General features: G+C 44.2%; 2 protein-coding genes across 4 annotated transcripts; one reads left to right on the forward strand and one right to left on the reverse strand.

The window, feature by feature from the left end:
- The first annotated feature begins 537 nt into the window (after positions 1 to 537).
- Positions 538 to 52,002, forward strand: ERGIC2 (ERGIC and golgi 2). Of its 2 annotated transcripts, none has more exons than XM_075927361.1 (15): positions 538 to 713; positions 21,256 to 21,304; positions 21,992 to 22,137; positions 27,080 to 27,188; positions 29,890 to 29,936; positions 31,426 to 31,496; positions 33,676 to 33,716; positions 34,996 to 35,097; positions 38,822 to 38,917; positions 41,202 to 41,257; positions 42,311 to 42,409; positions 43,198 to 43,295; positions 44,523 to 44,685; positions 46,507 to 46,586; positions 47,001 to 52,002. In XM_075927361.1, exons 3-15 carry the CDS (start codon positions 22,032 to 22,034, stop codon positions 47,064 to 47,066), a joined length of 1,134 nt encoding a protein of 377 aa, XP_075783476.1. In that variant the 5' UTR covers positions 538 to 713; positions 21,256 to 21,304; positions 21,992 to 22,031; the 3' UTR covers positions 47,067 to 52,002. The 2 variants fall into 2 exon arrangements, with proteins under 2 accessions (XP_075783476.1, XP_075783484.1); XM_075927369.1 differs by lacking the exon at positions 538 to 713 and adding an exon at positions 13,978 to 14,567.
- Positions 52,003 to 64,275: 12,273 nt separating this feature from the next.
- On the reverse strand, positions 64,276 to 186,202 carry LRRK2 (leucine rich repeat kinase 2). 2 transcript variants are annotated; one of them, XM_075927384.1, is made up of 51 exons: positions 185,737 to 186,202; positions 185,566 to 185,651; positions 181,462 to 181,568; positions 175,149 to 175,237; positions 171,835 to 171,969; positions 169,623 to 169,757; positions 167,093 to 167,224; positions 157,042 to 157,161; positions 155,721 to 155,845; positions 152,606 to 152,685; positions 151,889 to 151,995; positions 149,623 to 149,752; positions 141,292 to 141,416; positions 136,371 to 136,504; positions 133,189 to 133,333; positions 132,462 to 132,601; positions 128,441 to 128,569; positions 128,177 to 128,347; positions 126,075 to 126,333; positions 125,629 to 125,817; positions 121,556 to 121,671; positions 120,971 to 121,040; positions 120,196 to 120,416; positions 119,419 to 119,669; positions 115,991 to 116,139; positions 108,062 to 108,155; positions 104,823 to 105,009; positions 102,932 to 103,113; positions 102,122 to 102,351; positions 100,515 to 100,642; positions 99,078 to 99,296; positions 96,912 to 97,113; positions 92,187 to 92,275; positions 90,845 to 91,032; positions 89,663 to 89,817; positions 89,054 to 89,200; positions 88,718 to 88,909; positions 87,020 to 87,166; positions 86,544 to 86,647; positions 86,145 to 86,335; positions 84,954 to 85,114; positions 83,945 to 84,115; positions 77,293 to 77,393; positions 75,755 to 75,949; positions 74,414 to 74,607; positions 74,054 to 74,126; positions 72,390 to 72,574; positions 71,887 to 72,039; positions 69,688 to 69,896; positions 67,789 to 67,860; positions 64,276 to 66,003 (listed from the first exon to the last, which is right to left on the reverse strand). In XM_075927384.1, exons 1-51 carry the CDS (start codon positions 185,933 to 185,935, stop codon positions 65,882 to 65,884), a joined length of 7,635 nt encoding a protein of 2,544 aa, XP_075783499.1. In that variant the 5' UTR covers positions 185,936 to 186,202; the 3' UTR covers positions 64,276 to 65,881. The 2 variants fall into 2 exon arrangements, with proteins under 2 accessions (XP_075783499.1, XP_075783504.1); XM_075927389.1 differs by having other exon boundaries at positions 64,277 to 66,003; positions 86,544 to 86,644.
- Between the last annotated feature and the right edge of the window lie 86,275 nt (positions 186,203 to 272,477).

The following is a 272,477-nucleotide window of genomic DNA, read 5'->3' on the forward strand; positions in this document are numbered from 1 at the left end:
ATTTAACATCTAGTAACCTGAAATTGTTAGAAGGAAAGTAACAAAGCTACACTTATATGACCCTACATCTATGGCTCTCAAAGCATTTCCCACACATTCATATCCCAAATCTTTTGTGAACAAGTATTATATCTATCTGACATGAGAGTAAACTGATGTTTAGATGGGTTTACTCTTGTCTTGTGGATAAGCCACTTAGCCAGTCACTGGAACAGAGATAGTTAACACAACTCCCACTAAAACGGTTTATAGCGCTTAATTCTTCTGAGTTCTCTATTGAAAACGTGACAATTGTATAGAGCAGAGCGGCCCCGTTTGCCGCACGCCCCTAGAGATGGCTACTACAGGTTGATACGTTGCACCCTGGGGAACAGCCCCCCCGCCAAAGCTCCACTCCTGCTATTAACAAAGGTTCACGAGGGGAAAGCCTGCGAACGGGCAGCAAGCGCACGAACCGAGCAGGCTCAGGGGAAAAGGGAACGCCCCGCCCCGCCCCGCCCCGAGATGAGGAACAGAATCATAGAGCGCGGCCTCCGTGGCGGGCTAGACGGGCACATTATCAGTCCCTTCTAGCTGCCCCGTCTTAGGGCTCGCTGGCAGCAGGGCACGCGGCCTTCTCATTGGCCCGCTTGACACTCGCTCCCGGACCCGGACCCGGACCCGACCCGACCCGAACCCGGAGACGCAGCAGCGCCTGCCAGAGCCGAGCCCGGGTAAGAGCTCGCCGCTGCTCGCTCGCTGGCCGCCCGGCCGCGAGGTATTCGCCGCCCCCAGCCCCTCGGCACCGGCACCCTCACCCCAAGTATCCCTCCGAGCCCTGCGCCCTCAGCCCCGTATCCCACCCCCGTATCCCTCCGAGCCCTGCGCCCTCACCCCCACGTATCCCACCCCCGTATCCCTCCGAGCCCTGCGCCCACAGCCCACGTATCCCACCCCCGTATCCCTCCGAGCCCCTGCGCCCTCAGCCCCGTATCCCACCCCCGTATCCCTCCGAGCCCTGCGCCCTCAGCCCCGTATCCCACCCCCGTATCCCTCCGAGCCCCTGCGCCCTCAGCCCGGTATCCCACCCCCGTATCCCTCCGAGCCCTGCGCCCTCACCCCCACGTATCCCACCCCCGTATCCCTCCGAGCCCCTGCGCCCTCAGCCCCCGTATCCCTCCGAGCCCTGCGCCCTCAGCCCCCGTATCCCTCCGAGCCCTGCGCCCTCAGCCCCGTATCCCCACCCCCGTATCCCTCCGAGCCCTGCGCCCTCAGCCCCCGTATCCCCACCCCCGTATCCCTCCGAGCTCCTGCGCCCTCAGCCCACGTATCCCTCCGAGCCCTGCGCCCTCAGCCCCGTATCCCCACCCCCGTATCCCTCCGAGCCCCTGCGCCCTCAGCCCCCGTATCCCCACCCCCCGTATCCCTCCGAGCCCCTGCGCCCTCAGCCCACGTATCCCCACCCCCGTATCCCTCCGAGCTCCTGCGCCCTCAGCCCCCGTATCCCTCCGAGCCCTGCGCCCTCAGCCCCCGTATCCCTCCGAGCCCTGCGCCCTCAGCCCCGTATCCCCACCCCCGTATCCCTCCGAGCCCTGCGCCCTCAGCCCCCGTATCCCCACCCCCGTATCCCTCCGAGCCCTGCGCCCTCAGCCCCCGTATCCCCACCCCCGTATCCCTCCGAGCCCTGCGCCCTCAGCCCCCGTATCCCCACCCCCGTATCCCTCCGAGCCCTGAGCCCTCAGCCCACGTATCCCCACCCCCGTATCCCTCCGAGCCCTGCGCCCTCAGCCCACGTATCCCCACCCCCGTATCCCTCCGAGCTCCTGCGCCCTCACCCCCACGTATCCCCACCCCCGTATCCCTCCGAGCCCTGCGCCCTCAGCCCACGTATCCCCACCCCCGTATCCCTCCGAGCCCCTGCGCCCTCAGCCCACGTATCCCCACCCCCGTATCCCTCCGAGCCCTGCGCCCTCAGCCCCCGTATCCCCACCCCCGTATCCCTCCGAGCCCCTGCGCCCTCAGCCCACGTATCCCCACCCCCGTATCCCTCCGAGCCCTGCGCCCTCAGCCCCCGTATCCCTCCGAGCCCTGCGCCCTCAGCCCCCGTATCCCTCCGAGCCCTGCGCCCTCAGCCCCGTATCCCCACCCCCGTATCCCTCCGAGCCCTGCGCCCTCAGCCCCCGTATCCCCACCCCCGTATCCCTCCGAGCCCTGCGCCCTCAGCCCCCGTATCCCCACCCCCGTATCCCTCCGAGCCCTGCGCCCTCAGCCCACGTATCCCCACCCCCGTATCCCTCCGAGCCCTGCGCCCTCAGCCCACGTATCCCCACCCCCGTATCCCTCCGAGCTCCTGCGCCCTCACCCCCACGTATCCCCACCCCCGTATCCCTCCGAGCCCTGCGCCCTCAGCCCACGTATCCCCACCCCCGTATCCCTCCGAGCCCCTGCGCCCTCAGCCCACGTATCCCCACCCCCGTATCCCTCCGAGCCCTGCGCCCTCAGCCCCCGTATCCCCACCCCCGTATCCCTCCGAGCCCCTGCGCCCTCAGCCCACGTATCCCCACCCCCGTATCCCTCCGAGCCCTGCGCCCTCAGCCCCCGTATCCCCACCCCCGTATCCCTCCGAGCCCTGCGCCCTCAGCCCCCGTATCCCCACCCCCGTATCCCTCCGAGCCCTGCGCCCTCAGCCCCCGTATCCCCACCCCCGTCTCCCTCCGAGCCCTGCGCCCTCACCCCCACGTATCCCACCCCCGTATCCCTCCGAGCCCTGCGCCCTCACCCCCACGTATCCCACCCCCGTATCCCTCCGAGCCCCTGCGCCCTCAGCCCCCGTATCCCCACCCCCGTATCCCTCCGAGCCCCTGCGCCCTCAGCCCCCGTATCCCACCCCCGTATCCCTCCGAGCCCCTGCGCCCTCAGCCCCCGTATCCCCACCCCCGTATCCCTCCGAGCCCCTGCGCCCTCAGCCCCCGTATCCCCACCCCCGTATCCCTCCGAGCCCCTGCGCCCTCACCCCCACGTATCCCACCCCCGTATCCCTCCGAGCCCCTGCGCCCTCACCCCCCGTATCTCCACCCCCGTATCCCTCCGAGCCCCTGCGCCCTCACCCCCACGTATCCCACCCCCGTATCCCTCCGAGCCCTGCGCCCTCACCCCCACGTATCCCACCCCCGTATCCCTCCGAGCCCCTGCGCCCTCAGCCCCCGTATCCCCACCCCCGTATCCCTCCGAGCCCCTGCGCCCTCAGCCCCCGTATCCCACCCCCGTATCCCTCCGAGCCCTGCGCCCTCACCCCCACGTATCCCACCCCCGTATCCCTCCGAGCTCCTGCGCCCTCACCCCCACGTATCCCACCCCCGTATCCCTCCGAGCCCTGCGCCCTCACCCCCACGTATCCCACCCCCGTATCCCTCCGAGCCCCTGCGCCCTCAGCCCCCGTATCCCCACCCCCGTATCCCTCCGAGCCCCTGCGCCCTCAGCCCCCGTATCCCACCCCCGTATCCCTCCGAGCCCCTGCGCCCTCAGCCCCCGTATCCCCACCCCCGTATCCCTCCGAGCCCTGCGCCCTCACCCCCACGTATCCCACCCCCGTATCCCTCCGAGCCCCTGGGCCCTCAGCCCCCGTATCCCCACCCCCGTATCCCTCCGAGCCCCTGCGCCCTCAGCCCCCGTATCCCACCCCCGTATCCCTCCGAGCCCCTGCGCCCTCAGCCCCGTATCCCACCCCCGTATCCCTCCGAGCCCTGCGCCCTCACCCCCACGTATCCCACCCCCGTATCCCTCCGAGCCCTGCGCCCACAGCCCACGTATCCCACCCCCGTATCCCTCCGAGCCCCTGCGCCCTCAGCCCCGTATCCCACCCCCGTATCCCTCCGAGCCCTGCGCCCTCAGCCCCGTATCCCACCCCCGTATCCCTCCGAGCCCCTGCGCCCTCAGCCCGGTATCCCACCCCCGTATCCCTCCGAGCCCTGCGCCCTCACCCCCACGTATCCCACCCCCGTATCCCTCCGAGCCCCTGCGCCCTCAGCCCCCGTATCCCTCCGAGCCCTGCGCCCTCAGCCCCCGTATCCCTCCGAGCCCTGCGCCCTCAGCCCCGTATCCCCACCCCCGTATCCCTCCGAGCCCTGCGCCCTCAGCCCCCGTATCCCCACCCCCGTATCCCTCCGAGCTCCTGCGCCCTCAGCCCACGTATCCCTCCGAGCCCTGCGCCCTCAGCCCCGTATCCCCACCCCCGTATCCCTCCGAGCCCCTGCGCCCTCAGCCCCCGTATCCCCACCCCCCGTATCCCTCCGAGCCCCTGCGCCCTCAGCCCACGTATCCCCACCCCCGTATCCCTCCGAGCTCCTGCGCCCTCAGCCCCCGTATCCCTCCGAGCCCTGCGCCCTCAGCCCCCGTATCCCTCCGAGCCCTGCGCCCTCAGCCCCGTATCCCCACCCCCGTATCCCTCCGAGCCCTGCGCCCTCAGCCCCCGTATCCCCACCCCCGTATCCCTCCGAGCCCTGCGCCCTCAGCCCCCGTATCCCCACCCCCGTATCCCTCCGAGCCCTGAGCCCTCAGCCCACGTATCCCCACCCCCGTATCCCTCCGAGCCCTGCGCCCTCAGCCCACGTATCCCCACCCCCGTATCCCTCCGAGCTCCTGCGCCCTCACCCCCACGTATCCCCACCCCCGTATCCCTCCGAGCCCTGCGCCCTCAGCCCACGTATCCCCACCCCCGTATCCCTCCGAGCCCCTGCGCCCTCAGCCCACGTATCCCCACCCCCGTATCCCTCCGAGCCCTGCGCCCTCAGCCCCCGTATCCCCACCCCCGTATCCCTCCGAGCCCCTGCGCCCTCAGCCCACGTATCCCCACCCCCGTATCCCTCCGAGCCCTGCGCCCTCAGCCCCCGTATCCCTCCGAGCCCTGCGCCCTCAGCCCCCGTATCCCTCCGAGCCCTGCGCCCTCAGCCCCGTATCCCCACCCCCGTATCCCTCCGAGCCCTGCGCCCTCAGCCCCCGTATCCCCACCCCCGTATCCCTCCGAGCCCTGCGCCCTCAGCCCCCGTATCCCCACCCCCGTATCCCTCCGAGCCCTGCGCCCTCAGCCCACGTATCCCCACCCCCGTATCCCTCCGAGCCCTGCGCCCTCAGCCCACGTATCCCCACCCCCGTATCCCTCCGAGCTCCTGCGCCCTCACCCCCACGTATCCCCACCCCCGTATCCCTCCGAGCCCTGCGCCCTCAGCCCACGTATCCCCACCCCCGTATCCCTCCGAGCCCCTGCGCCCTCAGCCCACGTATCCCCACCCCCGTATCCCTCCGAGCCCTGCGCCCTCAGCCCCCGTATCCCCACCCCCGTATCCCTCCGAGCCCCTGCGCCCTCAGCCCACGTATCCCCACCCCCGTATCCCTCCGAGCCCTGCGCCCTCAGCCCCCGTATCCCCACCCCCGTATCCCTCCGAGCCCTGCGCCCTCAGCCCCCGTATCCCCACCCCCGTATCCCTCCGAGCCCTGCGCCCTCAGCCCCCGTATCCCCACCCCCGTCTCCCTCCGAGCCCTGCGCCCTCACCCCCACGTATCCCACCCCCGTATCCCTCCGAGCCCTGCGCCCTCACCCCCACGTATCCCACCCCCGTATCCCTCCGAGCCCCTGCGCCCTCAGCCCCCGTATCCCCACCCCCGTATCCCTCCGAGCCCCTGCGCCCTCAGCCCCCGTATCCCACCCCCGTATCCCTCCGAGCCCCTGCGCCCTCAGCCCCCGTATCCCCACCCCCGTATCCCTCCGAGCCCCTGCGCCCTCAGCCCCCGTATCCCCACCCCCGTATCCCTCCGAGCCCCTGCGCCCTCACCCCCACGTATCCCACCCCCGTATCCCTCCGAGCCCCTGCGCCCTCACCCCCCGTATCTCCACCCCCGTATCCCTCCGAGCCCCTGCGCCCTCACCCCCACGTATCCCACCCCCGTATCCCTCCGAGCCCTGCGCCCTCACCCCCACGTATCCCACCCCCGTATCCCTCCGAGCCCCTGCGCCCTCAGCCCCCGTATCCCCACCCCCGTATCCCTCCGAGCCCCTGCGCCCTCAGCCCCCGTATCCCACCCCCGTATCCCTCCGAGCCCTGCGCCCTCACCCCCACGTATCCCACCCCCGTATCCCTCCGAGCTCCTGCGCCCTCACCCCCACGTATCCCACCCCCGTATCCCTCCGAGCCCTGCGCCCTCACCCCCACGTATCCCACCCCCGTATCCCTCCGAGCCCCTGCGCCCTCAGCCCCCGTATCCCCACCCCCGTATCCCTCCGAGCCCCTGCGCCCTCAGCCCCCGTATCCCACCCCCGTATCCCTCCGAGCCCCTGCGCCCTCAGCCCCCGTATCCCCACCCCCGTATCCCTCCGAGCCCTGCGCCCTCACCCCCACGTATCCCACCCCCGTATCCCTCCGAGCCCCTGGGCCCTCAGCCCCCGTATCCCCACCCCCGTATCCCTCCGAGCCCCTGCGCCCTCAGCCCCCGTATCCCACCCCCGTATCCCTCCGAGCCCCTGCGCCCTCAGCCCCCGTATCCCCACCCCCGTATCCCTCCGAGCCCCTGCGCCCTCAGCCCCCGTATCCCACCCCCGTATCCCTCCGAGCCCCTGCGCCCTCAGCCCCCGTATCCCCACCCCCGTATCCCTCCGAGCCCCTGCGCCCTCAGCCCCCGTATCCCCACCCCCGTATCCCTCCGAGCCCCTGCGCCCTCAGCCCCCGTATCCCCATCCCCGTATCCCTCCGAGCCCCTGCGCCCTCAGCCCCCGTATCCCCACCCCCGTCTCCCTCCGAGCCCTGCGCCCTCAGCCCCCGTATCCCCACCCCCGTCTCCCTCCGAGCCCTGCGCCCTCAGCCCCCGTATCCCCACCCCCGTCTCCCTCCGAGCTCCTGCGCCCTCAGCCCCCGTATCCCCACCCCCGTATCCCTCCGAGCCCTGCGCCCTCACCCCCACGTATCCCCACCCCCGTACCCCTCCGAGCCCCTGCGCCCTCAGCCCACGTATCCCCACCCCCGTATCCCTCCGAGCCCCTGCGCCCTCACCCCCACGTATCCCCACCCCCGTATCCCTCCGAGCCCCTGCGCCCTCACCCCCACGTATCCCCACCCCCGTATCCTTCCGAGCCCCTGCGCCCTCAGCCCACGTATCCCCACCCCCGTATCCCTCCGAGCCCCTGCGCCCTCACCCCCACGTATCCCCACCCCCGTATCCCTCCGAGCCCCTGCGCCCTCAGCCCCACGTATCCCCACCCCCGTATCCCTCCGAGCCCCTGCGCCCTCAGCCCACGTATCCCCACCAACGTACGCCTCCGAGCCCCTGCGCCCTCACCCCCACGTATCCCCATCCCCGTACCCCTCCGAGCCCCTGCGCCCTCACCCCCACGTATCCCCACCCCCGTATCCCTCCGAGCCCCTGCGCCCTCACCCCACGTATCCCCACCCCCGTATCCCTCCAAGCCCCTGCGCCCTCACCCCCACGTATCCCCACCCCCGTATCCCTCCGAGCCCCTGCGCCCTCACCCCCACGTAACCCCACCCCGTATCCCTCGGAGCCCCTGTGCCCTCAGCCCCGTATCCCCACCCCCGTACCCCTCCGAGCCCCTGTGCCCTCACCCCCACGTATCCCCACCCCCGTATCCCTCCGAGCCCCTGCGCCCTCACCCCCATGTATCCCCACCCCCGTATCCCTCCGAGCCCCTGCGCCCTCACCCCCACGTATCCCCACCCCCGTATCCTTCCGAGCCCCTGCGCCCTCAGCCCACGTATCCCCACCCCCGTAAGCCTCTGAGCCCCTGCGCCCTCAGCCCACGTATCCCCACCCCCGTATCCCTCCGAGCCCCTGCGCCCTCACCCCCACGTATCCCCACCCCCGTATCCCTCCGAGCCCCTGCGCCCTCAGCCCCACGTATCCCCACCCCCGTATCCCTCCGAGCCCCTGCGCCCTCAGCCCACGTATCCCCACCAACGTACGCCTCCGAGCCCCTGCGCCCTCACCCCCACGTATCCCCATCCCCGTACCCCTCTGAGCCCCTGCGCCCTCACCCCCACGTATCCCCACCCCCGTATCCCTCCGAGCCCCTGCGCCCTCACCCCACGTATCCCCACCCCCGTATCCCTCCGAGCCCCTGCGCCCTCACCCCCACGTATCCCCACCCCCGTATCCCTCCGAGCCCCTGCGCCCTCAGCCCCCGTATCCCCACCCCCGTCTCCCTCCGAGCTCCTGCGCCCTCAGCCCCCGTATCCCCACCCCCGTATCCCTCCGAGCCCTGCGCCCTCACCCCCACGTATCCCCACCCCCGTACGCCTCCGAGCCCCTGCGCCCTCAGCCCACGTATCCCCACCCCCGTATCCCTCCGAGCCCCTGCGCCCTCACCCCCACGTATCCCCACCCCCGTATCCCTCCGAGCCCCTGCGCCCTCACCCCCACGTAACCCCACCCCGTATCCCTCGGAGCCCCTGTGCCCTCAGCCCCGTATCCCCACCCCCGTACCCCTCCGAGCCCCTGTGCCCTCACCCCCACGTATCCCCACCCCCGTATCCCTCCGAGCCCCTGCGCCCTCACCCCCATGTATCCCCACCCCCGTATCCCTCCGAGCCCCTGCGCCCTCACCCCCACGTATCCCCACCCCCGTATCCTTCCGAGCCCCTGCGCCCTCAGCCCACGTATCCCCACCCCCGTAAGCCTCTGAGCCCCTGCGCCCTCAGCCCACGTATCCCCACCCCCGTATCCCTCCGAGCCCCTGCGCCCTCACCCCCACGTATCCCCACCCCCGTATCCCTCCGAGCCCCTGCGCCCTCAGCCCCACGTATCCCCACCCCCGTATCCCTCCGAGCCCCTGCGCCCTCAGCCCACGTATCCCCACCAACGTACGCCTCCGAGCCCCTGCGCCCTCACCCCCACGTATCCCCATCCCCGTACCCCTCTGAGCCCCTGCGCCCTCACCCCCACGTATCCCCACCCCCGTATCCCTCCGAGCCCCTGCGCCCTCACCCCACGTATCCCCACCCCCGTATCCCTCCGAGCCCCTGCGCCCTCACCCCCACGTATCCCCACCCCCGTATCCCTCCGAGCCCCTGCGCCCTCACCCCCACGTAACCCCACCCCCGTATCCCTCCGAGCCCCTGCGCCCTCACCCTCACGTATCCCCACCCCCGTATTCCTCCGAGCCCCTGCGCCCTCAGCCCACGTATCCCACCCCCGTATCCCTCCGAGCCCCTGCGCCCTCAGCCCCCGTATCCCTCCGAGGCCTTGCATCCTCCACCAGCATTCCCCTCCTCATGTATCTCCCAATCCCCATATCCCTTCTCACTTTGATTCCTTACCCCACATATCCCCCACACTGAGCCCCCTGCAGCTCTATCTCCAACCCCATATCCCACTGCACCTTGAGCTTCCATCTTACTTATCTCCCGTCTCATGTGTTCCCCAGCCTGCTGCCGTAGGCCCTGTATCGCTCACTCTGAGCACTCTGTGTCCCCTAGCCCATGTATCCCCCTATCTCTCCTGCCCCCCAATTCCCATATATCTTCTCACCCTGAGCCTCCTCCCTGCATATTCCCCAAATGCTATATTCCTTCTCATTCTGAGTCCCCTCCCCACATATTCCCAAGACTCAATATCCTGCCTCACCCTGAATACCTTGTGCCAAGCCCCTTTTCTCTGTATTCCCCAAACTTCCTGTCTCCCAAACCCATGAATCTCCCAAGCCTCCTGTCCTTCAGTCCTCCTGCTCCATGTATCCCTCATCCTTATCCATTTCCCTGCCCCTCACCCTAAAACTCCTGTATCCCTCACCCTGAGCATCCTGTGTTCCTGACACTCCCATTTCCCTGCTCCCCCCCAACATTCCTTTCTAATCCCCCATATCCCTCCTAAGGTGCTCCCACTCCCTCCATCTGTAACGCTCCTGTTCTTTTGCACCCCGTTGTTCCTACCTCTTCCCCTCTCTCCAAATAGCCTCTCCTTAGTCCCTGGCTAGCTCTTTTCCCCCATGTGTCCTTTTGGACCCTTGCCTCACCCTCCCCGTCTCTTTATCTCCTGCCCCCATCCGATTATGTCTCCTGCACACCTCTTTACCTCATTCTCCCCTCTGATTACCACCATCCTTTCATCCCCCTCTTTGTTGTTGTTCTCTGCATTTCCTTCATCTCTTTTTTTAGCTATCTTCTCTCTCTCTTGTACTCCTACCCGTTCCCTGGTATAGAGAGTGTTTGTGGCTCTTGTAGTTCTCCTTGTTACCTGTAATAATATTAGTCTTAAGCACCTCTTACTTGCCCTTTCTCACTCACAATCTCAAAAAGTCTCACTTACATTATTGAGTCGAGCCCCATGTTGCTGTCTGCAGCTTTTGTAATAGTTTTGTGGATTAAATTCAGTGTTGTTTATCTTCTGTTGAGTCCCTGACCTGCTTGCCAGAATTTGATTTTACTGGTATGTGTTCCACTTGCAGTTTTCAGATTTGACCTAATGTCAAGTGCATAATAATATTATTTTTATTTTAAAGAGAAGTGTGATGAAGAGAAGTCTCTAAACTTGCTTCATAATTTGGTCACTTTATTCTGTCCCAATGTGCCTTCTGTTATCTCCGTCTGACATTTTTGGCATAGTTACAATATTCCAGCCTGTGCACACTTACGTATATGTACCTATCTGTGCTGGCTGAGCTGCATAATAACATCCCAATTCTTGGATTTTTTCCCCCTCTGTCCTGCTTCTTTTTTTGTGGCTTGCTCAGATTTGAGACCTCTTAGATGATTCCCTTCCCCACAAACATAAGGACCTGCAAAAATCACTGATATATATTTTTTAAAGCAAGACTGTTTACATGAATGAGTCCTATTCTTAATTTGTGGTGTGGGTTTTAATAAATACTGTTGTTAACCAAATTTGCATAGGAAGAAGGAAGTAAGGAAGTAAGGTCAGATCTTTTGCTTGCAGCATAATAAACTTCTGACATGTTTCAGTTCTCACAAAGTGGACTTCCTGATTCTCTACTCCCTTTATCTAATGGGCTGATCAAGGTAATTCGGCAGCTGCTGATAGGCTGCCGTCTCTTAGAGGCATGTTTGAAAAAGCACAGAATTAAGACTGTGAGTCTTACTTACAAACAGTAGCCTGGATAAGTACCTTAGTACTCAAATTCATTATGATTAGTGTGTATGCTGAATTAACATGATATAATTAAATATGTTATTACAGTTTACTTGTCACTTTTTTTCTTGGATTCAGGAAAATCATTTTAATGCAGTATTTTGTTTTCATAGACTTTTATAGAGATTATTGTATAAAAACAACAAAAAACCTAATCTGGTCTTGCTGGTGATGCAAGGTAGCAAGCATTCCAGCCAATCCACTTCACTGGTGATTGAATCTCTGCCAGTTGCTCCTTCTAGCCCCAATTGTAGGAAACATTTCGGGGACAAAAGGCATTCGGCCAACACAGTTACTGGCTGCAGAATGGCTCCTTATGCCCTTCGATTGCTGTACATAAGAGCCTTAAGAATGCTGTAACTTGCACTGCGAGCCAGTTGGCTCCAAGATAAGGAGAATTCAGGTTGTAAAGTCATATTTGCCTCAGTCTTGTATCTTCTGTAGCAGATGTTGCTCCTTTTTTCTGTGCTCTCTGTTGTGTGTCAGTCCAGTTAATTATTGTCCAAATAGCACCAGGATTATCAAAATGCCCAAGATAGACTGACTAGAATTCAATGAGAACTTATTTATGTTCTTGTGTGCTTCCCCCATTACAATTCAGTGTTTCCCAAGTCCTGAAAGACTGGAGCTATCTTCCCCCCCACCCATGTCCACACATTTATTTTCTGTTCCTTCTAATTTGTAATTTATTCTTTCTCAAATTTAAATGTCTTAATACCAAGAGGAATGCAGTTGTCTTTTCCAACTTTACTCACTTGGGCACTCACATTGCAATTCTCTTGTCTGATGAACTTGCTCCACCCTTTAAAATATTGGAAATGGGAGTAACTGTATTCATGTTCTTTATCAAGGCTTGTATTTCCCTGTATCTTTATCATGTTTCCTTAGAGCTTGCGTTTCAGGGGTACAGAAAATTTTTCAATCTGTCTTTTTTTCTGCTCTGTAAGTGTTGGATATTTAGAACAATAATCTCAAGTTTCAATCAATTCAAATATTATTCTGGAATGCGTTTAATGGGAGTGTTGTGGGCAAGACATGAGAAATAATTCTTCTGCTCTTCTCTGCTGGAGTAGTGTGTCCAGTTCTCGACACCATATTTCAGGAAAGATGTGGAGAAATTGGAGGTCTGAAGAAGGGCAACAAAAATGATTAAAGGTCTAGAAAAACATGATTTGTAAGGGAAAATGTGAAAATTAGGCTTGTTTAATTTAGAAAAGAGAAGACTGAGAGGGTACACGATAATAGCTTTCAAGTACCTAAAAGCATATTACAGTAAAACTCTGATGGTCCAGCACCATCAGGAACCCGGAAGTGCTCCCAGCAGCCGGACCTTTGGAGCTGCTCTGCCCCCAGCTTCCCTGATTCAGCTGCTGCTAAAACTGACCAGCGGCTGAATCGGGGAAGCCGGGGGCAGAGCAGCTGGAGTGCTGCCCGGTTGGTCCGGTAGCGCTCAGGAGCGGCGCTGTGGGACCAACCCGGCAGCACCCCAGCTGTCCCTGATTAAGCCGCTGCTGAAACTGACCAGCGGCTGACTCCAGGAAGCCCGAGGCAGAGCTGCTCTGCCCCGGCTTCCCGGAGTCAGCCGCTGGTCAGTTTCAGCAGCATCTGACTTAGGGACACCTGGGGCAGAGCAGCTGGGGTGCTGCCGGGTTGGTCCGGTAGCGCTCAGGAGCGGTGCTGCGGGACCAACCCGGCAGCACCCCAGCTGCTCTGCCCCAGGCATCCCCAAGAGCAGCTGGGGTGCTGCCGGGTTGGTCTCGCAGCGCGAAGGGTCGGTGCTACCGGACCAACCCGGCAGCACTCCAGCTGCTCTGCTGCAGACGTCCCCGATTCAGCCGCTGCTGAAACTGACAAGCAGCAGCTGAATCAGGGACGCCTGGGGCAGAGCCGGACTATCGGAAGGGGGGGCTGTGAGGGGATTTGGGGTGGCATCTCCCCACCCCACCCCCATCATAGCCCCCCTTCCGATAGTCCGGCATATTTGATAATCCGGCAACCCCTGAGTCTTAAAGGTGCCAGATTATCAGAAGTTTACTGTACAAGGAGGAGGGGGAAAAATTGTTCCTACCCTCTGATGATAGGACAATGGGCTTAAATTACAGGGAGGTTTAGGGTAGACATTAGGAAAAACTTCCTAGCTATCAGAGTGGTTAAGCACTGGAATAAATTGCCTAGGGGGGTTGTGGCATCTCCATCATTGGATATATTTAAGAGCAAGTTAGATAAACATGTGGCAGGGATGATCTATGGCGGTTGGCCTTGCCGTGAGTGCAGGGGACTAGACTTGATGACCTCTCAAGGTCCCTTCCAGTTCTAGTATTCTGTGATTTTTATGAATCCTTTTCAAGGGAAGAGATACAGAACTAGAATTTTTCTCTGAGGCAATATTCATAATGACTAAAAAGTTATACTGATGAGAATATATCTGACAGAAAATGTGTCCATTAGTCATCTTTATTCCTGCTAAGCAATTCTATGCCCGAAGATTATGAGATGCTAATTTCCTCCTTGGATAATTCATAAGAATGACCATACTGGGTCAGACTAATGGTCCATCTAGCCCAATATCTGTCTTCTGAGAGTGTCCAGAAGCTTGGCTAATAGCCATTGATAGAACTGTCTTCCATGAATTTGCCTAATTCTTATTTGAACCCATTTATACCCTCCACAGCATCCCCTGGTAAGAAGTTCCACAGACACTGTATAAAGAAACACTTCCTTATGTTTGTTTTAAACTAGCTGTCTATTACATTTTCGTGGTGTGTTTTTTTTTTTTTTTTTTTTTTTTTTTTTTTTGTGGGATGGGAAGACGGGAACTGCATGCAGTATTGAAGGTGATGGTGGGCCATGGATTTATAAAAGAACATAATGTTTTCTGTTTTATTATTTATCCATTTCCTAATGGTAGTTAACAGAATTTTAGCTTTTTTGACTGCTGCTGTACATTAAGCAGATATATTTTCAGAGAGCTATTCACAATAACTCCAAGATCTTTCTTGAATGGTAACAGCTTATTTAGAGTCCATTATTTCATATATATGTACAATTGGGATTATGTTTTCCAATGTGCATTAGGTTGCGCTTATCAACATTGAATTTCATCTGCCATTTTGTTGTCCAGTCAGCCAGTTTTGTGAGACTCCTTTTTAATTCTTCACAGTATGTTTTGGACTTGAATATCTTGAATAATTTTGTAGTCTGCAAACTTTGCCGCCTTTTTGTTTACCCCTTTTCCCAGATCACCTATTAATATGTTGAAGAGCACTAATCCTAGTACAGATTCTTGGAGAATACTTGTATTTAGCCCTCTCTTCTGTGAGAACTGACCATTTATTCCTACTCTGCTTCCTACAGGTTGAACCTCTCTAATCTGACACTCTGGTCCAGCAACATCCGTGGTCTTGCATGATTTTAGTTATCTGGATGTCTACTTATCAGGGGTGTGTCTACATTTCCTGCAATCCCATAATGTTTGCTTATAGCCACCAGTCCTGGTCCTCAGTGTTTTGTGCTGTTATTTAGCTCTAATTTACATCTACATGTCTTCTAAGAGCCCAGTAAGCAATGGAAGTATTGGTAATGCTGCTAGACAATATGACCGCAAATTCTCTGGTTTGGCACCGGTTAGGGTCTGAGAGTGCCAGACTAGAGAGGGTTCAACCTGTATCTTGTAACCCAGTGGTCCCCAACCTTTTCAGGTTGCCGGGCGCCAGGGGGCGTGGCCGTTCGCCCGCCGGGCGCCAGGGGGCGGGGACACTTGCCCGCCCGGGGCCGGGCCCCCCCCCATAGCCACGGGACCGGGCCCCCCCCATAGCCACGCACCCGGGGCCGGCCCCCCCCCATAGCCACATGCCCGGGGCTGGCGCCCCCCAGGCACACGGCGCTTACGGGGGCCGGCGCCCCCCCTCGTAAGCGCCGCGCGCCCGGGGGCCGGCGCCCCTTTCCCCCGCAAGCGCCACGCGCCCGGGGCCGGCGCGCCCCCCCCCCCCCCCCCCGGCAAGCGCCGTGCGCCCGGGGCCGGCGCGCCCCCCCCGTAAGCGCCGTGCGCCAGGGGGCGGGGCCAAGGCTGGGGCCGGCGCCGGGGCCAGGGCACGCGCGGCGCCCCGGGGGCGGGGCCAAGGCCGGCTCCGGAGCCGGCAAGGGCACGCGTGGCGCTGCTGGGGCCAGGGCACGCGCGGCGCACCCAGGGCCGGGACCGGCCATGCGCCCGGGGCTGGCACCTGCCGCACGCCCAGGGGCAGGGCCAGGGCCAGGGCCAGGGCCAGGGCCAGGGCCAGGGCCAGCCCAGATTGCTCCGCGGGCGCATGTAAAGAGCCCAGCGGGCGCCATGGCGCCCGCGGGCACTGGGTTGGGGACCACGGTTGTAACCAATTACTGATTCAAGAGGGGAGCTTTTCCTTATTCTGCTACTGCTTGCTTTGCTTAAAAGCCTTTTGTGAGAGACCTGGTTCAAGTATACAGTATCCACCATATCACTCTGGCTCATGTGTTTCTTGAGCCCCTAATTGAATTCTAATAGATTGGTGAGGCATGATTTCTCTTTTCAAAAGCCATATTGAGTTTTCCCCAACAGATTGTGTTCTTCTATGTGTTGGATAATTCTGTTCTTTTCTATAGTTTCAACCAGTTTTCCTGTTGCTGAATATAGGCATATTGCCCTGAAATTGCCAGGATTACCTTTGGATAGGGATGTTAGATATCATGTAATTGAATAGTTATGTAACTGCATGAAATTTTTAGCAGTGACACAACTAACGGATGTTACAAGGAGGAGGGAAAAAAATTGTTTTCCTTGGCCTCTGATGATAAGACAAGAAGCAGTGGGTTTAAACTGCAGCAAGGGAGGTTTAGGTTGGTTACTAGGAAAAACTTACGAATTGTCAGGATGGTTAATGCTGGAATAAATTGCCTAAGGAGGTTATGGAATCTCCATCACTGGAGATATTTCAGAGCAGGTTGGATAGACACCTATCAGGAATGATCTAGATAAGTGGTCCCCAGCCTTTTGGCACCCGCGGGCACCATGTTGGGGACCACTGATCTAGATGGTGCTTGGTCCTGTTGTGAGGGCAGGGGACTGGACTTGATCTTTTGATGTCCCTTCCATTTGTAGTATTCCATGATTCTATTTGATAGTCCTTGGAGGCAGGGCTGGCCGCCAGCATAGTCTGGCCTCATTCCTTGGGAGCCTTCTGCCACCCCGCACTGCTGCCTTTCTGTTAAATAAATGGATCCAGTGCTCGTGGGGAGCCCACTTAAACCAGCTCCTCACAGGCATTGATTCTTGCTCCTTCACATCGGAGGCAGCAAGGGAGAAAGGGGAGTGTGTGTAGTCAATAGGATTAAATGATAAGCCTAGGTTTATTGGTTAATCGTTTACTCAACTATACGTGAACATCTCTGCTTTGGAGATTTTCTTTAAAATGTGAGGGTATTGTATTAGCTATCTTTCAGTAGTCTGGTACAGAGGCCGATTTAAGTGATGTTACATGCCATAGTTAATTTTGCAATTTCATATTTGAGTTTCTTCACCCAAAAGTTCTGAATACTATCTGGTCCCAGGGATTTGTTATCAATTCCAAGACCTCTTTTACTGCCATCTAACTTTGGGACATTTCCTTAGATTTGTCACTTAAAAAGTAAGTGTCAGGTATGGAAATCTCCCTCCCCTTCTTTGCGGTGAAGAATTAATTTGGCTTCTCATCAATGGCTCTTTCTTCCTTGAATCCTCCTTCAGCACCTTGAGTGTGCAGTGGCCCCCTGGATTGTTTGGCAGAATTCCTGCTTCTGATATATGTAACAAAAATAAAATAAAAAAAATTCATGTGTCTCTCTTGCTAGTTGCTCTTTAAATTCTTTTTCAGACTGCCTAATTATACTTAATTTGTGAGAGTTTATGCTCCTTTGTTTTCCTTAGTAGGGCTTGACTTGCATTTTTTAAGTGATGTCTTTGTCTCTAACTGCCTATTTCTGTTGTTTACCAATGGCAGCATTGTTTAGGTAGGTCCTCTTACTGTCTTTATTTTTTGTTTGCTTTATACATCTAGTTTGAACCTGTATTGTATTTTTTTTAAATTATGCCCATACAGCTTTTAGGCATTTCTATCTGGTGACTATGCCTCTTAATTTACATTTAATTAAGCTCCAAATTTTTGTATAATTCCTATTTTAAGTTAAATGAATATCTCCACATTTTATCTCTTCATCCTGTCTATGGTAACTAGGGATGTCAATGGTTAACAAGTTAACTAGTAAGCATTGCCCTTATTGGGTGATGCTTACCCAGTTAACTGGTGGCCTGGCTGGGCTGTTCCATCCTGGTCAGAGCAGCCCCTGCCTGCAGGAGGCCCCCTGTGCAGCAGGAGCAGCCCATCATGCTACGGGCTGGGCTGGAGTGGCCCACTTCCCACACCGTTTAAGCAGTTAACTGGTTAAACACAAAATTCTGATTTGGCAGCATCAAGATACAAGACTATACAAAATACAAGGTGTGGGGGGTGGGGGGGGGGGGGGGGGGGGGGGGACTCGAGCACTACAAGTGAGAAGGGAATAATCCCAAGATTAAAATGACCTACTGGAAAAATTTACCAGTGCTTTATTTAGTCAAGTTTTAAACGCATTTGGCTTCCATGCTTTTTCTCTGAAGGCTATTTGCTCATGGTATCTGTTTTCATTTTTTAGCAGATTTCTCCTGAAATTCAGCCCACGTTTTATTTTTGATTAATGTATCCCACCCTTTTTGATATTACTATACCGGCAGCCTTAGGCCCTGGTCTTGTGAAGACTTGTGCACGCACAGGAATAGTCCTGTATGAATTTCCGTTAAGCATGTTCGTAGACTTTTGAAGAACTGAGGTCTTAAAGATGAATGGCAAATCCTTTACAGGAGTTTTAATATCTTTTATGCTCTTTTATGATGTATTAAGACTGCTTAAGTCAGTGGCTCTCAGTCTGTGGCCTTCAGGCTGTTTGTGGCCCAGTCAGCACACTGCTGCGACCCATGTGACAGCCTCATGTAGGGTTGTTAGAGATTAATTGAATAGTTATGTAACTGCACAAAATATTATTGGTTACACAGCTATTCGATAGTCCCTGGGGGGGTGGGGTTGGCCGCCAGTGTGCTCCTGGCACCCTGCGTTGCTGCCTCTGTAACAGAGGCAGCAGCGCAGGCCAGCAGCAGTGCCTGTTTGCAGGGGGGCCCAAGCTCCCTATGGACAGAGGCTGTGCTGGCATCCCGCTCAGCAGCCTCTGTCAGTGGCAAGCCTGGGCCCGCAGCAGACAGAGAATGCTTTGCAGAAACCTCTCTGATGGGGAGCAGGCCGCTTGTGTGAGCTGATACATGCAAGGACCTGGTTTGAAAGCCGGCTTCCTGCATGTGCTGGCTCCCACCTGCCCCCTTCACCTTCCATTCTGCTGCTTCTCTATCAGAAACAACAACCCAAGGGGAGGGGCAGATGGCTTGTAGATCAGGTGCTCATGGGGAGTCAGCTTTTAAGCCAGCTCCCCACACCACTGGCTCTCGTTCCCCTCCCCCCTTGCTGCCCCTAATACAGAGACAGAATGGGCGGGGGGCGTGAGTGTAGTTGATAACCCCAGGCTTAACTGTGTACTTGACTATGCATTGACATCCCTATCATCATGGCCATACAGGTGATATATATTGTGTGGATGCTGCTAGGGATGTAAGAGACTAGTCGATTATCCGATAAGCAGAAGCTTATTGGATAGTCGACTAGTGATGAGGCTAGTTGCCTCCCCCCCGCTGCCTCTATCAGAGAGAGGCAGCAAAGTGTGTGTGGGAGGGGTAGGGGGAACGAGAGCCAGTACTGGGGAGAGCCGGCTTAAAAACCGGTTCCCCCCAGCACCAGCTCCATGGGGGGCAGGGATGGTAGAGGCGCTGCAGAAACTATGCGAGTGGGGATTGAAGCAGTCTCCACTTGCGCTGCTTCTGCTGCAATTCTGTTCTTGTATGTTTCAAAAGCAGAAGCCTCAAAGGGAGCATGGGGCAGATGGGGGGACGCTGACCCTGTGCTTCCTGTGGGGCTTCCTTTTGAAATGTACAAAGTCTCACCAGGGCTCTTGTACATTTCAAAGTATGAGGAAACACAGGGAGTGTGGGGTCAGAGATGTTCCCTGCTGGTCCCACACTCCCTTCGAGGCTTCCTTTTGAAATATACAAGAACAGTGGGGCTCTTGTACATTTCAAAAGGAAGACTTGCGCTCCCTGATAATATTCCGCTTTTGAACTGTAGGGTTCTTGCTACAGTTCAAAGGGGGAGGTGCCCTTATAGACTAATTGAATAGTCGATAGAAATGCCATTGACTATTTGATTAGTTAATTAATCTAAATTTAACATCCCTAGATGCAGCTCTAATAACACAGAGAGCTGCATATATAGCCCACAATGATAAATAAGTTTCCTCTTGCCATCCTTCTTTTCCTCTTGTGAGTATCAGATCTTCTTTTTCTTGTGTGGGGCAATTTGTTTGTGTTGAGGTAGACCTGTAGAAATATCTGTAGTGCTAGCAAAGAAATCCCAATAATTCCACTGTGTTGCATGCTCTCAGTGCTTGTATCCCTGGGGAAAAATTTGCCCAGTAAATTTTATTGGAACATTTTCTGAACTGTGCTATTTGAAGAGAAAAGAACAGTGCATCTTTTCATTTATATCTGTAATGCTTTTGATTCTTTCATTTTTGCCGAAATGGCCAGTTAGCAAGGAATTAATTCACAGTATCTCCTTTACCACTATTTGTAGTCTCTAGAGAAATGCCGTTTGTGGTAAAGGAGGTAGCTACAATATGAATTAAGTTGTAATTAGCTAGCATAATACTGAATAGTTTCTTTCCACTGGCTTCCACACCCTTGCTTTTGCCTCTGCTCTTGTCTACTAATGCATAACATAGTGCATGTGTATGAAATAGAGAGACTATCTCCAGCCTGAATTAGCATGCTTTTGGGCATTTTAGAAAGTTGGTCCATGTTGAAACTTAGGTAAAAGGCAGAGTAAGGGCAGCAGCTTCATGAGGCTTCACTTTTCTAATGAGTAAGGGTGAGCATGTACCAAAAAGGGCATGTTTTTAGGCTAGGCAGATTTTTTTTTTATACTGACGCTATACCTCTAAGCCCTAAAGATTTTCATTCATGTGGTGTTTATGGGCATGGATGCATTGTTAGTAAACAAAATAGCCACACAGATAACTTGTGTGGGATTCCTCCTTTTTGTTTCAGTGCTTCACTTTGCAAAACCTAAGAACATTGAGCGAGACAAAGGGTCAAAAGTAAGACCACATCTCTGCTGGGCTTTTTTGACTATTGATGCAAAACTACAAACATTGGTAGAGTTTAAAATATTGTATTGGATTCTCTGATGTGTAATACGGCTGTGGGCCCTGCAGAAACCCTGACAAGGGTCAGACCTCAGGCTTCATCCCCTGTGTGGTCTTATATTTACTTCCCCCCCAAAAAATCAATGGGGACACAGGAATGGGGCACACAGTGGGGCACTCATTTACCCCAATAATATAGACTAGCTTAATAAAAACAGTATGTCTAGTTCTTAGGGCCCTGGTTTCCCTATCCATTCCACTGCTGTTAAACTTGTACTTGATACTTGTTTGCAAACATTTGTTAAATAAACTTGTCAATCTGTTCTTCTTCTGCCAATTCCCTGACCCCCAATCTGCTTCATTCACTGTCTGATTCCAACACCATTCCGACCTTACTGTGTTCCCCTTCACATTTGACTTTTACTAAATGTCATCCTTGTCTTCTGAGCCTTTACTCTTCTGAGCTGCTCCAGCCTCTCCTTCCCCTCTTTTCTTCTCACTTACTCATAGGCATCCTTATCTCTCTGGTCTGCAAACTCTCTCACACTACTGACTGGCTCGAGCATCTCTACAGACCCCACTGACCTGCTTCAGCAACCCTTTCTTTACTCTCCACCTGCATAACTTATGCCATCGGCATTTCAGGAAAACTCAGAACAAGTGAAAGAATCAGGGCAGCAGCTTTATTTTTCCAATGGGCACATGCACATAATTTGCATATAACTTTTGGGGCAGTCTCAAGAGTCTAGACATGTACAAGTTAACAAGTTGTTTTGGATTTTTGTCCTTTCTTTTTAGTACCTTGCTCCACCTCACCTAAGTATAGCAAGACAGTCATCAGGACAAGGTAAGACAACCTGTGTGCTACAAGGTTTGTGTGAGTTAATTCAAAAGTGAAGGCATATTTGGAACTTGATTCATTATAATCCGTGTGCAATTTGGTGTGCAATTTTCAGGCACATGCCACCTATAGGGAAAACAAATGGCTTTACTTGTCTGAGCACAAAATGATGTGCCAGTATGAGGATGCAGAATATACAAGTAAAAAGGATTGTTTTGATTTACCTTAAAAGAAAATGTCAGTGAACAACTTTTTAGTTGCCCTTTGGTCTTTGAATGAATTTTACACTATGACTTATACTGCTTTTTCCCTAGTAATGATCAAATTAACAGGGTGATTCTTCAACATACATTATAAATCTGCCTTAGCTGAACATGAGCAGCTATGAGAAGTGTGGAATCTTCTGATTCCTATGCAGCATGTTAAATTTTCTCCATTAATTAAGGCACTGACTTCAATTCACTGTCAAAAGTTCAGGTTCAGTACATTGAAATGAAAACTGGGTTTAATCTTAATTACAATATCTGCCAATAATGATAATTATTTAGTTTAAATTATGCGAATTGTTACTGTCTACTAGGCTGACCCTATGTATAACACAGACCACAGAATTTGTTGCTATAATTGGTCAATTTTAGGGCTAACTTTGAATTATTGGCATCTCTTAATTGGAATAATTAATTCTCAATATAGAGTGAATATATGCAGGAGGAAGTAGGGGAATCTGCTGAAGATGAGGCGACTGAATCGGAAGAAGACCCTGAATTTGGTGAAAGAATTGGATGCCTTTCCAAAGATTCCTGAAAGTTATATAGAGACTTCAACAAGTGGCGGAACAGGTAAGCTTTCCTTAGGGCATGTATAGACTACATTTGTTTGTTTGTTGGAAAAAGGTATGCAAAATGCGCTCTGAATTTGCAAACCTTTTTCTGATTCTGAGGTTTTTCCATATATGGCTCATCTAGACTGGCCCAAATGTTGGGGGAAAAACCCTCTTTCGAAAGCTCCCTTCTTTCTCTTAGAACGAGGAATACAGGGGCTTCCAAAAGACTGCGTTTGCTCTTCTGCAAAAAAAGCAGAAGAGCAAATGCGTTCCCTGGACACGGCAGAGTTTTTTCGGGATACCAGAGGTACCCAGTCTAGCCGTACCCTCAGATACTGGCAATATCAGGCGTGATTAATGTGATGAGTCTTTTTACCACATTTTAGTAGTAAATGTTTCATGGGGGAAGACATGAGTATCAATTTGTAAATGTGAATTTGAAAGACAGAAGGGGCGCACAACCCGCGCGCAGCCCAGGGCCCGCCCCTGGGGCGGGCCGCTCCTGGCTGTGCAGGGCCCCGCAGCCATGGGGGGAAGGGCGCTGCTGGCCGGCACCACTGGGGTTGGGGGGGCTGGCGCTGCGGGAGCCGGGCGCTCGGTGCTTGATGGCAGCTATAAGGGACGCTGCATGCCCCTTACAGCTGCCATCAGGCGCTCCCCTGGGCAGCCGCTCGGCTAGCCCACCCCTTAGTCCGGCCCTGTGCACAGCACATGCTGTGAACCTCAGACATCTTTACTGTATTTCTGTGTGCATGCAGAATAGCATGACTTTCACAATCACAAGTAGGAGATTACTTTGAATATATGCAATGCACATCTTGGATTAAAAAATGACCATTAATCCAGATTTTGGTGCTTTCTAATGTGTTCTCTTGCTCACTCAAAACACAGATACACAAAAGTCAACCGATTTTATCTGTAATTATTACAAAAAGCAGAGGCTAGCAGCCTTGTACTTAATTTTCATGCACAAGTGGCTTACAGAGGACATCCTCTTATTGGGTGAATGATGAATTTCCTTTATCTGTATGTTTCTTGGCTGAGAGTATAAACATAAATCTGCCATACAAAAATTCAGTTTCTTTAAGCCTAATTGGTACTAAGACATTTCTTGGCCCAGTCTTAACCATTTTAAGTTAGAGAAAGATGGAGGCAATACTACGCTGTGGGGGTTTCAAACTTATTTATTTGCCTTAATCACCACCCACTGTTTTAAGTTCTTGGAAGAGTTGTGGTAGCCCTCTCCCACAGATTAGAACACAATCATATATAAACTACAGGCAGTCCCCGGGTTACGTACAAGATAGGGACTGTAGGTTTGTTCTTAAGTTGAATTTGTATGTAAGTCGGAACTGGTGTCCAGATTCAGCCGCTGTTGAAACTGACCAGCGGCTGACTACAGGAAGCCCGAGGCAAAGCTGCTGTGCCCCGGGCTTCCTGGAATCAGCCGCTGATCAGTTTCAACAGTGGCTGAATCTGGACGCCTGGGACAGAGCAGCTGGGGCACTGCCGGGTAGGTCCCCACAGTGCCACACCTCGGCGCTGCGGGGACCAACCCGGCAGTGCCCCAGCTGCTCTACCCCAGGTGTCCCCAAGTCAGCTGCTGCTGAAACTGATCAGCGGCTGAGTCCAGGAAGCTGATTCCAGGAAGCGGCTGATTCCAGGGGCCCCCCCAGCAGACCAGGGAGACGTGGAGCGGCTTTTCTCGCCGCAGAGGACGCGGGCGGCGGGACCGCAGCGCGTCTGGGCGGTCTGCCGCCCGAGTCCTCCTCGGCGAGAAAAGCCCCGTTTGTATCTAGGGATCTGACGTAAGTCGGGGACTGCCTGTATTCGTTTAAAACAATGGACCTAAAGCTACCTAAACTTAATTTAATAAGGTCTCCCTGAAAAAAAAAAAACTCACAGAAAATTATCATATCTGGCACAAGAATGCTGAAAACATCCAGCTTTACTTTTTATTTAAGCTATTTTAGCTAAAGGGAATCGTCTGTGTGAATATTAAAAATCTCAGCAGTCTCTGTTTTTAGCACTCTAGGCTGTCACCTAATAGAGCTGGATTTGATTTTCAGACCAAGACTTATTTCCTGGCTGATGTGATGGATGTATTGTATATGTATGCTTAGCATTTGAACAGAGGGCAGAGCATCAGGATATCGTGATAGGGCACGTCTATAAATAAGTGGCTAGGAAGCTCATCCTTCTCTGTAGCTATGATTGTATTTGAGAATGGAGCAGCACTGAGGGTATGTCTACACTACAAAGTTAATTCGAACTAACGGACGTTAGTTAGAATTAACTTTCATAGGCGCTACACTAGCGCTCCGCTAGTTCGAAATTAATTCGAACTAGCGGAGCGCTTAGTTCGAACTAGGAAAACCTCATTTTACAAGGATTAAGCCTAGTTCGAACTAGCTAGTTCGAATTAAGGGGTGTGTAGCCCCTTAATTCGAACTAGTGGGAGGCTAGCCCTCCCCAGGTTTCCCTGGTGGCCACTCTGGCCAACACCAGGGAAACTGTACTGCCCCCCTCCCGGCCCCGGACCCCTTAAAGGGGCACGGGCTGGCTGCGGTGCCCGTGCCAGGTGCAAGCCTGCCAGCACCCAGCCAGCAGACCCTGCATCTGGCACAGATCGAGCCACCCACCCGATGCCCCCCAGCCCTCCCCCTCTTCCCGGGACCAGGCTGGCGGCTCCCGGGAGCTTGCCCGGGACGGCAAGAGGCGGGCACCCACCTGGGCTAGTGCAGACATCGTGGACCTCGTCCACGATCTCCGCATTAGGCACAGGAAAGTGGCCGTCTAGGGCAGGAGAGCTGCCAGCCTGGCCACCCAGGAGCAGGTGTGCAAGAGAATCAAGGGGGTCCACTGAGACCCCCGACCCTGAGCTTACAATGGCCGTCCTGGGTCAGACCAAAGGTCCATCTAGCCCAGTAGCCTGTCTGCCGACAGCGGCCAACCCTAGGGACCCTGGAGGGGATGGACCGAAGACAGTGACCAAGCCATTTGTCTCGTGCCATCCCTCTCCAGCCTTCCACAAACCTTGGGCAGGGACACCACTCCTACCCCCTGGCTAATAGCACACCATGGACCCAACCTCCATGACTTGATCTCACTTCCCTTTAAACTCTGTTCTAGTTCTAGCCTTCACAGCCTCCTGCAGCAAGGAGTTCCACAGGTTGACTCTTTGCTTTGTGAAGAACAACTTGCTGTTACTAGTTTGAAGCCTGCTACCCATTCCTTTCCTTTGGTGTCCTCTAGTCCTTCTTTATGGGAACTAATGAAGAACTTTTCTGTATGCACCCTCTCCACCCAACTCCTGCTTTTAGAGACCTCTATCCTGTCCCCCCTCCGTCTCCTCTTTTCTAAGCTGAAAAGTCCCAGTCTCTTTAGCTTCTCTTCATATGGGACCTGTTCCCAACCCCTGATCATTTTAGTTGCCCTCCCCTCTCCCAGCCTCTCTCTTCCCCTCTCCCACCTCCTTTTCCCAGTCTCCCCCAGTTTTGTTCAATAAAGACAGATTCCATTTTGGAAGACACGTTATCTTTATTTTGTACATCAGGAAGGGGGGCTAGGGAGGGGTAAGTGGAAGGAGGTGAGGGAGGAATGGGGTACGAGCCCCCGATGGGGAGGACTGGGCTGGCTCTGCGGGCTTCTGGGAGTGGAAGCTCTCCTGCAGCCCCCCAATTGTCCCCTCTCCCCAAATGGCAGCCTGCGGCAAGTGCAGCCGGGCTGATGGCCGAGTGCTGTGATGTGCCCAGTGTGGGTACTCCGGGCAATCCAAGCCAGGACTGCTTTGCAAGCGGGGCACCCCTGAGAACTGTCTGTCCGGGGTGGGGGTCGGGACCCTTTAAGCACAGCCCTCGGCTAGCCTGAGACAGCATCTCCATGCTCTAAGTCCTCCTCTGATGCCCTGCCGGCACTGCTTCCAGCCATCCTTAAGCCCGGTTCAGGGTCCACTTAATGTGGACATGCTAGTTCGAATTAGCAAAATGCTAATTTGAACTAGTTTTTTAGTCTGGATCCGTTAGTTCGAATTAGCTTAGTTCGAATTAACTAATTCGAACTAAGTTAGTTCGAATTAACGTTGTAGTATAGACATACCCTGATAGACTTAAGTCCACCCAGCGCACCTTATTCATGGAAGGTTATTATGATGTGGCATCCTTGAAGTGGAGGGAGAAAAAAATTGTGTGGACTCCAGGAAGTGTTCTCTGAAGACACAGCCAATCACATCCAAAAGATATTTTTGGTTTGGGACTTTCTGTATCTCTGTTATTCCTGTGTAAATGTGAAGACTGTACAATAGATGTATTCCTAAGAGAATTTTTGCACTTATGGCAAGGGTGGGCAAAATCAGGCCCATGGGCCAAATCTGTCCCGCCAAACATTTTTCTCCTGCCCTCCCAGCTGACTAGCATAGGTGCATACTTACATCTAGCAGCATGTGTTCAGTTGCTCCTCCCCCCACCTTGCTCCATTCTGCAGTCAAGCTGCTCCCAGGATTCTCCTGCTAGTTGTGCAGAGGGAAGGGGAGTGCTGAAGTCAGGGTGTCCCCCTGTTCCTTTACCCCATCTCTATGGAGCCGGGGTCAGGATGAGGGAGACGCACAACAGAGCTCCTCCAATCTGAAGCATGGATGGTAAGTGAGACTCAGAGGAGTGCCTATCTTAAGAGGCAGTGCATTGTTTCTGAGATTTTAGTGCTTGTGTTTTCTTTCGCACACGCACACACTTTCCTTTTTTCTAACTTTGCAATTTTCATGTACCAAAATACGTGACGTGCCCTCCCTGTGAAAATTATTGCCCATCCCTGACTTATTTGTGATAAGTTTAGTTAAGATCTGAACTCATTCATTTTTCTGCACACAAAAGTCATCTTTAATTATTATTCTATTGTCTCTTTCTTGTAAATACCAGCAGTAAATAACATTTCCTTACCAGCTGATTCTTTTTTCCTTTCAGTTTCTTTAATAGCGTTTACAACAATGGCTTTATTAACCATAATGGAGTTTATGGTGTATCAAGACACCTGGATGAAATATGAATATGAAGTAGACAAGGATTTTACTAGGTAACTTCTATTCCTTAGAATTTCTTTTAAATTTAAATTGTCTGAATTTCATCTGCTGTTTTAAAACAAATGGATTTAAAATGTTCTTGTAACTCATAAGCAATTACAGTTTAAAATTAAAATGGAAACAGGTGGTTTCCTTTTGTTTAATATGCCAGGGCCAGGTTCAGTTAAAAAGAGAAATACATCTGCCTTCTATTAAGAGAGAAGAGACTTGTCATTTTGTCATTATGCTTCCTGTTTTGCTTCTGTGTGCAGTTCAAATTATTGAATATTCATTATAAAGCACCAAGTTGCATACAGCTATCTGATGGTTGCCTGTTATACTACATGTCATGACAACTCAGATTGCTGGAGATAGTTTTGCTGTCAGTTCCAGATGCTTTCCTGATTTTTTTCCGAGGTGATACTTGTTCACAACCCCAATTGAAGTCAGTATTTCAGAAACTAAGCGCTTCAGAAAAGCAGGCTTTCTATAGCCCAATTCACAGATGCAATGCATATTTTTGAAAATTGGCCTGAAGTAGTGATTGTATTATGTCAGAAATACAAACACACTTGTTTTACTCAGAAAAAGAATGTTTATAATAAATTTAAATGAAATGCATCCAAAACTCTGGTTTTGCCCCCTCAAAGAAAAATCAGTTTGAACAGACTGACATCCTCCTATTGTACAGTTATGCAGTCTTTTGCTTCTTCATCAAAGAGGCTCTTAAGTTTGGCTGAAAATCTATTTTGGGTGAGTGTAACAAACCTTCCTTTTTTCTAACTTAGTGAGAAGGTTTCTTTACAAAGTCACTTAGACTCGCCATGCCTGTTTTCCATCTTAAAATGGGATTAATAACACATACTGAGACAGACTGCTGGCTGTGCTCCCCATCAGAAGGAGAGGCTGGCCGCGTTTGCTGTGAACAAAAGCTCTGTAAATAGAAGGTGGTGAGAAATTGGCACTGTCAATAAAAGGCGTGGGTGACTGCACTAGAAAGGATCTTGAGTTGATTTGTGACCCAAGAAGAGATCCCAAGGCAAGGGGACTGGGGAAGGACCTTGCCACAATATTGTAGGGGGGGCGGATTTGTGTAATCCGATCCCTTCTGGGGACCCCGAGGATCCGGCTGCGGCATGGTATCCTCATCAGACGAATCCCAAATATCCGTATTCTATATGGTAGGGTCCCAATCAGTGGACTGGAGCGCACAGACCTTCACCTGAGAAGGCTGGTGGTCCCGGGTGTACTTATACTTCTGATTGGCATAGCGGACAGCCATAACCTGCAGATTCTGACCCATCTCTGCTGTCTGCTTCTGTGCATGCTCTAACGTGGCTTGCTGTATTCCAGACAGAGCTTTGATCCTGTCCAGTTCCTCCTTAATCTGTGCCACCACTTGCTGTAACTCCTCCTTCTCCTCGGTGCTACTGGACCAACCCGGCAGCACCCCAGCTGCTCTGCCCCAGGCGTCCCCAAGTCAGCTGCTGCTGAAACTGACCAGTGGCTGACTCCGGGAAGCCCGGGACAGAGCAGCTCTGCCTCTGGCTTCCCCGAGTCAGCCTCTGGTCAGTTTCAGCGGCAGTTGAATCGGGGACAGCTGGGGTGCTGCCGGGTTGGTCCCGCAGCGCCAAGGGGCAGTGCTACGGGACCTACCGGCAGTTGGTCCCGCAGCGCCAAGGGGCAGTGCTACGGGACCTACCGGCAGCACTCTAGCTGCTCTGCCCCTGGCTTCCCCGATTCAGCCGCTGGTCAGTTTCAGCAGCAGCTGAATCGGGGAAGCCGGGGGCAGAGCAGTTCCAATGGTCCGGCTGCCCAGAGCACTTCCGGGTTCCTGATGGTGCCCGACCATCAGGAATGCCGGAGCATCAGATGTCGGACCAATGGAGTTTTACTGTACATGAAAGTACACTTCAAAATATTACTGACAGTGGAGATGCTGCTTTTCTGTAATCATTGGGCTTTTATAAAAGGCAGCTAAACTACAGAATCAATCATTTCATTCAGTTACTGAAGTTCATTGAAATATTTTATTTTTCTATGAAACTAGATCCCCCGCCACTTGTTTTGTATTAAAGGCATAAGTGGTTGAATAGGACACTGGGGGTGTGTCTAGACTACATGCCTCCTTCGACGGAGGCATGTAGATTAGCCAGATCGGAAGAGGGAAATGAAGCCGCGATTAAAATAATCGCGGCTTCATTTAAATTTAAATGGCTGCCCCGATCTGCCGATCAGCTGTTTGTCGGCAGATCGGGGGAGTCTGGACGCGATGCCCCGACAAAGAAGCCTTTCTTCATCGACACAGGTAAGCCTCGTGAAACCAGGCTTACCTGTGTCGATGAAGAAAGGCTTCTTTGTCGGGGCATCGCGTCCAGACTCCCCCGATCTGCCGACAAACAGCTGATCGGCAGATCGGGGCAGCCATTTAAATTTAAATGAAGCCGCGATTATTTTAATCGCGGCTTCATTTCCCTCTTCCGATCTGGCTAATCTACATGCCTCCGTCGAAGGAGGCATGTAGTCTAGACACACCCTGGGTGACTTCTCTGCCTAAGTTCTCCCAAATCTTAAATGAGGATAATATTTACCTGGAGTGATATTCATTTTGCTCTAGGAGTACATTTCTGGACGTATTCTCACTTAGTTATTTTGTCTTTTTAGCTCTACTAAATTTACTTACTATTGCAAATGTTTTCTTTTTTTGTCTTCCAGTAAATTAAGAATCAATATAGATATTACTGTTGCTATGAAGTGTCAATGTAAGTATTATATCAGCATGATAGTATTGATTGTTGTGCTTTTTTTAAAAAAAATGGTATTGCTGTCCAATTAAAAACATGTTTAAAATAACTTGTTCAGACACCTTGGCTGTTGGTTTGATTTTCCAAGAAGAGAGCCTGATTGTTCCAGACTTTTTGGAAAAATAGGCATTTTATTCCTGAGATACAGGATTGGGCACAGTTAACCAGAGGGTGTATAGGAACAATTTAACAAACTAGTAAGTGAGGTAGATCATAAGCTTCCTCTGTTGTTTGGTGGCATTTACAATAAAATTGAGTCATAGGATGTTGCTTTCAGGCTGAGGTTGTCCATTTTCAGTCAGTGACTTGATAATTGTTAAGCTCAGGTTTGCAGCTTTTTACACAAGTGCTTGGTAATTAAATTTCATTTGTCTATACTGTGTTTTTTGGTTAGTCTTGACAGAGAAAAACCATTATTCTTAGCCATATTGTTGGGTGTTTAAAGTTTTGTCTACATTCCCTGTGCTTCTTTTCATGGGTCTTCAACTCAACTATAATATTTTTAGATTGTGTGATAGAATCATAGAATCATAGAATCATAGGACTGGAAGGGACCTCGAGAGGTCATCGAGTCCAGCCCCCCGCCCTCAAGGCAGGACCAAGCTCCACCTACACCTATGATGCTGAAGTTTGTTTCATAGTAGTTTGATTTACAAATACCCTATTCCCTGCTCTTATGGATTATTTTAAATTTGTCGATCTGCCACAAACCGAGCAGGTAGAAACTCTCTGATATCTAAATCTGGCTCTGGCTCTGGCTCTGACACAGACTGTTTGATCTTGGGAAGCTCATTACACTTCTCTGCCTCAGTGATATGATAAATGGGTACAATACATAAGTCAGGCTGTTATGACAATTACTGTCATACTCTGGAGATGAAAAGTGCTAAATAAGAGCTAATTGTTATCAGTCTGCTTTTTTTCAGTTAGTGTTATATCACTCTTCCAATGTGTTTTCCTTCTTTTAAAATCAAATAGGTTAGTTTTCTCTGTGAACTAGTGTTATCTGGATTTGATAACTGTGTTTATGTAAATGGAACGGATTTAAATTTGCACCAATACCTTTTTGTATGTCTGTAAATGTGCATAAGTGTGTGTAAATATCATATTTTGTTCAATATTTACTGTTTAAGATGACCAATAAATAAACATTCTCTGAAAGGGATATATCACTGAGAAATTATGGTATTCCTAAAAACTGTCTGTTCCCTTCTCTTTCTGCCCTCTGTCTGATGTAGTTAAATGTCTTGAAAGTATTTTTTTCACAGTTTCTTGCCAGCTTCCTTCTTTCCTTTACTAATATGCACTTGCATTCCATTAACACAGAATAGATTCTTCTCACTTTAATGTGTATCTGCTGTTTTACTGATTGGTTTGAAGAGATGTTGTCAAATGCTACTGGATATTTTGTTTATTAATATCTGTTTTTGTATTTTTTTTAAAACAGATGTTGGGGCTGATGTTTTGGATTTAGCAGAAACAATGGTTGCCTCTGCAGATGGTTTAGTTTATGAACCAGTAAGTTTATTCCATTTTCTTTATAAAGATAGTGCTGTTAACTAAAATGAAAAGACATCACAAAGTAAAGCTAAGCCTCCAAAAATACTATTCTGTCCTGTAGCTGGACCTGCGCAGAATCACTGTGCAGCACCAATTATACTCTACATCCATGATGTCCAAAACATTAGCCACTAGCCACATATGGCTCTTTGGCTGGTTGAGTGTGGCTAATTTGCTATAACAGTAGCCATTATAATGGCTACTACTTCAAAACTGGTTGGACACAACAGCTCTATGTGGTCACAAAGGTTTGTCCATTCAAAACTAGTTTCAGGGTTGGCTGTTTAAGTTTAATATGCTCACACTATAAAGAGATTCTGTCCAGAAATGCAATTTCATTGTGAGCATGTGTAGTGGGATATGCACACCCCATCCCTAGAAGGGCATCTCTGGAGTGTGAGGATATTGCTACTACCGCATCTCATCTTTCAGTGCCCTAAGTCTGTCTGTCACCCCACGGCAGCACAGTCTAATGGCTAGAGTCTATAAAGTGACACTTGGTTTCAGGGCAGTGCAGACAGAGGAAGTGGGGCGACAGCTCTGGTAGGGGGCTCAGGCCCACTTGACTCCACCAGGCACTGGTAGTGGTGGAGTGGTCCACCATTAGCTCAGCAGGGAACCCCATCAAAACACACCTTTCCTGGGTCACTTCCTACCATCCCAGACAGCAGGCCAATCTGCGAAGCTTCAGGGACCTAAGGCTCCACAGAGCAAGTCACTCCCTGGGGCTCTGCTGACTCTGGAGGCTCACTCCAGTCTCTTAAGTCTCCAGCTCCTGCTTAAAAAGGGAGACATATCAAATTAGTCCAAACAGAAAGGCTTATGTATAACTCAAGATCATGCTAGATAAACAAGAAATTGGGGGTCTGGAACTCAGTGAACCAAAATTGGTTAATTCGTGGACAACATAATGAGAGGATAGGCTATTCTGATCACCATTCCCTTTGTGAATCCTGAAAGACCCAACCTTTGTGAAAGGACAGGAAGAGGTTACTGGGGTGAGCTTTACTATCATGGCTGCCACTCTCACGGTCTTCTGGGACCCCAGGCTTCCCTCGTTCCAATTCTAAGAGATGTCCTGACGATACCAGGCCACAGACTGGGACCCAGATGACACTGACACTTTTACCAGCTCCAGTTGAATCCCGAATAGTACCTGGGATGTGGGGTTTGTTTTGTTTTTCATTTCACAAGCTTGTTTCTTCTATTCCTATTTCCTTCTGTCTAACCAGAGTCTCTTAGCTGGGCAAGACTGTGTATTTTGTAACACTACTGTCAGCCTTTGTCCAGAAAGAAGTAGCTAAAAGAAATATCCTAAACAGCCCAACGCTGATTTGAGTGTGCCAGATCTCAGAGTAGTTAATGAGAGCATGTGCTGTGTTGGTTCCCACCTCCCCCCAGCAATGAGGTTTACAAGTTAAAGTCAATACTAGAGATAGAAGCCACATTTTCAATTTTGCTGTTCTTCTCTCTTATTCTGTGTTCTTGGAAATGAGGTCAGTCTAACAGCAGCAGTAACCACAGTTCTAGCCCATCTCAATTAAGTTCTTGTCTTTTCACCAAAAGGAGAGTTATTACCATCTTTAGTACCATCTAATAGAGTGGACAGTAAAAACTCTCCAGCTAGAGGGAAAGGGAACAAAAGATGTTGTTAAAATGAAAGTCATACTTTACATTTCAAATGTTTTAGCTGTTTTTCCTCTTTTGCTGTACATGTAATAAAAGGTTAAAATGGTTTAATAGTTTGTTTGCCACGTAGTAGGGTGAGATCTCAATACACCAATATCAAACTTTGTTTAATACTGTTTAGTTTTGGACAGCAACTGCTCTTGCTTCTTCTGTATTTTAACTATAGTTGCTACTTTTTGAATTATGTAACATTATGAAAAATCTGCCTTGTAGTTACACATTGTTAGATTTAACTAATAAAAAACTAAAATTTAAAGTGCACATAGGTTTCCTGCAGACTGGCCAAGTAGACATATCTTGTAGCACAAAATAAAATATTATTATTAAATCTCCTTTTTTTTTTTTTTTTTTTTCTCATCTGAATTTTGTGGAGAGAACTTTGATGGCGTGGAGTCATTAGTATTGCTTTTTGGTGATTTGTTACTATATGTTTTCTTCTTTGTTTCAGGTAATATTTGATCTCAGTCCCCAGCAAAGAGAGTGGCAGAGGTAATAGATGAAGCTAAAGACTGATGTGAATGTGTAGGTTGGACAATGATAGGCCTGCTTTTCTTTTGTCTCTGGAAATAGCTCAGAGAATATACTCTCCGTATATCTAACTCACGTTGTTCTTTTTTAAAGCCTATATGTTATATGTGCACAGGTTGCCCATACATGCTTGCTGAAACTGAAGGCCGTTTATTTTGTATCTGGCTTTTTAGAGCTGGCCAGCCAGCATTCAGTATCTTCATGAATGAGTGCTGTTTCATTTTTCAAAAAATAGTTTTATATTTGAACTATCAGTCCTTGTAATAAACCAGACCTGATTCATTTTATTTAGTTGAATTACACGTGTAGTAGTCCTGGTAGTCTCTCTTTATAAAACTCCATTTGCCACATTTAGTGGTATGTCAGTCATTAAAGCAAAATAACTCACCACCTTCCACAATTGAAGTTTAGTGTTAGTACTTAAAGTTTATTGTTGTTCTCTCCTTCCCTGCAATAACTCTTTGATGCATCTGGGGAGACAATGAGAGAAATGCTCCAATGTACTGTATCACACAGGAGTAAGCAGACAAGTGCATATGTGCTTTAATGTGAGACCCTGAAGATTGCATGCAGTACTTGGTGTCGTATGAATTAAGACATAGGGTTCATTCTTATTTGCTCTTTTTGGAATTGGTTGAGATGGCAGTGAGGAGGGATGTGAGTATGGAATCCCAAACTTCTGAGTTTACCAATGGCTCTACTGCGAAGGTAAATGAATGATTGGCTCTGCCAGCCTAAACTATATGCAGTGTTGTTGGAACCGACAGCTACAGCATGGTAGAGACACAAGATGGGTGGGGGTAATCTCTTTTTAGTGGAGGAACTTCTGTGGGTGAGAGGAAGAAGCTTTTAAGTATTTCTCTGAAGAAGAGCTCTGCATAAGTTTGAAAACTTGTCTTTCTCACCAACAAAACTTAATTGTGCCATTCCTCCTCTAAAAGCTCTGCTACAGAATCTAAATCTTCTTGAAATTAATACTTAATTCTTTGTGAATCTTTGTCTAGTTTTACCTTCCTAATGCTATACTGTGGTGGGTCCAACACTAGTATTTTTATTTTTAAAATTGTGTATATGTAATCAGTAATAATATTTGGCTTATGTCAGTATTTAACATACCATCCTTTTGCTGAATGAGTGGTTTTAATATGTAACTAAGGTACCTGATAGTAACTATGATTTTATTTTCCCTTACTCTGCTGTATACATTCATACTTGCTGTACTCATCTGTATGATCTTTAGGATGCTTCAAATAATTCAGAGTAGGCTGCAGGAAGAACACTCCCTTCAAGATGTGATATTCAAAAGTGCTTTTAAAAGTGCTTCAACAGCACTGCCACCAAGGTAAGAGAGAAATGGTTGTGTGCTGCTGATTTCACTTTTCTCATGACTGATTATCTTCAGAAATGAAATAAGGAAAGCAAAGTTATAATGAAAGAGACCTGATTGCCTTTTCCTTGCTTCAGGTTTCCCTGAATCCAAACCTTAGTCTTCATGTTATAGAGACTTGCTGGTCTGGGCTGTAAAGAAATCAATAACATTCTGAACTGGATTGTATTTTAATTACATCCTTCGTGTGTCAGCAAAAGCTTGCCAGAAGGGTTACTCTTGTATATAAAGGAATTTGTATTTCTTTATCATTACTGTGTACAGCACCTGACAAGATTCAAGACTTACTACTTACGGGTATGTCTACACTACCCCGCTAGTTCGAACTAGCGGGGTAATGTATGCATACCGCACTTGCTAATGAAGCCCGGGATTTGAATTTCCCGGGCTTCATTAGCATAAGCGGGGAGCCGCCATTTTTAAATCCCCGCTGCTTCGAACCCCGTGTAGCGCGGCTACACGGGGCTCGAACTAGGTAGTTCGGACTAGGGTGCCTATTCCGAACTACCGGTACACCTCGTTTCACGAGGAGTACCGGTAGTTCGGAATAGGACCCTAGTCCGAACTACCTAGTTCGAGCCCCGTGTAGCCGCGCTACACGGGGTTCGAAGCAGCGGGGATTTAAAAATGGCGGCTCCCCGCTTATGCTAATGAAGCCCGGGAAATTCAAATCCCGGGCTTCATTAGCAAGTGCGGTATGCATACATTACCCCGCTAGTTCGAACTAGCGGGGTAGTGTAGACATACCCTCCCTGTCATGTTATACCTCTTATAGTTGGCTTTCCAAAATTTTGCATATTTTAAATAGATTGTATCTAATTATTTGGATAAAATTCCTATATAAAACAATTTTAGAGCCCTCTGTTTCAGTTCTTTCATTTCAGCCATTGACAGGGGTTCCTGGTTTTTACCTGTCTAATCTGGCACTTGCATTTTTAATACAGACTCTACCTCCAAAAACCAGCACTTTCTGGTCTGGCAACATCCATTGTCTGGTAGCACCATGGATGCTCCTGTCCCAGAGAGCCCAGGAGCCTAAGGGCAAGAAGGCCAGCTGGGCTGGGGTAACAGGGTCAGCAGCCGGAATGGGGACAGTGCAGGGCTGGAATCTCCTGGCAGCTTGGATCAGCATGCGGTTGGAGCCCTGCAGCAGCCTCCGGCAGCTTGGGGCTGAGACCAGACTCTCCTAGCACCCTCTAGGCGTGCAGGGTTGGAGCACCCGTGACAGTCCCCAGAACCATGGGGTTGGATGGGGCCCCGCAGCAGCCCAGTGAAGCACAAGGCCAGGGCTGCAGCCCCACGGCTGTCCCTGGATGCATGGAGCTGTAGCCGGAGCCCCGTGGCTGCCCCTGGATTTGTGGGGCCAGATCCCCACAGCAGGAGCCAGTGCCTGTGCTGCCCAGGGAGCCAGCAGCAGCTGGGCAAGCAGCCCAGCCAGGTTGTGGGTGGCAGAGGTTGCAGCAGGGTGCCTGCTGTGCTTGGGGGCTGGTGGCAGGAGACGTCCCCTTGTCCAGCAAATTCTCTTGTTTGGAACCAGTCAGGTCCCAACAGTGCTGGACCAGGGAGGCCCAGCCTGTATAAATAAAAAATATTATCAATAGCATATTTGCATTTTTCTTTATTTAAAAAAAAGCCTATGAATAATATACTGAAAGTTTACTGTCTACGCAATGTCTGGTGTAAGTTTAAAAAAAAAAGTTTCTCCTATTTCAATTCCAATAAATGCTCTCGCCCATAGTTACTACACTGTTGTGTCCTGTCCCATGTCTGGGGATCGATTGTATTCTGTCACCTTAGGCCATGGCTCAAGAATGTTCAGAAGTGATGCTCCCGTTTAACACATACTAGTTAGGGATTTAAAAGGTTAACCTGTTACCTGTGAAGCATGCTTCACTGGCATGCTTACTGGGGTAACTGGTTAAATGGTGCCTGGAGCAGCCTCCGCCCACGGCGCACTGTGCACCAGCAGCCCTCCTGGAGTGGTACCCATTGGATCCCAGTTAACTAGTTAAACACATTAGCTATGTCTAGACTGCATCCCTTTTTCGTAAAAGGGATGCAAATTAGACATATTGCAATTGCGATACGTCTAATTTGCATCCCTTTTACGAAAAAGGGATGCAGTCTAGACGTAGCCATTGTTTAACCGATTAACTCTTTAAATGGGATTTTACATTGTTAACCTAGTGCCAGAAACTGAGGCCCCACTGAACTATACTTTGGCCTGTTTTAACAAACTGTTTTCAGGAACAGATGTGGAAATTATTTCAGGTGACATGGTTTTACCAGCAAATGTGAGTAAAAGTTCTTAAAAACAGAATTTGAAAACTGTTCTTGAGACAGGGTCATTAATTAGCTTTCAACAACTGTTTTAAAAATATTTTGTCATGTTCACCATGGCCAGCACTAATGTATTACCTGAACAAATAATTTTCAATCTGAGTTGCTGAAAAATGTTTCTTAGGGTGGCAGATATCCCTAGGGTCTGAGAGAGTCTTCTCTGCAATTGCCACAGCTCTATTCGATTAGCCTCATCCTGTAGGAGGTTCACATATTTGAGTGATGTGTTGAGCCTATTCTTGACTGGCCAAAATAGTGTTTAGAAAGTGAATTGCTCTCAATTTATTATCGTGTGTGCGTGTGTGCATGCATGTGCGCACATATGTATTTATTATGTTTTATCTCAGACCTCTAGGAAGAAATCACAGCCAGTGTGGCCAGAAGCTGTCCAGCACCATCTGTGATTTGGGGGGGCGTATCATTATCATGAGGGTTAGCCAGCAGCTTGGGGACTAATGGGTTAACTATGTCCCTTACTTAACCAGGTAGATTCAGCCAATAGGAATGCAGGTAGGAATTTTAAATGGGGACAAAGGAATTTTTGGGTTTTTCCCTCGTTTGTTCGGGGTTTCTCTCTCCAGTTATTGAGGGGGACAGAATGTCTCCCTCTAAGAAAATACTCTTCACAGTCTGTAAGTAGGATAAAGTTTAGATAAATCCGTTTTTATTGTTTTATGGTTTGGGAAATGGGATCTGGTTTGTGCATTAAAAAATGGGTTTTGCTGTCCTTTGTAACTAAGTTCCCTGGCCCATGGTAAATTTCTCCTTTTTATTTTGTTATTGTTCCATCTAGTCATTATGCTTGCAACAGGAGTATTGTGGTGATAATAAACGTTCTTTCTCTTTTCTTTTTATTAACCTGATATTGGTTAATTTTTGGGTCCTGGTTTGTACTTTAGGGGTGAGATTTCCCAAGTAGTTTCTTCCTGGTTGCTTTATTAATATTTGAGTGGTGGCAGCAGCGTTTTATTCCCAAAATCTAGGTTGTTAAGATTTTGGGGGGAAGCTTTATACCAAAGCCTGGTAGATAAGGTTTTGGGGTACTTTTTCTGGCCCCCACTTCTGCATTCATCGTGCCAGAGTGGGGAAGGAGCCATGACAATCTACGTTAAAATGTGCTTGTTAAGATAGAAGTCTAGATGCTTTAAAACTCATAGTTTGTAATTATGGCCAGTTTTCCTTTTCCTGAAAATCTACGTTGTATTAAAATGTTTATTTTCCATGGCAGAAGAATTTGGTCTTCTAAATTTTGTTAGTACTATTTTTTTTACCTACATACAGTATAAAATTATCTCAATTGCTGTGATTTAAGCTGTTTCCTTGTTTCCTGCTCAAACAGGGAGGATAATTCATTACAGCCTCCAGATGCATGCAGAATTCATGGTCATCTCTATGTCAATAAAGTGGCAGGGAATTTTCACATAACTGTGGGCAAGTATGTTCTTTTCACTTACTGAATATTCCACAAATTGACCAAGACAGATATGTGTATAGTTAAGCAAAAACCTTTCTTTGACTCACTTTTCCTAGTTAGCTGCTTTTATTATAATACAGATTCCATTTCTGGTTTTATTTTTCATATAGTATCTTTAATTTTAAACATCATATTTCTTCATGTCCGGTTATAGTCAAAATGAACTATGGAAACTCTTTGAAATATCTGCTGAAGTAGCTTCTTGTTATAAATCCATAAATTAAACCATTACAGCTAACTGGATTAACTAGTGTCTTTTGTTAATGTGATAACGTGACAGCTAATGTTTGTACTTTCCTGCTGTCTCATTGGGCCCATTCTTACTGTACTCCTGACTGTGCAAGAACACAGTTGTCTCTCATGGTAAAGGCAGATTTTTTTTTTTGAGCACAGATTTTTGATTGTTATATGGCTGAGATAATAGTTATAAAAGCAGGTTAGAGAATCATGACTAAAGGTGGAAAACAGTTTCCTAACATGCTTCTGTAATTGTGTTGTCTTGTAAACACTTGAAACCAGAAATCTGTATTGGAAATGTATGCCTCTAACCAAGCCAGATAATTGTGCACTAGCATGATTAGAGGTGTCTTGTGCCCAGGACATTTATGGTCTCTATTATGACCCTTTCTTTGCTTGTGACTATGCTTTAACGTACTTGCCAACCTCAACAACAACATATCTCCTTAAACAGCTCCTTGTTCTCTTCTTTATCCCTGTCTGATGTCCATAAGAGTTCTTTGCACAACCTGCTCATTTTGTTCTATGGACTCATTCTATAACCATATCCTCCCTTGTGATTTCAACTACCATTTCTTGGTGAATCTAAAATCTGCACCTCTGTCTAGTCTTGTGTTTCAAGTTGCCTCACTGATATGGATATCTAGCTGCCTTCTCAAGTTGTCTGTCCAAACCTGAAGCTCTGATCTCTCTCCTCCCATGCTGTCTCCATTGCCATCTCTTCTGTCATCCTGTTTACAAAATAACACAGTTCTAGCATAACTTGTCTCTTCTCTCACCCCCTTCATAGCTCTGTGTTTGCTAAATCCTGTTGCTTCCTTCTTACGAAAAATTAGCTTTATCATTGTCCTCACAGCTAAACACCTTGTAAATGTATCTGTCATCTCTTGCCTTGATTATTGTAGCCTTCTACTGCCTTCTCTCCCAATCTTTTATCTTCCCACCTTCCATTTCTCCAAAATGCATCTGTTTAAGATAATCACTCTACTTCTAATGTCTGAAATGTGGAGGAAGATTTCTTTAATTTTATTAGGGGGAAACCTCACACTAGTCGTTAGGTAGTAGAAGCACGCCTAGAAGTAAAACTTTGTGAGTGTGAAGAGGGATTGGGGAAGTGTGCCAGTTTTCCAGACCATGCCCAGTTCAATTCTGTTGCTCCCTTTGTTTTCCTTCTCTTTCCTCCCGCTCTTGCAACCTCTCCCAATGCACATACTATAGAGCCCCGCAGATGAATCTGATAATCTGCCTAGTCATGGGGCAAGTGAAGGGAAACCCATATTAACCATTAGCAACTTGAGCTGTTACAGGTTTTTCCTTCACTGTATTTGGACCATGTCAGGATCTGACAAGCCTTTGGGTGTGTCTAGACTACCTAGTTTTGTCGACAAAAGTGGACTTTTGTCAACAAAACTACACCAGCGTCTACACTACCGCTGAGTTCTGTCGACATAACGTCGACAGAACTCAGCAGTTTTGTCGACGCTGGTATACCTCATTTTACGAGGCATAACACCTTCTGTCGACAGAACTCTGTCGACAGAAGGTGTTATTGCCTGTAACATTGCGTCCAGACTACGGAGTTCTGTCGACAAAGCAAGCTGCTTTGTCGACAGAACTCAATGTGTCTGGACGCTCTATGTCGACAGTCTCTGTCGACAAAACTTCCGTCAACAAAACGCGATAGTCTAGACGTACCCTTTCTCTTGCAGCTTTCTAAATAGACAAAACCTATTGGTGTTTCTAAAAATAACCTGAGCTGCTTTTTGTGTGTTGGAGGATTTTTGTGATCTTAATATGATCTCTTGTGATTTTTTTTTTAAGGTCTTATTCTGGTTATCATTACTGAGCAACAATAAAAATATCACTGCCCATTATAAAGAGCTGTTTTATTTAAATCAAGGAGAAAAGAGCAATTTGCTTTATCAGAGACCCCAATTTTTATTATTTGAGTTTCTCGTAAATACGTATTAAGTCATTGCTCTATAAAACATGCTTTTGCTTTTTTCAGGGCAATTCCACATCCCCGAGGCCATGCGCACTTGGCAGCCCTCGTGAGCCATGAGTGTAAGCTTTTTCTGTTTATCTTTCAAAAACCACTGTTGGTTCATAGCATCTCTTAGCTACTGATTTGGACACAAGTGTAGTATTGGACATATACTACTGCTGAGATATTCTAGTTGAGCAATTTGTATTGTAAAAGAAAGAATATGCTTCAGGATAGCATATTGCAAATTAACTTGAATCTTTCCTGCATTTGACATTCACAGTCTGTTTATGTTGATTCTGTAACAATCATAATGTAAAAACTATATCTAAAATAATATGTAAATAACTATAAAATGCTTTTATGAAAGTATATCTTGGATTTTAAATGTGTACTGTATCAATCAGTATTTTTCAGAGAATTTGTTCCTCTGCAGTATTTAGACAACAAAAAATTAAAAATGTCTGACATTTCAGGAAGAATTATTTCAGTGGTTTAGATTACAAGACTGTGTGTGTGTGTGTGTGTGTGTGTGTGTGTGTGTGTACTTTGCTTCCTGACTTTTTGCTGTTTAAGCCTCCAATCCTTCAAAGGCTTCCATGTGAATTTTATTGTACATGTGTGTATTCCCATTGCAATGAATTGTATACATAAATCTTTGCAGGAATAGGAACTAAATTAATAAAATTATTGCATTATATAAATCTGTGAATTTAATTAACAAGACAGTTCAATCTTCCCAATACTTTTTGCCAGTCTGAAATGTGAACTATAAAGGAATTCCATTTCTCCTTAGTTGCTTCTTGACCCTTTATCTCTCAGCTGTTGCAAATGCCTGTACATTTTGATTTACATCGTATTACCTATAAATTGCAGGAAAGTTCTGATTTTAAATTAAGTATTATATTTTTAAATATTGATGATGCCAATAAAGAAAGCTTCGCTTATAATAAATACATAATTGGATTTGTGGATATATTTACAAAAGTGCAAATCTTGATAACATTTTATATCCATCCTGAGGTAATTAAATATTCCTTTCTTATTTTAATAAGTGTGTGAGAAATGTATGACATTTTCATATTTCACTAAAATAAACCTTTACATTTGCTGTCTTGTATGTTATCTTTCAGCATACAACTTCTCTCATAGAATTGATCATTTGTCTTTTGGAGAGCTCATTCCAGGAATAATTAATCCTTTGGACGGGACAGAAAAAATTGCATCAGATCGTAAGTGTTTCATGATGGAAAAGTAATTTAGTATTTGAGATGCGGTTCTTTTACCTAATGTTCTTACTTTAACATTTTTTTTAAAATTTTTGCCACTTAAAAATGTTACATTTTGATATATAAGTTAATTATCATTTCAGTTGTTTGTTGTTTTTGTTCTGCTGGGATGATGAATGAAGAGGGATTGTATTATAAATATGTTGTGAAGTGCTGATTATCTGCTATAAGTTCTCTGATGACCTGTCTACTCTAGGGAAATTTTCAAAGAAAACCCAAACAATTCAGTCCCACTAATGTTCGCAACACTAAAAGCACTTGTGTAGCCAGACTATTGGCTTCAGCCGCAATTTTAAAATCACTGTCCTATGACTTACTTCTGTGTGCAGTGTTATGTGAGATGGTGGTTAAAACTGGAGTAGCAACCTGTGACTTCTCTAATGTAGGGACATGGAAAGATTTATGCACATGCTAAACTTAGTAGTCAAACTGAAATCTATAGGACAACTATGTGAAAGCCTGCCATATGCAAAAGTTTGTCAGATGGGCTAACCCTCAAAATTTATATCAGTGGAGCCAAACCAGTGTGGGCAACATTGGAATGTCTATGAAAATGTCCAGGATAGACCGAGCTTAATAGATAATATTCTTAATGGTCTTTCCAGAAAAACACTTGCTTAAAAGTTGAATCTTTCTCTCAAATGATTTCTTACTCTATAATTAGTGTTAATTCAATGATTTCTTACTCTATAATTAGTGTTAATTCAATAGTAAGATTTGTTTTGTTTTAGACAACCAGATGTTCCAATATTTTATCACAGTTGTGCCAACAAAACTCCATACGTATAAAATTTCAGCAGAAACTCACCAGTTTTCCGTGACAGAAAGGGTAAGTCCCAGTTTGAAATCAACACTCCTCAAGAAAGGTTTTGTTTTAGTGAGTTTATATGTAATTGAATTTTTTTTTTTTAAATAATTCGGGCTGAGGCTTGGTGACTATTGTGATTGATTGATTGATTGATTGCCATAGGCAGTGAGTTATATGGCCCAGGGCTGGGCTCCACCAAAATTCACCACCTGCTGCCCCCTGTACTCCCAGTCCCCTGCATCCCCCAGACCTCTTGCCACTCAGCATGCTCTGCCCACACATTCCTTGGCTCAGCCTGCTGCCCCTGGGGGATTTAAAACATGCCGTGAAGCCCTGCCACCACCACCACCACTAGCTACATAGTGGGGTTAGAGCGGCTTCCAGCTGCTTGCTCTGTGCAGCTGCTGGCATGTATGTTCCTGCGGCCTGGTGGAGCAGCACATGGAGACCCAGCCCTGGACCACAGGGACACATGTGGCAGTAGCTATGGTGGAGTGAGCAGCAGGAAGCCACTCTAACCCCACAGTGCTTCCACTAGTGGTGGGAAGGCTTTTCTCTTCTCTTGAAAACATTAAAGCAAACTTGAATTCTAGGTTTTAAACTGCTTTATACTTGATTATCTTAAAGATGAGAGAAAAGCAGGAAAGTAGTGATGGTAAGAAGAATGTTAATTTTGCAGAACATTGTGAATTTGGGAGTGTTATACCATAAGAAACCATATATAAGAAACCATATACAAGAAGCATGGGAGGTGAGAATTAGATGAGAATGAATTTGGGAAATACAAGCTAATATATTAGCAAGATACAAATTGAAACACAGATATTCAGACTTGTGATGGTACTGAAAGAAACCTGTGGGAGATAGTAGGCAGCAAAAAGATGTGACCTTGCAGCACAGTGTGGCAGCATAAAAGCAAATGTCTTTGGGTACGTGTCAGATGTATCATGTCACGGGTAATGAAGAAGAAAATGCAGTATAAAGGGCAAGTAAACAGGAAAGTGGATAGTGACATGCTAGCATAAAGATATACAGTATAAAATAATCTCTCATCTCTGTTTTGATCAAAATCTAGTTAATGGGTGACTTTTAAAAGGTTCTAGTCAGCGTGCGGCCTTATTGCTCTATTGTCTCATGTTGACAAATGACTGTCCTAACAAGTTGCTCTTTAACCATGTCCTTTAAGTATTGCTGTGTATGTGACTGATGTGAGACTACTAATTTGTGTATGTTACTCTTTGTCCTCAGGAAAGAGTGATTAACCATGCAGCTGGTAGCCATGGGGTATCAGGGATATTCATGAAATATGACATCAGTTCTCTTATGGTGACAGTAACAGAAGAACACATGCCCTTCTGGCAGTTCTTAGTAAGACTCTGTGGTATTATTGGTGGAATTTTCTCAACTACAGGTAACCTCAATGCATTCCCTCTTGTGTCCTACCAGGTAGATAAGATTTTGCAGCTAAAGGGATTTTGCAACACTGTTCACCCTAGCTACATTACTTGTTTTGTGAGTTCATGCAATAAGTTATTAGGTATCCATTAACAGCTGAGATATTGGTTTGTGCATGAAATGCTATGGATTTCTGGCAGTCTAATACTGTGTATAGAACATCTCAGTACACTGTTGTTTGGGGTGGACTTGCCTTTTTCTGTTTTCTAACTAAAATCATTCTTTTAAAAACTTCAGGGATATATAGTACAAAACCTTCTGATCTCTGGTATCCTCTTTGACTATATACTGAAGTTAGGGGCTCATTGAGCTAACCTTATCCAAAACGTACTGAGGTAAAACTCCCATTAGAGTCATTGTTAGGTTTTTCCTGGGTAAGTCTTGAATGAACCATAGGATTTTGCCCTTGAGAGAAACAATTAGCTTTAGTTGAAGAGTCACCTTAATTTACTGATTATCCAGGGCCATAATGAATCAAGAAAAGAATCAGGTTCCTCTTTGACTATAAATGATTGTTCCTTTGCTTTTAACTTCAGGAGAATATCTTACTGTTCTGAACTATATCTGTTGAAACAGTTACTTTTAACCCATGAACATTAGCTGTCTTGTGTGGACACTTTCTGCCTCACTAAATATATTTGTCTATGCTGACAGTGTTTTATGATGAATTATCATAACCCAGGCAAAAGTAGTTTTCTTTTGGATTGGCCATCCTTTAACCCTTGTCAAATATAGAGCACTTTACTTTTGTAACAGAAGAATGGTACAGGGTCCACCATGTTCTGGTTAAAAATGAGTCGTTCACAGAAGTATAGTTTTCTCTGATTTTTGAAATTAGAGAAATATAAAAAATTATCATGAGCCAGATTACACAGGCAATTAATGACTTCAGTAGTTTCTGATCCCCTGTTGTCTTTGAACTTGTAACCATTATTGATACTTTGGGGTTATTTGGTTTTCTCCAGCCACACAAAGATTATTGGCACATCCTTCCTCAGACCTGAAACCACTTTATTTTTTATTGATGACCTTGTTCCCACACAATTACTTTTTTCCCTGCCTTGCTTGAGTGACTTTTCTGGATATCTTCACTGAATGCCTTTCATTAGCTCTGTAAGCTCATCAGAGATCACAGCTCTGACTCAGAGTATCAGAGTTGTGCCCCTTGCAGGGGTGATGGCTGGTTTGGAGTCAGATTTGGGAACTTTGGTTATTCAGTGTATATCTCTGGTTCATTCAAGGGGCAACATGCGTGTTAGCACATGACTAACAACATGGAAGACTTTTGTGGAGTTCATATAGGTTTCTATCCAATTTAAAAACTACACTTGTAAAAACAGATTTCAGCTTCTTGTGGAAACTGAGTTTTCCTGTTGAGGTTTTTTTTCTGATCTGTGATGTAATAAACTGGTCAGGCTTAATCGGAGCTTTTGATTTTTGTTTCCCCCCAAGCCAATGAATAAATAGTAAAATGTGAATCTCCTTGTTGATTAACTTAATTCCCTGATGCTTTTCTGAAATGAAATTGGATTTTTAAGATCACATTTGCATGGAAAAATGATTTCCATTTCACAATAACAAAATTGTCTTTTAAGGAAATGGAAAATATTTAGAAAATTTTACTACTTTTTTTTTTCAGTGTATGCATGGTGATGAATTGTGTTGAAACAGATTTTAAATTTAAATTTGATGTAATGTTACTCTTTTATTTAATTGGCCTCTTTTACACATTCTAATCTTATTCCATGTAAAACTCAAACTCTGTTTGACATTACAGGCATTTTACACAGCATTGGAAGATTCATAGTGGAAATTGTCTGTTGTCGCTTCAAACTGGGCTCACACAAATGTACACCCGTAAGAATATTTTGTTTTCTTATCATAGAAATTAAAGTAATAGGAAAAAGTGTGTGCAAGCAAAGTAAAGCATTTTAAAAGTTAGCTAATTCTAATTTAATAATATACCCGTTGGACCTAATCCTGTTCCTGTTTTAAATCTATGGTAAAACTCCCCTTAACTTCCATAAGAGCATGTTCAAAAAATTTTAAAAATACTTTTGAACAGCATGTGTCTTCAGTCAGATTTGTCATAAGAGGACAGTGATTACACAAGGAACACATCCTCCCCCTGCCCCCCCAAACACACTTTTTTGGGTTTAAGGATACAGAAAAGCAGAGAATGGAGGAAATGTGTATTTTCTAAAAAAGCAAATACAATGGATGAAATTCTTTAACAATGTATTTAATAATGTTTTTGTTTCGGTTGATTAGGTCCTACTTCCGGATGGCCACATAAACAACCACTTACCTCTAATTACAGACAACAGTTTGCATTAGCACCTCGTGGGGAAACTTTTTTTCTTTCTTTCTGCCTGATACAGAGGACAATTTTTATAATAAAGAAAACATTGTGCAATATGTTGAGACAGTGCTGATGGGCAGCAAAAATCAAGCCTTCTAAAAAAATAGTCTGTGTAATTTGTGTCTCTTAAGTGCACATGGAGTCGAAAGAGGCCAGGAAGCCCTGTGATGCCAACCTCTTCTTGAGCTAGCAGAAGCAGTGCTGAAGAGAGACAATAACTGCAGTGAAACTGAGTGTCTTTGCGAAAACTGCCATGGGCACTGGCGTGTCAGTGTGGTGATCCGGAAGTCCAGGCCTGTGAAGTCAGGCAAACACCTATGAAAGCTAACGCGCATGCAGAGAGTTCCATCCAGTGCATCAAGCAAAGGTGGTTTTCAGAAAGGGGATATGAGATCTGTTTAGAGGGTGGGTAGAGGAGGCTTAGCTACTATGCTAATGGAGGTGGGGGCTGTTGTAAATCCTGAAATAGGAGAGCCCTCAGGGACTGGGCCAGAGCCATAGCATTTGCAGCAGTAGCAGCCCTTATCCAGTATCAGCATTATCTATGTACAAAAGGCAAGAGTGTTGCAGAACAGGGAATAATCGTGTTTCTCTGTGTCTCTTCTCACAGCCACTCTTTTGGCAACAATCCACTTGTCTTTGTGTTTGAGCTCAGGAACCAGGAAAAGTAAATCTCTGTTGAAAAGGTGACTGACTGGAATTGTTATCTGTTTTCCTATCCCACTGCTAAACTTGGCCTCCAGAACGTAAGAAACCACCTCTCTGCTATGGCTTAGGAAAGAAATTAATGTCTTGTGATTGTGGGCCACATTATTGCTTTTCAAGAACAGGCATGTACTCTCCCCATTTTTATTTTTCAAAGCTTATGTGCCAGCAGCAGGAAAAGAGGAGGGAGCAGAGAATTGAAGAACAAATGGCTAAGTACAGCAAAGTCTTTTAGAACTAAGAAAATTGAGCCAGCTAAGGAGTCTGCTAGACCACCCCGGGTATGTTTGAGACAATCCCCAAGGAACAGGAAATGGAGGAGAATCTTAAACATTTCTCTGCAGTATAGGTGATGGAGAAGACTTAACACTTTAATGACTTCTAAAGTTTAGGGGGTTTCTTTTATTAAATGGAACATCTGTAGCTTTTTTCTAGAATACATAACGGAAACTAAAGAACTAAATCTATAGCTGATTACTGACCAAAACATGTAATTAAGAAATCCAGATACTCCACCAAGAGGTAAAAGCGGCATAGATATGCAGCCCACTCTCACCCACTCTGGGATTTTATTTTAAAGAGCTAGTGCTGATTTTGGCCTTACACACCATATCCATATCTCTTCCACTCAAAAGGACTAAATTGAGTAAAATAAAATGTCTGCCTAAGCAACTGATGGTCAGATTTTCTGATTTTACTGATGTTTTGTAAGGTGCTTGGATCTCTCTGAGGAACATAATATAAATACATAGAGAATAAACTGGTTTGCACCACCCTGATTTGTGTAAAGCTACTAGTGCAGAATTATGCAGAAGAGTGGGAAAGGAAGAGTCTGTGCTTAGTTTGTTTAAATTATTGAGGAAGGTAGGTCATCTGAGGAAGAAGGTAAAGTTTTAGCATAGATTAAAATTGACTGCGATGGGAGACAAAGGTGTTGGCTATATTGAGCAAGGAAGTTTTCACACAGTGACTGCATTACATGTCATAGTGCCTCACGTGTCCTTGCAGTTGTGTAGTGTATCCACACAGTAATGCCGTTCTTGACAGAACCAGTCTAGTATGTGTTCACATGAGTTTTGTATTGCAGTTGTGATAACTGTTCATTACATTTCTGGAGTGCTCTGTGCCTTTGCTACATGTAGAGGCTTTTGGTAACTTTCAAATACAAAGCTCAGTATGTGGGATGGAGTCAGGACCAGTTGTACCATTGTAGCTACTGTGCTAGTTGCTTCATGTCCAAACTGAAGTGAAACCATTATAGTCTATATCAACTCAGATAGATCTGAGCTGAAGGCCTTGAGCCAAGTGTTGCAGCTAATTAGCATTGCAACGATACCTGGGATGGCTGTTCTGTGTAGATGCAAGGAGGCACACAAGGGTTGTAGATGGAAGCCATCTTATTACTACAGTTTCTTGTAATTCTTCTTTGCTTTGTGTAGATGGGCAAAAGAGCAGGACTAAGTATGAGTGGGGCTCCTCATTGAACAATATGAATGCTAGCATTGTTCAGTGTGTGTTCTAGAAGGTAGATTAAACAGGAAGCTAGTGAAGCTGCATCTTAAAATAAGCCCTATTGAATTAGGCAAATGTTGGTAGGATTGTGAGCAAAGAAGGATATAAAATATAAATTCCGTATTGCCACAAATAAGTGTGAGGAAACATCTGCAGGAAGGAATATTTAAACCATTAAGAGAGTCAATCATTCTAAATGTTACTTCTTTGCAAGTTCTTCAGCTCCAAATTCCCGCTAAGCATGTCCAACTGCTTCCACTTTAGCACACTATTCTCCCTCCAACTTCTGTTTGGATTAATTCCAGTGTTGATTTTTGTCCCCTTTTTTTAAATTGTCTGAAGCACATTTTGTTTGTGAGAGGTCTCTATGCCTATTGACTTGCTGGACTAGTATTCAAGCTTTAATCATAGAAATGTAGGGCTGGAAGGGACTTCGAGGAGTCACCTAATCCAGCCCCCTGCACTGAGGCAGGAGCAAGTTCATCTAGATCAGGCCTGAGCAAAATACGGCCTGTGGGTTGCATCTGGCCCACAGACACAGCGGGGACCCCTAGGCAGGCTCCCTGCTTGGCTTGCCCCACCCTCACATCTCTTAGAAAAACAGTTGCTGGCCCCATTTCTCTTTCATAACTGTGAACCTGGAGGGGAGGGGAGAGAGGCTTCACGAGCTGCCCCTGCTCCCAACACAATCCCATTGGCTAGTTTCTGGTCAATGGGAGCTCCTGCTGAAAAACATGAAGCACCTCCCCCCCCCCCCCCGGACTCAGTAGTTATTCACACATACATATGGCCCCTGCAGACTGTGCAAGGGCAGGCAGGCAGGCTGCCTGAGAACCCTGCTGAGTTGCTAGCAGGAATCAGCCAGAGAAGTCTCCTGGCTAGAGCCTGCGTCTGGCACTCCAGTGCCTATCTTCCCCAATCCTCTGTCCGTCCCCCCCCCCCCCCCCCCCCCCGCATCCATATCCCAGATCCAACACCCCAATCCTCTGCCCCAGGTCATAACCCTTCCTGCCCTAGGTCCCAATGCAAACCCCTGCACCCCAGTCCTCTGTTCTAGGTCACAACTACCTCCTTCACCCAAACTCCCTCCCAGACCTCACCATCCCGTACCCCAAGCTCCCTTCTGCAACCAACCTCCATCTCGGACCCCGCATTTCCTCCATTAATATCATGGAAGAGTGAAGCCCTCGACCACTTTCCAAAATCTTGGAGTTGCCCCTCATCAAAAATTATTGCCCACCCCTGATCTAAATCATCCCTGATAGGAAAAAACACCTATGTAATTCTGAAAAACCTCCAATGATGGGGAGTCCATGACCTCCCCTGTAAGCTTATTCCAGTACTTAACTGTCCTTAAAAATGTTTTTCCTAATATCCAGCCCAATCTTCCTTCTTGTCCTCTCTACAAATACTTTCCAAGTTTTTCCTTACTTTGTGCATTTGATTTTTCTTTCCTTAGTGTAGAACTTGCACTTGTCTTTATTGAAATTCATCTTACTGATTCCTGACCAATTCTTCAGTTAACTGCAATCTCAAGTAAAACATTTGAGTAGCATTGTGTCCACACTAAGCCTACATCCCAACTGCTAGAAATCTCTGGCCAACCCTGGACATACGCTCCAAGCATATGAAAGCCCTCGGAATGGTTGGTTTTTAGGTGTCCTCCACCTAGAAACTGCATTATGTTCTAAGAGGTAAGGAGACGGAATAGTTCAGAAATGATGACAACATTCTAGAACTAGAAAGTGTTATTAAAAGGTCTGTTAATTCTTGCTGTTGCATGCTGAAGACTATAGCAGAAATAAAGGGCAGTAAAAATGACACACAGTTGGCAAAGCTTGAATCAGAGGACTCATGAGGGCAGGGAGAAATGAGCAGCCAGATTTTCCAAAGTAGCCTACTTGACAGCTTAAGGGCCAGCTGGGGTTTGATTCTTTTTAAAGAAGTGCTGAACACCTGCAAATCCCCTGACTTAACTGATTGGGCTATGTCTTCACTACAGCATGTGGTTGCCATCATTACAGCTAAATTGATTCTGAGTCTCGCTACCACTTTGCTTTCTTCCTGTGCCTCTATGGCTCCAAGTACAGGGTTGGATTCAGAGACGGCAAAGTGAAGGGAATAATTTGGGCACTTGGACAAGGGAGAGATTCTATTTCAGACTTTCTTTTCTACAAGAAATGGGGCAAAGGGGCATTTTCTGGGGTAGAATTAAGAAAATTACATACTTGCATGGAGGGCACTGGTGTGAGAAACCATCCAAGCAAAAGTGCCTAATTTGTGAGTTCAGATGTGGGTACTTGGGGAGTCCATTGTAATGTTGGCTCTATATATGTATTCTTGATGTTCCTGGACCTGTGGTGGTTTGTGAATTCCATCCAGGTGGAGCTGCTTTTGCACTTGTGCTCAATGGCAATTGTGAGGCATTTCATTCTGAAGAGATAATGTTCTCTTAGCCATATCCTAGTGCCAGGTTTTCTTTGGGCTTTCAGAGACTACCTTGACTGTCTGACTCAAAACAGCCAACACATCTCTACCTTGCTGCTTATTGTCTTTCTGTCTGCCACAGCTATTTCTGTGGTATAAACTCAGCTGTGATCCTCTCTGTCTACTACGCCAACTCTGGAGGAGCAGCAGTTTTATTGGAGGACAGGAAAAAACTGTCAGGCAATCTAAAATGGGGCAGCAAGCAAAGTGGAAAGCATTGCGACTTAAAAAAATAAGTAAAGCCATCGATGGAGGGGGAAGGAATAGGCAGTGCAATTACATTGCCTTGCTTTGTACTGGAATACTCACCCCCATGGCTTTTATGTTCCTTAATATTTTTAATCCGCTCTAGCTGCTTATTGAAAGATGTGGAATCAAAATTATTTGATTGGGAGGGAAAGGGTCCATGAAAAGGTTTGCCTCTGCCTTAAAGTACGCCACAGTGTGAAAATATTTTAGAGCAATTGTACTATGTGCACTTAGTCTTGCCTTGGTAGTTAATTAATTTTTTTATGTAATAACCCTTCCATCAAAATTCATTTAGTGCTGGCTGCTGGCCTGGAATTGGGGCTCTGGGAGTAAGCTGGTATTTTGACAAAACATCCTTGAACATATGTATTCTACATCTCCCACCCACCTTTTAAGAACACGATTTGTCCCACCAGCGATCTAGCATGATGGCATTTGGCCTTCTGCCTCAGCAGGGATCAGCGGGACTCCTGAGTTAGTCAGTGTTGCCATTGTGATTGGCAGTACTCATTAGGGCAATGGAAATTGCTCCTTTTTCAATCCCATGGCTCAGTTCTCTATGCTCCTGATGGCTTGGGTGGCAGATTATTCTTTTTCAGTGAGGTCTTTCCTAGCTCCTGACAGATTTTGTGTTTCTGATCTTAGATTCACGAGGTGTACCGGTAGTTCGGAATAGGAAGCCTAGTCTGAACTACCTAGTTCGAGCCCCGTGTAGCCACGCTGCACGGGGCTCGAACAAGCAGGGATTTAAAAATGGCGGCTCCCCGCTTATGCAAATGAAGCCCGGGAAATTCAAATCCCGGGCTTCATTTGCAAGTGCGGTATGCCTACATTACCCCGCTAGTGCGAACTAGCGGGGTAGTGTAGACATACCCTAACATACTTGCTGTTGGCTTGTGTCAAACCTAGTTGCACAGCGGCTCCAGCACACCAACCAGTACACTGCTGTTCTGAGAACACTGGCCAGTGTTCTGCAAGGCTGGGGAAAAGGACCATGTTTCTAGGTGCCTGACTGTCAGCCTCAGGGTAAATAAAAATGTAATTGTGCCAGCTTTCTGCATTGATTGTCCATGGTTGAGAGTCCACGCCGTGGGTTTATTTTATAACGCAGCCACATCATTGCCCCATTCATTTTTGTATGTTATATGAGGCAGTTTGTGATAGAGGAAGAAATGCCAGAAGTCTTATTCGTGGCTTGCTCATTGGAATGACTCTATGATCTCGGTTGCTGGGAAGAAGTAGGGCTGAAATTCCCTACAGATCTGCGGGCAAATAGGGCTATATACTGGAATTAAATTGGTAGAGAAGGCGTGTTGGGGTGTTTTTTTTCCTCAGCAGCCCTCTGGATTTTTCTTTGAGGGCCTGATACCGTGCAAATGGCTTAGGGCTCAAACTTTGTATTCACATTTTTATTAATGAACCCTTTTTGTAAATAAGAGAGATTTTCCCCCATTCCATCACCCCACCTTGTACTTGCACATACTCAATCATTGAGTGATGGTTTGTACGATGACACTGTGCAGCATATTGCTGCATTTCCTAGGATACCTGCAACTTTTCTTTGACTATTTTGTGTTTATCAGAAAATTGCAGGCCATATGTTTCATTACAGCCTTCTCGGGTGACTGCATCGCTATTTCGGGATACCAGAGTATCCCCAAATAGCTATCCTGCATCTTCACAGCAAGCCCGTTATTTCAGGCTTGCTATTCTGACATCCCTTTAAACCTCATTCTAGGAGGAGTAAGAGGTGTTTCGGAATGGTGCTTTATTTTGAAATTTGGTGCTGTGCAGACAGCACGAAAAAACAAAATAAGCTATTGAATTAGCGTCAAAATAAAATACACAATTTGCGTATCTTATTTTGAGTTATGGTGCAGTATAGACACACCCTCAGTGACCTCCCACAAGAGATAGAGAAGGGATGTGAGGAGCAAAGGAAAGTAGTCTGGTCTAAGCCACAATAGAGTTGTCATTCTGTGCTCAGTGACTTTGGACAAGTAATTCTCCTCTCTGCCAGAGTTTCCCCATTCACATAATGGTGATGATGATACTGACCTACCTCACAGGGCTGTTGTGAGGACTGGCTAAAGGTTTGTAAAGCAGGTGGAAGCACTACAAATGCTGTGGAATGGTTAGCTTTGGTGACAGTGTGTGTGGCCAGGTATGTGTGTTCCCTTGCTCTGGGCGCTTGGGCAGACTGTCTCCAGGCTGCCATTTGCCTAGTGCTAGGAATTGACAGTTACTGTCAACTTAATTTTCACTCACTACTTTTTTTCAAATCTACAAAGGAAATATACAGTGACCATTCCCAGTTCCACAGTATTACCAGTATCAGACACAAACAGTGGTCTGTAGAAATGTGCCCTTTTGTCACACCTTCCAAAAACGTGCTGAAAATATTTCTGTAATGGGATTTTCAGTCCCTCCCATTGGGTATTTATGGCTGTAGTAACCAAAACAGAAAAACTATTTTGAAGTCATCACTCATATTGTAACAATGTTTTTGGGGCTTCAGTCCAGGAAATAAAAGATTTGCAGGAGTGACAATGTGTGAACAATATTTATTTCTGGACTATGAAATATATTCTTATTAGAAGTGGAGCTATTTGATTGGCTGATGGGCCTTGGTAAATTGCAGGGACTACACATGAATGGTTTTTGTTTGTTGACTAAGCAAAACAAGGGCCTGCACTTGACTTGATGGTGGTTTGTCTTTCCAATATAATAGCAGCCAATACTGAATCCAAACAACTCCAGAATTTCACGGAAAGTTCGAAGCTTCACATTCACCTTATTTGCTGAAGGCCAGGAAACAGGAACAAGGATAAGTTGTGTGGGGGCACATAAAGTAGCTAGCATCTGATTCACAGTCCTAGCAGGTTCAGCCATCCCTGTAGTTGTGCATAGATCAAGGAACTAGTTAAGTAGCTGCCATTAACAACTCCCAAAGTGACAGCACCCACCATCTCAGCTCTCCTCTGCTAGTTCTCACAATACAGTTTGAGAACACTGACATCTTGAACCTTCTCTCCCAGAGAAAAGAATGATGGGAAGAGCATGGATTCCCAGAGGGTGCGTATGGAAGAACCTTGGTATGCCCAGAGGGTGCACATGGGAGAACCTTGGTATAAGGGAAAAGGGGTACTGCATGTTGCCCATGCACCTGCCATGGTGTGGAGTGGAAAGAGAGTTGCGGAAGGACACAGACTCCTTGACATGAAAGGGGGGATGGGATAGGAAAGTGCTGCAACTAGTTTCTGAAATTAAGGGAGTGGGACAGTGCCACACAGAGAGTTGAATGTGTCTTTAATACCCGTGTCAGAGGATAGACAAGCAGCCTGTGGAGAGAAGCCTGAAAATGCAAATGGTCAAAATCACATGCTCAAGTTGAACAACACAAGCAGCTGGGTTTCACTTCTCCTCCAAGAAAGCGGGCGGGTGCTGAACTAAGGAGCCCATGCCCTACTGCATTCAGATGAACCTGTTTCATTTCTTTCCTTCCCTCCTCAGATACGTCACCAGCAGTTCCATTATTAGAGGGGAGGACATGCTACTACCGATCGTTCTGCTTGCCCCCACCACGGGTGCCAATGCAGGGAAGGATCTGACTGTTGTGCTCTGCCCAGCATGTCTGAATGGCTGTACTCAACAGCCAGGCTGTGCCTACAGTAAGAGACCTGAGCCCAGCAATTCTTCACTGGTTCCTCCCATGGCAGTCAGTGATTACACAGACCCATGCAGGGTCATAGTCTCTCTTCCACACACAGGAGCCATCAGCTCCCATGTGGCTTTTAGCACCTGCATGTGGGCAGGATGGATGGATTTCACACATCCCCAAGTCCCAGGCAGCAACTGCACAAAACCCACATATGCAGCAGCTGGGTGGCGTTTCACTGTAAGAAAATTTGCAGAGAATTAGAGGTGCAACTATAAACAGGCCTTACCGGTCTCTTGACACTGGGCATCAGAAGTTGGTGTAACTCCTACGTAATGGTAACTATGTATGTTCAAGTCTGGTAGCATTTCATCTTACTGTGTATTCTTGAGTCCTGCTTTAAAACACAAGCCCCACTAGAATGGACAGATGATTGTGTGCCCTCTGTTGTACCTTGTGCTGAAAGGCTGGGGCTATCACGCTCCAGGCAAGCCTGGAGATGGAAAGCCTTTTGCTTATCTACAGCTCAGATGCAGACACTGCACTGCCCATGCCGGCTACCCCGCCAATGCCCCTCAACAGGGGTAGCTGCATGTTTTACAAAAGTTAGTTCATAATTAAACCCCCCACTTTGGAGATGCAGACACTGAGCCATAAAGGTAGGGAGAGTTTTTTCTATACTGCAGGGTAAGCCCGGAGCTCAAAACACAGCCTCAAGCCTCTCTCTCTCTCTTCCTCCTTCAGACACATTGGCTACGTCTACACTGGCCCCTTTTCCGAAAGGGGCATGCTAATTTCACAGGTCGTAATAGGGAAATCCGCGGGGGATTTAAATATCCCTCGTGGCATTTAAATAAAAATGTCCGCTGCTTTTTTCCGGCTTTTAGAAAAGCTGGAAAAGAGTGTCTACACTGGCCCCGATCCTCCGGAAAAAAGCCCTTTTCCGGAGGATCTCTTATTCCTACTTCAAAGCACATTCAAAGTAGGAATAAGAGATCCTCTGGAAAAGGGCTTTTTTCCGGAGGATTGGGGCCAGTGTAGACACTCTTTTCCGGCTTTTCTAAAAGCCGGGAAAAAGCGGTGGACATTTTTATTTAAATGCCCTGGGGGATATTTAAATCCCCGTGGATTTCCCTATTACGACCTGTGAAATTAGCATGCCCCTTTTGGAAAAGGGGCCAGTGTAGACGAGCCCATTGTGCTCAGTCCTTGGATCCAGGAATCCCCTGAGAGCGTGCAAGGGCCCAAGCCTGAGTCAAGCCAAGACCCACGCTTTGCAGTCTAGACACAGCCCCCATCTCCCCACTTGACTTGTGCTCTAGAAGGCTGGCAGAAGTATCACATGGGTTGCTGACTTTTAGTCCTCTGGGCAATCAAGTTTGAGAGTCAGATTTCCCCCCACTGCACTATAAATAAAGGGAGGGAAGAGACATGGCCAAGGGCCCAGGCAGCCTCTGACCATGGTGCCTACCTGGGATGCCAGGCAGGCTGAGAGACCAGAAGCTGCCTGGGAGAAGGCATTCGTGGATCCCTACCCTGAGGGACAGATCCCCATGCTCCCTGCCAGGTAATGTGGGACGGGGAGGGAACAAGCAGAGCATGAAGGCCCCAGGTAGGAGGTGCTGGTGGTGAGAAATCATGTGGGGGAGTCATGCACAGCCTTCCCTGCTGCCATGGCAGACCCCAGCACTCCCACTGAGCCCCCCCCCCCATGGCTGCAAGCACATTGGCAGCCACCTCTGAAGCCCCTGGGCAGGGGCAAAAGAGGAGGGCTCCCTCCAGGACTGATGAGGAGACCCTCAAGCTCATTGAGGTCTGTGGGGATGAGACCAACATCCAGGAACGCTGCACCAAGAGGCACAATGCTAAAGTCTATGGCTGGATGGCCACCAGCCTGGCCAAGAAGGGGCACTGCCAGGCTTAGGACCAGGTCCAGGTGAAAGGCAAAGAACACCAGCAGGCCTACACAAAGGGTGGGGAGTAAAGGCCTTGCTTTGGGGTGGCACCTCACGTGCTGCTACGGCAAACAGCTGGATGCCATCTTGGGAAAGGGGGGGGCAGTTCACCTTCCCCTTCCCTTGTTGTGGACTCTGGTCTGGCCACACCAATCCTCAGCCTCCATAAGGGTGGGGCTGTGGAGGAGGAGGAGGAGGAGCTGGCAGAGGATGAGAGCAGGGAGGGGGCAGCCAGCACTGACACTGCCTGCCAGCCAAGAGCTCAGCTTCAGCCTGGAGCTGTCCCCTACCCCCCCCCCCCCCATGTCTCCCTTGACTTGGATGAGGCCAGGGAAGGCACTTCAGGTGAGTGCCATTACTTCCCCATGACACACATGGGGGAAGGCAGTGGGCAACAAGGGGCTGGCTGCTCCTCCGTCTGGGGATCACACAGCAGCCAGTGCAGGCAGCCCCATGAGGCTCTCACACAGGAACCCTGCGCTCCTTCTCACAAGGTTCCTGAACAGGCCTGCCTTACTCCCAGCTCCATGGTGGGGCACCTTCCCACCACAAGTCACCAGTAAGGAGGCTGGGATCAGGGAAACACACAGTAGTGCAGCACACGGCACATGGTCATGCCTGCCCTCTCAGGTAGCATCTACTCCCAGTCAAGCATGACGGGGAAGCCATCGATCCCCTGTGAGAGGAAGGAAGTGGAAGGGACGCCAGTAGCACCCTGCTCACACACACCTTCCCCGAAATGCTCCCCCTCCCTTCTCCAGTGGGCATGGGTAGAAAGCCTCTCCCTGTAGGATGTTGTCAGTGTCGGACCTGATGTGTGTGGGACACAGAGGGAAGATGAGCCCTCCCCCAGCCTCCCCTTCACCCATGCCTGCTTGTCCCCAGGACATGGGGTTAGTAAGGCTCCCCTAAGGCATCCATGCCCCTGCAGGACAGTGCTGCTATCTAGACTACAGATGGCCTTGCTCAAAGCACTTCGCCATCATCTGAACGGACGCCTTTCAGTGTCAGCACACTGACAGGAGCTAGGCTTTGTGCACAATGTCTCCTGAGATGACTGCCCTTTGCTCTTTTCATCATAGCTGGGCCAGCTGCGAGTGAGATGTGTCCACCACCTCCTGCATCATCCTCCCAACCCAGTGACAGCAGCAGGTGCCAGCCACCCCATGATGACCTGGAGTGGGAATCATAGAACACTAGAATTGGAAGGGACCTTGAAAGGTCATTGAGTCCAGTCCCCTGTCCTCACGGCAGGACCCAGTTCCATCTAGACATCTAGCTAACCTACTCTTAAATATCTCCAGAGCTAGAGATTCCTTCCACAACCTCCCAAGGCAACTTATTCCAGTGTTTAACCACCTGACAAGAAGTGTTTCTCAGGCTGTGTCTAGACTATAACCCTCTTTTGACAGAGGGATTAAATTAGACACGGCGAAATTGTAAATGAAGCAGCGATTTAAATATCCAGTGCTTCATTTGCATAATCACATCATGACGCTCTTTCAAAAGTAAAACTGCGGTCCAGACATGGTTCTTTCAAAAATGGCAGGCTTTTTCAAAAGATCCTGGATAGCTCATTTTTTGTTAAGTTAGGTAAAGAAAACTTTTCCTCGTTTTTTCAGAAAGAACAGCTCTTGCACAAGAGGGGGTTTTGCCTAAAAAGGAGCCATCTAGAAAGCTCCTTTTAGCGCAAAAGCTTCTTGCACAAAAGAGGCTGCTAATTAATTATGCAAATGAAGCATTGCAATATTCCATGCCACACTTAATGGTTGTGTCTACACTGGGCCACTTATTCCGGAAAATCAGCCGCTTTTCCGGAATAAGCTGCGAGCTGTCTACACTGGCCCTTGAATTTCCGAAAAAGCAACGATGCTCTACTGTACAAAATCAGCCGCTATTCCGGAAAAACTATTCTGCTCCCGCACGGGCATAAGTCCTTATTCTGGAACACTGTTCCGGAAAAGGGCCAGTGTAGACAGCCCAGTAGTCTTTTCCGGAAAAAAGCCCCGATCGCGAAAATGGCAATCGGGGCTCTTTTCTGGAAAAGCGCGTCTACATTGGCCACAGACGCTTTTCCGGAAAAAGGGCTTTTCCGGAAAAACAGCCTGCCAATTTAGACGCTCCTTTTCCGGAAAATCTGAAAATGGAATAGTATTCCGTTTTAAGCATTTCCGGAAATTCATGCCAGTGTAGACACAGCCAATTTGTATAAGCTTTTCTGGAAGAAGGCTACAGTGTAGCCATAGCCCCCCATGTCTGGAGCTTCTGCCCTCCTTCTCCCATGCTATGGAAGCCCTAATTTATCCCATAGATCCCAATATTGCAAAGCGAACCATATGAGATTATAGCCATGCACCTGTGCGAGTCCCCATTGGGAATGGCTGTGCTAAATAAGCTAAATAAATAGTTAAGAGGGGGCTATATAGGGGCAAGGATCTACCCCTGCAGCAATCTTTGAGGGATTAAGGATTTAGTGGTCAAAGCCGTGGTCCCCAACACGGTGCCCGCGGGTGCCATGGCGCCCGCGGGGGCACTTGCATGCGCCCGCCAGGTGCTCGGGGCTGGCCTGACCCCGGGCACATGGCGCGGCGCTTGCGGGGGGGAGGGGAAGCGCCGGCCCCGGGCGCGCGGCGCTTGCAGGGGGGAGGGGGAAGCGCCGGCCCCGGGCGTGCGGCGCTTGCAGGGGGGAAGGGGAAGCACCAGCCCTGGGCGCGCGGCTATGGGGGGGCCCCGGCCCCGGGCGTGTCCCTGCCCCCTGGCGCCCGGCAGGTGAACGGCCACGCCCCCTGGCGCCCGACAACCTCAAAAGGTTCGGGACCACTGGGTCAAAGCATAGTGTGGAAATAACTCTCAGGCTATGTCTACGCAGCAGTGTTATTTACAGGAGTGGCCCTAGATGAGCTGCCGGCAACTGGCACTCTAGGCAAAATATGCAATCGGCATGCTATTGGCGCCACCACCTCCAAAGCCCTCAACGGCCATTTATCTTGGTGCCTTAGGAAACCATTAGTTCACCTGTATTGACGGGCCACCACTAGTTATTCATGAGCGTGTCTACACTGCAAGCCATTACTTCAAAATAATGTCGAGCTGGAGGACCTCTTACTCTGACGTCTGGTAACCCTCATTTTACGAGGAGTAAGGGAAGTCGAAGAGTGTTCTTTCTTCAACTTCCTGCTGTGTGGGAAAATTAAGCTGTGTGGGAAAATTGACGTAAGCTATGCAATTGATGTAGCTCAAGTTTTATTCAACTTTTGCCTTGCTGTGTATTTGTGCCCTTATTGTTCCAAAATACTGCACAAGGGGTTTAGTCCCGTGAGTTCCACAACTAAAATGCCATTCAACAACTTGAGCATGGAGGGAAATCTCTCTCATTATCTATCTGTACCCTGGAATGAAAGAGTGAAATGAGTGTCTAATGCCCTGTTTTGTGTGTTTATAGGGACTAGCAAGCCTGTTATATTTTGAAATAGTGCCACAGTTTAGACGTAGCCATAGCATAACTTTTGCTTACTTTGGTTCAAGCACCAGGCCCATGCTTCATGCTCTTTCTTTCTCCTACAGAACTGTGTATAAATCAGTTTGGACAAAGAAAATAATTGTCTTGTCATGAAGAAACCCAAAGGGTTTGTTTGTATAACGTCCATTTTGTCTTTCATTAAAAAGAAATCAAGCTGATGTTTGAATGTTTAAATGCTTCCGTATCTTCCCTCAGAACCAGAACCAACTGAAGTCAGTGAGACACTAACCCCAGACACACCCACTGCAAAATAGTCTTTTCCTGTCACTATGGTCTTCAGCCTGATATCTGGGTCCTTTAAATTCAGGGCTTTGTTGGGGTTTATGCTACTTTATCTGTGGCCTGTAGGGGAACCCTTTACTCCTCCCTCTACTCCGGCTACCAACCCATGCACTCTATACACAACAGTCACATGCTCCAATCTACTATTTCCCTGGGCCTCTTCCTACCAGCTCCCTTTCATCTCAAGGCCTAGTTCAAGGCTAGTATCCTAAGGTTCTTCTCTATCACCAGGCCAGAGATGAGTGTTCTCTCCTCTGGTCCCAGCCCTAAGCTGACCTGTTAAGGTCCTGCAGCTCCTTTCATATGAGCCTGCTGGGATCTATTTGGCTGCTTCCATGAGGCCTCTTTAGTCAGGCCTGGAGTCCCCACCTTCATTGTTTCTTTGTTATTTTACTGCTTTCTAGGGCTTTGGGTCATAGGAGTGGGGAGTCTCCTACAGAGAACCTCAAAGCTCCCCATGGTCCCAAATCAAGTTTTCCAGAATTTTTTTGTCTTGTCTGAAATTTTGAAATTTCTGCATTTGTTCCTATTTGGAATTTTTCTTTTAAACGGTGGAATTTCCTATGAAGTAGAAGAAGTTCCAGTTTTTACATTTCTAATTGCATTAACAGCCTCAATCTTTCAGAGTCTCTGAATCCTTCACAATCACACTATAAAATGCTACATTTAGAAAGAGAAACAACCAGCAGTTGAAGATCCTGAAAACTCTTTCCAGAAAGTGTACATGCTCCTGTATGGAGATGTTAAAAAAACAAACAAACAAACCCAAACCTTTGTCAGTATCATTCTGCATAGCTGTTTTGATCCCTTATGGATGCATGTTAAATATCTTTATGTGCTGCAGTTTTACACTCTAAGGTGAAAATATTTATTTTTCTACGTATTCTAGTCCTGTGCATGATACCAGAGAAAATGAGTTTTCCCCTTTTCCTAGTGACTCTTTGCTAGAGGTGATATTTTGTATGAGGGAAACACCTCTTACAGTGCTAGAGCTTTTAAAGTAGATTGAGGAAATATCCAATAACTCAGCACAACCTGTACTACTGAAAAGAGAAGGACTAAAATTCACTTTGTGACTAAAACACAGGTATGAAAACTAGGATATCTGGTTTCTGTTTCCAGCTCTGCCAATCTTTTTTCTGTGTGATCTTGGACATGCCATTAAAACTTCTGAGGGACTTCTGACGGTAGGGGTATGGCTAGACTGTGAGGATCTATCAGAAAAAGATACACAAAATACGGAGCACACTTTGCATATCTTTTTCCGATTCTTTGTTGGAAGAGGCTTTTCTGAAATTTGGTCCGTCTAGACTGGGCCAAATTTTGAAAAAAACCCAACATCTTTCAAAAGCCCCCCTTCTTCCTTGTGGAATGAGGAATACAGGGGGCTTCAGAAAGAGCACATTTGCCCTACCGCAAAAAGAAGCGGAAGAGCAAACGCATTCCCTGGACGCAGCAGAGTTTTTTCGGGATATCTCCCAAAAACCCCTGCAGTCTAGCCATACCCCAAGATGATACTTTCTCCATAAAGAGTTATAATAAGCCTACATATTTTCAAATATTCCCACACTCTCCCTTGTTTTCATTTTGATAACACTTGTTCTGGGAGAATGTGGTCCTGTACAGGAGCTCCATGTCATGGAATATTCAGCAGAACATTTAATGGAAATTCATTTAGCCCTGCAGGAAATGGTCACGTCACAGCAGTCCAAATATGTTCACTGTTTTTTCATTAAGGGGCTTTTACAAGAATTTCAATCACAGATGCTTTTTCTTGCCTGATTTCCTGCAAGTACCTCCAGAAAAATCTGGTTCTCATCTGAATTAGACTGAAACTAATACTCAGAAAAGTTTAAAACAATTCGAGTCAACATAAGCTGAAGTCTTCAGTTCCTGCTAAAGAGATACGTTGTAAATATTTTTACTGTTTAAATTTTAAGCTTCCCAGTTTAATATAGTCAGACTTGGAAAATTAAAGATATACTATTATCTATTTAGGTCATGATAATAAAATTATAGAGGCACAGAATCAAAGAAATGTAAATGGAAGGACCTTGAGGTTATCTAATCCAGCGCCATGTACTAAGGAAGGATAAAGGATACATAGACCATCCATCTTAGGCCCCACCTTCTCCTGCCCCTGCTTCACCTCTCCCTGTCTCCATTCCACCCCTTCTCCCAAATTCCCTTCCCTGAATGATGCTCGAAGCCTATGGAGTGAAGCAGGCTGAGTTGATCTGTTTCCTGCCACTGCTCAAGAGTGCAGTGCCAGGTCTCCCACTAATCTCCTAAACCCACCTCAGGGTGCCGTGATTCCATGTCCCCATGAAGAGTTGGACCCTCCCAAAGTGGGAAAACAATGAATAGTCTAGTAGCACCTTAAAGATTAACAAAACATGTAGATGGTATCTTGAGCTTCCGTGGGCACAACCCACTTTTTCAGATGAGACAGCTCTGCTTCTTTGATGTCTTCAAAACTGGATGGTTGGAGAGCAGTTGCCACTGGCCAGGTATCAAACTATGAAGGCAGTGCCACTTCCCTCAACAATGGAGAAGTAAGGGTGGGAATAGTCTGATACTCCCTTCACACAATAGGTAGGCTTGTGCCCCCATTGTGGGTCAGGACCATTGGTTTGAGAAACACGGTGTACTTTTGTATACATTTCATCCTATACTATAAGGTAAAAGTTGCACAAAAAGACCAGATTTCATTGTCCATGACTCAATTTTCATGGCTGCAAATTTGATAAGACTACTAGACATAAGTGGTCGGATCTCAGCTCCACAGAAACTGACTTCAGCATGCAAAATATCAAATATTTAAGTTTATTTCTTTGATAAAAATAATATATTTGAGTTATAAAATCCAATATAAATAGCATTACTCATAGCACATAATATAACAAACACATTAAAAAAAGTGCACACATGAAAAGAATTCAAATAACCAAATAGTGATTCATTTTGAGAAAGTTCTATGCACTCTGTTGTCCTATTTCAGGAATTATTTATAATTGTAAAAGGGGCAGGGAAAAGACTTGTTTGGTGGCAATACCTTGCTCTGCTCCGCAGGGGACAAATTTCAGAATGACTTTGGGGTTTTTGCTCCCTGGAATTGAAGGCTTGCTATGGTGAAGATGCTGTTGGTCCAATAGTTAGAGAAAGACATCTGTCAGTAGTATGAAAGAGGGCAGTAAGGCACTAAGTGCATGCTATCAGAGGACTGGGTGTATTGATACAGAGCAACAAAATAGTATCTCCAGAATAAAGGCAGGTGTAAATGTGTACAAGTAGCCTCACAGTGGGGCTACACAAGGCAAAAAGTAGCTTATTCTTGGATGCCTGCAGATTCCACTACATACTACAAAAGTATCACTATAAGGTCCTCATAACACGGCTGGATGGTAAACTTAGTATTCATATTTACCATGCATGCAAAGTTTTCATTCTTTTTCAGATTAAGATAAGCAAACAGGACCATTCTATTGCATGAATATGCCATGGGAACTTTATAGCACACTGGATGGCTACCCAAGAAGTGCCATATCATACCATATTCTGTGTTTTATTTACAGCAACTTTCAGAACAAGTATTTGACCCTCTGACCATGCAAAGTGAGTGGTAGAGTTACATGTGTGAATGAGTTATGAAATGATAGTGTTTCTATGAATGAGAATGAACTGCCAAATGCAAGGCATACACCCGTAATGAAACAAGGCACTATTTTCACCAGCTCTTTCATTCTGAAATTGTCTTTGCTGTTGCCATGCATAGCCTTTATGAACAGACTAAAACTGCCACATTTCTAATGTACATAGGAAGAAAAAAGCCTGACCTATTCAGCCTTTTATTTTTAAACTAGGCTGTATAAATACCATCAATTAGCTGTACTATTCACCATACAATGGACAATGTTTTCCTTCATGTAGTCAAAATTATTAAATACGAGTTTAACTAAGAACATTAACTACCAGTGAGCTTCATACATGCAGGCAGCAGTATACAGAGTGAGGCCTAAACTTTGGTCTCATTTACAGTGTCAACTTAAGGAAATTACTCTGCATATACATGGATGTAAGTAGAAGCAGAATCCAATCCTCTGGATTTAATCTGGATTTATGTGGTATAATCAATATCAGAAAAATGGCAGTGAAGATACAGTACTTTGTAATTATATCAGGGTTGCTGAAAGTAGATTTTGGCCATAAGGACACAATTCTGTTAAGGATGAAAAAAACCTGAGTGAATAGTTTTCACTCCTTGAAAATAAATACAAATTGTCATCCTTCAAAATCATGAAATAATGAATGTCACTCTCTTCAGAAAACATTCCCTTTTTTTCTTTAACAAAAAATGCAATGTAATATAGAGTGAAAGTTTAAAACAAAGGAAAACTGGGAAACAAGGTGACTCTCCACTTCTTAATCTGAAGAAAAACTTTTCATTTTTTCTGCTAATTCCTGTCTCACTTCAATGTGCTTTTTCAGGTTTTGTACTTCATGGGGCAGCTTAATGTCCCACACAGACACACATGACTGCACTTCTGTAAAAATAAAAATAAAACAATGTAAAAGTACTCTTCAGATACAATTACAAGTTGGACCTCTCTGGACAATCCCTCAGGATTTGACTGGTCCCGAACAAGGGAGGTCGCTGGACCAAGGGAGGTCATTTCTGGACCCTCTGCTGCCGAACTCTGGGCTCTCCCTAAGGGCTGCCAGCTTCCTGACTGGGCTTCCCTCAGAGCCATCAGCCTTGCTGCTGGCCCTCACCACCAGGGCTCCTTGACCCTCGGCTGCTGGCCCAGCTCCAGACCCGGTCCCCCAGCCGTTGGTTCAGCTCCACAAGCTCTGCCTGGACACTCCTGGCTGCTGGTCACCCGGCCAGTGGATCTGCTCCACTCCTGGCCCCCGATCCCAATGGCTGCAGCTCTCTGATTCAGCAACATCTGTTATCCTGTGGATCACAGATGTTGCCAGACCACAGAGTCCCAGACCAGAAGGGTTCAACCTGTATTGCATTAGAGATGTGATTTTGAATCTTTAAAAAAAATTATAAGTAGTCCTGTGGCACCTTAGAGACTAACAAATCTCTCTATCAATCATGAGCTTTCGTGGGCAAAACCCACTTCTTCTTTTGAGCTGGAAGCTGAACTGGAAAGACTAGGAAGCCAGAATTTATAACAGAAAAGGAAGGGGGAAAAAATTACCAGTCAATAGAAGTACCGGTGCTAATGAGGCTAATTGAGTGGGCTGGAAGTGTCCCATACTTAGCTTTTGATGTAAATAAGGTGTTAAATGCATATATATAATTATGTATTTAACACATATATAAAATATGCATTTAACTTATATATTTGTTAGTCTCTAAGTTACCAGAGGACTACTAGTTGTTTTTAAAAAGTTACAGACTACTACAGTTAAAATTAGTTAGAAATAATAGATCTGGATGAGCTTTAGTGCAAATGAGAATCAAGCCCAAATCAGAAAACAGAATTAAAATACCTCTGAATCTTAAACCTGCCATGGCTCAGACTACATTGGGTGTAAGCTCAGTCCTATAATCCTTATGCACGGAGTGAGTCTTTTCTCCATGAAGCAGTCTCATTGGTTTCAGTGAAGTAAGGAAATGAAAGGACTACTTGGCGTGAAAAAGGCTTGTAAGACGAGGCCCCCTAGCCTCAATTCTGATTACTATAGGTATCATTTTGGATACTGTTACACACAGTAACAAGGCAAATAATTTTATTACAGTGAGGGTGTGTCTAGACTACAGAGTTTTGTCGACAAAAGTGGACTTTTGTCGACAAAACTATACCTGCGTCTACACTACCGCTGAGTTCTGTCGACATAACGTTATTGCATGTAAACTGTCCTTGCGTCTACACTGCCATGTCGACAAAGCAGCTTGCTTTGTCGACAGAACTGAATGTAGTGTAGACGCTCTTTGTCGACAGAAGCTTTGTCGACAGTATCTGTCGACAAAACTTCTGTCGACAAAACTCTGTAGTCTAGACGTATCCTTAGAATCCAGGAACCTTAAAAGAGGTTCTGGTTCAGTTAGAATTCTGAGTAAAGATTTGTCTGGTTATTTTTTTATCCAAATCAACTCATCTCTAATATATTTAATTTCATATTAATATGCGATTGTTATACATTACAAGTTCAATTTGGCATGAGTCTAGAAACACACAAGCAACAAAAAAACTGCAGTGAAATATATCAAATGATATTATCAAATGATATCTAACAGACATCTTGACAAAAAAAAAGTACAAGATTTTTTACAACATAATTCTCATTGATTAGTAAAATAAGTTACCAGATACCTTTCTGATGTTTGTTGTCTTCATTACATTTGTAGCAGTACCCCAAAACCAGCATGACATTCTTGAAGCTCCCTTTTCAAAAGAAAAATGTTACATTTTAATTTTAACTAATATTTGGATTTCATTTTATGAAAGACCAGAAGAAACAGTTTACAAGCACCACTGAAGGAAGAGAGAAAGAAGATTTCCGTAAACTAATGTATCTTATATAATTTTCTGTTAGAAAATATCATAATTAAACATTACCAAAGTGGCATGAAAAAATGCAGTGTATGTGCACTCCCATTTAATATAGAAATTTATCAAAGACCAAGGATAAATTACATACATATTATACATTATAATCTTCATTTACATCCACCCAGCCCCAATGGTAGAATAAAGAAAAAATTGCAATGAAAATATATTAATGTTCTACAAGTGTACATGTGAAGACAGGTATCCTGTGTCTTACGGAATATTAGCAGATTACTCAGCAATGCTTGGGTCTGTAATTCAGGAATTACATCGTGTATTTTGTTTCTTCATCCCTATAAACTCTTTTCACTATGTTTTAACAAAAAAAAGGCTGTAGTGAATTTGGTTTAAAATAACATTTTTTCTAGTTTTCAAACAAGCATTGATTTAACTGTGCCAAAACAGAGCACTACTCCAAAGTTTTCTGTTTTCTCTCTTTTCTGTAAGGTTTATGAGAAGCAATCCTATTACAGGTTCATTCTATTTTTCTGGCTCATCTTGTTTTAGTCTTTTTTAACATTTGCTCAGTTATATCCATTTTGAGAACTGCAGTTGTTTTGGTGATTCTGATTCATTCTATGAGAAGCAATCCCATTCTGGGCACCTGCCATTTTCCTAGCACAACCAAACCCTGACCTTGCTTTAAGTTATGATGAGAGGAAGCTGTGTACTGAATTTGGTCCTAGCTCTTACCATTGAGGAGGAGTTCTGGACCAAATACAAACTCTCTAAAATATACTGCAGATTAGGGGGTGGTGCCACTGGGAGGCAGGGGGAGCGGTTCTCAGGCCCCTCGCTAGGCTCCGCACTCTCCCCGCAGTGGGCGGGAAAGCAGGGATCAGGCCCCTTGCCAGGCCCAATCCTCTCTCCCCCCTGGCTGCTGGGAGGGAGGGGGCAAGGCCCAGGACCCTCTCCAGGCCCCGCCCTCTCACCCCCAGCCGCCCATGTGGTGGCGGCTAAAGTTTTAAAGCGAGGTGCTGGGGAAGGGGGGGCAATCAAGACCCTTGCAAATGTGCCCAGTGCCTATGTATAAAGCAGAAATAACTCCTTGAAAAACACCCACCCTCAGTCCCTACTTTTCACAGTGGCTCACAGTAAGGGGCCTATGGCCACAGAAGTAGCTCATATGTACAAGGCTGTAGGCTCTGGCAGCAGTCCCCCAACCCAAGCGCCTATCGCCTACTTCTGCTTCACACAGCTGAACTGCAAACTGCACAAGTAACTCTGCCCTGTGGGGGTGCCAGTTAGAGTTCTGCTGAATGGGAGCCACAAAGAACAACTAGAAAGCAACAAGAAAGAGAAAAGAGGAGAAGAGGGAGAGAATTAATAAAGTGAGAAAACAGGCAGAGCAGGAGAAAGAAAATGGACAGACAGGTGATGGCAAATGTGCTGGGGGCCAGTACAAAAAGGGGCTGGGGGAAAGAGCCTATTCATCACAGGTGGGGCTTCCCTAGAGAAAGTGTGGGAGCCACTGTGATCACATCTGAGCACCAATAGCAGATTCTTCAGTGTTTGCTCACATAAGAATGTAGATTAAACATGCAGAATAAAGTGAATGAAAAACAATGAAAATTCTAATTAGTGCATGGAATGTCATGTCCAACAAGAATTGTCAATAATTCTGTACTTGATATAAAGAAAGTGTTTTTTTGGAATACTTACCTAGCTGGGCTGTCATCATGACTCGAACAGAGTCACAAAAATCATGTATTATTCGCATAGGACGACGTGTTGATAGATCAAGCAGCAGGATATGTCCTCCCCCTGTTCCTATCCAGAGGGCAGTATTTTTTTGCAGACAGATCGTCTTCACTCTTCCAGAATAAGTCACTGTATGTTTTGATTCTTTATTTAGTTTCACCATTTCCTCCCTAAAAATATGAAGAGATGTTGTATTAAAAATTGCTTGCATGCATGGGCATTTCCCATGACTCTCCTGTGCTGGACAAAAATATTAAATCCAGTATCAATGCAGTCAGTGTTCCCTATAAGCTGAGCGATGGGCAGCCACCAGCAGAAATTCAGATGCCACTCAGCTGATCAGCAAAACACCCACAGCTGCTCATGGTGGAGAGCATGTATTTCTATTGGTGGTGCACATCTGTACATTCCTCAGTGCACATAACAAAATGTATTCTGCCCAAGGATGGAAAAAAAAAAAACTTAAGAGGAAACCTTGAACGCTGGCTGCATGAATCCCAACTTAACTAGCTTCAAGTTAAATACTGAAGTTATAAAAACCATTAGTCTTAACTTGAACAACCTGAACAGGGTTGAACATTGGACATGGGTAATTCTCATTTCTCTTTGACTTTCAAGGTGGCATTTGGATAATTCCCTGTTCTAGTCTTTTAAAGCACAGGATGACACTGAAAATGAAACAGCCCTGACACACAGTACCCATTTTCACTTGCTTTGTTAGATGTGAAGATAAGTATATACAAAGAGTTAAATTAAGTAGGCTAGTGTAGCCCACGTAATTTGAAAGAGGAGGGGGGACTCTGGATTGCTAACCAAAGTCACCTAAAATAATGAGTATTGTTTATGCACTGGGGACAAAAGAAATTCTGAAATGAAACCTTTCTTCCCTGAACTGTCTCATATTTGAAAAAGACTGGCACGGTGAAATTCCAATAAGGATCAAAAGAGATTAAACCCCTGCCTCCCTCCCCTCCCATGCAATCCCTTTTGGAGCCAGGATTTCCTCTTTCAATGTGCTACTAGTTTTATGAGTATAAGTGGATTTGATTTCAATTAATATACATACATATTATTGTGTGTGTACCATATGTACGTAGTTGTAGATTGTTGCATATAGTGTACGTGTTACAGTTCTGGTCCTTAGAGGATCCAGTACATCTTCTTTATACACTGGAGGAAAAGCGATTCCAGCATGGATTAATACTAATGGTGATCACTTCTGCCATCTTAGAATCTCTTTTTTTGAAAGCAGAAGTCCTGTGCTTCAGAGTATACACAGGGTAACTCCTGGTATGCCCTCATCTCAACGTCACTTTCTCATTTTCTGGAGTTCAATGGGATTTGGGGGCATGCAGCTCTTCCAGGAGGCATTCAATATCTTGCAAGGTTAGGCTCCAAAGGATAGGAGCAAATGACAGCAACATTAAACAACCTTATCTGAAATTTTGAGATATGTTGCATGTGTTTTCAATGTGGGTATGGAACAAAGGATGCAGACAAGAATGCTTGTATCTGCATTCATGTGGAGTCAGATCTTGTCAGTGAAAAAAAATGTTTACATTAATAGAAGTTCAAGAATGAAGACCTTGGAAAAATCCCCAAGAGCTTGTCTGGACTAAGGATGTTAAGTAGCATGTAATTCACTAATCGAATAGTCGATGCATTTTTGCATCGACTATTCGATTAGTCGATAAAGCAGTGCTGCCCCTGTGAAAGGCCACCATGGCTTTTCAAAGGGACAGCACTGCACGAAACCCGGGACCAGCTGGGGACTTCTCAGCTGATTCCGGGCTCCATGCAGCACTGTGGTATTTCAAAGGGGCAGAGCCGCACAGCTTATCCCGGGCTCACTACGGCGCTGCCCCTTTGAAATGCTGCGGCATTTCTGATAGAGGCAGCGGGGGAAGGGGAGCAACTAGTCGACTATCCAATAAGCATTTGCTTATTGGCTAGGTGACTAGTTCTTAACATTCCTAGTCTGGACCAGTCCAAAACTTAGGACCAGAGGAAAGAAAAGCCATGCCTGACAACAGAACTGGTCTCACCAGTGATTCCCTTCCCATCAACCCCAAAATACAAAGTATTTCATTAGATAAATTATTTCAGTAGAATACACTATTCATCTATTAAAATACCAACAGTATAAAATAAGACACTTACTTTAGAAAATGTGCACAGTCAATTAATTCACCAAGTTTCTCAGTTTTCTTATCCCAAATTTCTACAAAATGGCTGTTTTTCTTAGCCAAGTAGATAGATTTGTCTACTGCTATTGAAATAATGTTTGCATCACTGTAAGCCTTGTGACAGAATCTAAGAAAGGGGGAAAATATATATTATATATATTAAATGTACCATATATTCATAATAGGTAAGCTCTGCCTACAATTACAGACCCCGTGCAGCCTAAAAATAAAACAAGCTTTGATGAATTTAAAAATAACGGGCTGATCTATATATTACTTAATCTTTGAAACTAGAAGAAATATATTAAATAATCAGTTGATCTTATACTCTTTAAATATTATGAAATGTATATTTTGAAATATTATGAAAGCTATTTACAAACAAGAAGAAACATAACAGGACTCTTGAACAAAACACTGAGAAAAAATGTTAACGAAAACAAGAATCACCAAATTACATTAACATAAAAAACTCACAGCTGACTTGTCTTTGTCTCAATCAATTTTTGAATACATATATCACTAGAAAATGATATGATCTTTGTTCCACAGCATCCCCAAACTATGTTTTTTTCAGATGCACATGTGGATTCACTAAAGCACATAAGCGGTGTGCTAACATTCCCTATGGTTAATATCTTCAAAGGTGCAACATCCTTGCCCTGTAAAAATAAATAAATAAATATTATATATCCATCCTCCACTGGAAAATACAATACAGGCAGTCCCCGACTTACGCGGATCCGACTTACGTCGGATCCGCACTTACGAACGGAGCTTTCTCGCCCCGGAAGTCGGGGCGAGAAAGCCCCGTTCGTAAGCTGCTCCGGTGCCCCTGGTCTGCTGGAGACCGTCTCCAGCAGACCAGGGGCACCGGGCGGGTTCCCGCGCTTCTGAGGCTTTGCCAGAGCAAAGCCTCAGAAGCGCGGGAACCGCTGCTGCTGCCCCTTGAGACCCGGTGCCTGTGGTCTGCTGGGGACGGTCCCCAGCAGACCACAGGCACCCGGACTGAAGCCGCAGCCGCGGGGGGGTCCCGCGCCTCTGAGGCTTTGCCAGAGCAAAGCCTCAGAGGCGCGGGGAACCGCCGCTGCTGCCGCTTCCCCGCGCCTCTGAGGCTTTGCTCTGGCAAAGCCTCAGAGGCGCGGGACCCCCCCGCGGCTGCGGCTTCAGTCCGGGTGCCTGTGGTCTGCTGGGGACCGTCCCCAGCAGACCAGGGACACGGGGAGCAGAGCCGCAGCAGCGGCGGGGTCCCTCGCCTCTGAGGCTTTGCCAGAGCAAAGCCTCAGAGGCGCGGCACCCCGCTGCCGCTGCGGCTCTGCTCCCCGTGTCCCTGGTCTGCTGGGGGGGGGGGGGGGGCGCAGCTAGTGTGCTCCCCCCCCCCAGCAGACCAGGCTTTTGTTTTGGACTCTGGGGCAGAGCAGCTGGGGCGCTGCCGATTGGTCCTGCAGCGCCCGTGGGCACTACTGGACCAACCCGGCAGCACCCCAGCTGCTCTGCCCCAGGTCCTGATTCAGCCGCTGCTGGTCAGTTTCAGCAGCGGCTGAATCAGGACGTCTGGGGCAGAGCAGATGGGGTGCTGCTGGGTTGGTCCAGTAGCACCCCAGCTGCTCTGCCCCAGGCGTCCCCAAGTCAGCTTCTGCTGAAACTGACCAGCGCTGACTACAGGAAGCCCCAGGCAGAGTTGCTCTGCCCCGGGCTTCCTGGAATCAGCTGCTGATCAGTTTCAGCAGCAGCTGACTTGGGGACGCCTGGGGTTCTTAAGTTGATTCTGTATGTAAGTCAGAACTGGCGGTCAGTTTCAGCAGTGTCTGAATCTGGACGCCAGTTCCGACTTACATACAGATTCAACTTAAGAACAAACCTACAGTCCCTATCTTGTACGTAACCCGGGGACTGCCTGTATGTACTTATACAAGGCAATATAGAAATTGACAAAATAAGAACATATGTTTTATAAACACACAAAAGAAGAGATGTTCTATACCGTTATAGCTCATTTGTGCCTCTGGGTTTTGGTTTTAGAGCCCCCTTCCATCCCTTTTTTATTTTTGTAAAGTGCATGAAAGAAAGCAATTAGAAGTAATTACTTTACATATTACAGATTACATTTTTGCAGAAAGAATTGTGTATGTTAAATTTACCTTTACTGCTTGGTCCTCAAAAACTGCTACTTTGCCATCAGCTGTTCCCACCAGGAAAAAATTATTCTGTTTGCTGAAATGAAATTATGAATTCCAGAATTGCCTCATCAAAATATACGTATTAAAAAACATTTAAAAAACCCCCACAGAAGTATCTGGCAGATCAGGGCTTTATTGATCGCTAAAAGTGAACACAGGCCACATGTCCAAAAAAAATACTTATACTCTGCCTGTGAACAAGTAAACACATGTGCACAGTATGTAGCTGCACACATAATACAGGTGTCTGCATGTACAACCAGCGCACTGCTGTGAAGTCTAATTAAGTGTAACTCCTAATGTTTAAACTCTAAATGATACCTTTGCTTTGAAAAAGAGTTGCAGTATAAGCAGGTAACAGAATCTGACAGTTTGTGAAGACGGTGTTTGTTTTTTTCATCTTCTGTGTTGAATGCCCACAGAGAACCAGACTGTGTTCCTGCTACAATCCAGTTTTCTTTCTCTGTAGAAAGAGTCACTAAAGCTAAACATAAGATTCTTCCATCTGCAAAGTCCTGTGTCAAGAAAAAATAATTATAAGCAGCCTGGTTATTTTTCAGCAAGGATCACACTACTGAATTGCATAAAATAAAACCACAAGGCCCTTCTAGGAAACACATATGCAACTTTGCACATCTAGTCTGGGTAATCCATCTTCCAGTTTGCAAATCTGCTTCTTGTGACAGTATTGGGTATGGGAATTCTGGAAACTAAATGGAGACATCTGGTGGAGGCATCCCAGGGCAGTTAGCGTGTCTCCTGGAAGGAGGGGGAATTACAGGAAATTGTGCTGATATGGAGGGTTTACCAGGGTTCTGATCTGTATTCTTGCCTCAGTGCAAAAAGGCTGAGGGTTGGCATGCAGTCAGCTCAATGGAAGAAATGCATTGGTGGTAGGGCAATATTGTGAGGTGTGCTAAATGGACAGGAGAACCATAGAAATTTAGGGATGAAAGTGACCTTGACACATCATCAAGTCCAGATCCCAGGGGTTTTCCCCTGCTGTATATTCCATAAGCTAACCAGCTTCACTTGTCAGGGAGTCTCATGATAATCCACTTAAACTTCACTTTGCTCACTTTTATCCATCCTAGCACTTCTAGCTGTGCCCGTCTCTGACACACACTCAGTAACGGCTCTTAATAAAAAAAAGAAGAATTTGTGAGGCCCTTTTGATATGAGCATCAGACTTTCAGGTATCAGGGAATTAAGCCTCAAATTCCCCACCTCCATCAGTAACTAACATGATGTTTTAGAGTTTCTAATGTTTTAGAGTTTCATAGGGTAAATCTATGTAGCAAAAAAACCAAACCAAGCAACCAAGCAACCAACCAAAACAAAAAAAAAACCCACAACAGACACACACCACACAACCCACCCCCAAACCAAAAGGAAAAATCCCAAAAACCAAAACAGTGACAGGTGTTGTACTACATCTCATGGTATCAGTTCTGATTCTCATATCAAATGCCTTCTGGTATTTTTGACCATGAGATGTAGCTGACATAGCTGTATAGCATTTAAGCAGACAAAGCTGGGAGCTAAGCTTTCCAGAAGCTCTATCCTACTGTTAAAATGCAATTAATCTGTAAATATAGAAATGTCTAACCCTAACCCAACAATGAAAAGGAGTTAGTAATAAATAACAATGTTCACACCTACCACATAGGTATGGTCATCTGTATTTAAGTTGATAAATGAAACCTGTCCTTTTTCTATACTTCCATCACCTATCCATACCCCTGTCTTTTTGCAGCTTTGATTGGCAGGGACCATGCACTCTGCTGTAAAGGCACTGGATATTGAAATACGTCTCATCAAACAGATAAGTTCTGCAGAGTTCAAAATGTCATAAACCTGTGAAGGACACCACAAGGTAACAACTGCCTGTTAATGGACATATAGCACTTTTCATTGTAAAGAATAAAGTATTTTACAAGCTATGTACACAGTATCACAGTATCTAATTGTCACTCATCTACTGCAGGTAAACCACTATGCCCCAGCAACACTGCATTACTTTTTTCCCAGGGGAAAATGAATACACTTTTCCAATTGAAACCATAGGACAAAGTCACTTAAGGCACGTGTGAAAATCTTACCCAATGTCACAGACCAAGGTAATATAGGGATAGAGAAAACACTATAAAGCCGACTATAGTTAATGTTAACTGAAATCATCCATGACATGAAACCTGTGTGGCTAGCATATGAGTATTAATCAGCAAGTAATTAAGTGGCAGAAACATGACTGGATGATTCATGGCAAAATATTAACGAAAACAGCCAATTTGTACATTGCACAAGTGTTCCTGTTCAAAAATAGAGAGGAGAAAATGTTGTACTTCCTACAAAGGAGTAGTCCACACAGTGCACTGGTCTGCACCACTGGGGGTATGTCTAAATTACATCCCTCTTTTGACAGAGGGATGTAAATTAGACACTTCGAAATTGCAAATGAAGCTGGGATTTGAATTTCCCATGCTTCATTTGCATAATCGCATCTTGATGCTCTTTTGAAAAAGAGCTATTTCGAAGTGAAACTGCTGTCTAGATGTGGTTCTTTTGAAAAGAGAAGCCTTTTTCGAAAGATCCTGCAAACCTCAAAAAATGAAACCGCAGTCCTGTAAACTTCAAAAAACCCTCATTTTTTGAGGTTTACAGGATCGTTCGAAAAAGGCTCCTATTTTTGACAGAACTACATCTAGATTGCGGTTTCACTTTTGAAATAGCGTTTTTTCAAAAGAGCGCCATGACACAATTATGCAAATGAAGCATGGGAAATTCAAATCCTGGCTTCATTTGCAATTTCGAAGTGTCTAATTCACATCCCTCTGTCGAAAGAGGAATGTAGTCTAGACACACCCCAAGGTATAAATTCTAGTGCACTAGTGTGTAACACACTGACTGACATGAACCCTATTGGTGCACACTAGAAGTTCTCTAGAGCACATTAATGTAGTCCTGCTTGAAACTGAACAACATTAATGCCCCGTAGGGAACTTTTAGTGCATGCCAGCAGAGTCCATATGGTATGCAACATGCTAGCACAGACTAGAATATGCCCTCCTCTGGTACAGACTATGACAGAGGTTAACACTGTATAGAAAAATCCTAACAAGTTCACGACTTCCTCTTGAACTGGTAGAGCTTAATAAGTCAACAGTACATAGAAATTATATAATACAACCACAAACTACCTGGGCAGATGTAGGTCTTTCCTGTGGGTTTTCTTTCAAACACTTGCTGATTAAATTTTCAACTTCAGGCCACGGGACACACCCATATTCTTTGACAGGATCTAAAATATAAAATTTGTGCTTCAAATTAGATAATTGCTTCATTATTACAATTTATCACACCTAAGGTGTGAAAATTATGAATACCATTCTTCTTATCAGAGTTTCTCACAAATCTGCCTAGAGAAACTTCCCATATGAAGGTATAATTTCAAACTGCATAAAGATTAATAGAGCTCTGTTTAGATTCAAAGATGGATGCAGATCAGATGCAACTCACACCAGGATCAGCCTGCAAGCTGCTAGCTATCTTTTACGTCTAGCTGCATCCGCACCCCCCAGCAGCAATCCATCTGGAAGGGGCAGAAGAAATCAGAGATGAGTGGACAACGGCAGATCTTGCAGAGACTGGGGGCAAGATGCAGTGCAGGTGCAGTGTCTCAGGAGAACAGGGAAGTATGGAGGGGGGAGAGTGAGCCACTGAATGATGGAGAGCTAAGTCCCCTATAAGTCGCACAGTCATGCTGCTATTCAGTGCCATGTAGGTGCTCAAAGCTGCTCCACAGGACAGGAACCTGTGATAGCCTCAAACCTAGCCCATCCTCCAATTTACCGTGGCCGGAGACACCAGGCACAAGGCTGGACCCAGATCCTGCAATAGCTGTGGCAGCCTGGCCTCGACGTCCCTGCAGTGGCCTGGTCCAGACTGTGCCTGCCTGCTGCTGGCGGCCCCCAGGCTTCCCGAGTCAGATGCTACAGGACAAATGCTGCCACGAGACACGGTGATGAAGCCCAGGGATGTGAGGAGGAGAGGAGGGCACAGGATGGGAACCCCCATGGGTTGTCCGAGGGCCTGGTTCAGAGCCCCCACCCATATGCATGGGCCTGTCCTCCCTGTGGGGCCCTGATCAGAGGGAATGGGCTCCCAGTTCTTCTTGCTCGCTCCTACCTCCCCCTGGCTCATTAACTGTCAGCTCATTCCCCCCAGCTGTCAGCCAGGCAGATCAGCTCCTTGGCATGTCATGGTCTCTCCATTTCCCTCCAGGTATTGATTCCCTCCCTTTCTCCTCTCCCCTTCATACTGCTCCCAGCCCACATTATGAACTTTTTAATGCCTATTTAAAGCTCTCTGGGCTCTGTTGGAAATCAGATTTCCTTGTTCCTGGACATGTTTCCTGGCTTCATAGTCCCAGCAGAGGGGAAGTGGCCAACACTGCAAATGGGGCTGGGGACAGGGCTTCACTTTATAAACAACACAGCGGTCATTGGGAAGAGGCAAAGTACCTCCAAAGTGATTTGGGAATTGGCCGGGCATGGCTCAGCCCTGTGTGAATGTTTGTCTATCTCCACTTCATATCCACAGATCTCTGTGGATCGCGTATGCAGATCCAACCGTGCATGGCACTATGGATTTGAAGCAGAGATCTTTGGATTTGCAGAGCACTTGAGATTAAATGCTCAACTTCGATTACCAGCAAACTGGAGTTACACAGCCAGAGTGGTTGTCATTACAAACAGCCACATCATGTTACTCACGGTTTCCCCAGTTACAGAATTGGATCTAAGAGATAACTATTGGGGAATGTTGACTTCTTAATGACTTCAGCAATGCCCAAGCATGCTGTTTTGAAAATTTACTTGTCTCTGTTAGGCAGATATTAAATGGAATTAGAGGAAGTTTTTCATCATTGAGATGAATTTTCAGGACACTTCATAGGAACTCCCAATGACATTTATAGGAATTATGGAGGTTAAATTCTCATAGTGCTTTACTTCATTTCAGGTACTGAGCGTTCTAAACCCAAAATTTAAATATTAATTCTGTCCATCTAGGGATATTAGTTTATAGTCATTTCAATGATTAACTGATAAGCCTAGGTTTATCAGTTAATCCAGATGACTACACACAGCAGGGGAGAAGGGGAGAGGGAGATCGTGCAGTGAAGAGACGGCTTAAAGCCGGCTACTCCTGCATGCTGGCCTCCACAGAGCTGTTGCCTTCCCCCTTCTGCCTTCCAGAGGCAGCATAGCAGGAGGCAGGCAGGAGCTGGTGCATGGGAGGAGCTGGCCCATCAGTATCGGATCCCACAGAGCCGCCTGCTCATCCACCCCTGTGCTGCTGCTCTAACGCAGAGTGTGAGGAGAGAGATGGGAGCCAGTACATGCGAGAAGCCAACTTGAAAGCTGGCTCCTATTTGTATTGGCTCCCACGGAGCAGCCTGAACCCCTGTGCTGCTGCCTCTGTATTAGAGGTAGCAGTGCAGGGTGGCACAAGGCTCCCTGGGACTGGGAGCACACTGGCTGCCGACCCCGCCTCCAAGGAATAGTTCATTAACCATGTAACCACAAAAAATGTTGCAGCTACATGATATCTAAAATACCTATGTCCATCACAATGCATAGTGATATATCCAGTATCATCTTATATGGACAGGACATTAAACAAGGTTAAAGAAAAAAAATCCAGCCCACAAAATGTGCATATCCTGACAACAAATGTTAGGCTCTATTCACTCCTGAGTTCACCCTGCTTCTCATCGTGGAATCCTGAATGATGCAAGACCACACAAAAGGCATTGTTGTTGTGTCTCAAGATGTCTATAATCCTGTATTATCTGTAGGGATGGCATAATCCAAGAGTTGGTGTAGCATCCAGGAGATTCACTGATTTACCATTTCCAATGGCCATTTTCCTTAGGTGGAGCTTCTATAGAGTCTGAACTGTGAGTACACACCCTCCCCAAACACAATGCCCAGGTACCATGCAGGTGCAAGTACTTCCCACTTCTTCTAATGCATGCATCTCCTATCCTGAAGTCCTTAATTTTCATAATCATATCCAACTATCCAAGAAAATGCATTAAAAATGTCAAGCTTAAGTTATTACCACTTACCCATAGTTTGCAATACATAATTCTCTTTAACCATCACAGCACATACTAAATCTAGAGCTACAATGTTATTTAAATTATCATTTCTGGGTTCCAGCTCATCAGTCTGCACAGCCTTCTTTGCAGAGTGTGTTGATTACACATTGTAAGGAAAGTGGGTAATTCCTTCTAACAGAAAAAAGCAGCATGCCACACAATTCTCAAGCTTCCCTAGTGAAAATGAATTCCTGCTCCCACCCTTTAAAAAAAAAAAAAAAAAAAAAAAAAAAAAAAAAAGAGAATGACATCAAGATAGAGCGGTTACTTAGCTTGTACAGTAACCGGAATTTTTTGAGATTTGTGGTTCCTTTTTGTATTTGACAGTGGGAGTGTGCATAAGCCTGAGACCAGAAAATTTTTGCTATCAGCATCCATTATTCTGCACCTTCACCATTCTTCTGCTCTATGCTGAAGTTATAAGGGGAAGCATGGACAGATCTCTCTATTGTGAATCATACTAGAAGGATCCGAAGCAGAGAAAAAGAGCAGATAGTGGAGTACTGATACGGACCATACATCTTAATGAACTCTAGTTCTTGTACAAGTAAGTAGCCCCATTTTCTTCTTCAAGTGATTGTCCCTATGTGCATTCCACAGTAGGTGACCGATAAGCAGTATTTATTGAGAAGGAGGGTGCAAGGATCTTTTGGTTCTGACGACTGGAGGACAGCTGTGCTGAAAGATGTGTTAGCTACAGAAGCTTGTACTGGGGTGTAGTGTATCATGAAGGTAAGGAGCTCTAACTCCCTGGCTATGTTTACATTGCACATTCTTGCTCAAGAAGATTTGTAAATGAGCCATGGTGATGAATATTGCCGTGCCTCATTTGCATACCAAGGAGCCAGTGTTTTCGTGCAAGGGGCTTTTGTGCAAGAGCCATTCTGCCTGAAAATAAGTGGCAGAACGGCTCTTGTGCAAGAGGGGGGTTCTTGTGCAAGAAGGAGCAGTATAGACTGCTCCTTCTTGAACAAAGCCCCTTGCGCAAAATGACGGCTCATTTGCATATCTTCTTGCGCAAGAATGCGCAATGTAGATGTAGCCCCTGAGTTGCTGCTTTACAGATCTCAGTCAGAAGAACATCCTAATGAGAGACCATCAAAGCAGCCCTGGCCCTAGAAGAATGGATTTTCAGACTTCGTGGAGGAGGACATGTTTGTCAATTCATAACATAGCAGAATGCAGTCAGAAATCCATCTGGAAAGTCTCTGAGAAGAAACTGGTTTCCTTGCTTACCCATTTCACTAAGGATATAAAAAGTGTAGACAATTTCCTAAAAGACTTTTTTCTTTGTAGGTACAATGCCATAGACTGGTGGGCATCCAGGGAATGGAATCTCCTGTCACTCAGGACATTGGATCAGCAGTCACCATGTAGAAAGCTTGCTTCTTCATGCTTCTGCCCCATTTGCTCCCGGGGAAGAGTTTGGCACCAATAGATTAAAAACTCTGTGCCAAAAAGTTAAAAATTCTATAAAACTGTACATGTTTTATTAATCAAAATAGCACAGTGTAATCAGACCAATTTCAATTATTTTGGTAATTTATTTCAAAATAATATGCAACTTTGCATCTCTCTACCCCTACCTCCATGTGGTCCTCTAACTCCAATCCCATTCTCCTCTACTGCCATTTTGAACTGCAGTCCATGTGAACCCCCAAGAGCTCCGTGTACTCTCTTCTGTCTGCATACCCATATACCATGCCCCTAGCCTGGTCCCACAGGCAGGCTGCTATGAAGAATGCAGCCAGCTGCTGGCTGCTACTGCTGGTGTGCAGACTGCTCTCTGTTCTGGTGCCACAGCAGCCCCCGGTGGGCATAAATGCTATGCCTCTTTGGCAGGATGTATTTTCTGCAGGGGAAAAAAAAATCTGAAGTGGATATGAATTCTGTGTCCGAGCAGTGGTCCCCAATTCCCCCAGGGTATCTAGACCCAGGCACTGTATAGATGGGTCTGTCCAGCCTGGGTCAGACTGAGGTCTGATTGTCTGTCATTCAGCTGGGGAAGGATCTGCAAATTCCATATTTTGAAGGGGCATGAGATTTTTCTGAAGCTATAGAAGCACTTTTGATGGTTGTTGCTACTGGGAAGATAGGAAATACAGTTCTTAAACCCTGGGATCTTGGGCATAATGGTTGTTCTGTATGGTGGTAGAAGTGGGGAGGAAAAAAGAACCACTAGAATCAACTAGCACTAGATTCTAAATTAACTAGAATCTAAACTAGATCCTAAAAAACAAGTAGATACATGACAGAAATGTAGCCGTGTTAGTCTGGTATAGCTGAAACAAAAAACAGGACGGTATATATGGTTGTGACAATTTTCTTCCACTATTTGATCTGAGGAAGTGGGTCTGGCCCATGAAAGCTCATCACTTAATAAACCATCTTGTTAGTCTTTAAAGTGCTACCTAGTCCTGTTTTTTGTTTCAAGTAGATACATGTAATTACAATATTACAAAATAAGTGATGAATGACTCAAGTTAAGTAAACATTGATAAGGTGCCACCTCAGACCAAAGGGTGTTAGAACAAAGTCAGGAGAGGCAGTTCGCCTACACCACTCCTTAAAGCTTCAACTAAAAGCATAAGGAAGAGAAGGTTACAGGCAGGGATCAATGGACAAACTGCTAGCTAAAACCTGGGGTCTCATGTGCATGCAGCCCATATTTTCTTAATGGAATACACATTGGGACCATCTCTTGGAAGAATTTAAAGCTTTACAAATAGCTTCACAACATCATTTGTTTCCTCTTGTATGTCTTGATCATAATGTACTTCAATACCACGCTCTAACTCCAGTTCTGAATATAGCTATAAGCATACAAAAATCGTGTTTCTTACAGAGCACACTAATTCCTTAATCAAGTATCAGAGAGGTAGCCATGTTAGTCTGAATCTGCAAAGTGACGACGAGTCCTGTGGCACCTTATAGACTAACAGATTTATTGGAGCATATGCTTTTGCGGGCAAAGACCCACTTCGTCAGATTCATCAACGAAGTGAGTCTTTGCCCATGAAAGCTTATGCTCCAATAAATCTGCTAGGGTACATCTACACTTGAACCCTAGTTCGAACTAGGGATGCAAATGTAGGCGACCGAAATTGCTAATGAAGCGGAGATTTAATTATCCCGTGATTCATTAGCATGATCTTGACGGCGCATTACACTGCTCAACAGCTGTTCTGAAAATGAAAGTGCGTGCCGGGACGAATTAGTTCGAACCAAATACCCCTTGGTTCGAACTAATGTGTCCCAGTGCGCACTTTCACTTTCGGAACAGCTGTTGAGCCGAGTAACGCGCCAGCGAGATCATGCTAATGAAGCGCAGAACATTTAAATCCCCGCTTCATTAGTAACTTTGGTCGCTTACATTGCATCCCTAGTTCGAACTACGGTGCAAGTATAGACGTACCCTTAGTCTATAAGGTACCATATAATTCCTTAATGTATCTCTAATAGTTACCCAAGGGATGATGTTGGCTCAATGTCTCCAAATCTTATTTTCTCACTGTTTGAAAACTGAATGAAATTTTAGAAAAATTTCAAAAAGTGCTTCTTGTTTTGCATTATCCTCCAAGTAGAGACAACTGTCAGACACAGGAGACAATACAATTGGCACCATTTTTCATAGCCAGTATGACAATCACTGTTCTCGTGTTTCCTGAAGATTTAACATTACATACCTGGTAATTTTCCATGGATTGCTAATTCATCAAATTCATTTGGAAACTTCATGCCTTCCATTATTCTACCTCCTGCTGTTAAAATGTCATAAAGAAGCAAGCCAAATGAATACACATCAGCTTGCTTATTGTAAATCACATTTCCTTTAGCAACCTCTGGTGCTCGAAATCCTGAAAATAAATGATTTATTAATAGTTATGATCCATGCCAGGCTGATGATGCTATGACTCTCTTTTATGAATAAATACTTCTTGATGAAAAAAAAGTCAAAGGAAGTCAATAACAAAATTACATATTATTTCTAAACTGGCTGAAAATCACAGAAGAAATGAGCAACTGTAATGTCAGTGTAAAAAAAGTATCTGAAAATTAGTTGATAAGCTTCTGTACTATTGATTTAACCATCAAAAGAGCTTTATTACTTACTAGTGAAAAGGAAAGGTATGTCCTGTAGTCTACACTGAAGGCCTGATAATGCACTATGGGAATTATGCTCTCCCATTCGTGGCAATGACCCTAGTTCTCAGTTGCTCTAAGGCCACCTTTTCTTTGGTCTGGCAGTGCAAAGGGGCCTTCAAATAGACGTAAATGTGATCCAATTAAAGTCAGAGTTGCAACTGTTCAGATCTCTGAAAAATCGGAACCCTGAAGTACACATTATTGACCACTAAACATTAACCACATTTAGAAGTACTGTTTTAATACAATAATAAGCATAAAATGTTCAAACTGAACATACTTGTACAAAAGAAAAGTAATTACATCAGTAAATGTAATTTAACCTATATTCTTTTTAATATCCCATTATCCAACATTGCGCAAAAGGCATTTCGTGTAAATGGAAATCATGCCCCGAGTGTAAATCCATTTTCATCAGTAATAACATGGCAAGAACCACAACAATATAGACTGTTCTCTAACTCTATACTTTTTATCATGAAATTCACAAATATTTACTTTGTTGAATTTTTATTCTGTTTAACAAAACAAAGTGTTTTTTTGCCATACCTGGTGTGCCTTCTGAGGTTTTTATCCCCATTCTGCAGCAATACTGAGCAATGCCATAATCAGCAATCTTTGCAATGACTGTTGAATTGGGATATAATGTAAAGAGCAGCACATTATGGGGCTTTAAATCACGATAAATGATCATTGAGGAATGCAGATACCTGTTAACAAAAAAGTATTTAGGAGAAAGCATTTAAAACCTATATCCATCTATCTTTCTACACTGACTGCATCAATACTACAAAAAGCCATTATATTAATTTTAACGAGTCGGACATCAGAAGGAAAAGATTCACTAACATGATATCAGATTAATGGATTACAGTTTTGGAATTATCCCAACATATCACTTGCTGGCACATGAACAACTTGGTATTATAGTTCAAGAGATTCATCAAGAGTGACACCACCAACTAGAAAAAGAAATCAATTAAGCAAAACAAAACAAAAATAAAAGTAGTTTCACCTACACCTGCCCTGGGTTTCCTTGCCAGATTTTTTTTTTTTAAATCGTATTTCTCTAATTGTTATAAGACATTCACAGATTTTCAGGTTAAAAAGAATGGGACAAATTAAAGTACAAGAGTTCTGTCTTTTTCTCCATTCATGTGAATCCCACTTGTGAATAGAAAAAAAGAAAAAGCACAAAAGAAACAAGAAGATAGACCAAATACTGTACATGTGAGGTGTCACTTCATGCTTTCAGCCTTTATTTTTTGCTTGAAAACCAACAAAAACAAATAGTCTAAGCTGCATTTTTTAAAAGTACAGAATTCTGTCTCCTTTGGGGAACACACAAATTAAGTATATATGATAGCCTAGCCTTACAGTTGATTAAGATATTCAAAGAATAAGCTATGAAACAACATCAGTTGCCTAAACAATTAATGGTGGCAGATGCCCTTAACAATAGATTCTTCTTATAGCCCATGGCAACAAATGCCTTAGGGAAAACTGCTATACATAATTTACTCAAAGTGTACGGAATTGTATATACTGATTCAAGGACACATAGGCAGCACTGTATTCTCTATTCAATTAAAAGTAAAAAGATATAACTACTTTGATTAAGAGAATATACACACACACACTGTATAAGAGAAGAGGCAAGGACCTGAAAAGAGAAAGCTTTCCTATTTTGAGCCTTTCAATATTTTTCAGGGCCAAAATTAGCATTTCAAGAATATTTACCGTAAGCCATCAGCTACATGTAGAGCTATCCTGTGCTGAAGTGTTTTAGTTAAGATTGAACTGTCTTGCTGAAGCAAACGATCCAGAGAGCCTTTAGGGGCTAATTCCATTACCAACATCCGGGGACGGATTGCAGCAGCCAGCAAAGACACTAAGCTAGGGTGATGAAGATGACAAAGCACTGCAAGCTCCTGTAAATTGAAAAAAAATCAAGTGATATGCAGCATGTATTATAACATTTATAGTTCTGGGGTGAACTGTGTATGTTTCAACCATATTAACTACTAAAAGACAGAAAAATCATAATTAAGGCAGACACTTGTGCTTAAACATTATCAAACCCTTCACTATCCAGGTTGTACTAGTGCTGCACTATTAAAAGAGGGCAACATTTCTTACTTGTCGTAACAGTCGGAGGGAGGTATGTTTATTAAAAATCTTTACAGCTACTTCTTCTCCACCATATGATGCATGGTACACAGATCCAAAGCCACCGTCACCTGCTCAAAAAGAAAATGGAAGGGAATATTTAAATAAATAAATAAATAAATAAATAAATAAAGATCTTCACTCTTTTCTCAAATTGACTGAACTGGACTCTAAAATGAACAAAGCACCAAGAGTCTCAGTTTGAGCCAGTGAGAGTAGTATGTGCACAGCTCATCTAAAAAATCAGGTCCTAACATATACACTATTGGCCTCTATAATTCAGAAATATCTTTTAACAGCATAACAGATTAATCAAATAGAAAAAAAATTTCAATAAAATATTTTCAGAATGTTTTAACCCTGTAGCTTCACTTACATAAACATTACATTTTTAATATCCTTGCCATATATTAGGTTATGTACAGAAGACTAAAATTAACATTCACCCAGCAGAAATTCAGGAGCTTGGTCAAATTCCAATTCATCATTGTTCAACATGATATTTCTAGGCAGATCAGCCAGTATTAGGTCAGGTGCAATCTGAGCTATTGGAATGGTAAATCTTGGTTGATCTGGATTTACTAAGAGATCACCTGAGTTAAAATAAAAAAAGAAAAAAAAAAGAGATGCATTTGAAAAAGCCAATAAAATAGCACAGTCAGCACTCTACACTGAGAGAAAGGTACAGATAGATAGCTGTCTCTATGTATGTATGCTGCTAGTGAACATCATATGAAGTTTGCATACACATATGTACTAATTTGTGACAACTGAATATACTTCTCCAATGTAAATAAGTGTAAATAATTCTTAACTGAAGTTTAATGGCATATGCTGTAGAAGCCCAAACTTACTGATCCCCTGAGCTGTATGTAAACAACAATCATCAGAAGTTCAAGAGCCGGGGCACACCTGCCCAAGGCTCAGGCATTCAGCCCTGTGGGAAGCATCTAACAGGGCTTGGGGCTTCAGCCCCACTTCTGCTAGAGCTCTGAGACCCAGCAGATGTGTCCTGCAGGGCTGAAGCCCCAAAACCTTTCTCCCCACTGAGCAGATGCCCCTATCCCATCATCTCACTGCAAGGTAGATATTCTAAACTCCTCCCTACTACGCTGGGAGGTGGAGAACGGAGCTCTGGGAGTCATACTTTAATGATAAAAAAGAGACAAAACACAGCTCATGAGCCACACTCCTGGCACATGCAGGGGGTCAACATTAAAAACTAGCCTCTGTTAGCAGTTATCACACAGCATTAAGCTAACTGAGATACCACATTTTTTCTCCATACCCAGAATAGGAAATAACTTGAGTAACTGTATGGTACCTGTTGGTTAATATTGCCTTTTTAATTGTGCTCACTGTATGGGTTCCAATCAACAGGACTAATAACGTCAACTACAGTACTAACCTGAGTCAAAATTAATCACATGAATAAGGGCTGCTGGATTAGGCTCCATAGATGAGTAAATGAATGGTTTTTTCAACCCTCTCACCTTGTACAATGTGAGGACTAGCCACCATCTGACCCATGCAGTAACACAAAGGCATTAAAGAGTTGTAGTTGTTGAATCACATATTGAGACTGCTTGGCTGTGTCTACACTGGGCCACTTATTCCGGAAAATCAGCCGCTTTTCCGGAATAAGCTGTGAGCTGTCTACACTGGCCCTTGAATTTCCGGAAAAGCAACGATGCTCTACTGTACAAAATCAGCTGCTATTCCGGAAAAACTATTCTGCTCCCGCTAGGGCATAAGTCCTTATTCCGGAACACTGTTCCGGAAAAGGGCCAGTGTAGACAGCCCAGTAGTCTTTTCCGGAAAAAAGCCCCGATCGCAAAAATAGCGATCTGGGCTCTTTTCTGGAAAAGCGTGTCTACATTGGCCACAGACGCTTTTCCGGAAAAAGGGCTTTTCTGGAAAAGCAGCCTGCCAATGTAGATGCTCCTTTTCTGGAAAAACTGAAAACGGAATAGTATTCCGTTTTAAGCAGTTCCGGAAATTCATGCCAGTGTAGACACAGCCATATTGTTTATTTTAATCAAGTGTGAGGGGATAATGTGAGGGGCCTAAATGCTATTGTAATGACCATCATAAATATTAATTTAAATGGGTATTCTAATTAGCTTAATTAAAACATTATATACCTTTTTCAGCTGTTTTAAGTAAATCATCAAGTAGTATTTTTTGGTGTTCTTTGCCATCCTCAAAGCTATACAAAGCCCATTTCTTCAGTAGTGTTTCCCCTTCACCACATACATCTATATCCAGTAAACCTGGAAACCATTCTTCCATAAGAGAATCAATGTGATCCACAACTTGCCCCAAAAGGATACAACCTGAAAAAGCAAATTAGAGCCTGTCTACTATATCTGCAATAATCAACACATACTGCAAATTCTGAAAGGTGCAAGCAAAATGAACAAATGCACCAAGTTTAACTAAAACAGCAGGTACAAGGGCAAGTTTAGGAATAATGTAACCTTTTCTGCAAGAAGGAGTTGTAATTTTCAAAAAACTGTCTGGATTGCTATCAAATACTGCTGATTCCACTAGACAGTAAGCTTCAGGAGACCAGTTCAGGTAAATGCCTTGTCTCCAATACATTCTATTAGGACGAAGAGCACGTTCTAGGAAAAACAAAATTAGTCAAAGTCAAACCTTTGAAATTAACTCTGTAAATTGGGCTGACCATTCCAACATATACTATCCTAAGCATGTATTTGCGGTTTTATAGATTTATACACAATTCCCCCCCCCCCATGTCTTTTTGCTTCCTCCCTGTTTTTCCTGTCATGTTTGCAGAACTAATCCCAGAACCATACATAAATGAAAAGATTTCCTCTGAGTCTTGCATGTGTTTGTGTGTGCATAGTGGTGTTGTGCATGGTGTTCCTAAGAGTTTTTAAGTTACAAGTAAATGCCACTATTTTGTTTTCTTACACTTATAAAATGCCTGGGGTGAGCCCAAAAATATAAAACAAAATTTCAGGAGTTGGGATTTTAATTTGTAGACCTGAACTCAAGCCCATGGCTACTAGACATTCAAGGTATAGAAACACATTGATAGTTTTGAAATTAAATGTCAATACCTCTTCCAGAGAGCATGAAAGGAGACACTTCGAGCAACCTGTTGATCAGTCTGGACCAGAATCCCATGGGAAAGTACGGCATCTCATATAGCCTAATGATGATTTCTGAGTTTTCACAGTGGGGAAGCTCTATAACAGGTCTGTGATCAGACAAACTGAAAGAAACAGGAACATTATTTTGCCGTGTTTCATAATTTACTACTTCCAAAATTATTAATTTACACAGATTAAAGTGAGACTTATTGTATAGCTGATTGTTAGTACTTATTGTATAGCTTGAACAACAGATGTCAAACATGAATGCAACCCCAAATCACATAAGCAGGAAGCAGATTATTGGGGTTTATCTGTATCAGCATGTTTGTTTATTTGTTATGTTAATGGCCAATTTCTGCTCCCTTAAAACAGAATGCAGCTTCAGTAACTTCACTGAGGTCTCCAAGGATATAAGTGAGAGAAAAAAAATGATATAAAGATAACTTATAATCTTGCACTTTTATAAAATCACACATCCAAGTAATCTGAAGTGCTTTAGAGGGATTAATCAATTAAACCACACAACACTCCATCCTTTAAGAAAGGAAGGTATTAGTATCTACATTGCACAGATGTAAAAACTGAGGCAATGAGCATACATGACCTGTCATAGCTCATGCAAAAAGAGGGTGTCAACAGTGGCATTACACATCACCAACTTCTAATTTCCAAGTAAAGAAGATTCAAAGGCACAATGCCTCCAAGTATCTTTGCTTGGGCAGTCCAATTCCTCCTGTGATCCTGACTTAATCCAAACAGTTTATAAATATGAATATATATGATTTATATTGAAGTGAATATCTGTATACAGTGGTACTATCTGGACGATTTGATCATTAGTACTATAGGATAATTTTGCTATTGTGGTCTCATTGTAAAACAAAAAGTAAAATAACTTTGCCTTTCATAGATGCCATTTTTCACTGTGCTAATAGGATATAACCTTGTTCACTATCAAATCAGTTTAATTTTACTGAGAAGAAATTGAGCAGTATACAAAGGTAGTGCAATCAACAAAAGTCTTACTCACTAAGAGGAAATTGCTGATATCTAACAACTAGAAATGTCATTACAGCCTGAGAATATGAGAGTTTTTGATCTTTGCATATTTCCATGGCACATGCGTGGTTTTTGTTCTTTGTTTACCTGCTCGGAACAAGCAGTTGATCTTCTCCTAATGGCAATGCAATTTGGAACTTTTCCAGAAGCTTAAAGTATTGTGACAGGTAGATCTTAGGTAATCTGCTCTTCTTTAAAAGGAATGTTTCCACATCTGAACGCTTTATAATTCCCTTAGGGTATTTAGGAAAGCCTTCCACCTTCACTGTCAAAATCTTTTAAAAAAAGTAAAAGAATTTCAACTCTGCAGTCACAACTGGATCACATTTTTCTGCAATATTTTAATAGTATTATTTACTAAAATTCACAATCCTATTGATAGTAATATCCAGCATTTAAGCAATGACAACACAAGCTAACTATTCTGAACAGTGTATCCCATGACACTAGTTAGCTACCTCTGCATTAAGTGTAGTATAGTACAAGTTGAATTTCTGTAATCCAACACCCTCAGGACCTAACCAGTGCCAAACCAGAGAATATGCCAGACCACGGATGGTCAATATTGTCTAGAAGCATTACTCATACTTCCGCTGCTTACTGGGATGTTAGAGGATATTTAGGAGTAAATTAGAGCTAAATAACAGCACAGAACACACAGCCAGAACTGATGGTGACAAACAAACTTTATGGGACTACTGGAAACTTGGCCACATCCATGAGAAGTGGACATCTGACTAACAAAGTCATGCCGGACCATGGATGTTGCCAGGCTAGAGAGTGCCTCTTTAGAGAGGTTTAACTTGTAGTGTGTGTTAGTGATTCCCCCTACTGAATATTGGATGGGTAATTATTATACATGTTAATTAGTGAAGAATAAATCTTCAAAGATTTGGAAGTCTTTATAAACACCTAAAAGTATTTACCAAACTAACTTAACCGATGGTGGATCTTTTCAAGATAGACCCTCCTAAACGGTCCTTTTGTCCCTCACGTGTCCCAATATACAGATCTGCACATCCCAACCTCTTCTACCAACTCTAGCAGGGGGCTAATTACCCTTCTTAACTTTCTCACCATTCCAAGTTAGTGTTACTGCTTCGTTCCAGACCTCCAGCATTTAACAATTTGTTGTAGGCTTATGATCCCTCTCACCTGTGATCACCATTTTACACATGTTCTGGGACCCAACTGACTGTGGGGTGTAACAGACACCTGAGAGTATGAGAATTTAGAATGGGGGTTTGGGTTACTCCTGTATGCTAGAGTTCATATTTAATCAGCAACAGGAAGAGTCACACAGGTCAAATTGGGAGGCTCTGAAAGGGACTGGGAAGAAATGGAGCAAAAAGAGGCCAGGTCAGGTACAATAATTGGGGATAGAGGAAAGAGTTGAATAAAGGGATATATAAAACAGTGAAAAGCTAACCTGTGCCATGATTTTACATAGCCACCTAGGGTCCACAAAATACAGATCTGTTAGCTGCAGTGCTGGGTCTTGAAAATGTAGCAATACACCTGCATAAATAATATTGCAATTAGAACAATATCACACTACATATGAAACAAAAGAAAAAAAATTAAGTTGCTTTTAGGCACTCAATTTTGGGCTGCCTTTCCCTCCACTCATTTAATAGCAAATTAAATGGTAGATACTTTCATCAAAACTTAAAACTAATGCACAGCATAATAATTCCCTCCCATGCTTTATGAAATCTGGGTTACTAAAAAAAAAAATGCATAACTCAGAGATGTTTTAGACAAAACACCTCTTGTAACTTAGCAATTTTAATGTTACAATCTGCTGGATCGTTTATCCTATTTTAATGTACGTATCATTCTAGTATGTAAAGTTAGAAATATGTTTATAGTTTTAAATGGGTTAATGAGAGCCATTTCTGGTGCTCTGGAAGCCTTAACATAACAACTTGCACAAAACTTGTAAACAGTTTTGTTTGTCCTATACTTCCAACAGTGATTGGACTAGTAAGACATGATCATAACAACTGATACTGGAATTTCATTTTAACCCTGGTTTTTCCATGGAAGGAGAGATGTAGAACAAAAGGTTCCCACTCTGGGGGTACGTCTACACTACAACGTTAATTCGAACTAAGCTAATTCGAACTAACGCGTCTAGAACTAAAAACTAGTTCGAATTAGAGTTTTGCTAATTCGAACTAGCAAGTCCACATTGAGTGGACCCTGAACAGGGCTTAAGGATGGCCGGAAGCAGTGCCGGCAGGGCATCAGAGGAGGACTTAGAGCGTGGAGATGCTGTCTCAGGCTAGCCGAGGGCTGCGCTTAAAGGGTCCCGACCCCCACCCCGGACAGACAGTTCTAAGGGGTGCCCCGCTTGCAAAGCAGTCCTGGCTTGGATTGCCCGGAGTACCCACACTGGGCACATCACAGCACTCGGCCATCAGCCCGGCTGCACTTGCCGCAGGCTGCAATCTGGGGAGAGGGGGCAATCGGGGGGCTGCAGGAGAGCTTCCACTCCCAGAAGCCCGCAGAGCAAGCCCAGTCCTCCCCATCGGGGGCTCGTACCCCATTCCTCCCTCACCTCCTTCCACTTACCCTTCCCTAGCCCCCCTTCTTATTGATGTACAAAATAAAGGACAATTGTGTTCAAAAATAGAATCTCTCTTTATTGAACAAAACTGGGGGAGACTGGGAAAAGGAGGTGGGAGAGGGGAAGAGAAAGGCTGGGAGAGGGGAGGGCAACTAACATGATCAGGGGTTGGGAACAGGTCCCAGATGAAGAGAGGCTACAGAGACTGGGACTGTTCAGCTTAGAAAAGAGGAGACGGAGCGGGGACAGGATAGAGGTCTCTAAAAGCAGGGGTTGGGTGGAGAGGGTGCATTCAGAAAAGTTCTTCCTGAGTTCCCATAAAGAAGGACTAGAGGACACCAAAGGAAAGGAATGGGTAGCAGGCTTGAAACTAGTAAGAGAAAGTTGTTCTTGACAAAGCAAATAGTTAACCTGTGGAACTCCTTGCTGCAGGAGGCTGTGAAGGCTACAACTAGAACAGAGTTTAAAGGGAAGTGAGATCAAGTCATGGAGGTTGGGTCCATGGAGTAGTCTTAGCCAGGGGGTAGGAGTGGCGTCCCTGCCCAAAGTTTGTGGAAGGCTGGAGAGGGATGGCACGAGACAAATGGCTTGGTCACTGTCTTCGGTCCATCCCCTCCAAGGTCCCTAGGGTTGGCCGCTGTCGGCAGACAGGCTACTGGGCTAGATGGACCTTTGGTCTGACCCAGGATGGCCATTGTAAGCTCAGGTCTCAGGGTCGGGGGTCTCAGTGGACCCCCTTGATTTTCATGCACACCTGCTCCTGTGTGGCCAGGCTGGCAGCTCTCCTGCCCTAGACGGCCACTTTCCTGTGCCTAGTGCGGAGATCGTGGACGAGGTCCACGATGTTCTCACTAGCCCAGGAAGGTGCCCGCCTCTTGCAGTCCCGGGCAAGCTCCCGGGAGCCGCCAGCCTGGTCCCGGGAAGAGGGGGTGGGCTGGGGGACATCAGGTGGGTGGCTCTGTGCCGTGCCAGGTGCAGGGTCTGCTGGCTGGGTGCTGGCAGGCTTGCACCTGGCACGGGCACCGTAGCCAGCCCGTGCCCCTTTAAGGGGTCCGGGGCCGGGAGGGGGGCATAGAGTTTCCCTGGTGTTGGCCAGAGTGGCCACCAGGGAAACCTGGGGAGGGCTAGCCTCCAACTAGTTCGAATTAAGGGGCTACACACCCCTTAATTCGAACTAGTAAGTTTGAACTAGGCTTAATCCTCGTAAAATGAGGTTTTCCTAGTTCGAACTAAGCGCTCCGCTAGTTCGATTCAAACTCGAACTAGCGGAGCGCTAGTGTAGCGGCTATGAATGTTAGTTCGAACTAACGTCCGTTAGTTCGAACTAACATTGTAGTGTAGACATACCCTGGGGGAAAAGACAAATTTGTGCAATGGGAAGCCTTTGTCTTTGGTTGGTTTGGCACAATCTAAAGAGGGCTGGAGACTCAAGTCATGATATGCTCATTTTTTCCATTATTTCTAGGTGTCATATTTATAATCATAATCTTATTTACTCCTTTCAAATATCCAATATGCTCAATATGAATGCTCAGTGCTGATTATTATTTATCCTCATTCATACAGTCTGCATAGTACTGAAATACACAATCACAGTCAACAAAAGTATCTGCTGTCAGTCATAGGCTATCCTAGTAATCTTAATTTTCCTCCTGAATCCTCTTCTCTATTCTGAGGCTACGTCTAGTCTGGCATGATTTTCCGCAAATGCTTTTAATGGAAAACGTTTCCGTTAAAAGCATTTGCGGAAAAGAGCATCTAGATTGGCACGGACGCTTTACCGCAAAAGCACTTTTTGCGGAAAAGCGTCTATGCCAATCTAGATGTAGTTTTGCGCAAGAAAGCCCCGATCGCCATTTTCGCGATTGGGGCTTTTTTGCGCAAAACAATACCGCGTTGTCTACACTGGCCCTCTTACGCAAAAGGGCTTTTGCCCGAACGGGAGCAGCATAGCATATCCGCAAGAAGCACTGATTTCAGACAGTAATTTCAGTCAGTGTTCTTGCAGAAATTCAAGCGGCCAGTGTAGACAGCTGGTAAGTTTTTCCGCAAAAGCATGTGCTTTTGCAGAAAAACTTGCCAATGTAGACGCAGCCTGAAGGTTTATTACTTTCAAAAGAAGTTAAGGGGCATAAATTGTTAGAATAATCCTTCACATGATCTTTTCCTTAGGTTACAAAATTTTGAGATAACAAAACGAAATCATAAAAAAAAGAGTAACAATACCAAGATGATAATAAGGTGATAAAAGTAGCCAACATGTAATGTCAAGAACAATTATTCCAGATCAAATTTCCTTCTTTGACGAGGGAAGCAGTAGAAGTCATATATCTTGATTTTAGTAAGGTTTTTGATACAGTCCCACATAACATTCTCATAAACTAGGGGACTAGGGAAATGTGGTCTAGATGAAATTATTATTAGGTGGCTGCACAACTGGTTGAAAAGCCATACTCCAAGTGTAAGAAATAGTTACCTACTTTTCTGTAACTGTTTGATCTTTGAGAGGTGTTACACACATCCATTGCATTGCACATTTATGAGCACGCCATGCACAAATATTGGAGACTTTTTTCTCCTTTCAGTGGTACTTGCTGGGGGTTTTCAAGCACTCCTCTGTTGCAGAGTTCCACTGCATGATGGTATAAAAGAGTGGAGCAGTCCCTGACTCATTACATTTCATTCACCACCAAATGTTCTCCAACAGACAGGAGAAAATGGGTGTGTCATCGAACGGACACATGAAACATACCCTGAAGGCTAGTTATGGAAAGGTATGTAACCATTTTTTTGAGCATTTGTCAAGTGTCAATTCAACTGCACATGACTCTCACGCAAACTTCATTTTTGGGGTTGATTTTTTAATTAATATGCAAGTTTAATTATCCAGAAATGGGCTGGGTTTCAGGCCTCTCTCTTTATATAGTCAGTAATTAATGTTTATTATACATATTGATAATTACAGTCTTAATACAACTACACCTTCAGTACTTTTTGTAGTAATCCCTACTGAGCTTTAACAGTACTGTTTCAAGTCAATACTGTGTTTACTGGTGAAAACAAAAAAACAAAAAAAACCAGAACTAAATATATTAAGGGCTATTATAAAGAAGACAGTGATCAATTGTTCTCTATGTCCACTGAAGGTAGGAGGAATAGTAAATGACTTACTCTTCAAAAGGGAAATTTTAATTAGATATTAGGAAAGTCCTTCTAACGGTATTGGAATAGGTTATCAAGTGAGGTTGTGGAACCCCAATCACTGGAAGTTTTTAAGAATAGGACAGTAGTCTAGAATCATAGAACACTAGAGCTAGAAGGGACCTCGACAGGTCATCGAGCCCAGTCCCCTGCCTTCACGGCAGTACTAAGCACTGTCTAGATCATCCTTGTCTGTCTAGGTATACTTGGCTTGCTTCAGTACTGGGGGGTGGGATGGGTGTACTTATATAACTTCTCAAGGTGTCTTTCAGCCTCCCATTTTCCATGGTTTTATTATTTCAACTATGTTGTGGCAATCTGCTGCAGTCCTGGTACACACTCCTGGCACTAAATCTTAACTCAGTGAAGAGATTATAGTACCTGATTCATTCAGAAAGTGAACTGCATGAGGAAGTTCATTTTCATCCAGCTGTAACTGGCTTTCTTCCACCAGTACTACTAATCGCTTATAGTCAATCACAGGAAATTCAGTTGGAACATTTTCACGTTCGCGTAAAATTATCTTCTCAAGCTCCAGATAGCTGTCTGGGATTAATTGACCCACTACTGGCTGGTCTCTGATCTGTATAATTATGAACAATAATCTTAAAAACACTTTAAAAAAAATTTAGACAGATGCATACAAGATGTAAATTAAGCAGGGAAGGATGACCAATCACAAAACACTGTCAATAGAACCAGAGAACAGTAATTTGATGTCTAACCATGGCTTTTTAAAGAGTCACAGAAATTTAAAAAAAAATCCATTAAGATACATTAATATATTTCACAATTTAATTTTCATAAAGTACTTCCAACACGCATTAATATACAAAAGTAAATAATTGCATACTTGACACTTTATCTTAAATAAAAGGTGTTTATAACGTCTTTTAAAGGGAATCTAATTAATGAATGGCTAAAAAAATGTAACACATTACATATGGGTAACAAAGAGCAATGGATAGAAGACATAACAAAAAAGAGTTGTCTATAATCATGCCTACTTGGTCTTGTTTTTCAATCTTTCTGACCATAGTAATCAGGGTTCAGCTAAAAGTTGAAAAGATCTCAGTAGGGAATATTGTATGTTAGTGAAGCATGCATGCCAATGACATACTTTCAGCAGTCTAGAATCCTAGTGCTGTTCTACATACCTGAAACCTAATCATTGTGGTGGAATCTTGACCACACTGAAATCAATGGAAGTTTTGCTATTGGCTTCAGTGGGGCCAGAAAGCCCATTTCTGGTGTTTATCTGGAAGTAACCTAAACTGAAGGAATTCTGATGTATTAGATATCTATAAATGACCTTTCAGAGACTTATGTGAACATTTTTCATATAAGATTTATTCCAGTTCTTTTTAACTTTTTCCTCTAAGCTCTCTTATGATGTGAAATTCATCACTGGAATCAACATTAATGTTGTATTGAACCAAATATCTTTTGACATTACTCAGTGGCAACTAATGCCTTTTTACTCTGAGGCTAGAGAAGAAATAATGAGTAATAATTTAGTTCTGCAAACTACTTATCTAGTTAATAACCTCCAATTGAAGACTCCCCCTCAAGTTCTTAAAATGATTAACAACTTGGTACTGGATTTTATATGTAGCAAGAAATACTATTACATCCTTAAGTACCCTTGGAAGAATCAGACAGGTAGCCAAGTTAGTTTGTAACAGGAAAAACATAAAAAACAACAAATAGTCTAGTAGCACCTTAAAGATTAACAAAACATGTAGATGGTATCATGAGCTTAAGTGGATTGTGCCCAATAATGTTGCTGTATAGATGTACCCGTAGGGAGCCAGTTGCAACTTTTTCTCCTCCACAAGCACCCACTCCTTTTCGCCTCTGATCTATGCCCCGCTTCTGCACTCCTCTGGTCTCCTCTCCCAATACATCTGGCACCAACCCAATACACCCATGTCCCCTTGAGTAAGATATAATGAGGCAGCTGGAGCAGGAAGCAACAATGCTACCTCCACTACTTTTATACCTGTGGAGATTCTGTCTATATAGGAGGAACTCTATAGGGGGGTTTGGCAGCTGATGTTTGCTTTACCAATCATGACAAGTTTTCAATTTTATGAACTTTCGACTATCACCATTATCCTGGATTAGCCTTTAGGACATAAAAATATAGTTTGCCAGCAAACCGTAGTGTCACAAGAATTTAGAACTGGCTAGCTGCCAGCACCAAAAAACAATCTCCCTTAATCTGTTATTTCTAATAGCATGTAGCCATTCAACAAGGGTGGGTAGCTATGGATCAGAACCATCCAACAATTCATCCAAAAATGCTCATCTATTTCAATTCAAATGTTTTATTTCTGATATATGTTAAACAAAAACTATACTTAGATGATGTCCGTGCTAAAGTTTAGAAAGAAATGTCATGAAAGCAAACCCTTTGATTGGTGATTTCCCCCCTTCATTCTGTTATGTCTAAGGTAGTGTAGTAAGTATCACGAACTTGATTTCATGCTAAAAATGTGTTGCAATATTCTTTCCTCTGCAACTTTTACTGTAATGAAGGTTTACCTTGAAATTCAGACTCTCCTTTACTATTGTCTTTCGAAGTTTGATCATAGCATCTGATTCTTCTGTAGCATTAACAAAATGATAATCGTGGATTGCTGGGAAACCCCTCTTATTCAACAGCTCTCTGGTAATCTTAGAGAGACAGGCCTTTCGTTGCTTCTCACTAGAGACATCTAAATGAGTCCCAACAAGAATCACTGGGGATGATGAAGCTCGAGCCTGTTAATAAGACCCACATTAGTTTATCGCAATATTGAATCATGATTCTCTCTGATTACGTTTACACAATTCAGCAATTCAGTCATAATAACAGAAAGTCTAGGAACGTGAAAAGGAAACCATGTTTGCCACTGCTACCTCTTTTGGTCATAACTTGTATTTGTCTATTTTCTACTCAGAAGGGAATGCAGAGTAACAATATTAGGAATTTAAAAATTGATTTAATTCACATCGTGCCAAAATTTATGGAAAAATCTGAGTTTTAAAAATATGTAATAAAAAGAAATCTTTTAAATCCAAACTCTGCAGCTTTGTTCCATTTCTAGTAATATACTTGAGCAAATGTGCTTTTAGAAAACACAATCTTTCAAGCAAAGGAATTAGTGTATCGATTAACTAGAGGTACCAAAAATGGGAACAGAGTATATGTCAGTTATGATTTTTACTAAAAATTCATTGACTGTGGCATCACATCTTGTTACCCTGCTCCAACATATAAACACTGTGTGATGAAAAGCTTCAGAGGGATAGCTGAGTTAGTCTGTAACAGGAAAAACTTAAAAAATAACAGTCTAGTAGCACCTTAAAGGCTAACAAAACGTGGATGGTATCACGAGCTTTCATGGGCAAAACCCACTTCTTCAGATGATGAATGATGATGTGTGATGAGTGAAGGCTGGTAAGTTATGACAAGGGTGAAAAAAAACCCCAAATACTTTTGTACTGACCTACCTCTTGTACAGTTAGACTGAAAGCAAGGAGGGTATAATGCTCAACTTAATAGTTAAGAATATAATGTCATCACAGAGGTCACAGATTCAGTGACTTTAATGGTCTTCAGTCATTATTTGGCTTCAGCCCCATTGGAGTGGCTGCAGTGGGGGCAGTTTACAGCGGTGGGAAAAGGGGACTAGAATCTATGTGCAGAACTTGACATGCTATTTTACACAGTTTCATTATTCTACGCAAAACATCATCATATCTTGCCAAATTCTCATTATGCATACCCTACTGCACAAACTGAAAACTGCACTTCTTCATAAGTTTGCAATAATTATAAGGTCATATTCATAACTAACAATATGCATTCCAGAAATTTCCTAATTTTAATATTTGTATCAGTTGAACAGCCCATAACAAAGTTTCAAGTGAATTCTCTTTAATGTTTTCACAGAGGAATTTTAAAATCTATATTATAAAATCTTTGCTGCCTATTACCTTGATATTGAACAGCCATGGCTTCATAGCATCCACTTCTGATTGTCCTTTGCTGAGATCATAAACAGCAAGATATAATGCTCTCTGAGTCATAAAATGGGGATGAGCGCTGTAGAACTCTTCTTGTCCTAAATGATAAAGAAATAAAACTATTCACACTACTTCCTTCACTTCAATCTTTCAGTCTCAGAGGGGTAGCCATATTAGCCTGTATCTGCAAAATCAACTATGAGGCCTCTGGCATGTTAGAGGCTAAACAGATTTATTAGGGAAAAAGCTTTCATGGGTAAAACCCACTTCCTCAGATGAATTGGAGTGGAGCTTATAGAGGCATGGGTATATATAAGGACAAAAAAAGAAAGACAATACTCATTTACACAAGTATCCTTTCTTTTGTTATCCATATATATATATATGGATATGCGCCTCTAAACTCAAGTCCAATTCATCTGATGAAGTAGGTTTTACCCACAAAAGCTTATGCCCTAACAAATTTGTCTCTACGGTGCCACAGGACTCCACATTGTTTTCATACTTTCAGGTGAAAGCAACACAGCAGAACCTCACTTCTCATTAGTTCACTATCCATAAATCCAATTAATTCTCACAAAAATCCTGACAATCTCATGTTTCTTCTTTGCAACTTTTAACTTGCACAGGAACAATGCAAAGACCCAGGTTTAGACAGCTGACACCACAAGTAGAACATTTGTAGCAGTTTGACATTGGCTAAGGAACTTATATAGGCAAGATCAGTCCAAGCCCAAACATTACTGTGTTCAGATCTAAATGAGACATAGATCTTTTGATAAAGACTCTTCCTGAGAAAACTGAGCACTTTTAGAGAAAAAGACTGTACAGACTTACTGAAATCTGGAAGGATGGGGTGGAGGAGAGAGAAAGGAGAGAACAACAACAAAAAAACACATAGAGGGATGATATCCTGCCTCCCCTGAAGTCAATGGCAAAATTCCCACTGAGTTTCAATGGAATCAGGTTTTCACCATAGTTTTTCTATTCATATTCTTCCATAATTTTGTTTTTGGTTCTAAACAAATGTGGTAGGCACATTGGAAATACCTGAAGACTGATTAGGATGGTTAGTGAACACTTAGCCTGCATTTGCATTTTTTCCTGTGTACTCAAACAGAACTCTGTTAAGTTCACTAGAGGGAGCCCTTACACAACTGTTATGGTCTATAATCTTAACTATAATTTAACTTAATTCTGCCTTAGTGCAGGGGGATAGATTAGATGACCTCTTGGGTCCCATTCAGAACAACATTTTTGAGAGTCTACAGCAAACAGCAGTATTCAACTATTCTGTAGTCACATTATCATAATTAACACTAAAACCAGTATTATCAAAATAAATGAACACAGTACATTTAATAAAGCAATATCTTTGGGTCTTTTGTTTTATGTATTTGTCCAATTAATCACGAATTTGCAAAATTCAGTAGCTCACAATGGGTTCTTTGATCCTGCATATGAATTAACAAGATTCTACTGTATGTGGTTTGAGATTTTATAGAAAGTTTCTAGGAACAAACACTGTGTATATGAGTTAATAAAGACAATGAATTAATATGTTTCTGAACAAATACCTCCAAAATCCCAGACATTTAATATCAAATCTTTCTTCACTTTGCCTTTCACTGGAACTGACCAGTCCTTTACATCTATGCCTATTGTAGCCTTCTCTGTCCCCAAATCAGATCGTTTGCATTTCATTAGTTGTTGCAACAGTGTAGTTTTACCACTGCCAGTATTTCCCACAATCATGAGTTTCATTCTGTTATAAGGGACAGCCTTCTTTAGTCGCTGTTGAAGAAACCTGGCATGAAAAAGTAGACAACAAAAATGTATAATAAAGACTCGTGACATGTCAAAGAAGTCTCAAATTGCCAAACCAAGATCATACCAACCACTTTTCAAGTTATTTACATCAAAACCTTTTTGTTAATATTTCATTTAATATTTGACAGTATGTGTGTTCATTTCAGATTTAAAAAAATATTTAGTCTGTGTTTTCAATTATTGTAAAACTTACTCTGAGTAACATATTGTAACACATTAAAGATATACTAAGCAATCAGTAAATAATCTTTGCATAAAAGTCATGTTTTTCTGGAGGTGTCATCAACTCAAAGTGGTACTATTAAATATTCATATGGTTATGGACCACATTTTTCTTGAGGAACAAGGTTCCCAGGAATCACAGACAGTCAAAGATCACGTGGGAAATCAGTTGTTACCTCTGAAGGGCAATGCTGTTACCAGACAAGTATTTCATAAAATCTTAATACCTCATCCTGCCATAAGTGTAGGGAACTTGAAAGGTCATCTAGTTCAAGTTCCCGTCCAGTCTTAAGATTGTATGAAAAAGAGATAAGAACAACAATAGGACAACAAACCTTATAATGTCTCTGGCTTTGCATCCAACATGTTTGAAATCTAAATTAAGATGAAGCCCGTCCAAAGGAAGATCCCAGACTTTGGACAACCTTCCCATTTCATCTGGAAAGGATCTCAAGTCAGGGTTATAGCTTATATCCAGAGATGTCAAGTTTTCAAGGAAGCCAATCTGTGGAGGAATCTATATAGAGAAATGTTAATAAAATTTGAGCATTTATTAAAAGTTGACATTTATTTTTCTATGTATGAAGATGAATCTCTTAAGGAAATATTTAATAAGACCAAACAATTCCAATTCTTTTCTTCCAGTTACTATTGTTATCTAAAAGTATACATGCCTAATATCTTGATGGAGAAGAAAGTTAATTTTTAAAGAACTAATTAATAACCTTTTTACAAAGACGATAGGTACTGTTTTTACCATACATTGAAGTCAGAAAAACTTAAGGGAAGATATTCATATTCTTTTTGAAGGCAATACACAATTCTAATTGTACGCTATTTTACTACTAGGGTCTTCAATCATAAAAAGCAGCACTAGAAAAAATAGCAATTCACCTTCTCCTAACTGTTGTTCTTTGAGATGTGTTGTTCATATCCATTCCAATCAAGTGTTTAAATGCCACAGGAACTGTCACTGGAAGCTTTTTCCCTTAGCATTTCCTGTTGGGTCACTTAGAGAGCCCTTGGAAGAGTGCCATGAAGTCACTACATATGTGACATTGCCAATCTGACCCCCCCTTTAGTTCCTTCTTGCTGGCTACTCTGATACAGGGGAAGGCAGGTGGGTACTGGAATGAACGTAAAAACCACATCTCGAAAGACAACAGGAGAAGAGGAATATCTATTTTTATTTCTTGAAGAACTAGTTTGTCGATTCCAATCAGGTGATGGCCAAACTCTACCTGAAGATTGGGTAAGAGTTAAGGAATTACTGATTGGATAACGACTTATGTTCTCTGCCAAAACCTGCATCCTCTCTGGTATATTGGGGGAAGGCATAGTGAATGGTAAAAATGCAGATGGAAGACCAGATTGTGGCTCTGCAGATCTCCTTGATAGGCTATTGTGGCCAACTATAGGCACCAGGTATATAATATCTCATTTAACTGGTTAAATCTGGAGCTACTCCAGCCCACACCAGTTAACTGAAACCAGTTGCTCATTAACGGTGATGCTTATTGTTTAACAATTCACATCCCTAATAGACACCGGGGCCAGGTGTTGAGTGAGCCCTAATAGCTGGGTCTGTGAGCTTGGTGAGCTCTTAGTAAGTATGGATGCAGGCTATGACCCAGGAAGAAAGGAATCACTTTCATTTGGTTGGCATTCGATACAAACAGTTGCTTATATTTCCGTAAAGGCTTTGCCTTCTTGATGTAGAACGTTAGCATGTACTGGATATCTAGTGAGTGAAGCCTCTGCTCCCACACACTAGGATGTAGCCAGGGAGAGAATACTGACAGATGTCTTGGTCAATATGGAATTGAGATGCCATCTTGGGCAGGAAGACTGGGTGAGGCCTGAGTCTATGGAAGCACTCGCAAAGCAAGTGAGACACAGTTCCAACCTTCGCCACGGAAAGTAAGCAGAAACTGAAGGGGGGCTTGGGTTGACAGGGTCTTATACTGAGCATCATGAAGGCACCTCTCCTGGGAGCTCCTCAGGCAACCTGTCAGGAGTTGCTGAGGAAATAAGTTTCAGATAACCATGCACTGGAATATGCACACCTAACTGGAATTGACATAAACAAGCACTCAAAGAAGAGGGAACACATTTTGTTTATGGTTGATCTGAAAACCAAGTGATCATTTTAAAGATCATATGTATGTGGAAAGTGATTTGATGTTTTTAGATAAAAAAAAAAAATAAAAAAAAATCATACTTTACCTCCTTTAACTTGTTATGAGACAGGTGTAGCTTTTCTAGCCTAGACCATGCATGTACTTTTTCATTCAAATCCAAAATGGCTATTTGATTGTAGTTAAACAAGAGCTCCCTTAAGTTTAAGGATTTCCAGTGCATAGGTCCAGGCAGATTTATGATTTTATTATTGCTTAAGTCTACTGATCGCAAACTAAGAAAACAAAGGGAGAAAATTAGAAAATAAATAAAAAGGAAACTAGTTATAATTATATTAACCTTAAACTATACTGAAAAAAGAGAACATGTATTAGAATAAGAATTTCAGTTGGAAATGTAGATAGGAAAATAGAAAACAGAAGATTATTGACTAAATAAGGCTAACTTCAACAGTTATCTTAAAGGAAGTAAGGGTAGAAAGCAACAGCAGTTATCTAAGAAGATACTGGAAATAGGATGCAGCTATATCAGGGGATAAAAAGGAAAAGAAAACCAGAAAACTATTAACTGATTCAATAAAGTGTATGTAACGCCACCTGGGACCTCTGAATGAACCTCTACCACTTGAGCTAAAAGCCAGCTGGCTCTCAGCTAAGCCTGTAGAGCATACTCATTCTTCTTTCTGTAAGTGACCCAAGTGCCTCTATATGGAACAGTGAACCACAATCAGTAGGTGCATGGGTTACATGTACTTTTAATGGATTTATTTACACATGAAATAATATACAGTGAAAGCTTTGTTACCCAGCAGTCATGAGGAATGGGGATTGCAGTTTAATTGAATGTGCTGGATAACAAAACTTATTGCTCTGTCCCTGCCCCATAATGGGAGCTCAAGGCAGGCTGAGGGGGAAGGAGGCACCTGCTGAAGAGGTAAGTTGGCAGTGCTGGCTGTCAGAAGCCCCACAACAGACCTATATAATCATAGAGCTGGAAGAGATCTCAGGAGGTCCTAGAGTCCAGCCCCCTGCACAAAGCAGGACCAATCCCAACTAAATCATCCCCACCAGGGCTTTGTCAAGCTGAGACTTAAAAACTTCTAGGGATGGAGATTCCACCGTCTCTCTAGGTAACCCTTCCAGTGCTTCACCACCCTCCTAGTGAAATAGTTTTTCCTAATATCCAACCTAGACCTCCCCTACTGTAACTTGAGACCATTACTCTTTTTCTGCCATCTGTCACTCCTAAGAACAGCCTCTCTCCATCCTCTGGAACCTCCCTTGAGGAAGTTGAAGGCTGCTATCAAAACCCCCCTCATTTTAGTTGCTCTCCGCTGGACCTTCCTCCAATGCGTCCACATCCTTTTTGTACTGGGGCAGGAGGCAGGTGCATGATGCCTGAAAACATGGCGGTATTGTGACTGGGGCCACTGCCAAATAACAAAATTTTCTGGGTAACAGAATATCGAATAACAAAGCTTTTGCTTGTATTCTGAAAATGAACACTCATATATTAAGGAATATATTTACATCAGTGACTGAACCAGAAGTGGCACTTTCAAACAGATGTAATGATATTGCAATATTGTTATTGGGAAAACAATATTTATACAGTAAGATGTTTGTGCATGATGATGTCCAGATTAATCAAAGACCAAATCTAAATTCTGATGTCAGTCACACACATGTAAATATGGAGTAACACAAATGAAATCAATTGAGTTATTCTAGTTTTTTACCCATGTATCAGAGCAGGATTTGGCCAAATGATCCCAGGTTCAAGTGACTTCACAATAATGGCGTGTTTACTAAATTAAACACGCTTAAAGCATGCATTTAAATATATCAGAATGCATTTATTTTAATGTGTTTTATGATAGTCAAATAAAAAGGCACTAAGTATCTCAAAATGTACTTGCATTCATGTACTGCAAGACTGTATGTTAAAGAAACACATGTATTTTGTGCACTTATTTCTATGTGTAATCTACTGAACAAATGCAAATGTATTTATTTCAATGTGAAAAATGGACTATGCAAGGAATTCATGGACCTGACATGTCTGGGTAAAACAATGCTTGAGTGCTGCATCTCCTTCAATAAGTATATTAAGTTTTAGGGTTGTCACTTAATCATCATAAACTCACACGATTAACTAAAAAAATAATTATGATTTCAAAATTATTTAAAATGTTTTATTTTAAATCATTTTTAATTATGATTTAAAAGTCAGGATTAATTACAATTTTAATCATGCTGGTAAACAATAAAATACCACCAGCTGAGACGGAGCAGCCCCTGCTACCAGCAGGACAGGACACCTTACAGGCAGGGGTTCTGGCTGGAGCAGCCTGTCTATGCAGCGCCTGTGTCTGCTGCGGACACAGCCTGCTTCAGCTGGGATGCTGGAGCAGCCCCTGACTGTGGCAGGCCAAGGTGACCTACAGGTAGGCACTGCTACTGCATCCTGGGCAGAGCAGACCCAGGCCCACCGCAGGCAGAGCAGCCTCTGTCAGTGGCAGGCCCCTACTATGGGGCTGAGCAGCCCCCTGCCTGCAGCAGGCGGGTAGCTGCTCCAACCCCCACCGGTTAACTTAAACTGGTAAGCCTTATCCATCAAGAGTGAGGCTTATTGCTCATTCACATTCCTACTAGTATCATATAGGTAGCCATGTTAGTCTGAATCTGCAAAAGCGGCGAGGAGTCCTGTTGCACCTTATAGACTAACCGAAGTGTTGGAGCATAAGCTTTCGTGGGCAAAGACCCACTTCATCAGATGCATGCATTAACAGGGCTACTTTTCATATGAACAATGCTTTGTGACAAATGCAGCTTTAGCCCAATTCATCTTAGGGGACATGTACAGAGTTATTCTTTGGGAAGGAACTTATTATAAATATTTGGGAAGACAATCACTGGACTCAACTGCCTTGCCAAAAGGATTAAGTTGTAAGACTCTACAAAAAAAGAAATTGCCAATATGTTTTTTTACCTTCTTTGCACCAGAACAAACAAATTGGTTCTAGCACTAGAGTCAAAGTTGGGCAGCTTCAGGATTCCTAAAAATGTATCTTAGTTGAATGAGAGATTCATAGTCTGGAACTATCTAGGGAATTCAAGCTTTCTGCAGTTATTGAATAAAAAGTGACCTATTCTGGCTTAAGTTAATGGTCACCACATTTTAGATCTAGCCTTTTTAGGATGATTTGCTGAAAACTGAAAAATCTGAGTTGAAACGTGCCATATTTTCTGCTTAATAATGATCATTCCACTAGTTTTTTCTTTACTAAGAACCTAACATTGGCCTTAACAAGTGAAATAACTTACTGTGGAAGAAGTAGTATCGCTTCTGGAATATTGACAAAATTATTTTGAGATAATTTTAAACTTGTTATGCTAGATGACAAGTCAGGTATGGTATCTACAATAGAAAAGAAATTAAATTATTTCCTTTATGCATTTTCAGCACTTTTTAATTTAGTTTATAAAGTTGTCATTTTCTAAAATTAGAGATAGATTTTTTAGACTAATTTCCAAACACTGGTATCTGATTCTATTCCTGGCACTCAAATTGGCATTGATAAAAATGAATAGCCATTTAAACACCCAAGCGTTCAGCTAAGCTCCCAAAAAACAGGATTTGGGTTTCCTTCAAGAACTCCATTTGAAAACTGAATTCCAAATTTGAGGAGTTTAAAGAAGAATTTAAACACCCGTTTTCCCCCCAAATATTTCTACTTTTTTAAAAACTTTTTTTAGACCGTATATTTAATGTCATATTGTTATTCAATACTGAAGTATTATTTACATTACATGCTGTTAGTATTTTGTCAGTCCATCAATGTAGTATAAAACACCTTATGTGGATAAAAGAACACTTAAAATTTTTGCTTACTACAGATATAACAGCTACCTCCTAAAACACTGAGAAAGAACAGTTACTTACCTCGTAACTGTGATTCTTTGAGACGTGTTGCTCGTGTCCATTCCAGTTAGGTGTGTACATGCAGCATGCATGCACTGTCGGAAGTTTTTCCCTCAGTAGTACCCTTCAGGGCCAGCAAGGGAAACTGGAGTGGCGCCAGTATATCGGCCCATATATACCCTCCCAATGGCTCCCTCACCCACTCAGTTCCTTCTTACCAGAATACTCCGGAGAGAGGGCAGCGGGTGAGGATTTGGAATGGACATGAGCAACACATCTCGAAGAATCACAGTTACAAGGTAAGAAACCATTCTTTCTTCTCCTTGAGTGATTACTCATGTGCATTCCAATTAGGTGACTCCAAAGCAGAACCTATGGAGGAGGGCTGGATGTTGAAGCTACAGAGACGTGGAGGACCGTCCTAACCAGAGCAACGTCTTCCCTAGCTTGATGTGTTAGCGTACAGTGGACCATATAATGGCTTTGCAGATGTTCAAGATGGGAACCTGCACAATGAAACTGGTGGAGTCTGCCACGGCTCTCGTGGAGCGCGCTCTAAGGGGCAGAGCCGGTACCCCTACCAAGGCATAGAACTCCTTGATACAAGCCGTTATCCAGGACAAGATTCGCTGGGAGTACACGGGTTGGCCCCTCACCCATTCCATGATGGTCACAAAGAGTTGCGGTGTCTTCCTGAATGGTTTTGTCCTGTCTAAATAAAAGGCTAATGCTCTATGCACATCCAAAGTGTGTAAAGCCTGTTCTTTCCCAGACACGTGTGGTTTGGGGTAAAAAACTGGCAGGAAAATATCCTGGGAGGTATGGAAAGAGGACACCACCTTGGTCAGAAAGCCTGGGTGGGGGCGGAGCCTAACCTTGTCTTTGAAAGGTTAGGCTCCTTTGACCGTGTAGGGGGGATCCGAGGTAAGTGCCCTGAGTTCGGATACTCTCCTGGCTGATGTGAGTGCCACCAGAAGAGACACCTTATAAGATAGGTATAGGAGAGAACACATCGCTAACTGTTCAAACGGAGGGGGGGTCCCATGAGTTTGGAAAGGACCAGGTTTAGGTCCCACTGGAGGGCAGGCTGCCAGATGTGTGGTTAGAACCTATCCAACCCCTTCAGAAACCTGTTGACCATTGGGTTAGCAAACAGGGTTTTCCTTCCCTTCCCCCAGGTGGAAGGTCGAAATGGCCGCCAAGCGAACCTTGATGGAGGAGGAATAGAGATCCTGGAGCCTGAGCTCCAACAGGTAATCTAGGATCAGAGGGATTGTAGCCCACCTTGGGTGCACTCCCCTTCTGGGAAGCCCAGGTGCAGAATTGCTTCCACTTAGCAATGCATATGGTTAGTGGAGGGCTTCCTGCTATGCAGCAGGACTTCCTGAACCAGTTCTGAGCACTGAAGCTGCTCCGCAGTCAATCACGGAGCTTCTACGCTATCAAATGCAGTGAATGCAGGTCCGGGTGGGGAGCCTGCCTGAGTCCTGAGATATCAGGTCCGGGAGCAGCAGGAGGGTCATGGGTCTCTTGCATGACAGGTTGAGGACGGTTAAAAACCAGTGTTGCCTGGGCCATGCCGGGGCAATTACAATCATGGACTCCCTGAATTCCCACACTCTGAGGAGGACCCTGTGAATTAGCAGGAATTGCGGGAAGGCATACAGCCAGCCCTGTGGCCAGGGAAGGAGGAGAGCGTCTTCCAGGGAACTCTGTCCCTGCCCCGTGAGGGAGCAGAGCCGTGGGCACTTCTTGTTCTGCCCTGTGGTGAATAGGTCTAGATGGGGAGACCCCCACACAGAAGACAGATTGAGCTACATCTCACCTCAGGGACCATTCGTGTCTTGTAAAGGATCGGCTCAGCCTGCCCACCAGGACATTTTGGGAACCCGGGAGCTACGAGGCCATTGGGTGGATAACCATCTCGATGCAGAGGTTCCACAGGCGAACTGCTTCCAAGCACAGGTGAGGAGAATGAGCCCCGCCCTGCCTGTTCATATACGCCACCGCTGTCGTGTTGTCTGACAGGATGAGGACAGACTTGCCCCTGAGGTGGGGGAAGGAAAACCGCACAAGTCAGTTGGACTGCCCAGAGCTCCCTGATGCTGATATGCAGGGAGATCTTGTCCGCAGACCACACACCTTGTGTGTGTAGGTCTCCTAAGGGGGCTCCCCAGCCCGTGTCTGACTCATCTATGACCAGGCAGATGGATGGCACTGGTCTGGAGAACGGGACTCCTGTACAGACCTCTGCCTGGTGGGTCCATCAGTTCAGCACAAGGAGGACGGAGGCGGGAACCATCAGCACTCTGTCCCATGAGTGAACGGATGGGTTGTGGACTTGCGACAACCACATCTGTAACGGGCGCATGCGCAGTCTGGCGTACTGCACTACATAAGTACAGGCGGCCATGAGGCCCAGGAGACGCATGCAGGTCCGGGCAGTGGTCACTGGAAAATTCTGGAGCGCCCTGACTGCCGTCTCTATTGTGAGGAACCGGGAACTGGGTAGAAAGGCCCTCACTGACAGAGTCCAGGGTGGTGCCCACAAACTCTATTATCGGGGTAGGAGTTAGGGTTGATTTGTCCAGATTTAGCAGAAGGCCTAAGTCATCGAAGAGTGTGTGGACTATGGCGATGTGGTCTTTCACCAGAGTCTCTGAGTTCCCCCTCAGGAGCCAATCGTTTAGGTAGGGGAACACCTGGACGTCCCTTTTTCTGAGCGCGGCAGCCACCACTGCCATGCATTTGGTGAAGACCCGAGGGGCCGTGGAAATACCAAAGGGGAGGGCCGTGAATTGGTAGTGGTCCAGCCCACAGTAAATCAGAGGAACCTGCGGTGGTGGGAGGCAATTGAAATGTAGAAGTAAGCCTCTTTTAAGTCGAGGGCAGCATACCAGTCTCTGGGGGCTAATGAGGGAATTATAGACGCCAGTGTCACCATTTTGAATTTTGCTTTGGCGATAAAGGAATTGAGGGCTCTGAGGTCCAGGATGGGATGGAGGCCCCCTTTTGCCTTTAAGACCAGAAAGTAGCAGGAATAGAACCCCGCCCCGAAACTCGGGGGGAACGTGTTCCACCACTAGTGTAAGAAGATGTTGGACCCGGAAATTTAGTGGGGAGATTGGTAAGATGCCCTCGGGGATCCAGTCAAAAGCCCTAATGGGGACCCGAGGGTTTGTTGGGAGGCCCCTGGTTATTGCCTGGGGCTAGGCGCGGCTGGCGCCTATTGTTCCTACTATTACCACTCCTGCAGCAGGCTAAGTCAGGATGCGGGCCCGGGGAAGGTGCTCTAGGAACATTCCTATTTACGTAAGTGCACCTCTGGGGAGCGGGAGTATGCAGTAGGTCCATGAAATTATCCATGGATGCCCAAGTGTTATAGGCATACCACAACAAGAGGACCTGCTGATTAGCAATGCAATACTGAATGCCCCCGGACACGAAGACCTTTTGGCCGAGCAGGTCAGTCTTTTTCACCTCCCTGTTTTTAGGGGTGGCAGCAGGCTGACCCTGTCTCTCACTTTGATTAATGGCTTATACAACTAGGGAGCCAGGGGGACGATGGGAGAACAAGTGTTCATTGCCCAATGGAGGGACAAAGTAACTTCTTTCGGCCTGCTTATCAGTGGGAGGAATAGATGTGGGAGTTTGCCATAGGGCCTTAGAAATTTTGGCCACTGTTTTGTTAACCGGGAGAGCCACACTGGAGGGGGGTGTCAGAGTGCAAGATATCCATGGGAGGATCCAAGTCCTCGGACACCTTTCTCTGCCTGGACTCCCAAACTTTGAGCCAGGCAGCAGAGAAGGTCTTGGTGGGCTCTCGCATCCATGGAGAGCATGGATGATGCGGAATCACCCAGTACCTCGTCCAGAGAGGAGGATGATGACCCCTTCCAGACCACTCCCACCGGAGCACCCATGAGCTCTGGATCCTGCGATGAAACCATGGATGGGGCTGGGGGAGTTTGGGCTCACTGGAGCCACGCTTCCCCCCTGGGACCTGGAGACGACTGACCAGGAGGAAGGGACTGGCTTGAGGTTGGGGACCTGTTGAGCAGTGTCGCTGATGGAGGAGCTCACGGGCCAGATGAGATGGAGCCCGGCCTGGGAGGATCCACACCTTGGCTTTGGTGGTATGGCCTTGGGGTCCAAAAAGGCCACTAGCCTGGGGGTTGAGATGGCCATGTTTGTTGCAGCATCGGCACTGGAACTGGTTGAGCCCATTGTTGTTGGTATAGGTTCAGATGGCTGCAGTGCTAGGAGTGGTGCCAAGAGCAGGACCGTGAGCCTCTTGAAGACCAGGTGGAATCCGCCTTGGAGTTGGACAAGTACTCTGAGGCAGACCAAGGGGGCGCCGGCGCAGTCACCGATGATGTTGCCACATGTCCAGCCATGGATTGAGGTTTGCCGCGGTGCCAAGGTGGAGGCATGGCGGTGCGGGAGTCCCGCACAGAGGTTGGGCCCTGGTCCGGAAATGGTGCCGGACAGTGGTGCTGCGCTGAGTCCAGTGCCATATCCAGAGGTGGCACCGAGAAGCTGCAGCCTCGGTGGCTGGTGCCATGTACAGTGCCGTTGGGGCCGGTGTAGATGGGCTATGGTCTCTGCCTTCATGCACTGGGCCTTCAGATGCCCTGGAGGGGGACCGGTGCAGACCGTCCCCGTGCCACCTGGAGGATGCCAGGATGGGAGGAGGAGGAGAGGGAGAGGACTCGATCAGGATCCTCACTGCCCTCAAGGCCTCCAGTGTGGAGAGATCAGGAAAGTCCTGCAGGGGATTGATGTCCCTATGTTGGGAGGAAGGGCTGCCCGACCTGGAAGGCCCGGGCTCTGAACTCATCGGCGCCACGTGCCCTACTGAAGGGCACATGGAGGGCGCATGTCTAGGCGGGGACTGGCCTCTCTCAGGCCTCCTCTTTTTTTGAGGCACCGGGGACTGGGAGCGGTGCCGGGGCCTCTGTGGTGAAAGAGAGGCACAGTGCACGGAACTGTCCCGCACCGATGCCAGTGCGCTTTGAGAGGCCGATGCCCAGTCTGGCACTGGTGCCAGCCGGAGAGCCGCGTCCATCAGCAGAATCTTGAGATGCGATTCTCTCGTGCTTAGTCCTGGGTTTGAAGGCCTTACAAATCTTGCAGGTTTCTGTAAGGTGAGCCTCTCCCAGGTACTTTAGGCACGATGAATGAGGGTTGCCACAGGGCATGGGCCTGTGGCACTTTTTGCAGGGCTTAAAGCCTTGCAGACCGGGCATGCCCTGCCGCAGGCACACAGCGGCGGGGAATGATCAAACAGAAACAACAAAAGAGTCTTTAACTTAATCTTCAGCTAAGCAGCTGCAATTTAACAAAGGAAAGGAGAATAACAATGAAGGCAACGATTGCAGCGAAGAGCTGAGGGTTGTTCCAATGACCGTCATAGAGGTAAAAAGGAATTGAGTGGGTGAGGGGGCCAGTAGGGGGTATACCGGCGCCACTCTAGGGGGCTCCCTTGCTGGCCCTCAGGGTACTGCTGAGGGGAAAACTTCCGATAGTGTGTGCACGCTGCACGTACACACCTAATTGGAATGCACATGAGCAATCACTCGAAGAAGAAACTAGATTATAAGCATGTGCAAAATAAAAGTTTCTGTGGGTACGTTTAGACTACATGCCTCTGGCGACAGAGGCATGTAGATTAGGCTACCAGGCATAGGAAAATGAAGCGGCGATTTAAATAATCGCTGCTTCATTTAAATTTACATGGCTGCCGCGCTGAGCCGACAAACAGCTGATCAGCTGTTTGTCGGCTCACCGCGGTAGTCTGGACGCACGGGTGTCGACATCAAAGGTATTTGTCGACCACCCAGTTATACCTCATCCCAGGAGGCATACCTGGGTGGTTGACAAATGCCTTTGATGTCGACCCCCGCGCGTCCAGACTATCACGCTGAGCAGACAAACAGCTGATCAGCTGTTTGTCGGCTCAGCGCAGCAGCCATGTAAATTTAAATGAAGCGGCGATTATTTATATCGCCACTTCATTTTCCTATGCCTGGTAGCCTAATCTACCTGCCTCTGGCGACAGAGGCATGTAGTCTAGACATACCCTTTATGTTAGACAAATACAAAATTCTAATAATAATGTAACAACTTCAGTGAAATCACTAGGACAGGTGATACATGTATTAAATTTTCTCAAATTCGTTGTTAATTTTTTGTATAAAATATGTTAAGCCATTGGATCATACTATGCATTGCTTCATCAGAAGGCAGTTTCAGCAGTAATCTATGAAGACACTCAAAAGCTGGCTTTCGTCTCACTGAAACCAGTGGACATTTAAATCAAAGGAGTTATACGGATATAAAATTGGCATGAGAGAAGACTCAGTTTCAAGTTAATATTTATCAGTAAATATTACACCACAATTCCTGAGATGCAACAGTTATTTTCTACAGCAAGGATAGGGAAATAACTGTACAAATGCTAAGTGTTGTGGTAAACTGTAGCTAATAGATATAAGGTGGTTAGGTAACTGTTGATAAATGTTTATGAGGTTCAACCCTCCCAAATCCAGGACTCTTTGGTCTGGCAACATCAGTGTATCAAAGAGCCCCCGAGGCAGGATCAACGAAGGGGCTAGGGAGCCTTGGCTGGTCCAAGAGGCATCTGGGGAGCCTCACCCCCACCCTGGCCAGGGAACCCCTGGTGTTAGCGGGACTAGGTGACCAGGAAATCCCAGCCCCAGCCAGGGAACCCTTGGTTGCAGATGGGCTGCCAACAGATGGCCAGAAACCCCCGGTGACAGCGGGGTTGGGATGACTGAGCAGCCTCTACCAGAAAACTCCCTGGCTGAAGCGGGGCTGGTGGAGGCAGGCAGCCAGAATTACAAGCGGCTGCAGGACTGGCCTGGGGAACTGGCCGAAACAGCAGGGGAGGGGAACCTCTGGTGCTGCAGGGCCAGTTACTTTACCACCCCATATCTATTAGCTAGTTTTCAACAACCCCGGGAACACTCTGTGGCAGTGGGACCGGCAACAGCCAAGTGGTCCTGCCTGGAATCCACGGAGACCCTGGGGCAGTGGGTGGATAAGCAGGGTTGCGAGCCCAGGCCAGAGCCCAGAAGGTGTACAGCCAGCAGGGGAGCACTGACCTCCCTAGTCCAGCAAACTCTCTGGTCCAGGACAGCTCAGGTGCTAAGGGTGCTGGACTAGGGAGGTCCAACCTAAATTGTATATTACACCTTGCTGTTTTTCAAGCAATCTTTATGTTAACTGTTCTGCTTTCCCTTGTCTCTATCTGGATTACAGCATGTATCATCTGAACTTCTTTCATTAGCAACATCCAGGATACTTACCAAGTAAATTCATCCTGGCACTGAATAGCTCCAATTTTGTGCACTCCTTGAGAAAATTAACAGCCACAGATGAAATATTGTTCTTGTTAATATTTAAAACTTTCAGTTCCTTTAAGCATATGGGTGAACATATACCTGAAATTTTGTTTCTAAGGTAAAAGAAAACAATTAAAAGCGTTATAAAAAACCACTTTCTAAATAAATGGAAACTTATAGACTTGATTTTGATGTCCATACTTACACAAACAGAAACTGAAAACAGTTTTACCTGAGTAATGTCTGATGAATCAGGATTGATATTTGTCCACAATACCAAGGATTATGACAACATGAATACATCAGTGATAAATATCAACACCATATTTATTCATCTTATAATTCAAATGTCAGAATGTGCAATAAAATGTCATTTTCTGACTACACACTAAGGTCCAATCCTTCATGCACATGTGTGGTTAAGTAAGGATATGCCTACACCACAATTAAAAACCTGTAACTAGTCCATGCTCAGGCTAAGTAGCTGTTTAATTGCAGTGTAGTCATTCAGGCTCAGTTTGCAGCCTGAGCTCTGGGACCTTCCCACTTCAGAGTCCTAATACCTAGAATTAGCCTATACCTGAATGTCTACACTGAAATTAAATCACCCTTTAGCTTGAGCCCCATGAGCCCAAGACAGCTGACATGGGAAACTACAGTGTCTGATTGGGGTGTAGACATGCCCTATGTAAGCACTTCCATTGACATAATGTGTGCTTGCAGGACTGCAACATAAAACCACCCATCAATTTTAAAAGAAACAGATGATCAAGTTTTATAGAACATGGACAGACAAGGAGAATTCAGACACTTTTAAGATTCACCACCACGAATCTTAAGCTGGGGGGTTATTTGTCAGGCTGGCGGGAAGAAGAGAGCAATTCTTGATGGCCTGATGGGAGAAGAGGAAGCCGTAAAACTCACTCTTGTGAGATGTAAGAAGTTGGCCTGTACAAGGACCCTCCCTTCTGATTCACAAAGCAGAGTTGGCAGCAACCACCCTCCCTCCCCATTTTGGTGGAAAATGGATCGGGTTATTGGCTATATCCACTTTGGGCATTATGCTAACCATCCTACTGAGGGGGTCTGGGAAGGAACTTTTCCCTTTTTACCATATTGGCTCATGTGCAGGTGGGGCTTTTTTGCCTTCCTCACTGCAGGTTCAGGTGGGCCCTGTTCATGCAGGGCAAGGCAGGCAATAGGCCATATGATGCAATTCACTATTTAAATGTATAGCGGATGTTCAGTGCAGTCACCCCATAAAAGAAGGTATACAGTAAGGCTACGTCTACACAGGCGTGATCTTGCGCAAAAACTGTAACGCAAGAACTCTTGCGCTAAAAAGTAGTTGTATAAGAGAGCGTCTACACTGGCATGTGCTTTTGCGCAAGAGCATCCGTGCCAGTGTAGACGTTCTCTTGCGCAAGAAAGCTCTGATGGCCATTTTAACCATAGGGCTTTCTTGCGCAAGAAATTCATGTTGCCTGTCTACACTGGCCTCTTGTGCAAGAACAGTTGCGCAAAAGGGCTTATTCCTGAGCGGGAGCATCAGAGTTCTGGTGCAAGAAGCCCTGATTTCACACATTAGAACATCAGTTTACTTATGCAAGAACACGCGGCCAGTGTAGACAGGCAGCAAGTTTTTGCGCAAGTGTGGCTGCTTTTGCGCAAGATCGCGCCAGTGTAGACACAGCCTAAGGGATAAACGGCTTGGAAAAAGGATTTAAAGAGAGATTCTTGGTAATTAAGTGAGTTGGGAGCAGTTAGGGACTCCTACGATTGGTATTGCATGGAGTCAACCTCCCATCATCATAATCCATTTTATCACTCCCTACAAGGGTAGTGCTTGGTAAGGTCTTGCAAATGGATTTGCTGGAGGGATCTGAGTGAAGGGGTGGGAGGAGGGGGAAGCCACCCCAGGAGACTGTGAGGTCCTGGCAAGTCATCTGCTAGAAGAATCTGGATGGAAAGGGTGGGAGGTAGTAAAGGCACTCCCCACTCAACCCTGGTTAAGTATGGGAGGGTTACCTGTACTATACATGTTATCTACCTGGTAGTCCCAGACACCTAATTATAAAGTTGCAGCCTGATTAAACCCATATCAAATGTCTCCTCTCCTTCTGGCATAGCCCAGACAATAATATATCATGTCACGAAGAAGGAACAAGGGAAACAAAGAGACAGTTAAAGATTTTTAGTGTGATATATATACTAAGGTGTTAAGATATGCAGGAATGAGAAGAATAACAAAAAACTCTCCACAATGGTAGTATTTGAAACATGAACTCAAATAAGGAAACAGATAAAAATTAATAAAGGTGGAATAGAAACATGATTCTGCATCTCCTTCCTTTGGTGAATTTAATTCATGCCACTGAAGTTATTTATTTATTCATTCACTTTTTGCTATCTTTTTTTCTTGGAGACAAAAAAAAGTAAATGGTATTGAAACGTATGACAAATCTGCAAACGGCATATATTATCAAGAATACTGTCTCCTGTGGATAAGATCTTGGTATTATCTGTACATCAAATCAGTAATAAAGATTCACCAGAGAGCCTAGGAGCACGGAGGTCTGGTGGTGTGTCTGGGAGTCAGGCAGGAGGACTGGAAACACAGCCTGGAGCCCCATGGAATGAGGGAGCCCCAGCTGGACTGGTGGTGGCCGAGGAGCTCTGGCCTCAAAGAGCCGCTGTGGGGCCGGTGGCGGGGGGCTGGAGCTCGAGTCTGGCAGCAGCAAGAGTAGGACAGGGATGGGAGCCAGAGCCTGCACCCCGTTGCAGCAGGGCTAGGGACCGGTCCAGAAGGAGCCAGAAGCAGGGAAAGGCAGGGAGCCTCCCCTCATTCAGCAAATTCCCTCATTCAGGACCAGTCAGGTCCTAAGGGTGCCAGACCAGGGAGGTCCAACCTCTAATAAAAAGTCTCAAAAGAGTACTTACTTTCCATACTTCTAGAATTTAAAAAATAGCCGTGCTCATATATGAATCCCACATTATATGTAAGAGTCTCAGCTATGGATTGTTTAGAGATATAATCAAAAATAAATCCCACTATAACTAAAACAACACAGAAGGTTCAGCTGATATATATAGTGCAACATACAGACAAAATGATTAATATTGCATTTTCTATAAATTCTTTGAACAATCTTCTTTCAGCATACTACTAAATCTATGTTAACTCATAACAAGGTATCTAGACATCCCAGTGTACCTCCTTATTGTATAACAATGGAAACTGTACAATCATTTACAAATTTAAACAATTACTATAACTTTTTTATCAGAAAATAATTTACATTTATTGGCACTGATTATTCTGGATGAAATAAACTGATCGTTTTCTGAAATTTTTGTTCAACAGTAATCAAATAAACTGGCACTGTTCTTACCCTTCTAACATTAGCTGTTCCAGGTTTTCTGCAACATCCGCAAGAAATTCAGGAAAGCACAACAGTTGATTGTATGATAGATTAAGCTGCTTTAGAGTTTGGCATTTGGTATGTGGATCCAAAGCTAAGGAAGGGCCAATGTCATTCCGAGAGATATCAAGATTTGCAATATAATTCATTTTCAGTAAATAAGTAGGAAAAGATGCAAACCGGTTACTGTGCAAATCTAAATAAGTCAAACATTTCAAAGTCTGAAAGAAAATGAAAATTTCTTTTTAAAAAGTATAAGAAAGATACGGTTTTCTAATTTTTAAATTAAACTAATATTAAATACATATTTTAGGCAATTATTTTATATTTATTGTATTTATCCTATCAAATAAAATTAAATGATAATAGTTGTAAAGTATTATATAAAATTATTTCCAAAAAAAAGATGATGTGCAGGCATGCTATAGTAAAACTAACTAGTATAATTACACAAAGCCTTTAGCATACAAGTAGTATATGCAGTTCTCATCTCCATTTACATATTGCAATTATGTGACTGCCTGTATCATATATTTCTCAATCTGACCCTCTGCAGCAAGTATCCAGCAAATTCCATGAGCATGTCTGTACAACTGGCTAACTGTACATTCAATTACTACATGAAAATTGTGCCTATGAAAATGAGGAATGTGAATATACACATGTAGGCACAATGACGACAATCTGGTCTTTGATCTTAAAAGAACTGATAATTTTCTTGCATTACATAAAATGACATTAAATTACTTCACAAAGTTGTTCTGGAATGCTGGTGAGTGCATTTTGATGCAGCTCCAATTTCTCAAGCCGTTCCAAGTGACAAGTTAAGCAGCACTTCTGACTGATGGCATCTATATTCTCCAGCTCATTTGATGAAAGATCTAGTGACTTAATATATTCTTTTTCAGAGACCAATGAAGACAAACTATCTGATCGTCTTAAATGTGACTGGAATTTTGGAGTCCCTTCTGTTAAAAGAGAAATATAAGAATTTAATTTCACAAATATAACATACAATTTAAGAACATTATTTCATTTCTCTCTCAATTACAATTCACAAAACTTGAGGTCCAACTCTGTATCCAGTGAAGGCAATAGCTGTTTATATATTGGCTTAAATGGGAACCAAGGAAGAATCCTTTAAAGAAGTTGTAATTCGAATTCCCATATAGCTCTATAGAGATGTACAGGGATACTTGTATTCTGCATAATACAAATGGCTCTAGAAACGCTTTTTAGACCTGAATGTACATTATTACATTACTATTTACAACAATTATTTGTAAAGATGATGAGAAAATCCCTGTACTGTATAAACAACTTTTGTACTGTTTTATTAAAGTTTAAACCATTGGGAGTAAGTTTTCTAAATAATACTTTTGGAAAACTTGAATATAGCAGTATCAATATAATAGTACCAGTTGCCTACATAGTTTACTACAATTTAAACCTTCAACTGATTATTGTTATCTATAAAAATGTTAAAAACTGGAGACGCTTACATTTTTTACATCTTACTTACTTTGAGAGTCATCTGAAGATGATAATTTTTCTCTTTGCTTCACTAAAGGTTCATAATCTGAACCAGGTCCCTGGTAAATCCCAAGAGAGAACAAAAAAACCCAACATGTATGAATATTTCTACATTTCTAAAAAAAAGTATGAATTAAGTTAACTTTTTTTTTAATAGAGATCTGCAAGTCATTCATGCAGTAAATAAAAAAGGTGAATTTTTAACCATAAAACAAAAAGTAGCTTAATATTTTTAAGAATAAGTTTCAAGTACAATGACAATTAGTTTAAAAATAATTAAGACACCATACTTGAAGTTTAAATAGTCCTCATTAGACCAGAATGACTTATTTGTACTGTTTGCTATAGGCAGTTCATAAACATTTGCTTATAAACATAAATAAAATCCTATCTGTGGCAACACTCTCTTTACATGGGAGCCCGGTTATCACAGTTATAGAATACTTTATAAAATATTAAATGATGTACTGGTGACAACCAGTCATTTCTGATACTTTATCATTAAAAGCTTATCAGTAGGAAAAAAACATGATAGATTTAAGGGGGCTGATAATGAATCAATTTCTTCTCTTACCAGAGAATTGGAATGCCTTTTCAAAGTAGGAGAATATCTTTGTAAGGTTGTATCTTTGTGTAGATCAGCAACTGCAACAGAGGTGGATTTCTTCATCAGAAATGAACCTTCACTCCCTATTAAAAAGTAAGGACATAGCACAATAGAAAATTCAGCCAAATATTACACATATCAACAGTACGGTAGTTTTTTTCCAGCACAATAACAACAGGGGTTGACCGCCTAGTTTAACATTCAGTATGTAAAGAATGTTAATACAATCATAGAGTTGGAAGAGACCTCACAAGGTCATTGAGTCTAACCGCCTACTAAAAGCAGGACCAATCCCAACTAAATCATTCCAGCCAGGGCTTTGTCTAGTTGAGATTTAAAAACCTCTAGGGATGGAGATTCCACTACCGCCCTAGGTAACCCATTCCAGTGGTTCATTACAATCTTTAGGGTATGCCTGCTCTACAGAGGTTTTTTGGGGAAAATGGCAGTTTTTCTGAAAAAACTTGAGTTACAGCTACACTGAAATTGCATTCTTTTGAAAGAAAACTGAAAAAAACCCCGGATTTTTCTGTCATTGGTAATCCTCATTCTACCAGGAAGAAGCCTTTTTCCGAAAGAGCTCTTTCAGAAATAGGTGTGTGTGGACTGGAAAGAGGGAGTTCTTTCGAAAGAAGAGGAAAGAGGTAAAAGCACAGGTGGCCACTCTGTCCATAGTAATCACAGCTTAAATGCAAGATTGCGTCCATTCACTGTGGACACTATCTTTCGAAAAAGCAGATGGTTTTTTCGATGTGCTTGGTAGTGTGGATGCTCTCTTTCGGAAGAAGTTTTTCTGGAAGATTTCTTCTGGAAAAGCTTCTTCCAAAAGAAGCTTGCAGTGTAGCCTTAGTGGAAGAGTTTTTCCTAATATCCAATTGAGACCTCCCCCACTGCAACCTGAGACCATTGCTCCTTATTCTGTCATCTGTCTCCACTGAGAACACTTTCTCTCTATTCTCTTTGGAACCCCCTTCAGGTAGTTGAAAGCTGCTATCAAATCCCCCCCTCACTCTTCTCTTCTGTAGACTAAATAAGCCCAAATCTCTCAGCCTCTGCTCATAAGTCATGGGTTCCAGCTCCCTAAGCATTTCTGTTGCCATATATATTCTTGATTAGAGATTATGTACTGTACCAATTTAACAAGATCCAGGAACTAACTTAGTTAGCTGGGTCATTCCTTTGGCATTCATGCAAACAGAATTTTCAGTAACAGAGCTGTGTTACTTAAGTTAGCTTTAAAAATATATCCTCATCTACTTGGAAGCAGGGGAGCTCTGAGCTGTACAGGCAAACATGCTGTTGAAGGGAGTTTCAGACTTGAGCTTCAGCATTTCTTAGAACAAATTGTTCCATCAGCCATTAGAAGCCACTACAGTTGCCTATCCTTTTTTTTTTATAGTTCTATCCTCCTCTTCTGCTTTTTGCCTATGCTATAGAGCACAGTGGAAACACTTGAAGCTGGATTGAAAGGAAACAAAGTATCTTCTGAGTATCTGCTTCTTTTGAATGGGAAAAGGAGGAAGAGCGGAGTCTTCTCAACTCACCCCCGCAGTATGAGAGGAAAAGAGGAAAAAAAGCTACCTAGTCCCTTTTGGCCCTCAGATGAGAAGAGGTAGATGAAAGGACAAATGAAAAAAAGTCCAATGGCTTCCTCAGCCCTATCTCAATTCTTTTAGATATTAAGAGAAAAATGGATGTGAAGCTGATGGGTCCTTTCCCACCTTCAATGGAGAATTACTCTATATAGCAATATTTGGTGCTATTACAAACAACTTATATATATGCTCACATCTTGTGCCACCACAACACAAAATACTTATACAACAAATAATGGTGCTGTGAATATAAATTCTGCCTTCCATCGTTTAATGGGAAATGACTGTTTTGGTGTCTCTGGTGGTTTGAACTTTAACACTGTTCAAAAAAGAATAAGATAAATTCAAGGAGGATAGGCCCATCAATGGCTAGCAGCCAGGATTAGTGATGCAATAGTGTAGTAGATTAACAGCTAACCCCCCCATCAGTAAATTTTTTAGCAGACTAGCCAACAGCCCAGCTCAGCCCCGGGTTGTGCCGGGTCTAGGACCTACCCCTAATGCATTTAAAGTGTATTAGGAACCAGGTAGGCAGGGATCCCAGCTAAGTTCTGGCTCGTGCCGGGTCTGGGAGCTCAGATCCACCACCGGGGCAGGGGCTGCTCCCACTCCATGCTGCTGCCTCTGTATCAGAGCAGGGCAACAGGCAGCTCGTCCACGAGAGGAGCTGGTTTTTAAACTGATACAGAGGTAGCTGCGTGGAGTGGCAGGGGGCTCCTTGGGAGTAGGGCCAGAGTGCATTGGCTGCTGGCCCCAGCACCAGGGACTACAGAATAGTCAAGTAACCGATAAGAATTCACAAGGTTAATCAACTATTCAATTAACCGATATTTAACATCCCTAGCCAGGATGGGCAGAGATGGTGTCCCTAGCCTCTGTTTGCCAGGGCTGGGAATGGGAAATGGGATGGATCACTTGATGATTAGGTTTTCTGTTTATTCCCTCTGGAGCATCTGGTATTGGCCACTGTCAAGACGACAGGACATGGGGCTAGATGGATCTTTGGACTGACCCAGTATGGCTGTCCTTATGTTATCTCTAGGCCTCATTTATTCTTATTCCTGATAGGAGTTCTGTGTGCATCTCTTACACATTACTTGTGGAGGAGGAGACAGGTCTCTAAAATCCTAAGACCACCATGTTAGAAGAATTCATGTTCTTCAGCATAATTTTCAAATGCATAGCAGTTTTGCTACATGGAACAACAAACTAGCTACTAGCATACATACTCCTGAAAAACAATGCAACAGAAACAAAAAATAAAGCCGAATGATGCAACAGAAAAGCATAAAATAGTTAAAGTACTGGAAGGCAGACTTTTCTGATTCCATAAAGAGGTTAAAATTATAATTCTTGAGCAATGGTTTTAGGCTTTCAAGATTTCAAAAAAACAACACTGGCATTAAAGCAAAAAAAGCTGATTGTACAAAATAACGTCTAACCAATTTTATTAGTCACTGATAGTATATGCAAAAATTCTGTTTTAACTAATTAATTACTTTAATATTTACTGACGGGAAAGACTGTGTTGAAGATACATCCATGGAATATAAGTTAAGTTTTCTGAAGACTATTTTTTACAGACAAAGCAAGAGGTATTTTTTATTGAACCAATAACTCTTCAGGTCTGGAAGAGTTACTCATTGTTACAACTACGGGGTGGAACAAACTGCTTAGTGTAAGCAGTGAACACATATTCTAAAAGACTATTTGAGGTGACACCTCTCTAGTCATAAGGCATAAGAGAGGGTTACAATTGCTGTAATAAGCCATAAATCCAATGTGTCTATGATTTTTAGGGTCTGACAAAGTTATACATTTAAGCTCCCGACTCATTTTTAGAAGATGTTCCGTAGGTTTCCTTTGAGGTCAGATGTGAATTGTCCGTTTTATGAAAAGTGTTTTCCCCCAGGTAATATGTTTTGGACCTTTATTTTTACTCTGAGTTTACTGGAGCCAAATCAACTAACAGAAATTAATTAATTAATTAATTAATGGAGATTGCCTATCTCCTAGAACTGGAAGGGACCTTGAAAGGTCATTGAGTCCAGTCCCCTGCCTACACAGCAGGACCAAGTACCACCCCTGATGAATTTTTGCTCCAAATCCCTAAATGGCCTCCATAAGGATTGAACTCTCAACCCTGGGTTTAGCAGGCTATCCCTCCCCCCACCTAAATTATCAGGTGGTTAACCTAAGAACTTCAGTTTTGTGTTTTCAAAACATACATTCACTCACTATTGTTTTCCACATACACCATAACAAAGGTCTATATAAAATACCTATACTTATACACAAAAAGCGTTCTACCTCAAAACAAATAAATTAGGGATAGATTATTTATCTTATGGTCCAGTTGTTTCCCAAATGCTTTAAACTGAATTTACACCCAAAATTCTAGACCAGGATTTTTAAGAGGAGACAAAATTGCTAGCACATATATACCTTCACTATCAATATCATCACTCAAGCGAAAAACACTGTCTACTAATGGCTCTGGCATAAATATCCAATCATCACTTTTATCCAATGCATCTTCAGAGAAAGTTACATCAGAACTGGATCTTGATCTGTCCTCTGAAAAACTCTTCATTTGATATTTGAGCACCATTCTTGCCAGTGCAGTACCTGCATCTAAGACATATAAGAAACCAATAAAAGTGACATTCTTTAGTAAATTCATGAAGATTAAAAATGACTATAAAGACTTAATTTTTTTATTTTTGAAATATAGGGGCCATTTTATAACCAACAAGGCTATGCTGATTTAACCATCTATGTAAGAGGCTCTCTAACACTGTACTTCGATTTTAAAACTATCTGAAAGTTTGTAAAACATCTTTACAAGTGTTTCATCTCATTTTAATATAACAAATTCTACAAACACTTACTTGTTTGCTTTCTTATTGGAGTAAGTTTATTTGGGAACAAAGGGCTGAGCCAGGAAGGTTCAATTCTCCCAATACAAAACCCTCCAAGACATATACTGCTGTTGGCTAAATCCAGGCTAAGCTTCCTTAAGAGCAAGCTGATGATTTGGCTATCTCCTTTCTTTATGCTGACTGTTAAAGCATTCCGAACATCTTGTTCTCGAGCACCACTATTTAATAGTAGTTCCACCATCTTAGGATTGCTTCCTTTCTCACAAACCTAGTACAGAGAAAATGAATAAAACACGTATAAAACAGCAGCTCTGATTTTAACAAGAATTATTTCAACTACTGTTTCTGCATATTCTCAATATAGTGTTCTACCATGAATTGTACCACATACATCCCCTAAATATCAAGGCTATGATTTTCAAAACTGCATAAGGGAGTGGAATCATGGCCCCAGGCTGCTTTACCCTACCCAACCCACCTAATGTACATCTCCAAAACACATATATTTGGGCATCAGTACACACAAGTGGTTGGTTATATCAATAAAAAAAAAAGATAGTTTGTGATCTGAAGTCAATAGTGTGACATTTCTTGGGATACCCAGAATTGTGAGTCATCTTTTTATCCTCTGACCTCCAAAGAGACTTACTTGTTCTTAACATTTCTAGTCAGTTATTCCCACAATCTATCTCCTTTGGGCTATGCCTCAAAGAGCCGCTGCGGGGCCGGTGGCGGGGGGCTGGAGCTCGAGTCTGGCAGCAGCAAGAGTAGGACAGGGATGGGAGCCAGAGCCTGCACCCCGTTGCAGCAGGGCTAGGGACCGGTCCAGAAGGAGCCAGAAGCAGGGAAAGGCAGGGAGCCTCCCCTCATTCAGCAAATTCCCTCATTCAGGACCAGTCAGGTCCTAAGAGTGCCAGACCAGGGAGGTCCAACCTCTAATAAAAAGTCTCAAAAGAGTACTTACTTTCCATACTTCTAGAATTTAAAAAATAGCCGTGCTCATATATGAATCCCACATTATATGTAAGAGTCTCAGCTATGGATTGTTTAGAGATATAATCAAAAATAAATCCCACTATAACTAAAACAACACAGAAGGTTCAGCTGATATATATAGTGCAACATACAGACAAAATGATTAATATTGCATTTTCTATAAATTCTTTGAACAATCTTCTTTCAGCATACTACTAAATTTATGTTAACTCATAATAAGGTATCTAGACATCCCAGTGTACCTCCTGGCACTGTTCTTACCCTTCTAACATTAGCTGTTCCAGGTTTTCTGCAACATCCGCAAGAAATTCAGGAAAGCACGACAGTTGATTGTATGATAGATTAAGCTGCTTTAGAGTTTGGCATTTGGTATGTGGACCCAAAGCTAAGGAAGGGCCAATGTCATTCCGAGAGATATCAAGATTTGCAATATAATTCATTTTCAGTAAATAAGTAGGAAAAGATGCAAACCGGTTACTGTGCAAATCTAAATAAGTCAAACATTTCAAAGTCTGAAAGACCTTGCTTGTCTTGCAGGTTAACACAGGGGCTATGTCTACACTGGGCCACTTATTCCAGAAAATCAGCCACTTTTCCGGAATAAGCTGTGAGTTGTCTACACTGGCCCTTGAATTTCTGGAAAAGCAACGACGCTCTACTGTACAAAATCAGCCGCTATTCCGGAAAAACTATTCTGCTCCCCCTCGGGCATGAGTCCTTATTCCGGAACACTGTTCCGGAAAAAGGCCAGTGTAGACAGCTCAGTCGTCTTTTCCGGAAAAAAGCCCCAATCGCGAAAATGGCGATCGGGGCTCTTTTCCGGAAAAGCAGCCTGCCAATGTATATGTTCCTTTTCCGGAAAAACTGAAAATGGAATAATATTCCATTTTAAGCAGTTCCGGAAATTCATGCCAGTGTAAACACAGCCTAGGTGTATCCATCACCAACCACCTTTGAAATTTTCCCCTGCAGGATGCTCAGAACACTGGAGGATTGGGTCTAATGATAGTTAATCTCACTCATGCTGGCGCATACACACACACACAAATTAAAATAATCCAAAAAAAGTAACATCTTCCATATCAATACCACAATGTACATTTTCAAGAACCCACCTGATAGATTAAGGAGCTTGTCTTTGTCTTCTTATTAACATCAGCTCCCAGTAAAAGTAAACATTCAGCCATAATGCTATTGTAATCAGCACATGCTTTCTCCAACATCAAGTTTTTTAAATCATCATGGTTGGCTATTTTAGCAAAGCATTTGCAGCATAAGCTTTGAAACTAAAGAGGAAGACAAATAATTGAAATAAAGGTAGCAAACTTCAGAGTATTACAGAATATATGGCTATGGAGTGATAGAAAGAGAGACGATACCTGCTGAGCTCTTTGTTCAGTGAAACACATAGCCATCTGATAAAAAATGACTATGTCAAATGATTCATATATCAGCAGCTTTGCAAAACAAGGTGACAAGTCAAGAATTGTCAAGATCACGTGAAAACCCTACAAATGTAACAAAATGATGCGATCAACAATAAACATACATTTAAAAATATCAAATTTTAAAATGATGGAAATCAGATAACGTGTTACAGAGTTAACAAAAAGAAATTATCTATGCTCTATCTATAGTGAAATATCTATGCTCTTTTAGTACCTTTTGTTTTGATTTTTAGACAGGCAATCATATTAGATTACAAGGTAGATAAGACCATAACAGAAGGTCTGAGCATCTAACCACATTCAGTCTTAGAGTATTTCTACACTGTAATAAGAGGACTGATTAAGGCATATCCCAGTGCAGCACTGATAGAGCTAGTTATTTAATAACAGCAGCACAACTGTGGTGGTGCAGGTAACTACACAGGTTAGCTGCTCAAGAACGTGCCCAGGGTCCTGGACAGACCTGCACTTGGTTAACTCAGCCATGCTGCTGCCCATGCTTCACTGCTGCATTTAGTGAGTTAACCAGATCAAAGCAGGCTTGGGCATGTCCACATGTTCTGCAATTACATCTCCCTACTGCAGTTGCATTAAGTCTCAGTTAGTTGGTAGTCAGTGGCAGTTATTGGTTGATGCTTTGAAAAACGATTAGTGTACCTTATAATGTACTGGGCCCAGTATCATAAATGAAATTACCTAACTTTATATAAAAAACCCTTGTTCAACATTTTAGGCCCAACGTTAACTGAAACACAACTTTTGCAGAAAATCATTATTTCCCGATTACCCCATATGTATAAATATTTCCCCTCCAAACGATCACTCATAGATACAAGAAAAGAAAACAGAATTTGAATTAATTCTTAGCATAAACAAAGTTGTACCTGTCTCCCATAGGGTCAGATTGCACCTACCCATAGCACAACTGCACAGAGGAGGAAAAAGAAAGATCTTTCTCCTTTGCAGTCTCAGTGCAAGGGACAGACATAATTATAGGTCCTGTCCTCAGAAACTACAGGGCTGCTTCTTACTAGTGTATGAGCGTCCCCATATGACATGAGGGTGAGGGCGCTTTCTATACAGAGGTGAAAGTAAAGCAGTGCACCCCGGTGCACCATTCCAGCAAGAAGATGGTGGGCACTGGGATGCTACGCTGCAGGAGGAGGCGGGGGTGCTTCCAGCGGAGCTCCTGGGACTCACTTGCAAGCTGCCACACTAAACAGCAGGCAGGTTAAAGGGACTGGAAGGGAATATGCCCCCCTCCAGTCAGGGACTTGCCACAGCCCTAACCTCCCACCCTAGGATACAATTTAGGGAGAGTATTGGAATTCTACCCTCCCTCGATTCATATCAGAAAGCTGCTTGCTGTTCCCCCTTCATCACTGTCAGGGAGTGAAAGTACAGTTTGTCCTCACTGGTCTCATTCCTGACTGGGAAGCAGAGGTGAAAGGGCAGAGGAATGAGTGATGCAAGCGGTGTGCTTTCCTCTCGCTGACAGTCATGGGAAGATGAAAAGCAAGCAGCATCCTGGTATGAATCTTGGGAGGGAGGCTTCAGGCCCAAGCCCTCCTTAAATGGTGCCCTTACCCTCCACGCTGTTGCTACACCCCCCCCAACCCTCTGCCCTGAACCCCTTCACACTCCCCAGTCCCTTGCCTTGAGCCCCTCCTCACACTCCCCATCCCAGACTCTTGCACCTGTCCTCATGTCCCTCAATACTCTGAGTTCCTGCTCATACCCCCAACCCTGACTTTTTCACTCCTATCATGAATAGGAGCTGCAAGGAAGAGTTTGACTTACCTGGAGAGTGAGGAAAGGGTTAAGACAACTGAGGCTCTGCATCTAAGGGAGGGGGCTTTGGGCATTAAGCCAATGAAATGCAGATAAGGAATTTCAAACTGAGAGGGTTTTCCCCTCCTTTGTTTTGGAGTCAAGCAGCAGGTTTCCCCAGGTACAGAGCAGGAGAGATGGATTCTCCCAGGACAGACTCCTTGAATTCATTAAAATGTGCAAGTAGGGGAAAGTTTAGATAGTGTCAGGTTTTATTGTTTTCCTTGTTTAGGAATCATGTCTGAGCTGCTTAATTGTCTTTCGTGTCTCTTTTGTAATTAAAAATTACAGCCCAGGGAGAATCTCTGAGTTTATTTCACTTCATGGCTTTTAACACCCAGGCATTTACTATGCTTGCAACAGTAATTTTGTTTTAACAATAAAAAGGTTTTTTGTTTTGGTTAACCGGTATTGGTTGATCTTTGGGTTCTTAAACCAATGTGTCTAAGAGAAACCACATTAACCGAGAAAAGCAGAGCCTCATTGTTCTGTGTGGATTCTCTCTGTTTTCTCAACTCCAAGCAAAATGGAGGTTTTGGGGAGAGGGAGAGTTTTGCCTCAGGGAAGGGATTCCAAGTAGTTTTTTCCTTGGAAAAGGGTTTATTTTATATTTTTAGAAACAGTTGGTGATGGCAGCAATCAGTCTTTCTTTTTGGATCTCAGGAAAACTGAGGCTGGACAAGTTTGTCTCTGGGAGACAGGTTCTTACAGATTTTGTTCTGCTAGCTGGCCCTCATATCTACATTTGAAGTGCCAGGTTGGGAAATTCAACTGTGACAACCCCCACACTCCAACCCTTTGCCCTGAGAGCTTCTCCCCATACCTTCCAATCCAGATTACTGTACGCCCCTACATACCCAGCCCCCTATCCTAAGCCCCCCTCCCCCAACACCCCTACCACAACCCTTTGTCCTGAGTCTCTCACACTTAAATTTCTTACAGGTACTGTTGTATCGCAACCCCCCTAACCTCTTGCCCTGAACCACCCTGGAGGAATATGATATGACAGTATCTACAAGAAATTTAAGTTACTTTCACCTTTATTCCTATTAGATACTGAAATGCTGACACCATGCAGTCCACATGCCTCCTCCATAATGTTCAATTTGAAACCCCAAATTTCTAAAATAAAGTAAATCTAGGAATTAAAGAGAAAAACCTAACAACACTAAATGTAAAATTTGGGGCTATTTACTGGAATATATAGGAACCTTTGTTCAAACCTCATTGTGACTAAATACTATTTGAGTCATTTCCTTCCTCTAAGCATTTTTTTTCCCATTTCTCTGTTTCTGTATTGGGCACCAAGTTAAATCTGAAAGGGAAAAGCCAAACATTTTCTGAAAGAAGGCCATGCAAATGGTATTTTTAGTCTGAGCTGAAACAGTAGAAGCGGGACTCTCAGAAGAAAGTGACCTCACATGATGGCTTTGTGCCACAGGAAAAATAAAGCAGATGACAAGCAGGAAAAGCCTCATCACGTACATGAGCCATATCAAAGCCACTGACCTCGTTGCCTGACAAATTGAGTACTACATTCACCACATTCAGAATTGTAGGTAAAACCAATCTGCTCAATAAACTTTCCCACAATAACTCTCAAATACAACAGCATCCACACTTACATATTTTTTAAAAAAATCTCATCAATACATTTCAGCTTTTTGTTGATGACAGACTGGAAGACACTTATTTTTGTGTTTATTTTTTCATAAAAGGTGTTCAGCTATAACTATGATGGGTATCTTATAAAAGAATAAATTGACAGACTGTTATCATGGGATTTCTATTCCAGTGTAGGTTCAGGTATACATCTGTACTTATGGGGGCATATTCTGAACTGAATTCATGCCTTCATAGACAGCCATCACGATGGGAACCTCAACAGTTCAACTGCATTTTAAGTGCTCTCTTGCTCAGGTTTATAATCATTGCATTGTTATTTGTATTACTGTAGTGAATTCGGAGTCTTAGACATGAACCATGACTCCATTATGCCACGTGCTGCACCAATAACTCATCAGATCCAGATATTTCAAATGTACATAGCAAATAGTTTTGAAAAATAAACCTATTCCCAGTTTCTTTCATTCTCATCTTTATACTCAAATAGATCACATACGTGAATCTGTATTTCAACAGCCTCCTTAAATCGTCGTAAAGTAGAAACCAGAACTGCTGCCAGTACATGCATAGTTGCGATACACAAACTCTTTCTTGTAATCAATGATCCTAGAAGACTCAAACCTAAGGACTGTATTTCTACGGGAAAAGAGATAATTAACATTAAGTAGGGACTGGTACCCCCTGCTCGCTAAGCTCCCCAAACCCAGCTCTCCCCGCCACGTGCCACCAGGGAGGGCTGGGCTGCGGGTGTGCCAGCACAGGCACCTTCTCTCCTCCAACCCCCTTTCTTTCCTCCCCTCCCATACCTCCCTCCAGCCTCCGGGAGGTAAGGAGAGCAAATCAACCTATGTGTGTGTGGAGGGGGCAGTGGGGGCAGCTTCCGCTCCCCCTCCCCCAAAGTACTGGGGAGGGGAGGGTCTGCATGGCTCCCAGCTTCTGCCTCTCCCCCCGCCCTCCCAGGAGCATCGAGGAGAGGAGGGGTTCCTTGGCTCGCATGACTTTCACCACCCCCCAGCACTTTGCCAGGTCCCATACTCTGCCCCGGGCACCAGAAAATGGGGAGGAGGGAGGCACAGCTGAGGACTGGGGAAAGGGAAGGAGGGAGGGAGGAGTCAGGAGGGACACGCAGAGGGACACGATGACAGCACTCTGTCATCCCACAGGAAAATCGTGTGTGTGTGTGTGTGTGTGTGTGTGTGTGTGTGTGTGTAAGTCACAAGTACCTTCATCATCTGGATACATCTGTAGTGTGTGAAGTACAGTGTCTGTAGCTCCTTGTTGAGATAATATTTGTAGTGCACCAGAACATTCTGCTATACAAGAAAGTATTTTTAATCCACATTTCTGAATGCCAGGATTTCCAATAAACTAAAAAAGAAATTAATACAAAATAAAGTCAGATTTTTTTCTATGCTACTCAATGTGATAAAGACAATTGCTTGTGTTTTTTCTCCCAAAAGGTATAAAATTGTAGCTGATATGAGAGTAATCATTGCAATTAAATTTGCACAAGCCTTTCCATTATACCCTCTATTTCAGCTTTTAATAACTTTCCATGGTATTCACCTTTCAGGCTGACATCTTCCATGCTTAGTCTTTATGTAAAGTTGAATATTTTTGTGAAAGTTGTTTTGAGTATAAAGCCAGAGGGGAGGGGGAGGAGGAGAGCATTTTCACCACTATAAAAAAAGCCTCTGTGAAACAAGACAAATGGCTCAAAAAACGGTGAGGCTTTTCAAAGTATTTTCCTTTTAATAATCCAAAGGCCAGCATCATCTGGGTTCAGCCTAAACAGGTACATGAACCTTCAAAAATATCTCCACTTTTTCAGTTATGTAATAAATGTTAGGGAAGAATGATCAAAAATAACCTGTTTCACTTCATTTACAATTTTAACCTCAAAACAAAGTGCCAGCCTGTTGTTCTGCTGTAGGGATTCTCAACATATGGATCATGACACCCTATGAAGTTACATTTTCTCTATTTATCCTTTTCTTATCCTTTCACTTAAAAAAAAAAATACACTTCCAGCCTTTATAATGCTCTGAAAGACCCAGAATATGAACCATGCTCAAACTGATGCAGGGAGATCTGCCTGAATCTGCAATAGTTCCTAGTGTTTCTCAGCCAGTGGGTTGTGGTCCTCCATGGCGGTCACAAAATTCATTAAAGGGGCAGATCACAAGGTGTTGAAAAATGAATTATATAAAAAAAGAAAACCCCACTCTCTGTGCACCCTTACTCTTCAAAGTCAAGTATTCTTCTTTAACTCCTTGAAACATAGCTAAACAAATTACATAGTTTCAGCACTGTTAGCAGGATACATTGTTTACTATGACTACTTTTATAATAAATATAAGGGTTTCTGAAAATTTTGACTTCTTCGAAGGAGTTGCCAACCCAAAAACGTTAAGAAAACCACTCTCCGAGATGTGTGAATGGCTTCTTTTATCTCAATCATGGCCCTACAGATTACATGCATAGAATTCAGCATTTTTGCCACAGAACTGCTATTTTGCTACAGCCAGCGATCCAATGTTTTGTTTTCTGTTTCCCTATTCTGCCTCTAGCTCTCCAGATTTCATCTCAAGAGGTTGCAATCTTCCTGCTCTTCCCAATGGCTACATGGCAAGCAGTCCCTGGCAATCCTGTCTGGCATGGAAAAGAGAAACGCTTTTCTACTGGAATCCAAGAAATTAATGTTCATATTTACAGGTTTTAGTAAATCATGTTAAGACCGTGGTCACCAACCCGTCGATCGTGATCGACTGGTGGATCGCGAGGCCTCGACCAGTCGATCGCAAGGCATTGGGGAACCCCGCCTCCTATTTTTCCCCCAGCCCTGAGAAGCCCCACTACCTACCTCTAGTGTAGTGCCGGCTTCCCGTGCGAGATGGACGGAAGTCCTCTCTGAAGCCCGCGTCACTTCCGGGGGTTCCGGAAGTGCGCGGGCTGCTCCCCCTCCCACAGCTCTGTTGCGTGCTGGGGGAGGGGGCGTTGGCCCTAGAGGAGAAGTGCCAAGGCTTCCCTGCACTGCTGGCGCCGGAGGGGTGAGTTCGATGCAGGGGTTTCCCTGAGCGGCGGGAGCAGGAGTCAGCACCGGGGTTTGGCCGTGCTGCGGGAGGGAACGGAGTTGGCTGGGCCGGGCCAGGGGGTTTGACCCCGGGGTAGGCGCCCGTGGGGGTTGGCCGCGCTGCGCCGCAGGAGGGGGATTTGGCCCCGGGGCAGGTGCCTGCAGGGGTTGGCCGCGCAGCGGGAGGGGAGGGGCTGTGCCGCGGAAGGGAGGTTGGGCCCCGCCGTGGGTTGCCCTGATGAAGGCTCCTGTCGGGGTTTGGCCCCGCCGTGAAATGGGGTGGGTTGCCCCCGAGGCAGGCTCCCGCGGGGGTTTGGCCCCACCGTGGAATGGGGCGGGGGGTTGCCCCCGGGGCAGGCATGCTTGGGGTTTCCCTGCGCCATGGGGGGCCCGGAGGAGGCATGTGCTGGCTTCCCGCGGGGGGAGGGGGAGGAGGGAGAGAGAATCCGGGGAGGAGGCAGATGCAGGTGACTCTGCTGCCACTGGTACCCTGTCCCCACTCTCCAGATTCCACTCCCCTGTCCCCAGCTACAGAACTCTGTCCCCATTCCCGTCCCCACTCCCCGAACTCTGTCCCCATTCCCCGAACTCTGTCCCCACTGGCACCCTGTCCCCTGCTGCAGAATCCTGTCCTCTGCCCTCCCAGTACCCTGTTCCCTCTCCCCCGCCCCAGCCGCAGAACTCTGTCCCCACAAAATGTATAATTATAAATGCTTCATTTTAGATTTAAATAGCATGAATAAAAAACAGACCGTTAATTTCATAACTATAAACACGTGATTTTAATTTTATATATCGCATAATTTAAAAATAAAGTGTTTATCAGAGTGTGTAAGTAAAGGCTGGGGATAGCAAGTGATGGACAGGAGACTAGAGAGGGCGGGGCTTCACGAAAGGGGCAGGGCTTCACGAAAGGGGCGGGGCGGTAGATCTTTGCCTGTTCAGAGATTCAAAAAGTGATCTTCGGTGTAAAAAGGTTGGAGACCACTGTGTTAAGAGAACAGCTGGCAGTTTTGTGCAAATTGCATTAAATTCCAGATTAGACAGGACATTGTGTGTAAAGCAGTCTTTTATCATAAACAATTGCAAATTAATTGAATGTCTCAAATGTTTTAATAAATATATATACTAGAATTACTGCATCAAAGATGAACTTCTCTGGCATATTCCAGAAAAAAAACCAATAATGCAGACGAACACAGGTATGAGAGGTCATCTAGGGTAATCTTTATCAGATCAACAGGAAAATGATTTATAACTTTGAATGCAATAAAATAAGTCATAACTATAAAATACAAAGCAAATTTATTAGGATAAAAATTTTAACCATACCCTGTTTAATGCATCAAGAACTAGTGTGTGAGTCCCCTCCAACAAACACTGGTTTTTAATTACTTTTAAAGTAAGCACCAAGTCAGCATCTCCCACTATTCCTGAAGAACGATTTTGCCGTTCTTTCATTGTAGCTGTAACAAAGAAAAACACTTCCTCAGGGAAACAGATTTCACATTTTCTTTGAAAAAGCAATACAATCAAACTAATGCAAACTTATTTACAAATATCTCATGAGATCTGTGCGATGGGGTGTACTCTCCACACTGACCCTGAGAGGGTAAATTAGGCCCAAATAACCCATAATCTACATCTGAAGGAGAGCCATGGGGCAAGAGTTGATTAAATGAGGCCCAGCAGGATAGAAATATAGTGTGTCTGTATAAAACAAGGAAACTTATAGACTCATAGACTTTAAGGTCAGAAGGGACCATTATGATCATCTAGTCTGACCCCTTGCACAGTGCAGGCAACAGAATCTCACCCACCCCTCCTAGAATAATCCTCTCACCTATATCTCAGATATTGAAACCTTCAAATACTTTGAAGACCCCAAGACGCAGAGAATCCTCTAGCTGTGATCTGTACCCCATGCTACAGAGGAAGGCGAAAAACCTCCAGGGCCTCTACCAATCTACCCTGGAGGAAAATTCCTTCCCGACCCCAAATATGGCGATCAGCTAAACCCTGAGCATGTGGGCAAGACTCATCAGCCAGACACCCAGAAAGTTCTCTATAGTAACTCCTATCATCCCTCCATTGACCTATTTCCCACTGATAATGAATGGTCAATTAGTTACCAAGATCATGTTATCTCATCAAACCATCCCCTTCATAAACTCATCGGCTACGTCTACATTGGCCCCTTTTCCAGAAAGGGGAATGTTAATTTCACGAGTCGTAATAGGGAAATCCGCGGGGGATTTAAATATCCCCCGCGGCATTTAAATAAAAATGTCCGCCGCTTTTTTCCGGCTTTTAGAAAAGCCGGAAAAGAGCATCTACACTGGCCCCGATCCTCCGGAAAAAAAGCCCTACTTTGAAGTAGGAATAAAATCCTCCGGAAAAGGGCTTTTTTTCCGGAGGATCGGGGCCAGTGTAGACGCTCTTTTCCGGCTTTTCTAAAAGCCGGAAAAAAGCGGCGGACATTTTTATTTAAATGCCACGGGGGATATTTAAATCCCCCGCGGATTTCCCTATTACAACTCGTGAAATTAACATGCCCCTTCCGGAAAATGGGCCAATGTAGACGAGCCCATCTAGTTTAATCTTGAAACCAGATAGATCTTTTGCCCCCACTACTTCCCTTGAAAGGCCGTTCCAGAACCTCACTCCTCTAATGGTTAGAAACCTTCGTCTAATCTCAAGTCTAAACTTCCTACTAGCCAGCTTATATCCATTTGTTCTTGTGTCCACATTGGTATTAAGCTTAAATAATTCCTCTCCCTCCCTGGTATTTATCCCTCTAATATATTTAAAGAGTGCAATCATGTCCCCCCTCAGCCTTCTTTTGGTTAAGGTAAACAAGCCAAGCTCCTGCGTCCCTGTACTGCTAATTGAAGACCTTTGGTAGCAGTGTTTGTTCAGCCCCTGGCTGCACTGCTTCTTGCCTGCCATGAGGCTAGGCAGTGTGTGCAGGCAAACCCTCCTCAGTTCTTATTCTACCGCAGTCAATTACAAGAACTCTGAAATACAGGAGAGGAGGGAGTGGCATGGTGCACCTATCGGAACACATCTTAAAGAACCATAGTTACTGCACAAGGTGAGCAATTTCTTGTTTTCAGAGTAGTGTTCCTATTGGTGCTCCACTCTCACCAACTCCCATCACTAGAAGCTAGGGAAATTGTCAGAACTGCTGCTTCAAATTGGAGGGCTGAAAGGAATTTGGTTGAGTTTCTGTTTCTTTTGGGTAATCTTCCATTCCTTGGATCATCCTAGTGGCCCTTCTTTGTACCTGTTCCAGTTTGAATTTATCCTTCTTAAACATGGGAGACCAAAACTGCACACAGTATTCCAAATGGGGTCTCACCAATGCCTTGTATAATGGCACTAACACCTCCTTATCCCTACTGGAAATACCTTGCCTAATACAGCCCAAGACCATATTAGCCTTTTTCACAGCCATGTCACAGTGGCGGTTCATAGTCATTCTATAATCATCCACGACTCCGAGGTCCTTCTCCTCCTCTGTTACTTCCAACTGATGTGTCCCCAGCTTATAACTAAAATTCTTGTTATTAATCCCTAAATGCATAACCTTACACTTCTCACTATTAAATTTCATCCTATTGCTATCACTCCAATTTACAAGATCATCCAGATCTTCCTGTAGGATATCCCGATCCTTTTCTGAATTGGCAATAGCTCCCAACTTTGTGTCATTCGCAAATTTTATTAGGACACTTCCACTTTTGGTGCCAAGGTCAGCGATAAAAAGATTAAAAAAAATTGGCCCCAAAACTGATTCTGTGTCTGAGGCAAGAAATCTACATTTATTCACTGGGAATGGGGGAAGCAAGCCCAGAGAAAGTGAAAAACCAAAAAGATAGGCAAGGCTCAGAGGTCAAACCCTGAATGTGGATGAGAGGCCCTCTGAGTTGGGATCCAAAAGTAGAGTTTAGGCTGTGTCCCTCTACCAGCTAAGTAGCATTGGTGGATCAGCGAGCAGGAAGTCTGCCTGAACCCATCTGTCAAGAGGGAATGGTGATCTGGCCAGAGGACTGGCCGGGGTATGGTGATCTGGTCAGAAGACTGATTGATCAAGCGGAATTTGTGGTTATTGGGAGTGAAAGAGGCCTGCCAGGGGACGATGGGAGAGACACCACTGGAGATTAGCCAAAGCTAATTTCGAGGGTGCCTTGCAAAGATGCCACCAGTGGTTAGTGCACTTCATGATAACCTAATTCTACTTTTTCCACTGTTTTCACACTCCTGTAATAATATCACTGACTAGAGTTACTAAAGAGTCCATTGTCTTAGAAATCAATTTCCCCATCCTGTTGCTTATTATGAAACAAATACTCCAAAGAATTTTTGTTGCAGCACACTGATGTTTTTTGTATGTGACCTTCTATAATATGTTCATCCTTCACAAACTGAACCCTGATTATTCTCAAACCCAGTAAAATAAGATGTGGTAGAGAGAGATCATGTACTTTTCTGAGAGCGGGGATGAACTCCCTACATAATAAGAATGTTGGACACCAGTCTATAGCAGATTCAAGAGAAATATTTTGTTTTTGATTTAAGTTCAAAATCAAGCAGTAAATTAATTACTTAATGAAGCTCTCTGTTTCTTAATGGCATACTAATTACATTAAAATGCCTTTGGGATTTTCTTGGAAGGAAAACACTTAAAAGACCTTACTTTTGGCAGCACATTAGGAGCCAAATTATATTCCCAGATAACATAAATAGAAATCAGGCTCACATAAAAGAGCAGAAGATGGCCTTGTTAGTTTAACATTTGTGTAGTAATAAGCACTCATGGCAAAGTGACAGTACAGAAGTACACAGATATCATTTAAAAGATTCCTTAGGATTCAAGAATGTACTCATTTTTTCTATGAAAGAATAACTTTCTTCATGTACTAATCTTCAAATGCCAACCAGGATAATATGCAAAGGAAAAAACAACTTATGCCTTTTTTGGCATCATTATGATAGACCATGGCCCATAGGATTTTAGCAAAGAAGGAGAATTTTCCTGCTCGTTAAGAGTTGAATATCAAATCTGAATGGAGAAATAATAAGATTATATTATAAGGGACAAGAAACTGAAATCTGAGCTTGTAAGAGAGACCTACATTTTAGTCAAACTGTTTACAACTATTTGTTTTTGTCAATATCCATTTAACTGAAGCTCCTAACATACACTTGCAAGAAATACTGTCTTTAGAAGATTCAGTTCTCAGACCTCTTTAGTTAAGACTGAAAAAGCTCCCACTCCAGATCTCTAGTACTTTAATGAGACTGACAGCAAAAACAGAGAAGACAACACTTAATACAATCGATTTTTTTTAAATGCTATGGTAACAAAAACAAGTCATTTCTAACCCAGTGCACGCCTTCTGTTTCTACACAACAGAACAAAAAGAATACACAGTTCACCCCTCTATGCACCCTTCTGGCAGATTGCTTCTTAGGGGTTTCTTTGGAAAGGATTTCCTAAATCATTTAGTTTGTCCTCAAACTATTTGCTGTACGTAAAAGCTAACATATTTCTATTCTTGGAATCACTGCTCCCACTGCTTGGTATCTGAGAGAGTTACTGTTCTATATTAGGGATGTTAAAATGTGTTTATTAAGGTGAATGCGTAACACGTTTAGATGGGGGAGGCAGTTGCCCACCTGCCAAGTCTCCCCCCCCGCACTTCTGCCTCTAATACAGAGGCATCAGCGCAGGAGGGGAGGGGGATGTGCGTAACTATGAAGGTTAACCGATGAGCCCAGGCCCAATGATTAACCATTTACACAATCATATCCCTATTATATATTAAACTGAAGTAATACCTCTGGTTAGTCTATTCAATTTGAAAGAGATTCTGTTATTTTTTGTCTGATACCAATGAAACATCCAATAATTAAAGTATAAATGGATCCACACTCCCTAAAAGTCTATAAGCAGTATCAAGGTAAGCATCAATGGACCAAATTCATCACTGATGAAGTCAACAGAATTTCAGCAGTGATGGGTTTGGCCCAAGATGTTCAATGTCTGTCAAGCTTTTTCTTCTACCTTTAGCAATATTTCTATCCATTTCAATCATAAATGTTCGCATTGAGTTACATAGAATTTCAAGAAAAATTACTTATAAGAACAGGATTGATGATTAAATATTTCAAGAAAGATCAGAAAACAACCTTATTTATATTCTCCTATTTGATGGATAATGCCAACTATTTTCTTTAGATGACTTACCAGGGATCATAAAGTGTGAAACGACTCGAAGTGCCTCTAGCTGTACAGATGGCACCTTTTCATGTTGCCTCATGGCCTTTACAACTTCTGATGCAACTGCTATCATCATATCTAGATGAGGAAAACTGACAGAAAATATTCATTTACAGAATAAATAAAATAATTCATTTCTAAATTGCATATTTATTTTGGTAAATAGCAGTATAAGAGCCTGCATACTCAGTTTTAACAAGCACACAAATTCAGCTATTGTAGTTTTCTTTCTTATATAGTATTTTCATATATTTAATTTCTATTTATAATACTAAATGCAATTATTTCCCTCTTAGAACATTCAGAAGTTTTCTATGGAGTGCAGACCAGTAACATACAGAGCATGTTACTGTGAAGTGTACATGTTCCACTTTAACCAAGAAAGAATATGTGACCTCCCTTGATCCTATTGCCCCATAATTTCCAAACAAATTCATGAACTGACAGATGTTTGCAGAAATGAACACAAAATCTGTTATATCAGCTTCCGGTCAATTATAACTGCATTTATTAAGATAAAAAACAAACCTTAGCTCAGGTTGCCATTCCCAAACGTGTAGCAACAGACTCTAATTAGCTTTTGAGGACATTCCCTTTAATGATTTTTCATAATTTTAAAAGTGGAAAAAATAGCACCTAAACACTCGCTAAAGATGCTATCTTTGGGGTTTTCTAAATTTCACACTTTCACAGAAATGTTTCTGTCTATTACAAAACAATTAGGCCAGTGGTCCCTAAACTGTGGGAACCCATCCTAGGGAATGTTTGGGGGGGGGCGGCAGGAGAGGAGGCAATGGTATCTAGGTCAGGCCCCACAGGGGATGGAGACAATGCGCCAGCCAACCCTGCTCTGCCCCTGGCTCCCAACCGTGGCTCTAGCTCCACTCCTGACATTCATGTGATAAGGATATAAAAGGTAATATTTGATCAGCAAGATGAAGTTACTTACCTTGTGCTGTAACAATGTTTCTTTGAGATGTGTGTCCCTATGAGAACATCAGTGCAGATGTGTCTGCGTCCCTGTACTGCTAATTGAAGACCTTTGGTAGCAGTGTTCGTTCAGCCCCTGGCTGCACTGCTTCTTGCCTGCCATGAGGCTAGGCAGTGTGTGCAGGCAAACCCTCCTCAGTTCTTATTCTACCGCAGTCAATTACAAGAACTCTGAAATACAGGAGAGGAGGGAGTGGCATGGTGCACCTATCGGAACACATCTTAAAGAACCATAGTTACTGCACAAGGTGAGCAATTTCTTGTTTTTAGAGTAGTGTTCCTATTGGTGCTCCACTCTCACCAACTCCCATCACTGGAAGCTAGGGAAATTGTCAGAACTGCTGCTTCAAATTGGAGGGCTGAAAGGAATTTGGTTGAGTTTCTGTTTCTTTTGGATAATCTTGGTTGGCTTCTTCCTCTGTGGCTCATAAGATCTTCGTGATAAGTATTGTGAGGAGCAGGCCTTGAATGGTGGTCTAGGGCTGTACAAAAGGCAGGACAATGTAGCACTTTAAAGACTAACAAGATGGTTTATTAGATGATGAGCTTTCGTGGGCTGTACAGTTTGAACTTCTCTAAATTGGGATTCTGGTTTGGTAACATCCATAGTCCAGCAAGCCATGGATGTTCCTGGACCAGAGAACCCTGGTGGCTAGGAGTCTGGCCTCAGGAGGGCCGGTGGCAGTGGGGCTGGGAGCCCTGGCAGGGCCGCGGGGTAGGCAGCCCTAACAAGGCCAAGAGCTCAGCCATTCCATTGACCTCTCCTGGTCCTGCAAACTCCCTCATTTGGTGCCAGATCAGGGAGGTCCAACCTGTACTTTTTTTTAGGGTAGAAAAAAGTACATATCCTGAGGAATCAAAGAGTTTCCCTAGACTCCTTCAATGTGTGAAGGGATGTGTTGGACTTTTGGGCAAATAATTTTGTTGCTTCTAAATAAAGGTCATCTACAGTAGTTTGGATCTCTGTAGGGAAGATGAATGAATGAAGCCACAGAGCCAATCTCATCACAATGACACCATGTCAGCTGCATCTAGCGCACACTGCGGGGTTATTTGGCCAGTTGGCCCTTATTGACTATTTTCTTATAAGAATCAGGAAGTTGCTCAATAGCAGTTTCATATGGTTCTGATAGTCATATTTTGCCAATATAGCTTGGTAGTTTGCTACACAGAACTGGAGAGTGGTTGAGGAATGTGACTTTCTGCCAAACAGATCCAGTCATTTCCAGTCCTGGTCAAAAGGGTGGATTTAACTGACTGCACCCACAATGATTAAATTGTGAGGTGGGTGGGAAAAGAAACTCCATGTCCTTTGCTAGCACAATACTTTTAATCTGCTTGCTTCTATGTTGGTAGGCCCGTTGCAGAGATCTGCCGCATGGCTCTGTGTGCGCGCCCAGGAGAGCATCATCAATGGGAAGGGCAACAATGGAGGAGAGGAGGTAGAAGAATGTAAAATGTTCACCAATTTATGGTGGGACTCACTCACTTGTAAGAGTATTTTCAGAATTTCTGCCACCCTGTGTGCCAGGTCCTGGAATAGTTTGAAATCATCAGCCATGGCTAGCGGAGGTAGCATCATTGCCTTATCTGGTGATGATAAATGGGCTTGAGGAGTGACTTCCTCCTCCACCTAAGCCTTTACTTCCTCCTTTTTCAGAAACCCTCAAAGCTGCTGCTGAAGAGAGGTGTCTCCTTACTTTCTGATATGCCACACTATAAGCATGGGAGGCTTGTTGTCTCAGATCCAATCATGTGTCCAAGTACGACCACTGTGATGGGTAGGGGCCTAAAGGTTGGCACTGTGCTTGAGCAAAACAGAAATGCTGTGCATCAACAGGACAATAATTCTGATGTCCATAGTGAAATCCCATATGGAATATAAGACGTGTGGTTGGGAACCTATGCCCTCTGGCTCACATTCTGACTTCGACGAAAGAAAGGCAGTGTGCAGCAGGAAGACTTCAGCACATCCAGGGATCTAGGTCAACTTGGAATCAAGGCCCTGCTATTGAGTGGGAGTTTGAGTCTTAGCTCTTTGTCTTTCCTGGACTTGGGTTTCAGTTGCTGACACAAGCCACATTTTGTGGAATGTGCTTCTCTTCCAGGACGCAAATGCACTGCAAGTGTCAGTCAGTCACTAGGATAGATGCCTTGCAACTGAGACACTTTTTGACACCCAGAGAGCTGAACATACCTTAGTTCAGGGGATTCCCTCCACCCCTTTCCCCACCCCCACACAGTTGGAGACAAACCCTTTTCTTTGGCACAGCCAGATAAAATATAAACAAGTAGTAAAGAAAAAGTTTTTTAAGACGCTAAAAATATGTGATTCTAAGAGAGTTAATGACCCATAAACGGACAGCTATTCCTCCATCTCTAGCCAGGAGCAGCTGAGAAAAAACTGAGGAGGGTTCACGAGTGTGCACTAGCTAGCCTCATGACAGGCAAGTATAAACAAGTAGTAAAGAAAATTTTTTTAAGACGCTAAAAATATGTGATTTTAAGAGAGTTAATGACCCATAAACGGACAGCTATTCCTCCATCTCTAGCCAGGGGCAGTTGAGAAAAAACTGAGGAGGGTTCACGAATGTGCACTAGCTAGCCTCATGACAGGCAAGGAGTAGAATCATAGAACTGGAAGGGACCTTGAGAGATCATCAAGTCCAGTCCTCTTCCCTCACAGCAGGACCAAGTACCTTCTACATCATCCCTGACAGATATCTACCCAACCTGCTCTTAAATAGCTCCCGTGATGGAGATTCCACAACCTCCATAGGCAATTTATTCCAGTATTTAACCACCCTGACAAAGTTTTTCCTAATGTCCAACCTAAACCTCCCTTGCTGCAGTTTAAGCCCATTGCTTCTTGTCCTATCCTCAGAGACCAAGGAAGACAATTTTCTTCCTCCTCCTTATAACATCCTTTTAGATGCTTGACAACTGCTATCATGTCCCCTATCAGTCTTCTCCTTTCTAAACTAAACAAGCCCAATTCTTTCAGTCTTCCCTCATAAGTCATGGTTTCTAGACCTTTAATCATTTTTGTTGCTCTTCTCTAGACCTTCTCCAATTTCCCCACATCCTTCTTAAAATGCAGTGCTCAGAACTGGACAAAATATTCCAATTGAGGCTTAATCAGCACAGAGTAGAGCGGAAGAATGACTTCTCGTGTCTCTTGCTCACAACACTCCGGTTAATGCATCCCAGAATCATGTTTGCTTTTTTTTGCAACAGTGTCACAGTGTTGACTCATATTTAGCTTGTGATCCATTATGATCCCTAAATCCCTTTCTGCTGTACTCCTTCCTAGACAATCAATCACGTTCGATTTTGTATGCGTGAATCTGATCATTCCTACCTAAGAGGAGTACAGGCAGTCCCCGGGTTACGTACAAGATAAGAACAAACCTACAGTCCCTAAGTTGAATCTGTATGTAAGTCGGAACTGGCGTCCAGATTCAGCCGCTGCTGAAACTGACCGCCAGTTCTGACTTACATACAGAATCAACTTAAGAACCCCAAGTGTCCCCAAGTCAGCTGCTGCTGAAATTGATCAGCAGCTTATTCCAGGAAGCCTGGGGCAGAGCAACTCTGCCTCAGGCTTCCTGTAGTCAGCGCTGGTAAGTTTCAGCAGAGGCTAAATCAGGACGCCTGGGGCAGAGCAGCTGGGGTGCTGCTGGGTTGGACCAGTAGCGCCCAGAGCGGCGCTGCGGGACCAACCGGCAGCACTCCAGCTGCTCTGCCACAGGCATCCGGAGAAAAGCCTAGTCTGCTGGGGGAGGGCGTACTAGCTGCGCCCCCCCCCCCACCCCAGCAGACCAGGAAGACACGGGCGGCGGACCCAGACGCCCCGCGGCTGTCCTGCTGCCGGCGTCCTCAGAGGCTTTGCTCCCCGTCTCCCTGGTCTGCTGGAGACCAGCAGACCAGGGAGACGGGGAGCAAAGCCTCTGAGGACGCCGGCAGCAGGACAGCCGCGGGGCGTCTGGGCTGTCCCGCTGCCGGCTTGCCCCGCGGCTTCTGCCCGAGCCCCCCCCCGCGGCTTTGCAAAGCCTCGGGGATGCCGGCAGCGGAGCAGCCCAGGTGCGCCTGGGGTGCCCCGCTGCCCGAGCCCCCCCCTCGGCTTTGCAAAGCCTCGGGGAAGCCGGCAGTGGAGCAGTCCAGGCACGCCTGGGCTGCCTCGCTGCCCGAGCCCCCCCGCGGCTTTGCAAAACCTCGGGGAAGCCGGCAGTGGAGCAGTCCAGCGCCCCTGGGCTGCCCGAGCCCCTCCGCGGCTTTGCTCTGCGTCTTCCTGGTCTGCAGACCAGGGAGACGCAGAGAAAGCCCCAGAGTACACGGGCGGCAGGACCGCGAGGTCCCGCAGTCCGTGTACTCTGGGGCAGCCCCGTTCGTAACTGCGGATCCGATGTAAGTTGGATCCGACGTAAGTCGGGGACTGCCTGTACTTCACATTTGTCCTTATTATACTTCATCCTATTTACCTCAGACCATTTCTCTAGTTTGTCTAGATCATTGTGAATTATGACCCTATCCTCCACACCACTTGGAACCCCTCCCAGCTTGGTATCATCTGCAAACTTAATAAGCGTACTTTCTATGCCATCATCTAAATCATTGATGAAGATATTGAACAGAACTGGACCCAAAACGGACCCTTGAAGAATTCAACTTATGTCATGTCCTTCCAGCATGATTGAGAGCCATTAATAACTACTCTCTGAGAACAGGTATCCAGCCAGTTATGCACCCACCTTATAGTAGCCCCATTTGGGTTGTATTTCCTAGTTTATTGATAAGAAGGTCATGCAAGACCATGTTAAATGCCTTACCAAAGTCTAGGTATACCAAGTCCACCGCTTCTCCCTTATCCACAAGACTTGATATCCTATCAAAGAAAGCTATCAAATTGGTTTGGCACAGTTTGTTCTTTACAAATCCATGCTGGCTATTACCTATTACCTTATTATCTTCCACATGTTTGCAGATGGATTCCTTAATTACTTGCTCCATTATCTTCCCTGGCACAGAAGTGAAACTAGTTTGTAGTTTCCTGGGCTGTTCTTATTTTCCTTTTCATAGATGAACACTATATTCGTCCTTTCCCAGTCTTATGGGAGTTCTCCTGACTTCCATGATTTTTCAAAGATGATAGCTAAAGGCTCAGATGCCTTCTCTACCAGCTGTTACTGTTTCTCACTCTTCACTGAGCAACGGGCCTACCCTGCCCTTGGTCTTCCCCTTGCTTCTAAATATATTTGTAGAATGTCTTCTAGTTACTCTTTATGTCTCTAGCTATATGTAGCTTGTTTTGTGCCTTTGCCTTTCTAACCTTGCCCCTGCATACTTGTGTTGTTTGCTTATATTCATCCTTTGTATTTGTAAATAGCAATGAATGCAAGGGCTGAACTGACACTGCTACCAAACTTCTCTGATTAGCCGTATCTGCAGTGGAGCACCCTAAGACAATACCTGAAGAACAATTACCACTTCTAATTCCATTGTTTCTAAACAAGCAATGGCTTCTCATTAGAATAGTTTGGAAGAACAGGGCATGCAAATTCATTCATTACATAATGCTGAAACAGAAAATAACAGATTTTACCACTGTTTAGAATTACAATAATTTACTTTGAAAAGAACCCTCTGCTTTTTTTTTTTTTTTTAAATAGAAAGACTGGTTCAGGCAGAGTGAACTCCATCTCTATTTAAAAAATAGAAAAAAAACAGGAGAGAAAAAATAGATTAAAATATACTTAATAGCAAGATTTTGGGATAGACTTGATTTTGTATATTTATATACATATTTATATATACAAATTAAAATTTATCAGCACTCTTGATATCAAATTTTGATTAACTCGATATAAAAGTCAGCAAAAATCAGACTATTATTTGTACGTGTTACAATACTTCAGGCACAGATATTCTTTCCACAATATTTACTACTGTGTCACCTGCCCTGAAAAGGGAATGAGAAGTGAAAGAAACTGAAAGTTTGTTTAACTTTATAGTAATCAGAGCTGTGGTATTCATCTGAATTTCTTAAACCACAGTGATCTTGATGCCTGCCAATGCAACAGTGCTTTATTAGAATTATTTCCTCTCCTTTCCAAGAAACGTTTACTCAATTTTTGTATACTGATACACTGGTCTTTACTTCACAGGGGATAATTTAGTATTAAAAAAAAAAGGTTATAACACAATGAAAAAGTAAGTTCCTATGAAGTCTAATGGGATTGCTTGAATGAATAAGGACAGTTGAATAAGAGTTTGAAGGACTGAGCACTACAGTATCATTACAATCTAAGGTGCAGATGTGGAAACACTTATATTCATGCCAACTTCCACACACTTAAAGTATTTGCAAGATTTGGACCGAATTCATTATTGTATTCTTAAGCAATTCATAATATCTTTATGCCATTCAGAAACTCTTAAATAATCAAAACACTAGAGATAAATAGCTCCTGCACAAGTAAGCCTATTTAGTAGGTAGGGATCATTGACCAAGGAGGTGCTCATTTTTAAGGGGTGAAATTCACCCGTCCCTACACAAAGCCTGAGCAAATCAGCTATGTGACAAGAACTGTGATAGTTGGAGGGATGGAAAAGAACTGGACAAGTCATTTATTACAAATTTGACAAATTTCACTTTTTTGTGAATTGTCCAAAAAAGTTAATACTTTTCTTCACTGTGTTATCTGAAATTATTTGACATAAAATTTCTGTGGATAATTCTTTGTAGCTTATTCACATAAAGCCTGTTCAATCATTTAATATTCAAAATCTGAGCTGTTTTGAATGGGCACCTAAACATGTTCTGTTCCTTTAACACTTAGAAGCAAGTTTCCAGTGTAGGTACTCATGTTTAGGTGTTCTATGTTTGTTGTCTGCTCACATTCTCTTTCAGACAACTTTCTGAATAAATGCATTTGGGAGAATAGCCGTGGAATATGAGTATAAAGGTAGAATTCATCAGATAGAATTGCTTTATGGAAGGAAAATAGCCAGTATTTGTCCAGTTCTACAGGGAATTCACTGAGACTCATGGGCTGCCCATATGGTCCATCCAGTCATGGCATCCTCTGTGCAGTTCAAGGGTACAAAGAACCCCTTGAATAGTCTCTTTACCCCACTCCCTCCACAGTGGATTCTGGGGAATATGAAATTCAGAGTCTTTGATGAGACTTCTATTCAAGAGCAAATTTCACCCTAAGTGAAGTAAATAATTGTCAATTATTCAAATATGTTTAAAATCTCAACTGAGCCGGAACATCACCTGATCCCACATTACTAAGTATATATTACCTTCCTTCGAAAATACGATTCAGCATTTTGCAAGCACTTTCAGCCACTTCAGGGAAATGTGAATGTTTCTTCATTATATCCAATGTATTCATGTGTATTCCCTTTGCCAACAGAACCTTTCTAATATTTACTACAAGATGAGAAAAAATTAAGTAAATGAATATGAATATATTAATTTAGGCTGTGATCCTGCAAACATTTAAGCATCTTCCTAACTTGAAATCAATATGACTTCTCACTTGGTTGAAGTTAAGCATGTGTGTAAGACTGTAAGATAAACATCTTATTTATAAATAATTTCTATACATAAAAAATAAAATGTGAAATGGTATAGAATGAAATAGAATTGTATTTGCATAACTTTGCCAATACATTTAGGATCTCAAAAGTGCCTAATCAGTACAAATACAGCCAATTTTTTTGCTAAGTCATTATTATGAGATGCAGAATTTACCACTGAGTCTATTTTGGTTGTTTATTTTATTTCAAAATAACTTTTACTGTGACTTGTTCTTCAGTGATCATGCAGAAAACCTAGAACTTCCAAAAAAAAAAAAAAAAAAAAAAATACCCTTCACATTTTGAAATTAGGCCCCCAAAATAAGTATTACTTTCTGCATGGGTCTTAAGTCTCTCAGATTCACCAACACAACTTCATTTACTTTAATGGAGTCAATCCATAACGGAGGCCAGATTCTTATTCAGATTAAATAATGAGTATATTACACCTGAAATAACACTGCAAAATAGAATAGTCATGTTTATGCCACATGCATCCTGCAACAATCATCATAACTATCATTAACTCTTCCTTTCACAAGCCAGGATGTAGATTTCAAACCATTATGTAAACTGACTATAAATCGTATTTGTAGATTTCAAGACACTTCTCCCCTATCTATTGTTTCTGTGCTAAGTACATTGTTTTAAAAGGAGAAAATTAAAGAGGCAAAATTGAATTAAAAGGAGAAAATTAAAGAGGCAAAATTGAAAGACATTGGGATTCACAAAAGAGAGTAAGATTTAGGCATTAAGCTCCCACAGAATTTAAATGCGAAACGGGTGCCTACATCCCTTAGGCTCTTTTGAAAATCCCAACCCTTGCACAATGCTCTCTCACAATTGTTACAGTAAAATTATATAGCATAATATATGCATCATGTGTGTGAATTGCTATAGCTATTAATATCCAAATATATAACTTTTTGCGCACAAATAACCAATACACCTGCATAATTTGGGTTTATTTAGAAAAAGATATTGTTATATGAAACAACATTGCATTATACAGGTAAATGGCCAAGAGGTCTACTGGCAACATAATGTACCTGTGGATTGAGATTAGGGTGCCATTCTCCAGTTTCACTCTACCTCCTAAGGGGACAAACTATAGCCCATAGGCCACATCTGGCCCATCAGACCCTTCAGTCTGGCTTCTAAGCTCCCTCTGGGGAGCTGACATGGGACAGTCTTGCCCAGGAGCTAGCCCAACTCTTTAGCAGTACATTGAGCAGGGCCAGCTGGTGATCCAGTCACCTGGGGAGGCTAACCCACAGTCTCTCCCCTTCTGCAGCCCTTCCCCGCCAGCCTCAGCTCCCTCAGAACCTGGGCAGTATGCTCACTAACAGCCCGATGCTCCAAGGCAGCAGGTCAGTAGATCTACTAGCTCCAATGCTCCAGGTAGTACTGTCAGGGGGCAGAGAGCACAGGGAGTTGGATAGGGAGCAGCAGTCTAGCTCCTGGACAAGACTATCCCAGGTCAGCTCCCCAGAGGGAGCAGTCAAAGGGCATGTTGGGTTAGGAGGTGGGAGTTTTGTGGAGCGGCAAGGGTGGAGGGAGCAGAGAAAGATTGGGATGGGGAGGTAGAAGTCATAAGGGGGCAGTCCAGGGGAGGTGGACAGGGGATGGAGAGCAGGAGCAGGAGAAACAGGGAGCAGAGGCTGAGCCATGTCTGGCTCTTTTGGACGGCACAGCCTAACCCCGCCTTCCCTATCCCACCCTACAGACAATTTCAGGACCTGATGTGGCCCTCAGGCCAAAATGTTTGTCCACCCCTGCTCTACCTAGTCTATCAGAACAGGACCAGAAACAGGATGAGGATCATGAAACTAAAAACATGTATGTGCATGTTTAACTTTCAGTGCATGACCAGGCCAACTCTAAGCCCTCATGGTATTATGTAACAGTATCCTATAATATCGTTGTAATGAATTGTTGCTAAGGGATGAAAGTGAAGCCCAGAGAATCTATTACTAAATTCCCTTACCATTTTGTTCTGACAAAGTTGCCAAAGCATTAGCAGCTGCATGAAACACTTCTTTTGCTGTGGAATGCATCAGCATGGCTAGCATCACTTCTCTGTGTATGGGGTACCTTTCACAGAAATAAATAAAATCACTGAATAAAAGCCATATGATAATTATAATACATTTTTAGGAAACTATATTAGAATTAAGTGAAATTATTCTTTGCAGATCATAATACTAGGGTGATGTTTTCCTATAGCAACAGTTAAAGAGAAAGACCTTTAAATAGTTGCAAACTGCATATATTAGGCCAACTTCCTATCACCCTGAAATTAACGTGAATTTTGTATAAATGCATGCAACAGAATATAATAAAATGTATTTTTCATTTGGCTATAATGGCTCTCTGTAAAGAAGTGAGAAAGATTCTCGGTCTCTCCCATGTTTTGCTCCTCTTTTCTGATTCCAGTAGTGCCCTCGCACCTCAGTTTTCTATCTACTTTGGGGGAATTATTCCTCAGCTTTTTCTTCCAAGATACCAGGTGGTTCAAGCACCTTCTCCAGCCCTAATCAATTGGGAGCAGTAGCAAAATCCTGCCTTCCTGCCCTGTCCCGTTTTGATGAATTAGAAAGCAACAGAAGGAAAACAAAGTCAATTAATTAACCAAAATGACCTAACAATGAATTTTGAATGTTCCCATGCTCCTAAACATAAAGTTCAAGTTATTGGTACTGACTGTTTATCTTCATCTCCAATTTTTTCATGAAGGTTGCTCTGGTACATAAACAGACTGTTCAAAGCCCAACAGGCAGCCTCCTGAATTTAAAACAAGAGCAAAACAAAATACTTTTGTACCCGTTACAAATAACTTTAAAAAATTCTAATATAGTTCCATTGTTTTTGTCGCTCTGTTGAGGAGGTCAACATGTTAAAAACAGAAACAACAATGAATAGCTAGGAATAAAAATACTAATTCAGTCACAATTTGTACTATCTAGGTTGTTAGGACTACAAAAAGCCTCACTTTATTTTTCATAACACACGCATCTATAAACACACACACACACACACACACACACACACACACACACCCCCTCATGTTCTCATTGATGGTTGTTTTAATTTCATAAATAGAACTGAGGAATTTCCCTGGCTTAGTCTTTTTCAACAACTCATGCACCATCTGTTTTCCTAACTGTCCTAATAACAACTTGCTAGGGGAACAGGCACTGATTATTTAAGTTATATTACTCTTATGCTCTCCCCCTACCCCCAAGACTATGTCTACACTGCAGGCTTCTTGCGCAAAAGCGCGTCCACACCGCCATGTGCTTTTTCACAAGGGATGTGCTTTTGTGCAAGAGCGTTCATGGCAGTGTGGACACTCTTGCGCAAGAAAGCTCTGATAGCCATTTTATCCGTAGGAGTTTCTTGCCCAAGAAACCTCTGTTGCCTGTCCACACTTCCTTCTTGAGCAAGAGGGCTTATTCCTCATGGGGAGCGGAATAACTCTTACACAAGAAGCCCTCTGTTGCGACACCTTACTGTACATTTACTTGCGCAAAAACGTGCATGCAGTGCAGATGCTCCACACGTTTTTGCACAAGAATGGCTGTTCTTGAGCAAGAAGCCTGCAGTGTAGATGTAACTCAAGAGTTGAGACTCTCGGATAAAAATCTATAAACACTTTTGTTTATGTTCTCTTATACTGTACTACTATAAATGCTACAGGATAGGATTCTGGCCCATACTTTAATCCCCTGCAAGGCCTTGGTCCTTTGTACCACATGTGAAATACACTCTGACTACATATGCATAATCTGCAGAAGTGATTGAGATCAGGCCATTGAGGAAATTAACAAGCATTGATTCCTAACTCCAGTGCAATCATAAAGAAGAGCTTATTCACGTGAGAAAACATTATTGTGTTCAAATATGAATGCTAAGAATGGAGTAAGCCGACGCTATGCTGACCATGACTAGGGATGTTAAATTTCGATTAATCAACTAATTGAGTATTCAATGGAATTTCCATCGACTACTCAATTAGTCGATAAAAGGTAGAGTGGGGCACTCACTAGTCCTGCTGTGCCTCTGCCTTTTAAATGTAGTAAGAGCCACCCACGGATCTTACTACATTTAAAAGGCAGAAGAGCAGCCGGGACTCAAAAAGTCCCTGCTTGCCCCGGGGTTCTTGCCACATTTCAAAGGGAAAGGCAGTATGGGGAACTTGGTTCCTGTTCGCCTTGGGTTCTGCCTCTCCCAATATGCTTATGGGGTAGTCGACTAGGCGCTTACATCCCTACCTGTGACCAACCAGTTAGTGTAGGCTAGAATAAATCATTTTCAGTATTATGTTAGCTAATAATGAAGACTACAAATAGGACACATTTCCCTTTATTCAAACTTCCCTTCACTATAAATACATTATTAGTCAAGATTCACCTACTGATTTGAGAAATATTTATTCTGTTGAGAGAAGAGAGCAAAGTATTCTTCATAAGTGGGTCTCACTCTAAGAAAAGGTGTAATTAATAGTTGCAATAGAAAATACTGCAACAAACCTATTTTATTACAAAAAACAGGACTATGTAGCACTTTAAAGACTAACAAGATGGTTTATTAGGTGATGAGCTTTCGTGGGCCAGACCCTCTTCCTCAGATCAAATTGTGGAAGAAAATAGGCATGACCATATATACCAAAGGGATACGATCAAAAAAAGTGAACACGTATAAAAAGGACAAATCAAATTTCAGAACAGAGGGGAGATTAATATCATTAGCTCACAGACATGTAAGGTGATAATTGGGGAAGCTATCTTTGTAATGGGTAAGGTAATTCGCGTCTTTGTTAAGACTCCGGCGTAAAGTGTCAAATTTAAGCATGAATGACAGTTCAGAGGTTTCTCTTTCAAGTCTGGTGTTAAAATACCTTTGAAGCAGGATGCAGGTAATCAAGTCATTGAGACAATGCCCTTTCTGGTTGAAATGGCAAGAAACTGTTTTTCCTTTATGATACTGTCTGATATCCGTTTTGTGTGCATTGATTCTTTGGCGAAGCGTCTGAGATGTTTGTCCAATGTACATAGCAGATCAACGACTTGATTACCTGCATGCTGCTTCAAAGGCATTTTAACACCAGACTTGAAAGAGAAACCTCTGAACTGTCATTCATGCTTAAATTTGACACTTTACGCTGGGGTCTTAACAAAGACGCGAATTACCTTACCCATTACAAAGACAGCTTCCCCAATTATCACCTCTAATATCATTAGCTCACAGACATTTACTCCCCCCCACCCCCTCCCCACTCAGTTCTGAACTTTGATTTCTCCTTTTTAGGTGTGTTCACTTTTTTTTGATCATATCCCTTTGGTATATATGGTCATGCCTATTTTCTTCCACAATTTGATCTGAGGAAGAGGGTCTGGCCCACGAAAGCTCATCATCTAATAAACCATCTTGTTAGTCTTTAAAGTGCTGCATAGTCCTGTTTTTTGTTTCAGCTAGACTAGACTAAGGTGGCTACATCTCCATTACTATTCTATTTTATTATCTGATGGGATTTATTATTATTTTGTGACAAAGTATTTATTAACAATATTGATTTATCTTCCTTTTTTAAAATCATGGAACCCTCTAACAAGTGGTAAGAGTCCTTCAATGAAAAACAGTGGGGCCACGTATATAAACTTTTATCAGGAGAAGTCATCATTAATAATGCAGCAAAACCCAATCTTTATTTCTCCAGACTACACTTTTAATACAGTTGAGAGAATTAAATTTGTTCCACACCATAGCTTGTGCATTTTTTTTTAATTTTCACATCTGTATCATGCTAAAATTCTCACCTGTACATCTATGTTTTTTCGGTGCAGTTTTAATGCTTTATAGCATGCTTCTAGCCAATATAATTTTTCTCCCTCTTCCTCTTCTTTTCTTTCTTCTAAGTCTTCGTTTAAAAATATTGTTTCCGCTTGAAAATAAAGTAACAATCAATTCTTATTGTGAAAATGAAAGATTTAGGACATGTTCTCTCTCTCAGGTTTGCAGGTGCTCAGATGGCTAAATCAGATTTAGCTTAAGCTGATTTTACCAGAGACAGGTGAATATAAGCCAGTCCCCTCTAGGATGGATGAAAACTTCTGATAAAACGAATTAAAAAAAAAAAAAACTTGCAGAAATTGTATATGACATGAAAAGATTTTAAAAAGTTGATTACAGACAAGGGTGTTAAATTAAACTTAGTTATGTCTCAGGCCATCTTTCTAATTTAAAAATGCATGCACATATATTTATTTTCATGTTCACTTAAGGAATACTGCAGATGCTAAAACATAACCCTAGGACACTTCTATGTGGCCATTCATCCCAGAATCTCCATGATCTTCTAGCACTCTTCTGAAGGGCATACTGAAATGGCTAAGAGAAGTACTGGGCAGGACTAAAATAAAATGTGATTTAAAACAAACTGGTTTAAATTTATCAGTGAATTCCAAGTGCTTATGAAAATGAATGAAAATGAATGGATGCCAACATGATACTAAAGATTACACAAAGGCAGTCCAGTTCTGTTACCTGCTACTCCTTTGGAACCCTTATTCAAGTGAGCAACCCAGCTGAAGGCAGTGTGACACAGAATTGTTCATAATTTCAGCAGTTATAGGTTTATGTTCCTAACAAATAGACACCCACACTTGAAACTTGTGGCCTTAATGCAACTTCAAATAAAGCTCAAAAATTTCAGTTTAATTCTAGAACATCTGCCCAGAAACAGATGCAAACTGCTGTAGTGTTACTCGTATACCGATACACAAACCCATCATCAACCTTGGATTCAGAATTCTTAACTTCACTACCCTCACAACAGTTTATTTTTATATACAGACTATGAACAACAGATGTGTTAGTGCTCAACAAAATGGTATGGCAAATGAGAGGAGGGTAGGTGATGTGGTTAACTGGTATGGATACTGGCCTGCTACAACAGAACAATGAGCTCTAACAGGTAAACAGAATAAAGCACTCTTTCATACCTAGCCTCTTTAACCTCTAGTCCTGATTAAAAATCTATGAGTGACAAAATTGAGAAATTACGTTAGCACAATAACTCAATACACAAATGTCTGACTGTCTAAGTTCATTTAAGTAATTAGGAAGGAATTTACTTACTGAGGAGAGCTAAACAACTGAGTGCTGCAGCCTGTAACTTTGCATTTGTAGAGTATCTTATAACAGCCTTCACAATGACTTCATGTACTTCATTTAATACCAGGATGTTGAAAAAATTTCCTAAAAGTAGATTAAAATGTAACAAATCTTTATTTTTTTATTTTATTTATTTAAATATTTTTACCCCATCTTTCTATTTAAAATATTCAAGGCGGCCTAGATATAGACCTAGATCTATTTAGGTAACAATAGTAGTAGAAGTAACAGTAGCAATAGTCAGCATGGATTTGTCAAGAACAAATCTTTTCAAACCAACCTGATAGCTTTTTTTGACATGGTAAACAAGTCTTGTGGATAGCGGTGAAGTGGTAGATTTAGTATATCTAGACTTTAATAAAGCTTTTGATACGGTCTCACATGACTTAAAGAGGAAGTGCTTGAGTGCTGGCATCTGTACAGGGTGGAGTCAGGGGGCAATTTGTTTGGAGTGTCTGACTTAACTTGGTGTATGGGGGGGGGGCTGGGGCCACTAGTGTGCTAGGAGGACATTTTCATGATTACATTTCAAACAAAAGTTTGCACATAAGTGTTAAAAGAATATTTTCTTTAAGCCATTAACAGTGCCAGAGGGATAGCTGTGTTAGTATGTAGCTAAAAAGAACAGTAAATAGTACTAAGGTGCTGCAGGCTTATTTGCAAGCTCTTGGAAACATCCAAATGTCTACAAACCCTGAAGCCATGTGTTAATTTGTTCTGTGGCTTCTACTCTTCTTCCAATGGAAGAAAGCTAATTCCCTACCTTTGTACAGCACCTTTGTAGTCACTAAGGGTACTCCACAGCAACTAGTCACAGATGTCTTGTTTTAATATATTTTATTCTACACATATGGTGGACTGCTTAAAACATATGTATATATTGCATGTGTGTGTTTTCTTTGTATTGTTGGTGTATATTGACACACTACCACAGAAGTCCCCAACGCAGAGCCCGCTGAGTGACCAGGGCCGGCCCAAGCCATTCTTGTGCAGCCCCCCAATGCATAGTACATGAGCGGTCCTGCCCCCAGCCGTGTGGCGCATGCATGGCACCACCACTGGCTGTGCAGTGCACGCGCAGCCCCGCTCCTGGGTGCATGAGCAGTCCCGCCGCCCAGGTGCGTGGCCCACACGCAGCACCGCCCCGGGTGCGTGGTGCCTGCGCAGCCTTGGCTGCGTGGCGCATGAGCAGCCCCACTCCCGGGTGCCTGGCAGCCCCAAAAGGCTGGGGACCACTGCACTAACTCAATAGTGGTGGTGCACATAAGAAAATTCAACCTGCCCAAGGATAGAAAATATTAGAGGGAACACTGTTTTACACCTATGGTGTCTGCAAAGAGCTAGGTGGTCCACGGGCCAAAAAGTTTGAGAATCACTGGGCCCCATATAAACCCAAACTCAACACGTGACCCGCGGGTGGGATCCTTTGAACATGGCCTCCATTGGGAACATGCTCCAAAGGTGTCTCCCAAGTGTGGCTGAGCACTGAAAGACACAAGCAGATGGGCTGCTGGAACAGACGGGTACAGGGTGTCGGTGTTTCTAGCTGCCAGAGAGGAGATGCTGGGAGTGCCAGGGCATTGTGGGAAGTGCTGGTTACTTAGCCTTGTGAGCAGAGCCTGAGAAGTGCTGACTGGCTCACATTGACTGTATTTGGGTCCAGTGCTGTGGCCGGACAGCCCTGCCTCTATTCCACACGGACCGACGGACTTCTACGTGGGGACATCAGCTCTGCTGGGAATCCAGGATGGGACTCCCGGCCACCTGTCCTTTTTTGCCTCTTGTGTCTGGCCTGACTCACCCAACTCCCCGCCCACAGCAGGTTGGAGTGCTCTAGCTTGGAAACTTTTTCTGAATAAAATCACTCCAAGAAATGCACAACCTGAAGCTTCAAGCTAAACACCCAAACACTGGTTTACAATCTGCTTTTTAATAAGAAGCATTAAAAATGGCAACAAAGAGGAAACACTTTTTGGATGAACACATGGTGATACGTGGCCCCCAGGGCTTCCAGAGTTGAGTAGCCCTGGCATAGAGAGTACAGGCAGTCCCCGGGTTACGTACAAGATAGGGACTGTAGGTTTGTTCTTAAGTTGAATCTGTATGTAAGTCGGAACTGGCATCCAGATTCAGCCGCTACTGAAACTGATCAGTTTCAACAGCGGCTGAATCTGGACACCAGTTCCGACTTACATACAGATTCAACTTAAGAACCCCAGGCGTCCCCAAGTCAGCCGCTGCTGAAACTGATCAGCAGCTGATTCCAGGAAGCCCAGGGCAGAGCAACTCTGCCTCAGGCTTCCTGTAGTCAGCCGCTGATCAATTTCAGCAGCGGCTGACTTGGGGACGCCTGGGGCAGAGCAGCTCGGGTGCTGCTGGGTTGGTCCAGTAGCGCAGCCGCTCCTCGGCGCTACTGGACAGCACCCCAGCTGCTCAGCCCCAGGCATCCTGATTCAGCCGCTGCTGAAACTAATCAGCAGCGGCTGAATCAGGACTCCTGGGGCAGAGCAGCTGGGGTGCTGCCGGGTTGGTCCAGTAGTGCCAAGGAGCGGTGCTGCAGGACCAACTGGCAGCACCTCACCTGCTCTACCACAGGCCCCGGGCTTTGCTCCACGTCTCCCTGGTCTTCGGGGGGGGGGGGGCACTAGCTGCGTCCCCCCCCAGCAGACCAGGGAGACGCGGAGCAAAGCAGCGGAGGACCCGGGCCGGACCGCGGCGCTTCCAGACAAACAAAAACGAGTCAGCTTTCCTTCATTCTCCCCACTTTAAGATGCCTGGTTCACCAGGATTCAAGAGGCGTGACTCCTGTAGAGACACCATGCCTACCTCGGACGAGCATTCCTCTTGTATAAAGTGCCTGGGAGAAGGCTCTCTCTCTCCCAGAAGTGCTCTCATTGCTCTAATCTCACTGCGCGAGCAAGACAAGACAAGTCAACTGCATCCAGACTTTCTTCTATGGAAAGTTCTTCCAGCTGGCTTGAGATTACTACCCTGCCTCAACAAGGACTCAAGAGAGGGAAAACAATGCAATCTCAGACAAGAATCATCCCTTCTTGTCTACAGACAGGGTAAAGACAAAAGCCAGGACTTCTCTAGCCAGATCCCTGCCCTCAGCACTGAGCTACTCCAGAGTGAGCACTGCTGATAAGCCTAACACTTCCGGCACCATGCTGATGAAGCATAGTTCACCTCATAAATGTGTGCATTTGGAACCTAGACACAAGTCCTCAACACTGGCATCATCATCATCATCATCACCACCAACAGCGTCATCGCAGGATGTGGCACTTAAGACCACACTGAAGTCAGCACCGCAGACAGCGTCAAAGCCGACCTGTTCTGATATGCTGCCTCCTAGGACTCCAACACTGCCACCGGCACAAAAAGCACCATCATCAGCGCCAATCAAGATGGCATCACATAAGGATACATCAATATACACCCCAGCACCAACTCCGCATATTCAGGCTGATGTCCAATCGGCATCGCATTCACTGGCATCAGTCCACTCAATATATTCTCCGGATCTTCTCTGGCACCATCGATATCAATGAGCGCGGTAGACACGGGACCACAATGTCATTTTTCATCCCAACATTCCTCACCAACACAAAACCACCTTCCTTGGGAGTCACGATCAATTAGATCCACTCATGTACCACCCTCTCCGCGTTCGTATGATCACCACTGGCCATACACATCACCTCCATTCCTGGAATAATGGCAACTATGGGATGCATGGTTGGCCTACAGGACTCATCACACAGCACCTTTGACTCCTGAAAAAAGGCCTGCTAAGACCCCACCACACCAGACTTGTGACACTGCACCCAACTCTCCTGAACCACAGCAGTCTGAGGAGGAAAAGCCCATGTCGGAGGAGTCTAGAATCCTTCCACCCCCTGCCCAATAACTCAAGTTCATCCCTGAATGAAGCAATAATCCCCATGACCACAAATCCTATGGACTATTTAAAGCCATTCCAAAAGTTGTTTAAACAAATGACCAATGCACAGGAGGTAGACTTAGAAGAAGTGCAGGAGAAGTAATATAGGCTTCTCTGCATCCTACAGCCTTCCAGATCCTCAAAAATAGCTCTTCCTATGGACGAAGCCATTCTCAACCCAGCCAACCCATCTGACAGACACCCACTTCTATCATGCTCACTAACAAGAATATGTGGGCTTTGTGGCGTCCTTCCAGGAGCTCTGGCTGGCCTAGTGTGGGCAGCAGCATGCTTTACCCTCGATGAGGTGATGGAACGTATGGAAGGTGTGCACCTGACTCTTCGTTCACAGCTACACTCAGGGAGCCAGCCAGTAGAGGGATGTGCGATAGAGCATCCAGAGCAGGAGGTCTTAGAAGTGGAGAGGTGTTTGGCCATCAGCCCTAGGGACCCATCACTGCCTAATCTACTAAAAGAAGGAGGAGGAGCTCCAGACCTTTGATGACATTTGAGCACAGGGTGCCTTTGTTCACTCTTACATTCATGTACTACAGGAGATCGATTGTGGCTCCCACGTCTTCTATGCACAGGTGCAAAAGAGAGGGGCTAAAAAGCACATTATCTTTCTTTTGATGGAAGACTACACCCTCCTCACAGATTGGGTGGAGTTGTGTGAGAGGGTTAAGAGCTTTCTATGCTAACCTCTTCTCCCCAGATCCCTCTACCTCCTCCAAACCAACCCCACTAGGGGCTCTAACCATCCCTGTACTACTGACTCTGGCTGCTAGGCCTTGCTGCCACAAGTGCAGGGAGATGTGCCATGGACTCTGGCGGCTAAGGCATGCTGCTATGTACACAGGGAGATATGCTGTTGACTCTGGTGGCTAGGTCATGCTGCACTGAGGCAAAGTAGTGGTACTATTGTCTTTGAATAGTAGGACGCACGTGGGGTTGAGCTCCAAGTGAGGGGCTTCAGATACCTGACACCCCTTCCAGAGGGGAACAGGCAGGCACACCTTGTGACAACTGGGGGAGACTGGGAATTCAACATGATCCCGCCCCAATATAAGGGGAAGTGGAAGTGAATTGGACTGCCGAAAGCCTGAGAGACTGAGGAAAAAGACAAAACAAAACAAACACACAGATAGATCCCGCCAAGTTTTTAGAATGGCAGACACTGAATCTCTTCAAGTCTAAGGAAAGGGTAGTTTAGGGCCCAGCTTTCCAGGATACCACTCCCCAAATAGAATCACATCCCCAAAGGAATTATTTAGGTAAGCCCCCTTTAGCAATGAATTGAGGCACTGCCTACGTGATATTCACATGCAGGCAGATCTAAGAAAAAAACGTGGAGAGCAACATCAGGATCTCTACGCTATTTTCATCAACCTGACCAAGGCATTAGACATGGGCTTTGGAAGGTACATGGCCAAACTGGCTGTTCTGAAAAATTCATCAGTATAGTTTGGTCCTTTCATTATGGCATGCTGGATCGTGTACTTAACAATGGAGACACATCAGCACCTTTTGAAATATCAAATGGTACAAAGCAAGGATGTGCCCTTGCTCCTTTCCTGTTCAGCATTTACTTTTCAATGATGCTGTTAATTGCTTTCAAGGATTGTGCATCAGGCACACTTTATTTAGTTGTGAACTGATGGTAGCATTTTCAACCTCCAAAGACTCCAGATTCACACAAAAGTGTTCACTGCAAGTATCCATGACCTTCTGTTTTCTGGTGACTGTGCATTGTTGGCTCATTCAGCTGAGGATGCACAGGAGCTTTTTGATCATTTTGCTACTTCTGCTCACCATTTTGGATTCACTATGAGTCTCAAGATGTCAGAGGTTGTCTCTGTTCAGAAAGAACCCAGCACTCTAGTGATCACTGCTGCTGATATTGTCCGTAATGCTGTTGAGAAGTTTTGCTACCTTGGAAGCATATTATCCTCCAGCATAAATGCTGATGACAATGTATCTGCTCAGCTAGCCAAAGCCAGCGCTACCTTTGGAAAATTAACCAAACACTTATGGAATGATGGTGTTAAACTTGATACAAAGGTAACAGTTTATCAGGCAGTTGTCCTGAATATTCTGTTGTATGGCTCAGAGTCATGGACCATGTAAGTCTTTGCCACATTTTGAAATTCAATCAATTTGGTATGGATTGTCTCAGGAAGATTGCCCATGTGAACTGGTGGGACAAAATTCCTTACACGGAAGTCCTTAACCTGTGTGGTGTCATGGGCATGGAACCAATGCTTATTGGTCATGTTATGAGGCTAGATGATACACTTACATGAAAGATGATATTCTATGGTAGGGATGTTTAAAAAGCAGTTCATTAGGTAATCGATAAATACCTTAGCAGTTACACCATACAGACTCTGCAGTATAAAGCTTATACTGCAGAGCCCACAGCACAGTGGCTTTATACTGCAGAGCCCTCAGTGCAGGGCAGCAACTGGCTCCCACTTGCCACCCCAGCCCTGGAGAGCCGGCTGCTGCTCCATGCCATGGCTTCTGATACAGAGCCAAGAGGGTGGGATGGCAGCCAACTCATGCATTTAAACGGTTACATATTACATCCCTATTCTGTGGCCATCTTGTTCATGGAAAGTGTTCTACTGGTGGTCAGTATAAGCATTATAATGATATGTTAAAAGCCACCGTGAAGTTATGTGGCATAGCTCCCAGTGATGTGGAAATCCTAACTAAGAACAGATCGTGGCAAATTATTGTACAGGCTCTCAAGTGCTTCAGAAGTCAATTTATCCAGACATTACAAGAGAAGTGTAGGATCCAAAAAAGTGTGTACAACACCCACAGATGGTGGAGTTTTATGTGACATTTGTAATTGGATTTGCTGATCGAAGATTGGTTTAGTCACTCACCAATGGCACCACAGAAGATGAGTTCCTTCGATCGATGCCTCAGTCTATACATACCGCAAAAATGTTGTAATCAAGACATGACAAGTAAATCTTCTGCTTTATTCTGCACTGATCAGGCCTCAACTGGAGTATCGTGTCACGTTCTGGGTGCCACATTTCAGGAAAGATGTGGACAAATTGGAGATGTTCCAGAGAAGAACAGTCCCATGATCTATGATTCATAACAGTTCTATGATTCTATAAAGAGGCTATATAGCTATATCCACATGCATAAGACATGCATACTGTCACTGAAGAAAAACAACATATGAGAAAGTTAATTTTTTAGAAATAGTAAGTAAATTTCTTTGTGAAATGCAGATAACTGGCCAAGATTAAGAAAAAATATAGAAATGGGTTCTTTGTTTTTTCTTCTTCATTCATGTAGGAAGAACCCATGAGGAGCCTCTATATTCCACTGAGTCCTTTAAAGAGGATTTTATCTATCTTCAGATGAAACTGGCTGGATGTGACTCTCTAGTGCCCATAGACACCAGTCCTTTGGGCAGCTACAGAAGGTGTTAAATAAAGTGCTCACCTCTATCAAAAAGTAGAGCCTGGAACTACTGCATTATTTCCAAACTGTTCCTGCCTTCAGATGACTAACCATAGTATGGACCTGAACTCTGATTTCTTAACTGACATTCGTCTGATTCTATAAGGGAAGCTATTTAACTGTTTTGACTTGTATCCTGAGATATAGATTTCTCCACACAAAAACAGATCAGAGTTTAGCACAAGCTTCTAATTATAAATACATAGACACACACACACACACCATTTTGAAAAAGTAAAAAGATAAATACCTTTACTGTAAATATAATGAGCATCTCTAAAGAGAAGTATTTGCTATGATATGTGCAGCATTTCCTATTGTAGATTCACAGTGTGAGAAATATAGCAAAGAAGAAATAAAAACCAAACTTCCCTATCCCACCCAAGGAAAGGTAGTAGTACCCACTTCATTCAACATATTCTGTTAGTTACATCAGTTGTATCTGGTATTTAATTTTGTTTAGTAATTCTTAATTGAGAGTTAAATCACTCTAGCAATATGACAATTTTTTTAAGAGGCATAACAGTTTTCTCTAGTCCTTCAGATGAAATGTAACACTTCAGATGAAATTCATGGTCATTACAAATCTGATGGAGCTTTTCTGACACACAAGAGAAAGCTAATTTTGCTTACTCCAACTCAAAGTTGATCCTGGAAGGGACTGAGAACCCTCAAATTTCTATTGCCTTCAGTAGGAGACAAAACACAATCAGCACCTTGCAGGACTGAGATTTACAGCTCAAAGTCAAAATAGTACTTAAGCATCATTCTGAAATGTCTCACTTAATTCCCCTTGTAAATGGAGATAGTATTTTTCTTCACTTATAGAATCTTCAGGCTGGAAGAAACCTCAGGATATTGAGACCAGCCCCCTGTCCAAAGCAGGACCAACCCTAACTAAATCATCCCAGCCAGAGCTTTGTCAAGCCAGGATTTAAAAACCTCTAGGGATGGAGATTCTACCACCTCCCTAGGTAACCCATTCCACTACTTCACTACCCTCCTAGTAAAACAGTATTTCCCAATATCCAACCCAAATCTCCCCCACTGTAACTTGAGACCACTGCTCCTTGCTGTCAGCAGTCACTACTGAGAACAGCCTCTCAGAATGCAGTGGTGGCCTGTTCTGTTAAATAGCTGTTTCTTGCTGCATTTTTAAATGTAGCTCACAGGCATTTAGGTGCTTAGGTATAAAATGGGTTGAAAGTCTCTATCTAGAGGTTAATCTAAAAGAGAAAAGTATGAATAGTCAACACATATAATTAACACATTTTGTACTGTATATGCCTTTAAATTACCAAACCATGTTCATACCTACAAAAGTGGTGATTCTGTCTTGTTGCAGTTGAACATGAGCTATTAACTTTGCGACCTTTTACTACTTATCTATTTTATTGTTCAAATTAGAGGAGACAGAGCAAGATTTAACTTGACTATGAGTTACACCAGGCTTAACAAAAGGTAAAATATCAACAAGTCAGTCTGACACTCCAGAAGCAGCTAAATAATGCAGGAGATACAAATCCATGTCCTAAATTTGCACCCAAACGTCTCAGGCAAGCAGGGGATTCACACACTATAGAACATAACAAAATGTCCATTATGAAGGAGGAAGAGTATCTTGTTCTGCTCTTAATAAATTTCAGTCAACTATGAAGAATTGCTGTGATCTAGAAACAGCAATTACCAACTTTCCTTGGCCAGATGCAAGGTTATCTGATGTCTTTGGGAGCACCTTAAGAAGAATGAATAAGATCCCAGAGAATTTTTTCTACAACAAAATATAGTTCTATCAGCTGTTTCCTCAGGTATTCAGCACATGCTAAGGCTGCTAATGTGCCTACAATTACACAATTAACTGATAAGCCAAGGTTTAGCCGTTAATCCTGTGTACTACATGCATTCCCCCACAACTTGCTGCCTCTATATCAGGATCCGCCTGCCCCCACCTTGTCCCTGTGCTGCTGCCGCTGATGGAGAAGCAGCAGCGCGGAAGGTGAGGGGGACAGGAGGGAGCCAATACACATGAGGAGCCGGCTTTCAAGCCAGCTCCCTGCACTTAACAGCTTACGTGGATCCACCTGCACTGCTGCCTCAGAGGCAGCAGGATGGAGAGAGGGGAGGCTGCTGCGGAGCGGCTTCTGTTCAGTTACATGTTGTCTACCATCCCTAGCATTAGCACCTCAAATATGAAATCCTAGAAGGAAATATCTTCCATAGCACAATAACTCTAAAAAGAAGGATTTGTTACTATGCACACATAGGTGTTATTGTTGCCTTGTGCTTCTCCTCTGTTTGTTGTATCTACCTCTCCTCTCTTGGCTTGTAATTAGACTATGAGATTTTCAGGGCAGAGGCTGTTTTTTTGTTCTGTGTTTGTACAGCATTATAACTACATGACTGGGGGCTCTGGAGCTACACCAATACAAACAATTCTTTATTTGTCTGGCATGATATAAACATTAATTCTACTCTAAAGGTTATCTGGTGGTATAATCTTGTCACTAGCAACACTGTCAGCAATTAAAAAAATAAGCAAACAATGAACAATTTCTGTGTAAAATAGTTTCATTAACTTACCCAGCGTAAGTTTGTGCAACAAACAGCAACTTACTTCCTGAATTGGTTCACTGTCAGGAAATGTTTTCATAATTTCCATTATGACATTGTAACATCTGACATTTCCAGACATGAGCACTTCAACATTGTTGGCTAAAAGTAAAAAACAATGTTGTTATGCTTCTTAAATAAGAACAATTAAATTATAAGATTTTAATATATACATGTCTACACCAGGGTAGGGAAACCTTTTTTGGGTTGGGAGCCAATGATCCATTTAAAAAAAAAAAAAAATCAGTGAGAGCCTCACACAAGCGAGAAGCAAAAAAGAAAAACAACCCCCCTCCCCACTGATGTGGCCCTGACTGAGAAGCAGAAAGACACTCTCTTCACCCATCACAGCTGGGGGAGGGAAGGAGTGTGGGTGTGGCGAGCTAGTAGATTTTGTGCGCTCCAGCTCCATGGTGGATGGCAGGGCGTGGGGAGAGTGGCAGCATGGACTCCCCAGTGCTGGGGAGGAACCTCGAGAGTGGGACGCAGGCAAGTGGGGGCTACTTATGGCCACCCTGAAAGATATTAGATAAACCTTCACTTTCAAATGCTGTTTTAGTTAGGGATATTTAGTAAGTGTAGTCGACTGCACAAGTAACCAATAAACCTGGGCTTACTGGTTATTCCTATCGACTACACGCACTCCCCCCTCTTGCTGCCTCTGTATCAGGGGCAGAAAGGGGAGGGGGAGGCAGGAGCTGATAAAGGCTCCCATGGAGCCACCTCCCCCATCTCCCCCCGCTGCCTCCTACAGAGGCAGCAGTGTGTGGGATGGGGATGGCAGGAGCTGGCACATAGAGAGAGCCACCTTTTAAACTGGACCTCCACACGTGCCAGCTTCCACGGAGCTGTCTCAACCCCCACCTCCTACAAAGGCAGTGGGAGGAGGAGCAGGTGGGAGCCAATGCTTGGAGGGGGCAGCTTAAAAGCCAGCTCCCAGTGAGCACCAGCTCCTCTGCCCCCTCCCCTTCTCCCTGCCTCTCATAGAGAAGCAGCAGCACAGGGGAGTAGGAGGTGGCGGGAGATGGTACATACAGGAAGCAGCTTTCAAGCTGCCTCCCCGCACATATCAGCTCCCGTAGAGCCACTTGACCACTCTCCCACCTCTTTATCAGTAGGTAGCTACCCACAAGCAGTGGCTCCCACCTATCTCCCCCTCAGGTATTATCATGGAACGACTAACATTTCAAGCAGTTATACGTTTATATAAATACCCGATAGTTAACATCCCTAGTTTTAGTTCAACCAAGCATCATTTAGAGTGTGAATTGTTTCTGATCTGCTTCCATTATATATTTAACCATTTAACAGAAATAATACTTTTTGATCACATAGCATCTTTCATAAGGAAGTCCCCAGGTGCTTTACAAATCTTAATTAAATCCATAAACAGGTTTCTTTGTACATTTTATAGATGAGTAAACAGAAGTATACATTATTTAAGAGATTTGCCAAAGAATATACATCACTTCAGTGGCAGAACCTAGAACAATACCCAGAAATGTTGATTCCTGCACCACGCTCTAACCCATTGTAATTCTAATCTTCCCTCTTTTGTAGGCAAGCTAACAAAAGCTTGTTTTGTCTGTTCGCTTTGCCCTTTGCTTGTTCAATGGATAGCTGAACAAGTCTAAGCATTATCTAAGGGATGCTTCTGGCTTTTTGAATGATTTGCTAAAGTGCAGTTTTTAAATGATAAATATTTCTATGCCTAGTTTCAAGTGTAGCAAACAACAACAAAATATTAATGATTAGTGAAAGAAGCAAAGAAAACCATGTTAATAGAAATGGGGGCTAAAAAAGGCAGATATGTCTACACAGCAATTAAACTTCCCCAATTAGTGAGCATCAGCAGACTTAAGCTTGGACTGTAAAATACACAAAGTAGACATTCAAGCTTGGGCTGGAGACCAAACTCTGAGATTCCATAAGGTGGGAAGAGCCACAGTTCGCTAGAGTTCTGAAGTAAAAGGAATATTTTGTTTCAGCACCAAGTAACCACAACGTTTAGTTAATAACATTCTTAGCAGATGAGAAACCTACTTTATTTTCAAGCATTTACTTTTTTGATTTCTTAACTGACAAACTAAACCTGTGTTTAACAAACAGTATTCTATAGACTTCACAAATAATTATAAGAGTAGTCCAAATATACAAAAGAATTTGAAAATTTGTACTCCAAGAAGAATAAAAATAGAGTGGATCTTAAATAATATAACAACTGAGCAATTCTAAGCCTGTGCGTTGCCAACAACTGTGTAGGACAGAGTGGGCACAGAGGAATTCAAAATTGCTCCCACATTCTAGTCTCCCACCATCTCTTAACTCAGATTTGCTCAGCTGCCTAAACCAGATCTCCTCAGATGCCAAAAGCCATTAAATGCACCAAAGCCTATGGCTTTCCTTTGAACTACTCTGCAAATTTATCAGCCACAATACATAACAATTGAGAACTGAATGATCTAGTGTGAAAACTACAATACTATAGTACTGTACTTACATGGACCAGCTAATGAATGTAAAGAATAAAGTGCAGGAAGTACTACATCTTCTTTTTCTCTAAACTGTTTAAACACATTCAGTATGATCATGTGATCTTTGCTTTCAACAAATTCAGTCAGCTGTTCTTCTGGTACTAAATTCAGAAGCAAAGAGAGATGCTGTAAGGAATGCTTTAAGGAAACAATATACGTGCACAGCTCGATATTAATTAAAAATCAATTGATTTTTTACAAAGTTTTTAAATGTTTATTTTATTCATTTTGCACAAGGTAAAGTGCCCTAACACCAAGAGCCTTTTAATATTTGAGACTTTTCTAAGCCTTGTCTTCTTTTGGGCTAGAACCTTTATGATACAATAATCAAGGAAACAGGAGTGGTTACACTTTTTTAAAACACCAGTTGAATGCTCTGTTGTTTACAGAAGTAAGAGATCCTAAGGCCATGTCTGCCAAAGCTATAGCAGTGCAACTCTATTGGTAGACCTGAACTTCTGCAGCATGTGTGGCAAAGACATACATTTTGCTGACATTGGTGGTAGCGTTGACATAAATGGATTACAAACTCGGTTTCTCTTAACATGCAGTGGAGATGTAGTGTAAAGACTGGTAATTTCGTCATTACATTAAAGTATGAGCTATTTAAGCAGAAAACTTTATTGAAACCAATCAACATCATGATATAATCTTATAGCTGTGAATTCCAACAGAAAATAAAAGCATGTGAAAAGAAGGTCAAGCCCTAATGTTGTGTGAACAGGATACATTTTTAGAATAAGCATTGGTATAATGTCATATACTTTGTTAGTTTTGTAGGCCTTTGCCCTTGTACATGTCATGTCTTAAGCATATGATGGAATATAATCCATTAATTATGTGCTAGGGCTTCTTACCAGTGCATACCATATTAAATCTTGGTTGTTGTTTTAGGACATTATATTTGAATTTAAGGATAATCCAGCTTATGTGAATAAAAATGCAAGACAGTGTTAACTCTAATACAAAATTGTCACCATCAGTATATCAAATCAAGGAAGCATGTGTCTTGCATTATTACAGTCTATATGTTCATGTGACCAATGGCTATCACTCGTTTATTTTTCCACATTTTGAATTGATAAAACCTACACTGAGTTTTGTTATTTGATGAAGGAGCAAAGAATTTAGTCAAAAAAACCAAACAAAAAACCCAGTAATTATAATAAAAAATTATCAAATCCAAGAAAAAGGTTCAAATAAATTATATGAATCACATTAAAACTACATGTTTGACAGTAATAATTATTAAAACTTATACTTCCTTGTCATCAGAGACCATGATCAAGATTAAGGTATTACTGTGCTAGGTTTGTACAAGAACATCTGAAAAATATAGTCATTGTCCCTATTAGCTAGACAACAGTGACATGAATGGTGTAGAGAGAAATAATCTCAAATGTGTGTGTAATATATATATATATATATATATATATAAAACATTTAGGCCAACTGTTCCAGCTAACCTTCAAGCTATCATTATTTGTATGATTTTTATGTGTGTTCTAGGAGAAACAGAGCAACAGAGATTTGTTTTGTTAAGTGTTGAGCATAGATAGTTGTGGGCTCAGTAACAGTGTTGCATTTCTTAAAATTAACCTTAAAATAAAGCAGGTCTTGAATGAAATTGAAGCTTCTTAATAATATCATGGTCTATCAAAATAAGCTATGGCAAATAAAGACTACTTTCAAGTATCAGAGGGGTAGCCGTGTTAATCTGAATCTGCAAAAGCGACGAGGAGTCCTGTGGCACCTTATAGACTAACTGAAGACTACTTTGTAGATTTTCAGTATATAAAAGATTTTTTTCAGAAGAAATGCATTAAAATAACAAATGATTATACAGTAAATACGAATGACTTCAAACCTTTAGCAAGTTCAGACATATAAATAACCCACATCACAGCTATTCTGAAGAGAAAACATTTACATATGGACAGTCGACTGTCTTATAGCTTTTTAATAGCACTAAAGTCAATGGGCTTTTTTCCTGTTTGATCTTGAAAGCTGGGTTTTGTATTAATTCATTAATAAACTGGATGTGTGATCCTTTCTTTGCTTATATAAAAGTTTAACAGTTCAGAACACATAGCATGCATTTTTGCAGTTAAGTATTCATCTTTAGTTTATTTTCAATTTTAAATCATTCTACCTTGATACATTTTGCAGTTTAAGTACCTTTCTCAAAAAGCATGTGCAAAATTTTACATCCATATAGCTGGATTTCTTCGTTGTTTGGAAAGGTTCGCAGAGCATCAAACACTAACAAAAATACATCTGTGTCTTCATCCAAGAGCAGAATTGTAATTATATCTATGCAGCAGAAAAGAAATGAAGACAGGATTACATTCTGTACTAAGCTACATTGATCATTTCTACCTGAAGCATAGTAGTTGATTGATCTTTAAAAGTGTTCATTTTATACTTCACTATGATGGGTCAAATCCATGTACTGCTACTTCAAATAAGGATTTCCTAGACCTCCCTGCTGGTACTAGGTCCAATCCTTCAGTTCCTATGCAGACAAAATTCCCAATGGAACCATTCCTTGTATAAGGACTCAAGCATCAGGCCAATTGCTAGTATTATAATATTAAACATATTTATGGCAATTTCTATATGTCTTGAACCCATAGTTATTTTAAACTAACAAGGGTTCTTTAAGTCTATTAATTGATAGACCTTGTCTATTGGTAATAATGTCTATTAAATAGGCAATAAAATTAAACAATTTATCAGAAGGCTAGGGTTTCAACCACCTGGCAAAACTACACTCAACCACTCAGCTATGGCAAGTAATTTTTCTGATGGATGAGTAAAACATCATTAGGTTCTTTCATGATAATCATTATCATAGAAAGGTGTATGTTCTTTGGACTACAGGCAGTCCCCGGGTTACATGGATCCGACTTACATCGGATCCCTACTTACAAACGGGGTGAGGCAACCCCGCACTAGCTGCTTCCCCCCAGCAGACTAAGGAGACGCGAAGCTAGCGCCCCCCTCCAGCAGACCAGGGAGACGCGGAGCGGCTTTTCTCAGCAGACACCTCAGCTTGAGAATAAAGGACTGAGGGAAGTGAGGTGTGGGAGAATAAAACTGAGCTCTGGAGTAATGTTTGGCTAGAGTTTCCCCTACAATACGTACCAGTTCTGACTTACATACAAATTCAACTTAAGAACAAACCTACAGTCCCTATCTTGTACGTAACCCAGGGACTGCCTGTAATGAATTTATGACAATTTTTCAACATTGTGTTAATGAACAGTGTGATTTATTAAGTGCACTATTTCAGCTGCAGCTATTCTGTTCTATTTAGAATCAATATAAAGAGAATTTATAGTTCTATAGCTCGTCATTTCCCCAGCCAGGCAGTTTTAACTAACTGTAAAATTATAATTAAAGTATACATTATACATAAATAAAGAATAATGTTTTTTTGTGACAGAAAATACAGTTTCCAATGCATTTACTGATGTAAGACAATAAAAATGCAGTGATAAGGGTAAAGTTTAATAAATCAATTATTTTAATGCATCACTGGAAGGAATGGTATGAATAAGAAATAACTTATGATGGATTGACTAGTTGATAGCTTACGAGAATTGTGATGTATGATACTGGGGGAAAACTGCTAGCAGTAGTCATTAATTAATGGCCGTATTTTGCCATCGTTATGTACTTATACATGAGAGAGAGAGAGAGAGAGAGAGAGTGTGTGTGCATGCACACGCGCGTGCACACGCAAGAACTCCTAAATGGTAGGACCACCAAATTTGGTATGCAGCTTCCTCTTATCACACCTCCCAGTTCCCTGCTCTGACTCCTGCATCCCCCTACCCTGAGCCCCCTCACATTTCCCAACCCCCTGCCCGGATTCCTCCATCCCGGGTCCCCGCCCTGACTCCTGCACCCTCCATACCTGCAGCCCCTTCCCTGAAGGATTTAGGCAATGCCAGGTAAATCTTCTAATTGTTCATACTGAGTAGTACCTTGGTCTGTAAATTGAACATGATCTAAAACTTGTTAAACTCAATGGAATGACTCCAACTGACACCAAAAGGTTTTGGATCAAGCCCATAGTCCTTACTACAGTGGAACTTCTAATTTATGAACTAACTGGGGATTGAGGAATCCATACAATAAAAGGTTCATCTCAAAATTACAGCAAGTACAGTGCCTAAGTGGCAGTATGATGCATTGCATTCCTTTCTCGTTCTTCAAAACAAAAGTTATTTCCAATGCAGTGAATAAATGAGACTGAAGAGATGTTGATTTGTTCTTCATCAATACCATTTTCCTTACGGGATTTTTTTTTTTAAATCAGGAAAAATGGTTCCTATAAATGTCTGCAGGATAGATATTCATAAAATTGAGGTTCTACTCTACTTGCACAATAAGCTATTATTCCGTCTGATGAGCAGTAAGAGTGGCAGACCCTTGGGGATACCCATTAATTTCAGTTGCTGTTCAAAGAATTCAGCATTTCACAGAAAGCACTCAGCGCAAGATCAAGTCTTTAAAGTGTAGAATGATGGAATTTACAGTGTCAGAGAAACTGATTATTTCAGAAATATTAGCTATTACAAAAGGAAGACTGTCAGAATCAGTTAAACTTGCCCTTCCTGTTAGTAAGAAAAATTACTTACCTACTCAGCATGCATAATGCTGATGGCTCTGAACAAAAATTCTTAGAAGCAAAAAGGAAATGCTATATTCTCCACTGACTTGCAGCCAGTGGAGATATATACATCTGTGCAAAGTAGGTGCAAAATACTGTCATTACAATTTTGTACTATTCATTCCTACTTTGCACTAAGGCAGGGGTGTCCAAACTTTTTTCAAAGAGGGCCAGATTTTATGAAGTGAACATGCGTGAGGGCCGACCATTTTGCCTGACATTCTTTGAACCATTAAAATTAAACGCAAATTAACTATTTTATGCAAAGTTTATTGCAAACGGCATACTTTTCATTCCATCACATGGATGACAAATCTAAACAGGTGTTAAATCACTCTGCCTTTCATATCTGAAGGCCAGATGAAAAAAAAATCCAGGAAGCTGAAATATATGTCAGGAACATTGTAAAGTACATTACATATTATTGGTAATAAAGGTTGTCTGTCAACTTTTAAGTTAAAAAAATATGAACAGGAACATAACACCAAGTATACATGTTGTGTCCAAATATATTTATAACTGATTTAGACCAACTGACATTAACTGAGATTTTACAATGTATTCATCTCAATACATATGGATTCGCTGGGGGCCATAAAAGATAGATATTGCCAAATTACCTGGGGGGCCGTATTAAACCGGAACACGGGCCGCAATTGGCCTGCGGGCCGGACTTTGGACATGCCTGCACTAAGGTAAACTACTACAGTAGGTGCAGGGCAGAGAAGAATTGGATTATTCACCACATTGGACCTATTTTCTATTATACATTTAAAATATTCTACCAATTGGAAAGTAAAATGCATAATACCTGAAGAGAGTAGAAGATTTAGTGCCTTGAGTCCTGTTACCACAAGGTTTCTGTTTGCATTGTGAACAGTAAGCAGTTTAAGAATATGCCTAAAATGGAAAAAAAGTGTTAAGACTAATCGAATGTTAGTTCTAAATATACCAAATACTGAGATACAGCAAGCACTTGAAGAAATAGACTCTTTTTAACCTAGGAAAAGCTTTTTAAAGCCATTTTTAGCTCCAACTCAAAGAAATTTTATATCATTCTGTCAGTGTGTCTCTTAAGCCAGCAATGACCTTAACCAGGTGTGATATTTTATTTATATGTATGAGACTTTGTTTTTTTAAAAAAAAGATGTGCAGTCTCAATAAAGAAAAAAAAAGATGTAACAATAGACAATAATATAACAAAATTAGATAGAAAGACTCTTGTCTTATAATCCCTTAGGCTATTTGTAGACTATGGGGAAGATTCGAAAGAGGATCTTCCAATCTCACTTTTGAAAGCAGAGCTTTCGAAAGTTAAAGTAGTTTAGATGAGGCTTTTTTGGTGAACTCCTCTCCCTCTTTGTCAAAAAGCCATTTTTCCCCTTGAAAAATGAAGTTTATGCAGCTTTTTGACAAGAGGGGGGAGTTTGCCGAAAAAGCCGCATCTAAACTACTTTCACTTTTGAAAGCGAGATAGGAAGAAGATATGCGAATTCCCGCAGAATTTGCATATCCTCTTTCGAATCTTCTCCATAGTCTAGACAAGCCCTTACTGCTGAGGAACAACTGCTGCCATTAGATACACATGCATAATTCCCACTGAAGTCAATGGGGATGCATATGCAAGAGAGCAGAATTTGACCCTACTGGAGTAAAATGACGAAAAAAGGGATGGTAGAGCTCTCTCTCTCTCTCTTCTCCCCACCCCCCGTGGGATGATTGGTTCGTCTCTTGCCCTGACTCCCTGCCCCAGATGCTGTTCGGGGACCAGCAAAATTGCCTGGCAGCCCAGCCCGGGCAGATTCCACCTCCTGAAAGGCTGTGGCCAGAGTTAAGTGGGAAGGACCCTTGGGAGGCGGAATCTGCCCAGGTCAGGCTGCCAGGAGGCTTTGCTGGTTCCCCAACAGCATCTGGGACAGGGAGTGATTCTAAACAGAGACCAGGCACAACTTCTGATCAGCCTGCTGCAGTAAATGAGGCTGCAGCAGTACCACCACCACTGCTTGCAGGGGAGACCTAGAGGTAGAGGTTCTAGGGCAGCTGGACCTGAGGATGATGGGGGACCTTTGTTGCAGCCAGAAGGCCTGAGGTGCCGCACGGAAACAAACCCATACGGGAAGTGGCACAGGGCCTGGTGGCCGATGGGAGGTGCTGGCTGCATGCCGGGTTGGCCCTGACAGTCCCCTGCTCCAGGGAAGCAACCACTGTGCCATGTTCCCTTCTTGTGGTTGACTGTGGTGCAAGACCACGTGCATGGGGTGGACTGAGCTTTGGCTCACTGCCCTGGGACAAGGGCCGAAAGGCCATGCTCCTCACAGGTGGTGGCTGCTTCCGCTGGTGAGAAGCCCAGGGCGCAGCCCACTCATGCTGGGAACGGAGGTAGGCTCCACACCCCACATCCCTGGCTGCCCGTCGTTCCACCCTCCGCCACACCCTGAGTGGCTGCACCAGCACCAAGTCATCCCAGTGGAAGCCACTGCTGCAGTCCGGCAACCCTGAGGCATCATAAAGGGGAGGCCTAGCAGCATTTGAGGCAGCTGCCAACCCAACTAAGGGAGGCAGCTGCCAACCCGAGTAAGGGGGGCACCTACCTCTGCATGGTGGCACCTGGAAACCCTCCTCACTGCATGGCCCCCCCAGCCCTCTTTCCATCCTCCATGTGTGTCCTCCACCCCTCTCCTGCCCCTCACAGACTCTAATCCCTCCTTCTCCACCTGGCATTGAAAAGGAACCCCGCTTTCTGCTCCTCCCTCCAGCCTCTTTCTCTGCCCCCTTTCCATTTCTTCTGCACACAGACATTCCCCTTTTCTGCTTCACAGCACCCCAGCAATGCCACCTTTTCTGACCCTTCTCTCCAGGCAGCTGTCTAGAGCCCACTGTCACAGCACCTTGAGCAGCCCGACCCCCAACAGAAATTCCTGCATATAGGCCTTGTGCCATTTCTTTGATGATTAGGTTGCCTGTTCGTGGCAGGGAGCAGGGTGAGTGTAGGGAGGGAGGAAAGAGGATAAGGGTGTATGTAGGGATGGGTGGAGGTGACAGGGATATAGGAATTGATGCAGGGGGATAGGCAGTGTGGGGGAGCAGAGGGCGAAGGATTAGGAAAGGATGGGGGTATAGGAATATGAAGGAAGGAGGTGGGGGTAGACAGTGTGAGGTGGGGAGGGGGAGAGGTTAGGGAGGATGGATGGGTGTAGACATGAAGGCAGGGAATGGGGGTGTAGGAATGGAGGACAGAGGTGGGGCTAGAGATGGAACGAGGGGAGTGGGAGCGCCATGGACTATTTTATTGTAGGGTGGGGCATATGGTGGGGGATTGTAGGGCACAAACAGGTGGGATGAGCTGAGAGAACAGAGGGGCCCATCCACAGGTGTGGTGGGTGGAAATGGAGATGAGTGCTATTGACTTGGGGCCATGGAAAGCATAGATGGGCTCAGTGCAAGATTAACAGGCTATCTGGCCATGAAAGCAGCCAGCGAGAGGAGGGCAGTACACATAAAAGGTATTATACTAAGGAAGACAATAGACCACATACTGTGAGCTTACTGGCAGAGCAACTGGGGAAAAGCAACATATTTTCCTCACAAATTTGAGTTCCTTCACAACTGGTCCACCTAGGAGAAAGAAGTTCACCACTCCGCATTGAACAAGTGGTCCTAGGGATGTAAGCAAGTACTCGACTACTCACTCCCCACCTTGCTGCCTCTGTATGAGATGTGGGGGGAGGGACCAGGAGCTGGTGCTGGAGGCCGGGGGGGGAGGGGGGCGAAAATCAGTGGGAGGAAAGGGAGCAGAGGCTGCTGAAAAGCTGCTCCAGCAGCAACTCCTGTCTGCAGTCAGCTCCTACCCGCCACGAACCAGCTCCTACCCGCCACGAACTCAGTACTCTCTCAGTACTCACACAGATCTTTAGATTCCCCTGAGGTAAGGCATACCAGCATGGAGGACCAAGGCCTGTGCACAGCTTACTGGTCTTCCCTCTGCTTCATAGCATAGTGCAACCCACAGAGACTTCTTGACACATTTCCCCCTGGATATTGCAGGGTCTCAAAGGAATATGCTGGGGAGATTATCTGAACCCCCGCTCTTCCTGCCCCTTTCTCCAGAGTCCTGCTCGAGACCTCAGAACTGCAGAGTGTCACTCTGGGGACAATTCAAATGGACCTGAGAAGTAGCAGTGGTGGCCAGCTCTGGGTCCCAGTGAATCTCAGTGGATTCCCAGTGGGTCCCAGTGAATCTCTGGTCCCGGGGCAACCGCCGCCATCAGCAGGCCTATCATTTATAACCCTCAATGCCACAGAGTAAAGTAATATGTAGTAGTGTTATTTATAAAGTGAATTTTCTATATTACCTACGTTTTATATCAGTGACACACATTTAAAAACAACTATCACATACATTGTATTTGTGTACCAGTTTGCAGTACAATTGAGACACTGTCTTGACAGGTCAGAAAATCAATAAAAATAAGGCTCCCTGTAGGCTCCAGGTGTCCATTGCACAACCTATGGATATAGAAATTTAGGTTTGGATAAAGTGCAGTAGGACATTCTTAACAGGAAATCAAGCTTCAGGTAAAGATAGTCTTGATATTCATGAGAAACTATATCATTTTGCACCTTCACTATTATTAATACATCTCTTCTGTAAGGCTTAAGGAGCAGCAAAGACTTATACAGGTCCTCTATGCTGGGGCAGAGACCTGGGGCAAATTCTTAGTTGGGCAGAATGCTGGGAGGGAGTTAGAGAGGAAAGGAAAAAAGGAAAATATTCCCCTCCAAACTTATAGAGTAGCTCCCCAGACTCCTCAGAGGATACTTCAACCCAGTGCCTGAAGTACCATAATACCTAGCACCCCGGGTGGGAGGGAAGAAACCAATCCTTTGGCCCAATTTCTCCCATGCACATGTCCCACAGCCTGCATGCAAGGACAATCCAGAATAGGCCCATGTATTTCAGGAGGCTGCACAGAGTCATAATCGCAACTGCCTCCTTTTCACAGCAGACCCTCACTAGCTCTGGGAATTAAGTTTGCCTCTGTGTGTGTACCTGACATTTTAAAGCAGGTGAACTGTGCAAACAAGAAGTCTCAGCTCTGAAGTACCTACATTCTGAAGATATGAGCTGGTTCAGTATAATGCCACCCAAAACAAACAGACAATGGAGCCTGGCTATTAAGATCAAAAGATTGAGTAATGCACAGAGAAATTCACCATACATCCTCCCATCTCAAAAGTAACTGAAAGCAAAGAGGTGAAATACTTGAACCTCATTTACTGTATAACCTAATATCAAATATTATAAAAGCTCTGGCAGAACATTTGTGAGCATTTAGTAACATCCCAGATATGGCGAGAGAGAGAGAGAGAATTTCCTTATTTTTTTTTAAAGAGTTATTATATAAATTACTTATCAATCAAGATGTGAAAAGTTACTTCATTTGCTGCACTGTCTTTTTTAATAGTTTGTATACCTCGGTTGAGCCAAAAAGTGTTTTGAACCAATTATAATCATGTATTTGTTTCATACTTTAGCAGGTACTAGACCTTATAACAGATCAGGACCCATAGTGCTAGGTGCTGTACAAAAACAGAGTAAAAAGAGTCCCTACCCAAGCTCACTTCAATCTATGTCAAATTTTCTAACTTCAAATTTCTGTTTTCCAAACACACACAAAGGTGCATCATCTTAAAGTGCAAATGAAGTATATATAAATTGTGTTTTCATCTCTCTCCTACTTGCCAGGCAGCTGATCCAATGTAGCAGTACTATGGTAAATACCAAACACTTCTAGAAAGAGCTCTAAACAACAAGGGTATGTCTACACTACCACCCTAGTCCAAACTAGGGTGGTAATATAGGCAACCGGAGTTGCAAATGAAGCCCGGGATTTGAATTTCCCAGGCTTCATTTGCATCTCGCCGGGCGCCGCCATTTTTAAATGTCCACTAGTGATCTTCACAGTTACATATTTGACTGTAATTTGATAGAGTCCAAATTAGTGGACTAGACATAACCACAGATGAGGAACGAGGGATGTTAAATTCAGGTTATTTTATTCATTGAGTAGTCAATAGAATTTTTATTGACTACTTGATAGGGGAAGGAAGCCCCACTCAGTCCCGGATTGTGCTGGGACCAAACCCTGCTCTGGCTCTGCTATTTAAAATGCAATAGGAGCCAGGGGGCAGGCTGCCCAGCTCCTACTGTCTTTTAAATTGCAGAGCTGCAGTTGGGGTTGCCTGATGAAAGTCCAATTTCCTTATGCACAAGGGACTGAAATAGAGGCAGAAGGGGAGAAGCAAGAAGTTGACTAGTCACTCGACAACCCAATAAGCTTATGCTTATTGGGTAGTCAACTACTTGACTAGTCGCTTACATCCCTAGCTCAGATGCAGTAGTTTGCTAACAATGAACCCAGGGAATGTGGAGGTAATGCTAGTGAGAAGAAAATGTGCAGAACTAGTGAACATCAAAGTATCACCCTTCTAAAATGTTTGCCCCCATACTATCAGAATGGTTCTGAAATACCTTCATTCTTTTGGCTGGCCAAAAGGCCTTTCCATATCCTCTCAAATGAGAGCCTAGTGACGATTCATGCTTTTTATAACTTCCAGGTTTGTAATTGTAAAGCACCATATTTAGGAGTGAAAACATGTAGCAACTCCATCTGTTTCAACACATACTGTCTTAGGCTACCCACTAAACAACATACTTGACACAAACACCGCATGCTGATCACTATATAGGTTTCTTGTATAATCCTGGACCAAGTTAATTTCAAAGAGGTTTTCTATTATGGGAAATGGCAAATCAATGATACAGCAATTTACTTTTTCACCTTTCAATAAATATGTTTATGTAGGTTATTCTTCTTCCTTGCTTTCAGTTTCCATCCATTAAATCCCATTCCAAACATCCTTTCAATCTTTACCTAAGACTTGTGATGGCATCCTAGTGTATTTTTACTCTGAATTACGATGTGATAAAATTGTAGTAACCAAGTTAATCTAGAACAATTACTTAATGTGTTAGAAAACACATTATTTCCAATTTCTTCTTGTAGAAAAGCTCTAGGAGACATTTTGCTTACAATATTTGTTTGTAAAATGTATGCACTTACTGTTGAACACCAAGTACTTCCCAGTCCTTTCCAACATCCTGGGGAACTATGTTACGAAGAGTGGCTGGATACACTTCTATTAATTTACAAAGAAGCAGCCAACCCACCTGGAAAATAAAAGTGTAATTATTTTTCAACTGACGTGTCAAATCTCTTATTTCTGTCCTCTCTGATGAAAAGATATTCTTCTTTAAAACAAACAGTATTTCTTGTTTCCCTTGCATATAGGAAAAAGGAAAATTTTCCTTATATGACACATTTCTTGAACTGAAAACCTAACACCCTAAATAAGACATGATGAACTAACAAAACACAAGGCAAAGGACACACAATATGCAAATTCCTTGATTCTGAAATACCTCTGAGAATAAGATACCCAAGACCTAAATTAAAAAAGGTTCTTTATTTTACCCATTGTTTCTTGGAGAAAAAACACTAAATAAAAAGTTATTAGTTTATTTTGAAAGCTTGCTAGATCTTAGATAGTCAGGCTCATATATTGAAAAAGGCCTGATAATCTAGACAAGAAAGGTATAACTTGATCAAATGGCTGGACTTGAAGCTAGATAAATTCAAACAGAAAAGGGCTAAATTTTAATGGCAAGAGTAATTAATCACTGAAACAATTTACCAAGGTTTACAGTGGATTCACCATCACCTGGTAATTTTAAAATCAAGATTGGATTTTTTGTAAAAGCTATGCTTAAGAATTACTTTGGGGGAAGTTATATAACATATGTTTTACAGAAAGCCATATCAGATTATCACAACAGTCCCTTCTGGCCTTGGAATCTATTCAAAATAAACAGCATTGCATGCCATGTATCAGACCATAGAACCAGGGGATGGTAGAGCCTCCACCAAAATGGGGGCAGTGGCCTCCATCCACTTTGTGGCTGCACTCCTACCTCTTCTCATCCCAAGACCCTGCTTCTGGCCAAACCAGAAGTCAGAGCAGGGCTGGGAAGCCTGGGACCCCTCCTTGTACCCTGGATAGATGGATGCCCAGATGGAGGAACATAGCTCCCCACAACTCCCTGTCTGGGCTCCAGTTGCCAGCCTGGCCAGGAGTGGGGACTCGGGGAGGAAAGAGGACAGGGGGTGGGGCTTCAAGCAAAAATTTCTTTAATTTTTAATATTAGCATAAAGGACAGTTACTGGATTGTGATTCCTGAAGACTGAAGCCCTCCATTAATCCATAGAACAGGAAGGGCAGAGAGAGGAACAATGCAAACATCTCCACTTCTCAACCTCAGCAGCTGAGACTGAGCCAGCCTGCCTTGTGCACTGGTTCCCCAGTCCCTTATTAATGCATAGCTGCAGCAGGGACTGATGCTGGGACCCGGCCCGAGAAGGGACTGAGCCAGCCTGCCTGCACAGCAGCAACCCGTCCCCTAATAATGCAGAGTCGCAGTGGTGTTGATGCTGGGACTCAGCACGAGCCAGAATTGAGTGCTTTCACTGCTATCCCTTATCTATTAATTGTGTAGTCAACAAAACTTTTTTTGGACTACACGATTAACGTTATGTTAACATGCTTCTTAACATCTCTATCTAAGGCACTGTTATCCTTGACTTTTTGGAGGTCAATAACTTACCCTCTGTCCATAGAGAAATTTGTAAGTTCTGTATTGGTTATCCATTTGCGTTGGTAACGGCAATACTAATTGACTAAGAAGTAGAGGTTCACTTGTATGAGTTAATGATACAGCAGCCGCATGAGGAAGTCATTGTGTGGCAAGCTCAGCCAGAAGGAAATATATTAATCAATCCAGACACCGCCCTTACTTCAACTTATTTCAAAACATTGGTCAATTTCACTTTTGTGCTACAAATTAGAAAGAGCTACTGCTCTATTAACCTGTGCAATGAAAAACAGTTGTTTTGGTTACACCTTTACAGCATGCCTACACTAACAGGGGATCTACACACAGCATCTACAGTCCTTGCCACAAACTCAGATTCAAGACTCCCACAAGTGAATCACAATGGATGAAGCAGGGAAGATAGAGTATAGTTAGTGTAGAATATTTTTAAATTTGTTATAGCATTAGGGAATAGAGGAAAGGATGGTTGCAGCACTTCGTGACATTAAGTTTTTGAGTTGCATCTGGCTAAGTCCTTGGTTAAAACAATATTAAAGAGCTATAAAAAGTCTAAAGTAAACTCTCGAAGGCTAAGAAATTCAGATAAGAGGCTGAAACTTCATTTTAAAACCATTTTTAAGAGTACACTAAAAGATATTACCCTTGCATCCTAGCCAAATTGCAGTTCAGGTATAGTTACCACTTTCTTCTTTATCAGGTTTTAAAAATTTCCCATACAGTTGCAGTTTGAAGTACTTTTACTTACTATTCTTGACTTCTGTGCCATTCTGCTATTGCTAAACAACTGATAGGTTCAACCCAATTTAAAAGCAATGGCTATACAAATTTTTTACCTATGTGATAATTGAATAGTGAATTATGAATTAAAGTTTCAGATTCCTCACATTACCTGGTTATCCTCTAATAAAAGATATAATAATAGTGCAAAAAATTACTTTCATTGTTATTATTAATGTAACAACTATACATGACAGGTAAAAATCAAGAATACAATTTACTGCTTACTCTGAATTTGTGTATCTGTTAATGTAGACCATTCCCATTATTTAAAATAGATATGGGGGGAATTACATTTTGCAGCCGAACAAACTGAACTTTTAAAAGGTGAAAAAAATGTAAATCATACATTTATTTTTAGAAAATACAAACCAGTCTTACAGAGATCATATTTCTCCATATATATATATACACAAAAGTTTTTTCTGCTGCATGTGACAGAATTATGTCATCAGGCTCTCTGGAGAGAGGAGGGTTGGTGAGTGTAGTGAGCAGGGCATAGCCTCCTAGATGTCTTTAAACATCTTTTGGGGATAACATGCATTTTATTTTACATGATTGACTGCTAGGAAGGATCTCTGTCTGAAAACAAATGTGAAAATGACATTGGAAAGCACCTGCAATATTTAATATAAAATGAGTCAGCCTTAAATAACAGAGGTAACCAAACAGAATAAACTACAGAACTTTCCCTGCTTTGTTTCTGAAGTTGTCCTGAGCATGACAGTGGGTATAAAAGACAGATGTTACTTCCTTAACACATCCTGCTCCATTTAGAAACAATATTGGATTATCACAATGTTTGTAGTGCATGACATCATATGTGATCTGTGCAATATAGTTCGTATGTAATTTATGAACATACTTTGCTTTATTTTGATTTAGAGCTTAGGAAAAGAGACAAAATTATTCTTTTTAGCAAACAGCTGACAAAAAACTTTAGCCATCCTTTACAATGTAAATACTACATACAGCATTTTTTTTAAAAATCATTAATATTCTAGAGCCGTGGTCCAGGACTGTGGTATACTATATTAGGAACATTAGCAGTGCGTCTAGACTGGCAAGCACTTTTTGCGCAAAAGCATCCTTACTAGACAGGCTTTTGTAGAAATACTTTTAACAGAAAAACTTTTAACGTATAATGTAACAGTAGTAACTATTATAATCTGTTTTCCAACATGTACTTTGATACAGAAGAAATCACAACACAAATAACTGAATTCCACAGATTAATAATACCCCATTTACTATTTTATTTATTTTTAATGCACATCTCTCTTTAACATGGTTATTTACTGGAACACCTGATGGTAACTATACAGAACTGCTGACTTTTGGGCCCTGGAGCTATAGTTTTGTATTTCTCATCTCACAGTAATACTGTCACCCTATGTCATCTCCGCGGTGACAATATGGTCAGCAACAGCATTTTCAAGGAGACTATTCCTGTGCACCACTGTCTAGCGGTCTTCACACCTGCCTGTCTGGCACAAGACGCCCGTGTCTGTTGTTACTAGCTGGCCAGGAGCGGAGACTTGACCGAGCTGGACAGTCCCAAACCTCGAGGAAGTTTCCATGTGGCTCATTAAAAACCAGCGCCAGCCGCCAAGTTGGGCTCTGAATCCAAACTGCCCGCCAAGTTGCGGGGAGCTCGGGGCTGGCTCGCCAAGGGGCGGTGTCAGGCTCTGGGTCTGCCAGCTAGGGGTGAGGGGTTTACCTGCTGCACCGCGGCCACGCGCAAGTGGGAGTCCAACACCAGCAACAAGGGCACGTGGAGGTTCCGGCCAGCGAAGAGCTTGGGGGCTGAGGAGAGAGGAAAGAGCCGGTTACTCGCGGGGCCGAGCCGGGGAGCCGTAGCGGGGCCCGCCCGCCCGGGCAGGAACCTCACCGCGGGGCCGGTGGGCCAAGGCCAGCAAGTCCTCCAGCGTCTGCAGCACGCTCTGCAGCTGCGTCCCCTCCTGCACGTTCGTCAGGCGAACGACCAGTTTCCCCAGGGCGGCTTCCTCCCTCTCCTCCTCCTCCTCCTCCGGCTCCTGCTGCTCCTCCCGGCAGCGGCTTCCACTGGCCATGTCCGAGCCCCGCCTCATCTCAGCGAGTGTGCTGGGAGCGCTCCCCGGCTGCCGCCGCCATGTCGATCCCGCGGGCCGCGGCTCAGCCCCGCCGCCGGAGTCATCGGACTATTTTTAAGCCGCATCCCCGCCCCTTCACCTCAGCGCTGACAACATCTGCGGCGAGTGTCCGCAGGCCCGGCCCAGCTCGAGGGGAAGGGGCCGCAGCGCCGCCCGGTTGCCCGTAGAGGGCGCTCCCGCTACACAGTCTCGCGTTGCAATCCCAGCAGGATTCGGTGGGGAGGGGGCGTTAGGGTAGCATCAACCAATCAGTTACAGCCACTGACAGCCCCGCCCTCCAATCGCATGGGAGCTCTGGAGAGGCCCGCCCCTTCCTGCCTCTCTCGGTCTCATAAGGGGGCGGCGAGCCACGTAGCGCTTCTGACGCGTTCTTGTTGGTCGCGAGGGTGGCTGGCCAAGGCATAGCTAGCTAGCTGTGGTGGCCCCTTTTGGGGCCCTTACGAATGGGGCAAAAGGGTCTCATGGGGTACGAACAGGGGAGTCACTGCGGGTGGCTGGGGTGGGCCCCAGAAGGGGCCTGGCTGAGCAAGAAGGTGCTGTGCTCCAGGCTCGCCATGTGTCTCAGGAAGGGCTACAGTTGATTTTCCAGCTGTCCCCCAGATGGGAGGGTCCCAGGCATGTTAGGCTGCCTCAGAGCCTGGGTTGGGTGCTGTGATTACTGGTCAGAGCATAGCTGTTGCGGACACCCCATCCTTCCTCTTGGCTGCTGCTACTATGAAGTTAGAACATGCACCTCCTAGGCTAGGCCTTTGAACTTCTCAGTACTTGTCTCAGTACCAGTACAGTCAGCTGTCCTTTGCAGGCAAGAGGCTCCAAATCATAGGGTTGCCAGGTGTCTGGTTTTGAACTGAACAGTCCTGTTTGGGAAACAAATTGAGAAAATATAAATATGGTCGTTTCTAAATAAGATGTAATGTAGCTTGTGATGTCACGTCAAGTGTGTCCAATATTTTTGTTGAAACCATTTGGCAAGCCTATTAAGCAATTAGCTAAGTCCATCTCCAGAATGAGGGGACTTTCAAAAAAAAGCGCCTCCTTTTGAGTAAAGGAGCAACTCTGCTAATGAACTCTAGCTATCATCTATTATTTATATGACAGAGGCTTAAGAAGCATTGAATTTACTGCAAATTTCTGAAGTATAAAATAAAATAAGATCTAGAGTCCCTCATCTCACCCAGGAGTGGCCCGAGGCCAGCTGTAGCAGCTAGCGCCCCAGGCAGAAGGCGCAATTGGTGCCCCTGCCTGCATAGCGGTCAATGTCTGTGATGTAATCACAGGGCGCCCCATGACATCATCATCGGGCGCCTGGGCCAGCGGCGCTCTAGGCAACTGCCTAGTCTGACTAGGCTCATGGGCCACCCCTGATCTCACCACGTTTGAAATTATTTTGAAGTGGGATAGCTGTCTCTCATTTTCATGCCACACATGCTTCTATTATATACAATTATTTGAAATTAATTTAGCCACACCATTAGTGGATTCAGGAAGGGAAACAGTGATAATGTGATTTAAAATTTATAAACTTCAAGTTCTTGTGATTGTTCTTTTGTAATAAATACACAACTAGAAAATACAGGAGTTTCAGTGTACTAACCAACTTGTTAGTGTATCTGTCTTTAAATTCATCAATGTGTCTGTCACATCTCCAGAATAGTTGTAAAAGGTGCCACATGAAAAATAATCATCTACAAATGGGGCTTGCAACAGTATGTTAATGAAAGTATTGCTAATTTTTACTCTTAATCTTTTAGGCTGCATCTAGACTGGCAAGATTTTGTGCAAAAGCAGCCACTTTCTCTTTGCTGCTTTTGCAAAAACAAACCTGTACTGTCACCAGTTTTGTTTTTCACCTTTTTAAGTGCTTCAAGCCTGATACTACAAATCACATTTTTAGTAACTAAATTGTAACCAATACAAAATTCTTCTGACTAAAGGAAGAGAAATTGAATACTTTTAGGCTACGTCTACACTGGCAGCTTGCGGAAGAACTCTTTTGCGGAAGAGTTCTTCTGCAAAAACTCTTCCGGAAGAGAGCATCTACGCTGGCATGTGCTTTTGCACAAGAGATGTGCTTTTGCGCAAGAGCATCCATGCCAGGGTAGACGCTCTCTTGCACAAGAAAGCTCTGATGGCCATTTTAACCATAGGGCTTTCTTGCACAAGAAATTCATGTTGCCTGTCTACACTGGCCTCTTGCACAAGAACAGTTGCGCAAAAGGGCTTATTCCTGAGCGGGAGCGTCAGAGTTCTGGCACAAGAAGCCCTGATTTCATACATTAAAACGTCAGTTTACTTGCGCAAGAACACGTGGCCAGTATATACAGTAGCATGTTTTTGTGCAAGAGCTGCTGCTTTTGCACAAGATCATGCCAGTGTAGATACAGCTTAAGAGTAATTAAGTTTTTCTCTGTTAAACATGATGATTGCCTTACCGTTTTTGAAGGAGCAACTAGGATTGTGGAGTTATTGAAGCTCTCATGCTTACCTATACCCTGATGCCCTGGTTACTGAAAAGCATGCACAGTGCTTAATATAAAAACACATGAAGAAAACACCAACTTAATGCTTCTTTTTAAAATGTTTCATTTTTTATACACAAGCATTCTGAAACACCTACAAATCGTTGGTTACTGCAAATGCTTGTTGACTAAACTATCCTTGAACTATTAGTATCAACTTGATACTCAAAACATAGGGCAGTGCTATCTGAATCAAGCCATATTTTTAAGTGTTATACCAAGAAACTCTTATCTTGGTTTAATAATTATCAACCACAAAACCATGACTGCATTTGTGACATGAAGTTTTAGCTTGTTTCCCTTGAAAGGCAAAGCCCTAAAAAGACAACGTGTCAGTCTGATGAAACAGTGATTCAGATTTAGAAATTAGTTAAATGGTTTCTCACTTCTGCTAACTTTCCTAATGACAAAGTTGATTGATAAGAAATAGATCCATATCAGCAAATCTAATACAGTTTTCTTACTGCAGAATTAATAGTTCAAACACTCTTTTCAAGGAATGGTGATAGATGCATTGCAGTCTTGACCTTCAGACAGTTGTTGGCACCAGAAACTTCAGAGGAAAGTTTAAAATATGCTGTAAATTATATAGTCAGTAATTACACCTTTGGGAAGACTCTCTAATACCAACTATGGGTTTTTATATCTCCTCAAATGCTTATCTTAACTAGCATAAATTGCACATTTTTACTAATCCTGTTTACATAACTGGTTAATCCTAATTTGAATTCTGTTGTGGATGCTATGCCTTCCTTTTTGAAGAGTGATTACGGTGTAATGATATTTGTAATGGGGTGTTAATTTTCATGTGTGTGGCTGCCATAAATAAATTTTAACTCTTTTTGGGGGAAAAAAGTGTCCTCTCAATCAATGATATAATTACTAAATTGCATACTGAATTTTTGAGTTGAAAGTTAATGATTCATTATAATTGGTCATTTGGATCTTCATATCTTCATAATGTAATGTAACAGGTGGTCTGGGTGCACTGCTGAAAGGGTCAAATCAGGGCAAATTGCTTAGAATCAGGCTATTTACACCTTCCTCTATAACTACACTTTAGCTGTCAATCTGGACAGCAAGAAAAGTTACACAAACAATCCCTTTAGACATGCCAGCATTATCTGCGTCACAACCACTATGATACCTTACACATGTGAGCAGTTATGGAAACAGATCTCACCAGCTCTGAACAGGTTCTCCTGATTCTAAAGGACCAGACACAGGTCAATTTATACCTTAGCTCAAGGGTGGGGAGCCTAAGGCCCGGGGGCTGGATGTGGCCCTGCCTTGTCTGGATCTGACCTTTGAAGCTCAAGGCCCCTCCTCAGCATTGGGGAGCCTGTGCTGGCACTCCAGCCCCTACTGTCCCCCTGTGGGACCGGAGCACACAAACTCTACTAGCCGAGGCCCCCCTAGCTATGGTGTGCAAGGGGAATGTGGGGAGTGTCTTTCTCCTCCTTAGTTGGGGCCACATCAGTGATGATTTTGGTGGGTTTTTATGCTTCTCGCTTGTGTGTGGACCCCAACTGATTTTTCTGTGGGTCAGTGGCCCCTGACCCAAAAAAGGTTCCTACCTCTGCCTTAGATCTTACCCAAAAGAACACACCATACCAGTCCATTAGAATCTAAAATCTAAAAGTTTGTTAATAAAGAAAAGGTTGAGAGTAGAATTGTTGAAGAAAGCACATTACATACATCAGTCACCAAGTGCTTGATGCAGGCTCTTAGCAGAGATGTAATAAACCACTAGCTTAAAAGTCTCTGGAGTACATCCTGGCTACGTCTAGATTGCATCCCTTTTTCGTAAAAGGGATGCAAATTAGACGTATCGCAATTGCTAATGAAGCAGGGATTTAAATCTCCCCCGCTTCATTAGCATAAAAATGGCTGCCGCTTTTTTTCGTCACGGAGCTTTGCCGGAAAAAAGCGCCAGTCTAGATGCGGATCTTTCGGAAAATAAAACCTTTTCCGAAAGATCCCTTATCCCTCTTAAAATAAGGGATAAGGGATCTTTTGGAAAAGGCTTGGCAAAGAGGCAGGGAGAGCCATGAAGTCAGTGGCTTCCTCTGGCTGCCTTTCCTACCACAATGGCTGCCCAGGGTGCCTGTGCCTTTAAGACATGGCTACAGACAGGGACAATAGAGGTTTCTCCTGCAGATGAAGTGTCCACCAGGACTTTTCCCTGGAGACCTGTTTTTTCAACAAACAAACAAACCCCGCATCTATACACGCCTTTTTTCGATAGATCTCTTCATAAAATGAGGAAGACAAAACCACCGTGTTCTTTCGATTTACTTTCGAAAGAACACGGTGGCAGTCTATATGTGGGTGAAGTTTTTTTGAAACTTCTGTTCCATTGAAAGAAAACATTTGTACTTTTCCTAATTACCTTGCAAACTCAATGAGAGATATTACATCTCTTTTCAGCAACAAGCTTGTTGTATTTGGGGGTCATATTTGAAGTGGATATTTTCATAATGTCTTCCAAATGGTCATCAGTCAGAGAAGAACGTTGCTTGTTTTTATTCATGTTCATGGTGGAAAATGTTTCTTCACATATGTAAGTGCTTCCAAAAATGCTGAACGTTTTCAGTGTAAGTTCGATAAGATTTTTGTACTTTTCATTGTCCAGACTTTTGTAGAAGTACCGCAGGCTGCTTTCTCTGTGCTTATTTTGGTAAACTGCTGAACATTGAAGTTCAATAACCTCTGTGGAAGAAAACAAATTGTGGAAGAAAACAAGCTTTTACTCCTCCAACTGCAAATCTAGTGGCATTTCCTCTGGATCCACAGAAAAGAAATCTTCAATCAGCTTCAACTGGATGTCTTCTTCTTTAGACAAAGTAAATCTTCTGTCAAAATCTTCAATCAAAAGATTAATTTGCTTTGCGTATTTTTCTCCTAACTTGGCGTGTTTGTGCTGAGGGATATGCTGTGCACAAGTGGGAAAGTGACACATTTCACCTTTCGACAGCTGACTTCTGAAAAGTTTCAATTTCATTTTGAAAGCTTTCACTGCTGCACACATTTGGAATATGTTGATTTTTTTCCCTGAATTTGAATGTTGAGATCATTCAGGTGTGCTGTAATATCACAAAAGAAAAAGAGATCTTGATTCCAGGACTCATTTTCAAGCTCTGGGAATTTTATTGGCTCATTTTGTAGGAATTCTGCTACTTCCTCTTTCAAAGCAACGAAACGCTGGAGCACTCTTCCTCGACTCAACCACCTCACTTTTGTATGGTAGTTTAAGTCTCTGCACTTGGCATCTACGCCTTCAAGAAAGACTCGAAATGTCCTATGTTTTAGTCCTCTAGAACGGATGTAGTTTACAATGGAAACTACCACTGACATTACATGCTCAAATTTTAAGACTTTGCTACACAAAACCTGCTGATGTATAATGCAGTGATGTTTGGTTATTTGTCTCCCGATAAATTCTTCAAGAAGAGTAACTGTTCTAACTTTTTTCCTGCACATAGCAGGAACACCATCAGTACAAATGGCCACCAACTTTGTAAAATCTAATCCTGACTTATCATTCACGCACTTTACCACTTCACTGGAAATTTCTTTTCCGGTTGTGCGACCTGTCATGGAGCACATGCCAGCAAGTTCTTCAGTCATTTCAAAGTTTTTATCAATACCTCTAATAAAAATAAGAAGTTGGGCAGTGTGTTTTAAATCGGTGCTTTCATCCATAGCTAGGGAGTAAAAGCAGAATTCACTGACTCTCTGCTTTAACTGATCACTTAGATTGGTAGAAATGTCAGCTATTCTTCTCTGTACAGTCATGCGTGATAGACTGACATTCTCAAATATTCCCCTCTTTTCTGGACATAACTCAGATACAGCAATCAATATACACTTTTTTTAAAACTTGCCTTCTGTGAAGCATTTCCCAGCAGCAGCAATTTCCTTAGAAATTTGAAAGCTTACTTTAGTAACTGTCTCATTCTCAGTGCTCACTTTCTTGAAAAATTGCTGTTCTCCACTAAGGGTTTCCACTAAACTGGCTGCTTTAATTTTTTTTTCATTTGGGTTCAATTTGGCGAGAATGGGATGTTTAGTTTCAAAGTGCCGTTGAAGGTTGTATTCCTTCGGAAAGGCTAATGTTTCGCGACACACGAGGCACAGTATTTTGTCTTTGGAAACAGTACATAAGTATTTACTCGTCCATTCAGTGTTGAAAACTCTGTGCTCCGATTCTATTTTTCTTTTTTTCTTTTCAATCCATTAAAAAGCTCAAGATTTTGTTGAATAAATTCACACACAAGGAAAAGACTCACAGTCACACACAAAGAGAAGACATATCTCACGGCGCATGGCACACTAGCAAGGCACTGACATGAGACGAATGAATGACGTATGAGTAAGGCTTCCACTCATGCGTCATGTGTACGTACCCATCATGCGTACATAACTGTCAGTGTAGCACTGTTCAAAAATCCACTGTCGACGGCATTTAATTCTCAACTTTCACACAATTACAATTTTTTTTATAAATAAATATTATTTCCGAAAGTCGTCACAGGCCGCACAGTGAGCCCCTGCAGGCCTCATGTTGTGCAGGCCTGGTCTAGACATAGTGCACAACAGAGTGCAGGACTGACCTAACTACAGCAGTGTCACTGCAGGCCTGCAGATCAATGACATAATGGACCGTGAATGTATGAATTGAGGACCAGGTAGCTGCCCTGCATATGTTCTGAATTTGGACCTGGGCTAAGAAAGCTGACGAGGATGCCAAGGTTCTCGTGGAGTGGACAGTAATCACCAGTGCAGGGATACCAACTAGTCCATAGCATAAATCTATTATCCACAAAGAGATATACTGAGAGGAAATAGGGAGACCCTTCATGAGGTCTGCGACTGCCACAAAAAGTTGTGATGACGTCCTGAAGTGTTTTGTGCATTCAGTGTAAAAGGCGAATGCTCTGTGCATGTCCAGTGAGTGGAGTGACTGTTGCCTTGCATTATTATGTGGCTTCGAATAGAAAACGGGGGGATATCCTGGCCTAAGTGAAACTCTGACACCACCTTGCAGAGGAAGGCTGTACCTTATCCCTGTGAAAAACCAAATAAAGGGGCTTATATGTGAGTACCTTTAGTTCTGAAAACCTTTTAACAGATCTGATTTCCACTAGAAAGGCAAGAGTGGTACAGGAGCGAGCAAGTAGCCAAAGGCTTGAAGAGCGAGTGCATCAACTGGGAAAAGATCAAGCTGAGATCCCATGAAGACAGCGGCTGTCTCATCCGAGGGAAGGATCATTCCAACCCTTTGAGGAAACATACCACTAAGGGATTTACAAAAACTGGGCATCATCCTCAGGGTGAAATGTTGAAATGACTGCCAGATGGACTCTGATAGAAGACAGTGCTAACTTTTGCTCCTTTAGGTGGATCAGATACTCCAGAACGAAAGGCGATAGATGCCTGAATTTGGGTCATCTGGTGTTCAGCACACCAGCATGAGGACTTCTTCCACTACGTGAGGTAAATGGCTCTAGTGGATTGTTTCCTACAGCCTAAAATAATCTGCTTAACTTGGATAGAACATTGGCCCTCCACAATATTCAGCTTCCATGCTATGCGGTGCAGCAACCGGAGGTCTGAGTGCAGAAACACCCATTGTCCTGCGTGATCAGGTCTGGGTAAAGAGGGAGCTCTATGGACAAGTCCACCGACAGCTCCAGGAAAGTCCACTGACAGAGCCAGCAGGATCACGTTGGCCCTGACCCTGTGAATCTTGAGGATAGCCCTGTGAATCCAGGGGAACAGGGGACAGGTATACTATAGCTGATCCTTCCAGGACAGCATGAGCCTGTCTACTAGGGATGTTGGATTGTGGCCACAGAATGAGCAAAAAAAGGGGCATTTCTTATAGCTCTTTGTCGCAAATAGATTGACCTGGGGAATTCCCTAGCAATGGAAGATGGAGTGAAGGAGGTCATCCCTCACTGACCACGCATGGCTGAGAAAAGACCTGCTGAGACAGTCCACCCCTATATTCTGGACCCTTGGAGATAAAAATCCTCCAGGTGTGCCGAGTGCATTATGCAAAATTCCCAGAGGAAGAGTGCTTCCATGACTCCATACCACCCTCCTTGTTGAAGTAGAACATGGTGGTGGCATTGATGTATGACAACCAATTAGAAACGTAGTCAAGAGGATTCATTTCAATAATAATGTCTTGAGCACCATTGTATTTGCCAGCCATATTCAAACTATTGTTGTACCTCTGACCCCTGTAGTCTTGCAATGTGATATTGTCGTTTTCGAGTTATTTTATAATGGGGTTAGTAACATCTTAACCCAGTTTTTTTGTTACAGTAACAAACTCAGAAATAGTTCTTTGATAGATAAATCTGTATTGTTTTCTAAAATGTATTTTAGGATGACTGTACAGGCAGTCCCCGGATTACGTACAAGATAGGGACTGTAGGTTTGTTCTTAAGTTGAATTTGTATGCAAGTTGGAACTGGTACATATTGTAGGGGAAACTCTAGCCAAACATTTCTCCAGAGCTCAGTTTTATTCTTCCACACCTCACTTCCCTCAGTCCTTTATTCTCAAGCTGAGGTGTCTGCTGAGGAAAGCCGCTCCGCGTCTCCCTGGTCTGCTGGGCGGGAGGGGAGGCGCTAGCTTCGCGTCTCCCTGGTCTGCTGGGGGGAAGCAGCTAGTGCGGGGTTGCCTCACCCCGTTTGTAAGTAGGGATCCGATATAAGTCAGATCCATGTAACCCGGGGACTGCCTGTAGTTTGTTCTGCATGAGAAGAATTAGGGTAGCATCAACAAGCACAGTAATATTTCTTGAAATATTTTTATGCTGCAGGCCTGGATAACTCATTCTGTCTGCAGAAAGATAATGAGCTTGAAGTTGTTTTCCATTTTCTTGAGAGAGCCTCACTTTAGGTACATAATTCTGAAGAACTGGATTGCATTTGGCAAGCAATTCAAAAATTCCAAGAAAATTATCATTATGACAGTCTCCAATTTTGTTTGAAGCAAGTCCTCTCTCACCTGGGAACAAAGTCAATGACAGAATTTGGTTAAGCAAATCCCTTCATTATTTCCCTTTAACTTCTATTTCTCTGTCTAGTTGTGACTTTATACCAGTTCCTTGGGCAAGTCTTCTCTCTGATTCTTGCCATTTCACATAACATTGCATTTGATGATCACTTGACTTCATGAGCAAACAATTTGTGCTTGGACCATTTCTTTTTCCAGCCATTGCCATTTGCCAAAAACTATTTGCAAGAAATGACCTTTGAACTGGATAATCTACAAGAGAAACAAAAAAGTGATTCTGCATTTTCACTCCACACAAGCCAAACCCTTTGAGAAAACTCGCTGGATTTTTTGGGGTTGATTTTTAATATAGAATTTGGAAACTTTCTTTTTCTGTTAATGGGAAATGTCTGGATACATAGGTGGCCCTTTCCAAACAATAGTTTTAATCAGAGTTGCAGATAATGCAGTATTTGGCAACAGTCCAATATCAAACCCACATCCTTCATTCTCTTTGAGTGCACTTTTACTTTCAGCTGTGCTTGTTTTTTCAGTCTTGTTTGTATTGAGTGTTTCTTCCCATGCAAGAATACTAGTTGGGACTGCTTTTGTACTTACATCACATGTTTTAATAGGCTTTTTCATCAGAGGCCTGCTCTGAACTATTAGGTCAAAACTAGCTGGAGTGACTAGTAGTTCGGCCTGATCTTCTTTAGGACTAACCCTACAAAGTAGGACTACCTTTCTTACTTTTTTCAAGTTGGGCTTGTCCTGTTTTTCTTTCCATTTCTGAGCTCTAGACTTATGTTTGTACTCTATAATGAATGGTAAGGACCATGCAAAATCCCATACTTTGCATTTCTGTTGAGACGTCACACACATGCTCGGGCTGCTGTTGTTGTTGCCCTGCCAGACTACTAGACCAGCAGGGCAGCAGCAGTCTGGAAAATTCTTATGGTCACAATGAGAGACAGTGCTCTGTACAGAGCAGCAGCAGGAGGAAACCAGATTTCTTAGTTATTATTAAAAAAAATAAGTATCTAGCCCAGGGGTGGCCAACCCATTTAACAAAGAGAGCCAAAACAGCAGCAGAAAAAATGTGAAGAGCTGCACCAGAATTGTCAAGCAAGGAAAAAAAGAGGAAAGCCCCCCTGAATTGTCAAGAAAAAAAAAAGAGGCTGCCCCTTTAAGAAACAAGCTTAGGCTTTTTGGCCATATCAGGCTCCCATCAACAGCCACCATCTTGGGCGCCATTTTGAATCACCACCCCAGTGAGCACAGCAGGTCAGGGGGAGCTGGGGGAGGGGCCATTGGAGGGGCACAGGAGCGGCTTCACAAGCTGCACTTTTGGGGGAGAAGAGCTTCATGCGGCTCGCAAGCCGCGGGTTGGCCACCCCTGATCTAGCTCATCCACCAGGGTGCTGGACAGTCGACCCCATTGCCTCCCTATGTTGGCAGATTTGCCAATTTTACAGTTGAACAGACCTGATAATCACTTAGGCCTTAACGTTTTGATTGGTTAACCGTAAAGATTCATACTTTCACATTGATTTCTCAATCAACCAATTGAATGAATCAAATTCTTTATTACAAAACGCATGCCTCATTTATATGATTTTGTAAGATCAGTTATATATTTTGTATTTGCTTTCCTTAAATGCAAAATAGACAGCACGAGCTGAACTATTTGTGATGTTTTGTGGTCAGTGAAACTTCCTCAAACTGAAAGGGTCTGCTACAGAGTGTCTTCAGAGAGCTTTATTTTTCTGAAATAGTTTCTTAAGATTGTAATAGACATCTTTTTAGATTTTTGTCTAATATTACACCTTATGATACTGTATGAAACACTATAGCTTGCTCTATTATATCTATATTATAAATATAAAGCATACCGAATAGAAGAAAAATATGAAAGGGGAAGTTACTTCACAACTTAGCAACAGTTTGTGGTTAAACTTAGCTATTTAGAATTATTCAACCTACATCTCCTCTGTGTAAAACACAGAAGCAACTTCTGGTGCTCAACAGGGTAAGTTATGCCAAGATTCTTGCTTATATTTAATATGTCATTCCAGAGATCTGACTCCTGCCCAACTCTAGTGTTAAAATCTCCAAAGAGAATGATCTTGTCCTCCTTGGGAAAGTTGGTCAACACTCTGTTGAGATCTATGTAGAATTGTATTTTAATATCCTCGATAGAATCAAGCACTAGGGAATACACACTGGTGTCAACAGCAAACTGGTTGTTACTGAGCTCAAGACGTAGAGTCATAAGACATTCACTGATGCCTACAGGAAACTCTGTAAGCTGACAAACATCCCTAATTGCAAAACTGACACCATGAATGTGCCTTTCTTCTGCAGATTTTCCTTTTTAAAAAAAGTGTAGCCTCCATTTAATTTTCTCAGTTGATCTTCATCTGGGCACCCTATCTTGCCCAGGTCAGTGATGTTGATGTTCTATCTTGCAAATTCCTTGGCAATTATAGCAGTTCATCTTTCCGGTCATACAGTATCTTTGTTACCCATCAGCATGCAAACATTCCATGTAGCAAAAATCACTGGGTTTTCATTGCTTTGGCCACAAGCAGAGTAATCCCACTGGACATGGTGATCCAGCCAGGAGAGTATGAGACAGCCTAGATTTAGAGAACCTTTTCTAGCTCCCTCATCATATGGAGTGAACAGAGGGGATCATAAAGAGGACTGCTTAGTCGCAGTAGTAGCCAGTGTTGACTTGTGGAGGGGGGCACATACCCCCTAAATGCTATGGACAGGAGGAGCAAGGGACTGGACAGCAGCCAACGGAGCCAGAGTTCCTGGGCAGCCTGGAGGACTAGCGGGATGCAGTGGGGTGGAGCGCCCACAGCAGAGGTTCCTCTCACTTAACAACAGCAGCGGAGAAAGTAGAGCAACCCGGCCCCAGCTCATTCTGCTTTCCTGGCTTGGGGAAGGGTAGAATCACTCCCATGCTCACTGGCAGGAAGTGGAGTGACATGGCCAGGAGAGCAGAAAGAATTAGGGCCATGTCGCTCCACTTCCTCTGCTGCTCCTCCTAGTCCTCCAGGCCACATTGGTTGGTGGAAGAGGTGGGAATGGATCAGAGCACGGGTAAGAAGAGGCAGGACCTGGAGTGGAGGAGGGTTGTTCCAGCCTTTACCTGTGCTGGTCACGTGCCCCCTCCCTCACCCCGTGTATCCCTTCACCATTTGCCCCTGATAATAGCTGCTGACCTACACCCTTGTGTTACCTGGAAGGCAGAAGTAAACAATTGCTATGGGCAATTAATCAAAGGCTAATGCGCCTCCCCCACATAAGCCAGATTCGACCTGGTATCCCGTATCTATCAACGGTGAAAAAGTTCAAAACAGGCCAGACACAAATTTAGGGCCAAACCATATATTTTTAGAAAGAACAAGCACGCATCATCAACATTAACAACAACAATAATTGTCCCACCCTAACCCAGAAGAGAAAAGAAGACAGGAAAGATCCCGTATACAAAGGGTTATACTTTACAATTAAATGGCGATAGACGCCTGTGACTGCTACCTATTGGCTATTTGAAAGCCTCAAGAGAGGACAATAGGGAGATCCCTTGGTGACACGCGGGTCCGGATTCCAGAACCGTCTGGATCCTCGCCTTCCACATGCTGATGCTCAAAGTCAGTTAGACACCAGTCCTTGTCTGAATGTCCGAATGAGTGAAACTTGCAATTGTAATTCCCAAAATCCAAAATGATGAATGGGAGGAGGCTTCCCTCACCCCTTGAAATTGCACTTCTGGATACAGATAGTCCTGATCAGGTCACGTGGCAATGGATGGATGGACTCCTCGGGGTAGACAATGACACAGATGCAAACAACACGACGATGCACACAGACGAATGAAGGAGATCCAAGCAACACGAATGCTCCTGGGGGGAGGCTTATAAAGAAGTTGAGGCGGGAAAATGGGTTAGTGAGAAGGGTGCAGCTAGAGTGGGCGGTGTGCAGAGAAAAGATGCACACGCATGACATAGTGCGGAGTGCAAAGGCCTGGTGCCGTGTGCATAGGTGACAGGGAGGAGTGCAAAGCCTTCTTCCCTACAGGTTTTGGCGGGAAAGCTGTTTGAGGGAGAAAAACCCCTAAGACTCCATTTTAAAACTCCTCAGACTCCATTTTGGATCTTTGCCTAGGGCAACACCTGTCTCAGTCAAAGTGCAGAATGATCAGGACTTCTCGTTGTTTCTGCAGATTCAGACTAACACAGCTACCTCTCTGATACTTGTCAATCCTGTCCCTGTGATCACTAGTCCATAGCTGCCTGGAAGGTTGGAGAGGTGTCATTTCCCCTGGTAGAAGCCGGCTGGTATACCTACAGAGACCACATGATCATGACAAGCTGAAAGCTTGAGTCCCAGTGACAGAGGAAGTCCAAGACAACTGGAGATCTCCAACTTGCTGCAGCTTTCATCCATTTGCATAGCTGTTAAGTTCCAAGGACCCTCTTCCTCCTGATCTACCATTTAGGACTCAAGGGATTGCATCTTGCTTTGTGTAGGACCTCCCTTCAGACATGTTTGCCTTGGGTGACCCTCCCAGAAATATGAAGCTCCTGAAAAAAAACAACAGTTACTTACCTCGTAACTATTGTTCTTTGAGATGTGTTGCTCATGTCCATTCCAATTAGGTGTGCATGGATTCCGGAGCTTTTGCCCTTAGCAGTACTCGTTGGGCAAGCCAGGGAGCCCCCTGTAGTGAAGCCAGCATATTGGTGCACAGGGCCGGCTTTAGGAAGTGCGGGGCCTGATTCAAACCATTTTGGCGCCCCCCCCCCCCCAGGATTTTTTGTTGATTAAAAAAACAAACAAAACCACACCACACACATAACAAACCACACACAAATATCACATCAGAAGTAGATCTGATGAAAATGTATACCAATATAGTTGAACATTTTCAAAAAAAATGCCATCCCTTATTATGCAAAATTTTACACAAAATTAAATCAGTTGCTTTAAGTGTAGGTCAAATATTTTCAATTGCAAACTATCCAATTTTTTCAATAAAGTTTAAAGTTTGATTTTTAAAAAGTTACCAGAGAGCGTTGCAGTTTTTTGTTACATTGATTTACTTTTTAAATAGCAAAAATGGAGTCTTTGTTAAGAAAGTGTCAGTTCTGTGGTCAAATTCCAGTCCTTAGTGATTTCAGCACCAATGATTTCACTAGGTAATATGGTACCTCCTCACCATTGCCTCCTTTGCACTGCCCTTCAACACACTGCCTGCATGTTGCGTCCAAGGTCAGTTTACACAAGATTTTATCAATGATTTTTGCTCAAGCAATCACTGAGACAAGACAAGGACTCTCAATTGATTCTAGTCAGCTGTGCCTTTAAACACTGGATGTAAAGTGTCAGATATAATTGAGGACTCCCAAATAGACACTGCACCACCAGAAATAAAACCTGTTTCCATCTTCTGTGACTTTCAGTTAATCAATATTCTCTGCTTTAAACACTGGATGTAAAGTGTCAGATATAATTGAGGACTCCCAAATAGACTCTACACCACCAGAAATAAAACCTGTTTCCATCTTCTGTGACTTTCAGTTAGATGTGACTCACTATTCTCTGCTTAGTGTTCAAGTTATGGTAGACCCTAAGCCAGGTCATATTAAGTTCAGGTCTTTAACTTTTTAATCATACAATATGGATAACAACATTTCATTCTCCCAGCTCCAAGTCTTAAGTGAATTTCAACCCAAAAGAGCCAAAATTGATCACTTTGACACAGCAAGTGTGTCTACTGATCTCTGTGGCAAAATAGGTTGTTTATATAAATAAGGTCTGCTCATGAGGCCTTTTCCTACAGTTGATTAACAGATGGCAGTAGATAGCTTATTCAGACCACTGGCTGATAATAGTTAGTCACCCTGACCAGTCATTAACCATAGTCATGGACTCACCCGACTCTCCATTGTCTCTATGATTCTCTGATGACCCGTGACAAAAAAGGAGGATGAAAAGGGAAACTGAAGGGAGAGACCTCTCTAAATTCACCAATCAAAGAGCAGTATTGCCAACCCAAAAATCACAAGGAACGCCTACACAAAGTTATGAGATTGGTCTACAAATCATAAGATTTTTTAAAAATAAAACATGTTGGATTTGTATTGGCCTTTTGTTTCTTGAGTATTTAGGGTTCATGTTTTAAAGCTTTCCTCCTTAGCTGGAAGGCCCAGAAGTTTAGAGAACTTTTTAAACATGAAAGCTGAGATTCCTACATAATCAATTGACTCCAGGCCTTTAGAAAAACACCAAGGTTGCATCTAGACTGGCAAGATTTTGCGCAAAATCTTGCCAGCTGTCTAAACTGCCCGCAAGAATTTGCGCAAGAACACTGACGATCTAATGGAAGATTGTCAGTGTTCTTGTGCAAGAACTCTGACGCTCCTGCTCGGGAAAAAGCCCTCTTGCGCAAGTGTTCTTGCACAAGAGGGCCAGTATAGACAGGGACAGGAATTTTTTGCGTAAGAAAGCCCCGATGGCCAAAATGGCCGCCGGAGCTTTCCTGCGCAAAACCGCGTCTATACTGGGCATAGATGCTTTTGCACAAAAGCAAATCTTTTGTGCAAAGGCACTTGCCAACATAGACGCTCTTTTGCGGAAATACTTTTAACAGAAAAACTTTTCCGTTAAAAGTATTTCCGCAAAATCATGCCAGTCTAGACGCATCCCAAATGTTTTGAGACTCATGGTAAAACAATGGAGGAATTCTTGTGAGCCCATACTGTGCCCACAGTATAAATTAAAAAAAACAAAAACAATATCTTCTCCACTGAACATCCTAATGAGATACTGCAAATGGTGAACTGAATTCAACAGCTCCTGATATGAACATGTATCAACCTAGTTTTTCATATTTGAGATGGGTTACCAGGAATCATACATGACAATATGAAATCTTTCCACTGACTACTTTTTTGGTTTGGCTCCCACTCGCCAGACACATGTTGATCCCCACATAAACCCAAACTGCACCGCGGGGTGCAAACAAACTGGCGGTGGGCAGCATACCAAGTTATTAATAAATATTTTATAAACCTTTCCCTTTTCTCTCTGCTGCCATGTCTCCTCTCCTTGCTCCATCATCTCCCCTGGTACCTGCTGCCCCCAAACTCCTCACCCTCCTCTGCTGTCCTGACTCCTGCCCTTCTCATTGCCCTCAGCTCTCCTGCTACCTGCCCCCCTCCACCAGCCCTTCTCTTCCCCCTGTGCCTACTTCTCCAGTAGCCCCACTCTGATCATGTGAGCTACCCCTCTACACATCTGCACTGCCTCTCTCCTCTGGTGCTGGTCCCTCCCCTGCAGATGTCTGCCCTTCTGCTTCACCCCCAGAATCCCCTGGCACCTGCACCTTCCCTTAGCCCTGCACCCTCCTCGTGCCTCCCCCTTCCCTCACTGCCTCTGCCCCTTTTTTCCCTGATGCCCATCCCCTCACCACTCTCTGTCCCCATTTCCCTCATGCCCCTGTGCCCTCACACATGCCTTGCTCCATCCCTACCTTTCGCATACCCACCCCTTCTTTCAAGCCTTCTCCCAGCACCCCCCAACCCCTTCTAGCCCCTAATGCCCTTCCCTTCTCTTCTCCTCTCCCAGCATCACCCTCCCACTGGCCTGTTCCCTAGTCGAGGCATGAAGTTTTGGGTAAGTAAATGTCTTGTGACATATGAAATTGAGAGACCACGTTAGGGAGGAAGGCCAGGTGGGGACACATTCTAAGCTTGTCCTTAAAATCATATAAGGGGGCTCCGAAGTGAGGGCCCTCAGTTCCAAGACCCTCCTGGCTGAGGTGATTGTGATCAAGAGTGACAAGTGCTTAAGAGAGCATGTGGCTAAACGGTGCCCTCATGAGACCTGTCAAGACCAAATTGAAATCCCAGGGTGGCACCGGGGGGAAGGGTGCATATAGGGAAACAACCTGTCTACCCCTCTCATGAACCTCTTTACCAATGCATTAGAGAACACGGACCTGTGACCCTCCCCAGGGTCAAAAGCCGCAATCGCTGCTAAATGCACCTTCAGTGAGGATGTAAGCAAGGCCTTGACGTCTAAGCTGTAGTAAATAATCTAAGATTAGTGGAATTGTAGCACACATCGGGTTTACCCTCTTCTGCTCTTCCCATTGGGCAAACCACCTCTACTTGGCCTCGTACAGTGCTCTGGCAGAGGGTTTTCTACTCTCTAGCAACACCTTCTGTACCTCCTGTGTGCAAAGTTGCTCTGGCCCTGTCAACCATGCAGGTTCCATGCCACTTGGAGGGCCTCTAGGTTCGGGTGGCACCAGAGGCGGCCCGTGAGCCTAGGTGAGCTAGACAGTTGCCTTGGGTGCCGCTGCTCCGGGCACCTGATGATGACATCATGGGGCACCCGGGGTGCCCTGTGATGATGTCATGGCCATTGATGGCCGTGCAGGCAGGGGCGACAATTGCGCTGCCCCACCTAGGGCACCAGCTGCTGCAGCTAGCCTCGGGCCGCTCCTGGGTGGCACAGCCTCGGGTGACCAAGTCTGGGACTAGCAGCAGCCTCACCGGGTCCTCCACCACTAACTCTAACAGGGTGGTGAACCAATGTTGGTGAGGCCATATCAGCGCCACCATGATGACTTCTGCCCGAATCGCCTGACCCTGATGAGGGTCTCGTGAATTAGCAGGAAAGGGGGAAATGCATACAGCATCCCCTGGAGCCACTGTATATGTAGTGCATACCCCTGAGGCCCAAGACCATGGCCCATGAACAAGCAGTAGCTCTGACGTTGAGCATTGTTCCATGAGGCAAACAGATCCAGATGGAGATAACCCCACCTCTGGAAGACTCCCTCTATACTATCTGTTCTGATGGTCCACTCGTGGGCCCGAAGAGATCAGCTGAGCTTGTCCACCAGAACATTGCTGGACCCTGGAAGATACGACATCTCCAGGTGGATGTTCTGGGAAATGCACAACTCCTACAGCTCTAGGGCTTCTTTGCAAAGGGAAGAGGAACAAGCTCCACCCTGTTTGTTGATATAATACATGGTGGTTGTGTTGTCCGTGAGCACTACAACCACTCTGTTCTCCAGTTGGGGAAGGCCTGGCACACCAGCCTGATCGCACTGAGCACACCAGCGTAACCGCCCTGAGCTCTATGACATTTATGTGTAGGGACGTCTCCCCTGGGGGGGGGGGCATTGAGCATACCCTCAAAATGAGGCTCGTAGGTGGGGCAGATCCCCTATCCGAGTTGGCTCTCGAGCCCCTGCACCTGCACCTGCTCCTAGGTGGGTCATTCCGGCCATTATTACAGCCCTCTGGTTTGAGCTGAAACCACATTGGAAGGGTCTCACATTTAGCCTGGGGTTGAGGGGCCTTTTCTGAAAGGCTGGGGTGTGGATCCCTAGGAACTTCAGAGTTACCCTGGAGTCCTTAAGGCTGTGTGGCTTTGAATCTGTCTGGTCTGAGAACAGACCCACCTCCTCACAGAGGAGGTCCTATAGTGTATTCTGCACCTCCGGAGGGATGCCTGAGACTTGGAGCCACGCATGTCTCCTCAGCACTATAGCGATGGCCATCATGCAGGCCACTGAATCAGCAGCATCCAGGGCTGCCTATAACACTGTCCGTGTGACTGTTCTGTCTTCCTCTGTTAGAGCCCCAAATTCTTGCTGAGACTCTTGTGGGAGACGGTCTTTAAATCTGTCCAGGGCTGCCCATATATTGTAGCATATCTACCTAAAATTTCCTGCTACTCCCCATGACGTAGGTCTTCCTTCCGAAGAGGTTAAGTTACTTGGGCTCCTTAGATTTAGGAGTAGGTCCTGGGGGGGCCTTCATGGGGTTCTCTTTTTGCCCCATGGCCTGCAGAACTAGTGAGCCAGGTGGAGGGTGTGTGAAGCAGTGTTTGTGACTCAGCCGGGGGACAAAATAGCGCCTTTTGTGTGGGAGGGATTGAAGCCGGAGTTTGCCATAGGGTTTTGGACAACGTGTCCACAGTTTTATTGAGTGGTAACGCCACTCCACCTCGAATGGTTGCCAAAAGGATATCAACCATGGGGTCAGAGACTTCTTGGACTTCCTCTGCTTGGACACCCATATTAGCTGCCAATTTCCTCAGCAGATCCTAGTGAGCCCTAGTGTCCATTGATGGAAGTGGCGAAGCTGGGTCCACTAAGGCCTCATTTGACAAGGAGGACAATGACTCTCTAGCACCTGATTGTTCCTCCACCAATTCCACAGTCTGTGACACCGCTGTCAGTGGGGGTGCCATCTGGCCTAGCTCTGTCTGGGGGGCTGTGGCTCCAGTACCTTCCCCTCTAACAGGGGGTTGTACTAGGTCCTTGTCCCCAGGGTGTCTCGCCTCTGATGGGGGTGGGCCGGGGAGGCTCTGTGTAGGAGGGTCGCTGAGGGGATGCTCCTCTGATGCGAGGACCCTGACACTGACCCCGGGGGAGGTAAGCCTTGGGCTTGATGGTACGCCTACAGAGTCCAGAATGGCCACTGATGAGGCTGCCATTGGGGTGGCCAAGTGTGCATGTCCGAAGGGGTCAGGCATTGAGATCTATGCTTGGAGCAGGAGCAGTGCCAGGACCTTAGCCTGTAAGAGGACCTCACCAAGCATACAGATTCGGCCTACAACTCTGATGAATAATCAGACGCTGACCATGGGGGAACTGTTGACACCTGCTCCCTCTGGTGTTGGGTCATGGCTGTCAGCTTTCCTCTGTGCACTGGGCCTGGTGCTGGAGGAGGCATCATTTGCACCGGGACTGTGTGTGCTGGTGCTAAGTGTGGCAGTTGGCAGGACGCGTACATCGGCAGCACTGGAGCAGTCTGCAAAGTAGGGCCTCCCAATGCTGTCCACAGGAGTGTGGGTATTGGCTGCACTACAATTGCTGGTGCCGGTATTAGGGCTGGTATCCGTGTCGGGGCCGGCATCATGGCTGGGGCCAGGGTAAGTGCCGGGGCCGGTGCAGGTATTGGCACCAATGTCAAAATCTGGGCTGGCACCAGTGTCACCCAATGGCTCAGTGCCTGCATCGGTGCTAGGTTGGGCAAATCCGGAGCTGCTCACAGTACCAGAGATGATGGCCTTGGTATCTGCAGTGCCGAGGACCCTGCCTCCGGGAATATCAATTCAATGAGCTCCTGTGCCACGTTGAAAGTCTCCAGCATCGATGTGTGGCGGAGTTCATTGAAAGTCCCTTCTGGTGGTGGACTTTCTCTCCACATGGGTGCTACTGGGACATCTCTGAGTACCTTTGAAGCCAAGTGCCCTTCCTTTGGGTGCACCTTGTAGCCGCGCCTCTCCGGGGATGTTCCGCTGGCATCCTTGGCTCTCCTTGATGCCGAGGACTGTGACCAGTGCCTACAGGGCTTCAAAGGGATAGTCTGGTGCCTGAATGGCACTACAGAAGCCTCCCGTACCGAGAACAGTGCACTGCGCACCAACGGGCCCTGCTCTGGAGCCAGCGGCTATAAAGCAGACTCCCTGAGGATCAACTTGAGCTTCGAGTCCCTCTCTCTTTTAGTCCTTGGTTTAAAACTCTTGCAGATGTTGCAGCTTTCTGTATTATGGGCCTCCCCGACATACTTCAAGCAAGAGTCATGCGGATCCCCGCAAGGCATAGGCTTCAAGCACAACGTACATGGCTTGAATCCCTGTGGCCCTGGCATCTCATCCCCTGCCAGGTAGAGGCTAGAGGGGAGAAGCCCTTCTTATCTAAAACTATTTACAAAAACGAATGAGGTACTAACTAACTGAGATACACAAGAGTTAAAGATCTAAAGAAGCATATACAGGCTGAGGGTAAAGACTACCAGTCTTGACAAGGCTCAAACTACCATCACAGGGATGCTCCAGCTACCATCAAGGGCAGTAAGAACTGAGGGGGTCAAGGGCCAGTGGAGGTATATATGCACTGCTATGCCGGTGCCGTCCCTGGCTGGCCCAACAGGTACTGCTAAGGGCAAAAACTCTGGAATCCGTGCATGCAGTACGTGCACATCTAATTAGAATGGACATGAACAAGCACTCGTAGAACTTAGCTCTGAGGATCAAGGACACATGCAAACCTCTTTACCACCACAAGATGATGGTCCCCAAAGAAGAAGCGAAGGAGTAGAAAGGCTAACTCCAGTGGCATCCTCCTCATAAGCAAATCTGAAGAATGAGGCCTGGGCATAATGAACACCCTCTTTAGACAAAGTGAGCAGTATAAGACCACCTAGAGACACACTACCTGTGGGCGTTGGTACCTTCTTGACTATGTTGTTGTTAGATCTTGAGATTGGAAGGATGTCTCTATCATGAGGGCCATGCATTGAACCAGTGTTTAACCTAACAAGGCAATGATGTGTCAAACAATCATGCATTTCCAGATCACCTCAAAGCATCATAAGCAGGCCAAAACAGTACAAAAGTACCAGGCAGCTTAGAACAGGTAAGCTTTTCTGATAGGTTTAGTCTCCTGAACTTTGCTATTATTTACAGACAAAAAAACTGTTTCTGAGAGCTGCATACTGCTGCAACAATCTGTTAATAATTACTTCCAGGTTAAGCCATCTAGTAGGAACATGCTTCAGAATCTGTCTGTATTTAACATCACAGAAACTGTATGTAACCCAGAGGCACTGAGACCACTGGCAAGGAACAGTGAAGTCTGCTCTACAGCCTTAGCTGAGAGAGAGTTGGCTTTTAGCTCATGCAGTAGAATCAGTGCCGGACCGAGCCATAGTTTCATCCCAAGAAGCGGGAACACAGTGCACGCGCAGCCCGACCCCAGGCGCGTAGTGCCCCTTACCACTTCAATCAGGCGCCCCCCATAGGTCGGCGCCCCGGGCAGCTGCCCGGCTAGCCCCCCCTTAATCCAACCCTGAGTAGAATCACATGGCTTTAGCCCATAAGGTAACACGTTCAATCTCTCCTGCCAATGACCAGAGTTCATTGGCTTTACATATAGAACTCCCAGAATGACTTCTGTTTTGTGCTTTGGTAAAAGTAATAGGAACATTTAATATATACATCTTCAACATTAAATTCTAACCCTTTAGAAAACAGTGAAGCACCAGCAGTGTTGTGAATGATGTGGCATGGACATCCCATAAAATAGATACATATGTTCTTACTTTGAACGAGTATCTAAAGTGAATTATTCTTCCTTGTATTTATGCTGACACTGGCTTCAAAAACAAGACAATCTTCCCGTGGTGTCTCATGTGTCCATGTCTCATCAATTTTGGAAACAAAATTTTCTGCTCTGCCTGCATCAGCATGAATGCCAATGGAGAGGCATAAGTTAACTCTGTTGTCGCAAGATGTTTCTGGATATCAAAAATCCTCATTGTCAGTGGATTCATTTTTTCTAAACTTGCGTCATTAGAGCCCTCAACAGAAAAGGGCTTCAGTCTTCATTTGTCTCACAAAATATTCTTGGAAATAGGGAGCAATGGCACCATTAAGCATACAAGTTGATTTGGTTCTTGCAGATGTACAATATAGGGTAATCTGGCTGACAGGGAAGATATTTTCAAACGGGACTCAGATGATCTGCACTTTTAGAAAGAATATAGTGCTGTACAGAGTTGTAATTTTCACTTCTGCATGTGTCACCTGGGAAAATATATTTTGTACATGAACAAGGTATAATATATAAAACCAGAAGTGAATTTTTTTTCTAAGTTAAATATAAAAACGGGAAGTTGACAATTAAAAGGCACTCAAATAGTACAACTGGATTTTGACAAGCACTAATGTTAATAATGATACAAATAGTGAGTGGATTTTCTTTGTGATTATGACTGCATAACTTTGTTATTTTAATAATCCTGTTACCTTGAATAAGGATATTAGCTAAATTAATTTTACTATCATCAGGACACATTGAAAACCATACAGAAAACAAAACTTTGGACCCAATTAAAATTTAATTAAAAAATCAAAACTTTTCTGAAAAAAGTTGCAACTGGAGTACTAAGTATAAATCGCACCTACCAAAAAAGCCAAACAAATTACTGCTGGGGAAGTGCCCTTTAAGGGGGTTAATAATTAATCAATCAACACTAATCAGTTTAAATTCATGGCAACTCTGCTATTTGTGGGATGTATTTCACTTTCCAGATTTAGAATTACATCTTGTTCTCCTTGATGGCCACAGGAAAGTTCTCAGGACCACAGTGCACATTAAAAAAAAAAAAAAAAAAAAGAAGAAGCCTTGCCTAATAATGAATTTGTCCAGTGTGGTTTAAATTTTCAACTGAATTTTGCAGAATCTACAAATTTTCAATCAAGTCTTGCTTGTTTTTTAGACAAACTCATATGTTTGACAGTCAGGTATTCACGTGCATGGCCCTGTCTCCCATGTAGTCTCCTCTTATGTGTGTATAGACTGCAGGCCTCTAATTACCCAACTTACTATAGAACTGAAGCTTGGAAAGCAGCTTTCCAAGGTCTCAGCCGCAAGCCTGAGGCCCTGATGTATTGTTTTCTTTTGCAGTGCCCGAGACATTTTTTTAAAAAATCTTTATATATTTACTCAAAAGCCAAGATGTAAGCTTAGGAATGTATGTGAGAGGTAGCATGCTGATGCATGAGTTTCAGGCCCAATGAGTGATATTTGACATGTCTGCATGTCTGGAATACTGGACAGATTGATACTACCAGGTATACCAGGGTCCTGTCTCCACTTGAGGGATTTCATGCTCACCAGCTTGTATGTGGAAGTTCATGCTGCATAGGGAGCACCATTTTTAAGATGTGTTGCTCCACCCTCTGCCAGCATGTCCTTGCATACATGGCGTGCAGAGCAGCATCATTACAGCATCCCCCACCTGTTACTAGATTAAACCACATTCAGTTTTGCTCAGTTCTTGATGAAGAACAAACACCACAAAAGCAGAACTATTTGGTTTATAACCGGACAAGTGGTCTGCTCACCCGAGTCTACTCCCACACTTCTTCAGATGAGCTCCTCGCAGTCTGGCTTGTAGCCTGTGTGGTGCACAGACATGGAGCTGAAGCAATGGCCACAATGCAAGTCAGAAGTGGCCACAGCAGGAGTCAAATACAGAGCAGCTCTGAGTGGGGCAAGAACTAGGAGCTGGGTGGTTGCTGCACTTATGGCTGAAGTGCCGGAGGCCACGCTCCTAGTGCCACCATAAACCGCTCAGCACCTGAGACAAGGACACAGTCTTACCCATGCCAAAGGCACCGAATAGCTTGGGAGGGGCTGGTGCACTTCTCCAGCAGCGCAACTGGGGGCTGCTTCCCCCCTCTCAAGAGTCTAGGCTGCTGGCCATCCCCTCTCCTGGGCAGACTCACCATCCTCTTCCCCCATCACCTCCAATCTGTGGCAGCTGTTTTGTTTACCTATTACTGGAGCAGCCTCTAGCTACTTATCATCAGCACTAAAAGGCTTTAATGAAAGTTGATTTGAATGTACTAGTTCATTGACCACAAAGCTTCATGCCTTCCCAGGAGAGATCTGATACTATTTTTTAAAAGCTTTCATTTGAGGCACAGTCTGGTCTCTTAAGTATTTGCTGCAAAGCTTTTCTCATAAATCAACATCTATCTTACTTTTTTATGCTATTCTAAATGTGTGGCACTCACCACTCATTAACTCCTCCTCTGGGTTAGGTGTGTCTGCACCTCACAGTTTATGATGACCCCTTCTGGCAGCTTCTGATGGTTACTAGTTGGTCTGTTTGGAGCACAACTCAAACTGATTCCCAGTAGGGCCTCTTAACAGTTCACATCCCTTAATGGGGGTTTATCACTGTTGAATTGTGGACCACTTTCCTAGTGACCAATGAGTTAGGGTCTACCCCAGGGGTGGGCAAAAGGGCCTTTGCGGGCTGGATCCAGCCCACCAATTAAGGCCTGGGGGCAGGGAAAGTGCACAAAGTTTCCTCCACCCTGCCAGTAGCATGCGGTGTGCCATGTGCTCCTGGCAGGGCAGGAGGAGACTTCGTGCATTCCCCCTCCACCAAGCCCTGACTGTCCTGGGGGCAGAAGAGGAAGCATGCAATATCTCCTCTCACTGCCAGAGCGTGGGCACCAGGGTTGCCAACCCACAGAAATTTAATTTACAGACAAAATGGGAAAAATTTACGGACACATTTTTTTATGGACATAATTTTTATACTATATTAAGACAACATAAATGGCTCAAAGTGAAAAGTAATCATTGTCATTCATACATCACAAGAACAATATGTTATTTAACTCACTTTCATTTAGTTAGTTATGGTCCTGGAAGTTTTCCATTTTGTGATCGTACATCCGAACACTGACGCTGTTAACCACAGCTGAAGTAATTGTCCCAGATCCATTCCTGACAGTTATTTAATCCTTCAACCATAGGAGTGGAGAGTTTATTTCTTATATTTGTTTTGATTAGATTAACAGCTGAGAAAATGGATTTCACTTCTGCAATTCCATGTGAAAGTGCTAAGATTGTTTTTGCAAATCTTGTCAGACATGGAAATTGAAGTTGCTTGCCATGCCTAGTAATTTTACTAATTTGATGCCAATATTCATCATAGACATCTTGAGTTACAGTCATTATATTACTCAAATCTGCAACTTGGTAATCAATAAAGGCATTTTCAAAGCGATCAAAATATGTTGCAAGTATAATTTGTTGAAAACGCTGAGCCAATTCCTAAATGTCTGAAGCTTCTGCTGTTGTTGTTTCCAGGCTTGAACACTTCAATAAGCTTTAAAATTCTGTAACCAATGGGCATTCTCTTCTTCACTGCACTTACTACATTGGTATAGAATGTAATAACATCAGCCATGAACTTATTCATTGCTTGTAAATTATCCACATTTGTCAATTGTTTCCTTGTTTCAAATCCTATGAAAATGGATTCTGGTGGTCTAAAATATTCCCTATTTAAGTGATCAAAGTCAATTAGGGTACGTCTACACTACAGCACTAATTCGAACTAACTAGCTTAGTTAATTCGAACTAAGCTAATTCGAACTAACGCGTCTAGAACTAAAAACTAGTTTGAACTAGCATGTCCACATTAAGTGGACCCTGAACCAGGCTTATGGATGGCCGAAAGCAGTGCCGGCAGGGCATCAGAGAAGAACTTAGAGCGTGGAGATGCTTTCTCAGGCTAGCCGAGGGCTGTGCTTAAAGGGTCCCGACACCCACCCCGGACAGACAGTTCTCAGGGGAGCCCCGCTTGCAAAGCAGTCCTGGCTTGGATTGCCCGGACTACCCACACTGGGCACATCACGGCACTCGGCCATCAGCCCGGCTGCACTTGCCACAGGCTGCCATCTGGGGAGAGGGAGCAATTGGGGGGCTGCAGGAGAGCTTCCACCCCCAGAAGCCCGCAGAGCCAGCCCAGTCCTCCCCATCGGGGGCTCGTGCCCCATTCCTCCCTCACCTCCTTCCACTTACCCTTCCCTAGCCCCTCTTCTTGATGTACAAAATAAAGATAACGTGTCTTCCAAAATGGAATCTGTCTTTATTGAACAAAACTGGGGGAGACTGGGAAAAGTAGGTGGGAGAGGGGAAGAGAGAGGCTGGGAGAGGGGAGGGCAACTAAAATGATCAGGGGTTGGGAACAGGTCCCATATGAAGAGAGGCTAAAGAGACTGGGACTTTTCAGCTTAGAAAAGAGGAGACGGAGGAGTGCTATTAGCCAGGAGGTAGGAGTGGTGTCCCTGACCAAGGTTTGTGGAAGGCTGGAGAGGGATGGCATGAGACAAATGGCTTGGTCACTGTCTTCGGTCCATCCCCTCCAGGGTCCCTAGGGTTGGCCGCTGTCGGCAGACAGGCTACTGGGCTAGATGGACCTTTGGTCTGACCCAGGACGGCGATTGTAAGATCAGGGCTCAGGGTCGGGGGTCTCAGTGGACCCCCTTGATTTTCATGCACACCTGCTCCTGGGTGGCCAGGCTGGCAGCTCTCCTGCCCTAGACGACCACTTTCCTGTGCCTAGTGCGGAGATCGTGGACGAGGTCCATGATGTCCGCACTAGCCCAGGCGGGTGCCCGCCTCTTGCGGTCCCGGGCAAGCTCCCGGGAGCCGCCAGCCTGGTCCCGGGAAGAGGGGGAGGGCTGGGGGGCATCGGGTGGGTGGCTCGATCCGTGCCAGGTGCAGGGTCTGCTGGCTGGGTGCTGGCAGGCTTGCACCTGGCATGGGCACCATAGCCAGCCCGTGACCCTTTAAGGGGTTCGGGGCTGGGAGGGGGGCATACGAGTTTCCCTGGTGTTGGCCAGAGTGGCCACCAGGGAAACCTGGGGAGGGCTAGCCTCCCACTAGTTCGAATTAAGGGGCTACACACCCCTTAATTCGAATTAGCTAGTTCGAACTAGGCTTAATCCTCGTAAAATGAGGTTTTCCTAGTTCAAACTAAGCGCTCCGCTAGTTCGAATTAAGTTCGAACTAGCGGAGCGCTAGTGTAGCGCCTATGAAAGTTAGTTCGAACTAATGTCCGTTAGTTCAAACTAACTCTGTAGTGTAGACATACCCTTAGTGACATCTCATCAAGTGAGAGAAGCACTTCGGGTCTGATAAAATGTCCCATTAGAGTTTTTAGCATCTGGGTAGCCTCTGAATGTAAGTCAGGTAGAATGGGAGAATTTGCCTGAAATAGTTTGTTAAATTGTGTAAATAATGGCAATGTTGCCTGCAGAAATAGGAAATAACATCTGACAACTGGATCTTGCAGTTGGCTGCTAATTTGGTCCACTATCATCACTTGACTGAAAATTGCTTGTAAGTGCATCATAGTGATTTAATATGCGATTGATACATTCCAGCAGACTCAGCCACCTCGTCAAACATAATTGTAATATTCGCTGTAGTCTGCCTATAAAAACTCCTGAAACTCTTTGTAAACTTGCATTCATTTGCAGCTGTGTGCAAAATGGTTATGAATATTTCTGCAAAGCTGTTCAACTACCTTTGGCATTGCCTTGTACTCATCAGCTGCACATAAAGCAGCAACATGACAAGTGCAATGAATATGAACAATTTGAGGCTGTTCAGACTTAAAACGTGAAAGCACTGAATTTCTAGTGCCCACCATAATATTGGCTCCGTCATTTCCCAGTGCCATAACGTTAGCAATTGGTATTTCACCTTCAAGAAGATACACCTTGATGGCATCAAAAATAGCTTCTGCCGTTGCCTGCTTCTAATCGACTAAATGGTAAAATTTATATTGAACTTTACCAACATCAGTATCAAAATAGATAATGACTAGAGCCATTTTCTCACTGGTAGATATATCAGTTGACTCATCGACCAACAGTGTAAAATGGCAAGATTTCAGCTTAGTACACAATTCCTCTTTGGTCTTTTTTGCTACAACATTTTTAATCATCATGGATGCTTTAGTTCTTCTGCAAGTGAAATCTTTTGCAATTTTGGAATCAGGAAACCAATCAGCAACATTATCCGAGATTTTGTCCATCAAACTCAATGGTAGGTTTTGTCTGGCTAAGAAGGGCTACTTTTAGTTCACATTCTGTGACCATTTTCTGGTGATTAGTCGCTGTTGGATTTACTTTAGCAACAAAACTCATAATTCTAGGGCTAGACCTCCTTGCAGACATTATGCTTTGGTGCTTACCACTTGCAGCATGGCTATGAACATCTCGCAGAAGCTATACTGAACACCTTTTTACACCAAATGCATATGGCACTGTGCTTGCTTTCACAGTCTACGCAAATCCAATCTTTGAACTCATTGTCTGCTAGCCATTTGGACGAAAACATGCATGCTCTACCCTTTGATTTCTTGCGAACAGGGACTGTTAACAGGGAGTCTGGAGAAGGAGTTCTCCAGCTAAAGGAGGAAAGCTAATACAGGACCCATGAGGGAAGTGGCTGTGTGTAGTGTGTATTTGTGTTTGGGGTTTTCTTGCTGTGTGCTGAGCTTGTTTGACTGTTTGGGTGTGTTTTTTTTCTCCTTTCCCTTCCTCTTCCTCCCCCTTCTCCCACTGAGTAAGTGCTGTGGCTGGCAGATGGAAGATGTGAGCTTCTAATGGTCTCAAGTTAAAATGGGAGAGGTCTAGGTTGGATATTAGGAAAAACTATTTCACTAGGATGGTGGTGAAGCACTGGAATGGGTTACCTAGGGAGGTGGTGGAATCTCCATCCCTAGAGGTGTTTAAGTCTTGGCTTGACAAAGCCCTGGCTGGGTTGATTTAGTTGGGATTGGTTCTGCATTGGGCAGGGGGCTGGACTTGATGACCTCTTGACGTCTCTTCCAGCTCTATGATTCTATGATTCTATGATTTAGTAATTGTCTCTTCATCAGAAGATAATTCACCGGAGTCGTCGAACTCATTATTCTCTTCAGCACAATCCATTCTTCTCATAGATTTTGACACTGTAAACTTTAACGGTAAACAGTAGTAAATTACATAATTTGCCAATGTGCTGCTGACACTAACTTGGCGGTATAATGTAGATGATAAAATAACATAACGTGGATCACGTGATTCACGTTAAATCACCTCAATCATTGAGTTAAATAAACAACTAGAGCGTCCAATTTCCGCTGCCCCGCAGTAAAATGGCTGAAGCAGCACAAAAGAAATTTAATTGCTATAGAATAATTGCTGTTTTTAAAATTTTATTGCACTTTTACGAAATTTATGGACACCTACTTTTTTTATGAACTTTATGGGCACGTCCAATTTTGGCTAATTTTTTATGGACTGTCTGTAAATTTACTGACGGTTGGCAAACCCGGTGGGCACCTTGGGGGAATCTTGGGGTGGCATAGAATTCACGCGCTACCCTACCCATAGACCAATCATGGTCTGTGGGTGGCGAAGCAAGAAAGTATCCTGGCCCCGCCCCTTCCAGTATGGCCCAGGGCCACTTCTAAAAATTTCTGAAGTGGACCCTGGCAAAAAATTATTGCTTACTCCTGGTCTACCCACTACTTTGGGTCCAGCTCAGGGACCTAAGAATATCAGTTTTGCACTTCTGTATCCCTTTTTAATTAAACTGTTTTCAGTTCCCTGGGCCACTTCCTCACAGTCCCAACCTTCACCAAATGCTTCATCCTTACCTCAAGGTCATTCTTGGGGGGGAGGGGAGGAGAGTTGGGCCTGGAAGAGGCACATGCTGGCTTCCCTCTGAGGGTGGGAATCCTGGGAGGAGGCAGATGAAGGGGACTCTCTGCCTCCACTGGCACCTCGCCCCCTGTCCCCACTGCCCACTTCCCAGCCCCCTCTCCCCTTTCCCCAGCCCCCACTCACCTCTCTCCTCTCCCCAGCCCCCACTGCCCAGTTCCCTCTCCCCAGCCACAGAAACCTGTCCCCACTGGCACTCTGTCCCCTCCTGCAGAACCCTGTCCTCTTCCCTCCCAGCACCTTGTTCCCTCTCCCCTGCCCCCAGCCACAGAACTCTGTCCGCAACGGCACCATGTCCCCTGCCATAGCACCCACTAGCACCCTTCCCCAGTACTATGTGCCCTGTTCCCGCCAACACAGTTGGGGCCACATTGGTGAAACTTAGGCGGGGAGGGGAACGGGGCTGGAGGAGGGTTTTTTTGCATCTCACTTGTGTGGCCCCAACTGATTTTTCTTGGGTCAGTGACCCCTGACTCAAAACAGGTTCCCTGCCCTTCTCAGAAATAAAGACAATGCAGAAACTTTTTGTTTGACACAGTATTTTCAAAGTAGGAATAAGATCCTCTGGAAAAGGGCGCTTTTTCCGGAGGATCGGGGCCAGTGTAGACGCTCTTTTCCGGCTTTTCTAAAAGCCGGAAAAAAGCGGCGGACATTTTTATTTAAATGCCGCGGGGGATATTTAAATCCCCCGCGGATTTCCCTATTACGTTCTCTGAAATTAACATGCCCCTTTCGGAAAAGGGGCCAATGTAGACGAGCCCTAAGGGTATGTCTACACTACCCCGCTAGTTCGAACTAGCGGGGTAATGTAGGCATACCGCACTTGCAAATGAAGCCCGGGATTTGAATTTCCCGGGCTTCATTTGCATAAGCGGGGCGCCGCCATTTTTAAAACCCCGCTCGTTCGAACCCCGTGCCGCACGGCTACACGGGGCACGAACTAGGTAGTTCGAACTATGCTTCCTAGTTCGAACTACCGTTACTCCTCGTGGAATGAGGAGTAACGGTAGTTCGAACTAGGAAGCCTAGTTCGAACTACCTAGTTCGTGCCCTGTGTAGCCGCGCGGCACGGGGTTCGAACGAGCGGGGATTTAAAAATGGCGGCGCCCCGCTTATGCAAATGAAGCCCGGGAAATTCAAATCCCGGGCTTCATTTGCAAGGGCGGTATGCCTACATTACCCTCCTAGTTCGAACTAGGAGGGTAGTGTAGACATACCCTAACAGATTAGTAAAACAGGATTTCCCTTTACAGAAACCATGTTGACTTTTGTCCAACAAATTATGTTCTTCTAAATGCTTCACAATTTTATTCTTTACTATTGTTTCGACTAATTTGCCCGGTACTGAAGTTATATTTACCGGTCTGTAATTGCCAGGATCGCCTCTACAGCCCTTTTTAAATATTGGTGTCACGTTGGCTACCTTCCAGTCATTAGGTATGGAAGCCGATTTAAAGGATAGGTTACAAACCACAGATGATAGTTCAGAAATTTCCCATTTGAGTTCTTTTAGAACCCTTGGATGAATGCCATCCGGTCCCGGAGATTTGCTAACATTAAGTTTTTCTATTTGTTCCAAAACCTCCTCTAATGACACACTAATCCAGGACAGTTCCTCAGATTCATCACCCACAAAGGACTGTGCAGATTCAGGAATCTCCCCAACGTCCTCAGCCATGAAGACTGAAGCAAAGAAATCATTTAGTTTCTCCGCGATGGCTTTATCGTCCTTGATTGCTCCTTTTATAGCTCGATCATCTAGGGTACCCAGAGGTTTTTTAGCAGGCTTCCTGCTTCTAATGTACTTAAAAACATTTTGTTATTTCTTTTTGAGTTTTTGGCTAGCTGTTCCTCAAAATCTTTTTTTGCTTTTCTTATTACATTTTTACACTTGATTTTACAGTGTTTATGTTCTTTTCTATTTATCTCACTAGGCTTGGACTTCCACTTCTTAAAAGATACCTTTTTGTCCCTCACTGCTTCTTTTACATGGTGATTAAGCCACGGTGACTCTTTATTAGGTCTCTTGCTATGTTTTTTAATTTGGGGTATACATTTAAGTTGGGCCTCTATTATGGTGTCTTTAAAAAGTTTCCATGCAGCTTTCAGGGATTTTGCTCTAGTCACTGTGCCTTTTAATTTCTGGTTAACTAACCTCCTCATTTTTGTGTAATTCCCCTTTTTGAAATTAAATGCCAGGGTGCTGGACTGCTGAGGTGTTCTTCCCACCACAGGAATGTTGAATGTTATTTTATTATGGTCACTATTCCCAAGCGGTCCTGTAATGGTTATATCCTGGACCTGATCCTGCACTCCAGTCAGGACTAAATCGAGAATTGCCTCTCTCCTTGTGGGTTCCTGCACCAGCTGCTCCAAGAAGAAGTCATTTAAGCCATTGAGAAATTTTCTCTGCTTCTCTTCCTGAGGTGACATGTATCCAGTCAATATGGGGGTAATTAAAATCCCCCATTATTATAGAGTTCTTTATTTTGGTAGCCTCTCTAATCTCCCTTAGCATTTCAATGTCAGTATCGCTGTCCTGTCACATTTACTCAAGCTATGCAGGCAAGATTGAATAAACCCTGGTTTCTTATGAGTACAGCTGTGACAATGTGTCATCATAGTTGTCAAACATCCTGCCATAATCATGAGCTTCTCAAGCTGGTTCAGCACATTCTTGAATGTTAGATAAGGGTTGACAGGAAATCAAGTGACACATATGACAAGTTCACGATGCTGCTGAAAAATAAGCATTTTTGAACCATTGCTAACTAAAAACAGACATATATGCCTTGGTGGGGCATTAACTTAGGAATAGCCTATACTAGTATAATTTAGTGAAATTTGGTAAATGTTTTTGTTAGTCATTTTGACCCTCCCATTATAAATGTCTAAAACGACCTAACTTCAACTAAAAACCTATACAAATTATCAGGGCTCGCCAAACCGCGGCAAGCCCCACTCGCCAGCCGTGCTGTCCGGCGATCTGCGCATGCACAGATTGCCCAAACCCAGCTCTTCCGGAGTGAGTAGATTGTATTATTTGTTGAGCCCTGCAAATTATTCTGAAGGGTCCCCATGAAAGGTATGAGTATAGAGACATAAATTATCTATTGTTCAGACAAGTGGGCAATGATGTTTTGATTCTGTAGACCTATTTGATATTATCTTTATGTAAGGTGCCTCTTCCAACATAGACATTTTTCTGGGTATCATAGTTAGCAAGCGAGGGCCTAGATTTTGCAGCCGCAGTTTTTGTGAATGTTGCCTGGGGAAAAGGAGCATTTAATCTTTTTAAGATGTTACAGAGCCTGTTTTAAAAAGGAATCATCAAAGGCATTTTGGCTAAAAGCTTCCTTCATAGTCTCCTGTGTATGCTGTGAAAACCAACAGCTATGGGAATGACAGTGCATGAAATTATCATACTCTGCATATGTAGGTTAGTGATAGAAATGTAGCCGTGTTAGTCTGGGGTAGCTGAAGCAAAATGCAGGACAATGTAGCACTTTAAAGACTAACAAGATGGTTTATTAGATGATGAGCTTTCGTGGGCCAGACCCACTTCCTCAGATCAAATAGTGGAAGAAAATAGTCACAACCATATATACCAAAGGATACAATTAAAAAAAATTGAACACATATGAAAAGGACAAATCACATTTCAGAACAAGAGGGGGATACAGGGGAGGGGGGAAGGAAGGAAGGTAAGTGTCTGTGAATTGATGATATTAGAGGTGGGGAGAAATGGACGTCAGTGAGCTAATGGTATTAGAGGTGATAATTGGGGAAGCTATCTTGGTAATGGGTAAGATAGTTTGCGTATTTGTTCATTCCTTCCCGGAGAGTGTCAAATTTTAACATGAATGACAGTTCAGAGGATTCCCTTTCAAGTGCAGATGTAAAAGGTCTTTGTAGCAGAATGCAAGTGGTTAAGTCATTGAGGGTATGTCTACACTACCCCGCTAGTTCGAACTAGCGGGGTAATGTAGGCATACCGCACTTGCAAATGAAGCCCGGAATTTGAATTTCCCGGGCTTCATTTGCATAAACTGGGCGCCACCATTTTTAAATCCCTTCTCGTTTGAACCCCATGCCACGCGGCTACACGCGGCACGAACTAGGTAGAGACCAGAAGCTTCAGGATCTCTACCAAGCATTTATAAACCTCAACTACCCACCCGGAGAAATAAAAAAGCAAATTGAAAGAGCCAGACGAATACCTAGAAACCATCTACTTCAAGACAGACCCAAGAAAACCAACAATAGAACACCACTTGTCATCACCTACAACCACCAACTTAAACCTGTCCAACACATTATCAATAAACTACAGCCTATACTGGAACAGGATACCATACTCCAAGAGGCTCTGGGAGACAGACCCATAGTCTCCTATAGACAACCACCTAACCTCAAGATGATTCTTACCAACAACCACAGGACATACCACACTAATACCAACCCTGGTACCTTCCCTTGCAACAAACCCCGTTGCCAGCTTTGTCCACATATTCATTCTGCTGATACCATTATTGGACCTAACCAAGTGAGTTATAAGATCAAGAACACATATTCCTGCGCATCCAGAAATATAATCTATGCTATCATGTGCTGAAAGTGTCCGTCTGCTATGTACATTGGACAAACGTCTCAGACACTTTGCCAAAGGATTAATGCCCACAAAACAGATATCAGACAAGATCACAAAGAAAAAACAGTTTCTTGCCATTTTAACCAGAAAGGACACTCTCTCAGGGTATGTCTACACTACCCTCCTAGTTCGAACTAGGAGGGTAATGTATGCATACCGCACTTGCTAATGAAGCCCGGGATTTGAATTTCCTGGGCTTCATTAGCATAAGCGGGGAGCCGCCATTTTTAAATCCCCGCTGCTTCGAACCCCGTGTAGCGCGGCTACACGGGGCTCGAACTAGGTAGTTCGGACTAGGGTGCCTATTCCAAACTACCGGTACACCTCGTTTCACGAGGAGTAACGGTAGTTCGGAATAGGACCCTAGTCCGAACTACCTAGTTCGAGCCCCGTGTAGCCGCGCTACACGGGGTTCGAAGCAGCGGGGATTTAAAAATGGCGGCTCCCCACTTATGCTAATGAAGCCCGGGAAATTCAAATCCCGGGCTTCATTAGCAAGTGCGGTATGCATACGTTACCCCGCTAGTTCGAACTAGCGGGGTAGTGTAGACATACCCTCAATGACTTAACCACCTGCATTCTGCTACAAAGACCTTTTACATCTGCACTGTCATTCATGTTAAAATTCGACACTCTCCAAAAAGGAATGAACAAACACTTGAACTATCTTACCCATTATCAAGATAGCTTCCCCAATTATCACCTCTAATACCATTAACTCACAAACATCCCACTCTCCCCACCTCTAATATCATCAATTCACAGACACTTACCTTCCTTCCTTCCCCCCCCCGCCCCCCGCATCCCCCTCCTGTTCTGAAATGTGATTTGTCCTTTTCATATATGTTCATTTTTTTTAATTGTATCCTTTGGTATATATGGTTGTGACTATTTTCTTCCACTATTTGATCTGAGGAAGTGGGTCTGGCCCACGAAAGCTCATCATCTAATAAACCATCTTGTTAGTCTTTAAAGTGCTACATTGTCCTGCATTTTGTTTCAGCTACCCCAGACTAACACGGCTACATTACTATCACTTTAAAGTGCTACATTGTCCTGCATTTTGCTTTTGCATATGTAGGTGTTTGCCTTGAATTGTAGTGTCACCTAGTGGTGGACGTGTTTATTCAGTAATATTACTAGAGCAGTGAATACCTGTGTAGGTTCTTTCTAGAGTTAGTCTTATACTGAGGCAGTTAAATCTTAGGGTACGTCTAGACTACATGCCTCTGTCGCCAGAGGTTTACCTGGGTGGTCGACAAATACCTTTGATGTCGACACCCGCGCGTCCAGACTATCGCGCTTAGCCAACAATCAGCTGATCAGCTGTTTGTCGGCTCAGCGCGGCAGCCATGTAAATTTAAATGAAGCGGCGATTATTTAAATCGCCGCTTCATTTTACTATGTCGGGTAGCCTAATCTACATGCCTCTGGTGACAGACGTAGTCCAGACGTACCCCTAGGCTGAGGCTATGCTTGAGAGGTTACAGAAGTGCAGTTGCACTGATGTACCTGTACTGTTACACACTCTCTAATGTAGCTGCTCTATCCAACAATTTATTTGATATAAATTAAGCTGGCATAAGCATTGTTGTAAACCATTAGTAGGCAACCCGTGGCCTGCCGGGAGTCCCATGGGTGGATGGGGGAGTGACTGGCCAAGGTCCCCGCCATGGCAAAGAACACATCCTCAGCTCCAGCAACCACAGTAATGGGGGGTGCACAATCCCCATCCTAGATCTGGCCACAACTGTGGGACAGGGTGCCAGGCCCCAGCTGAAGCCCCACAAAACCTGGGTCACAACTGGGGGGGGGGGGGCACATCCTCCAGTACTGCAGAGTAGGGTGCACAGCCCCTACCATGGGGCTGTGGTGTGCAGTCCCAGCTGCAGCCTCTGATGGAAGCTGCAGGGCTGGGGTGCAAGGACCCTGGCAGAAGGCATGAGGCTGGTGCTCAGTGGGGACACATCCCAGCTCTTGAGCTGACCTCAGTTGATGTGGGGGGGGGGGGGGGTACAGTCCTCAGACATCATGGGGCTGGGCACATGGCCCTCCAATATGGACCATACTGCAGCCCTCACCACAGGGTTCAGGTGCAATGACCTTGCTGCAGCCCTCATCACAGTCACATGACTGCAAATCCCAGTGGAAGCCACAGGGCTGGGGTTCAACCCCCACAGAGGGTGCACAGCCTCCACCATGGAGCCGGCCACAGCTGTGGGACAATTCTTTGTACTGCCTGAAAGCCTCAGGGCAGGGACTGCAAGGTCCTGATTCCAGCCATCCAGGCTCAGTTGCAGCAAGGCAGAAGTGCACAATCCTGACTCCAGCCCCTGCTTCAGCTGCTAACTCCTTAAGTGGAAGAAGTCATAGAGATCTGGTAAAGTCATGGAATCTGTGGCTGCCGTGCCCTCGGTGACCGAATTGTAGCCTTACTTATACCATGCTAGTATGCTTGTGTGACTGTGAAAGGTGGCCTGCTGCTTTAATGGCTGAGGCCAGCCAGTTCTGTTCAGTTTTCAAAGCTGGTGGGAAGGTTTGGATGATTTATAGAAATGCCGAGGAGGGCTCAGTTGGGAGGTGCTGCAGGAGAATTAAAAGTAGGTGTGCCCTCCTTTCACTACTGCGGCCAGGTGTTCACTGGTGGAGAAAATTGATGCAAGAGATGCAACTCCAGCTATGTGAATTGCATAGCTGGAGTTAATGTACCTTGCATCGATTTTAAGGGGTGGCTCCGCAGTAGGAGAAAACTCTCGTCAACTTCTCTTACTCTTTGTGACAGCAAGGAGTATGGGTGCCAAGAGCATCCTCAGAGTTTGATTTAGCATGTCTTTACTAGACTGGAGGATCAATTGCTAAAGCGTCAATAGTCCATCAAGTGGAGACATGGCCTGAGAGGGACAAGCTGTGGGCAGAGGAACTGTTTTGTTTTATTGTTTGGCCTTTATGTTTGAAGAATTAAGGCTCACTTCCACTTGAAATGCTACAGCAGCACAGCTGCAGTGCAGTACCACTGTAGCAACTTCAGTATAGACATTAACTATGCTGGCAGGAGGTGTTCTTCTGTGGGTGTAGGTAATCCACCTCCCTGAGAGGCAGTATCTGGGTTGACAGAAGAATTCTTCCATTGACCTACCGCTGTTTACACCAGGAGTTAGGTAGGCATAACCACGTCACTCATGGATGTAGTTCTTTCACACTTCTGACCAACATTATTGGGTTGATCTAACTTTTTAGTACAGACCAAACCTAACATTGTGCTTTGAAAGGTCTTTGGTATTGCAGGGACTCCTCCATGGGAAGATCACAAGATCCACCCTATGTGAGAGAAATTTGGGCACAGAGTTGCCAGTAAAATGTCTGGTATTTTTTGTTTTTCTCGGACGGAAGGAGGCTGGTGGGAACATTCTTCCCCTGCCGCATCTGGCAGGACTGAGGGGAATGGGGGGCATGGGAATTTAAAGATGCAGGGACTCTTTTTTTTTTTTTTTTTTTGCTTAACCAATTTTTTCCCCACCATGTTCGGTATTTTTTGTAAAGTATCTTGCAACCCTACTTGGGTAGGAGCTAACCAGAAAAAAAGACTGGCTAAGACAGCACTAATACAGAGGCATAGTTCCTATATTAGATATTGTGAGTGTAGATATTATCCATGTAAAAAATAAATATTTGGAATCTTGAAAATATGATATAGTGCAATCCTTCTGGTGGACAATGTCTTCTATGAGCCAAGAAGATAAATAAGGTTCTTGTGCATGCAGCTATTCTCATTAATTTTGCTATGTGGCAAAACTTGCCAGTATTCAATAATCATGGGAATGATTCATATTAACAGCTAATGCTAACTGGTGCAGAATTATTTCTCTGCATAAGAAGTTTGCTGGACTTACCCGCATTGTTTCTTGTGAGCATGTGGATGACTGACTAGTGAAACTGAGCTGTGGGTTTAATTAGAAATTGTATAAACCTACAATAAATGTTTCATAGTGTTGTATGTTGTATTGTTAACACAAACTGCTGAATTGTCTATATATTCATTGCTTCTAAAACAACATGTCATCTATGAACATTTGTTAGGATTTTTCTATATTTGATAGGTTTTAAGGGGTTTTGGAGTTTGTCCTTTAGTATTTATTTTTCCTTGGAAATCGACTGATGTCACTAATTTCATCTGTTAGGGATATTCAGGACACGAGTAACCCATCTTTTAAAGAATGCATGCACTTGTCCCCATCTCTTGGAATTACTGTTGCAACAGTGTGCTGTAGTCCTGTAACTAGCTAATTTTGTGCCTGAGGCAAGAATATTAAATTGCGCCCCCTCATCTTTCTATATTTATAGTAGTTATTTCGTAGAAAAAGGGAAAAACATAAATAACAATAATAATAACACAACATTTGTTTATTATAATTATGAGAGCTGCATAAACAATCAATTAATACATATATACATGCAATTATAAAATATCACCATGTCAGATACTATTAGGAATTAGTTTATAATTGTACTTTGCGTGCTTTTAATGAGGCAAACTCATCAATAATTGTGTTGTAATTAATATTATTCGCTACCTCATGTTCTATTGATAAGATGGACATATTTGATAATCTCTCCTGACCCGTGGATGCTCAAAGGTAGTTCTTAATTAATTTTAGTTTACAAAACTTCTTTCGCAAGAAGCCACAGTCACTGGCAAGCAGAGAAATATTCGCAGAGCGATTTCCGAATTTGGATAAGACTCGGCCAGATTATATTAATGAATTAATTGTAGAAGGTCCAAACTAGTCAGAGATGAAATGTTTGGCAACAGTGCTAACGCCTGATGTTTAAAATTCTGAATCTCTGATGAAATTTCCGAGGCATTCAAATTGCTGTCATATTTAAAACTTAAATCTACTGATGCTTTTTGAAGATTAGCAGTATCCATTTTAATAAAAGAATCACCCAAAAACATCGAAATCTGAAGATATCTCATTTAGTGTTTCATATCTCCAGTTTAACTCAAATATTATGCTATCAAATATGGCTTTTATTTGTATTTTGAATGATTCTTCAGCTGATAAATTAACGATTTCATCTTGTGTCTTTTAATTTTTCGCTTTCTGCATTCTGTAAATTCTGCTGATATTTCTATATTTTGGACCGTTTTTCTACAATCAGTAAAAATGTCTTCCATATAGCTCTCCTTTCCACGCATCTCTTGTAAAGTATTTCATAATCCATGGAGCCTGATGAACAGAAATGCCTTTTGCTTGTAAGGCTTTATTCACTCTGGCAATGTGAGTTAGAATATTATCCCAAATGTCACGATCTGAACCTCCCCTCAGACTTACAGCCGTGTCATCATCGGGGTTTAGAGGCGTGACCTCCTACCAGAATGCTGCCTCTGCTCCGTGTCCCAGCCCTTACTTATCCAGTCTCGACACTACCCGCCGTTAACTGTCCTGGGTTAATCCCGTCAGTAAGGCTTCTGCCCCCGGGATATTGCCTGATGGATGGGAGGGGGACCTGGGCCCACCCTCACTCCAGGCCCCGACCCAAGACCCTAAGGACAGGGATGTATCTCCCTGCCTGGTTGGTGGGGCCGACGCTATAACTCACCAACTCTTGAGCTGCCTGTCGGCTCCAGCACTCAGTCCTGGGTTGCTTCCTCCTTCCGTCACGTCGCCTGACTAGCCAGCCTCCCAGCAACCCTCCGGTCTTTCTTGTCTCCAGCTCTCCCCACCGACAGCTTCTGCTCCTCCTTCCACCATCCCTGACCCTCTCTCTCCTCTGAACTCTCCTGTTTTCCCTCCTACTTCCTCTCTTATTTTTCTTCCGGCTTCCTCTCCTCCCCTCCTGGGCCCGTCTGGCCCTCTCTTGTACTCCCCGCGCCTCTTGGGGTTGGGCCCCATCCCCTTTCTGGCATCCCCCGACGTCAGCGTGCTTCCCTGTGCCACTTCCGGGGGCGGCGGCAGAATAAGTGGCGCACAGCCACCGAGAGGCTGCACCTTCCTCTGAAAACGCCTCGCTGGGGCTTTCGGGAGTGCGGGACTCAGGGAACTCTGTGGCGTCTGCTGCTGCGGTACCCTCAGCCCCATCACAGTGCACAAAAATTGAAAATTAAGTTTTTAAAGAAAGGTATTAGCTGTTAAAACTGTTTCAGCAAATTTAGATGAAGCAGCAACATCCTTTAGGGCCTTAGTAACTTCTGAAATCTGCAAATTTAAGGCTGCAATTGAATTTGCTTTTGATGCCCATCTAGTATCAGCATGACCTTTTAGTGATACTTTTAATATATCCATTAAAATATTACAGCAAGAGGTAGAATTAGAAAAAAAGTGTGTATTTTTTATACAGTGCCAAAGAATGAAACCATAGAAGAATTTACAGATGCTGCATGTACTCCAGCCAAATTGAGACTGTGGGCCGAGCATGGTACAAAATTTGCAAATTTATATTTTTGCAGAATGACAGCTTTGATGCCTTTGTACATGCCTGACATATATGCACCATTATCATAGCCTCACATGTTTTGAAGATCAATTTCATTCTTTTCAAACTTCCTTACTATTTCTTTGGCTAATCCACTTCCCGTTTTTTGCTTGGTCTCAATAAAGTCTATGAAACTTTCTTCTATAGTTACGATTCTGTTATCACTTTTCATATATCTCACAATCTGAGACATTTGATCATGATGAGACATATCTGGTGTACAATCCAGAAGGACAGAATAATTTGCTTTTTATATTTTAGATATAATTTCAATTCAAACTTGGTTTTCTAGTAATCCAATAAACTCATTTTGGATAGATGGTGAAAAATAGCTCACTGAACCTTTTTGGTGAGTTATGATATGTTGTTTTAGTTCAACATTGTAATGATTTATAAATTCCATTAAATTAAGAAATATTCCCAAATTAGGGTCTCCTATAATGCTACTTGATCCTCTAAGTGGAAGATTATTTTTGGCACAAAAGATCATAGCATATAGAATTATTTTCAGGATATGTCTCCATTTTTGCTTATCAGCTTCAATAGCTTTTTGTAGTGCATCATCGATACAGTCTCCGCTCAATAATCTTCTTTTCATTGCTTTCCATTTGCAGAAATTTTCACAATGATTGCTTGAATTTTCATGCTCTACAATACGGTTTAAATTTTTCCAAGTATTAAATCCTGTTTTCTGATTTGCAATATTCGATTTGGAAAAAGGCTGATCAAATAATATGCTTGGAAAACAAAAAATGGCCTTACTAGTTTCAGAGTAAATAAGCTCTGTGGTTTCTCCATTAGAGCTCTGTGGTTTCTCCATTGAGCTCTGTGGTTTCTCCATTAGAAAGCGTTTTTAAAAAACAGTCACCTGAAAATTTTCGGCCATCTGATGATGTTGATTCATGAAAATCTAATTTTTTCCCTTGACACAGGTCCAATTGCATCTTATTTTGTCGTTTATAGAGGGCCAACATGGATCATTAAAATTGATTTTTATTACAGCTGAATCTTGTTGATGGTCATGGTCATTGTTAATGTCAACGATCGTAATTGGTGACAAAGATGAGACCTCAAGATCAAGGTTTTGGTCAGTCTCAGAGTCAGAGATCGATGCTGAACCTGTAATGTCAAGTTCCAGTTGCTGGTCAATGGTAATAATCGGTACTGAAGTTGTATTATCAATGTCATTGTCATTGGAGGGTTCAGCTATTGGTGCATATTCAGCATTCAGTGCATTTTTCACTAGCCATTTTCCCATTTCTGTCAACATCTTTTCATTTTCTCTCGTGGTGAGTTTTTGTCATTTAAGAAACTCTGCCCCAGAAGGTCATTTCCGGTTGGAATTCATAATGTAGGGTCTTTCTCTGAGTGGAATAAAATACGGCTTTTTTACGGCTCAGTTGCAAAGCATAATATTTTACTACACCAGTTTGAAAAAGATGCGCCCCTAAGGAACGGTCAATGTCCACCGTCCTCAGCGCGGGCCAGAGCGCTGATGTGGCGTGAAGCACGAGCAAAGATAGCTTAGTAGTTTTCCTTCCCCCCCTTCTCTCCTATTTATTTTGGATCTGTACATCCTAAACTCAAAACTCCGGTCATCTGAAGAAGTGGGATGTGCCCATGAAAGTTCATGATACCATCTACATGTTTTGTTAGTCTATAAAGTGCTACCAGACCATTTGTTGTTTTTTCTGTACAGACTCGGCTACCCCCTGAAGCTGTCTTAAAATAATTAGTTTTCTGTATTATTTTTCTGTGCCCTCTCAGCTATGTGCCCAATCCAAGTGCCTCATTCACCTCGCCCTTGTTACGGCCCTAGTGTGCCGCTACCAGCCCTCTGGGGCATAATGGCTGATATATATGTGATTTAATCAATAAATGTATTTACATGGCATGGCATCAGCCTGAAGAATTTCTGATACTTGAAAACTGGTGAGGAATGGACTTGGATTTCTTTCCAATCCACTTGCCAGATCTCTGGTGTATATCAAATACTCTTCATGTAAAGAATTATTAGCTACTTTCCTGTGTGGATATATGGATCATCAGCCTGTGTTTCCCTCCCATCTGGGTATCTTATTTGACATCTGTCAGGGATGATGTAGACGGAGCTTGATCCTGCCTTGAGGGCGGGGGGCTGGACTCGATGACCTCTCGAGGTCCCTTCCAGTCCTATTATTCTATGATTCTATGATTCTATGACTTTTAAATAAAAATGTAATTTAATCTTAAAATGTTCTCCAACAGGTTTCTGTGTGTTACCATTTTGAATATCTGATTTGTGTCCATTAATCCTTTGTCATAGAGACTGTCCAGTTGGCCAATATACAGTATATATCTAACTTGCCTTGACACACATTAATGGATCTAAAAGTGATTATACTCTTATGAAGTAATTAAAAAAAACAGCTGGAGAGAGAAGCTGAAAAACTTTCCTTCATTTGAAAATTTGACACTTTTAATCAAGATTTGAGCAAAGACATGAACTGGATGGGCTGCTACTTTCAACACCCTAATGACATCAAAAACTAAGAATCGGACACGTAAGCCACTCTATTAGCCTCATTTAGCACAAACACTTTAATTGACAAGATTTTTTTCTTTTTCTTTCCCTCCCCAACCCCTCGTTTTCTGCTATTTATTTGTACCTCTGGAACCCTTGCTCCATTTATCTGGAAAAGTGGGTTGTGCCCATGAAACCTCATGATACTATCTACATTTTTTGTTAGTCTTTAAGGTGCTTCAGGATCATTCACTGCATTTTAAGGTGAGTAACTTCCCCTTCTTCAAGTTCTGTTCCTGTGGGTGCTCCACATTAGGTGACTGTAGAGCAGTGTTCTGTTGGAGGATGGCTTTGGAGAAGTGGTTGTACCAGAGGTGAGAGGACTGCATGTCCTACAGAAGTAGGTTATGGCGACAAGGAGAGAGACCTTCATTGACATATGAAGGAGGGAGCAGATAGCAAGAGGCTCAAAGGAAGGTCTCATAAGAGCTTTTAGGACCAGGTTAAGATCCCAGGGAGGTGTTTCAGTCTTGTATGACAAGGTATACATTCTGCAGGCCAGTTAGGAAATATTTTGTTGTAGGATGAGAGAAGATGGAGAGGCCATCTATTGGTCCATGGAATGTGGTGGTAGCAGAAAGATTAACATTTATAGAACTTGATGAGAGGCTGAATTCCCTAAGATCTACGATATAATTAAGACTAGTTGGTAAATCAGAAGCAGTCAGTGTTGTTTGCTTGTGTTTGCACCAGTTGGAAAAAACATGTCCACTTGTGAAGGTAGATTAAGCCTAGTGGAAGATCGGCGGCTGTTATGGAGGATGTCTTTCACTCATTCAGAACAGGAGTGCTCAGTATGGTAGCACTATGGAGTAGCCAGGCTTTGAGATGGAGGGTGGTAGGACTGGAGTATAGCATCTGACCCTGTTGTTGGGAAAGTAGATCTGGGTGATTTGGGAGAGGATGAGGGTTGCACAATGAAAGTCGAATTAGGTAAGGGAACCAGGTTTGCCTGGGCCATGTTGGGACAATCAGGATGATATGGGCACAGTCTTGCTGGATCTTGAGGATCACTCGACTGATGAGTGGTACAGGTGGGAAAGTATAAAGAAGTTGTGTTGACAATGTGACAGAAAGGCATCCCCAAGAGTTTCCTTTCTGGTGCCCATTCTAGAGCAAAACTGATGACATTTGTGGTTCAATGACTGCTGGATGTATCTCCCATTCATGTTGTGCCAAGAAAAGGTGGTTGAGCCCATCTGCCATCATATTTTATTGGCTGGTAGGTACAATTCTAAGGGTGAGATAATGTGGCAAATACACCAGTTCCAGAATTTTACTACCTCCATGCAGAGGGAGTGGGATCATGCTCTGCCTTGGTGGTTTATGTGGTACATGCAGCTGGTGTCCGTAAAGATGCAGCTAGTTTGATTATGGATGAAAGGGAGGAAATGGTGGCAGGCATTGTGAACTGCTTGAAGCTCTAGTATGTTTATATGGAGTTGGATGGAGTCCATTTGCCCTGAGCTATTTGATGTCCGAGATGTGGACCCAGTCCAGAAGGGAGATGTCTGTGGTGAGGACATGAGATGGTGATTCTTGGTGGAAGGAGATACCTGGCATGACATTGCATGGCTCCGTCCACCATGTTAGGGATCAGAGAACATGTGGTGTGAGTGCGACTCTCTTTTGATATGAGTCTCAGGAGGGAGTGTACACTGTGGTAAGCCATGCCTGAAGGCAACACATATGGAGTCTGGCATATTCGACCACATATGTGGTGACCATATGCCCAAGAATTTGGAGGCAGGTCCTCCCATTCATAAATGGGCTTAACTTAATCATGCAAATAAGGGTCACCAGTACCTCGAATCTGTGTTGAGGTAATCCAGCTTTTCATTCAGGTGAACTCCTATAAACTCAAGTATCTGAGTAAGATTGAGTGTTAATTTTTGGTATTAATTTTTGGTAATTTATTTGTAACCCCAAGGCTCGAAAGAGGAATATTGTGGTATGCAGCATATGTAGAGTATCTAGGTGGATAGGGCTGTTGATTAGACTGTTGTCGAGGTAAGAAAAGTTATTACTCCCTGGTGCCAAAGATGTGCTGTGACCACTGCTAGGGGTTTTGGAAAGACTCTTGGAGCCATAGATAGGCCAAAAGGGAGGACAGGATATTGATAGTGATCGTTCCCGACAGTAAAGCAAAGGAATTGTCTATGGGCAGGGTGGATGATAATGTGAAAATAGGCTTCTTGGAAGTCGAGGAGTGAGAACCAATCACCCTTGTCTAGTGCTAGGATAATGGTAGAGAAGGTAATCATCTTTAATCTCTGGTTTTGGATAAACTTGTTGAGGTTTCTAAAGTCTAGTATTGATCTCCATCCCCCAGTTTTCTTTTTAGTGAGGAAATAGTTGGAGTAAAACCCTCTGCCGTGATACATCAGTACTTGTTCTACTACTCCGATCTGGAGGAGGTGCTGTTCCTCTAGATGTAAAAGACTTTTATGGGTAGAGTCCCTGAAGAGGGATAGGAATGGGGATGGGTAAGCGGGAGTGTTATGAATGGTAGCAGATACCCAGATAAAGACTCTGATTAGTGCCTCTGGATGTTACTGAAGTCGGTCACTGCATACTGTGTCCTTGTGCTCTGCAGCCCCACTTGTACCCACTAATGGAGCAGTGGAAACAAGTGCAGATTCACTGTTAGATTTAGGGACCATGCAGCAAATGCGTTCCTGCCTGAAATACACAGAGACCTCCTGGATCTCTGGGAAGAGGAGGCTGTGTAGTCACAGCTTCACTCCAGCCACTGAACTTTGGCATCTACAGCCAGGAGAAAGGCAATGACAGGAACATGCAGCAGTGCCATGTAAAAATCAAGGAGCTGAGGCAGGCGTCCAGAAGGCAAGGGAGGCAAATAATCACTCCGGTGTGTAGCTAAAGACATGCTGCTTCTGCAAGGAGCTGCATGTCATTCTTGGTGGCAATACCACTTCTACCATCAGGAGCCCCGTGGGTACTTTGGAAGGGCAGGAGTCACTGCCCCTTGGAGTGAACCCTGCTGCTGCTGCCTATTTTGCCTATTGGATATAGCTAGCTTGAGTTCACTCAGGCCCTCTTTCTTACCCAGTATTCCCACTGCTTGTGCACTGGCAATGCCACACAACCCTTTTTGGGCTCCTCTGAGTAGCATGTATACCTCTTAAATGCCACTTAAGTTGTACAGGCAAACCAAAAGTTCATTGGACATTAATTGTTAATTAGCAAGTTAGTGTCAGGTAGGGTTTTGGTGCCTAACATTTCTTCCTACCTCTTTTAATATACAGAATTTCTTCTGAGCACTTGTTGTCTCTCTGTTGTGTGCCACTTTGTGCGTCTTATCATCTTAAACTTAAAAAAAACCCCAGTCTATCAAATGAGAGTCTTTTCCTCAACCTTGGTTATTTCTGAGAAAATGTTTTTCTTATCCAGTTTGTGTTTTATAATTGGTCCCTTTGTAGAATTTTTTAGAGCTTCTTCTGTTACTCTTAGGGTTATATTACAGGAGGAAATATGTTTCCTTTTATACTGAAAATACCCTCCCATTTTCACAAAATTACAGAATAATGACCAGCTTTCATCGCCTCATTCTATATGCTTAGAACTGTCTCAGGACATACTTTTAATTTGAAAAAGACTGAATAGGTGCCTTCTCAGAACTTCGGTATCTCTTTTTATCATTATACCTATAAAATGATTATGTCCATGAACCTTTAATACATGAGGTGTTGAACATACAACTGCAGGGTTAGTACCAACAATTATTTCTTTCCTTTACTGAGGCAGTCAAAGAAGATTTGGAGAAATGTTCACATCCCCCCAGTGAGGCTGTTGAAATGAAAATATCAGTTTAAATAATTACTTTAGGATTTTTTACTCTTTATACTCATTTTGTATTTTCAAAGCAAATGTATGTCATGGAGGCTCTTATAAAATTTACGGTTGTAATTAGATTACTAACTTCTCAGGCTATTATACTATAAAATGAAAGGGAACTTTGCTGCCTTACTTTTTATATTATAATGCAAAATCTTACTAGACTGTATGCTGATGTCTATTTTCTCTTTTCAACAGTAATATTGTAACTGGAAAAAGTAAAAAGAAAACAATATCGTTGGGAAAGAAGGATGGTGTAGGGCAGTGACTCCCAACTTTTTTGAGCATACAGACCTCATTTCAATCTCCAGACTCCGGACAGTTAACACACACACACCAGGTTTTCTGTCAAAAACATTATGTGTATTAAAAACCATCAAACAGTGTGCAAAGAATAACATATACTAACAAAATAAATGTGTTCAAAATGTTATCAGAAATAAACTTTCTTGTAAATATAACAAAGTCTCTTTAACTGGGGAGGAGGGGGCTGTAAACCTGGGGGAGGGAGGGGGGTTTAGGGCTGAGGGTGTTGCCTGGCCCGCAAAAGTCTGCTGCCTCGGGTCCGTGGCCCTAGATGAGCTCGGGGTCAAGTGGGGTCTGGGACAGTAGGGGGCTGGGGAGGGGGAGGGGCTGCAGCTGGGTCTGTGATGGCAAAGGGTGAGGGAGGGCAGGAGTTAAGGGAGATAGGGTACGTCTACACTACAGCGCTAGTTCGAACTAACTTAGTTCGAATTAGTTAATTCGAACTAAGCTAGTTCGAACTAACGCATCTAGAACTAAAAACTAGTTCGAACTAGCGTTTTGCTAGTTCGAACTAGTAAGTCCACATTGAGTGGACTCTGAACAGGGCTTAAGGATGGCCGGAAGCAGTGCCGGCAGGGCATAAAAGGAGGACTTAGAGCATGGAGATACTGTCTCAGGCTAGCCGAGGGCTGCGCTTAAAGGGTCCCGACCCCCACCCCGGACACACAGTTCTAAGGGGTGCCCCGCTTGCAAAGAAGTTCTGGCTTGGAGTGCCCTGAGTGCCCACACTGGGCACATCACACCACTCGGCCATCAGCCCGGCTGCACTTGCCGCAGGCTGCCATCTGGGGAGAGGGAGTAATTGGGGGGCTGCAGGAGAGCTTCCACCCCCAGAAGCCCGCAGAGCCAGCCCAGTCCTCCCCATCGGGGGCTCGTACCCCATTCCTCCCTCACCTCCTTCCACTCGCCCTTCCCTAGCCCCCCTTCTTCTTGATGTACAAAATAAAGATAACGTTTCTTCCAACATTGACTCTGTCTTTATTGAAAAAAACTGGGGGAGACTGGGAAAAGGAGGTGGGAGAGGGGAAGAGAAAGGCTGGGAGAGGGGAGGGCAACTAACATGATCAGGGGTTGGGAACAGGTCCCAGATGAAGAGAGGCTACAGAAACTGGGACTGTTCAGCTTAGAAAAGAGGAGACGGAGGGGGGACAGGATAGAGGTCTGTAAAAGCAGGGGTTGGGTGGAGAGGGTGCATTCAGAAAAGTTCTTCCTGAGATCCCATAAAGAAGGACTAGAGGACACCAAAGGAAAGGAATGGGTAGCAGGCTTGAAACTAGTAAGAGAAAGTTGTTCTTCTTGACAAAGCAAATAGTTAACCTGTGGAACTCCTTGCTGCAGGAGGCTGTGAAGGCTACAACTAGAACAGAGTTTAAAGGGAAGTGAGATCAAGTCATGGAGGTTGGGTCCATGGAGTCCTATTAGCCAGAGGGTAGGAGTGGTGTCCCTGCCCAAAGTTTGTGGAAGGCTGGAGAGGGATGGCACGAGACAAATGGCTTGGTCACTGTCTTCGGTCCATCCCCTCCAGGGTCCCTAGGGTTGGCCGCTGTGGGCAGACAGGCTACTGGGCTAGATGGACCTTTGGTCTGACCCAGGACGGCCATTGTAAGCTCAGGGCTCAGTGTCGGGGGTCTCAGTGGACCCCCTTGATTTTCATGCACACCTGGTCCTGGGTGGCCAGGCTGGCAGCTCTCCTGCCCTAGACGGCCACTTTCCTGTGCCTAGTGCGGAGATCGTGGACAAGGTCCACGATGTCCGCACTAGCCCAGGAAGGTGCCCGCCTCTTGCGGTCCAGGGCAAGCTCCCGGGAGCCGCCAGCCTGGTCCCGGCAAGAGGGGGTGGGCTGGGGGGCATCGGGTGGGTGGCTCTGTGCCGTGCCAGGTGCAGGGTCTGCTAGCTGGGTGCTGGCAGGCTTGCACCTGGCACGGGCACCGTAGCCAGCCCGTGCCCCTTTAAGGGGTCCGGGGCCGGGAGGGGGGCATAGAGTTTCCCTGGTGTTGGCCAGAGTGGCCACCAGGGAAACCTGGGGAGGGCTAGCCTCCCACTAGTTCGAACTAAAGGGCTACACAGCCCTTAGTTCGAACTAGCTAGTTCGAACTAGGCGTTAGTCCTCGTAAAATGAGGTTTACCTAGTTCGAACTAAGCGCTCCGCTAGTTCGATTCAAATTCGAACTAGCGGAGCGCTAGTGTAGCGCATAGGAAAGTTAGTTCGAACTAACGTCCGTTAGTTCGAACTAACTTTCTAGTGTAGACATACCCTTAGGGAGTGAGGGGGAGGGAAGGGAACCGGGGGGGAGGCAGAGCAGGTTGAGTGGGAGGAGCAGCAATGAGGGCAGGACCTAGGACACCCATGGCCTCCTGGATAGTGCCACAGATTGCTGTCCTGTATAGGAGGAGCTCTGTCAGCCGGTGGTCAGGGCAGTGAGAGGTGTGTGTTATACACCCGAGAATTCAACTGCTAGAACTGGGGTCCCTTCGCAGCAGGCAACCTGGGAAAGGTTGACGGGTGCCCCAAGAAGTTTTACGTCCGTGTCTTTGACTGCTAGGACCGGGATCTCTTCGCGGTGGGCAGCCAACAGGCTGACAGATGCCCCAAAGTTTACAGGGAGAGCTTATTACACCTCAGACTTTGACTGCTAGGACACAAGGTCCCGTCACAGTGGGCAGCCTAGGAAAGGCTGAGAGATGCCCCACGGATCTGTCCCCTGGAGGCAACACGATCCAAATACCCAGCTCTCCCTATATCTGTCCCTTATGACCAGCTGGAGTTCTTTTTGTTTGTGTTCAGTTTGTGTATAGCAGCACGGGTTCAAGTCAGAAACTTGACACGCACTTGCTTATTTGTAGGAGAAAGAAAAAGAAAGAAAAGGAAAGAAAACTTGGTTCAATATATAAAGTGAATGAGGGCACCAACTTATTTTTACTATAATTTAGGCAGCAGTCCGTGGCAATTTGATTGACAGGAAAATGATTTCTCGGGGCTTTAAAAATGGCCGCTCAATTTATGAATGAAGCAAAATGGCTGCTGCACCTTTGATTGAAAAGCTAATGATTTTTCTGTGGTCTGATTGGATAATATAATTGCTGACCGCAGGTCTCCAATGAAACAAAATGGCCAATCGGAGTGCTTCAATTAAGGAGAAAGTTTTCTTAAGTATGATTGACAGCCTAACAAGATACCGGAGTTTACATAGAAGGGAACGTCCGTTCTAATAGAAGTTAAGTGTTTATTGCAGTTTACAGGTAGACACAAAGACTCCCTCCAGTTTGATTGACAAGTTGATTGGGTTCCGCGGTTTATAGCTAAATCACCTTATCAAAGGCAGTTTTACAATAGAAATGAAACAGTTTGACTTAAGAAACTATAATAGAGTAACTAAACTTATAACGTAGTAACAATTAAAGTGTACGCATAAAGAAACACATTGCAGGTATAATTCTCACCCCTGCGTTCCAGACTTGGCGTGGCCAGTGTCTTTCTCTAAATCCCTCGGGGAAGAAGTAGGGCGAGGTTGGGTGTCCCACAGACCTTGGGAGACAATCAATACCTGCCAGCAGGTGTAGGTGATTGGAGCTCAAATGGGGTGGGCTACTAAACCCATCTTTATGCCCCTTGGGTCACGTAGGCTTCTTCCTGGTCTCAAGTGGCCAATTAGGAAAAATGGCTTTGAATGGCAAGTTTCCTACGAAGGGTGCAAAGCATAATTCATACCTGGGAAAATGCAGACAATGGGCACTTCTAGTATGTGATGGGCGAAGATTCCTCTCCTGGGACAGTGCAGGCGTGTCAATTACTGGTACTAGCTATCAGGGCGACGGGAGGCCCCGGGTCGTCAGCTAGCCCATTTACTGTCTAGTTTCTGTTTATGGTGGACTCAGGGACAGGTAGCACACCTGTGTTCCCAGGGCATCAAAGGCTGACTGCCTTTCTCTTGCTTTCTGGGGGGAGAAGGGGGAACAAGATGGAGTTCATGTCTGGCTACAAGCTCCTCCAGCAAGTGGTTGTGCCACCGAGCCTCTTCCCGTGTCCTCTCTGCCATGGTCTCCTCCATCCTTTCCAGGGCCTCAACGTGCCTGCGCATGAAGTCATTGTAGATCCACCAGTGCCTGTGGCTTACATGGGCCCGGGTGGGTGGTGGGACAGGTGTCGCATGCTGGTCTGCTCCGGCAGGTCCAGCTGTGGAAGTTAAGAGGGAGAAGTGGTCAGTCATGCGTGCACACACTGTCCCTGCTTGTGATCAGTGAGTAACTGTCCTTGGAACGAGGGACGCCAGTGTTCTCACTGCAAGCCCACGTCTGGCCTGGCCAGCAGTCCCGGCCTCACAGGGGTCTCAAGGTGACTAGGGCAATGTCACCCCACCAACATGGCCACACAACCCAGGGAAGTGTCCAGACATAGTGGGTCACGGGATGTAGGACAGGGGCCTGGAATAGCTTGGGTCTCCCAGGGCCCCCACCCACCGCCTTCCCATGGCAGCACTGTCTGCGGGAGCAAATCTTGTGTTGCATGTGCATACATGGCCGAGTGCTATGTGTGACACTTGCGGTGGTCTGTGTGGTGTCGTGCATGCACCCTTGTGACCAGCCTGCTTCCCACAGTTCCTGGCGGGGACAGGACAGCCCTCAATGGGGTCAGACGTGTGGGGCCCTCCCCGAGCTGTGAGCAGCTGCCCATGTGTGCCCTGGGACTGAACATGCTTGCATATGCACAGAGAGGTGCAAGCTGTGCAGGAAGAGCATGACACGTGAATATTGGCTTGCATCCCCTGTGCTCTCCCCTCCCCTGTTCTGTGTGTATGAGCCTGACCGCACTCAGCTGATGTTCCCTCACCAGGGTCAGAAGATACCTGTGAAGCCTCCTGGGTCTGGGGGACCGGCTCCAGGGTCAGGGTGATAAGACTCCTGTTGGGGCCCTCCTCCTCCTCTTCATCCTGCAGCTACTGCTCTGAGTTGTCCTCAGCCACCTCGTGGCAGTACTGGATGGGTGTCTGCTACCCAGACTGGACAAGAACCAGTGCAGAGAGGGGTTCCCTCCCCCCCCCCCAGGATTCGGTCTAGCTCCTGGAAGTAAGCGCAATGGTGAGACATTTCCCCGGAGGCGGAGCTGCGCTCACGGGCCCTGGCATAGCCCTGCCTGAGTTGGGTGCTGGCAGGCTTGCACCAGGCATGGGCACCGTAGCCAGACCGTGCCCCTTTAGGGGCTCCGGGGCCAGGAGGGGGGCAGAAGAGTTTCCCTGGTGGTGCCCAGAGTGGCTACCAGGGAAAGCTAGGGAGGACTAGCCTCCCACTAGTTTGAATTAAGTGGCTACACAGCCCTTAATTCGAACTACTTAATTCGAACTAGGCGTTAGTCCTCGTAGAATGAGGTTTACCTAGTTCAAATTAAGCGCTCCGCTAGTTCGAATTAAGTTCGAACTAGCGGTTTGTATGTGTAGCGCCTATAAAAGTTAATTCGAACTAACGTCTGTTAGTTCGAATTAACTTTGTAGTGTAGACATACCCTTAGAGACTAGCTATGTAATTCTTGCGGTTTATGTAAAGTGTAAGCATCTTGAACTGCGAGCCAGGCAATGACCTACTTTTTATTCAAAATTTTGCAGTGCCTTTTAGTGGCTTGAAATAGGGTTGTTACACCCCCAAAACTTCCCACTTCCCCGGGAGAATAATAAATCGCCTCTCGCAGGTCGGCCATGTCTAACCTCTGCTAACTTTAAAACACCAATATACAGAAGCATGGCTCTTGCTTTTGTTTTATGGAATACTGAAGTGTTACTTTAAAACATCAATATACACAAACACCGCTTGTACTCTTGTTATATCGAATACAGAAGCATAACACATACGGGGGTCATATTTACATAAACAGATACATACACATTTTGGTTTTTAAAAGACAGACTTTTAGGCAAAATCAGCATAACATAAACAATGTATTTTAATCAAAATTGAGCTTTTTTGGGGTGGGGGACCCCATAGCTCAATGATCTGACATGTAAAAAGTGTTGGGATTGAGTTTACCAATCCTTCTGCATGCCAAACGGCCGAGCTTTACCACCACATGTGACAGGTTTATCAAATACATCATGGGGTCTGAGGTCTCTGCTACCTCTCTGATTATTTTGGTAACTGCAGATATGGTTTCAGCAGTTGCATTCAGCTTTTTCCATTTGTATCCTTCAGCTATAATTATGTATAAGACCTGTGCAACATTCAATTTAGAAGAAATACATCTAAGCTGGTGAAACTCCTCTGAGTAAGTCCAAAAGAGAATGTTAAAGTTCAACAGGTTGGGGTATTTTTCTGCACACGGCACACAGGTTTCAATCATCGCATTTTTCAAACAATGGTAAAAGACTTTTACTATAACGGCTGTAATAATATCATCCATAACAAGCTCGTCATCATCCTGCTTGTTTTCTTCAGTGCTTTTTTTTTTCTCCTCTGTGTTCATGGAAAAACAGCAGGTGCATATCATGGCTTTTCCCACTCTAAAGAGATCTATCACAAACAAAGAAAAAAATCACATTTTCATTTTTTGTTGCAATCATTTACCACAAAAAAGAAGTTAGCATTTTATCTCAGTCATACCCTCATCTGTGTCGTAACCATCATTGCTCTCTCTGGAAGCACTGTCGGAAATCGAGTCAGTAACCTGTTTTTAAGCACAAGGTTTAACTCCAGTCTTCTATATACATATTTTCAAATAATTAGAGTTACTTTTACCTCCTCCTGCTCTTCTGCCTCTGCAACGGGCGACAGTTTACTACGCCCCAGCATTGTGCACCCATTCGGTTTTGGTGTGGTTAATTGCCCCTCAGCCTCCACAGGTTGATTTTCCTTTTCGCAATCCTCAGCCTGCATCTCCAGCTCCATGTTCTCATCTGAGTTCTCTTCTTCTGTCTCAGGGACTATGGCCTCATCTGTGTTCTCTTCTTCTTTCTCAGGGACCATGGCCTTGTCTGCATTCTCTTCTTTCTCAGGGGCTGCGGCCTCATATGTGTTCTCTTCTTCCGCAATTTAATTTTCAACATTTTTCTATAAAAATCATACAAACAGGCTGACCACCATCTTCGATTCTTTTCCCCCCATAGGTGACATCAGGTTTTTCCGTCTGCTGCACTTCTTCTCTTTCACGGGTGGCGATGCTCCCCGCTTTTTCGGGTCTGTCTGTCTAGCATAAAAGTTGTGTCTCAAATAATGGATACAAGACAGCAAGGTGGCCCTCGGGATGCCACAGCCATTCAGTTTTCTTGGTGATGTACAAATTTCGCCCCCAACCATGGTGCTAGCTCCCGGTCTGGTTTTAAATCTGCAAAACACACAGGCTTTTATACATGTGGACAAATGTTCATTGAGTGGCTTTTTTAAAATAAGCCTGTTTCTGAAACAGAAAACTTCACTCTATGTCTAACTGGCCCCCATCAGAGTGTGGGGTTCACCCGGCTGAATTCTATTGGCCCAGTCTAAAGGGCAGGGCTGAAAATCTATTGATTGCACCTAAAGGGAGGGCCGATTCCTATGGCTCTCTGCCTCACCTCTCATCATTCCCCATTCCGGCCTCTATTGGGCAAGGATGCTTCACTCTTCGGGTGCTTGCTAATGCATCCCCCTCTCACCTCCTTAAGTCTACCGCGTTATTCAGAACGCATAACGAGGGCTTTGCATGCCAGGCCAGGCTAATCAGCAACAGCTGAAAGCTGGATTTGCTGGGGCCTCTTCACAGCAATTTGTTTTTTTAAGAAAAGCTTTTGCTGAACAGCGTGGACTTGAAAATTAAACTCATGTAGCAAAGATGCTTTTTGCCTCAGGAGCAGGAACATCACTGAGAATGATTACATATTAGTACATATTATTTCAGCATCCCTGTTTGTAAAGTAGGTAAATGTGATGCCGGGGGTTCACTTGTGGCACGCGGGGGCTCTCATGACCATCAATGCTAAGTACCCGGTAGACCATGTGGGCATAAAGATGTTTAACATTCCAGCCGGCAGCCATGCCAGTAACCAGGAAAACTTCTTTTTGGGCCAGCTACCTAAGCATCTTGTAATTGGTTTTGTAGATAACGACACCAGCGGTTGGTACATTAAAACCCTTTTAACTTAAAACATTATAACATTAATTTTGTGGCCTTATATGTGGATGATGAACAGGTGCCTGCTAAACTGCTGTAGCCCAATTTTGAAAGCGGAAACTGCATGAGGGAGTACATGCAGCTGGTGCAGGCGTCTGGGAAATATGGAAGAGACCATTCAGTCTTGATAGACCATGATGAATTTGTCCAGGGTTACATGCTCTTCACTTTTGATCTGACCCTGGACCAGGAGTGCTCCAACCATTATTTTCTGATTAAAGCCGGCAACCTGAGAGAGGAGATTCAGTTTGCTACGGCACTACCCTCTACGATTAACATGATAGTGTACAGAGTATTTGAGGATGTGCTGGAAGTGAACCATAGAAGAAACGTATTGTTTGACTATATGTAACGATGAACATTGTGCAGTTAAGACTTTATTTAAGTCAAAGGACCCTTCTTTTTTAGATATTCCTAGCAACATGCTCCCGGAGGGCTGCGTGTCCAAAAGGCCATTGGGGCTTATCGTTAACACACACACACCCATAATTTGCCCAGGGAACACTGGCTTGCCCTTTACTTACCAAAGCAGGGGCCTGAGGAGTTTTTTGATTCCTATGGTTTTTCACCAGACAGTAAATTTTTTCCTAAATCTATTATGGCTTTTTAAAACCATAACTCTAATCACATTGTGTTTCAGCAGAGACAACTACAGGATCCTTTAGCTGTGGTTATCATTGTATATAATTTTTAAAGGAACACGTCAGGGGGTTGTCTTTTGATCAGATTTTAAAATTGTACTCTAATGATTTACCAGAAAATGGCCTTTCCTTGTAAAAGGAAAAACACCGTGAGGTCCCAAGCTTGCTTCGAACGTTTTTCAGCCTGTCCAAACATGTTTGTCTTGTCGTGAGTTTAAAGAGGTGCATTAATAAAATATACGTTGAATTTTGTTGAAGTCTTTTATTTTACATCGTTAACCACGTGATTTTCCATTTTTTAGCAAGGGATGGTTAAAAGAGGTGCCACTAATTATGGCCTTGGCCAGTTTTAGCCCCGATTTTAGACATTCTAAATATTTTTTATTGATAACATGACCCACAACAGACGTCGGCATGTTTAGCTCTGCCAAGGTTTTCATAAAAACCTGCCACCCCCTAAGAGCTCTCTTGTTAGCGAAAGAATAAAAGCCTGTTACTCCCCCCCAACTAAGTCAAGCGTGTGAGACCCCTGTCACAGCCATCCCCCGGCACACAAAGCTTCCATTATCAGCCCAAGGAAAAACAGCTTCATGCTGTTTGAGATTATTTAACAATATTTCAGCTTTTTTTTTTATAGCAAGGATTTACCTCCTCCAACACTTTCTGAACCACAAAGTCTATTGGATTCCCTGCAGCTTTGGGGGGATGATTGTCCTCCATCTCTTCTCTCTCGTGCTCGGGGAGAAAGTGACTTATTTTAGTCTTGTTTGCTTCTCCCTGCTTGTTCAATATCAGGTATCTTTGCAGGACCCTTTCGTAAAGTTTAGCATTCTTGTAGTCAGCTAAGCCGAAGCCGGTTCTTTGAAGAATATCTTTCATTTCCAAATCCAGCCGCTGAGCAGTTGTGGTTCTGATGCTTTCTCCCCCGCTAAAGGTGCCTTTCAGCTGTTCCAGCTGATGGCTAGGCACCAGATACGTTTTTTCAGCATGTTCCATTTTGTTAGTTAACAGTCCTGACAGTAGAGGGGGCGCAAAGCTCAACAAAGGATATAGATAAACCCCATACTGTTTTACAATTAGCTTTTAGTCTCTGGGGTTCAAAGGCTGCGGCAAGCTTTTTTCTTGTAAAAAAGCCCCCACTCGATTATCATTAGCTAGCATAGCTCTTCCATTCATGTTCCCATAAGGTCCTTAGCTCAAAGCCCTGTCTTTTCAGAAATATGGTCTTAATTATAGTTTGGTTGTACAACTGATCATAGGTCTCATCAAGCAAAGGATTGAAATCATTTTCACAGTAGCAGACCAGGCAACTCTGAAAAAAAATCCATTAAATTCACAGGCCATAGGTTTACTCGCTTCATCAGAATAACCATCTAAAAAGTAGGGTCCCACTTTAAGCTCCCCGTTCTGCAAAGTGTGTTGAATGTAAATGTTTTCTGTGTGAGCTACATATAGCAACCACCAAATAGCCGGGGTGGAATATCTCTTCTGTTGTTTGTGGTAATTGTCTAATGGCAGAAGGGCTATGGTTCATGGTTTTAAAAAATTAAACCGGAACATGGCCATGCAAATTGATGCTAATGTATGGTACTGAAAGGGGTCTATGCACTTAGTGATCAGCTCCTCATTATCCTGGCCGGGGTTTTTAACAATTTGTTTTTCTGTCATCCTCATGACTTCTTTTCTGAACTGGTCACAAGCCCCTCCCAAAATCTCAACATCTTTTTTATAATAATAGTGCAGTTCTTTTTGCAGATCAAATTCATTTTGGAGATTGTGCTGGTAGCAGTTCAGAAATTCCTTTTTTTCTTTGGGCATCATGTACTCTACTCCAAAATCTGCTTCCCCAGGCATAGGACCCATGTAGTTCTAATTTTCAGTGGTGTTAAAAAAATGTGGAAAACAGCCCTTGACCCTCTCAAATCCCATAGCTTTGGGTAATTTCCTAAATTTCATGGGTAGAAAATGTAAAGAATCTATAAACCTGATGCTTACGCTCATCACTGTTACACACATTACTTTTCCACCTTGTGTTACCGGGATGACAGGCATTTTTTCCTTAACAATCATATCCTTTAGAATTATGAGCACTAAAAGTATAGTCCTTAAAGCACTTGTCTACAAAGGTTCGTACAAAATTGCTGACTCATTCTATGCTCTTAAACTCCCAGCTATCTTCTTTATTTAAGTGTAAGGCATAAACATAGTTTGGCATGTGTACTCCCATTTCTTGCATACATTCAAAATTGTAAAACACGTAGTCCTCCTCTTCCTCTGATGTTACGCATGTTACACTCATGACCCTCTATGTTGTCTGTCTTTTGGTAACTCTGGGGACACTTTTTGCTTTTACACTCATGATTTTTAGCAACGTAGAAGCCGCACGTATAGCAAAGACTTCTGGTTTTACAATCAACTTTACCATCTGCTGCCAGAGCTCTGTGTCTTTCAAAAGAGGCGTTGGACCTGCAAAACAGCTTACAGCTGAGACATCCCTTTTTTTCAGTGGCCACTTCAAAGCACTCAGCTCCATTACAAGTATGACAGTGGCTTTTCGAGGCATTCTGGTGTTTGTGGCTGTATGTGGCGTAACAGTAGTTGCACAGATACAGGGGTCCTATAAAGGCTTTAATATTTAGAATATTGTAATAATGATTGTCATGTAACAATACAAAAACAGTCTTGGGATATCACACTCCCTCCCTTCCTCCCACGTTGTAAAAAAGCACCAATTCCCCCTTTCCTGGCGCAGCAGAGCAATAGTCATGCATAAGCGCTCTTCAAAAGAACTCACATCTGTAAAACTAATCATTTTTTGGTCTGAAAACCCCAGCTCCTGGTAGAGACCGCTGGACCCTTCTAATAATTGGGCATCTGTGAGTTTTTCACTCAATAACAGACCCAGGACATTGCCAGAAAAGCACAAGTTATTCCCCGATTATTTAGGTTGATTAAATGCTTTATTTTTTTCTATGATTCTACTGTACGTGATAGTCTTTAATGATCTGACAGACGCCCCCGCGTGCGCTGTTTCTGATAATCATGAAAACCAATCTTAGAGTCCCAGTCCCCACGAACTCTGCATTACTCTGCAACACCAAAACAATGTTATTCAAAAAATCTGCAGTGTTTAAATCTTCCCAAAGTCTCTGCAGAGAAAAGAGGGGATGGCTGCGACCCGAGGCACCTAAGCACAGCTGTACGAAATCCCATTTGTCTATTAATATAATCTAGCAGATTTTGAATAGCGTTGTCAATAGTGTAGACCTCTGTAAACCCCACTATTCTGTCCAAATTAGCAAAACGAAATACTTGGAAATATTTATAAGCATGAAATCTTCTTTGGGGTCTTATCCAGTGTCTCACCCGCTCCAGATATACCTGAGGGGGTTCAGGAGAATCTATATCTTCAGGAGCGGGGTTTGGGAGGGTTATGGCCTGAGGGGATTCTTATGACTGTTGGCGGTTTTGCCTTGCTCAGATTCGCTTGGGCTGCCCCCCTTGTGATGCTTATCCCCAACCATGGATATAGTATTGTTTGCCCTTTTTAACCGTCGCTCGTTTTGTCTGACACAGGGTTTGGGCTGGTCAAAATTAGGGGTGCTGGTCTCTTTATTGCTGCTCTTGAAAGTGTTCTCTTCTGTGAAGGTGGCTTTCTTGGCCCTTTTCATTGGCTTCTCTGCCCTTTCTTCTTGTAAAAAGACCGGCTTGTATATCTAACAATACACACAAACAGCCTGTTTCAACACAAACCCTTTTACTAACAGCAACAAAAGCAGCACTCAGCACCCTCACATTGCACAAACTCTTGCAACAACTCAGGAATAGCTGTTTCAGTAAGAGACCTTTTACTAACAGCAACAAAAAACAGTGCCTGGCACCCTCACATTGCATACCCTTTTGTAACAAATCAGGAATAGCTGTTAAAAGATCATCCCTTTTACCAACTGCAAAAAATACAGCTCCTCGTACACACACATTGCCCATCCTCTTGTAACAATGCAGAAATAGCTGTTAAAGTATCAGCTTGCCCTGCATCTGGTTCTAGTCTAAAACAGAAAAATACCGTTTCAGTTATTTTGTTTCAAATACAATTGTAATTTTGTGTAAGATCACACAGCTTACTGAGATTTACTGAGCCGCCACTTCTGATTGGACAGACCGAAAGGCTAGGAGTACAGGGGGCAGGGGAACCACCGCTTCTGACAGGTCAGACTGAAAAACTGGGGTGTGGGATGGGTGCAGACACCATTTTTAATTGGCCAGTCCAAAAGATCAGGGAGGAGGTTGGGGGCGGACACCGTTTCCGATTGGTGAGACCGAAAGACTGTGGGCAGGGTGGATGGAGACCGTTTCTCTGATTGGTCAGACCGGAATACCAGAGGGGTTGAGGAGGCTCACAATCCGCTACATTTCCCCATAGTCAAATGACGGGTGAGGTTGGTCACCTCTCATCTTTTATTTGGCATGATTCTATTTCTTTTCTCTCTCTGCCGCTAGCTTTCTTTTACCTTACAAGCCTTTCTTTTTAGTATCTCTCCCTTTCTCTCCCCTTCTCTCATCTTTTATTCTGTTTTATTCTATTTCATTTCTCTCTCTGCCACTAGCTTTCTTTCAGCCTGCCTTTCTTATTCCATTTTCCCTGGCCTGGAAAGCCAGTGTCTTGGACACCTTGTGGGAGCTCAGCACCATCTTGGACGCCATCTTGGATGCCTCATGGGAGCCATCTTGGGTGCCATGTGGAGGTGGGGGTGGGCCATGGGGGCACGGTGGAGCTGGGAAAGCATGAGAGAAGGGTGAGGGGAGGGGTGGAGTTAGGGGAGTGGCAAGGCTGGGGTTAGGGGATTAAGGGAGGGGCATGGATGGGGTTGGGGGGCTAAGGGTGAAGCAGGGCGAAGAGGGGGAGAGCTGGGGTGGGATTAGGGGAGGGATTAGGGGTGGGCACCTGTCAGAACAATATGATGATAACTATCAAGTTGATAACTACTGTTATCTTCTTGCAGACCAAGGAATTCTGCTTTTGCCTTGATACCCTTGTCTTTGATTACTTTTTCTTCCCCTGTAAATGGTCTCTCAATCTATGCATTCATGTGATGTTATTCTATATCTGGAAAGTGTCCACTGATGGATTCTGTTACCAACCATAAGTATATCATCAGCAAATGAACATTTCTGTTTGGTTGCCTCAAGCTGAGTTGTCAATTCTAACCACATGGCTACATCACCAGCTTCAGTCCTATGTCAGTGAAGCTGGAACTTACTGAGAACACTATCAACCTTGTCTTGATCTGTGAGAATATTCACAATATTTCCATGCAGTGAGAGTTTTCCTGATTAATTCCATTAAAAAAAATCTGAAATGTATGCCAATTTTAGAATGAATGTACGGTCCTTTATTTTCCCAAACAATTCTTGCTCTTTAACAGATCTCTCTCTTTCAAAGAACACTGATATTTCTTCTTAGTTGTAATACATGGTTTAAGACTTTTCTGTGTGATAACCAGTGAACAGAAGTGCACTAAATTCAGCTCCAATCTCATCACATAATACTTTAAACATTCTAGAATTTGTGGCACTACCTCGAATATGATTAACAATTTTAACAACTGCACAGAACACTTCACTAAGATTTGGTGGAAGTGTCTTCACAGCCAAAGCATATCTATGAAGCACAAAGTGGGTGAATGTGGCTTGGGGGCGACTGCTTTATGTGAGCCTTATATCCAGAATGAATTCCCTTCAGTGGTGGTCTGCGATTCAGAGAATAGGAATTCCTCCTTCACAGAGTCACCTTTTATATATTGAGCGTACACAAGCAATTGATCACAGGAGGTGATTCGTCCAACTGAAGTGCAAAGTAGGAACTAGCTTTCATTGTTGCAACTACTTGATCCAAAATGTCTTTGTTCATCTCAGAAATGCACCCTTTCACGGTGCAGTTTGACAGTGATATATGATCCACCTTTTTCACATGATGCTCCCCAAGAACAAGCCTCAAAGTTTCAACCAGACATGGTTTGATGAGATGCTCTCCCCTTGTATAAGGTTTTTTATATTCAGCAATTTGGAGAGCAATTCAATAGCATGTTTCAAGAACAGTTTCATTTATCTTCACAAACTGACCAGTTGAATCCAAATGAGAGGATTTCAACATGTGCTCCTTTTATTTTAAATTATTCAATATCTTTTCCTACAAACTCTTTACGGATTGGTTCAAAATGGTCCTTCAGTTTGCTGGGCTTCATATTCTCTGTAGTAAGTACTTTACTGCAAAGAAGGCATTGAGGCTTTTCATCTGAATTGTCAATAATGCTATTAAATCCCCATTGTAAAAATGCTTCTTTATATGACCGTTTCTTTGCTAAAGCCATGACTGAAATTAAAAATCTAAAATTAGAAATCTTGAAGATAAATTTAAAAAATAATTTATTACTGATTATAATTTGAAAAACAAATATGATTATTCACCAGACTGTAAATTGCATCATACTGCATTAAAATATATATTGCATTATAAAGCACTTATTAAAATCACCATAATTTAAATTTAATGTAAAATTATAAATTATAGTGTTACTCTTATTTGTAATTTTATTTTGAAAAAGGTATTAACCTCATTAATGTATATTACATTAAGACTAAACAAAAAAATTACTTTTCTTTTTTACAATATAAAAGAGAAAAGTCAATGTTAATTTATATTTAAACCAAAATTCAATTAAATATTAATAAAGATTGACTTACCTCAAATAACAACTGTATGTAATTTAATTATTAACTAATATTAGGGGACTCCGCCCCCTTGCTCGCTATGCTTGCCAACCCCCCTCTCTCTGGGGGTAGGTGTCTGGCTGGGATGAGGATGCAGGAGCGGGCTGGGGGCAGGGTGTCTGGCCATGGGGGCGGGTACAGGATCAGGCTGGAGGTAGGTGTCTGCCCGGTAGGGAGGGTGCAGGAGTGGGCTGGGGATGTGGGGTCTCAGTGGAAGGGCTGTTTGAGGAAACTGGGGGTGCAGAGTCTCAGAGGAAAGGGTACGGGAGGGTGCAGGGGAGGTGAGGTCTTGGCTGAGGGAGCTTACCAGAGAAGGGTGAAGGAGGAGGCTGGGTGGCTGAGCTGCTGGTGGGCTGCAGTGGCAGCCCTAAGGCTTGGGACATGCCACCCAGGAGTGTACTGGCAATCAAAATAGGCCTGGGAAATGGGTTGAGAACGGCTCTCCCCATGACATCACCCCTGCCTGCCCCTCACGCCCCACCCCCTGCGTCATGTCCGGCACACGGCACAGGCGGCGAGTTGGGCTCTGCATGCCACATACTGCGCAGATGCGGAGCTGCTCGGAGTGAGGGGCAACAGCGTTCAAACACAGTGGCCCACCGGACGACGGCCCACCAGGAAATTCCCGGTATCCCACTGGGCCAGTCCACCCCTGATGCTACCTACGACTGCTGGGAAGTATCCCACTCGAGTCCTGGGGGGAAGAGGGTGAGGAGGGAGGGCAGCTCAATGCCTACAGCAGACAATCTGGGGGGGGGGGGGTCCTCAGAGTTAGACTGTCCCCTCTTGCCTCCAGTGGCAAGTGCCCCTCTTCTCTGTAGACAGGAGCCCAAACTGGTGCTGGAAGCTGGCGCAAACACAACAGCATGTGCGGTAGTGGGGGAAGGGCGAAGGTGTTCCTGGTGCCAGAGAGGAAGGGGGCTGCAAGTAGGTAACACTGCTGCCATCAACTGAAATCCTGGAACCCTGCCCCCAGGGGCTGCTCTGCCACGGGTGGCAAGGGGAAATGGCCAAGGGGAGTGCACCTGGGATTCCAGAATGACAAGATGCTATTAATGACAGACATTTCACTACCAAAGCTGAATCAAAAAATGATATTTCATTGGGTTTGCCAGAGGCTTTATAGGAGCTGAATGATAACAAGATTGAACATGTCTCTGCAAATCAGATTAAGTTGTGCTGTAATGCGCACTGTTATTGTGTGACTCCTACTATATCACCTTGGAAGGAACAATAATAAAATATTGTTGAATAAAGTAAATTAAACAATTTACTGATGTCATTGTTACTTTGTGTTAGTTCAATTTAATAATATAATTAATAAATATTTTTCTTCACTGATATTACTCAGAAGTGTGTGTAGCTGACCAGCTTATTGCCCCTGAAATACGACAAATTACCCCTCGAGAGTAATTACCTCCAGGTTAAGAACCACTTTAGAGGTTTATAGGTGATAACCAGACATTGAATTGTGCCTGCAAGCATACCGGAAGCCAGTGTAGCTGCTGGAGCACCAAACATGGAACATGTTTACCCGAGGTTTTAAGGATCAATCCAGAGTCCTTCAGTCTGTGGAGAGATAAGTATGTGGATTTGGCAAACGATTTTGGCCCTTCAAAGGGCAGGTCTTCCACAATTGCCTATACTTCTCTGGGGAACCCTTATAGGATGCATGAGTCATCACTACAGCTGTAGAAATTGAATGAGCCACTGTGTCATCTAAGTCTAAGGATGCCTGTGGTGCAGTGCAGGAAATAAGGGCTCCTTCATTAATATTCATGCTGTATTGCTTCCTCTTGTTGTCTGGTAGATGTCCAATAAAGGATGACATCTGTTCAAAGATGTTGTGTGTATATTTCGCCAGTAGGGCAGCATAATGCATAATCCTCATTTGGAGGGTAGAGGAAGAACTTGCCTTTCAACTGAAGGGTACACTTGTGTTTATTCTATGCAAAATGTAGTTTAGAGCAGTGGTTTTTAAACTTTTTAGACCATGGAATACCAAACAATAATATATTTTATGCAGAACACTTATGAAAATTTTCTTTAAAAAAATTGCTGTCAGACAAAAACAAAAAACAAAAACAAAGAAGTAACATTGTACCTGGTTTTAATAACAGAAAATATATACCATATCAAAAAGTGTAACAACAAAAAAACATAAATAGCAGAGAGAGCACAAAACAATTATCTTATAACATAACACATTTAGCATAATATTACACCGAAACCTTATACTAATAGTTTTTTGTTTAGTTTAATAGACATTATAATAATATTAATGTTAATCATAAACATCATAATTAATTATGAATCTTAATGGGATGGATGAGCGTGCATATGACGGCATATTTCATCAATGTCTGGAGTGAGATTTGTTAAAAAAAAAAGTCTTAATGTAGGTATAATATTCAACCTATTTCAATATTTGATCTTGGTTGCAGTGACTGCTGAAAATCGATATTTGCAAAGGTACGTTGAAGGAAAAGGAAGTAGGACCCTCAATGCCTTTTCACTTAACAGCTTGTATTCGCTGTGGACTTTTGTCCAAAACTTTTCAAGTGATTAATTGTTTTTCAAGTATTTCAACGTGATGTCTGAGGATAGATCTGCCAACATCTCCTTTTCATTCATAGATAGGGTATTTGTTTGGCTAGTGAAATTGAATGGATCCAAAATCCACAAAAAATCTTCCCTTGGATCTTGGTTTGAAGGGAAATACTTCCTGAATTGGAGTGACAGTATTTTCAAGTGATTAAGAATAATGAGATTAAGCTGAGAAAAACTGTAATCTTCATTCTTCTCTTTTGCCTCATTCATAAGCTCCATTAAGTCACTAAATATATCAAAACATTTGTTTTCAATTCTTTCGATCTACAGTTTAATTTTTTTCTTTTGCCCTTCAATTTTATTATAGGTGTTTATTTCTGTGGTCCCTGAAGAGACAAGTTTAACTCGTTCAGAAGCTGGAATATGTCTGCAAGATAACACAATTTCATATTCCAATCTATGTCTTTGAAGTACTGAACAAGGTCCCAGTTTTTGCTTGATAGAAATATGATTATTTCTTCTTAAAGTTCACACAGCCTCTTCAATACCCGGCCTCTCGATAGCCAGCGAATGTCCGCATACAGTAATAAAGTTCTATGTGTGGATGCCATTTCATCACATAAGATTGCAGACAGTGGTGAATTAAGAGTGCTGGATTTTATGAAATTGACTGTTTTGGCAGCTGCTGTTAGCACTTGATTTAATTCGGCACTTATACTTTTACTTGCTAACATTTCTCGATTTATAATCCAATGTGTGCCTTGTATTTTTGGCGCTACTTGTTCCACTTTTGTGACTAATCCTGCATGCCTATCACTCATATTAGCCACACCCTCAGTACAAATTGAAACTCAGGCTGACTTTTTTAAATCAGTACTTAAGAAATAATCTGACAATGTGGAAAATATTTTTGTGCCAATTGTATATTTTTTCAGTTCCAGACACTTCATTAATTCTTCTTTAATTTCTTCTTAATCCCAGTCTACATACCACACTTACATAAATCGCATAGCTTTGTCAACAATATCAGTCGACTCATCCAATTGAAGAGCATACATCTTTGATGTTTTAATTTTTTTTAAAAGTTGTTGATGAATGTCTTCGCTCATCATAGTTATGTGATTCAAAATGGTATAATTATAAAGAGGATTTGTTTTTCAGCTTTTTGGCAGCTTCATCTCCCAAATGTGCACGGCTTGCATCCACCAAACAAGGCATAATTAAGTCTTCCCCTATGGTGAAATTTTTCTTTGATTTTGCAATGCGAAGTGATATAAAAAACGATGCTTTAAGGGCAGCTTCATTTCCAGTTCCCGTATTTTGAATCAGTTTCTTCTGAGCTTTCACCTTGCTCTCTTTTCTTTTAAAAAAAATCTATTGGCATATTCTAATATTGCTGGTGTTTTGTTTCCAAATGCCTTTTAAGTTTTAATGAAAGCATAGCGCTATTAAACAAAACCTCCAAGCAAATAACGCATTGTGGGCAATCATCTTTATATGTGAATCAAAATGCAAGATATGAAGGATCATATCTTCGACATGCCATTTTTTTCCTTTTTTGTTCGGGGGAAGATGCGCCATATTGTTGAGAAATGGAAATGTTTACATGTACTTCACTCGCTGATGGTACTGGTTCCTCAACAGTAATATTTTCACTCCTGCCTTTTTTTATAAAAAAAAATGTAACTTACTCTGTTTGCTTATATCGATGAAAATAATAAATTCAATAAATTATCATGCAGGTTGGCTAACGTCAAGCAGCTGAATGACAGCATAACCACCATGGCAGCATAGCGCATGCGCAGCACTTCATTGTTAGTTTCTACGCCACCATACAGATAGGAAAAGAAGATTAGAGATGAGAGGGGAGGCTAACACAATGTTAGCCAACATTGCTGAGATGTAGAAATAAAATTATATTTAGGTATTTTCCATTACTGTTATCGTAACATGGTTATTTATTGTAAAACTTTGAATTATTTTTCCAAACAGTCTGGGCACACCTGCAAGTTGTTCACGCAACACCAGTGTTCTGCGGAACATAGTTTAAGAAACACTGGTTTAGAGGGTGTGCATGCGCAAGGAAGCATGCTGTGTCTTACCACCCTAGGGACATTCTCAGAACGAGGCCAAAGGAGAGGGTAAGCTCAACAAGTGGAGTGGAAAAGCACAAGCATATGGTAAACAAGTCTATATATGAAAATGTTAAACATGATTGGTCACGCTGAGTATAAAGACTGTGATATGATTGGCCAAAGGTTCATGTTATGTAACTAACATGTGCCATAAAATATCAAGGGGAGGGGTTCCTCTCTCAAAGGGGCCTGGCTGTTTTTCTACCAGAGGCTCTCCCTTTGTTCACATTGAATAAAGATTTGTAGTAGAATTGAATGATTCATCGAAGACTCTTGATTCTGCCAAACACCTGACTCATTTGGTTGTAATAGGGTACCACAAAATCCCAACAGTTTCTTGGTGCAGCAAGCAAGGTGAGAAATATCCTTCAGGATCACGACTTACAATCAAATTAGAGGGTGAGGACGTTTATTTTACCATCTTTTTTTTATTTGATCATGTGTCTTTGATCTGACTGGTGACTCTCATATCTCTTGTAGTAAACAAGTCCTGGTATTGGGGAATTCAAAGAGTTTGTTTCAGTTTCAAAACATTTAGATTGCAGTCTTAAGATATTGTACTTAATGTGGGGACTGGTTAAGCCATAAGTTCCTCTAAGTGTTGTTGAAGTGGGAAATCAAAGAGGCCGTAAGGACAAACAGTTAAAGTAGTACCTCTAGTTAATGTGTTGGCTGGTCCAGATCGCCTAATCAGAAATTGTATAATTGTAAAAGTCCAGACTAAATAAATTGGAAAACGGATAGATCCACTGATTGGGCATTTGGTCTGGGGTATTTGATTTGAATAAGTTGCCATTGTTCTGTAAACAAAATTGCTTTAAAAATTTGGAGACTGGAGGCTATTTGGGTGAAAAAATGGATAATGTGCGATTGATGAAGGGATATGGTGATCCAAAATATTAAGAGTGTGTAATCAGTTCTTTTATAATTATTGTAGTAGTAAGTTTGTTGGTTTTCTTATTGAGATATTTTAGCTGTATGACTGAAATAAAGAAGGATGATGACCCCACAGGTGGGCATCACTGATTTTGTATATAAAACACAATACTTATTACAGGAAGACAATATCCTCAGTGTATATGTAAGGTTGTTGGGTGTAAAATCTGCCCTGTCTCGGTATGACAAGACATTGAAACAAGGATATCCGACGCGTGATGATTACCTGACTAAACATCCATATTATGTTTGCGCCAGATAGTGCTGGCAGCAGCCAGGGCTGGGTTCAATATCTAGGGGTCCCTTTTCATCCATCTCACACACAACTGACTCAAGCCCCCACCCAGTAGCCTGGGAAATTCACACACCCCTGGACACCTTTGAGAGGCAATGCTTCCCCACTTGCAAGAACAGGGTTTGAGCATAGAAAAGAAACTTTTAATGAAAGAGAGAGAGGTCACATGGCATTAGCTTGGGAAAATATCATGACCAGAGTTCATAACCAACCCATGAGTAACCATCCCAGCACAAATGAATTGAGCAATGTCCTTTGCCTCTCAGGCTCACTAGTCCAACAATGTGTAAGGGTCCCATTCACCTACCCAAACTTTCTCCGTACCCCACTTCAAACGCCCCACTTACAGCTCTGTCTAGTCAATGCGGACTCAGGCACATCACCCTGATGACTCCACTCATAGAGCCTGAGGCCATGCCACCTTTGTGCTGATCCTGTGGTCCGCTTGCTCCACCAGCCACTCTGCTGGCCGCCTGCCACTGCTCCTACAGGCCACTTGCCAGTCACTCTCCCCAGCCACTCTGCTAGACAAAATGGGTCTTGCTCCAGGCCAAACCAGTGACTTCAGCTCTTAGTGATTTCAATTCTTTAGCCATCACCTAGGCTGGCAAAAAAGATTTCAGCTTTCACTAGAATAACAAAAAGACTCCTAATGGAGACTGTTTTAGGTCTCCTAAGCAGAATGGAGAGGGGTAAGTAGTGGTGTTCCCCAAGGGTCAGTCCTAGGACCAATCCTATTCAACATATTCATAAATGATCTGGAGAAAGAGGTAAACAGTGAGGTGGCAAAATTTGCAGATGATACTAAACTGCTCAAGGTAGTTAAGACTGAAGCAGACTGTGAAGAACTTCAAAAAGATCTCACCAAACTAAGTGACTGGGCAACAAAATGGCAAATTAAATTTAATGTGGATAAATGTAAAGTAATGCATATTGGAAAAAATAACCCCGCACTGTCGGCAGACAGGGTACTGGGCTGGATGGACCTTTGGTCTGACCCAGTATGGTTATTCTTATGTTCTTATGTCTATCCTTAGAACAAGGGGGGAAAGAGGCAGATTGAACCAGTCTTACAGCTCACACCTGGCAGGCATGAAGCAGGTTGGCTCAAGCCCTTTCCCCCCAACTCAGCTCACTCAACTCTGGAAGAGGGAGGCTTGTTTATCTGAGACCACTTAAAATGATGGTGTCTTTCCTGCAAGCACTGGTGTCATATTTTACAGTTCTTATATTTAGGGATAGCATGGTTTGTGACCCCACAACAGCCAAATTAGTTACAATACACCACATTCCATTCCACCAGCCCTGGCTGAATTGGATTTACATAACCACACCCCAGCTTCCTTCCCCATCCCAGCATGAGCTGTACTTACATATCAACAGTTAATTATCTTGCAGGGTTAAACAACTTCAGTTGACTGCATTGGAAGCAATCCTTCAATCTCTGCTTACATCCTGTTGCCTGTTCGCATATGGGGTTAACAAACGGCAAAGAGAAGAACAAAATGGCTGGTATGTATTTAATTGTCGATTACAAACAGCTGATCAGAAAGTGTGATATGCTAAAAGGAAGGGTGGGAGAGTTAGAAGTAAAGGTAGAAAAATTGCAAGCAGAAGCCAAAAAGTATGAGGAAGCAGCCTTGCAAGGAAAGAGATCTTATCCCTCTGCATCCTTCAACCCTAAACTTGGAACGTGGGGATATTGATCTGGTTCTATGGCTCTGGTGCAAGTGCATACTGTCCCTAAGGAGCATGTTAAAAGAACTGCCGTCTTTGCAGGTTAATAAGCCTGTCAAGGTTCCTTCCCCACTCTGGCACAATAAATGCAAAAGCGGGGGGCCGCAAAAGTACCCCAAAACCTTATTTTTCCAGGCTTTGGTAAAAAACTTCCCCCCCAAAATCTTAACAACCTAGACTTTGGGGATAAAAACTCCACTGCCACCAAAAGTAATTATAAGAAAATCAGGGGAGAGATCACTTGGGAAATCTCACTCCTAAAGTACATACCAGGACACAAAAATTAACCAATACTAGGTTAATAAAAAGAAAAGAGAAAGAACTTTTATTATTACCACAATATTCCTGTTGCAAACATAATGACTAGATGGAAAAGTCACAAAATAATATACTCATGGGGAATTCTCCCAAGGGCCCAAACTTAGTTGCAAAGGAGAGAAAACCCCATTTTAAATGCACAAACATCAGATCCCATTTATCTAAACTTTACCCTACTCACAGAAGAGTGAAGAGTCTATTCTTGGAGAGAGACATTCTGTCTGTCTCCCTTAGTAGCTGGAGAGAAAGGGTATGTCTACACTACAGAGTTATTTCGAAATAACTCCTAGGTTCTCTAATTTCAAAATAGTTTTTTCAAAATAAGATATTTCAGAATCACGTATCTACACACAAAATGCATTTTGAAATAGCATTTGGCTATTTCGAAATAGCGCGTCCACACTGAGTGGATGCTGAATCGCATTTAAGGCCGGCCGGAACCAGGTCCGGCAGGGCATCAGGTCAGGATTTACTTTGTGTGGCTGCTGCCTGAGGCTATCTACGGCCTGTGCTTAAAGGGACCCCTCCGGACAGCCGGTTCTCAAGTTTCCCTGCTTGCTTGCCTTGTCTCTGCATGCTCTGGTTGCCCTCACTCGGGACACCACAGCACTCTGCAACATGGAGCCAGAGCTGCCCCAGGGCACTCTGGTGCTTCTCGTGGATGCACTGCTGTGAGCCTCGCTGCACTTGTTGCAGGCTGCCATCCGGGAGGTTCATCGGGGGGCTGTCAGTATCCAGGAGGCCCTGCGGAAGAACTTTCACCCTGAGGAGAACTAAGAGCCTCCCTGGTCTGCCCCACTGGAGGCTTGTCCCTCATTCCTCCCTCACATCCTTCCACTTACCCCTCTCGAACCCCCTTCCTGATGTTAAATAAAATACATGTATTTTCATGAACACAAACTCTCTTTATTTAACAAAACTGGGGAGAGGGAGAGAATGAAACTCTGGTGAGACTGGGGAAAGGAGGCAGGAGAGGGAAGGAGAGGGGGTGGGAGAGGGGAGGGGGAAACCTGGGAGGAAAGAGCTGGAAGGGGGAAGCAAGGGAAATAAGGGGGAGGGGAAGCTTAGGGCTCAGGGTTGGGGGTCTCGCCAGACCAACTTGATTTTCATGCAAACCTGCTCCTAGGTTCTCATGTGGCCTTTGGTGGCCAGGCTGGCAGCTATCCTGCCATAGACGGCTGCGTTCCCCCGTCTACTGTGGAGATCATGGAAGTTTGGGCCCCTCCCCAAACCTGAATAAGGTCCATGATCTCTGCACTGGACTAGTAAGGTGCCTGCCTTCTCTGGCCCCTGGCAGGCTCCTGGGAGCTGGCAGACTGCCCCTGGGGAGCAGTGGAGAGCTGGCTGCCAGTGGCTTGCTGGCTTATGTTTTGGGCCACTGGATCAGGGGCAGTGACAGCTGGCTCTGGGCTAGAAGGCTTGAAGATGGCACAGGCACTGTGGCCAGAGTCTACCCCTCTAAGGGCTCTGGGGATGGGGGGAGGGAGAGGAGTGTTCTTGGTTGAGGCCAGAGTGGCCACCAGGGCACCCTGGGAAGAGCTGGAGGCCTCCTATTTCGAAATAAGTGTCTACACAGCACTTATTTTGAAATAGCAATTTCAAAATTGGTGTTATTCCTTGTGGAATAAGGTTTATCAATTCTGAAATAAGCCCTCTGCTATTTTGATTTAATTTTCAAATAGCGGTTGGCTTGTGTAGATGCTAGGAAAGTTATTTTGAAATAACTTTGATGTGTAGACATACCCAAACTGCCCCAGAGACAAAGGAGGGAGAAACCAAAAATTCCTTTGTCCCAGTTTGAAATTCTTACCTACATTCCTATTGGCCAACTCTACCTGAGTTAGGTATAGTTAACCCCTTAGTCCCCAGGCTGCTGGCTAACCTTCATGATCATGACAAACCCGAACCTACCCTTCTGGGAAAGGTACAGGAGTGGATGGCAGTGGGGGTTTATATGCTTTTAATGTTTTTACCATGGTAAAAGCGAAATGTCCGGGCACAGCCTGGAGTGGAATTGAGGACGGCTTTAATAGCTCCACATGGGCAACTGCTATTTTTGCTTCCTCAGTTGATATGGAACCTTTAGTGCGGAACTTCCGACAGGCTGTAATGGTGGCTTTGGGACCGGGTATTTATTTATATTCATTATACGCTAACCAAAAACAGCGTCAAAATGAGCCATTTGAAAAATAGGTGGAAGACAAGTTTGAGTTATATCAACAGTATGGGGGACAACAGAATGCACGAAGATGTGGTATTCATGGAGAGGGTACTTGATGGGGTATGTGGCCTGTATAAGGCGGCCCTGAAAACTGGCTTTCAGCCTCCGGGTTATGCTGAATTATTGACATTGGCTTCAAACATTAGCAAACAATCAGGAACAGGGTACAAGAGAAAAGGTGCACAGAATGCAAACCTGAGGACAGAAAGGAAAATGGAAACTGAACATGAGTTTGGTAGATAGCTTTGTTGCCACAGTTAAAGCAGCATATTTGGGTGGAGGTAATTGCAGTAACTGTGGAATGTTGGGCCATAACAAAAAAGGAATATTATAAGAAAGGGAATGGAAGAGCTGATTGGTGTATGAAATGTGACCAGACAGGGAATTGGTCCAAGAATTGCCCTAGTAAGAAGGGGAAAGACCCTCTTGAGAATATGTCTCAAGAACAATTAATACAAGTCCTTAACTCCATGAAAAAATTCTCTGATTAGGAGCTTTTGGTCCCCATTGCAGCAGGTCAGTATGGCTCATATGTATGCCCATATCTAAACACTAGGGTTGGAGGGGGGGGAGGGGGTGAAATCCTTATAGATACGGGAGCTTTGGTATCCATCACTGATATTCCAGGGTTACCTTTGATTTCTAAATTTACTTGAACAGGTTTGGGGGAGAGGGGAAGCAAATATGAAAGCATATCTGACAAAGCTCCTTTTGATCAAGAAAGAAGAACATTTTTGGATGGAGCAATTTTATTATGCGCCAAAACAAACACAAGGTACAATAATGCGAATCAACATGTTACAAGAATTGGGGTGTCATTTAAATTTGGGAGAGTTACCTTCTTTGCAAATACCATTTCAAAAGTCTAGTGCTAATGTGCCTCTGATCTATTTTTCTCCACGTGAGCATGTGTGCGTTGTGCAGGTGCTCCCTGAGCTGCCAAGACCGGAGGGAGTGTGGGCAGCCAACAAACTTGACTGCGGTTTGATGAATATTCCTTCAGTGGAGATTACAAGAAACTCTTCCTCTCCCATACATCCCTATCCAATGAAGCCAGAGGCCCTGACCACAGTAGAAAACACAGTTAAGGAGTTGATAAAGAGAGGAGTTGTAAAAGAAATGCAGTCAAAATGTAATTCACCTGTCTGGCCTGTTAAAAAGGAAGTGGGTGTGGTCCACACAAGCTCATCACCTAATAAGCCATCTTGTTAGTCTTTAAAGTGCTGCATAGTCCCATCTTTTGTTTTACCTACTTTGTTTCATACAGTGTTAGCTGATGTGCTGGCAAAGCTGCCAGACATGGCTTCTTGTGTTGTACAGTATATTGATGACCTTCTTATCTCCTCACCAGATCACCAAATGCATATGAATGATTTAGAAGTGATCTTACAGCACTTGGCAGATAGCAGGGTAAAATGTAATGCTAGAAAGGCTCAGATTGCAAAGGAGGAAGTATCGTACCTAGATTACCTTATATCCAAAAGGTTACAAGCGTTTAACTGCTGACTGCACTGAAGCTGTTAATGCATGCCCACAACCCACCACAGTTGGGGGAATGAGAAAAGTGTTGGGGCTATTCAGTTTTTGCCAAACTCAAATCCCAAATTATTTAAGGATTGTCCAGCCCATTAATGACCTCCTGAAGGGGGCCGGTGAACCACATGATGCAGTTGAATAGATACCCGAATGCAAAGAGGCTTTTATCACGTTGAAACAGAGACTAAGTATTGCCCCAGGGTTGGGACGTCCTAATCTATTAATTAGTGCTGTCAATTGACCTGAGTTAACACCTGCGATTAATCATTATAAAATTTTTAATAGCTTGACAGCCCTACCATTAGTGCCTTTTACATTGTACACACATTTCAGTGAGGGACATATGGCAGCGGTGTTAACACAAAAACATGGGGACAAACAATGCCCAGTAGCATACTATTCTTTTAAACTAGACGCTGTGGCTCAGGCAATGCCACCATGCCTTCAGGCAGTGGAAGGAGCCTCTATGGCCCCAAGTAAGGTGTCACCACTTATTGGCATGCAGGATGTAAATATTGTCGTACCTCATGCTGTCCTTGCTTTTTTATCAGAAAAATAATCCTCAGCTGATACCTTTAGTATATCTGCAGCGAGCGTCATCACTAAACCCCGCCACACTCATGCCTACCCTAGATGAGGGGCACCCACATTGTTGCTGCATTAAAGAAGAGCCCATGGACCCTTCATTGGTAAAAGAAACTGAAATACCTGGTGCCCCTTGCCTATAGGTGGATGGTTTTTTCTTCTACGTGGATGGCAAACGACACACAGGATGGGCCATTTGTACTCAAGATGGGTAGTTGGTGGTGTACGGCAGTTCACCCGGGGCATCTGCGCAAGTAGCGGAGTTAGTCACGGTGTATGAAGCTGTGAAAGGTCATGCTGTAAACATATATACTGATTCTAGATATGCATTTAGGGTTATACATGATTATATTAACTTGTGGGTTAATCAGTGATTCTTGACAAGTGCAGGATCCCCAATACAAAATGGGGGTATGTCTACACTACCCTCCTAGTTCGAACTAGCGGGGTAATGTAGGCATACCGCACTTGCAAATGAAGCCCGGGATTTGAATTTCCCGGGCTTCATTTTCATAAACTGGGCGCCGCCATTTTTAAATTCCTGCTCGTTCGAACCCCGTGCCGTGCGGCTACACGCGGCACGAACTAGATAGTTCGGACTAGGCTTGCTAGTCCGAACTACCGTTACTCCTTGTGGAATGAAGAGTAATGGTAGTTCGGACTAGGAAGCCTAGTCCGAACTACCTAGTTTGTGCCGCGTGTAGCCGCGCGGCACGGGGTTCAAACGAGCAGGGATTTAAAAATGGCGGCGCCCAGTTTATGCAAATGAAGCCCGGGAAATTCAAATCCCGGGCTTCATTTGCAAGTGCGGTATGCCTACATTACCCCGCTAGTTCGAACTAGCGGGGTAGTGTAGACATACCCTGGGGGAATAATGGAGAAACTCTTTGCAGCTGTACAGAAACCTACTGAAGTAACGGTGATAAAAGTGAAGACCCATACAAAGGGACAGACCCCCACAGTGAGGGGAACTGAAGGGCAGACGAACTAGCCAAACAAGCAGCAGTGGAAGGTAAAAAGATGCAATTGATTGCTGCAACACAGCCTCTCATAAAAACCCTCATTTTTTAAAAAATTACAGGACATCCAACATGCTTCACCAAGAGCAGAGAAGTGGTTATGGATGGAGAATGGGGAAAAACTGTGTGATGATAACACTTACAGGCGTCCAGGGAACATGTTAGTATTACCAAATGTACTGATGGGAACTATGATCCCACAGTGAAAGTGAAAATGCAACATCACTCAAAACCAACGCAGCTCTTCACACAGTTACAAATGGATTTCATTGGGCCTCTGCCAAAGTGCAGAGGGAAGAAATATGTTCTGGTGATCGTGGATCACTTTAATAAATGGATAGAAGTTTTCCCGGTGGCAAAGGCCACCACATCTGATGTAGCTAAAATACTGATGACTGATATAATTCTCCGATGGGGACTTCCGTGTTTTATTGATAGTCACCAAGGTGCCCACTTCACAGGGAAGGTAAAAAAAAACTGTATGTGCTGCACTGGGGATCAAACAGAAATTCCACTGTCCCTACCATTCCCAGAGTTTGGGACTAGTAGAAAGAGCCAACTGAACTACTAACAACAAGCTAACCAAACAGATGTTTTCTGTTACAGGGATAGACTAGGTCACCAACCTACCAGCAGTTCTCATGTCTATGAGAGCCAGTCCTACTAACCCACATTCCTTATCTCCTTTTGAAATGCTGACAGGGCAGGTGATGAGGGCATTGGAGGAGGGGAGTTGTATGTTATGGGTGACCAGCTTGTTGAATATTGCAAATTGTTGTCTCAGTGTGTCTCACAGGACTCCCGAGCTGAACCAGACCCAAATGCTGGTGAAGAGGACACATGTTGCAGCCTGGTGATCAGGTGTTGGTGAAAGCCTAAAGAAAATGAACCTTTGAACCAGCCTGGACTGGACCTCACATAGTTCTCTCGGTAACTCCTTCTGCCGTCCAGGTGTCAACTCACAGGGCTATGGTCAAACAGGATTATGGATTCGCTTCAACACAGAGTCGATTAGGGATAATTTGTTTTATTAGTCTCATTACATCACTGCTACTACACAGTTAATGTTAATGAATTGTTACGCAGCGATGTGACAGGATGGCTTATATGACACTGGGTCACTGGAATTCCAGTTTGGGTGCACCTGTCACAAGTAAAAGTATACGAGGATGAGACTCAACATGGGGCACAATAATCCCCATCTACCCAATGGACTCCTGGGGAGCCATTTCCAGCATTGTAAGTGTCTCCGTCCAATATTCCCAGCTTAAAATGGATGTAGGAAATCTTCTGTGGTCGGCTAATTGTTCTTAGTGCTTTCTGAGACTTGAGAGTCCTCTCAAAGGTCTCATCTTAACAACGTTGCAGCAACAGAAGGAGAAGGGAGGGGTGAGGACTGGGAACAAGGACTAACATCTCTCCTAGTCTCCCCCCCCCCGAATGAAAGATCTTGTCCTGCTGTTGCTGCATTATCTCCTGTGTAAGAGGCCTGCCCTGTCAGGACTAAGAACTTTCAGCTGCAGGTGTTGCCTGCAGCCATTACCAGGGGCGAGCCAGGAGGCCATCACTGCCGGTGGGTCGCTCTGAAGGGGCGAGGCAAAGAGGGCTGCTCTTTGGGGCAGACCAAACACGAGGGTATGTGTTGTGGTGGTGGCTGTTTTTGTGTCATAGAGTATAATTTTTGAGTGTATGTTTGCATGTGCTGGTAAGAGCAGCACACTGTTGGTCGTGTGCTGGCCTAGTCAGTCCCTGGTGAGAGCAGGGAGGGTTCTTGGTGAGAGGAAGTTCCCCTTACTTGCCCACACTGAAGGTCAAAGAAGGGCTGTGTTTGTACTTTTTTTTTCATTATGTGTTTTTGCACAGATGGGATGGCTAAGGGGGAGGGTTCAGATAACATTGTGGCAGTTGTGACAGGTAGGGATAAATACTGCAGTAAGATCCAGATTGGCCAGCCAAGCGGAATGTTTAGACAGTTATGTGCTATTCCTTGTTCCAGTCCTGTTCCCAGCCTCAATAACTCTGGGAACCTTAATACCTGGCCATCAGCCTTGAGGGTGCTGCTGCTGAATGCAAGGTTGGTATCCCACAAGACAGCTCTGTCATCCATGATTTAATCCTGGCTGAAGGGGCCAACCTGGCTTGTATTACTGAGACCTGGATGGGAGTGGAGGGAGGCGTTGACCTTTCCCAATTGTCTGGCTCGGTTCTCGGTACAGCACCAGCCGCGGCTCAATGGTCGGGGAGGCAGGGTGGTGATTGTGTATCGAGATACCATCTCACTGGCTAGGGATTTGGTCCAACAAAGTGTTAGATTCGAGTGTTTGTACTTGATTTTGGGTGGACAGGTTAGGTTGAGTGTTCTATTTGTATACCGTCCACCCCGCTGTACAGCAGATGCTCTGCTTGAGCTGGCTGAGGTGGTCTTGTATTTGGCATTGAGGACCCCAAGGCTTCTGGTCTTGGGGGATTTTAATATTCATGCTGAGGTTGTCCTGTCAGGTCTGGCTCCAAATTTTAGGGATACCATGATGAATCTAGGACAATCCAAGAAATAACTGCCCCAACGCATGTTGCAGGTCATACGCTTGATCTAGTCTTTTGAACTAAGAGTGATAGAGTTCTTAGGATAAGGGATATGGTTAAACTCCCTTTGTCATGGACTGATCACTACCTGGTCAGGTTTAGACTATCTGCTGACCTTCCCCTCCACAGAGGTGGAGGACCAATTAAGATGATCCACCCTTGGAGGCTGATGGATCCTGAGGGCTTCCTGAGGTCCCTGAGGGATTGTTCAGCCATTAGAAGAGGCTGAGGGATTTGGGCTTATTTAGTCTGCAGAAGAGAAGAGTGAGGGGGGATTTGATAGCAGCCTTTAACTTCCTGATGGGAGGTTCCAAAGAGGATGGAGAGAGGCTGTTCACAGTAGTGACAGATGGCAGAACAAGGAGCAATGGTCTCATGTTACAGTGGGGGAGGTCTAGGTTGAATATTAGGAAAAAACATTTCACTAGGACAGTGGTGAAGTACTGGAATGGGTTACCTAGAGAGGTGGTGGAATCTTAGAGGTTTTTAAGTCCCAGTTGGACAAAGTCCAGGCTGGGATGATTTAGTTGGAGTTGGTCCTGCTTTGGGCAGAGGACTGGACTCGATGACTTCTTGAGGTTTCTTCCAGCTCTGTGATTCTATGAAGAAGCCTGTGGTCTATAGGAAGGAACAGACTGTGGAACAAGCTGCTGCTGCTGTGATCTATGCATGATTCATGGATCCCAGTAAGGCCAATTTGAGGTCATCGGTACCGATGGGGGCAACCACTGTAGGGGCTGCCATTGTGGAGGCTGATGAGTTAGTTTTGGGGAGGACTGTTGGGGTGTGGGTGCCCACAGAAGACTCCTCCTCAACACTGGAAAGTGGAAATTCAAATCTTGCTGGTGTGGCTGATAGACTAAAGTGAGATGCAGTTGGGGTACTGTCAGTGCTGAATAGTGATGTGCCTAGCACTGAGGTGGCCCGAAGGTCATAATTCATTGTAAATGGCTGTGGTACTGAGGTGGTTGGTACCGGTATTGAGACAGACATGAGTAAAGTCTGCTGCACCTGTGGTGTACAGTGCTTAGACTAACTGCTTGGGTGGAGTGGCAGGCAGCAGCAAAGAAGCACTCGGTGCCAAAATAGAGTGCCGCTTTGTCAGTGCTGAGTAGGTATGTGTCAGTGCCGATTGGCATTGACCTTGCCTTACCAGGCACCTTAGAGCTGGTCCATGCTGGGTCCTTAGCTTCTCAGGACGTCTTGGTGCCAGACATGCCTGGTACCTCCCATTCCAGTACCATGGGTGCTGTTGGTGCCAAGGGTGTTTTCTGAGTCAAGGCTCACTTTCTTGGGGGAATCACCCCAGGATGAAGAATGAGCGTGGTTTTTTGGAGACTGTGGAAGCACAGTCCTTGGAACTTGACCCTAAGGAGCTGCCTTCTCTGACACCGCCATCGGAGATGGTTGTCTAGGTGGTGTCATATGTTCCAGGTCAGAGACTGGCCGCATCATGTTCTCCAGAAGCAGGAGTTTTAGTAGAAGCAATCTGGCCTTCCTAGTGCATGCTATGACCTGCGTGGAATGCTTGCACTTGCTCATTGAATGTGCCTGGCACTGGATGCACTGAGAATGTCTGTCCGATACCAGGATAGAAAGTCTGTAGGACAAGCACCTTTTAAATTCTGGAGAGCCAGGCATCCAAGAGAAAAAACAGCTGCAACAGAGGGAAAAGAAAAAAAAGTTTTTTTTAAAGTATTAACTAATTATGAGAAAAAATACTTTTTATAAAAACTAACTATAAATCTAACAGATTGATGAGGGCAACTACTGGTTCCAACTGAAGCCAACAGTAGCAAAGAAGGAACCGAAGGAATGGTTGGCTACACATGCAGAGTAGCTGCACCAATGCATGCCGGCTGTCCCACATGCACAGCCTACGAGGGCACTACTACCTTAATTCTCTGACTAGAGGTGCAGCAGTGCACCAGACACCTGAAGGGGAGCACCCACAGAGACACTCCTCAAAGAAAAATCATCGTTAATACACCAGGTGAATAACTTCTTCAAGTGCTGTCTCTGTGGGTGCTCTACTTCAGGTGACTGTAGAGCAGTTTCCATCCTGTGGAGGTGGGCTTTGCAGCTGTGTCCTGGATGTGGGTGAAAGGACATCTATTTCTACTGTGGCCATAAGGATATGGCATCGTGTTTAGTGAAGGACCAGGTGGCTGCTCTGTAGATATTGGCGAGTGGACCTTCTCTGAGGAAAGCTGTAGATGCTGCTACAGCTTTGGTGGAATGGGCTGTTATTGTCTGTGTTGGTGGTTTGTTATGAATGATACAATAGGTATGTTTGCAAAAGGAAATCCATTTGGAAAGCCATTGGGAAGATATGGCTTTGCTCTTAGAACAGTCAACTATGGACAAAAATACTCTACTGGATTTTCTACAGGGTTTAGTCCTGTTCAGATAAAAGGCAAGAGCAAGATAGGCGAGATAGACATTGAATGTGTGTAGAGATACTTGTAAGGCATTCTCATGTGGTTTTTGAAAAAACGTTAAGTGAATAGGCTCATTGATGCGAAAGGTGGATGCTACCTTAGGCAGAAACTTAGGATGAGGCAACAAAGTGACTTTGTCTTCAGTGAAAATGGTGCAGGGAGGGTTAGCCATGAGGACCGCTATTTCCCCAACATGTCTGCCTGATGTGCTTGCCACAAGGAATGCCACTTTCATGACAAATGGAGCAGAGAACACATGGCCAATGGTTCAAAAGGGGACCTTGTGACACTCTTGAGGACATGGTTCAGTCCCTGGGTGGAATAGGGGTTCTGGCCATGGTGTTTTGTGTTCTGAATGCCTGTGAAGAAGCATTTTGTGATGGGATGGGATAAAAGTGACAAGCTACCTACTGCGTCATGAAATGTTGTGACCTTTAATGAGCTAAGGGATGAGTCAGATGCTTTTAAATCCATTAGGTAGTCTAGTGTGGTAAAGCGTTATAGGATCTGGGTGCAACGTGTGACTGTGATGTTAAGATAGCAGATCGGGGTGATGTGGCAATGCTTGGGGATTGCCAAGCACTTGAGGTGGGGAAACCAGGTCTGTCTGGGCCATGATGGTACTATGAGTAACATTTGTGCTTGGTCTTTGCATATATTTTGAGTGACTCGCGGAATGAGCGGTATTGGGGGGGGGGAAAGCACAGAGAAGAGTTGCTTTCCATGGGAGAAGGAAGGCATTGACAAGCAATCCCCTTGCAAGGCCTGTCCTGGAGCAGAAGTGGTGACATTTGCAATTTGAATGCATCACAAAGATGCATTTGAGGATGACCAGCTGTGAAAGATCTTGTAAAGAACCATAGTATCTATTTCCCACTTGTGCTGATGAGAAAAAAGACAGCTGAGTGTCTACCATGGTGTTGAGGGAACCAGATAGGTAGGCAACAGTTAAGTGTAACATTGGGGAGGATGTACCAGTTCCATACCTTGACTGCCTCCACACAGAGGGAGTTGAACCGTGCTCCACTTTGTTGACTGATTTAACACATACAGGCAGTGTTGTCTGTGAGGATTCAGATTGTTCTGTTCTGGGTAAGTGGGAGGAAGCGCTGGCAGGCATTGTGCGCTGCTCTGAGCTCTAATATGTTGATGTGTAGTGTAGATTCTTGAAGAGGCCATTTCCTCTGAAGTGTGCTGCTTCCTAGAGGAGGTCCCCAGTGAAGGAGGGAGGCATCCATAGTTATGACAGAAGTTGGAGTGACCTGATGGAATGGAATGCCTTGGAGGATATTTTAATGATGAGTCCACCAATGTAGGGAAGAAGGAATGTACTATGGAATCAATACCCTTTTGTGCAGTGCATCTTGGGAGGGAACATATTCTGTGGCAAACCAGGCCTGAAGGCAGAGAATGTATAGCCTGGAAAACTTCACTACCACATGTGGTGACAGCCATATGCCCAAGAATTTGAAGGCATGTCCTTACTATAATGCTGGGTTGAACTGTATCAATAAGTATGATAAGTGTGTTGAGTCTGTGGTGGGGCATCTTTGCCCGGGCCTTTGTAGAGTCTGTTAGGGCCCCTATAAATTCAAGGGTCTGAGTTGGTTCCTGGGTTGACTTATGAAAGTTGATGTTGAACCCCAGGCACAGAAATAGTGTGATTTCAGTGTGTACCATGCCTAATGTTTCTCTGTAAGTTGTGCCCTTGATCAGGCAGTTGTCCAAACGGGAATATTATTATCCCCTGATGACAGAGTTGTGCTATGACCACTGCCAATGTCTTGTAGAAGACCCTTGGGGCCATACACTGAATGAGAGTGCTTGGTGTTGATAGTGCTCTCTGCCAGCTACGAAGCGCAGAAAATGTCTGTGTGCTTGATGGATTTCTATATGAAAATACGCATCCCAGAGACCGAGAGCTGAGAACCAATCTTCTCTGTCCCGTTTCAGTATGATTGTGACAAGGGTGACCATTTTGAACCTTCAATTGTGTATAAACTTGTTAAATCTCCTGAGATCGAGTATCAGTCTCCAACCCCTTGTTTTCTTTTGCATGAGGAAGTATTTGGAATAGTCTCTTTCTTGTGAAAGAGGTGGAACTAGCTTTACTGCTCCTATCTGTAACAGCTGTTGCACATACAAGTGTAAGAGGTTCTCATGAGAGGGGTCCCTGAAGATGGATGGGGGAGGGGTAGGAAGAATGGATATAAAAGGGATGGAGTAGCCCAACCAGACAATCTCTAAAACCCATAGGTCTGATGTTATACTGGCCCATTGGTGGGGAAAGGGCCATAGACAACGCACAAACTGAAAGTTGGGTGATGTTGTTGCTTCTGGCACTGGAAAGAGGTTGTTCAGATCCTTGACCAATCTTTCTAAGTTGCTGCTTAGATGTAGATGGTTGAGGTGGATGCTGTGGTCTGTTTTTTAAGTCATTGTTTTTGACTAGAGTCAAGTGGTCTCTGTTGTCTATATTTGTCTGAGTCTAGGATAAGGCGTATACCTCCTCCATTTATGTGGCGGGGTGTATATCCCAAGGTTTCTCTGTATAGTACGAGAGTCTTTCATAGTGTGAAAGATTTCGTCAGTCTTGGAAGAAAATAGGTAAGGGTATGTCTACACTACAAAGTTAGTTCGAACTAACGGACGTTAGTTCGAACTAACTTTAATAGGTGCTACACTAGCGCTCCGCTAGTTCGAATTTGAATCGAACTAGCGGAGCGCTTAGTTCGAACTAGGTAAACCTCATTTTACGAGGACTAACGCCTAGTTCGAACTAGCTAGTTCGAACTAAGGGCTGTGTAGCCCTTTAGTTCGAACTAGTGGGAGGCTAGCCCTCCCCAGGTTTCCCTGGTGGCCACTCTGGCCAACACCAGGGAAACTCTATGCCCCCCTCCCGGCCCCGGACCCCTTAAAGGGGCACGGGCTGGCTACGGTGCCCGTGCCAGGTGCAAGCCTGCCAGCACCCAGCTAGCAGACCCTGCACCTGGCACGGCACAGAGCCACCCACCCGATGCCCCCCAGCCCACCCCCTCTTGCCGGGACCAGGCTGGCGGCTCCCGGGAGTTTGCCCTGGACCGCAAGAGGCGGGCACCTTCCTGGGCTAGTGCGGACATCGTGGACCTCGTCCACGATCTCCGCACTAGGCACAGGAAAGTGGCCGTCTAGGGCAGGAGAGCTGCCAGCCTGGCCACCCAGGACCAGGTGTGCATGAAAATCAAGGGGGTCCACTGAGACCCCCGACACTGAGCCCTGAGCTTACAATGGCCGTCCTGGGTCAGACCAAAGGTCCATCTAGCCCAGTAGCCTGTCTGCCAACAGCGGCCAACCCTAGGGACCCTGGAGGGGATGGACCGAAGACAATGACCAAGCCATTTGTCTCGTGCCATCCCTCTCCAGCCTTCCACAAACTTTGGGCAGGGACACCACTCCTACCCTCTGGCTAATAGGACTCCATGGACCCAACCTCCATCACTTTATCTCACTTCCCTTTAAACTCTGTTCTAGTTGTAGCCTTCACAGCCTCCTGCAGCAAGGAGTTCCACAGGTTAACTATTTGCTTAGTGAAGAAGAACAACTTTCTCTTACTAGTTTCAAGCCTGCTACCCATTCCTTTCCTTTGGTGTCCTCTAGTCCTTCTTTATGGGAACTCAGGAAGAACTTTTCTGAATGCACCCTCTCCACCCAACCCCTGCTTTTAGAGACCTCTATCCTGTCCCCCCTCCGTCTCCTCTTTTCTAAGCTGAACAGTCCCAGTCTCTGTAGCCTCTCTTCATCTGGGACCTGTTCCCAACCCCTGATCATGTTAGTTGCCCTCCCCTCTCCCAGCCTTTCTCTTCCCCTCTCCCACCTCCTTTTCCCAGTCTCCCCCAGTTTTTTTCAATAAAGACAGAGTCAATGTTGGAAGAAACGTTATCTTTATTTTGTACATCAAGAAGAAGGGGGGCTAAGGAAGGGTAAGTGGAAGGAGGTGAGGGAGGAATGGGGTACGAGCCCCCGATGGGGAGGACTGGGCTGGCTCTGCGGGCTTCTGGGGGTGGAAGTTCTCCTGCAGCCCCCCAATTACTCCCTCTCCCCAGAT

This window comes from Pelodiscus sinensis, chromosome 1 (assembly GCF_049634645.1).
Source record: "Pelodiscus sinensis isolate JC-2024 chromosome 1, ASM4963464v1, whole genome shotgun sequence".
NCBI classification, from domain to species: domain Eukaryota; kingdom Metazoa; phylum Chordata; order Testudines; family Trionychidae; genus Pelodiscus; species Pelodiscus sinensis.

Coding starts and splice junctions, on each gene's coding strand:
- ERGIC2 (XM_075927361.1), top strand. CDS start 22,032: ATGAGGCGACTGAATCGGAAGAAGACCCTGAATTTGGTGAAAGAATTG. Junction 29,937..31,425: donor TGTTGCTATGAAGTGTCAAT/GTAAGTATTATA, acceptor TTTTTAAAACAG/ATGTTGGGGCTGATGTTTTG. Junction 43,296..44,522: donor AGTTTTCCGTGACAGAAAGG/GTAAGTCCCAGT, acceptor CTTTGTCCTCAG/GAAAGAGTGATTAACCATGC.
- LRRK2 (XM_075927384.1), bottom strand. CDS start 185,935: ATGAGGCGGGGCTCGGACATGGCCAGTGGAAGCCGCTGCCGGGAGGAG. Junction 87,167..88,717: donor ACTTAAAACAGCTGAAAAAG/GTATATAATGTT, acceptor ATTTTAACTCAG/GTGATCTCTTAGTAAATCCA. Junction 74,608..75,754: donor CAGATGACCATACCTATGTG/GTAGGTGTGAAC, acceptor TTCTTGACACAG/GACTTTGCAGATGGAAGAAT.